The sequence below is a fragment of the Budorcas taxicolor genome, chromosome 11 (assembly GCF_023091745.1).
Source record: "Budorcas taxicolor isolate Tak-1 chromosome 11, Takin1.1, whole genome shotgun sequence".
NCBI classification, from domain to species: domain Eukaryota; kingdom Metazoa; phylum Chordata; class Mammalia; order Artiodactyla; family Bovidae; genus Budorcas; species Budorcas taxicolor.
Genome location: NC_068920.1, coordinates 160,087,634 through 160,356,895, shown reverse-complemented (window position 1 = coordinate 160,356,895; position 269,262 = coordinate 160,087,634). Strand labels below are relative to the sequence as shown.

The 269,262-nt window shown below is 50.2% G+C and overlaps 5 protein-coding genes and 1 non-coding gene across 7 annotated transcripts; 3 read left to right on the top strand and 3 right to left on the bottom strand.

Annotated features, from left to right (window-relative positions):
* The first annotated feature begins 27,868 nt into the window (after window positions 1-27,868).
* Window positions 27,869-59,058, top strand: FIBCD1 (fibrinogen C domain containing 1). The gene is made up of 7 exons (XM_052649430.1): window positions 27,869-27,940; window positions 36,968-37,447; window positions 42,743-42,902; window positions 43,314-43,450; window positions 54,611-54,707; window positions 58,098-58,277; window positions 58,799-59,058. Exons 1-7 carry the CDS (start codon window positions 27,869-27,871, stop codon window positions 59,056-59,058), a joined length of 1,386 nt encoding a protein of 461 aa, XP_052505390.1.
* A 10,904-nt stretch (window positions 59,059-69,962) lies between these two features.
* Window positions 69,963-70,367, top strand: QRFP (pyroglutamylated RFamide peptide). Its single transcript, XM_052649778.1, has one exon. The coding sequence runs from the start codon at window positions 69,963-69,965 to the stop codon at window positions 70,365-70,367; it is 405 nt and encodes a 134-aa protein (XP_052505738.1).
* Window positions 70,368-75,874: 5,507 nt separating this feature from the next.
* ABL1 (ABL proto-oncogene 1, non-receptor tyrosine kinase) lies at window positions 75,875-214,781 on the bottom strand. Of its 2 annotated transcripts, none has more exons than XM_052649675.1 (11): window positions 213,364-214,781; window positions 110,622-110,795; window positions 109,779-110,074; window positions 101,952-102,224; window positions 91,992-92,076; window positions 90,999-91,176; window positions 89,062-89,246; window positions 85,640-85,792; window positions 84,044-84,133; window positions 83,531-83,695; window positions 75,875-79,571 (listed from the first exon to the last, which is right to left on the bottom strand). In XM_052649675.1, the coding sequence occupies exons 1-11, from the start codon at window positions 213,497-213,499 to the stop codon at window positions 77,851-77,853; spliced, it is 3,456 nt and encodes a 1,151-aa protein (XP_052505635.1). In that variant the 5' UTR covers window positions 213,500-214,781; the 3' UTR covers window positions 75,875-77,850. The 2 variants fall into 2 exon arrangements, with proteins under 2 accessions (XP_052505635.1, XP_052505636.1); XM_052649676.1 differs by lacking the exon at window positions 213,364-214,781 and adding an exon at window positions 125,463-125,608.
* A 2,657-nt stretch (window positions 214,782-217,438) lies between these two features.
* EXOSC2 (exosome component 2) lies at window positions 217,439-227,465 on the bottom strand. Its single transcript, XM_052648809.1, has 9 exons — window positions 227,341-227,465; window positions 225,604-225,705; window positions 223,880-223,925; window positions 223,503-223,592; window positions 222,380-222,445; window positions 221,369-221,437; window positions 220,069-220,245; window positions 219,541-219,669; window positions 217,439-219,034 (listed from the first exon to the last, which is right to left on the bottom strand). The coding sequence occupies exons 1-9, from the start codon at window positions 227,460-227,462 to the stop codon at window positions 218,954-218,956; spliced, it is 882 nt and encodes a 293-aa protein (XP_052504769.1). The 5' UTR covers window positions 227,463-227,465; the 3' UTR covers window positions 217,439-218,953.
* A 9,190-nt stretch (window positions 227,466-236,655) lies between these two features.
* Window positions 236,656-251,618, bottom strand: PRDM12 (PR/SET domain 12). Its single transcript, XM_052649629.1, has 5 exons — window positions 251,396-251,618; window positions 249,464-249,654; window positions 247,659-247,814; window positions 239,062-239,173; window positions 236,656-237,062 (listed from the first exon to the last, which is right to left on the bottom strand). The coding sequence occupies exons 1-5, from the start codon at window positions 251,616-251,618 to the stop codon at window positions 236,656-236,658; spliced, it is 1,089 nt and encodes a 362-aa protein (XP_052505589.1).
* A 13,814-nt stretch (window positions 251,619-265,432) lies between these two features.
* On the top strand, window positions 265,433-265,535 carry LOC128057050 (U6 spliceosomal RNA). The gene has a single exon (XR_008200242.1). It is a non-coding gene; the product is annotated as a U6 spliceosomal RNA (small nuclear RNA).
* The last annotated feature ends 3,727 nt before the right edge of the window (window positions 265,536-269,262 follow it).

The window sequence follows — 269,262 nt, the reverse complement described above, 5'->3', positions numbered from 1 at the left end:
CTGGGGCCCCGAGCAGGGCCTGGTACCCAGCCGGCTCCACGTGACCGTCCGATCCCTTCTCTTCTGGAGGCTGGGGTGGGGTGGGGGTGGCATCCACACCAGCCCCTGTCACTGACTGCCTGCTTCCTGGGTGCCACATGCCCGGGAGGAGCTGTCCACACCATCTCTTGTCTGATGTCCCAGTGAACCCTTGAAGGCTATAACTGGTGTCTGAGTCAGTCCTGGGGCTCAGAGAAGTTAAGTAAGTTGCCCAGCGTCACACAGCTTAGAGACAGTGGAGCTGGGGTTGGCACTCAGGCAGGTCTGACCCCTAGGGCCCCCTCGTCTTGGCCCCTGTGCCATCCTGCCCACACACCCCTGCCTGGGGCAGGCAGCAGACAGCAGGAGGAAGCAGCGTGACCCAGCTCCTTCCACCGTGGAGAGGATTTCGTTCCATCGGCTCGTCTCTCCCTCCTCAATTATCTCGGCACCAGGAACCTGAGAGAATGAAATGTACCGCAACGACCGCCTCTCGCAGATGAAAGCCATCGCCTTCAAGTGGGGCCAAAAGCCCCATGGCAGGGGTGCCCCGCTGGAGTGTGGGGGCCGTGGGGGAGAGCCAGCGTGGGTGGGGTCTCCCCTCCAGCCTCTTTCCCTTCCCACCAGCCAGCGGTGGGCAGGATAGGTTGTCTTGGCAACTCAGGCTGAGTTGATGTTAGTCATCTTCCTGGGATTTTTTTTTTTTCTGTGATGAAAGGTGGGAGCAGGAGGGGCAGGGTAGTGGGGGGAGAGCCAGAAGGAATCAGATGCCCTCCTTCCATGGGGGCTGCCAACTTAATAAGAATAAAGGCAGCTCTGGGGAAGCTGGAAAACCCCAACTGCAGGTTTGAGATATGTCCTGGGGGGATGGGGAAGCCGGGCCCGGCTGTGGGGAAAGTCCTCGGGTCCCATATGTCCCCCCACCCTGGGGGGCAGGGGCAGAGCCTTGGAGGGACCCGAGTGGGTCAGTGATTCCACAGACTTGGGCACAGCATTCCAGTGGTTAGAGCTCACCCTTGTTGACCTTGATCCCCCTCTTCACAGGCGGGTAGCCTTTTCCTCATCAGAACAGTGTGGGTGAGGTGTGTGTAATAGTGTCCCTCCCCTTGGGGTAGGGGGTTGAGTGAGATGCTGCCCTTAGTGGGCGCCCCTTCCAATAGGCCAGCACCGCCCTAATCACGGATGCGGTGGGCTGGATGGCCTGGCTGGGATGTCTACCCAAGAACTGGAGGGCACAGGACCAAGACACCCTCCCTCTTCCCTCTTCCCTCTTCCCTCTTCCTTTTCCTTTTCTTTGAACCAGCCTGCAGAACAGCAAACCATCTCCCTTGGACTGGGAAGAGAGGCTCGCCCTGGCCTGTGTGGGGCAAGGGCATGTCTCTGCCTTGACCCCTTACTCTTACTCTTTATAGACATGGCCACAAGCCAGGGGGTACTCAGCGTGACTTGCCAAGGGGTTCCGGGCCAGTTGGGTTTTCTCAGACCCAGGTGGGTGTCCTGGGGTAGGGGTGAGCGGGGGTCCAGGCGGTCCCCACCCACGGCTCCTTTTTTTTTTACAGCCCATCGGCTCTGCCCTCTGCTCAGAGACCCTCGAGGCCGCCTGGAATGAGGATGGCTACACTCATGAGGTAAAACATCATCACTCTCTAACTTGGAGCCCCACGCGGCCTTGGCCACGCCTCCAGGAAATGGCCACATTAGAGGACAAACTCGCCCTCCTAACTGACCACCCTCAAGGCACCAACCCATGGCCTGAGAGTTGGGCAGACCGGTTCTAATCAGAGAGCCAAGGACGAAAACTCTGATGGGAAAAGGTGGGTGGGACAGGACTCAGAGGCGGCTACAGACATTTTCTTTCTTTATTTTTTGGCCACGCCACGTGATATGCAGGATTTTAGTTCCCCAAGCAGGGATCGAACCCTTGCTGCCTGCAGTGGAAGTACAGGGTTAACCACTGGACCTCCAGGAAGTCCCAACAGACATTTCTAAAGCTGCTTTTCCCCAGTCACTGGGCAGGTGAACTGGGACAACCCCGACTGCCTGAGGGGCAATGCCTCATTCCTGAGTACCCTTACTGACAGGACGGCTGTGTGTTCCACAGTAATCAGAAAAGATTTCATTTAGTGAGCCCTTACTGTGTGCCAGGCACTATGCTAAGACCCCTCATGCTAGTAGTGAGGAATGTTACGTCCATTTTACAGATGAGGCAAGTGAGGCTCAGAGAGGCAAAGTCACCTGCTTATGTTAGGTGGACTCTTCCAGGAGCAGACCAGAGTTGAGGATTTTAGGGCAAGCAATTTTATAAAGGAAGTGCTCCCAGGAAAAGCCAGAAGGAATAGGGGAAGCAGGACCAGGAAAGAGAGAAGGCCAACGAGGTTGTGATTTCAGGTCGGGCCCTGGGCTCAGCACGGGAAGATAGATTGTACCCTCGGCGTTTGTCTCATTCGAGGAGCGGCTGGGCTTCTGTGTAAACTGGAGCCAATGGCTGTAAACTGTTCTCGGCAAAGCTGGGGGAGCTGGCAGATGGGCGCCAGTGCCATTAGGGGGCTCTGGGGATCTAACCGGCTTCCCAGGTTGGGCTAGGAGTGAAGAACCCTCCTGCTAATGCAGAAGACCTCAGAGACGTGGGTTTGATCCCTGGGTTGGGAAGATCCCCTGGAGGACAGTGTGGCAACCCACTCCAGTGTTCTTGCCTGGAGGAGCCCAGGGACAGAGGAGCCTGGCAGGCTACAGTCCATGGGATTGAAAGGAGTCGGACATGATTGAGTGACTTAGCATGCACGCACCCGGCCAGACACCAGAGTCCTTACCTTACTTGCTGTAAGTCATACCCCTGGCCGGTGGCGGAGCCAGGATTCAAACCAGCACAGCCAGGTGCCCAGCCCTGGGCTCTCACCCACGCCCCGCTCCCCCCACAACCCATGGCCTCTCCTGGGGCTGGCTATCCTCATTCAGAGCTTGGCGTCCCCTCTGTTCCCTGCTCTCTGCTAGGAAGCCACGGGGCACATTGTAGATGCCCACGTGACAGGCACACACATCACACACTTCCATCACTGCACGCACTGCGTCAGGTCTAATACAAGTCTCACCAGGAAAGCATAGCTCAGGGCCTCATGTATCTTTTATGCATCAGGACTTTCGGTGCAGGTACTGTGGGGGAGCCCTGGGTATATGCCAACGTGGCCCTGCATGCTTGGAGCATCTTCCGTGTGCAGGGGGACAGTTAGACACTCCTGAATTAGGGCCCCTCTCCTTGCCTGGCAAAGCGAACAAACAAATGAGTGGATTTGAAGAAAAGGATCTGTGAATACGTGATGGTTGGCCTATGGATATGGCAGGGTGACCGAAGTTCGGATCACGCTGCCCACTGGGGGTTAAGGGAACAAAGGGGCAGGGACAGGGAGGCAGGCCTGGGGATGAGGTCTGGGAAGTCATTCCTGCCCTACACTGGGCATCAGCTCGTGCCCTCTGGATGTTAGACACAGACATGTGACTGGCTCTGGCAAAGGAAAGCTGACATGGAAAGATGGGGCCACTACTGGGCCAGAGCAGGTAGATGGGGGTGCAGGAACCCTGGCCCGGCTCTCCCTCCAAATAGTAGAACATCTGTTCACCTGGTCCCCACGGCCTGGGAGCCGCAGGTGCTGACAGAGACGTCGGGGGGTCGGTCTGGGGTCTGCACAAATAGGGGGTGGGGGTGGTAGACCCCACACCCTCCGGTTGGGTCCCCAGCAGCCCGGGGGAACTGTGCAGCTCCAGGGGCCACCCGAGGCCGCAGCCCACCTGCTGCAATTTCAAAGGCAAATGTTCTGAGAAGAAGCGAGGCATAATAAACTGGGTTGATCGATATTCCACTGAAGGAGAGGGACAGAGGGAGGGGGAGAGACTGACCTCGAGAGACATAAAGAGACACAGAGAGACCTGGAGAGACATGGAGAGACCTGGAGAGGCCTAGAGAGACAGAGAGAGACCCAGAGAGACCTGGAGAGAGGCAGATTAACAGGAACGAGACTAGAGAGAGACACTTCTATACAGAAAGGTACGACAGAGAGAGATACAGGCAGAAATCCACAGAGAGAGGGGGGTGGAGAGAGGGACACAGATAAATACATGAACAACAGGGGGACACACAGAGAGACAGACAGTGAGATACACAACAGCCCCACCGTACACCGGACACGTGTGACAGACGCGTGCACAGACACAGACAGGGTTGCAGGCGGACACCTGGAGAATGGGGCACACGGGTGATCGGGCGGCTGTGGGAGAGTGACGTAAGAGGCGGGGGAGGAGAGCTGCGCAGTCTGGGCCTGCTGGGGAGCTCGAGCGAAGCTGCTGGAGTCCTGGGCCCGCTGTCATTCCAGCCTCGAAGTCTTGTCCTTGGTCCTCCGGCTCTAAGGCAGTGGGGGCAGGCATGTGGTCACTCCTACCCCAATGCTCAGAATGATGGTCAGAGGGACGGGCGAGGCTGCGACCTCCCACCTGGGGCCAGCCCACCTCTCACCTGCCTCAGTTTCTACATCTGCAAAATGGAGGAGGCCCAACTCTTGCCTCCCAGGGTGGTCTCGAGGGTTAAATGAGGTGACGACCACAGAGACCACTAGTCCAGCAGCAGTTACCCTTTCTAGAAACTTCTGATGTGCCAGGTCCACCTGGGGACCTCGGGAGTCCAGCGGTGAGTGAAACGCAGAGACCCCATTTTCAGATGAGAACATGGGGGCCAACAAGAGAAGTGACTCACCTGAGGCCACAGAACTGCCTTCACAGAGGTGAGCTGGGACACTGGCCCCCTCCTGTTCTGTCAGCCTTCAAATATGTTGCTACCACTTTGAGGAGCAGACAGCCCAAGTCCTGTGTAAGTATGGTGAATGAATAGCCAAGAAAGGGAAGAAATCTACACGCCCATCAACAGAGGAACGGATGAAGAAGCCTTGTTGCACACACACAACGGAATATTACTCTGAAAAGAAGGGAATGCCACCGTTTGCAGCAGCATGGACAGCCCTAGAGACGATCACACTAAGTGAAGTGAGGCAGACAAAGACAAACCTCACAGGACGTCGCTCATATGCGGAATCTGAAAAAAGATACAAATGAACTTATTTACCAAACAGAAACAGACTCACAGACATAGAAAACGTATGATTATCAAAGGGCAATGGTCAGGGGAGGGAAAAATTCAGAGGCTGGGATTAATATATACACACTGTGTGTGTGCTAAGTCACTTCAGTTGTGTCTGACTCTTCGCGACCCCATGGGCTGTAGCCACCCAGGTTCCCCTGTCCAGGGGATTCTCCAGGCAAGAATGCTGGAGTGAGTTGTCATGCTCTCCTCCTATATATAAAACAGATAATCAAAAAGGACCTATTGTATAGCACAGGGAACTCTACCCAATACCCTGTAATGACCTTTATGAGAAGAGAATCCGAAAAAGAATGGGTATACAAATATGTATAGCTAAATCACTTTGCTATGACACACCATTGTAAATCAACTATACTCCAATATAAAATTTAAAAAATTAAAAAAAAACAACAGGTGAACATCCACCCTGGAGGGCAGAGAACCATTCACTCATTCATCCCCCGCTCCGCTCACTCATTCATTCCTTCCCTTCTTGAACATGTGTGAATTGTCTGGCTATCACAGATTACTGATAACTAAGCAGCATTTTAGAAACCTCCTATCCCTTCCGCGGTTCCTCGGAGGCTGTTTTGAGCGTCCTTGGCCACCCGTGGATTGAGGGACCTCAGGCCTCCTCCTCCGAGCTCAGCAATAACGCGCATCCGCTTCTGTGCAAGGTTCACATTTTGGCTGGCGTGCCCCCCAGAGCAGGGCAGGGGGCAAGGCGCTGGGGCCGGACATCCGTCTCAGGGGCCTGCCTGCCTCGCCCCATCAGACCAGCCTGGGCCGCATCCACGCGCCCACCACTGGAGCATCTGCTGGACGCCCGCCCCTTGCCAGGCCCACACGCTGCCCCTTCTCAGCTTTGCCACGGCAGGAAGGGGAGATCTTCACAGTTTTGTTCAACAGCTGGGAGAGGGAGGAGTCAGATCCAGGTCACACGGCTTGCGATAGCAGGGCTGGGACCCCTGCCCACGCTCTTGGCCACCCTCCTGCCCAGCAACACCTCCTGGGGCCCAGGGCCTCGCTCAGTGGCCACTTGGGACTCATCTCTGGAGCTTGGTCCTGGAGTCTTGCCTCCGCAGGGAGCAACAGGCCTTCCCCACCCTGGTCTAGGAATTGTCACCATAACCAGCGAAGCAGCAACTGGACTCTTCCTTTTTCTTTGAATAATTGACCTACTTCTGGCCGTGCTGGGTCTCCACTGCTGTGTGGGCCTCTCTGGCTGCTGCAAGCGGGACCTGCTCTTCAGTTGCGGTGCCTGGGCCTCTCCTGGCGGTGGCTTCTCTGATTGTGGAGCACAGGCTCGAGGGCGGTGGGGCTTCAGTACCTGTGGCAAGTGGGCTTGGTAGACGCGGTTCCCAGACTCTAGAGCACAGTGTCCACAGCTGCGGCACACGGGCTCAGCTGCTCGGCAGCACGGGGGATCTTCCTGGACCAGGGGTGGAACCCGTGTCTCCTGGCTTTGGCAGGCGGATTCTTTACCACTGAGCCACCAGGGAAGCCCTGGACTCTTTTTCTGCAGAGCACCGGCTCAACAGTCCAGCCCTCCTGCAGCGCACACGCTGCGTGGGCCTCGGGGCTCCGTAGAACGGGGTTTGAGAGAAAGTGCTCACCTCTCTGATCCACTCCCCCTCTGCCGAGAGCTTCCTCTCCAAATGCACACTTCCTGAAGACCTCCTCTTAGGTGTCTGCCACCCAACCCTGGCTGCACATCAGAGGCCCACACAGCACAGTCCAGTTCCACCAGCCTGGACGTCTCCTGATAATTGTTTATAGCGGTAAAAAACACAAAAGATAAAATTTGCTGTTTTAACCATTTTAAAGTGTACAACGCGATAGAATTCAATGTATCTACCATGCCCTGCAACCATCTCCCTCATCTGTGTCCAGAACTTTTCCATCATCCCAGTGGAAACCCTATACCCACTAAAGAGTCAGTCTCCATTCTCACCTCCCCCAACCCCCTCCCTGACCCCAGCAACCACTTATTCTTATTCTACTTCCCATCTCTGCAGACTTGCCTGTTCTGGGTATTTCACATAAACAGGGTCATACAGTATGCGGCCTTTTGGGTCTGGCTTCTTTTGTTTGCCATGCTGTGACATGCATCAGAACGTCATTCCTTTTTATGACTCAGCAATTTTCCAGTGTACGGACGCACCACATTTTGTTTGTCCATTCATCCATCCACGGATGGACACTGGGCGTCCATTTTATAAAAAAATATTTACATTTCTTTATTTGACTGTGCCAGTTCTTAGTGGCAGCATACAGGATCTCTAGTTGTAGCATGTGGGAGCTAGTTCCCTGACCAGGGATCAAACCTGGGCCCCCTGAATCGAAATTGTGGCGTCTACGTCACTGGACCGCCACAGAAGTCCCTGCTTCCATCTTTTGGCTACTGTGAATAAAGCTGCTATGAATGTGGGTATACAGATATCTCTTTGAGACTTTGCTTTCAATTCTTTTGGGAATATATTTTCTCAGAATGTACCCAGAAGTGCAATTACTGATCATTCTATTTTTAATTTTTTGAGGAGCCACCATTTTACATTTTACCAGCAGTGCACAGAGAGCCAATGTCTCCATATCCCCATCAACATTTGCTATTTTCTGCCTTTTTTTAAATATATAGCCTTCCTAATTAGTGTGAAGTGGTATCTCTGGTTTTGATTTGGATTCCCTGATGGATGCCTTTTATCTTTTTCTTGCTTAACTGCTTTGGCTAGAACTTCTAATACTATGTGGAACAGATGTGGCAAAAGCAGACAGCTTCGCTTTGTTCCTTCGCGGTGGTTGTGCCCAGAGTATTTTTTCAGGATCTGGGATGATTCTGATGGGCAGCCTGAGGTGCAAGCACCTGGCTTGCTTTGGTCAGTGTTTCCCATCTTATCTCATTTACTTCTCACAGCAGTCTTTTGAGGCCCCATTTGTGTACCCACTTTATAATAAGAGAGAAAACAGATGTCCTGAGGTGGGGGTTATCCACAGGATGGGCGGTGGGCAGCAGAGCCGGGAGGACCCAGGCAGGGAGGTCCCCATGTGCCCTGCTCACAACTGGCACCTGTTCTGATCAGTGGAATGAAGTGGCACAGCTTGGTGACTATTTCAAAGGTCACCACTCCTGGCCCAGGACTGCCTGATTCCAAAGCCCTTTGCTCTGGGCACACTATAGTAGCCCTGGTGTTGGCAAACTATGGCCCACAGTCAAACTCAACTCCAGCCGGTAAGCTAAAGGTGTTCACGTTTTTAAAGGGTTGCAGAAAGAAATCTAAGAGGCACATGTGACAAAGTCTAAAGCATTTGCTGCCAGCCCTTTACAGGAAAAGTTTGCTGGCCCCAGCTTTGCCCAGAGAAGAAACTCTACTGGAAGGACCCTCCCTTGCCAGGGTTAGATCGGCACCCATGGGTAGTGTCTCCCAGCTGTGCTTTGTCCAAGGACCAGGCCCTGGTCGAGGGGTGTCCCCACCCAGTGCCAGACATCAACTCTCAGCAGCTCAACCCTCACTCATCCCAGGGGGTGAAAAATGTGACACCTCGAAGTACTCCATTAAAGTTTAAAGGGGGTGATGCATATTTCATGGGGCTTAACAAAGCATTCTTACAGAGGCTCAGACAGACCCCCAGGGGTGGGGGCAGGCTGCAGGAGAGCCACCCTGCCCATGGCAGCCCCCCTCCCACCCGAGTCCCCTCATCTGTCTGTGGTGGGACAGCTTGGCATTCCAAGCTCCTTCGGGAGCCAAGTGCAAGCCCTTCCATTATTAATATCATGCGGATGTCTGAGGAGCTGTGTGAGTAGGGTTGCAACTCAGGCTGGCCTGGCCCCATTCCAAGCAGCCCCCAGCCTGTGGGACCTTTGTGGGAAGGCTGCCCCCCACCTCATCTCCATCCTCTGACCCTCCACTCGTGTTAGGGGTCACTGCCAAGGGCAAGAGGTCAGCAGGAGGCATCCTTGGGAGTAGGGCATGGAGACAGCCCTCCTGGGAGTTTTGCTTGTGACAGGCCCCAATCCCTGACTCAGACATCAGTGTCTGGGAATCAGAGGTCACAGATTCGTAGAGTCACGGCATCTTAGAAGAGCTGTTCCTGACCCTCCTACATCCCAGCGGCCCAGCAACTATGAGTTCTGACGAATCCACGTGAGCCACAGGACTCACTTTTCTGCTCCTCACCATCTGAAAAGCAGAGACATCATTTTGCTGACAAAGGTCTGTCTAGCTGAAGCTATGGTTTTTCCAGTAGTCATGTACAGATGTGAGAGTTGGACCATAAAGAAGGCTGAATTGATGCTTTTGAACTGTAGTGTTAGAGAAGACTCTTGAGAATCCCTTGGACTGCAAGGAGATCAAACCAGTCCATCCTAAATGAAATCAACCCTGAATATTTATTGGAAGCACTGATGCTGAAGCTGAAGCTCCAATACTTTGGCCACCTGATGTGAAGGAAGAGCTGACTCATTGAAAAAGACCCTGATGCTGGGAAAGATTGAAGGCAGGAGGAGAAGGCGAAGACAGAGGATGAGATGGTCAGCTGGCATCATCCACTCAGTGGACATGAGTTTGAGCAAACTCCAGGAGATAGTGAAGGACAGAGAAGCCTGCTGTGCTGCAGTCCACAGGGTCGCAAAGAGTCAGACACGACTGAGCGCCTGAACCAGCACCATCCACATGGTTGTGTGGCTTCTGTCTACTCTTAGAGCCACCCAGAGCCTTCCAGGGACCCCAGGGGTTTCCCACAAGGAGGCCACCAACCCTTACCGATGTCCTGCCCTGGCCACTTGATGGAGGAAGCTCTCCTTGGCCACACGGCAGGTGCCTCGCCCAGGACGGTGACCTGGAGTTCTCAAGCTGGGAGTCCCTGAGACTTGCCGCGGCATCTCTAACCCTTGATCATTCTGTGTGCAGAGATGATACATGACCTGCACCCACAGTCCAGCACATGGACCTCTGCCTTCAAGACTCGCTGCATGGAAGGTTTCAGGGATTCCCCCCAGCTTAGGGTATCAGTAGAAAGCTTCAGATCTACATCCACTCCCCTGCAAGCCTGGCCCTCACCTGGGTTCCTTGTTGAAAGCACCCCATCGTTGAAACGCCTGCACCAGATGCCAGCTTGGTCACCCCTTGACACCCACCTCTCCTTCACCCCCGCCCACTCTGTCCTCCCCACTCCCCCTCTTTTCCCCAGGCTGGTCCAAGTGGGCAGCGCCTCTCTTGGCCCCTGTGCAGCCCCTGATGGGCCCCCAGTCCATCTCCCATTGTCATCAGGGTGGACTTCCGGAAGCCATCTGATGACATCAAGCGCCTGTTTGAAACCATCAGTGAGTTCCCAGTTCCGTCCCCAGCAGGACATGCAGGGGATGTAGAATCTGACCGCTCTTCCCACCAGCCCTTATCACACACCCTTTCCCTCCCCGCCCTGCCAGCTGTCCCTGCCCCCTCCATCACAGGGCCCTGGCTCCCTCCCCTCCTCACCTATAATACCTATTAGCCTTCCCATCTCTTCTACTCCTTGTCACTTCCTCAGTTCCTCCACTGACCCTTCCTGACCAGGTCAGACCCCTAAGGAAGTTCCTGCCTCCCAGAGTTACACATCACAGAGGACACTCGATTGCTCTTGGGTGACCCCCCCCCCCCATGCCAGCTGACCCCTTCCCACTGTCCAAGGGGTGCTGGCTCTGCTCTAAGACTCCAGGGCACCACCCAGGAGCCCAGCTTCAGGCCGAGATGAGAGATGACCCCCTCTGTGTCAGTTAATCTGTAGTTAATAAGCACCTGCCCAGGGCCAGGCCTGGCCCCCTGGGTCCCAGAGCAGCACCATGTAGCCCCAAGTATTGCAAGTTCCAACTCCCAGGGTCCAACCTGGGAGTCCCTGAGACTTGCCCCAGCATCTCCAGCCCCTGATCATCCCTTGTGCAGAGATGACACATGACCGGCACCCACAGTCCTGCAGGTGGACCTCTGCCTCTAGGACGTGCCTCATGGAAGGTTTCAAGGGTTCTCCCCAGACTTGCTCCATGGAAGGTTTCAAGGGCAAGGCTGGGGGGAAAAGGCCCCTTCTCAGAGCAGACACACCAACCCCCACCTCCTTCAGTGACCTCTGCTGGCTGACATCTGGGCCCCTGCTCAGCTGGTCACAGATGTGAGCAGAGCGGCTGGCCAGCCTGGCAAGGAGCCCAGGCTCCCTTGGCATCTGAGGAGCTGACCCATTGTCTTAGACTCTGAGGATTTTCCAGTGTGTGCAGGTTTGATGTTACCTCTGCAGAGCATCCCTCCAGGCCAGGGGTTAAAGATGTCTGTCTTGCTAGCTCAGGTTCTGCGGAGCGGCTCTGTGGGGCTGAAGGCAGGAGGGGCTGAAGGGGGTGGCTGGCAGGCCAGCAGGGAGCCAGGGGCCTTCAGCACCCCCTCCCCACCCCTCAAGAACAACTTTGCTCTCCAACCACGGGGTTCCATGAAAGATCTCTTTTAAACAGAGTATCTCGGCTAAAATCAAATCCAGAGACCTCATTTGAAGATGGGGGAGGTGGGGCAGGGCCTGAGGGGAGAGGGTCTGGGCTGTGGGCTTGTCCTGGTCACAGTGGCATCCCAGGCTAGCAGGGACCCAGTCGCAGGGGTGGGAGTTAGCAGGAGAAGGTGGGGGTGGGTGGGGGGCTGGGCGACATCTGGAGTGGGTGTCAGTCTCTGGTTCCGGCTCAGGAAGCAGCAGGTGTCCGGGCAGCCTCTCCAGCACCCCCCTCCGTGTTCCCACCCCCTCCCAGACACCCCGCACCCACCCGCCAAGAGGCACAAAGGAATCAGCCGTGCTCACATTTGGGAAGAATTACCAAATTCCTTTGCCATTTGCTATCTCTCACTTTTCTTTTTTTTTAAAAAAAATATTATCCCAAACATCCTGGGAGGCCTGTGATTTCATAATTCTGAGAGCCTCTGGTCCTCAGATTCAGCAGTCGGAAGATTCTAGAAGCTGGAGATCCCTCTCCAGTGTCTGGGCCCAGCGTCCCCAGCTGGGCGGTCAGCAGAGCCCATCCTGGCCTCAGGCCCCCTGCCTTCTTCCTACTTTGGTCTGAGGCCTCACACCTGTTGTGTGAGCTGAGAGATGGTCCCAGGGCCTGAAGGGAGAGAACTGACTTTTCCTTTCCGGGCAGAGACTTGGGGTCAGAACCATCTCTTGGCCCACTCTGATTTTGGCAGTTGAGACTGGAGTCACTCAGGACTGGACAGAACTCCCACAGAACCTCCTGGGATTGGATGCACACTCAGATCCCATTTTGCCTCCCATTCACCATCATCATCCCTGGAACCAAGCTCCTTCGGGGGCCTCCAGGTTGGGGAAACCAGGGTCTGGGGCAAGGTCCCCGAGTTCCTGGCCAAACTGTATCCTATGAGAGCCTCAGTTTCACCCCCTTTTCCAGGTCCCTTTGGGGCTGGAGCCCTGGGGTGGCCAAGTGCGTGGTTTACCCCATCCTGCTCCTTATAAGCCCTCTCGACTCGGATGCTGACAGTTTATGGAAAAGGGGGCAGACTGCAGGCACCTGGGCACCTAAATGGGGGCAGCCCAAGGTACGATGAGGGCACTTCCTGGCTGTGCAATCATAGGTGGGTGTCTCAGCCTCTCTGAGCCTGGGTCGGGACTCAGCACAGGCCGCGGAATGGGATAACATATTGGTCCTTGGGCTTGTAGGAGAGGGCTCACGCTGGGGCGAGTGGTAGCAGCCCAGAGCCTTGGGATCCACACAGGAGGCTACCCTGCCACCAATCCCCCCCACCCAAGGATGGACCGTCCTCACCCTGGAGGACAGGACCCAGTACATCCCGGTGGGTTAGAAGCCAAAGCTCCCCCTCGCCCACCAGTCTCAGATGAGGAGCCTCGGAGGTGAAGAGCCGTTCTGAGCAGCTGAGCTGTGGGTCCTGGGGATACCAGGCAACCCAGGGCTCTGCCTGGCTGCCTGGAGGAGGTCATCACACACAGAACTCACTGTCCCCAGGGTGGCAGGACCTCTTGGCGGGGGGGACCTCCAGGCTGGGCTGCAGCCCCCTCCGCAGCACCCAAGCTGTTGATAGTGGAGGAGATTGAAAAAAAAAAAAAACAAAACCAGATGCTTCTCTGAACATTTTTGGCATTCATGAGTTTCATCCCAAATGCAGCTAACTTCCGCTCCCCTGCTGCCGCCTGTCTCTGCCCTACGCTTCCCCCACCCTCCAGGTGGGCAGCAGGACGAAGGGAGGGCCTTTTCCTCCCTCCGGGTCCCCCTCTGCCCCCCTCCCCCTCCCTCCCCCATCACTTAGCCTCCCCAGGGAGCCACGTTCCTGGCCTGGCGGCTACAGCTGGCCCCGTGCCTGGGTCCCCGTCTGATGACCCCTCACCTGCTCCCTCCTCCGAACGCAGGAGGCCATGGCCTCTGCCAGCCCCTGGGGGCCTCCGGTGGAACAAACGAGGCCCCAGCTGTGTTCTGGAGAAAGGTGACTCATGACAGGAGCTCGTTCAGCCAGCACCCGGGGAGGGGCGGGCCTCTGGGAGGCTTCTGAGGGGCTTCAGCTTCAAGAGAGGTGGTCCCACCCGCCAGTTCCAAAGGGGCAAGAGGTCTGGGCTCGGAGTCTTTCCTGGATACCTGCCCCGGAGGGAATCTGTGGAGGGGCCCCTGGTCCATGTGCTGAGGGCCCTGTGGCCTCAGTTTCCCCCCAGACATTGAAGGGAGTTAGACTGGATGGCTTCATGGCCCTTCTGACTCTGATAGTGCAGGATTCTAGAACCGCGACCCCCAGTAACCTCACCTCCATCTACAAGGAAAAGAAAAGGAAAAAATAACACCCACCCCATCTAATCCTTTGCTGGCTTATACCACACAGCTCAGCTCTCTTGCCGGCTTCTCTGGGGGATGATGGAAATGTGAATTTAAATAGAGTTATGCTGAAAGAACATTAGCCAGCATGGCCCCAGCAGGGAGAAGCCCCGCGGAGCCGCAGAGGCAGGCCTCGAGGTCCCCGCGTTCATGAGGAGGCTGGCACCTTCGGACAATTACAATCAGGAGGCTTGATTAGCCCTCCTCCTGCCTCGCCCCCTTCCCAGGACTCTCCTTAATAGCCCGCTGCCTCCTCTCTGGGTGCCGGGGGGCCAGCTGCTGGGGACCAGCCGGGTGTAGCTAATCTCCCGGTGGCACCACTCTGCCATCCACGGCGAATGGGGACTCCGAAGCAGCTCTCTGGGGTGGCTCAGTGCCCCCTCCACGGCTGCCAGCCTGAGACGGGATTAGCACGGCTGTCAGCTCTGAGTTCAGGGCTCAGCCGTGGGGCTCCGGGCAGAACAGAGCTGGTGCCAGGAGCTGGGGGCATCTGGGAGGCCCTGGCTTCCCCCTAACCCCCGCACAGCCCTGAGCCAACCCCCTCCTCTGTGGCCCCCATCACCTGGGTGCCCTGGAGGGAGGGGACAGTCTGCCTCCCTGACTGCTGGGCACAAGGCAGACCCTCAGGGAATGGCTGTTCCTGCTCTGGGCCAAGGGTTTTGTAGGGTTTGAAAGGTGGGCAGGGCTGACACTGAGGCCTTGTGTTGGAAGCGCACTCCTTGGGGTGGGGGTAGGGATCCCAGTACACCCAAGCTCAGGCCAAGGGGGCAGGGCAGGCCCCAGGGGTGCAAGCCAGGAGGCAAGTGGGGGCCCAGTGCAGTGATGCCGGGGAAGGGGGTTGGACATGCCGGGTGAGCCAGGCCCTGGACTGGGAGCGAGAGGCCTGGACTGAGCCCAGAAGGCAGGATTCTCACGTGATCGGAGTAAGGGGCCTCTGAGCCCACGCGGGGCGGGATCAGCATGGGGAAGGGACTGTGCTTCCCACTCTCCTTTCTGACACTGTGGGGCTTGATGTGGCTAAACGGGGCCTGCTTTGGGGTTAGGTTCCAGAAGCTGCTCTTACCACACCCACACCCCCAGAAGTGGTGGTGGAGGCGATAACAGGTATTGTGGCCCCCGGGATGAACCAGGTGCATCTAGAGGGCCCTCCTTGCCCAGGGCAGGCCCCAGCCCTCGTGCCAAGGTCTAGTTACTGCTGGAGGTTCTGGGGTGGGCTCTCAGGGCCCCAGGAGCAGGTGGCTCCAGTTCTGTGCCTGCAGAACTCCAGCCCCCCGAGTAGGCTCCTGGCCAGGCCCTTTTCCCAGTCCCAGGAGGCAGCAGGGATGAGGTGACTGCGTCCATGGAGCTGCTGACTCACCCTTGCAGCTGAGGTAGGCATGGTGACAAGGCCCCTTCCCCTTGCTGAGCTGAACTTAACCCCCTCCTGCCCATTAGCCACACTCTTGGGTCCAGAGTCTCAGTCTCTCCAGGGAACCGCTGCTGGTTTGAATGTTCTGGGTGAGTCTGTACCATCCTATCCAAATCTTTGCCTTCTAGCCACATGCTAAGGCCTCTGCAGCCCCACCATCCCATCCTGTGCTCTTGGTGAATTAGGGAAAGGCGCCCATTTCAGTTCTCACCCCCTTTCTCAGTCAGGTGCCCTTGTTTTTTGTTTCGTTAATTATGTTAATTCATCATTTATTTGGATGCACTGGGTCTTCATTGCAGCACACAGGATCTTTAGTTGTGGCATGTGGGATCTGGTTTCCTGACCAGAGATTGAACCCAGGCCCCCTGAATTGGGAGCTCGGAGTCTTAGCTGCTGGACCACCAAGGAAGTCCCATAGCCAGGTGCCCTTGTACAGCGCACAGCCTGGACAACTGTTCCAGGCAACCCTGCCTCGTTTCTCCTCCTGAACACCTAAAGCAGAAAGTCCTCTTGCATTAGTTGCCTGCATCGGGATCTCCCAGGTGTACCAGTTCTTTGAGGCTGCAGGCAAATCCACTCTGGATCCCAGTTTTGACTCAGCTGTTGGTGCCATTTGACATAGACTGGGTGTTGGATAATTGTAATCAGGTTGGGTGCTGGATAGATAAAATAAAACAGAGGGCCTATGGGTGCCCAGCACCAGGCTCAGAGCTTGTCAGACCCATCTCCATGTATTCTCAGCACCTCTGGGAGGCAGCTGTGGTGGGCTTTTGAAAAAAATATCCGTTCCTTTCTTAGGGCAAACCTAATTCCCCTCCCCCTAAGTGTGGACTGTCCATAGGGGCTTCTTTCTGATGAACAGAATGTGGAGGAAATGATGGAGGATGACTTCTAACTGTAGATCATAAAACACACGGTGGCTTCCCTTGCTCTCTCTGACCTGCTCCTATGGGGGAAGCCTGGGGCCATACTGTAAGGATGCTCGTCACCCTCTCAAGAGGGCCATGTGGCGAGGAGGAACTGAGGCCTCCCTCCAAGCAGCCACGTACGCTCTCCACCTTGGAAGTGGGTCCCTCCAGCCCCAGTCAAGCCTTCAGATGATGCAGCTCCGTCAGCATTCTCTGCACCCTCCAGAGGGGGCCTTGAGCAAGAACCACACAGCCCAGCTGCTCCTGAAGTCCTGGCCCCTATACACTGTGTGAGATGATAAGTGTTTGTTGTTTCAAGCTGCTAGGTTTCGGGGTAATTCGTAATGGTGCAGTTGATAACCAATACAATAGACATTTTTGTTCCCTGGTTTGTTCAGACTAGAAAAGTGAGTTCCAAAGTGTCCTGGCAGGGACCTGGCTTAAGCAAAGGAGCCCTGGCTGGAGCACTCATCTCAGAAAGAAAAGCACTTGTCACATGTACAGTGGAGATGGAACCAGGGATGGCTTTGGGGCTTCGGTTGCAAAACTGAGGGGTCCCTTCCCTCCTGCCCCCCAGTGGTGGGGGGCTGCCCTGTGGGCTTCAGAGTGGGGAAGCTGCTTCACAAGGAGCTGCTGGGCAACCAGCAGTGGATCTAGGCAGGCCAGGCATCTTGCTTGTTTGTTCATTCATTCAGTGATAACCAAGCCCCAACTGCATGCTGGGAGCAACCATAGTCCCTCCATTAAGACCCTCCCCTCCTCCCTTCTCCCATCCTTTCTGGAAAAAAGCTGACTCACTGAGAGCCTCTGGTCTCCTTGGCAGGGATACATTCAGGACCCGGGATGTCAGGCTGGAGGTCAGGTGCAGATCTGGGCATGCGGGGGCCAGGTGGAAGGAGGCCAAGGCTGGACGCCTCCCGATGATGCTCAGCTCAAGACGGTGTGGGAAAGAAGGCGAGAGATTCCAGAAGCAAGGCCGGAGCAGGGCGATGGGGATGAAGAGTCTTAAAGACAGTGCCGTCCTTTGACCCTGTAATTCTCTTCCTGGAAATCTACCCTAAGGAAGTAATTAGCAAGGCCGACAGCAATGAGGGGTGGTAGGAGGCTGCTGTGCATTGTTTACAACTGGAAAATAGAGATAAATGTCTAAAAGTGAGCCAGGCTTGTAAACGCCTTGTCCGCTTCCCACCCCTCTGGAGTTGGAGTCTGATGACCCGGATGTAAATCTCCAGTCTACAGCGGTGACCTCTCTGTGCCTCCGCTTCCTCTTCTGTCAATGGGGAGAATAACGGGACTGGGCTATGGGCACCTGTAAGGGTCTGATGAATCAGCGCTCTGAGCAGGCTAAGCTCAGCTCCTGGCGCAGAGATCCCCTCCCGTACATACTAGCTGATAGCTTTGCGGTGGTGTCGCTTAGTCACTAAGTCGTGTCCGACTCTTTGTGATCCCCATGGACTATAGCCTGTCAGGCTCCTCTGTCCGTGGGATTTCCCAGGCAAGAACACTGGAGTGGGTTGCCATTTCTTTTCCAGGGGATCTTCTCAACCCAGGGATGGAACCCGCGTCTCTTATGTCTCCTGCGTTGCCGGGTAGCATTCTGCTCTGACACAAGCCTAACTCTAACAGCGAGTTCTGGAATCACCAAGAACATGGGCCAGTTCTCACAATCAGGTTACACGAAGCTATGTATCGCAGGCCCTCCATCTGGTAAAACATGATGTGTGCCAGAAATAACCATCTCCACCGCCGCCTGGGGCCCTCCTCTGGGTCAAGGGAGAGACCTGGTCACTGGGGCGCAGACGCCCGGCCACTTGCATCGGCGCATTGGTCACGGCCCACGTCTGGCACACAGTAGCAGCAGCAAGCGGAGTGCGGTGATGCTAGAATTTGCTGAATGACTGTGAGAAGGAATGGAGATGAAGGTGAAGCGTATACACAGAACACCTGGTTGCCTTATGTGGGCTTTCCCAGAAGCAGAGACGTAAACACAAGCGGTTTGTTTGGAGGTGATCCCAGGAAGCGCTGCCAGGGGAGGAGGAGGGTGAGATGGCGGGGGGGGGGAGGCAGACAGCATGGTGGGGAGAATGTGTATCAGATCACACCGTGGAATCTGCACCACCAGCCCCAGGGGACTCTGGGAAATGGGCCAGACCACGCCCTCAACAAACAGCGAGGGAGCTGGGGATTTACCCCTCACTCTCCTGACTCCACTCTGTTGTTGGCCAAGGGCTGCCCTTGGGGGAGAAGGTACAGCACATTCTGGAACCATGAGTACCCACATGGACAGAGATTCAGCTGTGCCCGCTGCACTGATATCTGGTAAATGTTGAATAAGTGCTGCTGGTATTTTCCCATCTCAGCCTCACCGGCCTGCTCAGAAAAACACTGCCAAGATTCTTTCCTGTCTGTGTTATGTATCGGTACATACAGATAGACTCCCAAGCCTTTGCTAGTGCCACAGCCCGTAGTCTCCGGCAAATACTTAGAAGAAAGACTGGAAGGAAGAACTCTCAAATGGTAACCTAGCTAAACTAGGCGATTTTTACAACTGGAAAAACTGATGAGATTGAAAACAGAAACACAGATGGACAGATGGCATTACCTGCGAACCTAAGCCCGAAAGGCTCCCGTCTGAGTGTTCCCATCCCTGGGCTCCTCACGGTCATCCCTGCCACAGTCTGTCCCATCTGTTTCTCAGCCAGTGCTCAGCGGGTCTGGTGTTGGGTGCACGGGGCTTCCAGATGGGTCTCCAGAAGGGGACACAGATGGTACAGGAACCACGGCTCTTGAGCCCTGAGCCCCCGTGGAGGGCAGGCCAATCCCCGCTGGGATGTTCTGACCCAGAGGAGCTCCCGGGGGCCTGTCTGCCTGCCGGGCTTTCTCTGTCTAGCCTCCTCTGTCCCTCAGGTGAGACTTGGAGCATGGGACAGAGGCTACCTGGAACCTCCCGCTCCAAGGCCTTGAGATCCAGGAAGGCAGGGAGTCAGAACCCAGCAGAAAGCCGGGCCACACCCTCAGTGAAGGAGGAGACTGAGGGCATAACCGCCCACGTGAAGGAGCAGGAGTTTAACAAGGAAATATGTCCACCACAAGTGCATGGCCGGAGCCTTGTTCTCGGGGAGACCTGGGATTTTTTTGTTTCGTTTTGGCTGTGCCATGCAGCATGTGGGATCTTATTTCCATGACCACGGATCAAACATGTGCCCCCCATAGCAGAAGCATGGAGTCTTAGGCACTGAACCACCAGGGAAGTCCAATTTGGGCTTTGAATTTTATTTTTCCCCTCATGCTGCTAATGGGGGTAGCAAAGGCTACAACCACGTTGTGAAGCAATTGGACCACTGTTTCAGGAGGCACGGCCTTCAGCCCTTGATGCTGCTGGGTACTGGGCAGTGCGGCTAGAGAGAGCGGGGAGGCTGGGAAATAGAATGATGATTGACAGGCTCTTCCACAGGCTGACACGTTTCTGAGGCTTGAGCAAGACATCAACTCCAGAGCACAGATGACAGCTGAGCTGCCCTCCAGACCACGGCTGCAAGACAGACCCTCAGGAGGGTGTGATGGGAGAGGGCACCCTGATGGGCAGAGTGGCACCAGCGGGCAGGCCGCCCAGCTATCCTGAGGCCCTAATGAATGGGACAAAGCAGGGGAGGTGCTCAGGAAATGTTTGCAGAATGACTGAGGGAGCAAGTGATGGGGCTACGAGCACCCCCATCAGAGCCACCATCACCCACGTGGCACCCACAGGCGCACTGGGAGGAAGCCAGGTGTAAGTCACAGGGCACCTGCACCCCCCAGACACGGCTAGTGGGGTGTCAGGGTGTACAGCCACGTTGGAAAGCAACTTGGCTGCTTCCTATCCAGTTAAACTTACTCCCACCCTGTCACCCAGCGATTCCAAGGACTGTGTACATGTGTGTACCAGCACGGGCGTACAAATGTTCACAGCAACGCTGGGCTTGACAGCCCCGCATGGAAACAGCCCAAACGTCCATCACCAGCAAAGTGCTTAAGCCAATTATGCAGAACCATAAATAAAATACTATTGCAGTAAAAAGGAACAAACGACCAAAATACGCAACATGGACGCATCTCTTCAGCCCAACGCTGAGGGAAGGAGGCCAGATCCGAAGGAACACACACCAGGTGGTTCCACTACGTGAACTTTAGGAAAAGGCAGAACGAAGCTGTGGTGATAGAAGGCAGAGCAGGGGTTACCTCTGGGGGGAACCGTGTGTGGCGGGGGAGGGGCAGGAGAGAACTTCCTAGGGCGACAGAAATGACAGGAGTGACGGCTGAAATTCACCAAACTCTGCCCTTAAGGTCTGTGCATTTGTGGACTTCCCTGGTGTCCAGTGGCTAAGACGTCTCCTTCCAATGCAGGAGGTATGGGTTCCATCCCTGGTTGGGGAGCTAGGAGTCCTACCTGCCTGTGGCCAAGAAACCAAAACACAAAACAGAAACAATATTGTAACAAATTCCATAAAGACTTTAAAAAATGGTTCACATCAAAAAATCTTTTTAAAAAGATCTGTGCATTTTATCATACATAAATTAGAATTTTTTTTTTTTTAGTTAAAAAAAGCAAATAAGCATGAGAGAAGACGTGAAAGTGAAGTCACTCAGTCATGTCCGACTCTCTGTGACCCCGTGGACTGTAGCCTACCACGCTCCTCTGTCCATGGGATTTTCCAGGCAAGAGTACTGGAGTGGGTTGCCATTTCCTTCTCCAGAGGATCTTCCCAACCCGGGGATCGAAGCTGGGTCTCCTGCATTGTAGGCAGACGCTTTACCGTCTGAGCCACCAGGGAAGTCTTGAGAGAAGAAGGGACTTGTGTGTTTTATAATACGGTAGACTACTGCTGCTGCTAAGTCGCTTCAGTCGTGTCCGACTCTGTGTGACCCCATAGATGGCAGCCCACCAGGCTCCATCATCCCTGGGATTCTCCAGGCAAGAACATTGGAGTGGGTTGCCATTTCCTTCTCCAAGGCATGAAAGTGAAAGTGAAGTCGCTCAGTCGTGTCCGACTCTTTGCGACCCCATGGACTGCAGCCTCCCAGGCTCCTCCGCCCATGGGATTTTCCAGGCAAGAGTACTTGAGTGGGTGCCATTGCCTTCTCTGAATATGGTAGACTAGACTTGTGTTTTTGATAACATGGTAGACTCCACTGCTACCTGGTGGCCCAGTCGGTAAAGAAACCACCCGCAATGCAGGAAGATCCCCGGGAGAAGGAAATGGTAACCCACTCCAGTATCCTGGTCTGAAGAATCCTACAGACAGAGGAGCCTGGCGGGCTACAGTCCACGGGGTCACAAAGAGTCAGACACGAGTGAGTGACTAAACCACCACAGACACCTACCACAACAACAGACGCCTGCAAAAGTTGGATATGATACCACAGATGTTCCTTTAAATGTGTAGTTAGACTGAAAAATAAAGACGGAATCAACAGGGGCAGAAACCAAGAAGAACCGGGGCTAGGGAACCTGCCTAGAGATGGGCAGGCTAGGAAAAATTCCACCTTGGGAAGGGAAAAGGGCCAGGAAAAAGTTTCCACTTTGGGTGACCAAACGGAAATCTGTTTTCATGAGGATTTGGGGTCTGAATTCGTTCTACATACAAGATAAGAACTTAAAGTAGCTCTGAGTTTGAAGCATCTTCAGTTATCTAGTGGAAACAAAAGCCATTCCTCCAGGGAAGGACAAATTCTCAGCTCAGAACACACCGGATTCCCAAAGATAAAGTTCTGACCAAGTTGGAACACGCAATCCAAAATTACAAAACACACAGGGAAGCAGGCACAACAGAATTAGCAGTGCAGGGACTCAAGACTGTGAACCCAGTATCACAGTACCCAGAACAGGAGACAAGCAGAGAAACAGGCACGCCACCTTTGAGGGTTTGGCCACGTGTGGGCTGGGATGTGGCCACTGGTTGCAAGAGATTTTGTTTTCTTCACCCAGTCTCCTTCATTGAACAACAAACATCGGGAACCTGAGGGTTAGCCACATAGGGGTCCCCGAATTCTAAAGGAGTGGGTTCTGGGACCAGAATGCGGAGGTCAAATTGATGCTGTGATTTTATCGGATGTATAACCTTGAGCAAGGCACTTGGCCTTCACATGCTTCAGCTGTTCCTTTATCTGTGAAGTGGCATAAGAAGTGCTAGCAATTTGCCTCTTAGGTACCAGCCAGGGTTTCCGTGAGAAAATTCAAGTCACCCTACACGGTGCATAGCAAGCATTCAGTAAAACAGCACCTACCCTGATTCCTCTATAACGAAAGCTTAAATCACCTGCCAGCTGGATTTCTTGCTTGGCCTGAATTCTGGACCACAGCCGTAGCATCCCTCCTGTCCCCTGCCATAGCCGACCCTTCACTGTGCCTTGCGCTCACCTCGGTAGGGGCAGGGCCCACTTCCTTCATTTCTCCCAAGCTTTTCCAACACAGGTTGTTGAGCAGAGCAGACTCTTAACCAAAGACTGGGGGATAACAGATGGGCTCTCCTGTATCACAGCTCGGAAACCACAAACACCCCACTCGCACTCACATCAGCGCTGGGGTTCCCAGCCCAGCCTTCTCCCCAGAGCCCCAGGCGGCTGGGTGGGCTTCAGCCCCTCCCCCTCTGGTTCCCTCTGCCTCCCTTCCCCTCCCCCACACCCCCTCCCCTTCCAGCTGCTTCTGCCGAAACCACATTTCTCCGAGTTTCTTGCCTCCCCGCCTCTCCAAGTCCTGCCCTTCCCTCCCCAGTGAAGCTTGAGCCTCAGCTTTTTACACCCAAGTAGTCCATCGGGATGTTTTGCTGAATAAAAAGTCAGAATTCTGCCTCCAGCTTTGAAAATACCAGTGTTGCCCCCCTGCTCCATATTTCCAGAGTGCTGATCACGTCTCGGAGGACGTGGGAAGAGGGCTGGGGACACTGAGACCCACAGGGAGGCCCCGTCTCGCCCGCCAGGCCTGAGTTATCCTGCTCCTGGGTTCCGGCCTCAGCCTCGGCCTGCATCTCCCTGGCGCCCTCTGACAGACCCGTGGCAGAGGTGGCCACGCACAGCATCCCAGGGGACTCGGGGCGCAGACCCACCCGCCCATGCACAGCGCATCAGCGCCAAAAGCTCACGCTCACACACGCACGTCCACTCCGTGCTAACTCCTGCCTTTGATCGCAGCCTCTAGCCTGTCATCACCACTCAGTGTTGACAAAGCAAAAATAAAAAATAAAACGAAAGAAACCCGCCCTGTCATTTGGACTCCCCCCCACCACCGCCGCCCACCCGCGCCGGGCTTGGCAGCCCCCTCCCCCGCCCCCGCCTTTGTATTATGGGTTTATGTCAAGGTATGTTGGATTCTAAATTAAATGTCAGCCCACTGTACGCTTCTGCCTCCAGCCGCAGAAAATGAAGAGCCAGCGCTGGAGACCATCCAGTTGTTCCGCTCCCCGTGCCTAACCGTGAGGGGTGACAAGCCCATTGAATCACCGCATGGTAGCTTTCCATGCCGTGGGAAGCCAAGATAAATTTATTTTTAATGATAAATGTAACTGTCAGAGTGAAGTTGAGACAGCTTTACGGTGAGAGTCAAGCGTCCTTGGCAGCGCGGGGCAGAGGCTGGGTGGACGAAGGCCAGAGGTCCCAACCTCCCGGCCAGCCGGTCCCCATGAGACAAAGCATGTTCAACAGCCAGCCCACGTGTGCTGAGCTCCTACCACAGGCCGGCTTTGTAGTGCTGGGCTCAGGCCCAGAGCTGGCCAAGCAAGAGGACAGAGGCGAGGAAGAAGGGAAGATGCACTCCAGCCGTGAGGAGCCCTCGGTTCACATTCTGGCTCCATCAGTTGCTGTGTGATCTTGGCTGAGGGACTTAACCTCTCTGAGCCTCAGTCGCCTCATCTATGAAATGGGTATATCAATACCATCCATGGGCTTTTGTGGAGAACCACGTGAAATAAGATCTATTGCTGATGAACGGTACACAGCACATGAAAAATGCTTTCTGAATGGTAGCTATTATTTATATCATTTTTGCTAATAGCACTTTTACCCAAGTTATGTAACTTACCTTTGGGAGTCAATTTTGTCATCCATGAAACAAGGATAACAATATCGCTCACTTATGAGGGTGGCTGGGAGGATGCTGTGTGCCCGGCGCAGGGCCGAGTGTAGGAATGAGGGGCAGTGGATCCCAGCGAGTCGGACAGCAGTAACCTGAATGTTGTTGCCCGGCATCTCTGGCCATGCTCGTCTCCTTGATGAGAAGGGTCTCCTCCTTTCCATCCCTCTCAGGCTGGCAGGCCTCACAGCCTGTCCTGTACCCCCTCCCTGCAAAGAAAAGGGGGTACCATGCATCAGGACCCCACAGCCATCCCCTCCTTCACACTACGGTGGGCACCTGGCCAAGGACAGCTGATGACCTATGAGTGACACGTCCTGGCTCCAAAAGATGAGCAGGATGAATCAGAGCCCTTCTTTTGGGAATTTAAAAATCCCCCACGTGGGATTTCTGTTGGTGCGGCCATCATGTACAAGTGGCCAAAGGCAGGAAAGACAGGAACACAGGGAATCAGTGAACCAGAGGGAGAAGGGTGAGGGGATGTGTAGGGAGTGGACAGGGTCCCGGAACAGCTTCCCTGAGGTCCTGGCTGGAGTGCCCTGGTCCAGCCCTGATTCCACTGAGCACACCTGGGCTCCTCCCGGGGGCTCTGTGGACACCAACTAGGAAGTTAGAGGGAGGGGCACTGTCCCCTCTGTGGGGTCAGCTGCCCTTCTGCTCATATAGACCTGGAGCTCACAAACAGAGGGCGGACCCTCCTCTCCCCCAGACAGGGCAGCTTGTAAGGCGCTGCGTAGAGGCCAGCGGCCCCCTTCTTCTAGGCGGGCTCTTCTTCTGGGGGGACTGAGCAGGGGCCACCATCACAGCGGGGGTCATGGGTGAAGACCACTCCCACACCCGCACTCACCACACCCCAGAAGGCAGGAAAGTAAGGAATCTGTGGCCCAGCGCATGAGACAGGATGACCGCAAACAGTGCTCGGAGCAGCCGCTAGGTGGCCCCCGCTTACCTGTCCAACCTTCTGCAGGCCTGGGAGCAGGACCTCTGGCTGGCTCCTCTGGTTGGTACCTGCCTGTGCCGGGGAACCATCATTTCCCATCCTCTGCCTTTGCTTTGCGGCTTCACTGCCTGGAATGCCTTGCCCCCAACATTCCAGGTGTCTCCACCTTCACAGCCCAGTGCCCCACCCCCTCCTCTAGGATGTCTTCCCCACCCATCCAGAGCAGATACCCCAAAACTCTGCTGGCCCTTAGCACCCCCTCCACTCAGAATCTAAGCTCAGGGTCCCCCAGAGGGTGACCTTCTGTCTGCACAGTGACGCTTCTGGAGCTTGCCTCCTCTCCCCAAACCGGACTCAGGTTTGCAGTTCCCGCCTCACGTCTGCAAACCTCACAAGTCCCCATTTAGAAGGGGGAGGTGGCAGTTTCTTGTTCAGTGAGGAGACCCAGGCTTGGAGAGTCTCCTCAAGGTCACAGCAGGAAAGTCTGAGGTCTCACCCTGCCAGGTGTTTCAATGCACTGTCTCTCAGAACTTCACAAGGGCCCTCTGAAGAGGCTGATGTTGGCCCTTTAGCAACCGTGGGGAACCCGAGGCTCAGAGGCACAGCTGCTTGCCCCAGGCCACTCGGCCACCACATGCCTCTCCGCAAGGCTGATGGCCCCCCTGCCAATCCATTTAACCTACAGGAAAGGCCTCAAGTGAAAGATGACGTCGAGAAAGGGCACAGGGACCAGGGCTCCAACCCAGGTCCCCGACTCCCAGTCGATGCTGGGGACCCAAACTCCCAGGTGGCCCGACTGCCTCCCTTGGGCCTGGGGAGTAGGCTGCAGGTAAGGCTGGTAGACAGCTCTGGAAGGAGGAGGCGGCTGGCAGGCTGAGAATCCACCTTCTGTGGGAGAATGACAGTCCACTCGGATGCCAGGGGCAGCGAGTGCCCCCCAACCCCAGCTTTCAGGGCCCCCCACCCCCAGGCAGTCTGCTGCACCCGTGAGGGCCCCGGGAGAGGGACGACTACGGGGCGACAGACTGGGAGCCGGTGGGAGAGAGACGAAGACGGTGCCAGGGAACAGCCTGGCGGGCCAAGGCGCCCCGGGAGCCTGAACACAGCTCTGGGGAGAAGCGTGGGGAAGGGAACACGGGAGTCTATTCTGAAGCTGGGGGAGCCGAAGATGGGGGGGGGGGCCCGCAGAGAGGGGCGGGGGAGGGGCAGTCGGTCAGGCTCTGACGGCAGCCCGGGGGAGGGGGCGGCCGGCCGGGAGCGCGGCCTCGGTCGTGTGGGCGCCTCCCGGTCAGGAGTCACAATAGCAGCTCGTTAACAGAGCAGATTAAGGACTTTTGTCAATTACCTCTGAAGGCTACACCGGGCGGATTAAATGCTTTTTAAAGTGCTGCCGGTGGGAGGGGGCGACTAAGAAGCCCCCTCCCGGCACAAATCCCTCCTCTCCCGGGCAGAGGAGGAGGCGGGGGCCGAGGCAGCGCTGGGCGCGCCCGGGGAATGCGGGCGATCGGCCGCGAGCGCGGGCAGAGCGCGGAGCGGCTCGCACGCGACACCGCGGGCCGCCTGGGCGAGAAGGAGGCGTGGGGCCGGCTCTCCGTCCGCGAGCACCGGACGCAGGCCTACCGGCTCTGGCCGAGGAGCCCCCAGGGCCGGCCTCGCGGGTCAGGGTCGGGAGAGGGCGGTCCCTGGTGACCGCAGACTCCGGGCCTGGGCGCACTTGCCCCGGGACCCGGACTCAGATCTCGGACACCCGCAGGGGGCGCCCTTCGGCTGGCCCCCACCCCCGGACCCCGCCGGGTCTCAGGGTGAGCCCCTGCGCCTTGAGGGGGCCGGGAGGAGCGCGGCGCCGCTCCCCGGAGACGCCCGAAGGCCCCCCGGGGGCGCCCCCAGGGCCTGCCCGGCGCCGCGCTCCCCGCGCACGGTGAGTTGGCGCGTGTCCGGCCCGGGAGGAAGTTTGCGAGGAGGCGGCCCCCGGGGTTCTCAAGCCCCTCCGGGCCCGGCGAGGGGAGGGCTGCCCGCGGCTCTTTGCTGTCCTCCCGGGCTGGCCCCGGGGGTCTCGGCCGGGCCGCCTCTTCTCTATTAATTAGCCTTTGGGGAGGTGGAGTTTCCCCATCGCCGTCCGCGGTGTGTGCGTGTGTATCAGAGGGAGAGCGGGGGAGCAATAAAAGGCAAAGAGAGTCCGAGACAAAAAAGACACGGAGATTGAGAAGGAGGGAGGGAGGAGGGAGGAGCGCGCAGGGGAGGCGCGGGAGCCGGGAGCGGGGACGGCGCGCAGCGCGAGCGGCGGGCGGGCGGCGGGCGGCGGGCGGCTCTCGCGCTCCCGCTCCCGCTGTCGCCCGCACACACCCGCGCACACGCCGGCACGCACACACACACACTCGCACACCCGCCCGCTGGCCCGGGCCGTCCAGGTGCGGGGCACCGAGGCGGGAAGCCGGCGAACAGAGCGAGCCCGCGCCCACCTCGGCGCCTTTGCGCTCCGCAGCGGCGCGCCTCGCCCAGCGTCCCCGCCAGCGGTCCTGCCGGAAGATGGTCAACGACCGGTGGAAGACCATGGGCGGCGCTTCCCAACTTGAGGACCGGCCGCGCGACAAGCCGCAGGTACGCGCGGGCCCGGGGCGTGGGGACACGGGCGTCCCGCGCGGTGGGCAAGGCGGTGGCGGCTCCGACCGGCGGGCTGGGCACCCGGGCTGGAGTTTGGGGCGTACCTCCCTTGAGGCTCGACAGGCCCGAATTGGGGCGGGCACCCTCCTTGGCTCCAGAGGAGACCCTTGAACTTGGGGTTCGGGCTGCCGATGGGGGCGGCACCCCTGCAGGAGCCCCCTTGCTCCTCCAACGGACTCAGGTGCACGCCTGCGCAGAGAAAGTAAGGGACCCATAGAGTTCACAATGTCACCAGCCCTTGAGCGCGAGCCTCTGTTTCCTCATCTCTACAATGGGCATCTGAACCATTTACCAAGTATCCCACCCTGGGTAGCACCCCGTGCCAGGTGCCTGGCATGCGACCCCCTCCCCCTCATCTCCTCTGAATCCTCACCCTTTAGCCAGCCTATCCCTACCCTCATACAGCAGAGGGTCAATAAATATTTGCCTCTTGTAAGAACACTGGATATTGTGATTCTCCAGCTTTAAGACAAGGGAAGCAGGATTCAGAGAGAGTTGCTTCTGCCCCAGGCCTGTGGCTCTGCTGGGATTTGAACCCCGGGTCCTTGGGCTGCAGGTCTGTTCATCCCATGTGTTGTGCTGCCTCTTCAGGGGGCCGTGGAGGATGCCCAGGGCTGTGCACTGGAAGGCGGGTGAGGGCAGAGCTCCAGGGCTGGCCGGAGAGGGGGCTAGGGATGGGAAGCCGAGTGGAGGGGCAGCCCCGGGGCCGCCCCAGGCTGGGCTGCCAAGGGACTGGGGCAGGCAGGCGAGATGCCGAGGTCTGCTAGCCAAGGAGAGGAAATAATGGAGCTGCCCGTTTTAAATTTCAAATTTCTCCCAGACAGATGTCATTGGGGAAGGAACAGTTCTTGTTTGCAGAGGCAGGAGGGGGGTGGCAGGGGCGGGCCTTGGCGGGCCCCTCACTCTGCGGGAGCGGCAGCCTGAGCGAGCGTTGTCTGGAGCCACATGCCTCCACATTTTGCAAAGCCCTTTCCCAACCGTCTGCACACCCTCGCTGTCGGCAGCAGCCTGGGTGGGGAGGCAGGGGTGCACGTGCCCTTGTCACAGGAGCATGGGGGCGCAGAGAAGTCGAGGCATGCACCCAAGTCACACAGCATGTTAGCGGGAGAGCAAAGTTTCAAAGCAGATCTGACTCCATCCCTCTCCCAATGCATCCTGGTCCATTCTCCTTTCCTGTGAGCCCCCTTACAGGTACTGACTGCTTGTCATTTGCCAACAAGCAAATGACACCAGACTGCCTGTTTCCAAACGTTTGCTGCCTCATCGTCCCCCAAACACACACACACACACACACACACACACACACACACACACACACACACTTCACTCAGGGAAACCCTACATATACTTCAAAACCTACTCAGATGCCACCTCCTCCAGGAAGCCCTTCCCGATGCCTGATGCCCCTTAGGCTCTGCCTTGATTCCCAGCAGCATTTAGCCTGTGCCACTCAGCTGCCTTTATCTCTGCCTTGGTCCCTAGCCTTGGTCCCTCCTCTAGCAGGAGCTCCCTTTGGACACATGCTTCTTCTGGGCCCCCATCCTGGGGTCTCCCCCTGGATCCAAGCTCCTGTCTTTCCATGCAGCTCAGACTGGGAGTTGAGGGATTTTTGCTGAAATGAACTGCATGAAACCCGGCCAGGAGGAGCTGGGAGAGCAGAGAGTGCTGATGTGTCTCAAGGGGAGGTGGCTTCTGGGGGATCTATTTGAAATGTGGCTTTAAGGCCTCCTGGGTCAGCCCTGGCCTCTCTGCTGCGTCGTGGGGTATATATTCCAACTGCCACCAGGCCAGAGCCCAGCTGTCTGCCCCTTGGCATCGCAGGCTACCAAGAGCTTGTGGTCCCAGCGGCCTGGGCCAATATCAAACACCACCTTCTCACTCCACCCCTTTGGTGATCCCACATGTAGATAGGCTGTCCCATTGCCAGCTCCAGGCTTGTCTGAAGCTTCAGGTAGGAGGCAAGCCCTTTCCTGTGCCCACCGTCAAAAGGGAGCCAGGGTTCCCTTGGGCCTGGCCTTCTGGCATCCATCGCTTCTAGTTTCATCTCCACCACTGACATGCTTTGTGACTGGGTAAGTTACGTCCCCTCTCTGAGTCTGGACTTTACCATCTGTAAAATGGGAACAGCAATCTCTGCTTCCTCCTCACTTCACAAGGACTTAACAAGAGCTGAGTGAAATAATGGTGTGCTTTGCAAACTGTCAAGCGCTGTACACCCTTGAGGAAGGTGGTTCTCAGAGCAGCCTGACCCCTTTGCCAGGCTGTCAAAGTCCTGATCGCCTCTTTGCCCACCAGGGGAAGCAATATCACCACCCAGTTCCCTCCAGAAGGCTCTGATTGAGGTTCTCTAACAAGGTACTTCCTCCAGAAAAGGTCCCAGAGCCACAGTCTGAGTGCCAGCTGTGCTCATCTGCATAACTTCTCGTTTCTTAGTCAAACCACTCTAGGAGTTTGGCAGCAGGAATGATCAACCCATTAAACAGATGAGGAAACTGAGGCTGAGAGTTGCAGCCAGGACTTGAACTTGGGTGGCTGATGAGCCTTGTTGGGAAGACTAAGGGAAGAGAGGCTGGCTGCCCTTGGCTCCTCCCACTTGGGCGCATTATGTAATTCCCAAGGAGAGGGCTCTGGTACCTAGTGTGTGGTTCTCCAGGGCACACACCGTACCCACTGCCACTGAAGGGCCTACATCCAAGTGTTGCTGTTTCTGCGGACAGCCTCGGGCCGGCTGTGTCCTGGGCCTGTCCGGCCTCAGCTCCTCATTTGCCAAGTGACCTTGGACAAGGTGCCGACTTCATTAGAGCTTCACTTCTCCCCCTGTGAAACCAAGGGGCTCTCACACCCTTAGGGCAGCAGGTGATGGTGGGATATTTGCCAGGAGTTCAGAGTTGCTCAGATAAAAGGACCCAGAAATAGTCATAATTCTCCGAATCTTCTAGTGTGGGGCAGAAAGTCACCCTGTAACTATCTCCTCTTGTTGCAGGGGGGTGGGGGGGGGGGCGGCGGGGAGGCTCATTTCTGAGCAATCCCTGAGTCAAACCACCCCACAGGGAGGTCAACCTCTGAACCATCCCAGGCAGTGTCTCTTGATATTTTCAAAACTTTGAAAAATATTCCATACAGGGAATACAGTTCTCATTGGGAAGTTCTTCTTGATGTCTAGCCTAAACCCTGCTGCATTTAATTCACTCAGTGGCTATTTATAGAGTCGCTCCCTCTTCTAGGAGAGACAGCTGTAAACCTGTGCCTCGGGAACTTAGAGTCTCTTGGGAAGAACACACTCGCATCATGGGATTATGACAAACCACGATGGGCACTATAAAGAAAACCATGCTGCCTCTGTCCTCATTGCCTGAGCTTTGGGCAGAGGTCACTGTGTCCGGGTTGGAAGGGAAGGAGGCTGAAGAGAACAGGGCCTGCCAGTCAAGGACTCCTTTCTCCTTCTGTTTCCTGAGCCCCTCCCCATGGAGCTCACCCCCAGCCCAGCGGGCGGCAGTGATGAGGAGGCTGGAGGCTGGGGTGGGAGGTCAGAGATCACTCTGGTATTTAAGCTGGACAGTGTCTGCCAGATCTGTGACACCAGCGTGTGTTGGGGGAAATGACAGAGGGGGCGTCCCGGGTGATGCTAGTGGTAAAGGGCCCGTCTGCCAGTGCAGGAGACTTAAGAGATGCAGGTTCGATCCCTGGATGCAGAAGATCCCCTGGAGGAGGGCATGGCAACCCACTCCAGTGTTCTTGCCTGGAGAATCCCATGGACAGAGGAGCTGGCGGGGCGATATGGTCCATAGGGTCTCAAAGAGTCGGACACGACTGAAGTGACTTAGCACGCAGGCAGGCAGCTGGAGAGAGCTGGGCAGGAGTGGGGATGGGGGGAGGGGGCAATAGCGGAGGCTGGGGGTGGGGCGGGACCTGCTCCTGAGGCCTCCGCAGCCCCACAGTGGTCTGAGCGGAGCGTCCTGGGTTCTTTGCCATCAGGAGGGTCCTGGGCCTCTGGGTGGGGTATTGGTTGGTAGGGCTGGGAGGAGGTGGGGAGGCTAACGGGGAGATGGTTGCAGTGATTTTAAAGCAGACGATGAGGCTTGGACCAGATCAGGGCTGGGGGGCCATAGGAACAGAGGGGCCCTGGGGATTCGAGGAGGTCAGAGTGGACCCAGCCAGGTGCTGGCTGGGGGTGGGGGTGAGGGAGGGGAGCCCAGGGAGGTCCCCTGTTTTGGAGGGGGCTGGTGAGGCTGATACCATCCCTGGGTGGAACTCTCAGGAGGGCTCAGGTTTGAGGTGGAACGAGCCTGGTTTAGGGGTCAGTGGGCTGAAGGCTGGAGATCTGAGGGGTGGGGAGGGTGAGCAAGACCCTCCCTCATCGGAAATGGCCTCAGAGCTGAGTGCTCGCTGAGGAGTGACAGGGCTGGTGGCGCAGCTCCTTTGGGAGGGGTGGACACAGGCAGTTCCCAGACCCTTCTCTTTGTCCCAGAACACCTCTGGCCAGTCGCCTGGGGCCTTCCTGGTGGCCTGAGGCTTCAGATGGCCTTCAGTGTGGGTCATGTGCAGAGGCCCCTGGCAAGACAGAGAGCTCTTCCCCTAGGACTCATAGAGTGAGCCAGCAAGCCCTCTTCCTAAGTCTTTGGGACATCCCCCTCCCCAGAATTTTGAGCAGAACAACCACCTCCTCTTTTGAAGGGATCTCTGGGATGCTCCTTCTGCCAGGGCCAAAGCATCAGAGCCCAGCCCAGGTCAGGCGCTGTCTGCCTGGCTGGGGGAGCAGATGTGCGTTCCTGGGGAGAGAGGAGGAAGTCTCCCCCAGGGTCTTTGGGCTGGGCAGGGGCTGGGCTGCCCCGCTCGCGACGCTCCACAAGCCCAGGTGCAACTCTGAGTCTCTGCCAGGCTCAGACCATACCGCCGCACCTTGGCTTTCCTAATGCAGACCCACACAGTGTGTTTCTGGGGCTGGGGTGCTCCTAGGAGATGGGGGCTGGGAGCGGCTTGCACCTGGATCTCACCTTGCCTGGCCTCCCCCTGGGGGAGGTTTTCTTCTTCCCACTTTGCTACAAGGAGTGTAGTCTCAGCCTGCTCGCGGGACCACGACCCAGCTCCCTTATAAACACAGGGAAAGGGGCTTCCGTGGTGGCCCGCTGGTGGCCCCCTGCAAACTCCCAGTGCAGGGCGCACAGTTTCGATCCCTGGTTGGGGAACTAAGATCTCACATGCTGCACAGTATGGCCTTAAAATAAATAAGAAGTGGGGTACAGTGCAGGCAGAGCACTGCCGCCGGGAGCCCTTTCTTCCAGAGCCTCTCAGCCAGACCCCGTGGCCGTCCCTGGAGGCTGGGGACTCAGAGGAGGCAGTCAGGACGCTGCTCCCCCTCTAATGAGGCAGCTCCGGGGCTTTCTCCTCCTGCCTCCCCTGGCGTGAGCCCACTGTGTCCTATCCTGGCTGGGGTGTCCTGGGCCGCCTTGGACCGCGGGCCAGCACTAGGGCTCATGCAGGGGATGAAGCCACATCCCCCCAGCTGGAAGCTTGCACAAGTGTTTAGCCCCAGCAGCAGGTCTCAGACCCTGGGGTTCCTCGAATGCCCCCCACCCCCGACCTGGGATACTTTCCCAATCTACAGGCTCCTTGCCCCTGGGAGGTGGGGACCCCAGGCATGCACCACTCCGCCCTGGCCAAGGGCTGATGAGTTAAACGCCAGCCCCCTGCACGCTCCACTGGGCGGCTCGCACCCGAAGCCCCCCTTATGGTCTCGGATAGATTTCTTTGCAAGGCACGTAAACTGCAGCCTATAAAAGTGAACAGCACTTCATGTTTAAGGTGATCTCTGAAGACTGATTCTCCTCTGCTGAGTGGCCGGTTTCATCTCCAGGCTCCGGCGTCCCTCTGCCCCTCGGGGGAACCCCTGCAGCATTCTCCAGTGTGCCCCCTCCTCTGCACCCTTGGCCTTCCCGCCAGGGACCTAGGGCCTGGGTGGAAGCAGATGCCCAAGAGGACCTGGGGACGCACACGGGGGACGAGGCTGGCCGCTCTGCCTCCCCAGCTGGGGACCTTAACACTCTCCGTGGAGGACGGCACTCAGAGCTGCTCGGGGCAAGGTGTCTCGCGATGGAGTCCGGGAGGGGACTGACAGGGACTCACTAGCTGACACAGGGCTTTGTCTCAAACCCTGGCCAGGCTTCCCACAAGGCAGGACTGTGGTTGGATGGTCAGCAACAGCCGCACAAACGGGTGATGGGTTTGAACCCAGTCAACCAGGGCTGGGTTCAAATGCTCCTGTGACCTTGGGCAAGGCTCTTCTCTCTTTGAGCCTCAGTTTTCCCATCTGCAAAATGTAGCCAACCACAACAAGGGGATGTTTGGAGGTTTCAGTGGTGGGAACATAGCATAAACTCAAGTGATAGCGGTAACAATGCAATGTCCGCCCCGTGGATCCTGCTGACTCGTGGCAAGGTTGGGGCAGCCTGGAGGCCGCCTTCATTCTGTGCCAGGCCATCCCAGGTGGGCACAGGGCTCAGCATGGAGGTCATGACCCTCTGCCCTGCCAAGCACCATGGGTGCCAGGGCCTTCACCTCCTACGCCAACAAGGTCATGGAGAAATGACCTAGCCCGCCCGTCCTGCCCTCCATCCATCCAACAACCAGCTGCTCTGTGCCTTTTGGGGGAGGGTGGGGCTCACGGTTTAGAGCGGGTTTCCTAGACCTGGGCTCTGCAGGCCCCAGAATTCTAGCTTCCCTTGTATCCACATCATCTCCAAGGGGATCATGCCCCCAAAGAGGGTAAGAGTCATAGTCCATGGGACACGAGGTCCCTACGGGCAAGGCTGGCATGACTGTCCACTGCTACCCCTCAGGGACTGGCTTGGACCCTGGCTCGAGGGGAACACCAGGTAATACTGAATGGATGTTTGAGTGAATGAATGCAGTCAAAGGCGATGCCTGTATTTGTTAGGGAGGAGCAAGGGCTGTGGAAACACTGAGGAGGAGCCTCACCCAAACTGGGAGGAGGGCTGAGGAAACAGTCTAGGAAGGCTTCCTGGAGGAAGTGACATCTAGCTGAGCCCTGAAGAAAGAGAGTTTAGCTGTGGAAGAGAAGGAGGGGAAGCTGATGCCTCAGGCTGAGGGAGCAGCCTGTGTAGAGCGGGTGGAGGGAAGCTGACGTGTTCAGGTCTGGCTGGAGTAAATCGTGCCACTGTGTGGAGTCCCAGCATGTCTGGGCAGGTGTGGGGAGAGGTGGGGTAGAATGTTGAGTCCCATCACTGCAGGGACAGGCTAAGGAACCCTCTCCCTTGTCTCTCCAACAACACAGACCCCTGACCCCCACCTCCTCTGGTGCCAAATGGGAGATTCAGGAGTTACTTGTAGAATTTGAATTTAGGGAAAAGTAGCTATTTGCTCTACCATATTTTCTCATAGAAAAACATTGTATAAGAGGCTGTATTTTTTTTTTTTTAATTTGGCTGCATCCTGCTGCACATGGGATCTTAGTTCTCTGACCAGAGATCAAACTTGTGCCCTCTGCAGTGGAAGCATGGAGTCTTAACCACTGGACCACCAGGGATGTCCCTAGAGGCTATTTTATGTGTCACCAAGAAAGAAAGTTGTCAATCACAATTGTAAGATCCTCCCATATGTCAGAGATGTTGAGATATGGAGACAAAAAAAAAGCGGGGGGAAGGGACATTCTAGTATCAATGACACAGAAATAGCACTTTGGGTGGAAAATAAAAAACCCGACACCTCCAGATGCTCTGTGCACACTGATCATGAGATAATAAAAGCCGCTAATATTTATTGCACAAACAGAGTGTGCCAGGCATGGCTCCAAGTGCTTTAATATACTAACTCATTTAAAGATGCCTCTTGGATTCAGAAAGTTGAAAATGTGGGGAAAATTCAGCGCTTGGACATTCCTGGCCCCGGGAAGAGGCGGGAGGCGGGGGTCCAGTCCTAGCCCAGCTTCTCATGTGCAGGGTGACCGTGGGCAAGCCCCTGGCCTTCTGTGGGCCTCAGTGTCCCTGTGTGTCAAAGGCTGTGATTGCTTTGCAGGCTTCCCTTGGGCCGTGAGTGATGCGGGCCAGTGAGTCTGGATTTGTGCTCCATCACGGTACCTCCTTTAATTACAAGCTGCACTGGGTCCAGGGGGTGGAGGGGTGCTTTGTGAAAGAGGGGGAGGAAGGAAGGGCAGGCAGGAGAGGAAAGGGGGTGGGGGAGGTGCTCAGGAGGCCACCCCCGGCCTGGGGACTCACGGCAGCCTCGTGGGCCTGCAGTGGCTTCAGGACGCAGGGTGTGGGTGCTCCGGGTTGAAAAGACCTTCAGTGACAGCAGCCCATGGCCCTGAGGTGTCCATTCCGCTGAGACAGCGTGATGATTGTAGCATTGCTGGGTCACCATCACAGCTCTCCCTTCCCGAGTCTGCACGGCGTTGGGCGCCTGCCTATGGGGTGGGTGAGTCACCATTGCCCCCATTTGACAGATGAGGACACCGAGGCTCAGGGAGGTGAAGACCCTCACTCAAGGTCACCCTGCTGAAAATGACAGCTTGGGGACCCGAGCCTGGCCTGTCTGGCTGCAGAGTGGGAGTCCACCTCCCGCTTGCCCTTACCAGACCCGGGAGGGCTCCACGTGGGGTGATGTGCCCGCCGGGGGCAGGGGCAGCGAGGGAGAAGGGACTGTCCCTCCATCTCCTGGCTCTCTGCCCTGGTTCCTCTTGTTGCCATCCCCATCTCTGTCTCCCTGCCTCTCTTGCCTTCTTGGGGGGCGGCCGGTGCAGGCCTGTTTCTCTGTCTCCCTTCTGGGGCTCTGTTTCTGAGACTCCCCTCCCTCGTCCCCCAGATGGAGCCTCGCCCAGGCTTCACAAAGGCCAGAGGGCCCCGCCCGAGGGTTGGAGCCGGAGGCCCGGGCCTGCCCCTGATGCTGTCCCTTCTCTCTCCCACCTGCCCTCTGTCCTGTCTGCGTCCATGTGCCCGGGCTGGCCCGCAGCGGCCAAGCTGCAGCTGTGTGCTGTGTACCGTGCTGCTGTCCCTCGCCGTGCTGCTGGCCGTGGCGGCCACCAGCGCCGTGCTGCTTGTGAACCACGCCCGCGCGCCCGGCACGGCGCCCCCGCCCGTCGTCAGCACTGGGCCGGCTGGGGCCAACAGCGCGCTGGTCACCGTGGACAGGGCCGACAGCTCGCGCCTCAGCATCCTCATTGACCCGCGGTGCCCTGACCTCACCGACGGCTTTGCCCGCCTGGAGGGCGCCCAGGCCTCCGTGCTGCAGGCGCTGAGCCAGCGCCAGGCCGAGCCGCGGCTGCCGGGCGAGCAGGAGCAGGAACTGCTGGACACGCTGGCGGACCAGCTCCCTCGGCTGCTTGCCCGGGCCTCGGAGCTGCAGGCCGAGTGCTCCGGGCTGCGGAAGGGGCACGGCGCCCTGGGCCAGGGGCTCAGTGCCCTCCAGAGCGAGCAGGGTCGCCTCATCCAGGTAAGGGTGGGGGTCTGTGCCTCCCTCAGGATCTGGGCAGGGGTGGGTGGGGACGCTGCCACCACCTGCTGGCCCTGCTGAGTGCCTGGTGCCCATGGCGTCACTCTGTCCCAGGGCCAGGGGCTGTTGTGATTCCCGTCTGCGGACAAGCAGATGAGGCTCAGAGAGGTGGGAGTCTCAGCCCAGGTCACACAGCTCGTGCAGCCATCCTGGTGACCTGGGTGTTAGTGTGGTCTCCATGGCAGGCAGTAGTCCATCCATCAGTCAAATCCAACCATCGAGTCAAATTCAGGCCCGGAGGGGCTTCCCAGGCGCGCCTGTGCCGGTGGACACAGGAGACGCAGGACGTGGCCTCCATCAGGCTAATAGAAGTTCAAGGTCATGTGGTGCTCAGTGGCAAGCACCCCCACCCTTGGCTGTGCCATGTGGTCAGAGAGAGCCATACCCCCTCTGCCAGGTCACCCCATCCACTGCCATTTGACGCCCACAGCCTTCCAGGGAAGGGGGGTGCCAACTGAAGAGTTCAACCCGACCCTTAGTGTGTCCCCAACACCTCTGCCCCACTCCAGCCCCAACCAGAGCCCAGCCAGGTAGGTCCCAGCACGCACCAGTGGATCGGGGTGAAGGGTTTCTAACACTGACCATGCTTGCAGCACCAGCAAGAATCTCCCCCCTCGTAGAATCAGGGTTCAGGATCAGCACATTGGGCCTCTGCCGTTTTCCAGAAGAGAAAACTAAGGCCCCGAGGCGTCTGTTCCGCTGAGACAGCGTGATGATTTGTAGCATTGCTGGGTCACCATCACAGCTCTCCCTTCCCGAGTCTGCACGGCGTTGGGCGCCTGCCTATGGGGCGGGTGAGTCATCATTGCCCCCATTTGACAGATGAGGACACCGAGGCTCAGGGAGGCGAAGACCCTCACTCAAGGTCACCCTGCTGAAAATGACAGCTTGGGGACCTGAGCCTGGCCTGTCTGGCTGCAGAGTGGGAGTCCACCTCCCGCTTGCCCTTACCAGACCCGGGAGGGCTCCATGTGGGGCGATGTGCCCGCCGGGGGACAGTGATATGCCTGAGCGGGGCAGTGATTTGTCCGGGGTACAGTGGCCAGGTCTCCCCAGGTGGCACTAGTGGTAAAGAACCCGCCTAACGCAGGAGATGTAAGAGACACAGGTTTGATCCCTGGGTCGGGACAATACCCTGGAGGAGGGGATGGCAACTCATGCCAGTATTCTTGCCTGGAGAATCCCCTGGACAGAGGAGCCTGGGGGGCTACAGCCCATAGCATCACAGTCAGACACGACTGAAGCGACTCACCACATGCTTGTGCACAGTGGCCAGGTCAGGCCTGGCATCTGGCCTCTGGAGCATTGCCCAGCCTCCAGCCTTTACCCTATCTGCTGCCCACCCCCTACCCCCATGACTTAGGTCCTTAGGGACTGGGAGGCGAGCCCCACCCCTGCCATGGGTCCAGCTCATTTCCGGACATGTGAGATGGCCAGGCATTTGGTCACTCACCAGCTCAAGAGTGACGGGCCTGTTCCCTCCCCCGAAGGCTGCAGCTGGAGAAATTACAGTCCTTGTCATCCTGTCAGGGTGACTGATGGGGTGGCGGCCTCCCCATCCTGGGGGGGTGTTCAGCTGCCCTCCTGCTGCCCCTCCATCTGCAGCGGCCCTGCCCCTCATCCTCAGGGGTCGGGGAGACCTCCAGACTTTCTGGGGCATCTGAGCACCTCACTTCGCTCTCCCCGTGGCTCAGCCCTGGACAGCCTGGCCCGCCCACAAACACTCACCTTCAGGGCAGGGGCGGGGAACTGGGTGGGAGCCTTGGGCCTCCCACCCGCTCACCTGCACGGAGGCCTAGAGCCGTCCCCTGAAGACTAATGGCTCTTCTGGGGCCCAGCACTGCCTCGGCTCACCTGATATATTCACTTCTCACAAGAATGTTTAATTTGACTCATTTCCCACAGACTCAAGGTGATTTCAGAGACCATGTGTCTTGCAGAGCCATGCTGCCATAGCTCCTAGTTCCCCTTCTATGAGCTTCCCAGACCCTCCGCTGTCAGCCGGAGACCTGGGCTTCTCAGAACAATGCCCACAGCACTCCCTGTTGGAGTGACCAGAGCTGCTCGTTAAAAGGCATGTCCCTGGACCTCACCCCCAAACCCCCGGGTCCCAGCAGGTCCACAAGCACCTGGGCGACTCCTGTGCACTGATGTACAGATGTCTAAGACCCATTGGCCCGGGAGCGGCAGAGCTGAGTTCCTGCCCTCATGGTTGGAGTCAGTAGAGTCAAGGCTTCACTGAGGACCCGCTGTGGGTCCCTGAGCACCTCCAGTGCCCTCCCTGGGCGGGGCACTGCCCTCCTCACCAGTAACACGGGGCTAGCATGGTCCATGCCCAGTAGGATGCTGGCACTCATAGCTGTACTGGGCTCGGTGGGCATGTGGCACGTGAGGGACGTTGTCTACGCATTCCCACTTCCTTTATTAAGATGGTAGCAACTTTGTAAGCTGAAGTTTCGGCCTATGGGCAGCCACCACTGAAAATCTTTTTTTTGGTCCACACTGTGTGTAATAAACACTTTGCAGTACAATAGCCCCTGGAGGTGGTGAAGTGAAAGTGAAAGTCTGACTCTTTCAACCCCATGGACTATACACTCCATGGAATTCTCCAGGGCAAAATACTGGAGTGGGTAGCCTTTCCCTTCTTCAGGGGATCTTCCCAACCCAGGGAGCGAATCCAGATCTTCCGCATTGCCGGAGATTCTTCACTAGCTGAGCCACAAGGGAAGCCCAGGAAGTGGAGGGAATCGTTACCCCCATTCTACGGAGTGGCAGACCGAGGCTCAGCGTGGCAAAGCGACTTGTTTAAGCTCCAACAACTGAGAAGTGCTGGAAACAGCAGCTCGGATTTCACTGCCTCTGAAAGTCGCCAAGTCCTCTTGAATGCAGCTGTGCGGCTCAGCGAGCAGGGACTGACTTTCCCCATTAATTCGGGGCATGTTTTTATGTACATTTTCAACTTTAATCATTTGCTGGTTTAAACTGAGGTCTTCCTTGCCCGTTAGCAAGAGCTGGCTGTGCCTGAGTTTCTCGAGTGTGTCTGCCTCGTCACAGAAGGATGGGCAGTACAGATTCGACTGAACCGATGGGCTCGGTGATCTTTCCTGCTCACATCCTGCAGGGCCGCCCCCTGCCCCTGCTCCCTGGGGCTGCCTGCATCCTACCGCAGGGCTCCTCCAATGGGGCTTGTCTCCAGGACACTGCAATAACACCCCGGGAGAAAGCTGCCACCCCGCCTCAATGCTCTCTCCACCCGTCTGGGTGCTTCTTCCCCGGGCCTGAGCCCCCACTGAATCACCTGCTCAGCAGAGGGGAAACTGACAAGGAAACTAAAAGCTTTGTCGGGCCCCTGCTCCCGGACAAGCTGAGAATCATATTTTGTGAACTGCTGGCACTGTATATTTCTATTTCCCTTCCTCGAACGAGCTATTATCTGGCCAGTGACAGATTTGGTGTGTAAAGACCCAGCAAGCTGCATGCTCGCTGGCTGACTGCAGTCTGCCTGTGACCCTGCCTCCCTCCCGCTGGAGCCCTGGGGTGGGGAGGTGACAGACCACAGACCCCTCAGGCATCAGGCACAACCAAGAGACCCCAGGTGGAACAGAGCTGCACTAACTGAGCCCCAAACCTCTGGACTGCGATCACAGTGGGAACGGTACAAATCAAGAAAGAAGCATGAACACATGCTGTCGTGAACCTTCCCCCCTCCCCAGAAAACAGGGCCCACCACGGTGGTTCGCGGGGAGGAGAGTAATGTGAAAGGGGTTTAGCTACCCTTCCAGGGTTATTTGAAAGTGATTGGAGGAGGGTCCTGAGCCAAAACTCAAAATCAACACCAGAGCCTGGGTCCAAATCATCACCTGGCCTGCCCCCACCTTAGGCTCCCTGCATGATGGCACAGCCCTGGGTTCCTTTCCTGCCAGTCAGCCTGTGGGGGACCTCCCCTTCTGGGCCTCAGTTCCCCACCTATAACAAGGGGATGACACCTCAAGCCCTTCCACCTGGCAATGCTATGGGGTCAGGTGAAGGGGTGGACATCAGAGAGCCCTGGAAAGTCAAAGCCGGGTTCTCATGAGTATGCGTGGGTGGTGCAGGCCTCCAGGGTCCCACCTGTGGAGGGCAGACCCAGCACCCCTGCTTTGTAGCCTTGCTGGGCGATGAGAAGAGATGTTGAGTGAAGATGTTTTGTAATCTGGAAGGTGCCTCATGAATCCCCATACTGAGGCAGGCACCCAGGTGCTGAGTGCTGAGTCCCTGCTGGGGGCCTCACGCTGTGACTGATCCCCAAGGCACCTGGGCCAGAGAGGCTAGGTTAGCCCCATCTCAAGGCTGGGTTAATCACTCACCTGCAGCCATGTAACTGGCAAGTGGGTGAGCTGAGATTTGAACAGCGGGGTCTCCTTTAGTCAGTTCAGCTGGGCTGAAGGCACAGAAATGGATGAAGGACAGGGCCTGCGGTGTCTCCTCCCACCTGAGCCTCCGTCCTTTGCACACCGGGGCTGAGACCACCGTGGGCGGCGGCCAGAGTAAGTCAGGGGCTCGCACCAGGAGAGTGCCTCCACCGTGAGGACTAGTGTGCGCCAGAGCTATTGCCCGGTGGTCCACTCACCGGGTGAGCCCCACCCACATGGTGCCCCACCCACCCGGAACCCCACCCACCCAGTGCCCGCAGGCACCTGGAGCTCCACCCACCCAATGCTCCACCCACCGAGTGCTCTTCCCACCAAGTGCTCCACCCACTGAGTGCTCCACTCACCAGGAGCTCCACCCACCTGGAGCTCCACCCATCCAGTGATCCACCCACCTGGAGCTCCACCCACCCAGAGCCCCACCCACTGAGTGCTCTACTCACCAGGAGCTCCACCCACCTGGAGCTCCACCTACCGAGTGCTCCACTCACCAGGAGCTCCACCCACCTGGAGCTCCACCCATCCAGTGATCCACCCACCTGGAGCTCCACCCACCCAGAGCCCCACCCACCCAGTGCTCACTCACCAGGAACTCCACCCACCTGGAGCTCCACCCATCCAGCAATCCACCCACTGAGTGCTCCACTTACCCAGGGCTCATTCCACCCAGAGCTCCACCCACCTGGAGCTCCACCCGCCCAGTGCCCCACCCGCCCAGTGCCCCACCCACCTGGAGCTCCACCCACCCAGTGCCCCCACCCACCTGAAGCTCCACCCACCCAGTGCCCCATCCACTCAGAGCTCCACCCACCTCTGCGCCCTACAGCTTCTCTCTGAGAGCCAAGGCCACATGGCTCACCTGGTGAACTCAGTCAGCGATGTCCTGGACGCCCTGCAGAGGGACCGGGGGCTGGCCCGACCCCACGTCAAGGCTGACCTTCAGAGGGCACCTGCCAGGGGATCGCGGCCCCGCGGCTGCGCCAATGGTGAGTGAGATGGGGACTGCCTTCCTTGGATGACCTGGGTGCCCAGGTTCATTCCCACAACGTCCCCCACCTGCCCGACTGACAAGGCTACACTGCTTCTGTGTACCGAGGACTTCCTGCTGCCGGGCAGCACTGAGCACCCTACCTATACCCTCCTGTTGACCCCTCTCCCAGCCCGATGAGGTGGAGCTCACTGCACCCATTTTCCAGATGAGGAGAGTGAGGCTCAGAGAGGGTGCTCACTCACCACATCCGCCCAGGGAGAGGCAGAGCCATAGTCTGCCCCCAAGGCCAGTGCTCTGGAGCCCACCTGACACTGCTGGACAGACAAGTCAGAAACCCAGGGACACAGGAGAGTGGGCAGGAACGTGAGTGCGGGGCCCAGTGCCCTGACGGCCTTCCCTCTCTCAGGCTCTCGGCCACGTGACTGTCTGGACGTCCTCCTGAGCGGACAGCAGGAGGACGGCGTTTACTCCGTCTTCCCCACACACGACCCCGCCGGCTTCCAGGTCTACTGTGACATGCGCACAGATGGAGGTGGCTGGACGGTGAGTCTCCCGGGGTGTGCGGCCGGCTGGGCCAGGCCCTGCCTCCTCTGGGCCCTGCAGGTGGTCCAGGCAGATGACCACCTGGTGGTGACCCAGGAGGCTGTGCACATGAGCCGGGGTGCTCTGTCTGGCCCTGCCCAGGGGCTCACCAGCCATCACAGACCTGCCTGTGATCTCCACAGGGCAAGTGGGGGGCATGTGCTGACACGTGGGGGCCACTTAGGAGCAGGTGTCAGATCCCGAGGTCTGAGTGGAGCCGCCTTCCACTCCCTGAGCCTGCAGCCCCCGCCCCGACCCTGGGCAGTGGTTCTGGAGGGGTGGGGGGGTTGCTGAGGTTGGGTCCTGGGACTGTCGGCTGCTAATGTGAGTTCCAGGGCGGAGATTTTCAGTTACTCAGTAGATGGTGCGTGTGCAAGAGACACAAGGGGCAGCACGTTGCTGTGAGCAGAGCCCCCGCCCCCAGGGCCTCCTGGTGAGGAGCCGTCGCCATCTCCTTGCACCTCCTGGTTCCTGACCTGATGGGAATTGGGAGCAATGGAAAGGCAAGGGTGAGAGCTGCATGTGGCCCAAGACCTCCCTGGGGCCAAGATAAGGAGGAGGTGGCGCGGCGGGGCAGAGGCCCTGGTTTGAAGACCTGGAGGTCTCCTAATCGGCCAGCGGAGAAGCCCCTTCTATAGCAGGGTCGACACACAGGTCTCCCCCTGTCTGCGCCGCAAGTCCTCAACTCTGCCTTTGCAGGGGGAATGTAGCCACAAAACTAAAACACCTGGGGGGTGCGTGCTGGCATATGAGTGTGAGGGCAGCGGGGTCGGCCAAACGGGGCAGGAGGCGAGACGGGGAGGCCCGAGCGAGGCGGGTGGGCAGGGCCCAAGCAGATGCTCTCGGAGGGCAGAGCTGCCATCGGGAGCTGGTGTGAGAGCCGCTGAGAGCCCCCCGAGGGCCCCGAGACAAACATTCTTCTAAATGTCCCTACAAGCTCCGGAGAGAGGAGCGTTTAAATGCACTGGACTCACATCTGAGCCTAAAAGCACTTTTGTTTTCCCATCTTGGAGCATCTGAGTTATGGCCTCCACCTCTGGGACCCCCTTGGCGGGCAGAACAGCTCTGATACACCAGCCAGAGCCGAGAAATCAGAGTTAAGGGTTAGGACAGGCTTAATGAAAGACCAGGATGCCGGCCCGGACCATGCATCTTCCACTTGGGTGGAGTGGAAGCCAGTCTCCTGGGAAGTCAATCAGGGTTGGGGCCGGGAGGCGGGTAATTCCTTGGGCCTGGGCTTTGGGGGTGATGAGAGAGGAGTCGATGAGGTGCACAGGCCTGCCCAGCCCTCTCACCCAGACACCTGGATCAGCCAGCCTGGAAGAAAGGCCATTCTCAGCAGAGAAGGGCTAGCGAGGCCCACAGACGTTAATATCCATTTGGGCTTCCGTCAAAAGCAATCTTTTCCTGGATACCTCTGGGCGTCTGTCAGGATCACCTCCCTGCCACACGGAATCTCTCGGAAACTCAATTGCTGTGTGGGAGGGAGCTGGCTGCTGCTTTGCTGGACCCTGATACCATCCATCCTCATTTAGGCTCCATGTCCAAACTGCCAGGCCTCGAGTGCCAGCACAGAGGACAGGGTGCCTGGGGCCAGACACGCCAACCAGAACCTGCTTCCCAGAGAGCCGGAACTGCAAGAGGTTGGCACTCAGCATCCCTGTTTGCCTAGGGGCTCTTTACAGTTTATATACTGTGGCCCTGCTGGCACTGCTCCAGCCCTCCTCCAAGCCCTGGAGACCCACAGGGCTGCCTCAGAGAGGGCGAGAGGTTTGTTCAAGGTCATCCAGGTGGTGCTAGTGGTAAAGAATCTGCCTGCCAATGCAGGAGACGTAAGAGATGCAGGTTCATCAGTCCCTGGGTCGGGAAGATCCCCTGGAGGAGGGCATGGCAACCCACTCCAGCATTCCTGCCTGGAGAATCCCACGGACAGAGGAGCCTGGCTGGCCACAGTCCATAGTGTTGCAAAGAGTCAGGCACGACTGAAGTGACTCAGCATGCATGCACCTGGCAAATAAGCAGCCCAGCCTCATGCAAGTTCGTGGAACCAGGTGTCACTTGTCAGTTTACGGCTCAACCATGGGGTGACAACCACCGGCCAGAGGATTTCGCAGCAAGGTGCCAGCCTGGCAGGGAACTAGACAAGTCAGCCAACCTGTATGGGGGCTGCAGGGCTAGGGGTCCAGGGAGATCCCAGAGGAGAGCCCCCTTACCCTGTCTGGGGCAGCCAGAGAGGCTCCTGGACTGGGAGGTTGGGGCACAGGGGGATAAGGTGAGAACAATGTCCAGACAAAGGGAACATGTGCGGTGGGTGGCGCGGAGCAGGGCAGGGCTTGTTCTGGGACCTTGGTGGCTCCGTTCTGCTGGCGTAGCCCTCAGGGGGCCAGGCACGGGTGGGGAGGCAGGCAGGGCCTGGGTAGCATGGTTTTGCAGATGCTATAGGAGTCGGGCTTTCTCCCTGGGGGCACGGTGGGCTCTTGGGAGGGAGTGACCCAGAGACGTGGGGCCAAGGCGGAGAATGTGCCAGCAGCTCAGGAGCGGAGGTTGCAGGGGCCTTGAACCCCTGCAGAGGGCGTGGGAGTCGCCATGTGGGGATGAGGCCAGGGGACAGGGGGGCACAGGCCTCAAGGTGGCCTCTCTGCTGATGTGGCCACTGGCCCTGGTGGAGCCCCAGCCCCTCTCCACACTCACCATTGACCACAGCGACCCAGGCCACACGGGGTCAAGCTGATGAGCCATGCCGCTGCTGACCCTGCCCCGTGCACCCCACCCACACCCGGCCGCAGAAGGAGGAGGGAGGCAGGATGCACAGTCTGCCCCCTGCTCGCCTGTGACCCTGGGCAAGGGGCCCAGCTTGGTCGCCGGGTCATTTCAGAGTCCTCCCGGGTCCCCCCCTCGTGCTCCCTTTCTGCACCTGTCAGGTGTTGTCTGTCTGTGTCCCCACGAGGCTAGAGCTCTGCAGGGCAGCAGCTGGTCACCTGGTGGCCCCTGTAGCTCAGGCATCCACACAGTGCTTCCACACCATCTGTGCTCCTAAATACTTGCCGGATGGGTAGCCGTTGGCATCTTCTGGCGGCATAACTTCCCCTCTTGGAACCTCACTTTTCTCACCCGTTAAATGGGAATAAAGCAGTGCTCTTCATGATGGGGGGGTGGGCGTCAGAACCCCCCACATGCTGCTTGCTTGTGGGGCAGGGGCAGAGGAAGAGGGAGCGGCAACAAGGGTCCTTGCTGAGCCTTAGGAATTCCTTGAGAACAGAAGAACTGGCTCTACCCTGTAGGATCTTATGGACAAACAGTGTCTTTCATTATTTTTCACCTTTTTGGCTGCACCTCACAGCACGTGGGATCTTAGTTCCCCGACTAGGGATCGAACCCACGCCCCCTGCATTGGAAGGCAGAGTCATCACCGCTGTACCGCTGGGGGAATCCCAAGCAGTGTTCTTAAAGAGGAGGAAGATGTGTTAAAAACAGAAGCCAAATTTCCTCATTTGGAAGGGTGATGCGTGGGATGAAGCAGCCGTTTCCAGCTCATCCCCGGGGCCCTGAGAAACTGGAAAGGTCACATTCCCTCTGGGGGCGTCCCCTTCCTCATCTGGCCAGTGGGGTGGCCCTTGTGTTTTACGCTGGCCACCTTTCAGGGCCTGGGGAACAGGATGACCAGGCCCAGGGCCCGGTTCGGGTTTTGTGGTTGGAAGGAGGGTCCAGCCGGCGTCCGCAGACTGGGTCCCCCACTGTCCTGCCCTTCGGCCCCCGGGGACACAGCCTTGTCCCCGCCAGGGTTGTTTCAGCAGAGCTGCCAGCCGGCCTGATGGCCAAGCCCTCATCTTTGCATAATCACCAGTCGAGGTCACAGAAGTCAGGTCCAGTTCAGCGTCTCCTACCGCGGGGACCTGCAATAGGACTGACTCTGCTCTGCGCCCCCCGCTCAGATCCACGGTGCCGCCAGCTTTCCCCTGGCCCCACCAGCTGAGTGCCCAAGCCTGCGTTCTCTGCCAGGCATTTTACTGCCGTGCAGGGTCAGCCGACTCAGACAGGTCTCTAATTGGCTCCACTGCGAGAGCAAACCTCCCCTCCCACCATGTCCATTCCCTCCCTACCTGTGCTCCCCAGGCTGAGGAAAATCCTTCTCTTACTGGGAAGACATCAAAGGAGCTGAACCCCTGAACAGAGCCCAGCCCAGCAGGGGATCAGGCTCAGGAGAGATGAAAGCTCCCAGCCTCAGCCAGGATGCCAGGATGCAGGTGATGGGGGCGGGTGTTGCTGTGGTACACACTGGGGTCGCCGCCTAGCAGGACTTGGGGGTCCATCAGGGTGCGGTCTCCTCCCTGTGTCCCAGGGGCTGCGGAGGCAGAAGGAGACCTGCGTGACATCAGTGGCTGCCGCCCGGCTTCCCAGTGTTCCGGGGGAGCCCTCCAAGTGCACGCTAGTAATGACCACATCCACTGCTGACGGCACCCCTCTGGTCCGTGAGTGATCCGCCGGGAGCGATTAGGATTTTTCAAACTTTGAATGTAGACGGGGTTGGAGGCGGGGGCATGTGGAGCTCAGCCCGTCGCCTCAGCATCTGATAAATGGCAGCTCCGAGCGCTGTTTGCCTGGAGCCGACAGCCGCCGCCTGCCAAGCCTGGGAAACGTGGCGGGGCGCCAGGCCCAGGGGTACCATTTGCAGTCACAGACAGGAGTGGGCCCACTTCCTTCTGGGCTTCGGCGGCTGGTTCTGAAAGAGAGGGAGGTTAGGCATACCGTGCCCCTCCCCCACCCCGCCGGGCTCACACCTGCCTTTTCCTACGTGGCGTCTTCACTGTGACCCTGCAGGGCTGACAAAGGGGTTGCTGATGGGGCCTTTGAAAATATATATATTTTTCTGTCTGCCCAGGTCTTAGCTGTGGCCTGCAGGATCTTGAGTCGCACCTTGAGGGCTTTAGATCCCTAACCAGGGATCAAACCCAGGCCCCCTCCGTGGGGAGCTCGGAGTCTTAGCCACTGGACCCCCAGGGAAGTCCCTGATGGGACCTTTTTTTTTCCACAGAGAGGGGAACTAAGGCTCAGAAAGGGTCCTGTGACTTGTCTGAGGTCACACGACCCACGCGAGGCACAGCCAAGATTTGAACTCAGTTCAGCCTTATTCCAGCAATTGTGCTCTTGTTAGCAAGCCCAGGCGCTGGGAGCTGCTGCCCAGAGGTGTCCAGAAAGGACTGGAGGAGCAACTGCCTCCTGGGAAAGCCGGCAGAGCGTCCCCAGGGGCCAGCTTTGAAGGGCTGCGTTTGTTCCACGTCTAAGTTCTTTGTTCTTTAGAGACAAAAATCCGCCTCTGCCATAGCCTGCCACCCCTCCTCCCGGAACCGCCTGCTCAGGAGGCCTGGGAAGGCTGGTGGAGCACAACCAACACAGTTCTGCCTGTAATTGGTTTCCACAGCAGCTTCATCAGAGTCGAGGAAAAATCTCAGATGCTGCCTCCTGGGGACCCTTCGATGGCGGCAGAGACTCCCCCACCACCACCTCATAGTGTTTGGACCCACCCTGTGCCTGTCTCTTGTGCCTCAGCTCCTCTGACCACCTGCCAAGACCGTGCTCAATCTGTAGTCCACCCAAACATCTCCTCCTCCAGGAAGTCCTCTAGGACCCAACCCTTCCAACCATCCCAGCAGGTGGCTCATCCTCCTTTGAGCTCCGGACAAATGTAACAAGTGTGACCCTTATGGAATGCTGTGTTATCAACCAGCCCATTTAACCATGTCACCCGTATGCTGGTGGGTTGGAGCTCCTATAATTCCCGTTTTACAGATGAGAAAACTGAGGCACAAATATCAGAAGAACACCTCAGATTGGGAGCTGCTCTGCCCTGAGGCTGCTGGCTTGTGCATCCATCTCTCCTGGGGCCGTGAACTCTCTGAAGGTCTGAGTCCCCCCACCAGTCCAGGCACACCACACGGGGTCTGCAGCAGCAACCCTGTCATTTTGCGGAACAGAGAAACCAAGACTCAGATGGTCACACGGCCCTCGGCTGGAGCCTGGCTAGAACTTGAATCTCCTGGGTGCCAGCCCAGTGCGTTTCCTGGGACCCGCTCAGCTCAGCTATGCTGAGGGAGGGATGGGGAGCTCACGGGCCTGGGGGGCAACGTCCACCCCTTTAGCCATGGGGCACCCCTGGGCCGCCCTCAGCTTTGTGTACTTTCAGTCTCCCTACATCAAGTTTCAGTGGGCCCTGCCTTGAGGCACTCCTACTCTGCAGAGATCGCACCACCTCTCCAAACCTTAGTCTTCTCATCTGTCAAATGGGAGCATGAACCCCTTCTTCCGGGGCTGTGGTGGGGAGGACTGAGATCATCCTTGAAGGCACTGGGGTGACCACAGAGCCAGGCCCCCCACCACTGACTCTCAGGAGGTCTCCGCACTGTGGGCAGCGTGGCTAACGAGATCAGCCGGGGCCCATCGGAGGAAGAGGCCCAGAGGACGCTGAACCTGCAGAGCGCGAGACAGGCCCCCAGGAGCCTGTCTGACAAACAGGAGACAGTCGGCCGCTCTGCTCCTCCCCCCACCCCCTCCTGCCGCCCAAATGCAGCGGCTCCTTCCTTTGAAACCTCCGGGCACCATCTGCAGGACCATGTGGGCCCAGCGCTCCCTTGGCAGAGCCTCCTCGAGCGGCACTTGGAAGATGCCGGGCGGCAGGCGGCTGGCTTCTGAGAATCCGTACCAGAAAAACGCGCCCGTCTGTCTTCCCACTCGTGGCATCTGCCCAAGAGGCCGCGGGAGCGTTTCTCCATCAATCACTTTGCAGCCAGAACCCGAGGGAGAGGCCCCAAGAGCTGGGCCAGTGGATATTTTAGCCCTAAAATTAATTGTTTGTTTCCCCACCTTTCCCCCACCTTTTTCGCCTAAATGGAGACTCCTGTTCTGTGGCCGGGACGGAGGAGGGGGAGGTGGACGCCTCAATCCTTCACTTGCCTCCCCCCTTTTTTTCATTTGGCTGTGCCAGGTCTCACTTGAAGCACACGGGACCTTTTAGTTGTAGCACAGGGGATCTAGTTCCCTGACCAGGAATCGAAACTGGGCCTGCTGCATTGGGAATACCGAGTCTTAGCCACTGGACCACCAGGGAAGTTCTGAGAGGTCTTTTTTTTTTTTCCTGCTACACTGAGAAGCCTGTGGGAATCTTAGTTCCCCGACTAGGGATTGAACCCAGGCCTTTGGCAGTGAAAGCGTGGAGTCTTAACCACTAGACCACCAGGGAAGTCCCTTGCTTTCTTCTTTGTATCTTCTTGTCTGGCTGATCCTTGCTCTGTAATTGAAGGCCTTCTGGTGGGTGACATCTGGCCCTCCAGGGTCCCTAAAGCCCAGCTGGTTTCCAAAAATCTGAAGCCACGACTGCAGTTCACCCTGAAAAAACACTCCTGGGAGCCTGGGAGGACCTGCGGATGACCTGTGGCCTGTGCCCACCTGGAACGCATGGCATGCTGTGGTCAGCTCAAGGGCAAGACCAGGGCTTTCGAGTCTGAGATCCCAGCCATTGCCCGGCATGCTCGGTCACCCAGAGTTGGAGCTGTGGGATCAAGACAGCCCATGGCAAAGGCCAACAACTTCAAAACTGCGGGTCGTGATCCACTGGCTGGTGGAGAAATTAATTTAATGGGTTGTGAGCAACAATTTTTTTTTTTAATGAAATGGAGTGGAATAGAACAGAAGAACAGGGTGGAAAATATTAACACCCATCCATCTGAAGGACAAGTATCGTTTCAGGAAGCTTTTGTTTCAGATACAAAGAGCTGTGAGTATGTGTGTCAGGATGTCAACTACATTTCCCTGGGTCACGGTCCAAGAGTCTAAAAGCCACTTCTTTGGAACTGCGGCACAGCTGTGTCTCAGCCCTGGAAGGGGTCGGTCATGGTTTGTTACCACTCGGAAGAGCGCCCATGTTGGCAAACGATGCTCTGACCTCTGAGCTGCGGCGGATTGTCAAGACATCTGCTGCTCTCAGTGACGGCAGGTGCTTCCCAAGTGGAGGAGAGAGGCCAGGAGGCCCCCGTGGTCTGGAATGTGTGCTCACCACCTCTGATCATTCACCCAGACTGAGCCCCAGCCGGGGCCCTGCCTGCTACTGGCACCCAGCCTGGAAAGGGAGCAGGAAAGGGGGGCTGAAGATGGGGGGATGCTGAGAGATCAGCTCTTGGCCCTGAGAGGCCTGCCGAGGAGACAAGGGGGCAGGTTTGGGATGCCCCTGGTGGGTGGCAAGTGAGCATGCGGATGTGGGTGTTGAGACGCGGACTTCCCGGTGTCCAGCACGGCCTCAGTCTACAGAGTGATGGGTGAGTCAGGCTGTCCACTCATAGCTGCCTGACTTCTGGCCAGTGCCCGAGCTTCTGTCTCCTGGAATGGAAAGTGGGGCGGGTCAGGGGACCCAGAACCGGGCTCCCAGGGTAGGGGTAAGGAAGTATGTGCACCAGACAAGGAGAACTTAGCCTGAGCGTCAGCTGTGGTCAGCGCTCAACTCAAGCCGGTCTGTCTGTCCCAGTGGCTAGGGTTCATGTCCTGCCTGTGCCTGCAAGCGTGACACCCCCACTTTCCACTTCATAATAGCGGGAACAGGAAAAACAACAGCGATGGCAATAATGATACCAACTCCTCTGTGATTTGTTCCTCACTGAGGTCTGGGAGGCAGGCTGAGCGGTGGGTGAGGCAAGCGTGGCCCCGGGGGCAGGAATGATGTTCCTGGACCACACATTGGGACATGCAGGGGCCAGGATGGGCCCTTGCTCCAGGGTCACCCTGGATCCCCTCCCAGAAGCCAGCCCCTCTGGCCATCCACTATTCCTCTGATCTGCCCTGCTTCCTGCCTGGGTGGGAATCCCCTCAACCAGGCCTCACCCCATGTTTCCCTGCCCCAAGGGCCCTGACTTGGACTTCCCAGCTGGTTCCTGACACGGATGTGCTCAGTGGGACATTTGGCGGAATAGACTTGGGACAGGCCCCTGGGACAGTTCTGGAGGAGACATGCCCAAGTCTGGGAGGAGTATGGCCTGGGGCGGGGGCAGGGAGAGAAGGGAGGAGGGGAGGCCCTGGTGGCCCATGTCCTGGGGCTGTGGGGCTCCTTGGCGGGTATGGGCTGACCACTGCCCATGTGCCAGGCCCTGAGCGGACTGTCTGTGGGTGAAAGTGAAAGCGTTACTCCCTCAGTCCTGTGCAACTCCTTGCAACCCCTTGGTCTGTCCATGGACTTCTCCAGGCAAGAATACTGGAGTGGGTTACCATTCCCTTCTCCAGGGGATCTTCCCCATCCAGGGACTGAACCCAGGTCTCCTGCATTGCAGGCAGTTTTTTGTTGTTTTTTTACAATCTTAGCTATCTACAGCCAGTGGTCAGCGGGGTTTGATGCTGAGATCTCCATTTTACAGATGAGGAAACAGGCTCAGCGAGGCAGCGTCACTGGCTGGCACTCTAAGTGGCAGAACCCGAGCTCTAGAGCCCAGATTGGACACCGCTGTCCTCCCCGCCCCCGCCCCTCTCCTCGGCCCCTGCAGCCCTCCCCACCCCCACCCCCCCGCCCCCCCAGCCCTGCTCTTCCTGCAGAAACAGGTTCTGCTGTCCGAAGCCTTCTCGGGGGAGTGTCTGAGCTTCTGCCAGGATTAGGCTTTTCAAAGGGCGCGTGCTCAGGGTCCCAATCCGCAGCCATCAATACCCGCTTTCCACCGGCTCTCTGATCTCCGAGCCTGATCGAATTTCCTTCTGCTCGCGTCCCTTCTGAGGACTTTCACGTGTCAGGGCCAGGCCGGGTTGAAGGTAGCGAAGCAAAGGAAAAAGGTGTCGCCTCCCTCCCCTCCCGCCACCTGACGTCAGAGCTGCCCGAGCGGCCGCGGTGATGGACCGTGCCATGCGGACAGACCCGCAGTTGCGGGCAGACGCCGCACAGGGCGGTTCCAGGCGGCTGAAGTCCGGCTGCTTAGTAATGGATCGGGTGGCTCTGTGCTGCGGCCAAACCTCTAACACCTCAGACACGGGCGCAGATGGAGGCGGTGGGGGCGAGTGCTGCCTCTGCAAATGAGCAAGAAAAAGGCTTGTTAGACAGAAAGGCTTGGGGGCGGAGGGGGGACGGGGAGCGGCGAGCGGGGGAACAGGATTGTCAGCGGATCCTGTAAATACTCAAGGCAGCTCTGGTCTGGACCAGCGTGCTACTTATTTCAAAGCAATTTAACCGATGGGATTCCGGACTCCCAAATCAAGAATGTTATTAAAATGAAGAACAGAAGCGGCCCGGCGGCTGGCTGCGGACTTCTGGTGCTCCCCTGAGAGGTGGCCAGGGCTCTGCGGTGGCCAGAGCTCTGCTTTCCCAGGGCTCCCTGCCGATCTCCTACCAGGGGCTTTTTAATAGGGTTGGGGCGGATGTACATGAATGTAGCAGGGGCGTATTGAGAGACCCAGCCAAGCCCCAGTGTGTGTCTGTGTGTGTCTTAAGTGAGGTGTCAGTCACTCAGTCGTGTCCGACTTTGCAACCCCATATACTATAGCCCATCAGGCTCCTCTGTCCATGGGATTCTCCGGGTAAGAATACTGGAGTGGGCTGCTGTGCCCTCCTCCGGGGAATCTTCCCAACCCAGAGATCGAACCCAGGTCTCCTGCATTGCAAGCAGACGCTTTGTCATCTGAGCCACCAGGGACACCCTGTGTGTGTGTGTGTGTGTGTGTGTGTTATTGGTCTTTAAAAGCTCTACAATGAGCTTTTGTTCAGTTTTGTTTTGACCCAGGAAAAGGTACAGGGACCCTTGTTCACCCCCTTATTATTTGACCAGTGGGGAAACTGAGGTCCCCGCAGGGATGGGACCAGTCCAGGGTCACACAGTGAGGCAGCAGAGTGGGTCTGGAAGTCTGGCTTTCTCCACTGCACCCCAGTCCACCCCATTTCCTCCTTGAGGGGGCGTTTCAGGGCCTGGGGGCGTTCGGTCAGTCTCCCCGCCTCGGGATACCATGAGCCTCCCGGGTCCAGGTCCCAGCAAGAGCTGTTGAGAGACATGAGGCCCAGCCCCTGTGCTCCCTGAGGGGGCGGGTGAGGGGCAGTGGGGGGCCGAGAGACGCATGTGAGGTCCTGGGAAGGCTGGGGCCAGCTCTGCATTCTCAATCCCCTCTCAGGTGTTTCAGCGACGGGAGGATGGCTCCGTGAACTTCTTCCGAGGCTGGGAGGCATACCGCGATGGCTTCGGCAAGCTCACGGGGGAGCACTGGCTAGGTGAGACCCCCGCCCGACGCCTGGCCCGCCCTCTCCTGTGCAATGCATGCTGTCAGGCACGAGCCCCTTCCTCACAAGGATGCCAGCCAGGTCTCCGTGGCCTCCTCACGCCCAGGTTGGCTCCCAGGTTCTGCATAGAAAGGGGACCTGAGCGTCCAATGGAACGCGCTGTAGGAGCGGGAAGCCCAGGGCGGTGCGTCCGCCATGGGTGGGTCCCGCGAGGATGTGTGCTCGTCCTGCTGGGGGCGCCCTGGGACCTGGTTTCTGTCCCGGCTCAGGCAGCTGTGGCCGATGCAGGTGCTGGAAGACCAAGACGACCCTCACGCTCCCCTTGAGGGTCAGCACCGCCCCCCTCCAGGGCAGCACTGGTGTCCTCGCCGCTCCTGGCATCTTAACCGAAATCTGTCAGCAGCCATTGAGTGCAGGGAAAGCATCTAAGTGGAGCCTTGGCCAGCTCCTGGCAGCAGGGAGCCCCGATGAGCATGTCGGCAGGAGCCCAGAACTCAACCGGCCTGTGCTGGGCCCTGCCTCTGCTTTTCCACATTCCCCTGCCACCTTCTCATCCAGTGTTGTGTCTTTTCCTATTGAGTTATGAGAGCTCTTTATATATTAAGGTTATTGATTCTTTGTCAAATACCCCTGATACATAGTTACTCCCAGTCATTTGTCTTTCAGCCTCTATTTTTTGGGTAACATTACTGCTTATTTCCTAGGAGTTTTAACTTTTTTTTTAAATGTAGTTGATGGTGCTAGTCTTTTTCTTCATATCGTCTGAGTTTTAGGCCCTGTTTTTCTCTCACAGTGTCATAAAAATGTCTATTTTGAAAATGCCTTTTCAGTTTTTGGTGGTAGGTTCAGCTCTTTAATCCACCTGGGAGCTCACTGGGATGACATAGGGGGTCTGAGTATGTTTCCGCATCTTCCTCCTCACGCTCTGTGATCTGAACTCTGATGGGTGGTGGGGATGGAACTCCAAGCACCCAAGGGGCCCAAGGAAGTAGGGGTTGTGAGCATCCTGGTGGATCAACAAGGACTGGAGAAACCCAGAGAGTAAAGATGAGGGAGGTGGAGGCAGGGGGGAAGAGGGCCTTGAGGGGAGGAAGGGTGGAGAGGAGGGAGACCCCGGCCCCTCCCTCAGGACACCTGCCCCGGGGCCCCCTGTAGGAACTAGGCTGGCTCATTAAGGAGTGGAACTCTGCTTATCCCGGCAGAGTGCTGTCCTAATGGGGGTCCATGGGGCCCACTCGGGGGTGGGGAAAGGAATCTTCCAGCATCCCCACGGGGCTGGGCTCCCTCTTGCCTTACTCCTGGATCAGATCATCTGTCCTGGGCAAGAACTAAATGAACTATCTGGGCAAGCCTGCCTGGGTTGAGCTCTGCCACTTAGCAGCTGTAGGACCTGGGCCAGTGACTTCACCTCTTGGCGCCTATTCTATGAAACACGGATAATACTAGCAGCCATCTCACTGGATCATGACAGCAGTGGCAAACACCTGGATCATGTGTGCAGTGGGCCAGGCGCTGTTCTAAGAGCTGTACAGGGACCCTTTAATTAAATCGGACTCACTCGAATCCCCCCGGCTTCATTAATCCACGTGAAGCTCTCATAGCAGCTCCTGGCATTTGTAAGTGCTGTCTCGGGGGTGGGGGCTTCTGTCAGTGGTGCCTATGGTCTGCCCTTTGCATCTTGGGAAGCCCTCTGGCCCTCACTCCACAGGTGTGCAGCCTGGGGCCCAGAGAGGGCCAGCAGCTTGCTATGAGGCTCTAGCCCAGAGAGACGAGGTCCCTGGGCTCCGGCAGCCGGGTCCTCAGTGACGGATTCCAGTGGATGCAGGGAGGTTCTGGCTGTCTGGACGGCTTTTGCTCTCGTCATGGTTCCTTTTTCTCTGCCCTGGACCTGGACCGGAGTCTTCCCTCTGGGCTGGTTGGGGAGGAGCCAACACAGCCCTCCCGCCCTGGGGGCATGCACACGCTGACCCACGCAGGAAAGGAAGGCAGGAGGGACAGGCTGATGAAATGTCACTTGGTGCCAATAACTTGTAAGGCATTTAATTAAAAGCCCTCTTAATCAAGAGGTAATCAAACTGGCAGGGAAGCACCTTGAGTGTGAGTAGCAGGGGCAGGGTGGAAGGGGAAGGGGAGGGCCTGGCATGAGACCCTAGGGTGGGCACAGGAGAGCGCAGGAGGGGAGGGACAGGGCAGGGAAGGAAGTAGGACAGGGTGTGCTGAGGGGTGTCCAGAGCCAGGCATGGTCTTCTGCCTCTTGTCCACTAGCACCTATTGCGGTAAAGCATCTGTCTACAATGTGGGAGACCTGGGTTCGATCCCTGGGTTGGGAAGATCCCCTGGAGAAGGAAATGGCAATCCACTCCAGTACTATTGCCTGGAAAATCCCATGGACAAAGGAGCCTGGTAGACTACAGTCCATGGGGTCGCAAAGAGTTGGACACGACTGAGCGACTTCACTTTCACTTCACTATTGTGAGCTGGCCCACCTCAGATGCTGGGGTTCCATAGTGAGCGGGACAGTCATGTTGATCACATGGAACTTCCACACTGGTGGAGGGGGGAGCCCGACATGGAAATAGGCAGCTGGAACCAGAATGATAAACACCAACAGGGGGCACCTGGGTTGGCAGAGGTCCTCCACCTCGACAGGAAGTCAAGCAGTCTTCCTGAGGAAGCGAGATCTGAAAATGAACAGAAAGTAACCAGGTGAGGGGGCTTCCTTGGTGGCTCAGCAGTAAAGAATCCACCTGCCAATGCAGGAGATGTGGGTTCTGTCCTTGGGTCGGGAAGATCCCCTGCAGAAGGAAATGGCAACCCACCCCAGTATTCTTGCCTGGGGACAGAGGAGCCTAGTGGGCTACAGTCCATGGGGTTGCGAAGAGCTGGACACAACTGAGCGACTAAAGAACAACATCAAAGCAGGTGAGGAGAGTTGGGAAAAGTGTCTCAGGCAGAGGGGACAGCAGGTACAAAGGCTGTCGGGCCAGGGAGTGCACGTGAGGACCAGATCCCATCTGGCTGGAGCCCGGAGTGTCAGAGAAGATAGAGGCTCCATCACCCCTAACCCAGAAGATTCTCCAGACTCCTCTTGACTCCCGCAGCCTTTCTACCAGCCTTCAGCTTAAAACATTTGGGCAGCACAGCCTGATTTAAAGCAAACACAAAAAACACAAAACATGAAAAACCGTCGGTCCTGTTTCCTGCCAAACACAGCTCTGCAGGAAGAAGGAAGCAGCCCAGGGCTGAAAGAACACCCTTGGTGGTAGTTGTTTCTTTCTGTCACCAACCACATCAGCTTAGCTCTCATCTCCCCTTGGTTCTTTCCAGGGAGGTCACTTCCTCAGCCGCCAACTTCTCTCATCATTCTCTCCTGTATTTCAGGGCTCAAGAGGATCCACGCTCTGACCACTCAGGCGGCCTACGAGCTACATGTGGACCTAGAGGACTTTGACAATGGCACAGCCTATGCCCACTATGGGAGTTTTGGCGTGGGGCTCTTCTCTGTGGACCCTGAGGAAGACGGATACCCGCTCACCGTGGCCGACTACTCGGGCACGGCAGGTAGGGGTCCAGGCTGCGGTTGGGGGTGGGGAAGGATCGGGGCAGCCCAGCCACCTCCCCAGCTGGAAGGACAAAAGGAAGTCTTTCCAGGCCAGGGGCCAGCATCAAGGCTTCTCATCACCACCACCAAATCCCCAGCTAGTCCTCATCCCAGCCACATAAAGCTTGCAGGGCCTCTCCCACAGAACCACCCATTTTGCAGATGAGCAAAGAGCCCAGCGCCGGGAATCAGCACATCTGGAGTTTGAGCTCTGCTGAGCCTCTCCACCCACTCTGGGCTGGGTTTCTCCTCCCAGGGCCGAGGCAAGAAAACCCGGAACAGGGTGTGTGACAAAGCTAGAAGGAGGGAGAGGCTGCAGGGACAGCCGCTGGGACCATCAGGGCAGCTCTGGGGCTGCCTGTGGACACCAAAGGTGTGGAAAGGGGCACGTGCGCTCACGCTCACGTGTGTGCATCGTGCACGGGAAGCATGTGCACACACCTGTGCCCCACTGAACACACACCTGTGTGCACCTGCGCAGGGGACTCCCTCCTGAAGCACAGCGGCATGAAGTTCACCACCAAGGACCGTGACAGTGACCACTCGGAGAACAACTGCGCCGCCTTCTACCGCGGAGCCTGGTGGTACCGCAACTGCCACACGTCCAACCTCAACGGGCAGTACCTACGCGGCGCACACGCCTCTTATGCCGACGGCGTCGAGTGGTCCTCCTGGACTGGCTGGCAGTACTCACTCAAGTTCTCCGAGATGAAGATCCGGCCGGTCCGTGAGGACCGCTAGACTGGCGCGCTCCGGCCCCGCCCCACCCATGATGCCCCGCCCCTCGCCCCACCCCACCACGCCCTCGCCCCGCCCCCGTCACCGCGCCGCACCCCCACCATGCCCTCTCCCCGCCCCCAGGCACCACGCCCCCCCCTCCCCGCCCCCAGGCACCACGTCCCGCCCTTCTCCCCGCCCCCGCTGTCACCACACCCCACCCCTCGCCCCCGCCCCCGCCGTCACTACGCCCCTAGCCCTGCCCACCGCCGTCACCCCCACCCCAACTCTGCTCCTGCCCAGATGCCCGCCTGCCCGTGCATGACTGACCTGCTCTCGCCATGGGGTGGGCCAGGCCAACCCCAACCAGAAGTACTCCCTCAACGAGTGAGGCCACACAGCACCTTCACAGTCCCCACCCCCAATTTGCCCCTGCTGATGGGGCGGGGCAAATTTGACCGCCCCAAATTCTGCCTGCCCGGACTGGACTTTAGCTCCATGGGCCACGTGTCTGCCCCGGCCTTGGCCAGGAGTCGGCCATGTGCTCCTGGCAGCCCTTCCACTTTGCCAGCCCAAACATCTGGAGTCATGGGTGGTGGAAGAGGGGCAGATGGCACCCCTGGAGCTCTTCTAGCAGACAGAGAGAGGGAAGGGTCAGCTATTTCTAGGCAGCTCCGACGCCAGCCTCCTCTGACCCTCTAGACCCCGCCTCAGTTTCCCTGGTGCCTGGAGGTCCCCTTCTCTCCCAAGGACTGGGGAGTCGTGGTACTCAGGGCTGCCTGTGCCCACGGGCTAGGTGGCCACATCCCTCTACGTCCTGAGGCCAGGCTGGGGTGCAGCTGCCTTCAGGAACTCACACCCCGGGGTGACTGAGATCCGTTCCCTGGAGCCCTCCCCACCCACCCATCCTGATTCCCGATGTCTTTTCAGGCCTGGGAGGTCCCCAGTCCCCTTGGCTTCTCTGCCCATCCTCCTGCCTTCCAGGGGTAGCTGAAGTCTGGCCCCACCCCGTCCTCCTGCCTGTGGGAGGCACAGGACCTGTGCTGGGCCAGTGAAGACCTCTTGATTTTCGGGGCATTGGCGGGGCTGTGCCACCCGCACCATCAATTTCCAAGCAGGGACTCTGGAATCCTAGGTCCTCCGAGGAGCGGGCTGGACGGAGAATGCTGGACCCAGAGGGGTTTGGTGGCTGGTACCTGGTCAGCCTGGACATGGCTGTCTCAATGGGGAGGCCGCCCCCTGCTGCTGACTGTGGGTGTTGCCACCTTGGGTCAGGGGAAAGGGAGGGTGTCACTGGGCAAGTGGGGGAGACTGAAGCACCTCCCAGGCATTCAGAGACCTTTCTCATCGAATCCTCTCAACGCTCAGTGCACTGTTACCGCTCCTGCATAACAAGAACCGCAGGTTCCCTAGGCCAGTGGCCAGGAGGGGCAGAGCGGGGACTTCAGCCCATGACGTCCTGCTCAACCAGCCTTGGGGTCCTGGTGTCAGAACCAAGCCCAGGGCTGTTTTGCCGAGTTTCCGCCTGTAGGGACCTGAGAGGGCCAGGAGATCAGCCTGGAGAGCGGCCCAGAGGGTGGGCATCCCAGCAACCCCCTCCTCAGGCAGGGGCTGGAAGTGATACCTAACCAGGACACCTGAAGGCAGTCAAGTGGGGAGTGTGGGATCCAGCCCTCTGTTCCCTTCCCACCAAGGTCTGTGCTTCAACAATAATAAAGTTGGCCGGAGTTGGCCACGAACAGCAGGAAAGGCCCCAAGGGCCTCTGACATGCCAGGGGACCTGGCCGGTCCCCTCCAGCTTCACCTGGTTGTTGGGCGTTTGGCAAGGTTTTCCGGACAATACCCAGTCCCCGCTCTCCTGGCCCTCAGCCGGAATCAGAGACAGCCAAGGAACTGGCGATGACAGCCGAGTCACCAGGGTGGTAACAGGAGTGCCAGGTGCAGGCGGGGGGGGGGGGGGGGGGCGGTGTGCTGGACATGTGTGTAAGACGACCACACGGGCCCCCTGCTGGCCCCTTCCCCATCCTCGAGAAAGCAAGAGAGCCAGCTGCCCCCGCCCCCGGCCTCTGGGACCTCCCCCAGCCAAGGAGCAGAGGCCATGTGGAGCCCTGCGTCCTCATCCTGGAGACTCCCCATCCCCCCTCCAGCTCCAGACCAGAGCCAGCTTCTGCTGCCAGCCTCGCAGTGCCAGCCACTGTTTAGAAAGTGCCAAGCGCTTTCTGATCTGTCAGCAAACACGCTCCTGGTGAGCGTGATGTTAATGGGTTCACAGATGTGTGTGTGCATCAGAAGGCTCAGGGGCGCTCATACCAGGGCTTGGCCCAGGAACAGACGAGCCACAGCTTCGGCCTGGTTGGGGGCCGAGCAAGGGTGGCTTTTAGGAGTGTCGGACCAACCTGGAGACATTGGTTCCTTCCTGCTGGATATCCCAGGTCCCCCTCTGCAACCCAGGTCTAGCATCTCTAGGGACACGGCTGCACTGAAAGCTGGCTGAATGGGCACATGGCCCGTTGTGGTGAGGACAGCCAAGGCCAGTGCACCCCCTTCCTAAAGGGCACCCCTTCCCAGGGCCAGGAGGCTGAGGTGCGCAAGGCAGGCCTGGACCCCGGCTTGGAGGAGCCCACAGTGTGATTCCAGTGCACGTGGCTATCACCAGAGATGGGAGTGATCACAGAAGGAAGGGCGTGCTGGGGGAGCCGGGGAGGGGAGCGAGAGCACGACAGAGACGGAGAGGTGACAGATGCGTGTAAAGGCCACCTGGGACCCACGGTCACTGCGCCTGAACGCTGACCCACCATCACGATGACGGAGTCAATGGCTTGACTGTGGGCTGCCTGTGACCCAGCCATACCACGTTGCCTGATCAACCCCCTCCTGCTTTTTCCTTCCTTCCCCGATAAGGCGAGAACCAAGCGGCGGTGGCGGGGGGTGGGGGGCTCTCTCTACTGGGACCCTCAGGCAGGGCATTTACTCTCCCCGCTTCCAAAAGTTCCTTTCCACAGGCACAGGTAGGTTTTATGGGATCAGCCTCAATCCTTGCCGCTCAAACTCTGGATCCATCTCTGAGACGCCACCCAGCCCGCCACCCCAGCTCCCCGCGTTCATAGCGTGGACGGGCCCTGGGTTTCCAGCCTGAAGGCCTCGGCACGGTCAGCAGGAGTTGAGCATGGAGCCGGGGGCCGTTCTCAGATGGCATGGCCCCCTGCAGCTGCATGTGAATAGGTTTTGTCACGTTGGTCTTGGAGCAGAAGTGACAGCCACACACCCCAGCACCCACCGCCTCCGGGTCCCCCACGGCCACGCACCCTCATCCACGCAGACCTCTGGCCCAGAAGCTGGGAGCCCCGTCACCCCGGGTTCAAGAGGATTCGTGAGGTCCGTCTACAGGACCCGCTGGTCGTGTTACACTTCAGCAGAAGGGGAGGGAGGTGGGGACGCTGTGTGTGCTGACGTCGGGGGACCCGGGACAGGGCCCTGACATGGAGTTTGAGGACTGACATGCTCACAGGAGAGACTGTTAAGGGGCATGCAGACGAGGACACGAGGCTTTGGTCTGATGGGTTGGCTGGCACCCCCCTAGGGCCTGTTTCTTCATCTGTGAGAAGGGAGAGGGCTGCCCCCAAACCCCGAGTGTCCACACAGCTCGCAGGACTTGGCAGGCCTGGGGGGGCTGATGTTGGACCTTGGTGGGGATGGGGGTAGGAGTGTGCACTGGGCTCTGACCTGGCCATGCTGTCGTACCCACAGGCTACCTGACCGTCCACACGAGGGACAAAGCCCAGCCCGGGACGGGTGCTCGTGGGGCCCGTGTACACTTGGTGTCATGTGTGGTCCTGTCTCCAATAAAGTCTCGTGGTGACCGACTCGGGCCTCTGCCTCCCGCTGCTCGGTGCCCCACAGCGTGGGTCAGACACCCCAGGGGGCCAGGACTGCCTCGTGCACACTCCCCAGCATGGCTGTTTGGACACGGGCAACCCCTGTTCCCCAGACAGCTCGTACCCCCAGGAACTGCACGAGACCCCGGGCAGAACCAGCCCCACTCCTGCCCAGCAGCCTGGGCATCGGGGTGGGAGAGGGGAGGCCTTCCCGCCTCAAGAGTGCACCTCCCGGGGCTGAGCCTGGGCCCTTGTTTCCCATCACGGTCCCCAGGGTCCAGTCGGTCTCAGTGGGTCTCTCTTGTGGCCGGGCTGCAGTCCTGAGGAGTGGAGACTCTTCATTCAGAAAATCAGTCACTGTGCTCAAGCACTCAGTCGTGTCCCACTCTTTGCAACCCCATGGCCTGTAACCTGCAAGGCTCCTCTGTCTATGCGATTCTCCAGGCAAGAATACTGGAGTGGGTTGCCGTTTTCTCCTCCTGGGGATCTTCCCGACCCAGGGGTCGAACCCACATGCCCTGTGTCTCCTGCATTGGCAAGTGGATTCTTTACCACTTCCCTGGCTGGCAAAGAATCCGCCCGCAATGCGGGAGACCTGGGTTCGATCCCTGGGTTGGAGAGATCCCCTGTAGAAGGGAACAGCTACCCACTCCAGTACTCTGGCCTAGAGAATTCCATGGGCAGAGGAGCCGGACGGGGTATAGTTCACGGGGTCGCAAAGAGTCAGAGACGGCTGAGCAACTAAGACAACACTTCTTTACCACTGAGCCACCTGGGAAGCCCCATTCAGAAAATCAGTCCCTAACGACTGTTTACTCATTAAACAAATTTACAGCTTAAGGACATAGCAGTCCCCTGAGTTGCTGTAATGAAATCCAATATTTATCAAGTGCCTGCGTTGGGGACCTGGTGGGGGCCAGGGGAAGTGAATGTGCCCAGTATCCTGCCTCGGGCTGGCCTGCAAGGGGACCCCCGGGCTGGGGTGTCTGCACTGCTGGCCTGTGTAGACCGAAGTTGCGGCCCAAGGCTCCCTGGACCGTCCTTAGCATCGGTCCCCTCCACAAAGTGTCCTCCCTGACGGGCATGTGGTCCTGCCCACTGACGGCGCTGAATCAGGCCCACGGGGACGCTGCGGGGTGAGACCCCTGAGCCAGGCCTCGGGAAGTCACCAAGGTGGCCATGGGTGCCTGCTTTCCCATGGGCCACACCCACACCCCAGGGGGACCCCGCTGCTCTGCCACCCAACCCAACTCCTCTGGCCCGGCTCACAGCACCGTTCCGAGGTCCGGTGACTCAGGCACATGGAGGTTCTCGGAGCTGACAAGGGGTGCTGGCATTTTAGCGACAAATAGTGAGCTTCCCTGGTGGCTCAGCTGGTAAAGAACTGTCTGCAGTACAGGCGACCCAGGTTCAACCCCTGGATCACGAAGATGCCCTGGAGGAGGAAATGGCAACCCACTCCAGTATTCCTGCCTGAAGAGTTCCATGGACGGAGGAGCCTGGTTGGGCTACAGTTCATGGGGTCTCCAAGAGTCAGACATGACTGAGTGACTAAACCTACCCAGGGGAGAATCCACATGGTAAGAGTCCCAGGGCAAGGAGGGTTCAGCTGGCATGCCTGGGAGCTCTGAGGGTGATCAGCCGACTAGGAGGCCAATGCTTCTGAAGAGGGCATTGTCCGGGCTCCCCTGGACGCCAGCAGCCTCCACCCTGGGCCCACCTGCCTTATGCCCTGTGGTTCACACTCCCCTCCCCACAGTGTGGGCTCTGCTGTGGGCCCCCATCAGGAGGAGGAGTTGGAGGTTCAGGCACTGATCAGACTTGCCCAAGCCCACGGCTGCCTTGTGGCTGAGCAGGGGGGAGTCCGACCCTAGGGGCTCACGTGAGCCTGAAGCGTGGCGGAGGAAGGCATCTGAGATCCGAGGCAGGGGCCTGGGCTTACCACAGCCAGGCTGTGTTGCTCCACGGGTTCCTGGCAGGTTCTGCCAGGGCAAAGGCCGCTGGTCAGCTTAGACATCCCGGGACACAGCCCCACCACTCCGCAGGGACGGCTTCCCAGGGAGCCTGGTGGCCCCTGGACCCCGGTGGCCCCGGGACCCCCTCCCCCACGGCCTCCTGTGCTCACTGGGGGTGCCAGGCAAAGCCTTTGCTTCTGGAAGCTGACCCTGACAGACCCCACCTGCTCTCCTACAGAGTGTCACACTTGCCACCTCGTGTCAGTCACCCCCACGTGTTACAGTTGTTACCCCCTCCTGCTCAGGAGTGGGGCTCTTTCCCTGGAGGAAGTCCAGGGGTTTTGAGGAGCCCGGGAAGGAACTTGAAACCAATCTTTTGGGCCAGATGTCCTGGGGAGCTGCTGGCAAGCCCCTGTGGTTGGGATGTTTGGCGCCAAATCTGACATCAGACTTGCTTCCGGGTGCCCCAGCTCCAGGGTTGGGGTGGAGGACTCGATTGCCCCCAGTCTTGCCCCCTACCCCACCCACACCCAACACTTGGGACCTTCTGTGGCCACTTCTCAGAGCCCTGGACCCCCCGGCCCCCCCACCCCCACCCCATCCTGAACCATGCCAGGGGCTGTTTTCACAGCAGAATTGTCTTCAGCCCAGTGTGTTAACAGCCAGGTGGAACTTTCCTCCTAGGGGGAGGGAGGTGGCCCTCAGGGCTCATCCCCACCTCTGCTGTCCCCACTGTTCACAGCCATCCCTAAGGAATTCTGCAGGGCACAGCCTGGGAACCAAACCGTCTCATTTGACGCCCATGGGAACTGAGGCACAGAGAGGGCAAGCATCTGGCCCAAGGCCCCAGAGCGAATCAGTGACCCCACTGCGGGCTGCGCTCGGTCATCAACCAACACCCAATGTCACGACCAGCCAGCACTCACCAGGGAGATGAAATGGCCCTGCACCTCCCAGCTCACATGCACACGTTCACACACGTGTGCATAGGTGCACGCGTATACACACACCTGGCTCTGCACCTGCTCCAGTCGGCACACGGTGTGCCCTCTGCCTGCGCCTGCCTGCAAAGTCCTCGCCCTCACCAAGGAGGCTGAGCACACCCCTCTGAGGGGCCCGGAGGCAGCCCGCGCTGCCTGCCTCCTCTTGACCTCGTTCCTGCCACAGATGGGGCTGGAGACAGGAGCGCCAGGACACAGCTCTGATCTCAGTGCCTTTGTCTCCCCACCCGTCACCATGAGGGGAGTAAAGACTCTAGCCCCTTCCTCAGGTCGCTGGGAATGGGGAAGGGTCTTTAAGGCCATCTATTCCCATGTGGGGTGATTCCCACCCCTTTCCTTAGCACCTCGGTCGCTCACCGGCAGAGAATCCGCCTGCAATGCAGGAGCCCGAGACGCAGGTTCGATCCCTGGGTCGGGAAGATTCCCCTGGAGGAGGGCATGGCAACCCATTCCAGTATTGCCGGTAGAATCCCATGGACAGAGGAGCCTGGCAAGTTATCATCCACGGGGGCGCAAAGAGTCAGACACGACTGAAGCAACTGAACGCTCAGGCACACCAGTACCTCACAGGCAAAGCCAATGCAGGTCAGCAGGGTGAGGGCCCTGGAGCCAGAATCCACTGGGCTCAGTACTCAGTCCGGCCTGAACAGCCACCCCCAGACAACTGCCGGGCAGCCGAAGCCTCACCAAGCCCCTGCTCACCTCGCCGCCTGGCACGCTCTGGAAAATCTAGGCTGGGCGAGGCACAGAGGCTGGGGCTGTGCTGGACACCTCCTGCTGGCCTCCCTAGACACTGACGGTGGACAGGGAAGGGGTGAGGGAGGGGAGGGGCCGGGAGGGATGCTCCTGGGTCTGTGGGCTGCTACGGGCCAGTGGGAGCCCCCAGGAGAGCAATTCCCTGTGCTGGGCACCGGCCATGCCCCTTTGGCTGGTGCCTTGAGGAACATGCTGCCCAAGGGTCCCCGTGCCCTGGCTTAGCCCGCAGCCCACCCGCTCCCCACCCCATGCCCAGCAGGCCCCAGGGGTGCTCAGCGATCACACACAGGGCAGGCGGAGGGGCGCACCGGGCTTTGTGGGGTGAGTGCCCTGAGGTGTAAGATGCCGAGGGACCAGAGTGGACCCCACAGGGACCTGTGCACCCACGGTTCACCCCCTCCAACCCCGTACCCCGCTGTGGGGAAGCGGTGCAGGTGACCACGCGTGCACTCCCCACCTGGGCCTCTGAGCTCACGGGGGAAACTACCAGTGAGTGAGCGGCTGGGGAGTGACCAACGCCAGTGCCCTCCATGACCGTGACCTTCACCCAGGCCTCGATGAGCCCCACACCGGGCTCACAGCCTTGTCTCCACGGCCTGCGGCAGAGAGGCGGATGAGGTTTGAGCACACTCGCGGGTCCGTCCGTCCTTCCCCAGGTGAGGCTCAGTGGGGCCTGCCGCGCTAGGCAGTGGGGCCTGGTGGGACTGAGCCTCCCTGCCAAAAGGCACACTCTCCAGTGTTTTAGGGGGTGTGGACTTGAGAGATGGGCTGGTCTCGCCCCCCTCCATGCCCTCTCACGCTGCCCAGCTCAGCCTCCTGGCACTGATGCCCCTCATAAGGCTCTGGAGCAGGCAACCTGTGGCACCGAACACAGCTCCTCACCTCACCCGTGCAACAGGCCAGGGTGGGCTCCAAGCTGTCTGGCCTCCTGAGTCCCCTGGGGGTGGAGGTGCTGGCCCGGCAAGCAGATCCGACAAAGGCAGGACTGTTAGGGTTCCTCCGGGCCGGGTGGGACCCCAGGGCCACACCTGTGACTCACAGTGAATGAGGCGCCCCGGCTCCTCCAAGCAAGGCTGCCTTTGCCCAAAGGGCGGCCCTGTCTGGCTTCTCATCAGACCATATCCTGTTTGTGTTGGGTCTTTTATCAACGCGGTCCACGCAGTCCCATCCTTCACTACCAGGTCCCCAATGGAATCCCAGGGTCAGGAATGCGCAGCAATCAGGAGTGCCCAGGGCACGGGCCCCCTTGTGGGGGCACTATATAAAGCAGGGAGCGCCCGGGAGCTGCACCTCCTGGACAAGAACCCAGAGCAGCTCTGCCCAGCCCGGCCCAGGTCCAGCCGCCCAGCTGGGAGCAGACCCGCAGCACCGTGAGTACGGCCGCTCCATTCCCGGCAGGAATTGCACTCAGGCCTCCTGCAGGTCGGGAGCTGGGCGCAGGCGGTAGGAATCCTGGGGACCCACAGGGTTGGGAAGGCCCCGAGGGGTGGTGACCGGCACCTCATCTTGCTGCCTGGAGCAGGCAGAGATTGGCCACGGGTGCCCTCCAGGGCTCGGCACTGGGCCTCCCTCTGTCTTCTCCTGCCAAGTCCTGGATGATGGGGCCTGAGCCCCAACTTGTGCCGGGGTCCAGTTTTTGGTGTGGAGGTTCCAAGCTCCCACTGGATTCCTGAAGGGATCCATGCTCCTCCCAAAGGGAAGGAGAGAAGGTGCCCCCTCTTTGGAGACCCAGAGGCTATTCCCAGGTGGACTCATCCACCAGCTGGACTCCCACCTGATCTCAAAGCTGTCTGCCTCACTTTCTGTGGGGAGGAAAGCCCTTGAGAAAAGCCCCCACTCCACCCAGACGCTGACGGAGAGGCTTCCCTGAGGCAGGTAAGAGGTTGCTCCAGCCTCAGGAGATGAGAGAGGCGTAGGAGGGCTGGATTTGAGAAGAGGAGGGAGGACATGTTTTTTTTTTTTTAAGCTTTTTGGGCTGAGTACACTTTGAAATGTCTTCAAGGGAGCCATTTCTGGAAAGAGCTCTGGGAGGCCAGGGCTGTCTTCTCCAGAACACGCTCCCTCTATTCCAGCCTCAGCTCTCCTCAGAGGACCAGCCAGCTCCCACTCAACGTGGTCGTTCCCAAAGAGGCTTCCTTTGCGAGGGGACGAGCAGTTACTGCCAAGGCAGGGGCACTGGGGGGAAGCTCTATTTCTGTTTCGCATCCCTATGGACTGCCGTGCAGGGGGTAGAAGAGCCATTCCCATGTCCAGCCCAATTAGACCCGGGCTTGCATCCTAGCTTTGTCACTTACAGAACTGAGATCTTGGGCCCGTCACCCGTTTGGGGATCCTGCCTCCTCTGTAGAAGGGAATAAGGGAGGCCCTCCAGGACAGTATCAGGTGGGGATGGTTAAATTGGCCTACAGTCCAAGAAGCCCCCTGGCCATTAGAATCGGGAACCCTAGAGCCTCTACTTTCTAGCTGTGGGTCCTGAGCACAGTCTCTTAGCCTTTCTGACAGTTCTCTTGCCTGAAAATAAAAACGGGAATAACAGGGCTTCAAGTTAGGTTTACTGTGAAGGTAAAGTGCAACCATGCAGGCAAAGGTTTACCTCGCAGCCAGATTACAGTTGGAGAAGGAAATGGCAACCCACTTGAGTATTCTTGCCTGGAGAAGTCCACGGACAGAGGAGCCTGGCGGGCTACACAGTCCATGGGGTCGCGAAGAGTCGGACATAACTGAGCGACTATCACTGTCACTCAGGTACACAGTTGGTGCTCAGCGGGCACTGGCAAGCATTCCTCTCTGGGAGGATGTCTGAGTTAGGCCCGGCCGTCAGATGTGGTTCCTGCTTTCGGGAGCAACTGGCTTCCACGTCGCAGAGACACGAGCAGAGCATCCCCGCTAAACAGCTCAACCAGACCCATTTATTATCGAGTTGAAAACGAAGAGGGGTAGATGCTATTAACTCTACCCTATGACTCTGAAATGATACGGCCCAAGAGTCAGTAATTATAATAAGGGAAGAATGAGCCCAAATTTGCTCAGCTCTCCCAGGGCCGCCTGTAAGCCATCCCAGCGGCAGCGGTATTAGTGTGCTAAGCTGCCAAGGCCGTCAAAAGATTGCAGGAGAGGGAGAACCAGCCTAATTGGCGCGGCTGGCTCCTGAACCTGCTAACAAAATAAAGGCCTGGTCCCCCAACGTGGTGACATTTCCTCACGCTGCTTGCAGGCTGGGCTCAACCGAGCCACCAGCTCACACCTTTGACAGTGGCCTGGGTCCCCGGGAAGCACGTGCACAGCTGTGCGTGGCCCCGAGGTGCAGCCCGTAACCTCCTCCTCTCTCCCCTCTGGACCAGATGCGGAACCCTTACTCCCTGCCCTACCTCCTGTTCCTGCCCCTGGGTGCCTGCTTCCCAGTGCTGGACACAGAGGAGCCCGTGGACGCCGTAGGGGGCACCGGACGTGAAATGAGCTGGACGCACCCAGCAGGGGGACGCCCCTTCCCGTGGGGCCCCCCTGGGTGGCCAAGAGCCCCGCACTCACACGCCCTGCTCATCACGGCCAAGGAGCTGCGGGCGTTGGGCAGGGCGCGTGCTGGCTTCAAGCTGCGTCTTGGGAGGCAGGACGACGGCAGCAAGGCCACTGGCCTCCTCCTGGAGGAGGCCGAGAAGGTGGGGGGCCCGCTGGGGACTCTGGCTGAGGAGCTCAATGGCTACAGCAGGAAGAAAGGGGGCTTCAGCTTCCGCTTTGGCCGGGGATGAAGGGGCCAGTGATCCTGGGAAGGGCCCCTCTGCACCCGACCCCATCCCCGCCGTTTCCACACGCTTCTCCTCTGGCCTCAAAAGACCAAGACACTGAGAAGGTGTGGGGTCTTCTTATAAAGGACAACAATAGGAATTATAAAAGCAGTAGGATTGGTTAGGTGGGTGCTTACTTTTGATTTCCAACTTTGCTGAAGCAAAAAAACCCTGGATGGTGTCAAAAAGGAGCTCAAAAGGCCAGAAAAGCAAGGTAACAAGAGATACCACATCTGGCACCACCCCCTGGCAGTCTGCTGCGTTTCAGCCCCCTCCTCCGGGGGCCTGGAGCTGAGGATGCCCTTGGACCACGAATCTGAACAGGCAGAGCCGGCTGTGCTGGCTCTGGCCTAAAGGTAGGTGGCCTGAGTGATTCCGTAGGATAACCCAAGTTTTGACAGTCTCCGCCAGGACGTCAGGGGTTGACATCTGAAGTGCGACTGTGAGCGAGCACATTCCACTGGGTACAGACTGTGGTTCTGAAAGTTAACAATGGAAAAAAGAAAAATCTTGTTCTCCATCCCATTAAGACAACATCCCTCTGGCAAGAAAACCTTGCTGCGGTGTTGCAATGCCACTCGGAACCCGCTGCCCAGCCCTTCTGACAACTGTCTTCATCGGTGGTACAACGTTTGCCAAGCCGAGAAGCCTCGTGGGAGGTGAATGAGGAAGGAATACTTTTTTTTTTTTTTGCTGCAGCAAGGTTGAGTGTCCAGTGTTCAGAATGTGAATGTATTGTTGTCTTTTGAAATAAAAGTTGTAGTGACTGCAAACTGTGACGGGAAGCCCGCCTGACTCTTGCCTGCAGGTCCTCTGTGCCCTGGGAACTTCGCTTCCCGAGTTGCGAGTTGCCTTGACTTTGGGGAGATGGAAATCGTGTCTCCTGTACCCCACACACCTCTCCAGGCATCTCCTTAATTGGCAGTTGGTGAAATACCCATGGTCAGAGGTACAGGGAAAGACACACGGGGTGGTGCATTTTTCCTCTTGCGCTAGACAGCTCTTGCCCTGGTTTTCTCCAAGCGAGGAGAATTCTGAAAGCAACTGCTCTGCCCCGAGGGAAGCCCGCGCTGGGCAGCCCTGGGGCAAGGCGGAGCATCTCCTTCAAACGTGGCTTTGGTGAGTCCTGCGTTCTGACCCTAGTCAGCTTCAGCAGTCTGATGCTCCTCACTCCCTGGCTGGCTTCAACTGCCAGGACCAGAACCTGTATCGATGTTGCCATGGCAACACCTCTCCTCCTCCCCTGGGAGCCGTGGCTTGCCCCTGTTCACAATTGAATAATTCTCCATTGAGCTGTCACAATTAATTGGTAGATTCTTATTAGCCTTTTTAGAACCACACTGGGCCTGGGCCCAGCTTGGCACCTCAGAGCATTTCACAGTGTTTTTCCCGTTCTATTAGAGACTTAGGTTCCCCGGTAGCAGCTCTCAATCCTCGACAGCCCGGAAAGTCACTTCATTAAGGGGTGACAGATCTGAGCCACAAAAAGAGGCGGGCTGACTGGGGAGCAGAAATGGGATGCAGGGAGGGGCGGGGACGCAGGAGTTGGAGCTTCGCCTTATGTTGAAGCAAGCTGCTTAGAGCACATGTCCTGGGCTCAGGGCCGTGGTGATGGGGCCGGCAGTGACGCTGAGTCTTGGAGGCACGGCGTACCTTTTGGCCTCTGCCACTGGCGAGGGAGGGAGGAGCCGGGAGGTCTGCTGCTAATGTGACAGGTTGATTGGGGGGGGGGTGGTCTTTGTGGGTGAAAGAAGCAAACACTCAGCCCTGAAGCCACGGAGGGAAAGCTCACGAAACCAGTCAAGGAAAGCCCCGCTGCGGAGGCTGTACAACACGGGGTGGCCAGAGGAGGCAGGCGGGGTCCTAGCCTGGGCTGTCACCCAGGCACGTGCTCACTTCCACTCTGATACAGGGGGAGGCGAGGCAGCATCCTGGAGTAAGTACTCCAGCCCGTAGCTCATTTACACACACAAAGAAGCCAGAGAATGTGCTCGTGACACACGGGGGGAAACACAACAGACCAAGGGCAGAGGGACGCCCTGCAGCAAGGTCCCCTGGCCCGGGCGCTCAGGCGACTTCTACTCTCGGGGCTAAAGGACCACCCCCGCAGTCACTCACAGTGAGAACTGAGAACGTGGAGGTCACCGAGGGGGAAAACGCTCCCGCACGTGTTTACGCACGCTGTGGGTATGCACCGGCTGGCTTTTAATTTACTAGGATTAGGTTAACCTCGGTGGAGAAATCCGAGATAAAGCGGGGAGGGGGAGAGGGGCGGGCCTTCAAAAGTGGATAACCTGTCATTAGGCTTTCATCATTAAACAGATATCAACAACAAAGCTGTCCTCTCCAGTTGCTTGTACATTCAAGCTCAATAAACCTGAAAATCAGAACAATCAAACTGCTACGGGCGTTGATCTGTTAAATCCACTCCACTGCATTTGGCTAACCTTCCTCTTTAACCTCCCCACACCTCTCGACCCCCCCGCTCTGTAAAGGTTTGGGGGTCTCTCGTGCCATCCCCACACAGCCCCCTCTCCTTGATGGAGATTACTCCCCAGATTAGTGAGGGTGAGGCTCTTCGGAAAACATCTGCTTCGGAAGCAGGGCGATTACGCTCCCCCGGTGGCCTGGCCAGCTCCACCTGGCGTGGCCGTGCTGTCCTCTGGCCCAGGCACCTGGGAGCTGATGCATTCGCTCATGTTAAGCATTCAAGACACACACACAAAACGCTCCACCTTGGTGTGCAGATCTCCAGGTATTTAGCTCTTAAAATGGATGGGGAATATTTGCCAGTATTTTCTTGCATGTTTGAAATATTAATAAAAATGTCCAGGAAAAAAAGATGTTGGGGGCGGGAGCAATAGCAGACCATCACCAGCAGCTGCAGCAAGTGAGGCGTCAACTCGTCCCAACAGCGCCTGGCGCCAAAGATGCTGCAAGACACACACCAGGGGAGACCCAGACTCAGGCAGGGGGCTCTCACCGTCCAGGCAGGGAGCCGGGGCCCTGGCCTGAGACGGGGGGTGACCATGGAGGAGGGCTGGCACCAAAGACAGGGGACACCACGGTTGGGCAGTCTTGTCCCACCTAACATCTTCTGTATGAAGACAGCACGTCGACATGGGTCCCCCACCCCGAGTGCTCAGCTGAGGAGTGCTGTCTATAAAACACCTCTGATGCCGACAGACAGGGTTGGGCGAGCTGTCGTTCTCACCTCCCCTCCTCCATCGTGAAAGAGGGGAGGTGAGCCTGGCCCTGGATCCCCGATCTCCGCGGATCGTGCTGTGGCCATCTGGACTGTCGCCAGATGAGTCAGGCGCAGTAGGCGTTAAGCAGGCACGTGCTGTGTGACCTCGGGCTAGCTGCCACACATCTCTGAACCTGGCTTTCCCACCCATGAAATGAAGATGGTCACAGAACCTCCCTTGTTAATTCTGAAAATGTGTGGGGGTTTCCCATGGTGGTGCGGAGTGCATTCGGAGTGCATTTGTAGAGTAGCTAAAAGCACTCCCCTGGAAGCTGAAATTCTAAGAAAATCTTCAGTGCAACCGAACACACATCTGGAATGTGCCCCAATTCTAGGCGTGGTTGGATGAGTTTCCAGCCAGTGACACACCCATTAGCCGGCCACCACCCAGGCTACGTACCCCGTGTCACCCGCCCTCTGACCTCTCCCACCAGACCACGTGCCCGTTTAAACATCACTGTGCTGGGTCTGGCAGCTGCCCGGCACCATGTACCATGGAGTGGGGTGTCTGTCCCCTCCCACTCCCAGTGCCCCCCAACATTCCATGGCATGAACACACCACCCCTACCTATTCTGTTCCCCTCTTGATGATTGCTTTCAGTTTGGGGATCTGAAAGGTTTTTTAAAATTTTTGAGGCTGGAGGCTTATACATTTCAAGGTAACCATGTCAATAGCAGCTGCCCGCCTTCTGGGGCCTGGCCCTCTGGTGCCTCCTCCTTGGTTCTGGACCTCAAAGGCACGACTCAGACCTTTGGCCACCATTGTGTGTATACACAGAGATGTCTTCCTGGGGCTATATTCCAGTCCTCACTAGGTTCTCAAGGGGTTCTGTGACCTAAGAGGTTCAGGACCACTGACCTAGAACGGTGAGACCCAGGTAGGCTTCTTCAGCTTGCCTGACACTCGTGGAAGACGTTACTTTGGATTAGAGCCTTCTGAGACCCTGCCTCATGCTGATACGGCTGCCAGGGTGACTGGCGCGTACACGAGGCCTCGTCCTGGTCTCACCGCATGGGAGCTGTGACTGGATGAGCTCTCTGCTGGGCAGTGGGAAGACGGGACAGCTCACCCTGTCTGCGAGGCTGCCGTGAGGAGTCCGGGACCCATGCATGGCTGACCCAGGGGAAGCAGCCGTCAGCGGGGACTGTCACTGCAATCCCACGTCCTCTTTCAGACTTGAGAGCTGCCACTCAAAGGAAGAGCCTGCTCCCCGTGGAAAAGTCCCCAACTCGGGAGCTCTGGTGTCCAGTGACAGCTCTGCCACTGACCCACCCTGTGGCCTGGGCCCGTTTCTGCCTCCGTGAGACGAGGAGACCTGTTTCCCGGTGCCGCCTGGGGCCACGCCACTTGAGCACACACCCTGGGTCCCGCTGACCTCATCCCCGGGCTGGCATTTCCACTGCCCCCGCTGCGGAGCGGCACGGCTCGCTGCCCAGGTCTCTGGGAAAGAGGCTCCGCTGGACTGTGTCTTCACTGGGCTCTGGTGGACAGGAAGTGCGTCCTCTGACAGGCCTGCTAGCTTAATAAGTATCATTAGCAAGGGGCAGCTACTAAATTCCCCGACGTCCACTTTCCGAGCCACCAGCTGGCGTCAAACGGAGAACGGATATTGAGGACACGTCAACACCCCCTCGGGAGGTCCCCGTGGGAGAAGTCACGCCGTGGCCCTGGCTGGTGGCTCCATCCCCTCGCAGGCTGGCACACCCTCCTCGTCTTCGTCCACCGAGAAATAAGATGCCTGGTGCACTGAACACGAGTGAGTGGACAGCGCTTTGGGGACTGATGACAGTGGCTGAAAGTGAATTCAAATGCAAGGAGAAAAAGAAAAAGCCTGTGGGGAGGGCTGAACGCTTTCAGGCCAGAGAGGCATTCCGGACGTGACCTTCCCCTCCCCATTTCAGGGACGGGAGGCACCGCTGTCGCTGGTCTCCCTTTCCCACGCCAGACGGCCGCGGCCCACATGGGAGCACAGCCTGTTCTCAGTGCCGCTGCCAAGCCAGGCCGCTGGCAAGCAGGGCTCGAGGGCACAGAGGGGCCCAACGTGAGGGCTGGCTGGTGACACAGCCGGTGCGGGGTTCTGCCGCACTCCTGTTCTCTCCTGTCGTGTGAGATCCGACACGGCCTGGCCGCTTCTGGAAAGCCTGGCTCCCTCCCGGCCCATGCACGCGCTGGGGCTCTGAGGATGACAGGGAAGAATTACGGACCACAGCAATTACCCCAAGGTCTGGTGTTGTAAACATTTATTTAAAAAATACTACGGAGGAGAGACGTGGATTCAAAAAAAACACAAAGTCATATACAGAAACAAAATATACTGGACCAAAAAGAAAAAGACACCATAGGCATTGCAGAAGGGAGGACAGTGGAAAACTATTTACAGGTCATTTATAAAAGGGCAAGTCTATAAAAGAGTGTAATACCAAAGTATAAATGCAAAATATAGTGGCACATCGTGTGAACGGGAAGAGACAAGTACCTCAGAAACGGGCAGTGGAGGGGACCTGGTGGGCTTCGTTCCGCTTCGTCTGCAAGGCCACTGGCGGTGTTCGGGCACACACCCCCTCGGTCTGCGCAGCACAGCAGCCCGGGGGGGCAAAGAGGTGAGGAGCTGTGAAAACAGCATAAAACGACCCAGAGGAAACCATCTCTATCAGAGAAATAAAAGACAAACTCAGGTGATTAGTGTACAAACAGGGCCCGAGTGAGGTCATGGGCACGGGGCGGCCTTGGGAGTGGGTGGGACACGGTCTCCTCCTGGTTTCTCCTCCGATTCTCCTGAGCAAGGCCCAGGCAGGTACCGGCCCACTCCTCAGTAGCTGCTCCAGGTCAAGGTCAAGGGCACGTGGGCTCCTGCCCCTGAGCCTAGTCTTGGGCAGCCTGGGGAGATGACGCTGAAGACTGCTCTCTGAGACACTTCCTGGGGTTTCCTTTGTCTGATTCTCTTCATCCCTGATGACTCCCACCGGAACATTAGGTTAAGTGTTGCTTGTGGTAATTACATAAGCTACATGCCCATTGGGGCATGGCCCACGCTGGGCGGGGCTTTGGTGCCCCAGTCCTTCCCTCCTGCGTGCGCGCTGGGCGCCCGATGGCGGCTCCTTCTCTCTGGGGAGGCAGTTGTGCTGAGGGCAGTTTGGAAATGCTTCAAGAACTCTGGAAAGCTGAAGACTGACTTGTCACCAGGGAAAGAGCCCTGCAAGAATCTACTTTGCCTTAGAGGAGCATGATGGAATGGAAAGAGAGCAACTGGAAGTGAAGACTGAGCACCTTATCAGGGCCCCCTGGGAATTTGAAAGGAAGGTAACTGTGCTCACTGCCGACCTGCCAGGCCCCGCTCTGGGCCATCCTGGGCCTGGCTGTGCCCCCACGCTCGCCATCCCCTCCTGCCTCTGGAGCCCCTGTGTGCTCCCCCGCGACCCTGCTACCCTCCAGACTCAAGCTTTCTATCCAGGATTAGCAGTGCACGTCACAGGAGAGCAGGTGACGGGGCCCTGAGGACCTGGAGAGGACGGCGAGGAAACTCTCCCCATCGCAGACTCCTTGGCTTCCCCCCAGACCGGGACCCAGAGGCTGGCTGGTGGCGGTGCCCTGGCCTATCTCAGCCCCCAGTCAAGAGCCGTCCTTCACATGGGGGGACGGTGCGGGGTGGGGGGAGTGGGGTGATCCCCGGGCCGCACTTCCCAGGACGTGGCTCTGGACACGTGTCCTCAGCAGGCGGCCCGAGCGAGGGGAGTGTACACTCCCTGCCTGGGGTGAGGCGAGCAGACAGTCCCCAGGCCCTGCTGACTCAGCTCCCATTCAGGGTGCTCCTTCCTCGGGACAAAGGGGGCAAACGCAGAGCCAGTGGAGGTTCTCCAGGGTGGAAGATGGAAAGGAAGCGCTCATCGACCTTCCCGCCTGGCCCCGAGGGCTCAGTTTTGAAGCCCCACACGCAGGGAGGAGGCTGGCGTGCCCACGGCCGTCCAGAGAGCGGGAACGCCACAGACAGAACCTGGATGAGGCTCCGGGGGCCAGGCGGAGGGGGGAGGTGAGCACAGGAGGGTGGCGGGCAGGACAAAGTCGTGGCGCCGCGCTCCATGGCGGCCTCTGCTCTGCCCGGTGCCGAGCTCTGGGCCAAGGTGCCCACACGCGGGTCCTGCCGGCCGCTGGCCCGCCGCCCCGGGCGCACACAGGGAGCTCTCGTGCACCGCCGGCTCCTGCTACCTCTGCACGATGTCGCTGATCTCCTTCACGGAGCTGAGAAGTTTGCTGAAGTCCTGAGTGGCCGCCGGGCCACCGCCTGCTGTTGCTGGGCAGATCTGCAGCTCCCGGAGGTTGTTCTCCAGTTTGTTGATGGCCTCACGGAAGGCGAATTTGTTCCTCATTTGCTGGATGGAGTCCACATAGCTCACGCAGAACGTGTAGAGGTTTTTGCCGGCTTCGAGCACGGCACTGTGGCTGGCCATCTGCTCCGAGTTCTTGGAGATGGCCAGGCACAGGGCCTCGGTGCCATCCAGCACCATGCCCTTGGTGATGGCGCCACTGGCAATCCGCTCAGGAGGCTGCCGGGTTTTCCGAAGAGACACGCGGGTTGATATGAGTGGGATGAAGGCGGTGGAGGACGGCTGGTCCCCTGCCAGGGCAGAGGGTGCTGACGGCAAGGTGGTGGGGGTGGGGGCGGGGCTGGTTGGGGTCCCTGCCGGCTTGGTGGATGCCGGCGGCTTTGGCACGGATGGGAGTGCAGGCTTCTTGGCGCCCTCTCCCAGCTGGCCAGGCTTGGCGGTGTCGCTGTTCACGGCGTCCGCAGCCAGAGCCACAGGTTTCGCCTTCCCCCCAGCGCCTGCCTCCCCGGCTGCTTCCTGGCTCGGGCTCTGCGAGGGCTTCCCGGCTTTGCCAGTGGAGGTGGGTGGCGGGGGCGGCGGGGCGGGTTTGAGCTTGGACAGCTTCCCCTTGTCTCTCCCTGGGGACTCGGAGGCGGCCTTGTGCCTCCTCCCCCGGGGCTCCTCTGCAGCAGCGGCAGCGGCCTTGCTGGGCCCTCCGGAAGCTCCTGGCCCGGCCCGGCTGGTGGGGGGTGCCGGCTCGGCGGGTGTCCCCGCGGCAGTGGGCCTGCCGGCATCCTCCTTGTGGGGAGGGCTGGAGGGAGGTGCAGCCGCACCCTGCCTCCGGAGCGGTTTCGGCGTCAGGCTGGGCGGGCTGGAGCCCGGGCTGGCCTCAGCTGCGTCCTTGAAGACCTCGTCGGCGGCCTCCTCGGTTTTCTTTACCAGCCGGGGTGGCGGGGTGACCGTGCCTCTGGTCATCTGGTCAGACCTGTTCTCGCTTGCCCGTTTCCGAGGCAGGGCAGGCTTCTCGCTTTTGTGGCCTCCGAAGGTGGACGAGTCGAACTGCCTGCCGGTGGACTGCAGGTCCCGAGGCAGGGTGACTGACCGCCACTCTGTGTCCTTGGCGCCATGGGGCACGCAGGAGGCTGAGCAGGACCTCAGGAAGCGCTTGCTGGCACCACCACCACTCTCCTCTTCACCGGCAGCCAGCCGGCTGCTGGTCAGTGTGCTGGACTTTTTCCACAGGTGGGGCGACCGGAAGCCCGCGCCCCCAGACTCCCGGAAGGCTCCGTTGGGGACCCCGGCCCCGCTGCTGGGCTTCGGCATTTTGGCCGACTCCACTGTGTCCAGGGGTGCCGGCGCCAGTGCCCCGTTGCTGATTTCCCGGCCTTCCTCCTCACTGGCCGCTTTCCGCTCGGGTGGGCCATCCATCTCCCGGAAGGAGCTGCTGCGTTTGGGAGGGGTCGGGGCAGTTTTCTTCTTCTTCTTGATCAAGGCGCTGAATAGGTTGGTCTTCTTGTCTTTGGGAAGCAGGCGTTCATCCTCATTGAGGCCGCCATCTGGAGGACCCCGCTCTTTTCGAGGGAGCAGTGGAGATACAGTGGGCTCATGGTCCACAGGATCTGAAACACACAGGGAAGAGCTGAACAAGTCCAGGCCAGAAGCGACGAGCCTGGCCTCGCACGGGCCGGCGGCCTCTCCTCACAGAGAGGCCCTGCATCTGGTCTCTGGAGGCCTGCGTGTGTGGTTAGGCTGCCCGACCCTGGCGAGCGACCTCTCTGCTCACCCTCGGCCTCCTCATCGATGAATCGGAGCACATTAGAGCTACCCGGAGTGCTGCAGTGAGAATAGAAGGGATGTGGGCATTTATCACAGCTCCTGGCACGGAATCCTCAGTTGGCACTGCATGTTGGTGTTGTCATTACTGGGCAGAGCTAAGATCTCTCTCCTTGAAGACAGCAGAACAAAAAGCTGTGGCACCTGCGCCCACTGCCCCACCCCTGTTAAAGCAGAAAAGGCCCCTGCACACCACCATCTGGAGGGTACAAGGCAGACGAGGCCAAGCACAGGGTCAGGAGCTGGGCCTCTCCCACCAGGCGGCTGCTTGCGGCTCCCGCAAGGCTGGGCAGGAGGGAGAGGGGCCGCGTGCCACAGAGTGCAGTGACAATGGGCTATTATGCTCAGGGAACTAGAAGGGTGACCTTTTAAAACTTTTAAATGGGCATCCTTTAAATATGAATAACAGCGCCTAAGAAATCTTTCTGGCGTTGCCAAGCTCCCCGCGAGTGAGTGACAGAGCTCTCCCTCCGAGGGCGGCAGCAGCGCGGTGGCCGTCAGCACCTGGGACGCTGAGGGACAGGGCATCTGTCAGAACAGCAGGCTGCACACAAGACTGCCAGATCCAGGCAAGTCAAGGCCTTCCCCAAACCTCAGCCCCGTCGGAGGAAGGCGAAGAGAGTGAATTTCTAATGAATTATGCACAGCTCTGTTTCAGGGGCTGAACAGCTAATTGACACTCTTGGCACGCCATGAGATTACATATCAGAATACCCCTCAGATGAATACTGATGGGGGGTAAATGAACATGATGGCTTATCACTGGCCTTTTAATAAGCCGCAAGTTCTCAGAGTGGCCCCTCCTCCCCACCGCTGTCCCACTTCCTGACGTCAGGACGACTAACAGAAGGATAGAGAGGCCAGGTTATAGATAGTTTATATGCTGTCGAAGCAGGGCAAGCAAGACAGTCCAGGGAGTGTGCAAAGAAAGCAGGATAATTTATCTCTTATGTAAACCTTTTAAGTGTATATTTTTGCTATATTTCACAGTAAATATATTTGTGCAGCAGTACATATACAATACCTATGTATAGGAGCTACACATTCAACTTTTAAAATATGGGTACATGATGAAACAATAGCAAGGAGAGATAAGAAATGTTAAAACTTCCAGATGTTCAAGCTGGATTTAGAAAAGGCAGAGGAATCAGAGATCAAATTGCCAACATCTGCTGGATCATGGAAAAAGCAAGAGAGTTCCAGAAAAACACCTACTGCTGCTTCAGTGACTACGCTAAAGCCTTTGACTGTGTGAATCACAACAAACTGTGGAAAATTCTAAGTGATCAATGTGAAGAAATAGAGGAAAACAATAGAATGAGAAAGATTAGAGATCTCTTCAAGAAAATTAGAGATACCAAGGGAACATTTCATGCAAAGATGGGCTCAATAAAGGACAGAAATAGTATGGACCTAAAAGAAGTAGAAGATATTACGAAGAGGTGGCAGGATTACACAGAAGAACTATACAAAAAAGATCTTAATAACCCAGATGACCACGATGGTGTGATCACTCACCTGAGCCAGACATACTGGAGTGAGAAGTTAAGTGGGCCTTAGGAGCATCACTATGAGCAAAGCTAGTGGAGATGATGGAATTCCAGTAGAGTTACTTCAAATCCTAGGAGATGGTGTAAACTCCATATGCCAGTAAATTGGGAAAACTCAGCAGTGGCCACAGGAATGGAAAAAGTCAGTTTTCATTCCAAACCAAAAGAAAGTCAATGTCAAAGAATGTTCAAACTACTACACAACTGCACTCATTTCACACGCTAGCAAAGTAACGCTCAAAATTCTCCAAGCTAGGCTTCAACGGTACATGAACTGAAAACGTCCAGATGTTCAAGCTGGATTTAGAAAAGGCAGAGGAATCAAAGATCAAACTGTCAACATCTGCTGGATCATGGAAAAAGCAAGAAAATTCCAGAAAAACATCTACCACTGCTTCACTGACTATGCTAAAGCCTTTGACTGTGTGAATCAAAACAAACTATGGAAGAGCTGGGATATACCAGAACACCTTACTTGCCTCCTGAGAAACCTGTATGCAGGTCAAGAAGCAATAGTTAGAACCAGACATGCAACAACAAACTGGGTCCAAATTGGGAAGGGAGTATGTTAAGGCTGTATATTGCTACCCTGCTTATTTAACTTATATGCAGAGTACATCATACAAAATGCTGGGCTGGATAAAGCAAAAGCTGCAATCAAGACTGCTGGGAGAAATATCAGTAACCTCAGATACAGCACCTTTATGGCAGAAAGCGAAGAGGAGCTAAAGAGCCTCTTGAGGAAAGTGAAAGAGGAAAGTGAAAAACGCTGGCTTAAGACTCAATATTCAAAAAACGAAGATCATGGTATCGGGTCCCATAACTTCATGGCAAATAGATGGGGAAACAATGAAAGACTTCATTTTCTTAGGCTCCAAAATCACTGAAGATGGTGACTGCAGCCACGAAATTAAAAGATGCTTGCTCCTTGGAAGAAAAGCTATGACAAACCTAAACAGTTTATTAGATAGCAAAGATATCATTTTGCCAGCAAAGGTCCATATAGTCAAAGCTATGGTTTTTCCAGTCATCATATATGGATGTGAGAGTTGGATCATAAAGAAGGCTGAATGTTGAAGAATTGATGCTTCTGAATTGCGGTGTTGGAGAAGACTATTGAAGAGTCCCTTGGATAGCAAGGAGATCAAACCAGTCCATCCTAAAGGAAATCAAGCCTGAATATTCACTGGAAGGACTGATGCTGAAGCTGAAGCTCCAATACTTTGGCCACCTGATGCCAAGAATTGATTCATTAGAAAAGACTCTGATGCTGGGCAAGATTCAAGGCAGGAGGAGAAGGGGACGACAGAGGACATGGTTGGATGGCATCACTGATTCAATAGACATGAGTTTGACCAAGTTCCAGGAAATGGTGAAGTACAGGGAAGCCTGGTGTGCTGCAGTCCACAGGGCCGCAAAGAGTCGGACACGACTGAGTGACTGAACAAGAACATGATGAAAAAAATTGGAATCATGGGGTCTTGTAGATTCTGGCTTTGTCCTGTCCCTTCCCATTCAGCCAGAGTATGTGGCCCATCAGAGCAATCCCCTAGAGGCAGCTAAAACCCAGACACCTGGCCCACTGCAGACATCTCCACCCAGTTGGTCTGCTCTGGAATCCATACTTCTGTATTTTCTTTTTGGTTGGGGCGACTACAAAACCAGAGCAGCCTTGCTCAGAGCAGAGCCTGGCACACAGGAAGCACTGGGTCCATGTTTGCTCATGTTAACCCCTCCTGCAGTGCTCCCACCGCCCTTGCTAGTCAAGGGGACAGCACCAGTCTCTTCTCAGGGACAATGAGGACCCCAGCTCTGCCCCGGGGGCCTCATGGCTCCATCAGCACCAGGGAGCTTTTTGTATCAGTGCTTTCACAACGAGCTGCTCTTTGTTTGGTTCAGTGTTTATTATTGCTCTATCTGTCCACAGTGCAGAACAACCACAAACAGTGTGAATGATACATGAAAAGGTGGGCTTGTTCCTGTAGGTTTCATGAACATCTCTGCCTATCTGACTAGACTGACTGCGGAAGCAGTGGCTCCTACCTGGTGGGGGCGGTGGGTGGGGTGGGTAGAGAGTGCAGAGAAAAGGAGAACGTTCCTCTCTGCAGCTGGCCCACTCATGAGGGATGTGCCTGCCTTTCAGTTTAGGGTTGACTCCCTGGGGCCCCCGAGGCAGGTGGGGGGTGGGCACATACCAGTCTCTCCTGGGCCCTTGGAGTGGGGTGTCTCGGGCATGTCGGGGGTGTCTTTGTGCTCAGCAGCTCTCCTGGAGGTTCTCGTCTTGGTGGGCAGTTCTGGGGCCTGCAGCAGGGTACCTGCAACCCCTCGCATGCCTTTCTTCCCCAACTCCTTTTCCACTTCTAAGAAACACCAAAAAAATTAAGAACAAAACCAGCAGTCATCAGCAGTGGTATCATTGTGGTATGTTGGCTTTCTCTTCTTAAGGCAACAGTAGTAAACTATATACGGTTACAGAAAAGGGACACACACTCTGCAGAAACAGTACTTGAGCAATTTTCAGAACCCTGGCTGCAAGAGACGGAAAGCCACCCTCAGCACCCCTGCTCCGCTTTCTGGTCTCCGGCGAGATGCTGGCCCACACGCTCTAGCAGGAAGTGGACTGAAGGCCTGGGCTGGGCCCCACATGGCTGTCCCTCCCAGGTCGACCTCGCTCTCCACCACGGGCAACCCCAGGACGGGCACTTTACCATCTGATATGCTGGATTCCTGGAACATCGTTTCAAAGGCTTGGTGGATCTCAGCGAAGGAGGGCCGGTCGGAGGGATTCCACTGCCAACCTGCGGATGAGACCCAAGTCAGACTGCCCACGACGCCTCGCGAACATGGGGGGACGAGACATTCTCAGTGGAAAGTCTGGAAATTAACATTCCAATCCTGCTTAAGCATCTTATGCTATGACAAGTTAAAGTGATGAATGTCACTGTGTCCTATTACAGACACTGAGAATTTGAGAAAATTTTACATACTGGCAGGAATATGGAGTCTAAAATCCCAGAGACAGGCTGACAGCAACAACTACATTTACAAATAGGATTTTACCAGCCTGCCTCCAGCAAATGTAGAAAGTTACGAAAGCCAATAGCTTGCTTCCTACCTTACCCTTACTTCATGGTTATCAAAGCCCAAGTTCCTCATCAGAAAAGATGTACTAATTAAAACAAGGTTAAAATGAGGATTAAGGGATGACTAAATCCCATTAGGTGAAGACATAGAGTCCCTCTCAGAAACTTCTGCTGAGAGTATCAATTCATATAACCTTTTAGAGAAAAAGATGATAAAACCTATCAAAATTTAAAATGCACTTAGCTCCCTGAACCAACAGTTCAACTTCTAGAAGTACTAGCAAAGTGCACAGAGGTCTATGTATGAGGGTGCTGGTTCCTGCCTTATTTATAATGACAAAAAAAAAACAACGACGACAACAAATATGTAAAGCAACCAAATGCTCATCAAAAGCGGACTGGATGAATGAATAAATCATGCAATAGATGCCAGACAGCTACACAAAGATATGAGACAGGAAAGTGGGGGAAAGAGGGTGCACTTGCTCTGAATCACAGACATGGAAACACAGGCCTGTTCCACTGCTAAGTACAAAAAAAAATTGAGGTGATAAATTTTTATACATTTTATATATGCACACACACGTTACATACTTATACACACAACCTATAACACACACATAACACATACATACATGTAGCGCGCACACACATATAACACACACACGTGTGTGTGTATATGTATGTGTGTATGTAAATTGCTGAAATTTCAGGGCCCATAATATATATGGGCTTCCCTGGTGGCTTAGCTGTAGAGAATCCTCCTACCGATGCAGGAGATGCAAATTGGATCCCTAGGTTGGAAAGATCCTGGAGAAAGAAATGGCAACCCACTCCGGTATTCTTGCCCGGGCAATCCCACGGACAGAGGAGCCTGGCAGGCTACAGTTCACAGGGTTGTAAAATTTGGGGTTCTTATTAATAAATGCAAATTTCTTGTATAGTAGGCAAATATTCTGAGTGACTTTTATCCACCCAGGCTTGGTATCCATCGGTCTCTTTTGCATGAAAAACAAACAAAAAACCCTCATAAGTAAAATACTATATATGAATAAAAGCGCATAGAAACATGGAAAAAAAAAAGTACCAAACTGTACAGTAGTTGCTTCTGAAGAATGCGAAAGAGAGGAAATGGAGCACTTTTAACCCCTCACTTGACACACACGCCCTGCACTGGGTTGCCTACAGAGCCCACATCAGAACCAGCAGGGGGAGGCTCACATGCTCGCATGAGTTCGTAGACCTTCTCTGGGCAGCCTTCCGGGCGCTCCATGCGGTAGTCTTTCTCCAGCAGCTCATACACCTGGGACAGGTCAATTCCTGGGTAAGGTGACATGCCATAGGTAGCAATTTCCCAAAGCAACACTCCAAATGCTAAAAGAAAAAAGAAAGAGCAAGACTGTTCAAGATGCGTTTAAGATTTGACTGCACCGCATTCAAAACCAGCTAACTATACAGCAGACTTCAGAAGTTATACCCTCAGAAGCAGCCCAGACACTCTGACATTTTATGAGGTTCTTAATTACCAACAGCCCTGGACAGAACAGGACAGAATTAGGCTTTCCGGTCACTCACGCCCACGGACTAGCACATGCTATAGTAGAGGAGGGGCCTGGGGTGACCAGCCCCTCCAGGGTCTTTCAGGGAGCATGGCCATCTTGTTGGGAGATGTGGCGGAAGGCGCCTAGGACTGGAACTGAAGAGGCCATTTCTAGTCGTCGCTCTGTGACCAACTAGCAGCGTGCCTCCAACAGGCACCTCTCCTGGGTACGTGAAGTTATCTCTAAGGTCCCTTCCAATTCAAAAAATTTCATTAAAATCTAACGAAATCACTGAAATTCCAGGTCCCACTAAGGAACCTGAATTCCTTGGAGAAGTGGGTGGTTCAGGTCTGGGGCAGAGAATGAACCTGGAGTATTTCATTCATTTCAGATAGCACAGATGCTATAGAAGACTATAGGGTTTTATCAGAAAGAACCAGGAATAATTTGAAGTTCCCATGAGCCAAAGTTGAGACGATCTGAATATCAATTTTAAAAAACTGCTGCAGTGGATTAGTCTATAATATACTCAAATATAATTAAATCCAAGAGCTTGTAATAATACTACAAAAGAAAAACAAAACCTAATTGGTCCGGAAGCAACAGTTAGAACTGGACATGGAACAATAGACTGGTTCCAGATAGGAAAAGGAGTACGTCAAGGCTGTATATTGTCACCATGCTTATTTAACTTCTATGCAGAGTACATCATGAGAAACGCTGGACTGGAAGAAACACAAGCTGGAATCAACATTGCCAGGAGAACTATCGATAACCTCAGATATGCAGATGACACCACCCTTATGGCAGAAAGTGAAGAGGAGCTAAAAAACCTCTTCATGAAAGTGAAAGAGGAGAGCGAAAAAGTTGGCTTAAAGCTCAACATTCAGAAAACGAAGATCATGGCATCCGGTCCCATCACTTCATGGGAAGTAGATGGGGAAACAGTGGAAACAATGTCAGACTTTATTTTTTTGGGCTCCAAAAATCACTGCAGATGGTGACTGCAGCCATGAAATTAAAAAGATGCTTACTTTTTGGAAGAAAAGTTATGACCAACCTAGATAGCATATTGAAAAGCAGAGACATTACTTTGCCAACAAAGGTCCGTCTAGTCAAGGCTGTGGTTTTTCCAGTGGTCATGTATGGATGTGACAGTTGGACTGTGAAGAAAGCTGAGAGCCAAAGAATTGATGCTTTTGAACTGTGGTGTGGGAGAAGACTCTTGCGAGTCCCTTGGAATGCAAGGAGATCCAACCAGTCCATTCTGAAGGAGATCAACCCTGGGATTTCTTTGGAAGGAATGATGCTAAGGCTGAAAATCCAATACTTTGGCCACCTCATGCGAAGAGCTGACTCATTGGAAAAGACACTGATGCTGGGAGGGATTGGGGGCAGGAGGAGAAGGGGACGACCGAGGATGAGATGGCTGGATGGCATCACGGACTCGATGGACGTGAGTCTGAGTGAACTCCAGGAGATGGTGATGAACAGGGAGGCCTGGAGTGCTGCGATTCATGGGGTCGCAAAGAGTCAGACACGACTGAGTGACTGAACTGAACTGAATTGGTCACCACTGGAGGATATTAAGAAATCAATCTGTTATCTTAGAAACTGGTTAATAATGGCAAGGAAGTTTATATTTGTCTTTCCTGTATGAACTGTACCCCCTACTGTAATCAGATGGTAGGAGGGAGGAAGTTTCTTCTTATAGAAGTATGGAGCTCATAAATGAATAAGGAATGACAGAACCAGGGAACTGTCATTTGGCAACCCCCTCATAAATCAGTGGCTCTAGACAGAGGGAAAATCAAGAATTACGGGGCTACTGATCAAAGGTACCCTTCCTTCCTATGAAGTACTCTTACCAAAACAAAACAAGTCAAACCCAAATGTGATCAAGGTGTCTAGGTCCAACTACCCACTTTCTGGGAACAGTGAAGGCTGAGGAACATGAGAGACAGTGAGCAGAATCCAGAATGTGGGAGACTTTAAAGGACAAATGGCAGGACCTCTTCCACAAACAACCAGTGAGAGACACAGAGACAAAAAAGGAGTTTACAGATTAGGGGAGACCTAAAGAATATCATCAACTAATTGCACTGGGAAATTTGTATTTTCACCCCAATTCAAACAGATTTTAAAAAAAAAGCATGACTTTTATGATTAACTGGAAATTTGAACATTGATATTTGCTAATATTTAGAAACCGGTTCCTTGATGGCTCAGCAGGTAAAGAATCTGTCTGTAATTCAGGAGACACGGGTTCGATTCTTGAGTCGGGAAGATCCCCTGGAGAAGGAAATGGCAACCCACTCCAGTATTCTGGCTTGAAACATCCCATGGACAGAGGAACATGGTGGGCTACAGTCCAAGGGGTTGCAAAGAGTCAGACACAACTGAGTGACTAAGCACGCAAAATTCAGAAACTAAGCTCAACTTGCAGTTCTACAAACACAAAAGCCGTCTTTAAGAGACATATGAAATATTCATGGACAAAACATTATGCTGTCTGGAATTTATTTTGAAATAATAAGGGTTGGGGCTGGGCGGGGGGATAGGGTGAGAGGGTACCACGAGGTGAAGACAGCAAAGCTGGGGGTGGCAAGTGCCTGGAGTCACCAGGCAACTCTTGCCTCCTTGACTGCCTGCTGACAATCTGCATAACAAAAAGTAAAAATAAAATACTGTCACACAAGGCTTTGGAGAGGAACATTCTACTTGAATCTCAAACCAGACTCTGCAGCATTCTCTCCACAGAGGCAGACCCTGGGTGCCTGCAGGGTGGGCTGGCTGCCCTGCACATCCAGGCAATCTAACAGTGAAGAAGACAAAGTTGTTAAGTTGGGGGAAAGAGTTCATCTGAATTATTTTGGAAGAGGAAAAAAAACCTCACTTTTACCTCATTTAGGAGAGAAAACATGGGAGAAGAGATTTTTAAAATTGAAAAAGAAGTAAAAGAAACAAAAAGAGAAGGAAGCAATGAGAAAGAAATGAAAGAGCAAGGGAAAAGGAACTGAAAAGGCAAGGAGAGAAAGCAAAATGGGGACACAGCCCCACCCTAGACGAAGGCGAGGACAAAACCAAAGCAGTGGCCCTTACCCCAGATGTCCGACTTGATGGAGAACTTGTTGTAGGCCAGGCTCTCGGGTGCCGTCCACTTGATGGGGAACTTGGCCCCGGCGTGGGCTGTGTAGGTATCCCCTGTCATCAGCCTGCTCAGGCCGAAATCAGCCACCTTCACCAAGTGGTTTTCCCCTACCAGGCAGTTTCGGGCAGCAAGATCTCTGGGAAAGGAAACAGTTTATCTGTGAGTTCCTGGCTGGCTGTCAGCTTTACAAATCTTCCACCACTGTTTACCAAGGGGCAACACCCACAATGGGAAAATGGGAGATCCTAAACAAATACATCTACTTGTAAATAGTAACCACCAAGCTCTACCTGCAGAGGGTGGCAGGGGAACAGGCTCCCTGGCCCCACGACCTGGAGTGAGCAAATCACCCTAGGACTCGGTTCTCTCCCCCATAAGATGAAGATGATGATAGCGGTGCTTGCTTCTTAGGGTGGCTGTACGTGGTAGTGAATTCACAGTAGAGCACTGACTGATGCCTGGGGACAGTGTCCTTAGGAGTCTGTTCAGCTACTACTGCCCTGTGCCAGGCACCGGGAGCGGACATCCAGGCCAGGCCTTGATCTCGAGAAACTTACTCAGCGTGAGTCTCTGCTTGTCCTATTTAGACTCAACAGGATAAAATAAAGCCCACGACATTCTTTATCCAAATTGTATTTCCCACTTTCCTATTTCTTCCTGATGCGTATCCAAATGTATCCTATGGATTCTCTCCTGTATAATCGGCTTCCTTTCGCCTCCTGATTCTCCCACGGAGGCAGGAGCTTAATCTCTGGTTCACGGACGTTAACCATGAAATCGCAAGGCAACCTGGAGTGCGGGGTGAGAAGAGGCACCTGCTGAAGGCGATGGCTGTGTGAGATAGCCTGATCACCAGCAATGAGAGGGAAAGGAAATTCAGGAGAGTTGTGCCTAATAGGATTTCAGTAAAGCATTTTAAGTTTGCGTGAATGAAGAGAGAACGAAGCGAGCCATGCAAGGCAAACCAGAAGTCAAGAAATTTCAATTTGCAGCCTCAGAGGGTTCACTTTCCTGAGTGACAGGAGCCTCTGAAGCAGACTCTCATGGAGCACAGAAAAATCTGTCATACAAGGCACCGCCAGCAGTTCACACACGCTCCTCTTACTCCTTACTACGAAGTTCCATGTACAGGTTTCATACTTGAGTTAATTGGGAAGGAAAGGTCACCACGGTGGCTGGAGAACATCTTGTATAGAAGACTCCGGCAAAGCCCATCAGGCCCTGTCCTGCACAGGCCGTCACTCTGCTAGGAAGCCATTTCCACCGGCAAAGAATGTGGAGACCAAGATAATTGTGGCATGCTTGAAGGTCAGAACACTCCAGGCTTTGAAGCAGCCAAGATGCTTAATTTAGAACTACGCATACACAATCCTGACAATGGTGGAAACATCCCTGAACCAGATGACAGCAAGTTAAGTGGAGAATGAAATGATAATTACCAGAAGGGAGGGGAAAACACATACACACACAACACGGGAACAAAACCCATGTAGGGCCGTTTCTGAGAGCTTGTGGGGAAAAAACACGCCAGCGGCTGCTGGGAAGGGGTCACAACACTACTGATGAGCCCCAGCCCTGGAGGAGTAACAGGTGCCCTATGTCACAGGGAGCCCTGCCAATGAAAAGGGGCGCCTTCTGATAAACTTCATTCAGTATTCCTCTTAGTCCAAAATGATTCTGCAGTGAAATACTTCTCAGCCTGGCAATGTCAGGAACCTGGTGTTTGCCTTTGCTCCAAGGTCCAAGCAGCTGCCGGCACTAAAACAAGTCAGAGGCTGAGCCAGAAGACCTTCTAGGTTGGGGTGTTTTTTTGTAAAAGGATGCCCGGGTCCCACTGTTGCCCCGTGACTCCGCTGGTGCGGGGAGGGTGGCCTCTCGGGGCTCCTACCTGTGGATGAAGTTTTTCTTCTCCAGGTACTCCATGGCGGACGAGATCTGAGTGGCCATGTACAGCAGCACCACGGCGTTCACCTCCTGCCGGTTACAGTCCCTCAGGTAGTCCAGCAGGTTCCCATAGGTCATGAACTCAGTGATTATGTAGAACGGGGGCTCCCGGGTGCAGACCCCTGCCAACGAGACAAGGCTTCAGCGTGCCGCTCCGCTCCCAACGGAACACACACCAGAAAAGATGAGCGCTGAAGAACGAGGCTTCTGAGACAGATTCTCACTCTGCCCTACATCCTGGGCCCACGTCCTGTGATGACTCCACGCACTCGCCGGTTGAGATGATGCTTCCGTGGGAGGGACGTGGTTCCCCCCTTTTTCCTTCCTCTCAAGCCCATGGGCTTCAACAGGAAAGAGGCTGCCGTTGAGTTCAAGAGCAGAGGCCGGGCCACATCAAACACACTAAGTCATCACCCCAATGGATATATGGATATTTCTACGTACAGAATCGCTTCAGGAAGGAACTTCTGAAATTCTTACGTTTCAAGATGTTGATTTGAGACTTGTGCTTGACCACTTTCGGGTATCAACTAAAAGTTATAATATTCTCTCTCACTCATGTGGGCACATGGACACACACACACATATACCCCATCTCTCACTTGTGTGGGTGCACGGACACACACCTGCCATCCATCACTAGTGTGGGCACATGGACACACACACACACACACACACACACCTCATCTCTCACTTGTGGGGGTGCACGGACACACACACCCGCCATCTCTCACTTGTGCGGGTGCATGGACACACACACACACACACACACAAACACACCCATTCAACACAGGCCTCTTTGTACCAAGGGCTGATGCAGGTGGGGAACAGACGTACAGGCCAGAAACTTTAAGGCAGTGAGCCATTCACCTCTGTTCCAACAGCGCCTGTATCACTTGGAGAATTTAATTCAAAGTTCAGAGCTCCTCACACTCACCGAGTAACTGTACTAAATTGGGGTGCTTGATCTCTTTCATTACTGCAGCCTCTTTCAAGAACTCCTCCACCTCCATGGTATCCTCCTGTAGGAAAGAAGAAGTGATGACATTATCTCAGCAAGGAAAGTGTTCAAGTGGGGAAGTACGACTTGAACGGTTAACACAAGCTGGAGCTCTGACGGGCAATGATCCTGGTCCACCGGTTTCAACCATGACATCCTTCTGGACAGGTTCCAAGGTAGCCAGTCATCAGCCCAACAGCACAAAGAATTTTCCACTATGGCATGAAGCTTTTGAATTCTCACCCTGAGCACGACAGCAAAGCCGGCTAGGTATGTTGGTGACTTGCTCTGGTGACTCCGTGCAGACTACTTGTTTCCATCACCTAGTGAAGTTTACGGGGAGGGAGGGAGACGTGTGAAGGCAACCACCACAAGCATGGTACCACTTCCCTAAGGAACGGCTGGTTTTCAAGGACTCCCCAAACGTTTACCATTAAAAAAAAAAAAAAATCACTTGAAGAATCCAAAAGGTACTTGATTCAAGAGAAGGGACCTTGATGACACAAAAAGATGTATAGCACTACCAAAGAACAGGGCCTCAAGATGTGGCAGCAAGACAGGACGCTGAGTTTCTTAAGAACGTGGTCTCAAGCGGCCCTTAATGAAGCAATCGCCACTACCTGTCAGGTCAATTTACTCAAATCCTAAAACAAGCCTCACTAGCAGCTCCCCTAGCAACAGGTTCATAAATGTGATCACCAGCCCACACCACGTTTTAGCGAGTTCACAGTATTTAAATGCCAAGGGGAGACAAAAGTATTAGCATATGCCCAGAGCAAACGTGACAATATTTCTACATTTCCTCACCTATCAGGGTGGAGTGCTGCGATGCTGGGTCCTGGGGTTGGCCCTGTTATCAAGATCGTGGGGGTGGGCTTATGTCGGGGAGACCTCTTTTCTGACTACCAAAGGAAGAAGCCAGTGGATGAGATGTCACGTAGTCTGTTGCTATAAAGGCCAACGAGGGAAGTGAGATCCTACCCTCCCAGGTTTCAACATGGAGTCTGAGTCTGTCTGAAGAGCAAGACTGCAGGGGAGACAGGGAGAGCACGTCTTGAAAACCAGATTCCCCAAGAAGAAAGCTTTATCAACTACTTTAAAAGTGGAGCTTTCTTTACATTGTACCTGCGGCCCCTCTGGGAAACCAAGAGCTAAAGTGTCCTACTCACTGTAGCTGCCAGTTCCCACCCTGGCACCTGGGGATGACCTCCAGAGGACAGGTCGCCCTCTACTGAGCACTGTCCTGCTCTGGTCAATCATGTTTACCAGCGAAGACGGACCAGTGAGGATGTGTCAGCGCCCTGAATCACTCAGCTCAGGGCTTGGTGGGACTGAAACGCAGACATAATTTACTGCCCTATAGAAATGGTGAGGGCTTCCCTGGTAGCTCGGTGGTAAAGAATCCACCCAGCAGCAGCTCAATATCAGAAAAACAAACAACCCAATAAAAAAACTGGCAGAAGACCTAAACAAACATTTCTCTAAAGAAGACATACAGATGATTAATAAATACGAAAAGATGCTCAACATTGCTTATTATTAGAGACATGCAAACCAAAATATAATGAGGTATCACCTCATTGTATGAGATGATGGCCATCATGAAAAAATCTACAAACGACAAATGCTGGGGAGGGTGTGGGGAAAAGGGAACCTCCTTGCACTGTTGGTGGGAATGTAAGTTAATAACAGCCACAATGGAGAACAGTATGGAGATTCCTTAAAACCACCGTATGACCCAGCAATCCCACTACTGGGCACATACCCTGTGAAAACTATTTCAAAAGACACATGTGCCCCAGTGTTCACTGCAGCACTATTTACAACAGCCAGGACATGGACGCGACCTAGATGTCCTTCAACAGATGAACGGATAAAGAAGTTGCGGCGCATATATACAAGGGAATAATACACACCCATAAAAAGGAACAAATTTGAGTCAGTTCTAGTGAGGTGGATGAAACTAGAGCCTGTTACATAGAGTGAAGTAAATCAGAAATAGAAAAACTAGTATCATATTAACTCTTACATATGGAATCTAAAAACATGGTACTGATGAACCTACTTGTAGGGCAGTGTTAGAGACCCATAGACAACAGATTTGTGGACACAGTGGGGAAAGGAGAGGATGGGACAAATTGAGATAGAAACATATACATTACCATATGTAAAACAGTCAGTGGGAATTTGCTGCAGGAAGCAGGGAGCTCAACTGGTGCTCTGTGATAACCTAGAGGGTGGGATGTGGTGGGAGGTGGGAGGCAGGTTCAATAGGGAGGAAACATATGTATACTTATGGCAGATTCATGTCGCTGTATGGCAGAAACCAATACAACCCTGTTAAGCAATTATCCCCCAATTAAAATTAGATAAATTTAAAAAAGAAAAGAATCTACCAAACAATGCGAGAGGCCCGAGTTCCATCCCTGGTTTGGGAAGATTTCACACGCCTTGCAGAGCAACTAAGCCCATGAGCCACAATTAATTCCTAATTTTTAAAGAAATCTCCATACTGTTCTCCATAGTATCAATTTACATTCCCACCAACAGAGCAAGAAGGTTCTCTTTGCTCCACACTCTCTCCAGTGTTTAGTTGTTTGCAGATTTTTTTAAGCATCTACTGAGCCCACGTGCTGCGACTACGGAAACCTGCGTGCTCTGGAGTCTGTGCTCTGCAAAAAGAGAAGCCACTGCACCGAGAAGCCCACGGACCGCAATTCCAGAGTGGCGGCCCCACTCACCACAGCTAGGGAAAAGCCATGCAGCGACAAAGACCCAGCAAAGCCAAAAAGAAAGAAAGAAAGTTGTTTTTTTTTAAAAAAGGTGAGCCATTCTAAGGTCAGTTAAACATCCTGGGTGGTGTCTGTGTCATGCTGCATGGGTGGGAAAAGAACACACCCCTGCCACCACCTTCCTGGCTGTTTAATTCTTCAAGTCCTCTCTGTCCTGAGCACGCTGAGCAGACCACACTGTCTCTGGCGTGGTGGGCTCTGATCTACCAGGGTGAAAGTGAAAGCTGCTCAGTCATGTCCCACTCTTTGAGACCCCATGGACTACACGGTCCATGGAATTCTGCAGGTCAGGATACTGGAGTGGGTGGCCTTTCCTTTCTCCAGGGGATCTTCCCAACCTAAGGATCAAACCCAGGTCTCCTGCATTGCAGGACCACACTGTCTCTGGGGCGGTGGGCTCTGATCTACCAGGGTGACACACTACTACGGATGGCTGGGGGGCAAGTGCCTGCTGGAACCACCGGACTCAATGCCACTCACGGGAAGGACCAGGGCCTGTACGACTCCTGCTCAGCCAACAGTACGTTCAATAAGCAGCCCTCGAATGAAGGCTTGTAGGCGTAAAGGCCCCCTAACGAACCACGCAGAGTGAGATCATTTCCGAAGTAATACTGCTCTTGTAGCTACTGACTCTTCTACAAGAACCACGTTCCAGGTCTTGAGGGGCGTGGACGTGCAAAGGAACTCTTCGGCTTTCAAAGGCATCCTTCTCTCTCTCCTCTCATTCACTCCACTCACACACACACATGCAGACACACACACGGCATGTGGACAGTATAAATAACTCCTTGTTTTTTGTCTTTCAGGACAATCTTGTGTGAACTTGTCTCCCCCTGCTGGAAGCAGGCCTGGTTCAATTTTTAACTTAAACTACTAACAGCATCCTACATTGGTAGCTGTGTTAAACTGGAAATATCCCTGATGCTATCCTGTTATAGTCCTTTCATTTTAAAAATCTCCATCACCTTTTTGAAGAGGTTTCTTCCATTTACATAGTAAAATAAAAGGAATTCTGAATGATTAGGGCGAAGTCCACACTGTGAGTAAAGGCTGTGAATTTCAGTCCTGTCTGTCAAGGAGGGAGATGGGTCCCCTGGCCTCTCTTCACGAGGCCTGACTGGATGTGGACGAAAGCTGTGGCTGGCCCAGTGGTTAAGAGGATGCTCGTGAGGTATCCCCACCGAGCTCTGCTGCTGTGTCACCGTGGTCAGTCACCTACGTGACAGGCAACAGTGTCGCTGGACTTGTCGTCTTGCCTACCGAACGGAAAGAAGAGCATTACCTGGCTCGTACACAGCGCCAAGGGCAGCACTCAGAACACGGTCATCACCACTCTGGGGGATTCACTGTCACTATTATTAAGACAGCTGATCTCTATTCCTGAGAAGCAGGCTAAACATACTGCTTGTATGGAAGACAGGCTGGTTCTTTACTTAACATTGGTTTTGGGGTCTTTTTCACATTCTCTCAGACTCAACATGTCACAGGTAGCTTCATCCTTTTTGCTCACTGGCCTCATCCCCAAAAGCAGGAACTCTATGGCACAGGAGAGAACACCATTTTTAAGTCCAGCCCAGCTCTCAGTCCTCTCCAGACCTCTCTCTTGGCCGGGCTGGGCTCGTGTCTAAGGTAGGTCAGCTTCCACGTTTCGTGTTTACCCAACGTCAGAGGAATGCAGTTACAAGCACACTGAAGTGCCACCCCGCACCATCAGCTCGACCAGGATCAACACGCGGGAGAGACAGGGGAGGTTCTGAGCTAGAGTGAGGAAGGCGGCTGGTTCACAAATCAGGTGGGGGGCTTAAAGCGCAAGTGAAAAGTCCATAAGGGACGATCTCGGAGAGGAACCCCAGACTCTGGTCCTCAGTAGTGTAGCCGTGTTGAGCTCCATGGCCAGAGGGAACCCACGTGACAGGGCAGCAGCCCCTCTCCCCAGCACATGGCTCCTCACGAAGCCAGAGCGACCGCGGAGGGTTCCTGGTGTCCTGGGGCCTTCCCTTGTCTGCTTGTGACTGGAGCTCTCCAGTAAGATCAGCTTCCTGGGGGTGGGCCGGGGGAGTAACAAATGCAAAACCCAAACCGAACACATACTGTGTCAGCGCAGGTGTGGAAAACGGGCACCTCCTCCACACGGGCGCTCGAGTGCGCACTGGTACGAGCACGTGGATCCAGCAGTTTCTTCTCAGAGGAACTGACCTACCAGCTCAGTCTCCCACATGTGCAAACACGGAGAGTCCCTGTACCCTACGTGTAACAGCAAAGGAGAGGAGAGAAGACGCATGTCTACGGAAGGCTAGTAAGATACTAAAATATCGACCAAAACCAAGGCCACCTTCCGAGTACTGTCAAGGAGGAACTGCCAAGATACAGCAACAGAAGGTTCAGAGCTGTATCTGTAGCAGGCTACCACATGGTTAAAAAGAGAACACACGTGTGGACTATTTCCGGAAGGACATGACACTCAAGGGTGGAGGGAACTATGTATATGTATCACCTACTGGAAAAACAGGTCAGCAGCTGAAGACGGGGCTAAGCTCCAACTTTTTTCAACAGTGCTATTTTCCACTATTTTAACAGTAAATTTGTCAGCTAGCTTATGAGTCAATATTAACACAATTAGATCAATGGCAGACTTTTCCAAATTTTATTACTTACACAACTGTTTATACAAAGATGACTGATGTACAAACTTTTACTAGACAGCTCAAGACTGTCAAAATTCAAACTAAACGTTCCCCATGAGGAGGCCTTTGCTGTAATTCCAGTTTCCCACCACAGGGGTCAACCTCAGTTCAGTTCAGTCGCTCAGCCGTTCGGTCGCTCCGACTCTTTGCGACCCCGTGAATCGCAGCACTCCAGGCCTCCCTGTTCATCACTAACTTCCGGAGTTCACTCAGACTCACGTCCATCGAGTCCGTGATGCCATCCAGCCATCTCATCCTCGGTCGTCCCCTTCTCCTCCTGCCCCCAATCCCTCCCAGCATCAGTGTCTTTTCCAATGAGTCAACTCTTCTCATGAGGTGGCCAAAGTATTGGATTTTCAGCCTTAGCATCATTCCTTCCAAAGAAATCCCAGGGTTGATCTCCTTCAGAATGGACTGGTTGGATCTCCTTGCAGTCCAAGGGACTCTCAAGAGTCTTCTCCAACACCACAGTTCAAAAGCATCAATTCTTCTGCGCTCAGCTTTCTTCACAGTCCAACTCTCACATCCATACATGACCACTGGAAAAACCATAGCCTTGACTAGACAGACCTTTGTTGGCAAAGTAATGTCTCTGCTTTTCAATATGCTATCTAGGTTGGTCATAACTTTCCTTCCAAGGAGTAAGCGTCTTTTAATTTCATGGCTGCAGTCACCATCTGCAGTGATTTGGGAGCCCCCCCAAATAAAGTCTGACACTGTTTCCACTGTTTCCCCATCTACTTCCCATGAAGTGATGGGACCAGATGCCATGATCTTCATTTTCTGAATGTTGAGCTTTAAGCCAACTTTTTCACTCTCCTCTCTCACTTTCATCAAGAGGCTTTTCAGTTCCTCTTCACTTTCTGCCATAAGGGTGGTGTCATCTGCATATCTGAGGTTATTGATATTTCTCCCACTCAATGAAACTAAGCCATGCCCGTGGGGCCACCCAAGACGGGCGGGTCATGGTGGAGAGGTCTGACAGAATGTGGTCCACTGGAGAAGGGAATGGCAAACCACTGCAGTATTCTTGCCTTGAGAACCCCATATCAGTATGAAAAGGGGTCAAACTACAGTCCCCTTTTTCTCTCTTCTGGTCTTCCTTTTTCCCTGAAAGGGAAGAGACCAGTGCTGCCTGGAGGATCAATACACAGTGGTGGTTAAAAGCAGGGCCTTGCTCCCCCTCTGGTTAAGGAGGGTCTGGTTCTGTCTGCAGAGGGCCCTGCGATACCAAACAGGAAGGATAAAGAGGGCCTCAGTGAGAACTGGCTAAACGGACAAAAGCTTGGGCTAGAACATGAGGACTTCCCAAGGTGTCTTCAAGAGAAAGGCAGGTCACAGCCTGTGGGGGAAGGGCACGGGGTGGGGGTGGGGCTGGGGAAAGGTGATTTTTAAGGTGCGCAACTGTAGTTTCTGTGTGTTCGTCATGGTGTACGAACGCTGCGTAACAATTTTTGGAAAGACTGGGCTTTGCAGCAGGATGTCTGGGTTCATGCCCTGCCTCTGCCACCGCCAGCCATGCAACTCACGCCAGGCCAGTCAGAGAACCTCCCCCTGCTTCAGGTCTCTCACCTCTAAAATGGTCGGGGTAATCAGCAGCCTTCTCTTCAGGTTGGAAGGATTCCATGAGATGTTCTATGCAGAGCATGAAGCACTCAGACTCTGCCAGGCACGTTGGGAGCATCAGTAAACGACAGCCACCACTTCCACTTAGAGCCCACACAAACTCTCCACGTCTGTAGTGGAGATGAACGCCCCAAATGCTGACACCAGGCTGATCTGACAAGCGAGAAACATACTGTGCACATGCTTTCTGAGCAGAGTGGGCTAGAAGCAGGGGTCATTTACTCAGCCATTGCTCAGGACCTTATTACTGGGTTAGTCCACCTCTGGAACATGACACACTCCCCCTTCCCTAATTAGCTGCCGCTGGGAATGACTGACTAGTCAGAAATCTATGCAACTATATTCTGTAATTTTTTTTTCATGAACTGCGGGATCATAAGTTAATAAGGCTCTTAGGGAAAATCATTAAAAGTATAAAAAGCTTAATAACACATCATTAGAGAAGTACATTCTGGAAGGCACCCACTTCCAGTTAATTGTGATATACGGGTAGAATAAAACCCCCCTGAGCTCCAGGGAGCCTCTCCTCTAGAAGCATCTTCTTCAGTCATTCAGAAAACAATGGCTCGGCACAGCTAGCGGGCTACGGTTTCCCCAAGTGCAACTGCTACCTCCTCCTCAAGTTTTCGAACAGGCCTCTCCCAGACCGCTGTCTATTTGTGCCTTTCCTCTTGTTTGGCTTTGGCAAATCCCAGCAAGCATGTGGGTAGCGCCTGGGCCTTGACCAGTTCTGCAAGCCAGCCAAGGCCTTGTCTCCCGGGGTCTGGTCTGCAGCTGTGGCCACATGGGGACGTGGGAGCACGCATCGCCCTGCCGTCGCCAGGCCTCCGTTGAGCTCATTCAAAGCCCGCTGACAGGGCTGCCCCAGGAGCAGTGAATCCAATCACCTTCTTCCTGTGTATCAAAACCTTCAGGGTGCCCCACTGCCTCCGGGATAGCACCCACGCTCCTCAGGCAGGCTCGAGGGCTCTGAGACTTGCCGAGTCCACTCTGCCCTCTACCTCCCTCTCCCAGCTCCGTCCCCTCGCTCACCCTGTTCCTCCTCTGTGGCTGGCTAGGGTCCGTCCTGCCCTCTCCCTGGCCAGCAGCGCTCAACCATCCCTCCTCTCGTCCCCACGTGGCGCTACAGCTCCGAGCTCCTGTCGCGATCACAGCCTCCGTCACACATGGTGCAGTGAGTGGCACACCGACCCATTTCTCCTACTAACTAGACAACCGAGTAGGGCTTCCCTGGTGGCTCAACAGTAAAGAGTCTGCCGGCAGTGCAGGAGACCCGGGTTCGAGCCCTGGGTCAAGAAGATCCCCTGGAGATGGGAATGGCTGCCCACTCAAGTATTTCTGCCTGGAGAACTCCATGGACAGAGGAGCCTGGTGGGCTACAGTCTGTGGGGTCGCAAAGAGTGGACACGACTGAGCGACTAACACTTGCACTTTTCAGACTACCTTCTTCCAAACAGACCACTCTAACTGCCTAGACGTGGCCGAGGCCAAGAACTCTGTCCAATTCCTTTTTTACAATCCCAGTGTTAAGCTCAGGGTCTGGCAAATGAGAGGATTTTTAAAACTTGATAAGCATTTACCAAATTCTTCACTATCTGGAAAATATACAGGAGTCCTCAAAATATCCATGCCATCCCCCCACCACGTGTATCAATCCTGCATCCAAGGACCAAGCTAACGGGATGCGCTCAGTACGAAGGCCAGGAAGCCACCTTTGGTCTCTGGGACTAAAGAATGGGATCTTTTCTCTAAAGTGTCACTTCACAGCAATCAGAAACCACAACTTCTATTTTGTCATGCCTTTGAGTGAGAGCATCAGGGCATTAATTGGGTCCCGAAAGGGCAGGTGTTCTGGCCACATGCACCCGAACGACCTTCGAAAAGAAGCACGTACACACTCGGGTTCGTTTTCCCCAGGGGTGGGTGTTTCAGTTCTGCTTCTCTGCCAATAGCTGAAAAATGGAGCTCCCCTCTCTCCCATTTTTGGGCACAGCTCAATGGAATCAGAAGTTTATTTAAAACAAGTGAAAACCACACAGGTCAACACTAGGGGACACTCTCGCCACACCTGAAACTGTGGGTCACACTTTTAAGGAGGTGGAGGCCTGCAAATGAAAACTTCCCTCCCTGGGCATTCTAAGAGCCGCCTGGACACGAAAAACACTAGGCATCAGCTGAGCGGGAAAGCCACAGGTAAGGGCACAGAATAGACAGTATCTGAGTTAGCAAGAAGCCCTCGTGTTTTCTTAACGCCTCCTGGTGGGGGCAGCCCCACACTCGTCTTTCCAGGAGTCTGGACACATGATACAGAGAACTGGAACCTACTAGAAACACCTGGTGCATCTGCTCTCACATCTAAAAAAAAAACCCCCAGATTTGGTTTTGTCTCCTACAAAACTCAAGAGATTCCCTGCCCACCCACCCCCGCCCTCTTAACTCAATAGGAAGTGATTCAAATGCCACACAAACTGAACGGGAAGCCACAGCTTTAAAACACCCTTGCCATAGAATGAAAAAACTCCTTCAAATGACTAATCGTTTTACACCAAAAAAAATCCCCATAGCACTTCTCAGCTCTCAGCATATGTGGAAACACGTGGAGAATAAGAGAATGAGTCAACCCGCTCACAGAAACCCAGACGGCGTGTGCCGGGGAGTCAGGCCTGGGGCTGGGCGTGCAGGCAGGCGACGGAGGGCGCGTGGCTGTGCCCCAGCGGACAACAGGCTCCCCGGAACTGAGGCGCCTCGAGCGCCTGGTCTCGCTGGACGGCCCGCCGGGCACGTCCCGGGCTTACCTTCAGGGTCTTCACGGCCACCGTCAGGCTGTATTTCTTCCACACGCCTTCGTACACCTCCCCGTACTGGCCGCCCCCCAGCTTGTGCTTCATGGTGATGTCCGTGCGCTCCATCTCCCACTTGTCGTAGTTGGGGGACACGCCGTAGACGGTGGGCTTGTTGCGCTTGGGGGCCGGGTAGTGGAGAGTGGTGATGAGCCCGTCGGCCACAGTGGAGTGGTGATGGACCAGCTCGGCCAACGTGTTGAAGCGGCTCTCTGAGGAGACGTAGAGCTGAGGAGACAGGGACAGCCTTCAGCCAGCGAGCAGAACCCAGCGACTCAGGAGGCCCGCTCTGTCTGCGGAGCCTTAATGCACAGCAGCCCCTCAGAGGAACCACCTTCCACACAGGACCCCGGGTGGAGAAAATCACTCACGCTGTGTTTCTCTGTGAAATCCTCCACCTGCCTGACCGCCACGTCTGGTTCTCTGTAACCAGCCTGAGCACACTGGCAGCACCCATGAAGTATTCCCTGACTGGCCAATGCAAAGTCACGGCTCAGCACCCATCTTCTCATCACCTGCCTTACTTCTCCGCACTGTACTTACCTCAGGCTGATGACTCCTGGTCTACCTGCTTGGTTACTGTCTGTCTCCACCCACCAGAATCCCAGTTTCATGAGAATAGAGCCCTTCGGCCACAGTGTCCAGAAAAAGATACAAGCACATAACTGGTACTCAATAAATGTTGTTGGTTAAATTAATAAACATGAGAACTTAGTATTTGCTGATTAGAAAAGAAAATGAATTATAATAATTATGTTTATTACCCTAAACTTATAATGATATAATTATCTAGAACTAAACAGTGATCAGGCTTCCCTGATGGCTCAGTGGTAAAGAATCCGCCTGCCAATGGAGGAGACGTGGGTTTGATCCCTGGGTAGGGAAGATCCCCTGGAGGAGGAAATGGCAATCCACTCCAGTATTTCTTGCCTGGAGAATCCCATGGACTGAGAAGTCTGGAGGGCTACAGTCCATGGGGCTGCAAAAGAGTTGGACATGACTTAACAACGGAACAGCAACAACAGTGATCAGAGGTGAAAATCACTAAATAAAACATAAATCTCCTCACTGCTACTCCCTCGATTTGGGCTGAGTAGGAAGCACCAGAGGCCAAGACTTGCAAATGCCCGTGGCATGCCCACGTGGGATGCCCTGCCAGCTCTCAGGACAGAGTGGCGGCATGGAGGGCTACACAGAGGCCACACAGCCCCCTCCAGCACAGGGAAGCAAGGAAAAGGGATAGACACACAAATACACGTCAGTCTCAGATTGAGACTGACAGCAGGTGAGCACCCACACAGCGAACCCCTCCATGTGGCATCTTCATCTGAACATGCAAAGGGGAGGAAGGCAAAGGCAGAGGCTGGCAGACAGCAGCATGAGGACAGCACGGCTATCTTTCTTCCTTCTTTTTGGTTCAATGATGCAGTGAGGGGGTATTTCCTTACCAAAACCAATTCACATTAAAATTCACAGAGAACACTCGGGATCCAGGCATACAAGTGACTCTGCTAGCTTACTGAGGGCAGCTGACAACTGCTCAAGGTGGAACGGATCTTTAAAATCACGACTAGGTGTTCGTAAGCCTTGCCCAAACTGCAAAGATGTGGGAAGAAAGAATACAGATTTGGGACAGTGGTGATGCCTGAGGCAAGAGGGACAGAAGGAACAGGATCAGTCAGCTGCAGCTGTATTAACTCCCTACTTAAGAAAAAAAAAGACACAGGAAGAAAAAGCCCAGAACACCTATGACAAGGCTGCGGCCTCGGCTGTTGGCAACAGAAGGCTTTGTTACTCTCTGCATGTCTGCAATTTTAGGCAGTAAAAACAGTTTAAAGGAAGGAAATAACAACAAATATATAAGTAGATCCCACCTATAGCTCTCAAGAGGTAAACCGGAGTGCTTAATAAGAGATCTTTCTTTGCTTGGGAAGATGACAAATTTTTAAAAATCAGGCAAGCCAGTGGCAAATTGTGATTTCAGTTCAGTCGCTCGGTCATATCCAACTCTTTTCGACCCCATGGACTGCAGCACGCCAGGCTTCCCTGTCCATCACCAACTCCTGGAGTTTACTCAAACTCATGTCCATCGAATCAGTGATGCACCCAACCATCTCATCCTCTGTCGTCCCCTTCTCCTCTTGCCCTCAATCTTTCCCAGCATCAGGGTCTTTTCAAATGAGTCAGTTCTTTGCATCAGGTGGCCAAAGTATTGGAGTTTCAGCTTTAGCATCAGTCCTTCCAATGAATATTCAGGAATGATTCTGGCTTACAGGTTTATAATCTGCACTCTTTTTATAGCAATTCTACTAAAAATAAAATTCTAACCCCAAGAACCATGCAGAACGATTCTGCAGCCCTGGGGAGCTTGTCCCTCAGGAAGAGGGCGCCTCTGGGTGGAAGGACCAGTCAGGGTGAGGAGGCCCCACCTTCACACCTCAGAGCGCTGAGGACCAAGCCATGAGTGAACCGCTCTAGGGAGAGGCCATGGGCCACCCGCAGGCCCTCTGAATGAGGCAGGATCGGGGGCTGGCAGAGGAGGGCACTGCTGAGACTGCCCTCAGTTTAATGTCTGCACACTGATGACACGACACCCCAGTCAGTGTTAAGTCACCAGTGCACCTGCCGTTCACAAAGACGACGGAGTGGGGGACGTGGGGAGAGCTCCTAACCCCTGTCATTCTTCTGGAAAAGTCTGACTGCACCACTATAGGCTGCAGACCACCCCCAGCTCCCCAAGTCCTTTTCTCTCTGGCTGCTCAGCTGGTGGGCACTTTTCCTACCAAGGAGTGATGAGAGGAGGGAAAAGCCATTCCAAGGAGGCATCCCCCTTGGACCAGAGTGACCCTCCCAGCCTGGAAATCTGTGCACAGCACAGGCAGAAGAAGAGCCTGTTCTGCCTGCTGGGCTCCCGTCTCGCCCCGTCAGCTTGAAAGCGGTGCTCTCCAACCTGAGGATCAAGTTGCACAGAATGCTAATGGCTCCCCTAAGCCCTAGTTTATGCAGAATTTGTTCTTGGTCTCAGCTGAGTCCCTCTCAAGCTCCTTGGTTAAGAGATTTCAGAATGATGGGAGGTTTCACTGACTGGGCAAACTTTATCCTTCTCAGTAATTAAATTTACAGACCCTGAGACTCAGTTCATTTTTCAACATAAAATTTACATCCCGACACTTATTAAATATTGACACTGCTCTCCCTTCAACGTACGGCACAGCCATCTTCTAAGAGTCAAGTCTGGGGGCCTCCTTCTGATTAGGGCTGCTCTGTGAGCGGCATGTTGCTTAGTGAACTGGGGGAATCGTCATCAGGAATTCATGGCATGTGTACAGGAGAAAGTGAAATGAGCATTATGAATGGCATGTCACCATGCTATGCGCCCAGTTACGTAAACACTCTGGGTGCTCAGCCAGGGCTGCACGTCTTCCTAATCATGCGGGGACCCGAGAGATGGGGCCTGTCAGAGACACTCACCAGGAACAGCTCTCCTCCTGACAGCCAGGCTCACGGGCTCATCGGACTTGGGCAACCTTTGGCTGCCTCAGACCTTGGCGTCCGACCTCGGATGTGTTATTTACAGGCTGTGAGGCCAGAAGTGACACCTGCCCAGCAACTCCCAAGCTCCTCAAACACCAGCAGGAAGGCAGTCCTCACTAATAATTCCCCCTGGTCTCCTGGACTAGGGAAGGTCAGCTTGGTTCAGCAGGCTTTTCACCAGGTGCCTGCACCTGCTGAGCCAGTGTCAGGGCGGGCAGGTCTTAAAGACACGAGAGGTGATACAGGTGGTGCCCCGTCACGCCACCTCTAAAGCTAAAGCTAGGCCCAGATTCTGCTCCTGTCAACCCCGAATCTGTGACTTCAGCAGCCCGTGAAAATAAACGCCAACTGGGCGGCTCGTTGAAGAAAGGCAGGAAAGACACTTACTGAGGGCTGTGAGGAGCTGTGGGGCTTGGCAGTGGCGTCCCGCCAAGTAAGAAAGATAGAGACACAAATAACCAAACAACGGGAGAATGACGGGGGTGGCTGGTGGAGGAGGAACAGCAGCCTTTAATTCCGCTGGCAGAGGGTTCCAGACTTTAAGAAAGCATCAAGAACAAAAACCAAATCCCAGGGTATCTGGAGATTGTTAAACCTCATAGGACACCCAGGAAACAACAATGGCTGTTTGGTACGGCCCTTCCAAGAGGCTCGCCTGAGACTCCCGGAGTCCTGGGCTCTGGGGCCCGAGGCTGACTGACCAGCCACAAGGGCTGCTGAAACCAGAGCCAAGAGGGTGGAGGAAGAAAGAAATCCTTTGGGGCCTGAGAGAAGAATCTTCTAAAAATTAAGTTGTTTCCTAAAGATTAGCTAATTTGAAAATAAGAATTAAACTTATTCAACCCTGGCCTATTCCTCCCACCAAACTTTAAATTTTCCCCTTCGAAATCCAAGAAGGATTGCATCAAAGCTCTGCTATGCGAGCTGCGTTTTTCAGTGCCGAGCCACGTTGTCCCATGTGCCGCTGTAATACCTCCCCCTCCCTCCGACTTTGAGGCTGTTCCACTCATTCCAGGAATACGACCCCACCCAACAGAGTCCCCTCGAGTGTGACCTGATGACCCCATGGGCTGAGAAGTCTCCAGGTGCTGGGACAGCTGAACGGAGAGTCTTTGCTAGGGGCGGGGCAGAGGAGGGGAGGAGGGGTCAAGAAACCTAGGACATACTCATGAGCTGCCCAGTAATGGACACTGCCTGGTCAGCTCCCCGTGGACTATCTGGAATGAAAGGAACCCACCTGGCACACACCAGCTTCCAGACAGTGAGCTGGGCTTCCTCGTTAGATGAATGCTACAGATCATGTATCCACGCAGGCCTTGCTCTCTCCCCCGCTTTAACAATATTTCAGACCAACCCCCAGCTAATGAGTTGTCAAACTAGATCATGCCTGCCCTGCATCTGTTCCAAGGATGCTGATTAAACAACTCCAGGGAAAAGAAACCATTATCCTGTTCAGTACAGACCTTGCCTGATTACTGCGGTGCAGCATGGCTCGCCCTGGGTAAACAGCACAGATGGGAAGCAAGCTGTCAGCTCCAGGAAATCACCTCCCCGCCATGGGTGGTGCACTCTGTTCTAATTCACTGAAAAGGCTCCCCTGTGGCCTGAAGGCAAAGCTGCAGAGGGCCCAGCACCCTGGAATATATCTGCAGAATGGAAGGACCTGGCTCCACAGCTGGGCTGAGAACAACGGCCTGCAAAGCATGCTGATGAGGCCGCACTCTGGGCGCCCGTTGACAGCAGCCTATGCTGTTTGTCGTACAGACAGACTCTGGTGCTGGTGTAAAGACATGGGCAGTGACGGAAAGGATCAGAAAAACGTCAGATGAGAACACTGAGAAAAGACATGTACTGTGCGTCTATATGGTACAAATGAATGTGTTAGAATAGCCACGAAAATGCTAGCAAGATTAAGAAAAGGGGACTAGGAACTTCCCTGGTTGGTCCAGTGGTTAAGACTCTGCTTTCCAATGCAGGGGGCATGGGTTTGATCCCTGGTCAGGGAATTAAGATCCCTGCTTGCCACCGAGGTTTGGCCAAAAAAAAAAGGACTAGCCCTACCAGATATTAAAATATATTTTAAAGTTGTACAATTAAAAAGTCTGGTCTTGGTATATGAAGAGACAGACCAATGAAAGAGAATATACCTAAATACAAATGTAAATTTGGTATACTTCAAACGTATAAGAAAAGATTAATTTAGGAAGCACAGTATAGTAAATATAATGAGATATCATCTTTACCAGTCAGTGATAGGTTTTTGCAAGTCTGAGAACAGACTGCTAAGGAGGGGAAAGGGAACACACTCTCACAACACTGCTGATGAGAAAACACATCTGCACAATTCCTAAAGAAAGTAATCTGGCACCATCTGCAAAGCATGCTGATGAGGTCGCACTCTGGGTTTTAGATATGTTTAACCTTCAATCAGTTCTAGCAACTTATCTTGCATAACTTGGACTGTACACAAAGAAGTATGTGCAGTGTAATTTCAAAATGCTGGTCATGACCTACCAGTGGGGTCTAGGGAATAAATTTAGTGGATTATGCCCAGAATGTTTTTCAATGAAACAGAACAGAATGGTATACAAAATATCAGAGTGCATTACATACAGTAAGAGTAATGAGTAGGGTTTCCTGAACCTTCTGTTACTACTGTATATATGGGATGGTGGTGTAAAGCTCTTTTTTTTTTTATACAGTGGGCCAAGATTTTTTTTAAAAGGCTTGAAATCCACCTCATAATGGCATTATAATAGCAAAAGACTGGAAACGGCCCAAAAATTGGCCAATAGGGAACTGCTTAAAAAAATCCATACTATGTAGTCATTAAGAAGAATGAGGCAGCTCTGAATGTGCTGCCATAAGACAATCTCCAAAATATATTATTAGATTGGAAAAGCAAGATGCGGAACAGTGTAGATTATGTATCACTTGTGTTTCTTAAAAAGTATAAACAAGTATACACAGAGGAACTATGGGAGAAACTGGTCACAGTGGTTGCCTCTGGGCAGGGGAACTGAATTAGGGGACAGAATTATGTTTCATGGCAATTGATTTTCTTTTTTTTTTTTTTAAACCATATGCACGCAATACATGTTATTAAAAAATACATACACCATCTGGACCCATGCCGACAATCCACCTATCTATACCCTCGATGACAGCATGAAGCAGACAGTGGAATCTGAGCCTGGTTCCATTGATGACTCACTATGTGATCTTCAATAAAGAAATTTTATCCCTCTAAACCTTCACTGGGGGCTTCCCTGACAGTTCAGTTGGTAAAGAATCCGCCTATAATGCAGGAGACCCCAGTTCAATTCCTGGGTTAGGAAGATCAGCTGGAGAAGGGATAGGTTACCCACTTCAATATTCCTGGGCTTCCCTTGTGGCTCAGCTGATAAAGAATCTGCCTGTAATGCAGGAGACCTGCGTTCAATCCCTGGATTGGGAAGCTCCCCTGGAGAAGGGAAAGGCTACCCATGCCAGTATTCTGGCCTGGAGAATTTCAAGGACTGTCTAGTCCTTGGGGTCGCAGAGTCAGACACAACTAAGTGACTCTCACTTTCAAACTTTCATTTCCTTAGTGCAAAAATGCAGATAAAAGCACTATCTGTCCTGAGGACTAAGGTGAGGTTTAAAAGAATAGTAGGAACTCAGTAAATGTAAATTTCTCCTTTCCCTTCACGGACTCTTAATGACTGTTTATGGGAAGATCAAGAAACCATGTGTATCAACTCCTTTACAAAACTACAGCTCAGGTTTGGAAATATATAGGTATAATGTGATCCCATCTTTATTTAAAAATATTACATACACACGTGATTTTATCGACAGGAAGAAGGCCACGTACCACACTTGTTTTGGAGAGGTACTATTAAGGTGATCTTTCACTTTAAAAATAACCATCCATTGTGCGAATTCTCACTAAGGATAAACTACTATAACAAGAGATTTTCTAAGAAGGGAGAGTCTTAATGTAAGAAGTATGTCCACAACCCAACAGTCCACCTGTCTTATGAAACTGCTGACCATACCACTCCAGGAGGACAATGAAAGACCATCACGCTGCGGACCTCTAACTGCACAAGACTGCTTCTCCACAGAGGGTCTTTGACCAGGTTAGTGGGATGATGCCTGCTGTTTCAAACATCTTCTTGCTTTGCTGCAAGAACTTAGCAGCCCAGCAGCTGGTTCTCTGGCCCCCATCCCGGCCCATCGGTACCCCTGCCTAGGGCCGCCTACCTTGCCATCAGAAGCAGTGTTGATGCGGTAGTGGTACACCCTTCCTTCGTATCTCAGTGAGATGGACCTCTGCCCAGGACTACTCTCGCTCTCCCGAACCAAGAAGCTGCCGTTGATCCCGCTGCTCAGAAGGTACTCGGCGGCGTTGCGGGACACGGGCCCGTGGTACCAGGAGTGCTTCTCCAGGCTGTTGACCGGCGTGATGTAGTTGCTTGGGACCCAGCCTTGGCCATTTTTGGTTTGGGCTTCACACCACTCCCCATTGTGATTGTAGCCTAAGACCCGGAGCTTTTCACCTTAGAAGAAAAGAACCCGAACCGGACTCGTCAGGTTTAAAAGCTAACACGTTCATTCTCATTCACTCTTCTGCGATTACTAAAAAAAAAAAATCTCCAAATTCCTAAATACCTACTTCATTTTAGCAGGTCCACATAAATAGATGCACTTAGAACTGCATGAGTATGCAGTTTCCCGCTGACAGTGAATATGTAGATAAATACATAGGCACAGTTTTTATAAATCTATTATTCAAGTGCCCTAGTTTCTAATGTAAGGAAGCTTTTTGTAGAAAAATACCTTTCCTTAAAAAAAAAAAAAAGTGTTTTCAGTGTTTGGTCCAGATGTCTTTTTCAATACAAAATACAGAAAGCTCTGCTTTTGCTAAGAACTATTCAAGAACTTTTCTCCTGAAGGAAAAATGACTCTCATAAAGATGCTCCTAGTTTTTCTGGCTCTCTCTGCACTCCAAACCGCTCTTTCAACAAGCACAGGTGGGGCCAGTCAAGCCACATTTCCCCATCTCTGTCTCCTGCAACCAGCAGCAGCTGCCCACAGCTCCTTTACCTTTAGTTATGCTTAAAGTGTTATCCCCACTGGCCACAAAGTCATACAGTGCAACGAAAAGGTTGGGGTCATTTTCACTGGGTCCAGCAAGAAGGTTTTCCTTAGAGTTCCAACGAGCTGCTTCGCTCAGACCTTGGGGCTCAAAGTCAGATGCTACTGGCCTCTGAAGGGCTTCTGGAAGAGAAAGAGAAGAAATGGAAAAAAGTTTCATTCTCAGGAGCAAAATCTGTGTTTCCAACATTATACGTTCCTGGTTTACTTTTACTTCTTAACATGTGTACATACTACTTACTAATAAAAAAGGGGGTTAAAAAATGAGACTCTTCCATTTCCAAATCTTGTGAAAAACCCTAAGCATTTACATTCCTGAGAGGTAACTACTTACTGTTGCCAAACGGTTTAAACTTTAAGTTCTTTAACTCAAAATGAATTATATGAGAAAGAGACGGTCCACCCAAACACCTCTTTGCCATTGCTAATTTATGTTATAATACGGAGCAAAAGCTTCTTGCTTTAAAATGTTTCTAAATGTACGAATGTTAACATACATACATAATTTAAAAATCAAATAGCGTTGAGGGGCTTATAATGAAGGACAAACATTTTCCATCCCACTCTTCTGTTACCCAGAGGTAACAGTTGCCTTATTTTGGTGATCACCTCCATCTCTCTAAACACAAGCTATCCTATCATTACAACTGCCCTTCCCTCTCCCACACCAGGCTCAACTACTTACCTTTCTATTTTCAGTAAGAGACTTCCACTTTAACTGCCTGTTCTCCCTGCTCGAGTCAGCATCTCTCAATGGTTTACCTCACGAGATAAGGGCATTAACTTCCCACCCTTCCGTCTACCTACCCCTGCTTCCCCACGTACATGCTCCAAGTAGGCCTTCTTTTCATTTTCTTTTCCTTTCTGTAATAAGTTCTGTTCTTCTATTTTGTCATAACAAAGTCTTCCATTTTTGTCTATGCTGCTGCTAAGTCACTTCAGTCGTGTCCCACTCTGTGTGAGCCCATAGATGGCAGCCCACCAGGGGTTCTCCAGGCAAGAACACTGGAGTGGGTTGCCATTTCCTTCTCCAATGCATGAAAGTGAAGTGAAAGCGAAGTCGCTCAGTCGTGTCCTACTCTTTGCGACCCCATGGACTGCAACCTACCAGGCTCCTCTGTCCATGGGATTTTCCAGGCTAAGAGTACTGGAGTGGGGTGCCATCACCAAAGTATATTCTAAAAGTTGAAAATCAACATCTTTTATGTTAGGAATGTGGGATTATTACCCACTAAGGGGTTAAACACAGTTCAGAATTTTTTCCTGAAGTTTCTTCGATTTTTTTTTTCTTCGAACTCTGTTCAAACTCTCCACAGGTTCTTTCAAGGCAGCAAATCTACTCCAAGTAGATCTTTACAGTTGTAGAATATTATGGGGTGAAATCCGAATGCTCATTTAAGGACACTACAGTAAGAAATCAAACTTTTAAAAAGGAGGAAAGTGGGAAATTCTGATTTTTATGCCAAAACACAAAAGCAAGAAAACCAAATTGTTTCAGGTTTTCCCTTTTTTATGGGAAACAAGTTTTTCCCAAACATGTTTTCTTGGGGAATGACACCCATCTCAGGGGTGGGCATGATTTTCCAGTAGTCACTTCAAAGGACACACCAGAGGCACCTAAAGTATCTGAGAGACTAGGCTAACCTTCCAGAAACACAGCTGGAAAACTTTCAGAAACAAACACTCTTAAACGATCTCTTTGAAATAAACCAATAGAACATAAATAAGAAGCCCTTTCTACCCTAGTTTTGTATTACTGACCACAGTGAATCTTCAGGAATTGTTTTTCTAAAGAGTAAGTCCCAAATTACGTCACCACTGCGCTTGGTATTTCATCCTGTGAATCATGAAGGCAAAGAGAATTTCAAGGAAGAAGGTCTTGTGACACTATCATTTCCTAGAATGTGCAAAAGGCTTAGTGAGATGTGTTAGGCCCTGTTCTCTGAGTACTTACAATATACATAGCTCTAAAAGCATATCTAGTGCCATCGTGACCAGAGGCTGACCAATCAACCAAAAAAGCTGGTTCAAGCAGGGAATTCATGAAAATTAAAACATGAGATCCTCTAGCCCCGCCTGAATGTACACTGATTTGCTAGTCTTGACGACAGGGCCGAGGACTGTCCTGAGTGTGGGTGTGTGATTAGAGTTGGATGCTGTCTTACCATCCACCCATGATGCCTCATCTCAGTTCCAGCTCTAAATTCCTGCAGGTGGAGGAAGAGGGTGGGCCACTCGCTATAAAATCCCAGTACAATCCCTTCCAACTGTTCACAGTTGTGTCACTCACACCTAGTCCTGAAACAATTTTTTTAAAAGACACCTGCATTTATAGAGTCTCTCTAAAGCACTGACCTAAATTTTCATAGACAAATCTCTTCACATTTGGATTTCACTGGTTTCATATGAACCGAGTAATAAAACCAGACTATCTGAAAAAAAGGGATGTGGGAAGAAACACAAGTGGCTCTGGGTGTGCTTGTGACTCAGAGGGTGGGAGCAGAATGTGGCAGAGGAGCGGCTGCTCGACTCTGTGGGCACCAGAGAGGCGTGTGTTATGAAGGGAGCCAGGCTGTTCCGCGCTGCAGAGAGTCAGTTAAGTGAAACTAAGTCGAAAGAGTGTCTATCGTCGTTATATTAAGCAGACTTATTAGGCAAAGGAACCTTAACATAAAAGAACTCTTGAAAATTGAAAGGGAAAAGATAAAACCCTCCTCCATTGAAAAATGGAGAAGGAAACGGCAACCTACTCCAGTATTCTTGCCTGGAGAATTCCATGGACAGAGGAGCCTGGTGAGCTGCCCGCAGTCCATGGGGTCACAAAGAGTCGGAAGTGACTGCGTGACTAACATACACACTCCCACTAAACCAAAACTATGAATAAGCAATGCACAGAAAATTTAAATTACTACTAAACAAGGAAAGCATGTTTACCTTTCTTGTAATCAAAGAAAGGCAAATTCTCTGTCAAGTTGGGCAGGGACATTTTCTTGAGGCTAACTGTAAAACTTCAATGCAATGGGCATTCTCATACAATGCTAGTAGTTGATGTAGACACTGCTGGAACATTTTAGGAGAAAAACTGGAAACAGGAGCTGAACTGAGTCTTCGAGGAGTTCCATCACCTTAGATACACCTCGAGGAATTTATCCCAGGAGACCCAAACAATGATTTGTATATGCTCAGTCACTCAGCTGTGTTGACTCTCTGAGACCCCACCGACTGCAGCCCGTAAGGCACCTCTGTCCATGGAATTTTCCAGGCAAAAATACTGGATTGGGTTGCCATTTCCTTCTCCAATGATTTACATGTACTGATTTTTAAAATAACAGCACCAAAAAGGAAAAGCACAAAATATTTATCCATTCAAGATAGGTTAGTTTGTCGTCCATCCATAAAATAGAATATAGCCATAATGTCATTCAAAATATTTTTGGAAAAACGTATCTAGCAACTTGGAAACATACTATAACAATCCATAATTCTATAAAAATTGAAAAAAGTCCAGAAGGAACTATACACCAAAATGTGAATAGTAGTTAATGCATGGTAGTTGTCAACAGTACCATTAACAGTAGTTTAACACAGGGTGGTGGGCTACAAACATTTTAAGTTTTCTTTTTTCTTTTCTATATCCTGGCATACTTCTCATCATGAATGTGAATTGTTTCTATAACCAGAGAACAATTACAAGAATAGAAAAACGGTCATGAAGAAGCCAGCTGACACTTATATAATTGATCATCTAACATGAAAAAGTACACAGGGGGAGGATGGACTCTTCTCTCTCTGTCCTGAAAAAGTCCATGTGCCTTTCCCTGCAGGATCCCAACCTCGTGGGCGTGAGCACATGACTCTGGCAGACCAGGGTATACAGGAAATTAAACCAGAGTCATGAATACAGAAATGCCTTTCTTCTCAAAGGCCATCTGACCTCTTCTATCAAACATTCTGCAGCATCTGGATTTGATCAAAGTTACATAATCGGGGGAAGTGGCCTGGAAAACACCTGGAATGGGCAGAACACAGACACCAGCCCAGGGGTGACTATCGATTTAAAGTGTGGATTATTAAAGGGGGACTGTCCCTCACATGGAGACAGATGCTGAGAACTTCATGTGAGGGGATGAGGCCTCTCTGTCAGGAAGGAAAGGGCCTCCCACTGCTTTTTGATTCAACAGGACGTCAGGAAATCCAAGGCAGCCTCTCGATTTTCCTCTCCAGTTCTTGCTCCATTCCACAAATTAATGGCCAAAGCCCAAAGGGAAGTATTGCTCATGCATGCCTCTGGATCGAGACGCTGAAGTGCAGCCACAGTCCAACACCAAAACCTTCCAGTCAATTCCCAATCCAGGCTGATGTCAAAATTGACTCACGACGAATAAATGCCAAGTTCCTTGCTTCATTTCATAGTGAACGATGCTCGTCAACCTTAAAAATGATCACAGCTTACAAGGCCCAAGTTGCAGAATGTACTTAAATCTTTCTTGACTAATACATGAACTTCCTGCCAGTCCCTGGATGGACCCTTAAAGGAGCTCAAAGGATTCATTAAAAAAACGATGCCCAAAATAGCTCCCCTCTTCTGCCAATGGATAAAGAAATCCTTGCATCTATTCTTCTTAAAAATGTTAGTTTAACATTTTCTGTGCCATCCTGAGTCATAGCTTTAAAATATTTAAGATTTTCTTCTTCAAGAATGCCTCTCACCTCATTGGAAATCTTTTTGTTATTACCATATCCTTCATGAAAAGGTTTCCACTCACCCACAAAACTCAGGAAAAGTCATTAATTAGCCAGTTGAACACCAAGAATGGTGCTATCTAAACGTGCTCCGAAGTTATGGCTCCAATGTGACAACAAACTGAGAAGTCTGTAAGAATGGTGCCGCAGAATTCACTGGAGCTGTGAGTGATTAACTTACTTGGACGGCATTCGAAGAAAAGCGCTTGGGTCTTTTTTAAAGATCATTTTATACAAAATAATCCTTTCTTAAAAGTTGTGAGTCACTGATCAAAAATGTTTACAAAAGATTCTCCCATATGGCATGTCTGGTCTAGACTCTCAAGGGCTGCTGCTAAAGCTGCCACTGCCAAGGAGGAGGGGAACAGGGTACTTCAGTCCCAAAGCGGGAGGGGATGGGAGTGGTGGGGAGGAGGTGGGAGGGATACAAGTGAGGAGGGGGTGAAGGGGAGGGAAAGGGAGGCTTCACCTCCAGGAAAGCTTCCCACCTTCTTGCTGGTGATCCTGCAAGAGTCAGACAGCCAGGCTATGTGGCAGTCATTACTGTCCACCTCGTGGCTCTTTGCCGGGGGTGGGGGTGGGGGGTGGGGGTGGGGTGGAGGGGGTGGGGAGCAGAGGGGAAAGGGAGGAGGGGAGAGAGGACGGGGCAGGTCACACGTGATAAACACCCCCTTTACTTTTGCTCACATTCCATTATTTAAATCCTGGTCGCTTTAGTCTTATTTCCTTTGTGGGCCCTTCAATATGATCCTCCAGTTCAAGGAATCTCTGTAATTTAAAAATCTATAAAACAGATCCTTCAAAAAAGAGGGACGGCTTCGTGTTTTATTTCACACTCGGTTCCAACCGATGAGATCATGCTCAGACTATTCTCAAGTCAGTTTATAACAGTCTGATACAACTTTTTATAATATGAGCCTAGAGGAAAAGGATGATTTCCCACAATCTGAACTCGATGAAAGTCATTTTATCTACATTCTACATGGTCCTTTATTTTGTAATTTACACCCTCACCCAGAGCAGTTAAACCTAAAAAACAAGTTCAGCTGAATAAGGCTTGGCATTAACTTTACACTCTGAACACAATGTTCCCAGCGCCCCCAAATCACTGTGTCAGCTGCTGGGGAGCAAGGGTAGGGCAACGAGGTAAGGATGCAAGGAACACGGCCTCTGCTCCTTGATGGAGAAAGAACCGTTCAGGGAAATGTACATACCCTCAAAGCAAAAAGTCTAACAGAAGACAAGCGCTGTCCTGTGGATTAATTTTTAAGGACACAGACATGGACTACCAGGAGTTGTGAAGTGGGGAGAACTCAGCAGGGTTAGGAAGGAAGTAGACTCTGAATGAGAGCATGCCCAGCAAGAGAAGCCTGATTAACACAGGGACCCAAGGTCAGCCTGACACATCAAGCCTACTCAGGGAGGGGGCTTCACCTCTGCTGTGCTGTGAGCCCTCTGGTGATGCCCAGGAACTCCTCAGAATAAAGTCTGCAAACACATCAAATAAACATGGAGCAATGCAGAGAACAACGGTACTGAAACAGTCCTCAAAGTATCTTTTGAAAGTAATCTGTAATACAGTGTTTCTTTACTATGCATTAAATATATGCTCCTTTATTAACACATTAAGTTGCAAGCTCCAGCAGTAGCTGTCCTTTCAAAGTAGTGATGAATTTAGGCAATAATCACAATTGTTATATGATATGAAAATATCTGAGTTCTACTGCTGGCAAAGTCACAAGCACTGCTAATATTACTGTGATTTGTTATATATACATTTGTAAAAAGAAAAAGATAAAACACTAATTTTCAGTTAGCACTTAGTGAAATAAAGTCTTAAATATTGTTCTATCCAAGGACATGGAGCCTCTGAATGTCATCCCAGACCCCAAGGGCCTTGCAGGTTCATGTCTACTGACATAGTTCAGCAGAACCCAGCAACCCGACAGAGGCAGGCCTAGAAAGAGGGTCGCTGTAAGTTCCTGTGAAGTCCAGATGCAAGTTTCTTTCTTTTTAAGTAAAAAGAACTAATAATTTTCTTTCCATTACTTCCCATTTAGGGGTGTTATAGGCAATAAATTAGATGGGCTTCCAGAGAAATCCCCTTTAAAAAATAAAAAAAGTTTCTTAACAAGTTACTTAAATTGGCCCAAGGTGTAACTATCGCTGAGAACCTTTTTATATTGTGATACTCCTAGGCACTCAATTTTAGAAAACAGAATTCTCCACCCTAACCTCTGTCTAGATAGGCAGTTCGGATACTAACTCTTCTGAAGATACACAGTCCCCTGGTCCCCCTTCGCTCAACCAGAAAGTGAAAACAAAACAAACGAATTTCGTGTCACTTTCTAAGAATCTACTGTCAATGAAGTCTACGATGACTAAAAATGGAGTACAAGGACCGACATAAAAGACTTTACTACCTTCACGTCATTCTGAACCCAACATTCACACCCCTCTCCCTCTCAACCCAGTCAGCGCACGCCCACAGCCTGGCCACTTTTCCTCCCAAATCTCTCAGCAAGCCTGTACTTTCCACACTCTCGACTGGTTCCCAGCTTTGATCTGACCCCTCGTTCCACCTCCGCACTGCCACCAGAGCGGTCTTCCTAAAAAAATGCAGGTCTGACCCAAGTCGCTCTTCTGTTAAAATCCACCAAGATGGCCGCCGGCCGAGAAGCCGAAGAGAAAGCTTGGGAGGTGGCCCTACCTGTGGGCCTCGGTCACGTTTACTGGCGCGGTCAGCTGAGGCGATGTGAAGAACAGGGCTATCCTGTGCCTCACGGGGAAGCTGGCAGTTGGCCCGACAATGTAGGAGACACTGTTCCCCCAGACACCGGCGGGGGCTGTTGCTGCCGCCACCTCTGCGGGAGGAGCCCAAGCTCCAGAAGTTCCATCTCCCCCGCAGGACGCTTGCTCTTCATTCAGCCTCCTCCCATATGCCCCTGTGGGTTCCCCACTGCTGCCTCAGCGGTGAGCACCTTGACCAGGGCCAGTCACTCCCCCTGGAATGCCTAGCCCCTCCTCATCCTCCCGCCGCACCATCTCCAGGAAACCTCTGACTGGTCCTTCTGCCCCCCCACCCCTCACCCCTGGTTGATTACTTCCGGTTCGCCTCACACTCGGGAAGGACCTGCTGTCCGTCAAGGGCGCCGTGAGGAATCTGCCCCCATGTCCCTCGTGGGACACTAAGCCTGGGCTCCAGGGTGGACAAGGCTTGTTCAAATCACAGCCCACCATGTCTTTAAGATATTAATTTCTGAGCCTCATTTTCTCAACTGCACAATGGCTTCAAAACCGAGTTGGGCCGTCAGGCGGGGTCAAGGCATACTTGCTGGTGGAGACGTTCTCCGCACCGATGGGGGCATGGAGCCTGGCACCAGGGCACCGCAACAAAGGGTAATCATCCCTTCTCTTATTATTGTTACCACAATAATGTAAATTCCTCTGGGGCAGAGATGGAGCGTTCTTCTCACAGTCTTCAGTTTCCCTGCCTAATACAATATATGACTCAGCCCTGCTCAGGGTTTCTTAGAATGAACTCAGTTGTAAGAAAATCCTGCATTTGTCACAACTGAAGAGTGCACCTTAATGACCTGTCAACCTTAAGTAAGAACAGCAGAAGTGGCAGATGGGAAAGATGAGAAGCAAATGCAACCCAACCAGGAAAACTTAGCAAGATTTAGGAAATACATTAACTTTTTAAACGGAATGTACACCACAGCCAAGAACCTAAAACAAGGTGTAGCATTAAAGTACCTTTCTCCGTGCTTTCAAAAGAAACAGGATTCATTACTGTCTCCTAACAGGCCGAGATGCCTCCACAGACTTCTTGTTTGTGAGGGAAGAAAGGGTTAGGACTGGCCCAGAGTCAAAGTGGCCACAGTGAGCCCACTAACCTTAAAAGCCTTTTTATTCTGTCACAGGCCATTTGCAACAGACTGAAAGCCTCCCCCTCTGCCTGCCAGGCTTGGGAGGGTATGTAAGCCCTCATTCCACATTTCCTGTTTTCTGTTAGAGCATCATCAAGGCTCCTGGGTCACTTAGACCCAAGTGAAGTGAAGAGGCTGCCCAATGGAAGGCAATTTCCCTAGAACGTCGTCTCATCGGGCATTACTATTGGAATAACTTTAATTGGAGTCAATCCTAAAGGAAATCAACCCTAACTATTCCCTGGAAGGACTGATACTGAAGCTCCAATACTTTGGCCACTGGATGCAAAGAGCCGACTCATTGGAAAAGACCTGATGCTTGGAAAGATTGAAGGCAAAAGGAGAAGAGGGTGACAGAGAATGAGGTGGCTGGATGGCATCACTGAGTCAATGGACATGAATCTGAGCTAACTCCGGGAGACAGTGAAGAAGAGGGAAGCCTAGTGTGCTGCAGTCTGTGGGGTTGCAGAGTGGAACTCGACTTAGGGACTGGACAGCAAACAACAAAAACTGGAGTAACCGAATGTAACCCCAATAAAGGTATTTTGTCTCCAAAACGCAATGGTCAACTCTATTTATTCATGGCCCATCTTTAAGTTAAATTTTAAGGTTAAGGTATTCAGTGTATAGTGCTGTTGGCTAAATTTGAGGACTGATAAGACTGATAGGGATTAGGTAGAATTTAAGAGTAATAAGGCTGAAGTTTATGCAACTGAATGTAAGGGAACAACAGCTAGTACTTATTGATCCCTGCTGAGTGCCAGCACTGTGCCAAGCACTTTATCTGCATGAAATCCCCACAACCCATTGAGTAGCCTCTATTATGAGCGTACTTGAGAGTGCAGGAAATGGAAGCAGATGAGAAGCGCCTCACGTGCTCTCTCTCCAGGAATCCCTCCATCGGCTACCTGTCTCTCAGTCTCACTCAGTCTCAGCATTGCTCTCTCGTGATCTGGCTCTTTCTTTTCCTTCTCCACTCGGGCCTCTCTTGTTCCCCTCCCCCGCCCTCCCTCTGCCCCTGTCCTAGCCCTAACCCCCTCCTTCGCTCTCATCTTTGGCTTCCGCCTCTCCTGTCTCAACTTGTCTTCTTGCCTTTGTCTCCTAGTCTGTACCTCCTCCTCCTTCTGTCTGTCTGCTCTATCACCACCACCTAACACAGTACATAACAAAGCATCGAAGGTGTGGATTAAGACAGGAGCATTCGAAAGCCAATTTCAGAGAATAACAACCGTCAGTATCTGAGGACAAAGTTAAGTCTCTCAAAAGTCAGCAGCTAACAAGCTATTTTTCCAAACGGCTTTGGAACTTCACTAGGCAAGAAACAAGACTGACCATAAGTGATAACTATTAAAGACGGACAGGAGTACAAGGGACTTCACTATGCTGTCTGCTTTAGTTACAGGTTTAAAATTTTTCCACTAAAAAAAAAGTAAACAACACGAAAATTCCCTGGTGGTCCAGTGGTTAGGATTCTGCACTCTCGGTGCCAGATCACCATTACAGAGGAAAAGTTAAATTCTTTCAATGTCTCATCTGATCTTTGGCTCTTGGTTCCATATACTTCTGGTTTTATTTTTTCCAGTTTTATTGAGATGGAATTGACATACCTCATTGTCTAAATTTAAGGTGTACAACAAACAAATGAGTTGATATGTGCACATTTTATGAAATGATTACCACAGGGAGTCTAGTTAACATCCATCAGTTACAAATGACTTTTCTTGTGAGGAGAATGTAGATCTACTCTCTAAGTCATGTTCAAATACACAATATAGCATCATCAACTACAGTCACCATCCTGTACAATGTTACGCATTTTTAAAACCTATCCATCAATAATTTTTCCTGTTTTTATTTCAGATCAGTGATTACACTGATAAAATTGTGGCCTGATTTTACAATAAGGTAATAAGTAGTATGAAATTTTCAGTTTTCACATGTTTGGAGCTGTGGAAATGCATCTCTAGAGATGAGAAATAAGATGCCAACTATGGCATCTCTTCCTGCCAACAGGATTTTTCTTTCACAATTAAAATATTCACCATGGGAGTAAGACAGGGTCAGAGGAAGAGAAGATACTCTTCCTTAAAACCAAGGACAGGAAGTATTAATTATAGGCATCAAAGCAAACTTGGAAACAAATTGTTTTTTTAACAAGAAGAACTATGGGTGGGTTTAGTTCAAATTCTATCATCACACTTCAGCCATTACAGCAACTGGCAATGCCAACATTTTAGACGGTGAAATATTTAAATTAACAACAGCTAACATTTGCTAACATCTTGCTCTGTGCTAAACAGTTTAAATGAAATGTCTGATGTGCATCTCCCAACTCAAGAAGGCAGGGACTACGATGAGCCTTATTAGAAATGAGAACACCGAGGCTCAGAGAGCAACATGCCACAGTCACTTCACTGGCAGGATGGCTGACATCTGGGCCAGGCGGGCTGGCTTGGGAGTTGTGTGCTTCCCAGGAGAACAGGACCTCGGCAACATTCTAGCCATAATACTGCCTGGATTTAAGGACATCCCAAAGGAGCCTCACATCAGTATAAATACATACACTTAGCACTTCATTGGTCTCAAAGCTTTCCTGTGACTCATCTCCTGGATCCTCAGAAACAATCCTTGAAGGTGGGCTGGCCAGAGAATGTTTGTTCCCTCGGTCTTGGAGGTAAGAAGGCAGAAGAGTTGAGACATGAAGAAAACTTGGGTTCGCCTGACTCCAAATTCAAATGTTTTTCCTACCCAACAGAACTGGGGCCCTTCTTCCTCCTCCTCTCTAGAAACCTCATAGCGTCAGTATGAGAATGAAGTGAGGATGTCTATGAAGTGCTTGGTGCCAAAGAACTGTCACCTCATTGATGCTCAACAATGTCAATGGAACCCTCAAATGAAAAGGACTGACTGGCTTTCTATTTGGTTACAGAAAGAGCTTCAGATTTTTCTTTGTTACTAAACAAGGGAAGTATTTGATGACCTCAGAAGAGAGTATTTAGAAAGAGAGCATGAGCTTCTGTGAGGCAGGAGTTCTAAAAGTGTATCTGTGTGGCTGGCACCACACAAAGCCTCCACCAGAAAGCTAACTGCTGAATAGAAGCGTTTCAAAGTGGGCCCTTAAAATAAATGCTGACAGTTCACAAAGAGTTCACTTCACAGAACACGTCCACATGTAAGATTCATGCACAGTGTATGCAAACACAAACACACGAACAAGTCAAAGTAAACTGTGGTGGGGGGGAGAATTCAACTGGCGAATGTTCATGATTCTTTCACACCTCTAGAAGAGAGAAGAAACTAATCAGAAAATTCGTGCTTGAAGTAGACCTAAGATCGTAAAGTTCAATATGGCCATAAAGGACAGATACACCTATAAACATACATTTTTGCAAAGCTGGAACATGGAAGTTAAATGCTATAAATGCCTATATATGCATAAAATGTTTCTAGAAGGATACACAAGAAACTCAAGTGAGGTTTCTGGATGAAGAACAGAATTTCTTCTCACTAACCTTTGAGAATTTTTTAATGATGTACAGATATTCTAATAAATATGTAAGCATTTTAAATTTTACTGCTAAAAGTAGTCATTTTTAATCAGTATTAGAAAGAAAAAAAAATCCCTGTTTCAAGCTTTAGAGTGTTTCTGAAGATACTATTTTAACATCCACAGAGAGTTCCAAAGGAGATGAACAGTCATAGCTGGTAAAGCATATAGTGGCTAAATCTGGGCTCTTTGGGGCCAGACAGTAAGGGTTCACGTCCTGGCACCACCACTTGTGGGCTCTGTGACCTTAGACGAGCTTTCTAACTTTCAGATGCGTCAAGTTTTCTTCATCTATAAAATGGAAGTAACCAAAGGGCTATCATGAGAAATAAGCAAATAAAATCACATAGTATGCTCAAACAGTGCTTAGAATACAGTAAGCATTTAATAATTGTTGCTTTGGCAGCTAGGCCTAAATCGCAATAGATGCATGATCAAGTTGCATATATGGCTTAACTTACTCTCTCAATGGAAAACTTGATCATATTCGATTTTCTCGGGCACTTGGGACACCTGGGCCCCCAGTGTGTGTCAATAAACACTGACTGATTTAGGATGTCGGTAAAAACAAAAAGGCTGGATTACTTATCCAGATGTTAGAAATATTTTTCCCAAGCAGCTAAGAGCACATCCAGTCTTTAAGAAAAGATCACTTAGGTCTGTTAAATTCCTTCAACTACAAAACAATGATTTCATTTACCTTCTCCAATTAAACATAACAATGAAAGAAGGAAAACTCAGTAACAGAAAAGAATTCCTAGAGTGATACTTTCCTAGATGGAGACTTAATGCCAGGTAGTCTGCTGTAATCTGGATTTTTTTCTTTAAACTTGAGAGTCAACGTCATTTCAAGACACATCAGATTTTGTAAACCCTCACCTCCAAAAAAAAAAAAAAAAAACCAAACCATAATTAAACCATCCAGGTAGGAACTAAATCTACTGTTTACCTCCAGGGAATACAAAACAATGTCACAACAATGCTGCGACCTAAACCTTCCTCCATCTCTGCGGCTACAAAAGTCCATTCATCTACTCTGCCTGAAGCATCATCTGCAAAATGGATGGTGATGCCTAACACTAACTCGTTACAGATGTAAATGAGAATGTGCTCAGAATTCTGAGCAACTTGGAAAATAAGCAACATATTAACTGAAGATGATTTTGGAGGCTCACATGCCAACTTCTAGGGACAAATAAACCATCTTCTCCCTCTAAACGCTAGATCTTGTGAGCCCACTCCATCTAGTTGCGCCTTCTCCCAGGCGGCCAATATACACGTCTCATGGCAAGAAGGGGCAACTGATTTCGTCTGTACCACTGGTGTTTATGGTTTGAGCTGCGCTTGTGACTTCATGCAGACCCTTGGGTCAAAAAGTTGGAGAGAAAAGAAAAGTAGGTGAGACAATGAAGGAGGCCTCCTGTTCATTTCTCCTTCATTTTAAAGAGAAAAACGTTACAACTCCGATGGCACTCCAGCAGCCGGAATTCTACTACTTGTTCTAAAAGGAGCTTTACATTTCTACTCCTGTTTTAAGTCTTAAATAAAAAGGACAGACAAATGCAAGCAGATTTACATCCCTAAAGTACAATTAACTTTTCTGCTGAAAGCCAATAGTCTGGGGCCACGAGTCCTCAAGTTAGATAAATTTCCGCTTCATCCTGAAGCTACAAAATGAAGGCCACTCATCATAGTCAATTGTTTTTTTTTTTTTTTCCAGTTGTCACCTTACCAGGACAGAAAACAAAGACACACAGGAAAAGGGAAAAAGGGGCGGGGTTGGGGGGGGGAGGGGGGATTAGAGAAGAAAAGGGGAGTAGAATGGGAAGAGGAAAAAAGTGAACCGCCCGGGCTCTGAGGCTTTACGAAAGGAACTTAACACGAGCTGACCCTCCTCCAAGTGCCCTGGACTCATTCAAAATCTTCATAAAATGCGGTGGAACTTCTCTTTTCTCCCCGCATAAGTCTTAAGAATTCTTACCACCTCTTCGTGGTCCGTAGATAAGATGGAGTGTGTGTGTGTGTGTGTGTGTGTTGGGGGGAGGAATGGTGTAGAAAGATCACTTCAAATTCTGTATCCATAAATGGTAGAGCCGTGTTCCCTTTTGTCCACGAGACTTTAATGAAAATCGTCTGTTTCACAAACACGGGTCGACCTTTTGGACGCGTAATTCCCAATTAGCGGTGGAAATTCCACGACGTGGGCTCACGAGGCCCTTTGGGCCTTGTACGCTTCGCTTTCTCAAACTTTCTCGGGGAGACCCTGCAGGCGTGAGGGCCCCGCGACTTGGCCCTCCCGGTGTGGGCTCCTCCGACACCCCTGGGGTGCGCGCGGGGGTGGGGTGGGGTGGAGGGGGCCCGGCGCCCCGCACCCTCCGCGCTGGCGGCGGCGCCAGGGGCGGGCGAAGGAAGCGGAGAGCGGGAGAGGGCGAAGGAGGAAGGCAGAGGGGAGAGGGGGAGAGGGCGGGCGCCGAGGGAGCGCGCGCGCGCGGCCGGGCGAGGCCTAGGAAGGCGGGCCGGCCAGGCGGCGGACACGCGGCCATCCTCGGCCCGTTCCCCCGAGCTCACCTTCCAGGTAGCAGCTGGAGGAGGACGAGAGCCCCTTCTTGGATTTGCAGCCCACCAACTTCAGGCAGATCTCCAACATCTTGGCGCGCCGGAGGCGTCGGGGAGCCCGCGCCCCGGGCTGCCCTCCGCGGCGGGCTCAGGCCCGGCTCGCCCCGCGCGCCGCCCCGGGCCCCCGCGGCCCCGCCATGCCGCCTGCCCCGCCGCCCCGCGCCCGCGGCCGCTCCCGGTCTCGGCTCCGGACGCGCCTGTTAACAAAGGGGCCCAGAGCCCGGCCCCGCGGGGCCCGCCCCCGCCGCCTTAACCCTCTGCGCGCCGCGCCCGCACCCAAGGGCTGCCGCGTGTTCCGCCCGGCCCGGGCCGCCGTCCAAAACCGACGCCTCGCGGGTTTCGACGTTAAGGAAAGCGGCGGGATGGCGATTTTAAGCGCGGCACGTCTTGGTTCTCCGAGTTTCGAAGTCCTGTCCTGACGCCCCAAGAAAAGACACCAGCAACTATGGCAGGCAAGGCGGGGGAGGGCGGGCCTGCTCAGCATCACTTTTAGGAACCTCCTGCATCTCTGGGAGGAGATCCCACCCCCGCCAACCCCCAACTGCACCGCTGAAGGCCCAGCGAGTTGCACCGGGCGCGGTGCCCCGGCCAACCCCGTGTCCCCTGACTGTTGGTGAATAAGGCAGATTCCTCTGCAGTTATCAATACTGGTCTCATTTCTATTCGGTGAGCTTACTGTGATTAAGGCCAACTCAGTGGATGTCTGAGGAGTGAGTAATCAGAGAGCTGCAACCCGCAGTACTACGCAAGTTTGCAACACATTTGTCAAGTCATACATCCAGACCAGGAGACAAAGGTCGACGTGTGAGGTCAAACACAATGTCTGATTATTAATAAAGAGAGTTGAGTCTCCCCCTGATGAGGGGCATGGCCTGCACCCCTTCTTTAAGAAGCCTCATTTTTCTTTCTCTTGTTTGGTGTGTGCCATTGGGGGAGGGGAAAACATTATTTAAAACCCATTTCCCCCCTGGAGAAGGGATAAGGCTACCCACTCCAGTGTTCTGTCCTGGAGAATCCCATGGACTATACAGTCCATGGGTCGCAAAGAATCAGACACGACTGAGCTACTTTCACTCACTGCTGTGCTTGGCTCCAATAGACAATATCATCACATATAACAACATAAAAAATAACAATAATGTGTGACTTGGCACCAAACGGGAAATCTACATCAGTGGAATATGAATCCAGACATACCAAATAATTTAACAAAATTGGAAACGTTTCAGTAAGTATAGGAAGGAGAAGTTTAAACAGTGTTAGATAACTAAATTGCAACAGGGAGAAAAATCAAGTTAGTATACATCATAGCGTCCAGGAATACTAAGAGCTGAGGGGTACTGAGATTCTACTATGAGTCAGACTCCTGTGAGAAACACCGTCCAATCATTACCTGTGCACAACTATTCTGTACGGAAAACAGAATTCATCCTGATTCTTCCGGTGAAAATCTGAAATTCAGACGAGTCAAACACCTTGCCCAAAGTCTGAGCTGGACTACCCCCAGGTCTGCCTGGCTCCAAGGATCAGGCTCCTAACCAGTGGATTATGTAGTCCCTTCTCACCAAAAATAAATCCCAAGTAAATTAAAGCTACATATATCTTTATCTTTGGCTAAATAACTAAGGTTACCATGCTACAGTCATCAGTCCCAGAGGCAAAGCTGTGGTCCAACCTATCCTGTAATGACAAAATCCTGGGTATCTTCACTATACTAGGAATGGCTAAGTAACAAGACCTTCACTCAGGTCTGCCAAAACCTGACAGTTCAAGGTTGGACTAGATGTGACTAGTGTGTATCACAGTGTTTCTCAGCCACATTAATTTTTCAGAGATGTCCTGTCAAATTCTGATTCATATACAAAATGTCTAAGTGACCTGTGGTTTGTGTTGTGGTACCAGGTCAGACCTCATGAGCAGCTAAGAAGACACAGCACTTCCCATTGCCTGGAGACACAGGGCCACAGGGCTATGAGGTGACAAGTGACTGTGGATGCCATCTGTTGATAGATGCTGGGAGACACTATCATTCTGTCAAACAGCCCGTGTATAATGACGGCCAACTGTTACTTGAACCTTTCAACCTCCAAGTATAATGCCAAAAATAAAATCCCAAAGGGTGCCACCAATACAAATAAGCTGAAAACTACTGTGTTGGTACCTTTTAGAAAGTTCAAGGGCTTTGGATCAGACTATAATAAAGTCCGTCAATATATAGCATTTCAGATGTAATGTGATGGGCTATATTCAAATAGGCACCTTAAAGACAAGAACAGTAGGCATTTTTGCAATTTTAACCATATCCTTGAATTCTATCAATTAATACAGGTCCAGATATTTGCATGTGCTATATTTTATATTAAGATGTAAGTTTATTTTAAAAAGTTAATGACTATTACTAATATTCTGCTCTTGAGTCTAAAATGAACTTATCCCTTTAAAACATCTTAAAATGAGTAATGCTTATAAACTGTGTCCAGATCTTTTAAAATAGTTATAAAACCATACATCAACAGGTCTGGGAAGACACTCTGAATTAGCAGCAATGAACACTGAAAATATTGCCAAGCTCCCCACTACCAAATTAAACTAGAACTATTCTTTCCAGATCTAGCTTTTGATGCTTTTGAAACTCACTCACAAGTACAAAAAACATTCTGCTACAAGCAGATAGGAGAGCTCCAGTCTCCTTACTAGAACAGAAGCCCAAGAAGCATTCCTCTAAGTAATCTTAAGCCTAAAGGCCATTAACTTTTTTTTTTTAAAGGAAAACAAATCTAAAAGATTGTGAAGTAACTTGTTTGCTACATTGTACTCAGTTTGGGAAAGGAATAACCTTTTAATATGTGCCAGGCACAAACCTTCCAACAATCCTATGGATTTTCTATAGTTTAACTCCATTTCACAGGTAAAGAAACTGAGGGGTAAGCAGGCACAGGGACAGGTTAACAGTCTGTCCAGGTTCACATAGTTAGGAATTAGTAAGGTCTAAAGCCCTTGAACTTTCCAAAATGGACATAATTTGTAATTTAAGTGAAAGGTGGATAATTGTAGCAAAGCCAGAGGATGAAATAAAAATCATTAACTATTGAAAAATGTCTTGAAACAGCTGATGGAATTAGAACTATTTAAGAATATTTTAAAATATATTCAGAATAATGAGAAAGAATAAAGGTCCTTCAGTTCAGTTCAGTTGGTCAGTCGTGTCCGACTCTTTGCTTACTTACATTAAAATATGTGATCTGCGCTGTGTTTCTAAAAGCACGGTCCATGGACAACCTATTTTGAATTGCCTGGGATGCTTGTTTAAAATGCAGACTCTTGCTCTCCAGTCTAGACTTACACAATCAGAATATATGCAATGGTGGTATCTTAACATGATCTGAAGATGATGTGCGTGCATACGTAAGTTTGACAACCATTGTTTTGGAAGAAGGAAGAGCTCCTCCTTGTTTTCCCTGGAAATAGGACAAATAGGGATGGATATTTCTAAAATTTATTCATCTGAAAGCAGTTTCTGCATTTAAGAAATTGTATAACTCTAAAACAAGTTACTTTGTCAACAAAGGTCCGTCTAGACAAGGCTATGATTTTTCCAGTGGTCATGTACGGATGTGAAGAGTTGGGACTGTGGAGAAAACTGAGCACTGAAGAATTGATGCTTTTGAACTGTGGTGTTGGAGAAGACTCTCGAGAGTCCCTTGGACTGCAAGGAGATCCAACCAGTCCATTCTAAAGGGGATCAGTCCTGGGTGTTCATTGGAAGGACTGATGCTGAAACTCCAATACTTTGGCCACCTCATTCGAAGAGCTGACTCACTGGAAAAGACTCTGATGCTGGCAGGGATTGGGGGCAGGAGGAGAAGGGGATGACAGAGGATGAGATGGCTGGATGGCATCACCGACTCGAGGGACATGAGTTTGAGTGAGCTCCGGGAGGTGGCGATGGACAGGGAGGCCTGGTGTGCTGCGATTCATGGGGTCGCAAAGAGTAGGACACGACTGAGCGACTGAACTGAACTGAAAACAAGTTACCAAAAGAGGACTTTTCTCTGAAAATTTTGGATAAAGAATGAACTTTTTTAAAGTCTGGAGTTCAGTTCTTTTTTTTTCCTAAAGTAGTTGCGGGGGGCGGGGCGTGGATAGGCAAGGGCCCACCAGAGAAGTTGCTCCAGGGAAGAAAGCAGGATATGGATGCTGGAGGCGGGATGTGGAAGCTCTACCTGGGAACAGCAGGATGGGGATAGGGATTTAAGGGAGACATGAAATCTGATATGGTGCCTGCTTTGGGACCCCCAGGACCAAATGATCCCAGATCTGACTGATCCCTTCCCTGTTTCCAGCCCAGTTAATAACTTTAGGAGGAAAGAGCAAAGATCTTGAGGTATGTACATGCTTGCTATTTCACTATTTCACATGCCAACAGAGACTACATCCTCTGATGTGCAGACACTGTCCAGTGAGAGCCTGCCAGGCTCCCAAGTGATGGGTCCAATCCACAGGAAAATGTGGCTTAGAAGAACATATCAACCATACCTACTTTTGCCCCTAAATAAAGGGCATGCATGCATCTCTTTAAGTATCATAGATTTTCAGTGAGATAACACTGTTTATTGGTCAAGTGTCACAAAGGTCCAGGTACTCTGGTGTGGGGGAACCAGGTGAGACGGGAGGCCATGCAGTGAGGCTGAAAGAGCTATGACATCACACGACCTTATTCTCAGTCCCAGATTTTCCACTCACTGTGGTGGCAAAGCCAAGTGACTCAGTTTTCTAGTCTGTAAAACTGTGGGGTGGTCTTAAGAGGAGCCATCTCGCTGGGTGATGACAATTAGAAATAGTGTATGAAAAGTGCCCCATGCAGAGAAGGTGCTCAGTGAACAGTATTTTCATTTCCAAAAGAGGACTCTTACTGTATCAGGTGATGTTCTGTGTTCCTGCCTAAGTCTTACTGGGACCAAGTCAAGAGCTAAAATTAACAAATGTGATACGTGAAAATGATTCCAGAAAACACAGTCCGAGGGAGTGAAAGCAGTCTGGAGGTTTTCCAAGGGACAAGGAAATCAACTTATTTTATTAAGGGAAAGAAACACTAGTTATGGGGTAAGAGTAGCAACCAGGGTTCAAATGTCACAGAGAGTCCTGTCTTTAACTTCTAAAGACAAAGTCTTACAACCACAGCTTGGTGGCAAAACACAAACTCCACACCGCACATCTTTAGTGAAAGTCTATTTCAGGCCCAGAACTAGAGAACCTGACGTGCCGTCTACCCATAGTTCGGTCTTTCGCAAAACACTGATTGTTGTTTTCCTCCTTTTGGTAGTTCCAGACCTACAATTCTCAACGGGGGCGGGGTGGAGAGGCTCATCTGAACCGCTTTAGGGTAATTACCTCCACTTTCTAGAAAATCTCATTCTAGAAAGATTTTACTATATTTTTATAATTGACAAGTCAAACATTACTACTAAGCGATTTTTCTCCCAGAGGAAACTAGTATTGTTGGTATGCCCTAAATAGTCTTATTTTTATTTTTAATCAAAGTAATAAAAGTACATGGTTAAAAACATGGTTAAAAAGTCATCCAATAAAATCAGAAGTCCCCTGACTCCATCCCCTTGTCTGTTTCTCCAAAGGCAGCCTTCTTCAGATTCTTAATATCCTCATATTGTTGTTTCTGGATTCATCAACTTTCCACATGCTATATTAACTGGTTATAGTAGTACCATGCTATCACCATCTCCAATCTCCCATAACAATACAATCACAATTTTTGGTTAAATCAACAACGGTCAGTGTTGATCATTATTGCGATGACATAAATATTGTTCATTGCTCCACCAATAATATACTGTGAATGTTTCCTTTATTATATAACTTTGTTTATCCTGGAGATATTATTAGGTTGCAAAACTAATTGCAGTTTTGCACTGTTAACTTTGCCATTTGATACTGGAATACATTCTTAAATAAATGTGGTTATTTTATACATCATTTTAATGTGCACTTCTCACTTTTTTTTTTTGGGCTAATGACTTATTACTTGCTGCAAATTTTATCTTAGACTACAGAAATAACTTAGACAAAAAGCAAATTCGGGTGATTTTTCTTATTCGAGCTCAAAATGGGTCATAAAGCAGCAGAGACAATTCGCAACATCAACAATGCATTTGGCCCAGGAACTGCTAAAGAACAAATAGTGCAGTGGTGGTTAAAGAAGTTTTGCAAAGGAGATGAAAGCCTTGAAGATGAAGAGCCTACTGGCCAGCCATCGGAAGTTGACAACAAGCAATTGAGAGCCATCATCGAAGCTGATCCTCTTACAACTACATGAGAAGTTGCTGAAGAACTCAACATTGACCATTCTACCTAAGGTTATTCGGCATTTGAAACAAACTAGAAAGGTGAAAAAGCTCGGTAAGTGGGTGTCTCATGGGCTGACTGCAGATCAAAAAAAAAAATAATCGTTTTGAAGTGTTGGCTTCTCTTATTCTATGTGCGATGAAAAGTGGATTTTATACGACAACCAGCAATGGCCAGCTCAGTCGCTGGACTGAGAAACTCCAAAGCACTTCCCGAAGCAAACTCACACCTGAAAAAAGGTCACGGTCATTGTTTGGTGGTCTGCTGCCCGTCTGATCCACCACAGCTTTCTGAATCCCAGCGAAACTATTACATCTGAGAAGCACGCTCAGCAAATCGATGAGATGCACCAAAACTGCATTGCCTGCAGCTGGCATTGGTCAACAGAAAGAAGCCACTTTTTCTCCATGACAATGTCCAACCGCACATGGCACAACCAATCCTTCAAAAGTTGAAAGAGTTGGGCTGTGAAGTTTTGCCATGTTCACCTGACCTCTTGCCAATGGACTACCACCTCTTCAAGCATCTTGACAACTTTTTGCAGGGAAAATGCTGCCACAACCAGCAGGAGGCAGAAAATGCTTTCCAAGAGTTCGTCAAATGCCGAAGCACAGATTTTTATGCTAAAAGAATAAACAAATTTATTTCCCATTGGAAAAAAATGTGTTGATTGTAACAGTTTCTCTTGATTAATAAAGATGTATATTTATGATTTAAAATTCACAGTCCAAAACCACAGTTATGTTTGCACCAACCTAATAATTGCCTTGATTTTCTTCATTTGATTAGTTTTCTGTATACCTATTACTGTTTTTTCCCCAAACATTTCAAATATCTGTTAAACAACTAATAGTATTTTTTCCAAATATTACAAAACATTTAAAATAGCCTCAGTCCTATTTATTGACTCACATCCTCGTGTGGCTGGAATTCACCATTCAGTAGCTTCCTGGGGGTGGGGAGAGGTGCATATTTGAAAAAAATGCCTTTCCATTCCAGTGAGTTTGGCTGGGTATAAAATTGTAGGTTGAAAATCATTTTCCCTGCTTAATTTTGAAGGTATCTATCTCTCTGCTATCTTCTAGTCCTCAGTTCTGTTGTTTAGAAATATAAATCCACTCTGAGTCCTGATCTTTTATATATCACCTGCTTTTGTCTTTGGAAGCTTTTAAGATCTTCTAATATTCTCAGTGTTTTGAGATTTTACAATGAGATGGCTTGGAGTGAGTCTTTTTTCATATGTTATACCGTGCACTCAGGGAGCCAGTCCAATTCAAAGATTTAAGTCACTGAACTCCAGAAAATACTCACTTCATTAAGTTCTGAAATTTTTCTGATATATACTGTTTCATAAATTCTCCTCCATTTGCTCTCAGGTGTCTCTTTCTGGAAGTTCTGCCAGATGGCTACTAAAGCCCTGGGACTGAGCTTCTAACCTTCTTACCTGTTCTGTTTTGTTGTCTGAGTCTTTGCTATATACTTTGCTTTCTGAGAGCAACTATTTTCCAAGCCTCCTGTACAGTTCTTCTGAACTCTTCTTCTGTTTCCTACATTGTCTTTATTCCCACTGTGTTCCCTTTCTCTGTGAATTTCTTTTACCCTTTATCTATCATGCACTTTTAATTTGGCTGTCCATTCATTATACATGGGGGAGGAGCTAAAAAGTGCACACAGAAAGGGCGCAACATGTGGACTTAGATGAAGGGAGGTGGTGAGCTTGCTTTTCCATCAAGAGAATGCCCAAGTCGGCTTTTCTCTGAGACCATTCAGTTTTGGTTTTGTTTTTTTTTTCTAGAAAGGATTCTTTCCATCTCTTCTCTGTTAGGAAGCAGGCTGGAGAATCTCATTATTCAGTATGCAGACTCAAAAGAGAATCTGCTCTTGCCCACCCCACCGGTTTCAGCCCAATGGTGTACCCACACCTCTGCTGGGGGTAATACCCCAGAGTCTGGAGCCTTTATAGGGCAATTTCTCAATAATACTTCTCGTCTCATGAAAGTGGGAAGGAGAAGTGGTCATCTGGCTGTACAGGGATGGGGAGGGGTATGAAGAATCTAAAAACTCTTTTACAGGCTTTCCACTGATACCCTTGATTTCAGGTAAGAGCCTCATCTCCAATTTCTTATTTTTTCCCTCTCAGATTCTTATAACTGGCTTACTTCTAACCAGTGTCTCTCTCAGAAGAGGTTAGGCTTTAGTTTCTTTGATTCTGCTAGGTCTATTGCAACTTTTTAAATATATATATATGAATTTCTTTAATTATTTTTTATTAATGAGTTTATTCCTTTATTTTTGGCTGTGCTAGGTCTCCATTGTGGTACTTCTCATTGTGGTAACTTCTCTTGTTGTGGAACACGGGCTTTAGCACGAAAGCTTCAATAGTTGGAGCGTGCGGGCTCAGTAGTTGTGGCTGGGGGGCTTAGCTGCTTTGTGGCACATGGAATCTTCCCCAACCAGGGATCGAACCTGTGTCCCCTGCATTGGCAGGTGGATTCTTATCCATCGTACCACCAGGGAAGTCCTATTACCACGCTCTTGACTGCCTTCCAGTTTCAAAAAACATTTTTGCCTTTCTTATCTGCTTTTCTTACTGGGTTCTTTTTGTCCTTATACATTTTCACTTAAAAAAAAAAAATCATCTTACTGCTGTTCCAGTAGGGCTTGGGGGAGGTAGTAAAAATGAAAACAGGTCTGCAAACTTTAATCATTTTAAATCAGAGTCTCATTTGACCATTTTACAGATGAAACAACTGAGGCAGGTTAAGCAACCTGACAAAGTCTTATAGCCAGTTAGTGGCAGAGCCAGGGCAAGAGCCCGGATCTCTGAATTACCTTGCTAGACTTTTTCCATTATATGACGCCCACGAGGCACCCATAATCAAGAGCTGACAGACTAATTTTAGGATATGAGGCTGAAAAAGTATCTAAAATTTGTTGCAAGCTACAGGTCTCAAATCTTAATATTGCTGGTAGTGAAGAAACAACCAATGCCTGAATTCTTAAATCCAGTCACATAACTTTAAATTATAAACAGATACGTTATTAAACAGAAATAGTTTGGGATATTCTTATTAAACTCTAAGTTGCTTGAATTCAATATAAAGAGGTTTCGCATGATTTCATGAATTGTCTTTGTCCCTTTCATTTTGGTTAACTTTTAAAATAAATGCCACAGAATTTTATTTTAAATCGTGGAAAGTCTTGTTTGTTTTTAGTCAGAATACTGAATAAAGATTGAGAAATCTACAAGACAAATAAAAAAGAGCAATGTTGCCGAAATCTAAAGGCTTCAAACTATTTTCTTTATAATAAAGTAAATTTAAGCTCACTTAAGTAGAACTGGTTGAAAAAAGAAAAGCCCAGCGCTGGTTATTTATAAACAGTACTCCTTTTATTTTCAAACACTAGCACTGCTTTTGGCTTTTATAGTGTTGTTCCGTCTGAACTGGAAAATCAATGGTTAATCTTTTCTCCTCTCTTTCTGTAAGACTAAAAGAATCTGCGAAAGCAGCAGAGCAGGCCTAGGGGATCACGTTACTTTGGGGGTGGGGGGAAGGAGGCAGCTGGAGGGGAGTGTAGAGAGAAGGGCCAGAAGGGAAAGAAAACAAGTTGTCTGAACCTCCCCACAGTGTAAGACCCAGCAGGGATTAGGAGGTACGTGGAGGAGCCCGTGTTTATCCAAGTTATCTCTGGGGCAGCTGAAATGGGCTGTGAAAGTATGGGCTCCCTTGATATTAAAACCTTCTCAGCAGCAGAGCTGCACCCAGGAAAGCGGATTTCTTGATAATTGTTACCAAGGCCTGAAAAACCTAGAAATGAAACGCTCAGGGAGCGTTAATGTTTGTTTCTTCCAAACATTCAGTACCAATTTGTTTTGTTGTCAAGGTTTTAAACATACAAAGGACAAACGGATTCAGAAGATTTCTTCCCTACACTTGTTAGAAATTACTGCTGTCCTTAGAGAAGCAATGACATCTCTAAACGAACACTGCTGCTCTTTTTCCTCCTAAAGAGACAGATCTGGCATTTTAATACAGAACTACAGATTAACCAGAGAAGAGCAGCTACAGTTAACACTGGAGAAACTGCTCATTAAACGGCACTGTCAGGGGAAAAAGCCACTTGAAAAGCTACAAAACAAAGCTGACCTGGCAGAGGGTGTCCTCTTGTCTGCCACCTTCCTACCACTGCTATATAAAATCTATATTCAGTCAAGCAGCTCCAGAACTGTATTTGATCACTAGGGTATCGTCACATTCCCTAAGTAATAATAATTCATATTTAGTATTTATGGCTACTTCACCATTAAGAACAATTCTAAAACAAGAGTAAAATGAACTCCTCCAAAAGGTTTAGGCCAATAACAGCATATCAACTAGACTTTCTTTGATGAAAAGGTCATGAGAATCCCACACAGACTAGTTATAGGAACCGCCAAGCCCAACAATGGCCTCTAACATCTGTTCTCCTCTCTCACCCTCAACCTCTAAGTTTTAGATGGACATATGGCCCCTAGTCCCTCTTGTACCTAGTCATTACCATGTAACTTAAGTTTTAGCTGGAATCAAGATTGCCGGGAGAAACATCAATAACCTCAGATACGCAGATCTGATATGCAGACAGCACCCTTATGGCAGAAAGTGAAAAAGAACTAAAGAGCCTCTTGATGAAAGTGAAAGAGGAGAGTGGAAGTTGGCTTAAAACTCAACATTCAGAAAACTAAGATCATGGCATCCGGTCCCATCACTTCGTGGCAAATAGATGGGAAAACAATGGAAACAGCGAGAGACTTTATTTTGGGGGCTCCAAAATCACTGCAGATGGTGACCACAGTCATGAAATTAAAAGACACTTGCTCCTTGGAAGAAAAGCTATGACCAACTTAGACAGCATATTTAAAAGCAGAGATATTACTTTGTCAACAAAGGTCCATCTAGTCAAAGTTACGGTTTTTCAAGTAGTCATGTATGGATGTGAGAGCTGGACTTTAAAGAAAGCTGAGTGCCGAAGAATTGATGCTTTTGAACTGTGGTGTTGAAGAAGACCCTTGAGAGTCCTTTGGAATGCAAGGAGATCCAACCAGTCAATTCTAAAGGAAATCAACCCTGAATATTCATTGGAAGGACTCATGCTGAAGCTGAAGCTCCAATACTCTGGCCACCTGATGTGAAGAACTGACTCATTGAAAAAGACCCTGATGCTGGGAAAGACTGAAGGTGGGAGGAGAAGGGGATGACAGAGGATGAGATGGTTGGATGGCATCACCAGCTCGATGGAGATCAGTTTGAGCAAGCTCTCGGAGTTGGTGATGGACAGGGAGGCCTGGCGTGCTGCAGTCCATGGGGTCGCAAAGAGTCAGACACACGACTGAGCGACAGAACTGACGTTTTAACCAATGATATGGGGAGCAGAGGTGGCGCTCTGCTAGAGCTAGGTGGCGCCAGTGGCAAAGAACCCGCCTACCAACGCAGGAGATGCAAGCGGCTGTAGGTTCGAAGATTTCCTGGAGGAGGAAATGGCACCCCACTCTAGTATTCTTGCCAGGAGAATCCCACAGACAGGAGCCCGGCAGGCTACAGTTCTTGGGGTCACAAAGAGTCGGACACGAATGAGCCTCTGAGCAACATGGCGAGCAGAAGTGATGCGTGTAACTTCTGGGCCACGTTCTTAAAAGGAATGAGAACAGCTTCCCTCTCATTTCCTACTTCCCACTGCCTGCAAGGGGACAGGCTAGCTGGAGTGGCCGTTTGGATCATGAAGTAGAATCTACACCTGAAAAGTAACAAGATAGAGTCTGTGGAGGCCTCATACACATGCAGGACTGCCAATGCCTGACTGTTCCAGAAGCCAGAAATAAACATACAGTTGTTCAAACCACTGATATTCTGTGTCTGTACAACAGCCATTTATTCTTTCCCATAATACTAAAAGACCAGTTCTAACTCCTATAAAGCTAAGAATTTCCCAAATCAACTGTTTCTTTTCTTTATCTAGTAGAAACTGTTAATCAGAGAGCAAGCATTTGAAATTGCCCTATAACCTGTAGAAAATGAGAAAGTGTTTTAAATAAATCGCTGTGAAAGACACAGTCCAGTATCCAGCTCATAGCAAAGACTCAAATATTACACATGAACTGTTATTACTAGTATTCAATTGTCCCTTTCACCTTCCACAGTCTCCAGGACTGGTGTGAAGAAGATTAAAAGATTCTGTGTTCTATGATATATCTGAGAAAGAATTTGCATCCAGAATACAGAGAACTCAACACTCAATAAGACAGTAAGCAAACCAAATAAAAAATGGATACAAAGATTTTTAACTGGAGTGTCACCAAAAAGGAAATATGAATGGCTAATAAGCATGTGAAAAGCGGCTGAGCATCATTAGTTATTCTAGAAAGGGAAGCTAAAAACACAATGGGGTACTTCTTCACAGCCACCCAAATAACTATGATCAAGAAGGCAGACAAAACCAAGTGCTGGTGAGAATGTAGGGAAACTAGAAGCCTGGCATGCTGTGGTCCATGGGGTCGCCAAGAGTCAGATGCGACTGAACAGCTGGTGGGAACCTAAAATCGTACAGCCCTGCTACAGAAAATACTTTGGCACTTTCTTAAAAAGTTAAACATAAATTTACTGTAAGACCCAAAAATCTCTACTATTAAGGAATCTACCCTAGAGGAATGAAACCATATCCACACATGAATGTCCACAGTAGCATTGTTCGTAACGGTCAAAAACTGGAAACAATCCAAATATCCATCGATTGATGAATTAAACAAAATGTATATCCAAAGAATGGAGTTAATATTCAGTAACAAAAGCGAATGAGGTGCTACAATAGAAATGGCAACCCACTCCAGCATTTTCGCCTGGGAAGTCCCATGGACAGAGGAGCCTGGTGGGCTACAGTCCATGAGGTCACAAAAGAGGTGGACACTGCGGAGCCACTCAACAACAGCCACAAAAGATAGATGAACCTCAAAAACACATGGTGATGTGAAAGGAGCCCGTCACAAAGACCGCATAGTGTATGATTCCATTTATATGAAACGTGCAGAAAACGCAAATCTACAGACACAGAAAGCAGATGTACCGGTTGCCTGGGGGTAGCGGTGGGACTGACGGCAGGGGCGTCTCTTTAGGGTGATGGAAATGTTCTAAAGCTGGACTGTGGTGATGGCTGCACACTCTATAAATCTGCTAGAAATCACTGAACTGTACACTAAAATGGTAAATTTTATAGCATGTAAATCTTACCTCAAAAAAATGTTAATAAAAAAGAAAGCAAGCAATGCGTTCTACGATTTTGACTCCATTTCCTAACTGGAGAGCATAGCGAGCGTGAGAGAGCCTGGCCGCTCAGTTCCCTGCTGTGAACCGAAAACCCACTGTGCATTGTGGGTATGTAGCATCTCATTTCGAGATGATTCTAACAAGAGCCCCATTCCCAGAGGGTAAATGTGAAACAGTTCCACCCAGCCCTGCTACCTGTCCTGTCTCCTGGCATATTCCTGGCTGAGGAGTGTATGTGTGGGGGAGGACTGGATGTGCAACCAGGATGACTAAGACCTGGGTGGGAGTAGGGGGCACAGCTCAGGCTGATTAAGACAACCTGGCGCATCAAAGACTAACATTGAAATGCACAGAAACATGCCTCCCGTTCATAAGAAGCACTCGGACATGCTCACGAGTCCTTGCAGCTTCCAGCCTCCACCTTCACAGAGCCTGCAGGGATGCAACTTTTGAGTTCCCAAATATGCACCTTGGCACCACTCATCTTCTGGACACACAGTCCAAACTGTTAAACTTCTCAGAGAAACCGAAAATCATGGTAAATTAGTTGAGAACAGAATGTTAAGAATATTTAAGATTTATTGTAGGAAAAATGTCTAGGTGGTAAATATTACGTTTCCGAAGTCCAAGGAGAAGCAACCAGTTAAATCCTGGAATTAATTAGGAAGGAATATTTCATGAGTCTGAAGTTCCTGACAAACAAAGGAACTGCAAAAGTTAATCAGTCAATAATTCTCAATACTGTCCAGACTTCTCCTTTACTTTTTCTTGTCTGATCTCCAAAGCGACTCAAGGGAGGGAATACCCTGGTGGTCCAGTGGTTAGGGTTCTGCGCTTCCACTGAGGGGTCATGGGTTCCATTCCTGGTCAGGGAACTAAGATCCCACAGGCCTTGCAGTGCGGCCCCAAAAAAGGAAACAAAACCAAAACTCAAAGGACGTACTGAGGGAAGACTGTATTCCCAATGAAGCCGCTGTGACTGAAGCCCAGCATGAAGGAATCCCACAAGAAGAGGGACTCAAGAAGCCGGCATGCTCCGAAGCCAAGATTCCACCAATAGCCCAGCTGTACCTAGTATAATGGATCCACCCCATGCATGCCTGGCAAAACAGAGGTCACATCAAACTAGAATAAGAGACAGTTCCTGCTTTGAAGAGATCTGGGTGTTTATCTTCACTTCTTGATCCTTGTCTGACTCTTGACTTAGCTCTCATAAAACTCTTCTTACTTGTTAATCAAAGATTTGACTTGTCATCAGAGATTTGAGAAAGGGCTGCTCATTCAACAAACATTATGGAGCCAGCGGTGATGAAGACGATGAAAAGGAAGAAGACACCTTCCAGGCTTCTCGAGATGCTGGTCTTGAGAGAGACGTGGGAAAGAGGAACAGACACTGAAACAAGGAATTAAGAGGCTGTGGCTGCTTTAGTCACCAAGTCATGCCCAACTCTTGAGACGCCATGAACTGTAGCCCGCCAGGCTCCTCTGTCTGTGGGATTGTCCAGGCAAGAATACGGGAGTGGGTAGGCATTTCCTTCTCCAGGGGCTTCTCCTGACCCAGGGATCGAACCCCGGATCTCCTGCATTGCAGGCAGTCTCCTGCACTGAATGTGGATTCTTTACCAACTGAGCCATCTTTCAGTTTAGAAAATTTCAATAATAAGTATATGCATAAGAGCTACAGGAGCCCAGAAGAAGTGGCTAATTCTGTCTAGAAGTGAAGTGAAAGTTGCTCAGGCGTGTCTGACTCTTGGCGACCCCAGGGACTATACAGTCCACAGAATTCTCTAGACCAGAATACTGGAGTGGGAAGCCTTTCCTTTCTCCAGGGGGTGCTTCCCAATCCAGGGATTGAACCCGGGTTTCCTGCATTGCAGGCAGATTCTTTACCAGCTGAGCCAAGGAAGTCCAAGAATACTAGAGTGGGTAGCCTATCCCTTCTCCAGGGGATCTTCCCCCACCCAGGAAGAGCCTAGACATTCTGCCTAGAGATGTCAGGAAAGGTTTTCCAGTGGAGAAACCAGTAGTACAGTACCATTTCCTTTCAGAATATAGAAATCAACTAAATAGCATACAAGTGACCCACACGTATGTGTTGAATTGCTTCTCCACAGAGGCAGTACAAAGGCAGTTGAGTGGGGATAGGACGGTCTTTTGAACAAATGGAGCTGGAACACTGTGCCAGTGTGTCAATATGCACCATAAATGCTAAATGAAAACTTATAAAACTTCTAGAAGAGTATCTTTGTGACCTTGGCGTCAGCAAAAATTTTTTAGATACAATACCAAAAGTATAAACCTTAAGAGAAATAACTGATAAAAATTAAAAATTTCTGCTCTTCTAAAGACACTCTTGAGAGAATGAAAAGGACAAGACTGGGAGAAAATGCCAAGTGCTGGTAAAAATGTGGAGCAACTGGTGTGAACTGCTGATGGGGAATGCAAAGTAACAAATTCACATCGTAAAACAGTTTGGCAGTTTCTCCAAAGCTAAGCATACCCTTAACATATGGCCTACCGATTCCATTCCTAATTATTTAATCAAGAGAAATGAAAACTAAAGTTCACACAAAAACTGATATGTGAATTTACATACAGTATAGTGGCTTTATTCATAACCATCAAAAACTGGAAACTCAAATGTCCTTCAACAGCTGAGTGGATAAACACACTGCCACACCATCACACAACAGAACACTACTCAGCAATGAAAAGGAAGGAACCACGTTGATTACATGGAACAACACAGATGAACCGTGAATGCATTCTGACTCATAATTCTATGTATGATATCCTATAACAGACATCTTCAGGAAACAACACTGAAAAGTGCTTGCTGGGGCTGGGAGGATATGCTGACCACCAGAGGAACCAGCACCAGAGGCCTGGGTGATGGGGCAGTTCTAGATCTCAAGGGTGGTGGTAGTTTCATGACTGTGTGTGTCTGGGCTTAGTCACTTCAGCCGTGTTTGACTCTGTGCAACCCCGTGGACTGCGGCCCACCAGGTTCCTCTGTCCATGGGATTCTCCAGGCAAGAATACTGGAGTGGGTTACCATGCCCACTCCAGGGGAATCTTCCCAGGGGATCTTCCCGACCCGGGGATCGAGCCAGGAACCAGCGTCTTCTGCACCTCCTGCACTGCAGGCGGATTCGTTATTGCTGAGCTGCCAGGGAAGCCGTACATGACTGTGAGCACTGTCAAAACTCAAACCTCTAAAAGGGGCACATTTTACTATAGGTAAATTATAACGTAATAAAAACATTTCCTTCTTCCTTCAGGGAATCCACTCACTGCCAGAGCCCCAGCTTGGTGCTTCCCTGTGAATAACACCCCTCAGGGGCTGAGAGAGGGCACTGCATTACTGGACTTGATTTGGCTGGTGAGAATTTCATTAGTGGAACTAAAGGAGTGGTCCTAGAGGGGTGAGAACAGTCTATACCATTTGGTTTCTTTGCCTCTGTTCCTTCTACCTACAAGACTCAAAGATGAATATATATCAGAAGTACACGCCGCACTGATAAGCAGCTTTATCCTTCGGCATTCCAGGTGGCAGAAATCCATGCAAAAGAGTTGTCTTTCTCTAATGCAAAAGTTCCTGGACCTGGATGGGAAGGCACTGGTGACCACAGAGGAGAGGTAGCTGTGGCGGATGGAGAGAAGCCCTGCAGGACAGTGGGCCCTGGGTTCCAGAGGTTTCTGTAAGGCTCGGGAAGGCACTTCGCCAGCTCTGGGCCTCATTCACCTGCAAAATGAAGGCTGTACCAGATGGCTGTTGTGATATGTCCCGGCTCTTGGTCGATAAGATGATTCAAGGCCTAAGGTAAATCTTTCTGCTTCTCCTTGTCAAGGGCTTTTTAAAAATGACCACAGGCATTTTCCTGACCAGGGTAAGTTAGGTTTGCTAACTTACAAATGCCAGCATCGTACCCAAAGACTGGCTTCCCTTATCTAGACCATGCCCACAGCCAGTCAATCTTCACAGATGGACTTAGGAGCATTGGGGCCACAGGACAGTGAAGGGCAGGTCTCCAACAAATCACATCAGAAGTGTGGACAGTCAGCCCTGGCTGGCTGCAACTGATTCCTCTCAAAATTTCCAGATCAAGTGAGCCAGAAAGCTTTATGAAAAACAGTGTCCAGAGCCCTGGGTGTTCAACTTCCTGCTGGTAAGGTGTACAAAGACGAGGATGGGGTGGGGCTGAGCAGGTTTGCAGTCTCCTAAGGATTGAAGGCACTGTTTAATTAATTCTGCAGCTTTCCACTCTTTAAGGCCACAGAATTGCCTTTGACTTTGTCCTATAGTTGTGAGCTCTTGACTCTGCCTAGGGTTTGCATATCTGATTCCTGAGTCTCAAAAAGCCCCATAAGGGAAATCTGACAATATTCAATATCTATCAAAACTATAAATTTATTTACCTTCTGACCCAGTGATTATATTTTGGGGGGTTTACTCTATATAGCCATCCATACACACACAAGTGGATGTGAATATACACATATTCATTCAAATATACATACATTCATTGTAGATTGTTTAAACAGCACGTATCCATCGTTAAGTTAAAGAAACTTTGGTCTTGGCCTTCAAAATGGGGTACATTTATGCCTGGGTGGGGGTACACGTTAGCTTTCCAAGAAATATGCAAGGATTTACTTAAAAAGGAATAAAAAATAAATAAATAAAAAGGGGTCAAGTTTCAGAGCTTCAATTTCACACGTTATCCTTTCTACAACTGATCTGCCTAAGAACTCCTCTGACAGTTCTCTTTGACTAAGGTTGCTCTCATAATGACCCCTCACTTTCACCACGACAGAGAGGAATACCCTTCATAAGTCCATGGGTTTAAAAATTCCTGGTTATAAACCATGGAACAATCTGAGAATATATATCTTTAGACAGGAAGTTGGTTTTCTTTAAAAAAATTTTTTATTTTGTATTTGAGTATAGTGGATTAACAGTTCTTTTTTTTGTGAGAACAAAAGAGATAAATATTAAATGTTCTGTGATAAATAAGAGATAAATATTAAGAGATAAATATTAATATAAATATTAAGAGATAAACATTAAATATTCTGCAAATGTGTATGGAGTACCTACTAAGAGCTAGGTACTGTCCTACACGCCAGGGTTACAACAGCTAGAATACAGGGGAAAAGAACCCCTGTCCCTTGATAGTTCACACACCCGGGGTGGGGGTGGGGTGGCGGCAGAGAGACAACAAAATAAACTCGTAAATTATAGACTCCATGGAGGGTAGAGGCCACTAGAGAGGGCTTCCCTGGTGGTTCAGTGGTGAAGAATCCGCCTGCCGATGCAGAAGACACGGGCTGGATCCCTGGTAAGGGACGATCCCACCTGCCGTGGAGCAACAGAACACAGCTAACTGCTGAGCCTGTGCTCCGGAGCCCGGGAGCTGCAGCTGAGCCCTCATGCCGCAGCTACTACAGCCTGTGTGCCCGAGAGCCCGCGCTCCGAAACGAGAAGCCGCCGCAATGAGGAGCCCCTGTACCTTCGCTGGAGAGTGGTCCTCGCACCCCACAACTAGAGAAAAAGCCCAAGCGGCAGTGAAGACCCACACAGCCAAACAATAAATTAAAAACAAACAAATCACTAGGGAAATAAAGCACGTTAATAGGGGTGGGGATGCTGAGGTTGAAGAGTAGGGATTGAGAGCAACATTTTAAATAAAGTGATTAGGAAAACCATCACTGGAGATGGCAATTGAGCAAAGACCCAAAGTGGGTAGCGTGAACTATGGGGGAAGCACTTTCCTAGCCCAGGGAACAGAAAGTACAGTCAGTGGGGCAAGGAGGATGACGGGGAAGGTTCCAGGAAGAGCAAAGACCCCACGAATTTTTCATTGCATTTTCACTTTCATTCAGGTCCAAATACTTAAGAATTTCACTTTTGATTTTTTTTTCTTTGACTCATGGTTTTACTTAAAAGTGTGTTATTTCATTTGCAAATAGTTGAAAGCTCTTCCAGATATCTTCCTGTTATTGATTTCTCATTTAACTCCACTGTGGTCAGAGATCATACTTTCTATGAATTGAATCAACTTACATGTATTAGACCCTTTAAATGGCCCAGAAAAGGACTTATCTTGGTAACAGTTTCACATGCACTTGAAAAGAATGTGTATTCTCCTATTTGGAGGTGGGGCCAGAGTGTTCTGTAAACATAAATTAAACCAAGATAGTTGTTTTTATTGTTCAAACCTCCCATATCTTTACTGATTTTCTGTCTATGTGTTCCATCAGCTGAGTGAGAAGTGTTAAAATCTCCAAATATAACTGTGGATTTCTCCTTGAAGTTCTATCAGTTTTTGAGTCATGTATTTTGAATCTCTAATACATATATGAACACTTAGGATTATAGATTCTTATTAGACTGACCTCTTTATCATTGTGAAATGACTCTCTTTACCCTTGGTAATATGTTTTGCTTTGAAATCTACTTTGTCTGATACAGCCATTCAAGTTATCTTTTAACTGATGTTGATACGGTACATTATTCCCTACCCTTTTGATTTTAATCTATCTGTATCAAAAGAGTTGGACAAAACTTTGTGACAAACAACAACACATCTTTATACTAAAAGTACGTTCACTGTAGGCAGCATATAATTGGGTCTTACTTTTTCATCCAATCTGACAATCTGTTTTTATTGGGACATTTACAACTTATCTATTTAACATAATATCAATGACAGATTTTAATCTATCATCTTGTTATTTTATATTTATCCAATCTATTCTTTTTCAAAAAGTAAGCTTCAGATGTACTGCTATGGTTAGACAGCATCAATGACTTAATGGACATGAATGTGAGCACACTCCAGAAGATAGTGGAGGACAGAGGAGCCTGGTGTGCCGCAGTCCATGGGGTTGCAAAGAGTTGGATACGACTTAACAACTGAACAAGACAAGTACTGATGTGTAATTGGCTCTGTGTTCGCTTTTCCAAGTTTTTCTGCCTGTCCTTTTTTGTGGTAAGTGACTTCATGATTACAATTTATCTCTGTTGGCTTATTAGCTATAACTGCTGCTTTAGAGTTTATCATATACATCTTTAACTTATTACAGTCTATCTGCAAATGATATATTAACTTCACATATGGTATAAGAATCTTGAGACTTCCTGGGTGGTCCCAGTGGTTAAGAATCTGTCTTGCAGTGCAGGGGGACATGGTTTTGATCGCTGGTGGGGGAACTAAGATCCCACACGCTGCAGAGCAGCTAAGCCTGCGTGCCACAACTGGAGAGTCTGTGCACCAAAATGAAAGATCCCACAGGCTACAATTCAAACCCCACACAGCCAAATTAATAAATAAATATTAGAAAAAGAATCTTACAATAGTATGCTTCCATTTCCCCACTCCCATCTGTGCTTCGCTTCCACATAAGGTATAAATGCCACAGTGTGTTATTTCTGCTTTTGTTTAAAAGACATATCTTTTAAAGAGAGGTTTAAATAAAGAGAAGAAATAGTACATATTTGTAATAATAGTTATCCTTTTTCCAGTGTATTACTTTCTTTCTGTTGCTCTGGTTTCCACCAGGTATCATTTTTCTTCTGCTTCAAGAACATTCTTTTAAACATATTTTTAGTGGTGGCCCACCAATAATGAATTCTTTTAGCTTTTAATATGCCTGAAAAAGATTTTATATTGCCCTTGTTTTTGAAAGACATTTTTACCAAGAAAAGAATTCTAGGTTGACAATTTTCTTTTTCTTTTGTTACTTTGAAGATGTTCCTCCACGGCCGCCTGGCTTACACTGTTTTCCAAGAGGAATCTGCTGTTAGCCTGAGCTTCATTCTTATATACACAATGTGTCTTTTTCTATGGCTGCTTTTCACATTCTTCTCTATCACTAGTTTTAAATAATTTGAGTATGATGTGCCTTGAAACCATTTTTCTTCATGTTTTTTAATGCTTGGAGTTTCCTGAGATTTTTCAATATATGGGCTCATTACCTTCATTACATTTGGAGATTTTTTTTTTTTCCCCAGTTATTCTTCGCTTCTGTTATTTCTTCTGTCCCTCATACTCCCTTCTTTGTCAGGGATTCTGGTTACATATACACTTGGTGCAACACTTCAGTGATGCCCTGTTCATTAATTTTTTTCCGATTCTTTTCTTTCTGCGTTTCATTTTGGACAACTTACATCGTCTTCAAAACCACTAATCTTTACTTCTATGCTGTTTATTCTGACATCAATTTCATTCAGCACATTTTTCATCTGGAATCTCTAGAAGTTTATCTTCCATGTCTCTAACGCAATCTTTCTTCTAGCTTCTTAAACATATGGAATACAATTATAATACTTATTTTAATGTCCATATTTGCTAACTGTACCATCTGTGTCATTTCTGGTCAGTCACTGGTTGTATTTCTTACTTCCTTACAATTTTTGATTGGATGCAGACATTGTGAATTTTACCATATTAGGTCCTAGGTATTTTTCCATTGCTAAAACTATTCTTTAGCTCTGTTCTGAGACACAGTTGGGAAATAGTTTGATCCTTTGGGGTTTTGCTCTTAAATGTTGTTAGGCAAGACCAGGTTAGCATTTATTCTACCATTAACTGAGGCAAGACCCTTGTGATGGTTAATTTTATGTGTCAGCTTAACTGGGTCACAGAGTACCCAGATATTTGGTCAAAATGTTATTCAGGTTCTTTCCATGTGGGTGTTTTTGGATGAGATTGCCCTCCTTAATGTGGGTGGATTTCATCCAATCAGCTGAAGTCCTGACTAGAAAAAAAGGGCTGATCCTCTCCCAAGTAAGATAGAATTCCTACTGCCTGACCACCTTTGAACTGGTATTCTAGCTTTGTGTAAGAATGGGATTTAAAAGTATATGAATTCATTTTTGCTTACGTTTGCACAACGAAGTGATGGAAAGACATCTAACAAAACTGACTACAGTGTTTATTCATGCAAGAAATGAGAATGGAATAACCAAGTAGTTCCGCACAAGGGTCAGAGTATGACTTCTCAATCGACTTTATTTACACATTAATTTTTAAACTAGCAAATTCATTATTTTACTCTTAAAAAGTCATCACAGGAAATAGGGCTTGCCTAGCTTACTAACGTATGAACAGGGATCTTAATATTCTGCAGCATGCTGGAGTCCAGTAGGGCGTTCTCTGGAATTTAAGTCTTACTGGTGTAACTATTTCATAGTAATTAAATCACCTTGGATTAATTCCAAGACAGATTTAGCCTACCATTAAGGCAACAACTTAAGTAATATTTTGCTCAAAAGAAGAGCTAGACTGTGAATTCCCCAGGCAGCTGAAACTATGTCTTATGTCCAATTCACCTTTGTACATACTTAGAGCCAAGTCCTATAGTTATTCATTATTGATTGGATGGGTTGGTTGAATTAAGAACCTAATTCCACTGTTAAGCAAACAGTGTTAAGGTGAATTTCCGTAAGCCCTGTTTTCTAAGGATAGTGATAGATATCTATTGTTGAAGGGTTCACTGGGACTTCACTTGTTGGTTTCCCGGCTTTTGACCAGATTCTAGAGTTCTGAGGTTTACATAAGCACCATTTCTTTTTTTTTTTTAATTGAGGTATACATCAATGAACTTAAATTCCAAAGAACCCCCTACTGGATTCCAGCATGCTGCAGAATATTAGGATTGCTGTCCTTATGTTAGTAAGCCAAGCCAGTCCTATTTTCTGTGATAATGTTTTTGATAAAATAATACATTCACTAGTTTAAAAATCAATTTATAAAAAAGATTCTCTCACTAAAAATTTTTTGATAAAGTAATACAAATTTATTTTAGAAAAGTCAGAATAGAGAGTGCTAGTATCTTATTTTTTTATTTCTATTTAGTCTTTTTAAAAATTTATTTTTGGCATTATAGTATCATACCTAAAATAGAAATTTAAACCAACACTTTATTGAAAAGCAATTATCCTCTAAGTAAAAATAAATAAATAAATAAAATTTTAAATAATTAGAAATTTACATCCCACTTGAAAAATATACTGATTGCTTAATCAGCCCAGCCATGGCTTTTTATTAAGAATTGTTCATGTTTATAAAGTGAAAAATACCTATTCTGTAATTTATCTCTTCAGCCAGCTGCAATTTTTAGACATCAGAGTCTCTTACAGAGAAATGTACCTGAACAAAAAATATCTGGCCAGTTATGCGAAAGTAGGATCTGTCATGCTAATGTGCTTATGATATTGTTGGGAAAACAATTTTAAAAATAAGAGCAAAGAAACAGCTACAAGGAACAGACTATTCTGAAACCATTTCCAGGAATAGGGTTTGTTTAAACAAAATGTATTAAGTAAAACCAGCTGCATTAAGGGTCAATGCCATCTGAAGTGGAATTCTAAAACCACCCACTTCATAATATCTGGGTAATTATTCCTTCCTGTTGCTATACAGGAAACACTCAATGGCCAACTTGCTATAAGAAATCACGGCAAGGAGCAGTGTACCAATGAACAAAAGGCCCAACTGTAGCACAAGTGGATGCCCCCCAAAACCCTTGCGTCTCACTAGCACTAGCTAGTTCAAATAGCTTTACGCCTCCATATCACTCATCAAAGTGCTGAAGAAATGTGAAGGGAGCCACTCTTTTCAGGGTACCAGGAGAGAGAGGCCTATAGTCAGGAATAACAACATTCTGCCAGTGGGTCAACTGATGATGCTTTCACACAAACTGGTTAAAAAACAAACAAACAAAAAAAAACACTCCTTGAATTAAAATATGCTCTAGGGAATTCCAAAAAATGCATACTTATTTTCCAATCTGAAAACTAAAACAGATCTCAAGAAAAAGGGGAGTCTGAATCATAAACAAGGTTTCATTATTTAAAATCATTTTCCTTAACTTATAACAAAAGCATAAAAAAGAGCTTGCTTCTTTGAAGACTTCCTAGTGGCAATATATCAGGGGAACCCTTCATGAAGTCATGTGACCCAGTCAGGAATATCACCCGTTATGAAAGTGTTTCCCAATGTATCATCAGTACTGGTGGCAGGACTGTAATCAAAACAGCGCAGTTGAGAAATGCAGCCATTAATCATTTTATTTTGGAAACCAATTAGGGGATGATGAAGGAAGAAAAAACAGTGATTCATTTGTTTTGATGAAATCTGGCCTTCAAAAGACAGAACAGGCCAGGAGACACACATATTTTTATGGTCTAAGGTATCTTAAACTAGACCTTTAAAAAAAGATTTTTCCCAGGCTCACTAAATGACCAAAATAAATCAGTTAGCTTATGAACCTGACTATGATGTTTTCTGCTATATTTATGGATGTAAGCTTACAAGTAAAAAATAATACATATGACTTGAAGGCAGTCACAAACTTAAACTCAACAAGATAGCAGTGTACCACCATCCAATGTCACCAGCAAGATAATGGTGGCCCAGGTTTGAAACTGCACTCATTAGCTGGGTTTACCTCACTCTTTAAAAAGCAGGCAAAGCCCAGTATTAAAATTCAAATCAAAATGTGCAGTTCGCAACACAGCTTATATGGACCACAGCTGTTTCTCAGAAGAAATAGTCTGAAACTTCTAAAATCCACCCAGAGGATAATATCAACAATGTCTCGAAAGGCTTTAAGAACATTCCAATTATAGGGATTCCTGATTAGTATAACTGCTGCTGCTGCTAAGTCGCTTCAGTCGTGTCTGACTCTGTGCGACCCCATAGATGGCAGCCCGCCAGGCTCCCCCGTCCCTGGGATTTTCCAGGCAAGAACACTGGAGTGTGTTGCCATTTCCTTCTCCAATGCATGAAAGTGAAAAGAGAAAGCGAAGCCACCCAGTTGTGTCCGACTTGCAGCGACCCCATAGACTTCAGTCTACCAGGCTCCTCTGTCCAAGGGATTTTCCAGGCAAGAGTACTAGAGTGGATTGCCATTGCCTTCTCCGGATTAGTATGACTACCATCCGTTAAAAATTCATGATTACTTGGGCCCAGGTTAGACTTCACAATACTTATTGAGAACAAAGCGGGTAGAGGCTGAGTCCTTGGAGGAACTAGGGGAATGCAGAGCAAAGCAAATCTATGGAAGAAACTTTTGAAGAAATTCATCAATACTGACAGGAATACTAAAAATAAGCAAATTTCATACGGTTCTTGGTGGCTGATTAAAAAGTGTTGTTCCTTAGCAACATCTATGAGCCATTACTATACAAAGCAAGATGGTATTGGTGGAGAGTATCTGATTAGAAACCAAGAAGGCATGAGCTTGAGTCCTGGGACTCTGTCCCTTCATGAACACAGGCAAGTCAATTAACCTCTCTAAGCCCAACAACCTTTACCCATACAGCTGAGATAATATCGGCCATCTCATTTGACACCAAATGAGATGATGTCACACGACCAATGTTGCCAGCACAACCACGTAAACAGAAGGTACAGTATTATTTGAAATAGCTCTTAAAAATCTTTTTTTCTTAATTTGATTCGAGTTGATTTTCTCTTAAAATATCCTATTCAACATGTTTCACACATCTTAACCCATCTTATACTCTCCCTATTCACTATTTCCACTCTTTGTGCTGCCCAGGACCCTACGTCAGAAATCTTACTTGACACAGCTACTGGTCTGTGGAAGGCTGGGAGAAGGATGAAACACCTGAAGGGTGGTCAGTGAAAGAAGAAGCTGATGGACACTGGAAAGGAAAAAGAAGAAAGTCAAGAGCCCATGAGTGAAATGAAAGCGGTCACGTCCCTGGCGACACAGAAGAGGCTTTAGGTTACTTGCGGCCTTAGGCTACCATGTGGCCTCTTAAGGGCAGAAAATAAAGATAAGAAAGTTCTCAGTTTGAGCAACCACTTCAGAGTCCAGAGAAAGGGAAAATGACACGTTAGCAATGAGAAGCTCAGAGCAAATTCCCAGAGACTGTCTCAACCTAAGTGATGGTGGGTGCTGGCAAACATGCAGGGCTTACCTCACAAGTGAACCCCAAGGCACCCTAGGTCTACTTCCTAGACAGAAATGCTATTCTGCTGTCAACTTTCTTACTCTCATTCTGTCTGGATGGAAGAAAGATGATTTGGAGGTTTAAGTCCTGGCCAGGCTCTAAACCACCTGGGATCTTCAGGCAAGTTAATCCACCTTTCTGGGTCTATTCAGCTTCTTAAATTTTACTTTTTTTCTTGGAGTCATTTCCCTTTTGAAATATATCCTTGGGAATGCCTTTTAGTGCTGAGTTCTCAGTGGTAAATTCTTTTTATTTACCTGAAAATGTCTTTATTTCATTCTCATTCTTGAAAGACAGTTTCATGGCTATGCAATTCTAGGTTAACAGCTATTTTCTTTGCCTCCATTGAAAATATCGTTCCACCATTTCAGGGCTTCTCTAGCTGTAGTAAAGCCAGCCATTGCTCTACTCTTTTGTAGGTAATCTGTCTTTTCTCTATAGCTATTTTAAGAGTCTTCTCTGTTTTTGATGTTCTGTAGGTTCACTATATATTTAGACATGTGTTTCTTTCCTTCTTTCCCTTTTCTCTTTGACTCCTTTGGACTTTATTAGGCTTCCTGAACCTGAGAATTTTTCTCTCTCTACCACCCTTAGAACTTAGGACAAGAGAGGCCCCTGTCCTCAATTCCACTTTTTAACAGACTCCAGCTCTCTCCATAAGGCAAGTGGTCTCAAGGTTCAGGGGATATGTCCACCCAAAGCCTGCGTAGCATACTTCAGGTACCCGGGACCCTGGAATCCCCTACCTAAACAGCTCCAAGCCCACAGTCAGGGTTTACCTGGATCTCTTCCCCACGTCTACTCTAAAAGTGGAAGGCACCAGCAGTGTGGACACATGCCAGAGGGTGTCCTCAGGTGGTACGTCTGTGAGAAGTCTGAACTGAGATTATATATGTAGGGTGAAACATCTGTACGTGTGTGCTCGAGGCCCCTAGGCAGTGCAGAAAACAGCCGGGGGAAGAAAGAGAAGAGGGTCAGGCCATTGGCCAGGGTTTGGCTCAGTGTGTGCTGCTACATGCCAGTGCAAAATTCTGTGAAGTCCGAACACTCTAAATTTCTAGGGTGCTGTGGTATATTCACCGAGAAAGGAATACAGAACATACTTTTTTTAATAGTTTGTTACATTTGTAACTTTTAAATATTTAGACATATGGTGTGTAAGTTTCCATTTATACTGATGCACTCGCTCTGGCAAAGGCACCCCACTCCAGTACTCTTGCCTGGAAAACCCCATGGACGGAGGAGCCTGGTAGGCTGCAGTCCATGGGGTCGTGAAGAGTCGGACACGACTGAGCGATTTCACTTTCACTTTTCTCTTTCCTGCATTGGAGAAGTACATGGCAACCCACTCCAGTGTTCTTGCCTGGAAAACCCCATGGACGGAGGAGCCTGGTGGGCTGCAGTCCATGGGGTCGTGAAGAGTCGGACACGACTGAGCGACTTCACTTTCACTTTTCACTTTCCTGCATTGGAGAAGTACATGGCAACCCACTCCAGTGTTCTTGCCTGGAAAACCCCATGGACGGAGGAGCCTGGTGGGCTGCAGTCCATGGGGTTGTGAAGAGTCGGACACGACTGAGCGACTTCACTTTCACTTTTCTCTTTCCTGCATTGGAGAAGTACATGGCAACCCACTCCAGTGTTCTTGCCAGGAGAATCCCAGGGACGGCGGAGCCTGGTGGGCTGCCGTTTATGGGGTCGCACAGAGTCGGACACGACTGAAGCAACTTAGCAGCAGCAGCAGCAGCTCTCACACATGTTAAGGGATGGCTTGATTTCATCAGTTATAAAAATTTTCACGCATTACTGCTTTCAGTGTTTCCTCTAGGCCATTCCCCACAGCATCTTTTTCTTAGAACTCCAATTAAACATAAGCTGGATCCTCTCACTATGTGCTCTCTCTTAACCAACCCATTGTCTGCCTCTTCCTCTCTCCAAATTTATCTTCCAGTTCACTAATTCTCTCTTCAGCTAGATCTGTTTCCATATTCAATCCCTTCTTGAAATTTTTATTTCAAAGATTATACTTTTCACTTCCTGACATTATATTTGGTTTTTAAAATAAATTTGCCTGGTTCTGCTTGATGATATCTTTTTATTTACTCATACTTTCAACTCCTCCTTTTGTTTCCAAAAATTACTAAGTGAATTTATTTTATATTCAACATCCAATATTTCAAATATCTGAAATCACTAGATGTCAGAGCTGACTATGATTTCTAGTGACGCTTGCTCATATCTTGTTTCTGTGTGTCTGCCTGTCGGCTTTTTGGTGTGTTCACATTGGTTGGAATGACCCACGGGAACTCTTTTGAGTCCAGAGAAGACTTTGATTTGCTTCTGTCAAGAGCCCAAGACCACTAAAAACCTAGGTCCACTTTAGGTCAAGATTTCCAACTTGTAGTTATTGGAGGGGGGTGGGGGTCACACAAATAGTATAAAATCAGTTTCCAAATCCATGTGAGAGCAGGTCAGTAGCCACAGTTCTTATGTTACTTTTTTTTTTTTTTTAACTTTGTCCTCCACCCAAAGCCAAAAGTGAAACAGAAACTTTTCTTGCTGCTTGATATTATATAAAGTCCTTCTCTCCTAGTCCACCTTTCCTCTGAGAGTCTAACCTCTCTCAAGTCTTGGCTTCACAAGAAATAGTCCTGGATCACCAGCTAACTCACTTCTCTATCCTCAGAGAGCCCAAGGCTTGTCATAGGCACACTACTCCCCTCCTTCCCCCCACCAAAGTTCCAGGTCATCCGAATCGATGTACCAGGGTATCATCAATGGATGCTTATTCTGGGGGTAAAGTTTTGTAATAGCAGACTATTTACATTGTCACAGAATGTCTTCCCCACAGATTGCTTTTTAGTTGTGAGAGCAAAACCAACAACTAATTATCCAAACCACACACTTCACTAGATACTCAAAATCAATGTCACTAATGACAGGCAGAAGGACAACTGTGGGTACCTGGATGTCATACCATGAGAAAGACATGGCTTTACTTTTGTAGTATTCTAACCAGGGGTGCATGACCTGAACCTAACAGGAAGGAAACAGGCCAGAACTGAAAAACATTCTATAAAATAACTGGCCTATATTCGTTAAGAAATATCAGTGCTGCGCAAGACAGAAATACTAAGGAACTGTTCGAGATTACCGGAGACTAAAGAATGCGACTGCTTAACGCAATCCAGGATCCTCGGCTGGGTCCTACACTTGGGGGTGGGGGTGGAGAGCTGCTCTAAAGGGCATTACTGGGACAGCTGAGAAAGCTGGAACCACGGATTACAGATTAAACAAGAATATTGTCATCAGAGTTAAAATTTTCCTAAATTTGGTAATCACACTGTAGTTAAATAAGAGAAGATCCTTGTTGTAAGGAAATATATTTGAAACATTAAGGGACAAATATTACAACCTCAACTGACTCAGAAAAATGAGTTTTATATCCACATACACATATGGGGGGGGGGGGTGTGAGAAAGAAGGCTAAAGCAAATGTAAACTGACAAAAATCCTAAAAATCGATGAATCTAAGAGCGTGTGCGAATCTCTATACTATCCTAGTAAATAGCTTGTAAATTTTGAAATACTTTCAAAATACAAAGTAAAAAAAGTGGGTGATCCAACTTGAGCCAGTGGTAGACGTGGAAAACAGAATAAGCAGGCATACAGTGCTTGTATTAGCAACCTATACTGATCTGCGAGGGACCTAAAACTCCAGTTTACCAAGTGTTCCTGCTGAGGAACAGGTGAAGAAATAGTACAGAGCTCTGCTCCCATTTAAGATACAGAAAGTTGTAAGAGAAAGTCTCTCTCAACCTAACAAGAAAAAGTTAAGAGTATCTATAAATTGTAACATTTCTTGAGCTAATCAAAGAGAGCTGAGGTCACAAGGTAACCAAGTGAACTGAATTCTAAAGAGTGGCAAGTCCCTCCAAGGAGAGACAAGACATACAAACTGTGCGACCTTTCACATAGCACAAGAGAAAAAGCTGGATGCCATAAAAATCAGGTAAAAGGGAGACAGCTGAACTTTTAATGAATTCTTATAAAGCCAGTTGTGGCTTAGTATAACAGATCCCTGGGGGGTCCAAACATCACTGCTGTCTGGACTGACTTGCGAGCTCCTTCCCATAAGGATTCTACCAGATGCTCATGAGAAAGACTGGGGGCAGAGAGGGAGACTGGAGAGCCCTTCACCTCCCCCGGTATTGACTTGGGATAAAGTCGTGGCCACTTCCTGGACAATTCTCTCAAATAATGCTTTTTAATCAACCAGGGGGAAGGGCAACAAACCCTCCCTGCACCCCAGGATCCAGGCAAAGATCTACCATTTCTGGGGGTGGAGGAGAAGCAAAGACATCGTTGACTGAATTGGGCATTGATACAATATAGAGGTCTGCTATTGCTGGGGAGGAGCAGCCCGTGAGAAATTATATTCCACTCCTGCCATAGAGGGACTTCCCTGGTGGCTTAGATGGTAAAGCGTCTGCCTACAATGCGGGAGACCTGGGTTCGATCCCTGGGTCGGGAAGATCCCCTGGAGAAGGAAATGGCAATCTACTCCAGTACTATTGCTTGGAAAATCCCATGGACAAAGGAGCCTGGTAGGCTACAGTCCATGGGGTCACGAAGAGTCGGACACAACTGAGTGACTTCACCTGCCATAGAAGGTAGAGTTTGTGTGCCACAGAGGGTGGAAGTGCTGGAATGCTAAGAAAGCCCCAGCACAGGACTAAGGGGACCAAGCAATTCCCTGTCCCAAGCAACCACGTGCCTGGCTCCAAGTAGAAAATTACAGCAATTTACCACTTGGGTAATAATAAAGGTAGGTTAAAAGTAAAAGAACAGGGAAAAAACTACACAAGCATTATCAAAAGGAAGCTGAAGTGGCTATCTGAACAAAAAGTATTACCAGGGATTAGGAGGGATGATACATAATGATAAGAGGCCCATTCAAGTCTAAACAGTCCTAACTGTGTCTATACCTAATACCAGAGCTTTAAAATATAAAAAGAAATAATCTAAATAAAAGTAATTTAGTCTTTCCTTTCATTCCAACTAGTCATTTCTTTGTCCTTCCTTCATCCTCACTAGTCCAACTTTTATTACTCGTTACTATATGGAAACCAGCTTTGAAAGCTAAAGACTAATTTCAATATATGCCGTATTTTCATTGCAGCACTGTTTGTGTTAGCAAAACAACTTAAATGTCCTATGACAAGTTGGCAGAGATGTTTATTGCCCTAGGGAGGACGGAGGAGACAATGTAAGAGGAGTTAAGTCCTACCAGAAAGAAGTAGCAGGTCTAAGCCTCCCATATCAAAGTGCGAAGAGAAGAAGAGGAAGAAGCAAATAGACAGACATGTCATCACCTCCCCTTCCTGCAACATTCTGAGGGCAGGGATGACGTATCAGTCAGGGACAGACGTATCAGTCAAGAGACAGAAACCACAGCAGTAATTTGTACAGGGAAATTTTAATATAAAGAATTAACTAACAAAAAGTTGTTAACTAGTAAGAGGGCTTTCTAACTGTGTGTTCTTAAGAGTCCCTATGTGTCTATTTGGCATCCATTAACTAAAGGGCCAAAGTACCCAGCCAAGCTGCTTACATCGGCCCCGTGATCCCGAGCCTTCACTCCAAACCACATCCTTATCCAGCTCTCACACACCCAGCTGGTACTTCCCCTGCCCTAAGTCATCCAGGGCCAAGGGAAAGCACACGACGAAGGAACTAACAACTTGGAAGAGCCTCCCCGCCACTCCAAAGATGAGGCTCACACCCTGCACAGAGAGGTCCTGCTCCACTGCAGGAACACACAGCTAGCTGGGGGCAAGGACACCTGCCAGCAGGAGCAAAACAGGCCTCTGGACGTGGGCTGTGCAGTGGGGAAACCTGTTAGGAGAGTGTGTGAATGGGTGGAGCCAGTCCCCAGTGTGGCCTCTTGGGTGGTCTGGGAGGGATGCTGAGTGTCACTGGGCGTAGTCCACGAAAAGCCATGCCCCACTGAAAATCAGCACACCGGAAATGGGGAAGGAAACCCCTTCTCCCTCGATGGCCTTGCGGGGTCCCTTCAACTCTGTCCCTCTACTGACAAAGCCTAACATGAAGCCAGCTGGCAAAGGAGAAATGCTTACAGAGTCCAGATCCCATGTCACAAAGCAGGGCAAAGAAAAACAGGTTTGGAGATGAAAGGCAATAAATGGGGACCTGGCACAGAGACAGGAGGGGAGGGCAGGCTTGTAGACAGAGGGGAAATAACGGGCTTGTGCCCCACTTGAAACTCGAGAGGGGACCACCTTGCAGGAGACAACCTCCCGTCCATACACAGGGAAGGCCACAGAATAAAAGTGGGGCGTGGCATGGCAGGACGAGACACAGGGAAAGTCTGAATCGAAGCACTCTGAGCCTCCCTTAGTTTCTGTGTGGGAAGAAAGGGACTCAGAAGTTCTTTTCTGGTTCACGGAAAAAAAAAAAACCCAAGTCAAGAGCCATGTCATCTGCCACAGGGTGAATGCACTGAAACGGCAGACGAGGCTAGTCAGCCGGGCCTGATGGAAACAGAGTAAAACAGAACGCAAGGTTACCAAACACACCTCCGGGGACGTCTGCACAAAGGGCCCAGACGGGACTAGATCAGCAAAGGCAGCGAGCACGGAGCCCGGCCTCATCACAAGACCTCATTATCCTCAAGCCACTCAGATGCCATTCTTTCCTGGGGAAGGGCAGGGGAGGGGGAGGAGGGAAACGTGGAAGCCTCAGAGCTCACCCAGAAGGCAATTTTTAAACTGAAAGGAAATCAGACCTTGTTAACTGGCTAATTAAAACACCTCTCCCCACTACAAGATGGCAATTTATGAGGAAGACAGATTGGTGATTTATAGAAAAAAAAAAATTCTCATATCTCTGCACAGTAGGTGGTAGTATATAAATCTATGACTCATCTACATTACTATATGTCTTTAAAAGAGAGGGAAAAACCAAAAAGAACGCACTAACTTGCATATACATACAATATTAAACTTCATCACGTCTAAAACGCCACTGTGAGATACCGATTTACTTTATGTATCATTAAACCATGGCATTCTAATAGAATTACTATAAGATCCATCCTGATAAAAGAGTTTTTCTTCTCAATTTTTAATTTTTTAACCACTTTTTAAAACTGGCATACAATTGATATATAAGTTACAGGTGCACAATATTCACAATATCTGAAGGCTATATTCCATTTATAGTTCTTATAAAATATGTTATAGAGCTTTTTAAGTGTGAAATAATGGACATTTCACAATTAAAGTAGCTCTGAAAAAACACAGGACAAACTAGCAAGGTAGACCTTACTTTCTACCAAATACCTTCCTTTGTTGCTTTCATTTTCTTACTGTGTGTACTTAAAAAAACACACATGCACAAACTTCCCTACTGCTGCTGCTGCTGCTAAGTCGCATCAGTCGTGTCCGACTCTGTGCGACCCCAGAGATGGCGGCCCACCAGACTCCCCCGTCCCTGGGATTCTCCAGGCAAGAACACTGGAGTGGGTTGCCATTTCCTTCTCCAATGCAGGAAAGTAAAAAGTGAAAGTGAAGTCGCTCAGTCGTGGCCAACTCTTCGCGACCCCATGGACTGTGGCCCACCAGGCTCCTCCATCCATGGGATTTTCCAGGCAAGAGTGCTGGAGTGGGGTGCCATTGCCTTCTCCGAAAAGACACCCTGGTCACTCTCAATTTTAGGGAAGAACTTAAATTTCTACCCAGACACATTCTAATTCCAACAAAACACGGGTTCCCAATTCACAGCTGTCCAAATTCACATGTAACCTGCTGCTCCACCTCTCTGCATTCTGGCGGGTACCTTTCCGGTGCTTCACTTTACTATCAGAGCACATCTCTGTGAGCTGGCCGAGTAAAGGATGCTCTCTCTACTGCAGGTGTGATGGCTGTCCCCACACAGAGGAGACAACCCCAGGCTCCATCTCATCTCAGCAGCTCTCTGTGGTTCATATAAAAGCAGGCCAGCAGCTGATTTTAATATTCCACTTGCGAGTTACACTTTGGGTGTTTATTTTCATCTTCACAGGAGTGAGGACCTTCCGAGGCCATCTGGTTCATCCTTAACTCTTGAATGGTTCATCTTTAAAACATTGCTGTGAGTTGGGGAATTTTGCATATGACCGCATGTTGAACAATGCTACTGGATCTATGCTGATTTTCTTATGTGCACCAATGGTGCTGCGTTGGTAGAAGAGAGAAGGTCCTTATTCTCGGCTATCAGGAGTCTACAGGCAATTTCCAGGTGGCTGGGTAAAAAGGAGGTGTTTGTATGTAAAGAGAGACGGAGAGGGTGTGGCAGTTGTGAATAGCTGATGAATCAAGGGGAGGGATAGACTGGTTGTTCTCTGCACTTATTATTCCAAGTTTTTACCGGTCTGAAAATTTTCATAATAAAAAATTAAGAAAATAAAATAAATGTTCTTGATAAGTACAATCAATCCTTCTTAACATCTTCAGGAAAGGAAATTTCATGACTTCCCATGAAGCCAATACAGCTGCAGCATCTTAATAAGGGGAATCTTGACCACCACTGAAGCAGCCATTAAATACAATTACCGGGGAGGTCTCTGCAGGCACTGTGCTAAGAGCTTTAGCTCATGGCCTCTCCGCATCCTCTCAATAATCCTTTGAGGTGGGTGTGTGTTATCACCATTCCTAATCTCATGGGAGTCAGAGCCAAAGCTTTCAAGGGGTAACCCAGTAACTATGAGATCCCACTCCAGTTACGGTGGAGTCAGGATTTCTGGGCAGAGAAACTCTGGGGCCCATACTCTTTATACCGTCTCTTCAAACTTGGATCAGGACTCATTCCTGGTCATGAAATCCACTAGTAAGGCATAGCCCTGCATTTTTCAACTTTTTGAAATAAAATAGAAAAATCACTGTGCAGGATGAAGAGGGTGTGTATTAATTCACAGATTTTCTTCAGACACACAGAGTGAATCGTACTAGAGAATATATTCCCCACACAGGTTACAATGTTTGAAAACCACTACGTTATTCTATATTGCTGCTGCTTCTTTCATTTCCTGCCCAGAAGCCTCACTGTTTAGGAGACTAGAGAAAAAAAAGCAACGCAGATTTAGAGAGTTAAGAGGGAAAATTCCACTGGGAATTCTCTAATCTCAATATAAGCCAAAATAATATACTTTTAGTACACACTAATAGATAACAATGCAGCTGGCAAATTTGCTAATATAAAAGCCATTTTCAAGTAGGAATCTGGATAATCCCCTTGATGTTTGTTACAGTGAGATGTTATCTGCCATTCTATTAAAAGATACCAATTTAAAATTCCGGCTGAAATAGTACATATAAATACAGTCAGTTGTTAAATGAAAATTCTTCTCTGGCGATTCTTCTCCACTGAAAATCCCATTGCATGTCAACACGACTGAGGTCAAGAATGATGAGTGAAAACTACACCGAGAAGTCCAAGGTGAGGCGTGTCTGTGTATGTGTCTGTGCTGGCAGTGCACGACTGTGCAAATGAGTGGTAGAGAATTCTATCACCAGCGTCTCCCCAAACCAAGTACCCAACCTTTTTTAAAAGGTTAAATAAGAAAAGTGAAGGGGGGAAAAAAAAATTCCAAATGTGTTGAAGGACTATCATTTAAAGAGGATTATCTGTGAATTAGTCTTACCAGCACCAAATGAAGTCATAGGAAGAAAGTACTATGTCTTTAAATCCACAGCTATTTTTCATTCCAAGTTTCTGTTTAAGGCCATTACTGCTCCCTTGGGACTGTATTGACTCACTGCATCTTCAGAATGACGCAAGTGAGCTTCTCTGTACAACTTCAAAACAGACTGTGAATATATCCAGGCAAAGGCTGTCTGGGGAGCCAACAGATCCATCAGGCACCCATTCGCACAACAACTGCTAGGACTGGGCAGGTGACGAGAATGCTCTGCTTCTCATCTTCAATTTCATCACGGTCTGAAAACTTTTTTCAACTGGTAAAAGACCCTGACCACTTTTTCCACATCTTTTCTTAGCTTGCCTGTCCTCTTCAGGACCTCAGATCTACCTTCTCTGCCCATCTGGGGTCCAGTCTACTTTCTTAGACTTACTTGGTTATGTAGTAAAAAGAGAATCAAAACGAGAAATCCGGTGCAAATTTCTCCAGTGCTGGGTCTCTTACACATCTCCAGTTCCCTCCTCTAATCTTTTTTTTTTGTGTGGGGGTGGGAGGGCAACTTCAATTATCCTTGCTCTCCTGCCCCATTGTTAGAAAAAACTAAGAGCTGGCTATAACTCAATATTCCTTCCAGTGCTAACAGAGACAGCAGCGAATGGTTCCCCTCAACTCCTGCATCAGTCCCCATCTGCATCCAGCAATCACGGGGAGAGTGGAAAACGGGGAGGACTGGCCGTGGCGGTTCTCCACGCGGCCATTTAAAATCGAGGAGCAGCAGCCCACGGCGCGCGCCGGGCTCCGTGCGGGCACTGGAGATGGAGCAGGCAGGCCCCGACAGCCACGGGCCTTCCCTGCACAGAGCTGACAGTCTAGTGAAGGAGGGAGGCTTTAAATGACTGTCACACTAACAGGGTTCGTTGTGAGCACGGAGAAGTGCTAACAAGGACTAACACAGGTGCTAGACGATCTGGCTGAGAGTGCAAAGGCCTCGTTGAAAGTGACAGGTAAGATGAGACCTTGAGGAAGAGGTGATGTTTGCCAAGGAGAGGAGAGGGTGGGATATGAGAAGCCGGGGGAACAGTTCACCTGGAAATAGCAAGGACAGAGGCCCGAGGCAAGGAAGCGCTTGCTGTAAGAATCAGTATGAGGTGAACAGAGTCCAAGCCTGAAGGTACAAGGGGCTTCATCTGGAGACCAGTCACATAGACAGTCCCAATCACTGCCAATGTGGCAAAGAAAGGCAAATAAGGCTACAGCTGCCTGGCCTGAAAGCCAGGTAACTTCAGGGTCACCTGGTTCAGCACATTTCCTAAAAGCCCTACTGCTTTCTTCCCAAAACACATGACCAAAAGGCAGAGACTGAACCAACATAAAATGTGAGTGCTTTTTTTTTTTTTTTAAAGTAGTTTACATTTGGGGCTGACCATTTTCACACAGTGTTCTTTCTGAGAACACTCAAATTATAAAAGGTATCCGTGGTGCCAGAAAGCAGAGTGGGGTCTATTAATACAACAGCTGAGCATCTGTAAATAATAAAACCTCGAGTAATCAAGCTATAATGTCAGGCTTTGCCTGAAGTATCTCTCAAAATCAAATGCAACTTTATCATATTTCTATTTTATCCTTTCAACATGGGTGGCGATAGTGGTAAAGAACTCTACCTGCCAATGCAGGACACACAAGAGACAAGGGTTCGATCCCTGGGTCAGGAAGATCCCCCAGAGTAGGAAGTGGCAACCACTTCAGTATTCTTGCCTGGAAAATTCCATGGACAGAGGAGCCTTGCGGGCACATTAGCCACCCAAAGTATCAGAAGTATGACAGTGTTTTAAAGAGAAGCTCCTCACGTAACAGATTACTCACATGCTCTGTATTACTGGGTGCTTAGCTGAGGCACCCAACTGAGATAGTTCACCATCAAATGCACCACTTTGAACTCATTTCTCTATATAAATGTATACGCTCCCCCTCCCCGAGCATAAAGGGATAAACAGTACAAGGCCCTTTCGGGATTTACTACTGGGGACTAAAGTCTTTAACATATCTCAAGACTTTACAGGACTTGGTATCAGAGGTGAAATTGTACCCCAATATGCCATAAGTCAGCAAGCTCTAACATAAAGTAAGAAATGGCGGAGGGCAGCAAAGAGGCAACGGAGGATGGAATTTTTATAGTAAACAGCTTTGCCATTGTGAATAATGACTGTTACTAAAATGTGCGGCTGCTTTTCCAGTATCTCCCTCTTTCTCCCTCTGTTGATCTCCGTTGCCATAACTACCACTTGAATCATCTTAACAACTGCATACACATCTCCAGTGCTGGTACGGCCACTCTGTCGCTCCAGCTCGGCTTTCGTTCACCTGGCAGCTGCTTAGACCAGAGGCTGCAAACACAGCGCACGAGGGGCTGTTTTGTGAACAAGCAGTTAGGAAAATTCCTAAGTCCTAGTTCTCAATATATGGTAATATTTAAATCTCAATCATAATTTTCAATCAACTAGAAAGTTGTTTCTTCCCTAATTGCCACAAACTTTTTAATTTTCAAGGAGAAAATGACAAATTTTCAAAATATAAGAAACCTCTAAAAAATTCTAAGCTCCATATTTGGCTCTGTATATTTGGCTTCATGGCCTATGCTTTCCTCTATCTGCAGTCATCCATCATCATCAACGGTGGGAAAATAACGACTGGGTTTCTGGGGAAAGAAGATGGACTGAGCACTCGTGCTCAACTCCTCTTCTGACGGCGGCGCCTTTAAATTACAGTACAGGAATTTCAAAGGAAGTCTAAACCCACGACAAGGAAGAGAAAAGAGAGCGGGGTTGTCATCGGACTAGAAGTTCTAACTAAATTTTTTTAGAATCTGAAAGTGGATGGGTTCACGTTGCCTGGTGAAGCAGAGCGGAGGAAATCACCGCTGCGCAGTCTTGAAAGAGGCGAGTAGTTAAGAGGGAGTCCATGTGCTGGGAGAACTCCGAGCACTGAGATGGCAAGCAGAACGCAGGGTGGAAGTGAGACAGGGGAGTGAAAGCTGAGGGATACAAGCCTGAGCACAAAAGGATCCACAGCCAAAACCCACACCTGACCCACCTCTGCACCCCTGGACATTCACCCCACCAGCAAGGAGGAGTCTGCTCCAAAGGAGTCTGCAGAGCACAGATGCAGCCCATTGACGCCCCGCTGTCACATAAGCCACCGGAGAAGGTTTCTTAACTCCCCTACTCACCCACATACACGCAACACACTCACCCTCCCGATTCCCACTTTTCTATGGACAACAAGGATCACCAGACTCTTGAGGAAAGCCTAGAGCATCACAGAAAGAGATCAAGACAAACAGATTAACCCTGAAGGGAACAGGTAATTTAGGGGGAAAAAAAAATTTAAAGCACCAAAACACAAGACCCTACAACTCCTCTAATTCATACCCTCAGAGAGTCTCGTAAAGATTACATGTTGAGAAATCAAGAATGTCATGCTAGGGAAAAGATTTTAAAAATTAAAAAAGAAACCCTCTGGTAGTTAAAAACATGACTGCCGAAATTAAAAAAAAAATAAATGAGGGCTTCCCTGGTGGCTCGGTGGTAAAGAAGCTGCCTGCAAAATGCAGGGGAGACATGTTCGATCCCTGATCCGGGAAGACCCCACATGCTGAGGAGCAGCAGCTAAGCCCATGCTCTAGAGTCCGGGAGCTGCAACCACTGAGCCTGTGAGAAGAGAGCCGCCCTCGCTCACTACAACTAGAGTAAGCCCATGCACCAATGAAGACTCAGCACAGTCAAAAAATAACCAACTACATAAATAAAAATTCTTAAAAAAAAAAAGAATGAAAAGTAGGGACTTCCCTGGGGGTCCAGTGGCCACACTCCCAATGGAGGTTTGATCCCTGGTGGGAGAGCCAGATCCCACATGCCACAACTAAGACTTGGGGCAGCCTAATTAATTATTGATTTTTTTTTTTTTTTAAAGCATGAGAGGTAGTCAAGGAAATTTCCCAAAACCCTAGAAAAAAGGCAAAGTCCAGGAGGGCAAATATGAAATTAATACAAAGAGCCCCTGTAGTAAACACGACCCAGATTCACGACTTCCGTGGTGGTCTGCACTCTCCCTACTCTGCCCAGCCCCTCGGGGCTTTCTCCTGTGTGATAACCATCCTGGCCACTAGGGTGCCTGGAAATCAGCTACCACAACTTGTCAACTGAGGTTCACTTAGAGCTCACCTGATTCAAATTTCACAGAGGCCACCTAGAGCAGACTGACCCCTCAGGCTTAACTTCTGTATCTCACAGTGGCTATACCACTCAAGCGCACACACAGTCTCTCTTGCATTGCAGACATCTGTTCTGCCTTTTGGGGTCCTTTCCCCTTTTTTCCTTTAAGTATAAAAGTTTCTTTGCGAGAGTCTGCTGCAGGTCAAAGCTCAGTTTTCATTTATCTGAAAACGTTACTTCCTGATTATTAAAAAGTTATATTTTAGCTGAGTTTAAGATTCTAGGTTTGGCAATCATGTTCTCTGAGCCCTTTTAAAACACTGCTCCAGTATCTTCTGGTTTCCACTGCTGCTGCAGAGGAGTCTCCCTGGGAGGCAATCAATTTTCTTTTAGACTCCTTTAAGATCACCTTTATGCCTTTGGTGGTATATTATACTGATTTGCCTGGATAATGCTTTTTCTAATTTTAATTCTACTTAGGATTTACTCTGATTCTTAAATCTAAATATTTCTGAGTTTCAGTATTTTTGGAAATTTTTAGCATCATTTTCTCAAATACTGCCTTTTCCCCACTCTCTTTTATCTTTTTCTGCCTCACTATTTATTTTAAATTATCTCATTCTGTTTCTTTAGATTTAATATTCAGTTTTCATCTTTGTCTTTCTACACTGTATTCTATGGCATTTCTTCAGCTTTATTCCCAGTTTACAAAAACTCTCTTTAGCTATGTCTAATGCATTGTTTGACTCATCCACTAAGGTTTAATTTCACTGATTATGTATCTCTGCTTTCAATTCTTCCAGATCTTTCTTCATAGGATTTTAGCTCTGCTTTTAAGCTATAATTTTATATTATAATTCTAATATCCAAAGCTCCATACTAGTTCTGCTTTTTTTCTCTCTCTTGCACTCATAGTTGCTTATTTCCTCATATTTTTAAATTGAGAATTATGAGCTCATGTTTGGAGAGGCTTTATCTGTGGGAATCCTGGGCTAAGGCTAGAATAAAGGCAGCTATATCCAAACAGGATATATATTGACTACTGCCAGTATCCAGGAACTCTATCAACCCAGGATCTCTTTAAGATAATTTCTCTTTTTGGAGTTCCCCAGACTACATAGATCAGGTAAATTCAAACAAATTTCATGAGAAAGCAGGCCTAGGGTAAAAACTATCCAAGGAGAATCCCACCACCACCACATACCCCCACCCCAGCAATTCAAAGTACAAGCCAAATCAGACAAGTTTCAAAAAAAAAAAAAAGAAAATCTGCCAATGGGCTTATTTTTTCATTCTACCATTTTGCTAGAGATATAGGTAGCACTTCAATAATCCTAACTTTATACGATAGTCTCAGTTCCACCTGCCTGTTTAACACAAGCTCCAGACTTTGTCTCCTATCCCAAAAAGCCTTTAAAATACAGGTCTCACAGACACCCACCATACGAGTGAACCACTCCACCTTGCAGCTATATACCAAAGGGAAATAAAGCATATGTCCACACAGACTTGTTCACAAATGTTCTGGCAGCTTTATTTGTATCAGCCCCAAATGGAGACAACCTGAACGTCCAGTAACAGGTGAGCGGATAAACACAGTGCGGCATGTCCAGACAAACGGTCGCATTTGGCAATAAAAAGGGACAAACTACCGATACACACAATAGTACAGGTGACTCTCAAAACAGGTGAGAATATTCAGGACATGACTGTATTTTCTAGAATTTTATGCAGATGAAAACTAACACATGGGAAGAGAAAACAGGGAAGTGGCTGACAGGAGACGGGCAGTGCAGACGGGGAAGGGCTGCAGGAGGTCATAAGAAAACCTAATGACTGGTATTTCCATTATTTCAATTATGGTGACGATTTCAAGGGTGTATACATACGTCATAATTTATCAGATCGTACACTTTAAATATTAGTAGTTGCAAAGAAATAGAGGAAAACAACAGAATGGGAAAGACTAGAGATCTCTTCAAGAAAATTAGAGATACCAAGGGAACATTTCATGCAAAGACGGGCTCGATAAAGGACAGAAATGGTCTGGACCTAACAGAAGCAGAAGATATTAAGAAGAGGTGGCAAGAATACACAGAACTGTACAAAACAGATCTTCACAACCCAGATAATCACGATGGTATGATCACTCACCTAGAGCCACACATCCTGGAATGTGAAGTCAAGTGGGCCTTAGGAAGCATCACTACGAACAAAGCTAGTGGAGGTGATAGAATTCCAGTTGAGCTATTTCAAATCCTGGAAGATGATGCTGTGAAAGTGCTGCACTCAATATGCCAGCAAATCTGGAAAACTCAGCAGTGGCCGCAGGACTGGAAAAGGTCAGTTTTCATTCCAATCCCAAAGAAAGGCAATGCCAAAGAATGCTCAAACTACCGCACAATTGCACTCATCTCACACGCTAGCAAAGTAATGCTCAAAATTCTCCAAGCCAGGCTTCAGCAATACATGAACCGTGAACTTCCAGATGTTCAGGCTGGTTTTAGAAAAGGCAGAGGAACCAGAGATCAAATTGCCAATATCCGCTGAATCATGGAAAAAGGAAGAGAGTTCCAGAGAAACATCTATTTCTGCTTTATTGACTATGCCAAAGCCTTTAACTGTGTGGGTCACAATAAACTGTGGGCAATTCTGAAAGAGATGGGAATACCAGACCACCTGACCTGCCTCTTGAGAAACCTATATGCAGGTCAGGAAGCAACAGTTAGAACTGGACATGGAACAACAGACTGGTTCCAAATCAGGAAAAGGAGTCCGTCAAGGCTGTATATTGTCACCCTGCTTACTTAACTTCTATGCAGAGTACATCATGAGAAACGCTGGACTGGAAGAAGCACAAGCTGGAATCAAGATTTCCGGAAGAAATATCAATAACCTCAGATATGCAGATGACACCACCCTTATGGCAGAAAAGTAAAGAGGAACTAAAAATCCTCTTGATGAAAGTGAGAGAGGAGAGTGAAAAAGTTGGCTTAAAGCTCAACATTCAGAAAACGAAGATCATGGCATCTGGTCCCATCACTTCATGGGAAATAGATGGGGAAACAGTGGAAACAGTGTCAGACTTTATTTTGGGGGGCTCCAAAATCACTGCAGATGCTGACTGCAGCCATGAAATTAAAACATGCTTACTCCTTGGAAGGAAAGTTATGATCAACCTAGATAGCATATTCAAAAGCAGAGACATTACTTTGCCAACAAATATCCATCTAGTCAAGGCTATGGTTTTTCCAGTGGTCATGTATGGATGTGACAATTGGACTGTGAAGAAAGCTGAGCCAAAGAATTGACGCTTTTGAACTGTGGTGTTGGAGAAGACTCTTGAGAGTCCCTTGGACTGCAAGGAGATCCAACCAGTCCATCCTAAAGGAGATCAGTCCTGGGTGTTCATTGGAAGGACTGATGCTAAAGCTGAAAATCCAATACTTTGGCCACCTCATGTGAAGAGTTGACTCATTAGAAAAGACTCTGATGCTGGGAGGGATTGGGGGCAGGAGAAGAAGGGGACGACCGAGGATGAGATGGCTGGATGGCATCACCGACTCGATGGATGTGAGTTTGAGTGAACTCCGGGGGTTGGTGATGGACAGGGAGGCCTGGCGTGCTACAATTTATGGGGTCACAAAGAGTAGGACACGACTGAGTGACTGAACTGAACTGATAGGTCAATTATACCTCAATAAAACTATCTGGGGGTGGGGGTGTGTGAAAAGGCCTCTTGGTTACTGAAAGCAGCAAATGACGCCAAGACAGCTGTGGTTTCCTTGCGCCTCTAATTTTCAGTTTGTCCGTTATTTTTTAGGCCTTGAGGAGTTCCCCCTTTTCTTGCAAGTTACTAAAAGATGTCATCTGTTTAAGCATTGTGTCTAAGCATTTTTATCAGGTGGATTTTCAGAATAGTTAACTGTCACGTCCCCAGTGAAAGTCTCCCTTGTTATCTGTGCTTGCAGGCGATGCTAAATTTCCAAGTCCTATGACATTATGCCGCCCCATCCCAAATCCTTCAACAATAAAACCCGGGGGGCGAGCAGAGTTGGTTCAAAACCTAGTGCTTATGGGCCTTGTATTTTCCTTTCCTTGGGCTCTTGACATGCACTCTGCCCAGAAGCTGAGTCTTCGTCCTGTACCCTTAACTCCTTTCAACCTAGGCTGTAGTGAAATCCCACCTCTTTACTCCTGGCCTCCACATATGCCCCAAAGCTCTCTCTCCTCATCTCCCCCCACCAAACAAAACCACTCCCAAATCTCTCCCTGACCTATCACCCTAGTGAGTGGCAGGCTCTCCTTCCTCTCGACCACTGTAATTCTTCTCACCTACACTCTTAATGGGAACTAAATCATGGCTAGCATTTGAATTAAATGCTTGGGTGTTTCATCTTCTCAACTTGGTTCCTGAAAACCAGGACCATCTTTGAATCTTCCACAGCTCTAGCACAATGCCTTGTGCTCTTGTAAACAAACAATAAATACTTGGCAAATGAATCACTGAACATACTCGGGAATGAAAATCCTTAAGGGCAAATGATTACAATGGGAGATATCTCCCAAAGGTGCAGTAGGGCCGACCATGTGCCTGTGTCCGACTCTGCGACCCCATGGACTATAGCCCACCAGGCTCCTCTGTCCATGGAATTCTCCAGGCAAGAAATACTGGAGTGGGTTGCCATTTCCTCCTCCAGGAGATCCCCCTGACACAGGGGTTGAAACCGAGTCTCCTGCATTGGCAGGAGGATTCTTTAATCACTGTGCCGCCTGGGAAGCCCAACCAGCCTGACATTCTGATACAAATCACTTAAATCCAGACAGTCACAGCAAGAACTGTTTGGAAGTATCCGTTTCAAATCTATAGGGCATGTACACGTTGCTTCAAGAGAATCACAACTACATGTTAAAACTGCACTCCCTAGAGTAATTATCAGGCAGCATTTTTCATACCAATGTTTGAAGGAGAAATATCGATGATATTTTCTTTACAGATTTTTTCTCCCCCTAATAAGCACACACGCTTCTGAGTGAAGATATCTGCAGCATTTCAAAAGTCTAGCACTGGTAAATGTACCATGAATATGTCACAGTGCTTAAGAAAGAACAAATGTTCTATATTCTGACATCTGCATGATTTGTTGAGCCAACAGAATGAAAGGGCTCTAGGTTTGTCCCCTCAAGCTCAAAGCACAAATGTATAGAACATAAACTGGCATTCCAGCTGCCTGTATTCAACTCCATGCCCAAACCTCTAGTTTTCCCCAATCTCACTTTTTAAGGGAGTGCCACCATGCGGTGACTGACTTGAGCACACTTCTAACAGATGCCACTACGGTGCGCTGTGTGCTCCAGAACAGGAGGGGAGGGCCACACTTTATAGGGTATCTTATAACAGATTATTTTCACAAATGATCAGACTTTAATATAAGTCTAATAAGATATTCTCTGTTCTTTTCAGGAGGGTTCAGGTTGGGACCCTGATTTCATGTTAGTGAGACCCAGAGTCGATAATCCTCACGGCAACTGTAACTGGGGCAGGGCTGAGAGGTGGGGCAGGAACATTGCTAGGCCCTGCAATCCCGGTCTCCTGCCTCGCTGTCCCAACCCCACAGCTCTTCTGTATAAGATGCAGGTTATCCGGCAACTTCCAATTTTATTTATTTATTTAACAAATACATATATGGCACTCACCATGTGCCTGAGACTTTATAAATATTTGTAAAGCAGTATTTAGAGCAGTGCCTGGCACACGGTAAACACTACATGTGTCAAATAAGCAAAAAATTAAAATCTCCAAATAATTTGTATTTAACGCAGCTCTTCTCATCTGAGGAGTCTGAAGTAACAGCCTATATTATAAAATTTCAGCAATCTTCTAGGGTGTTTTTTTTTTTTTAAAAAAAAGGATGCAAAATTCACAGAAATTAAGCTAAGAGCAAAAGCCAGAAGTCTGTGCTCTAAAAGGCTAGATGGCTTCAACTGGTGGCTGGATACACGAGCAGTGACACGTCCACGCAAAGGGATACCACTCGGAGACATAAAGGGATAAAGGGAGGGACTCGCATAAAATGCTCCACCGAGAATGACTCACAACGCGTGACGCTGAGTGAAAGAAGCCAGACTCCAAAGGCCATACACTATATGACTGCTATACGATGCCCTGTACATATAAGGACAGAAAGCTCGCCGTGGTTGCCAGGAGCTGAGGCGGGAGCGGGGTAGGGACGATTCCAAAGGAGCAGCGCTTGGGGATGTGGGGGATGAGGGCAGGGCTCTGTGTCTTGAATGAGGTGGCAATTTCACAACTGCACGCATTCGTCACAGTCCATAGAACTGTACCCTGAAGAGTTAAGTTTTATACTATATGGAAATTATACCTCAATAAACCTGACTAGGTCCACAGTTTAGCTTTCCAAATTAAAGACTAGCTGTATTTTAAGAAGCTAAAGAAGTTGCATTCTAGAAAAGTTAAACAAAAACTGGTCAGATTTTTTTTCTCTGTCACTGACCTCTATCCTTTATTAACTTTATACCTACCCTTCATAAAAAGTTACAGTTTGCTGAGCTAACTATGTAACAAGCACGGTTCTGTTTCTTCCCCTTTACTGCTTCCTCTTCTAGGTCAACTTCAGACATGTGTGAAATAACGAGGGGAAAATACCCCTTCCCTTCTCCATAGCATACTCCCACACCCATTCCACTCCCAGGACATAACCACCATCAACAGACTTTTTCCTACACATGTTCAGACCCACACTTTTCCCTGTGGTATGAATGGGACCGTGTTCCATATTACACTTGCTTTTCTACTGAATGTTTTGAACGTCTCTCCGTGTCGATGTAAAGCTGCCTGGATCTCTTTAACAGCTGCAGAATGTTACACAGAACCATGGCCATAATTTATTTAGCCATTCCCTAATAACGTGTACCTAACTCCTTCCAAATGCTCTAAGGTAGGTTCCTCGTAGAGAGTTTAATTCTCCCAATGACCCAACGACGAGAGGGCCTATGAAAGATAAGGACCCCAGGGCTTTGGAAAGACACACTAAGTCCTTCCTTCCACAAATCCTGCTCTGTGCCAGGAACACAGCAGTGCACAGGTCAGACACTCCTGGCCACCACCTAAGTCACTGCCTTTCTTCTTCACTGGCTGTAACCAGTAACAACCCCCTCAGCCCCCCGACTGGTACAAGGCAGGGCTGATGCGAGAGGGGCTCTGGGGGCCCCCAGAGGGACTCTCGGCCGGGACTGGGTGCAGAGTGACCGCCAGGGGAGGCCTTCCCGTTCCTGATACGTGGTGCGGCCTTTCCTCCAGCCCCATCAGACGGAGGATACACAGCGAGAGTCGTCGCGGACTCTGTCCCAGAGCGGCTCTGCTCCCAAAACGCAAGTCGTCTGCCTGCTGCTGCTACATGCTGGCTCACACCAAGCCTCCCAGCAAGTGGTATGCTCGGCAAATCATAAAGTAGTTCACAGGTTCACCAATGAGGCTGCCGAGGAAACCTTTCTCTCAACAAGGAAACAGAGAAAGAGGAGGCTGTGGGCTCTGACGGTTGTACACATGAACGAAGGGCACGGGGAAAGATCCCCATGTTAAGAGATGCAACTGAGAGAAGCAGTGACTCAGCGCCAGCGGACAGCTACAAGCAAAAACGCAGGGTCTGGGGGTAAAATCTCATAGTTAAAAAAAAAGGCATTATGGGAGTTTAAAAAAATGTATCTCAAAGCAGAAGAGCATCAGAACCTCCGGGCACTCCACATACTCCGTGTCCCCACGCCCTGCTCTTCCTGGCTCCAGCGAGTATTGATACACAGCTGGTCATCTTTCACTTAGACCCTAGCCCACTCCTCTGGCCCAAATAATTTTGAAGCATATATCTGATACTATATAATTTCATTCATAAATATCTTAATACGTGCTTCTAGAAGATAAAGTCTATTATAAACATAAGGATCCTTTGGTTATAAGACCTAAAAATTAACAGCAAATCTTAAATATCATCCAATATTCAGTTAAAGTTCAAATTTCCCCAATCAGCTCATAAATGCATTTCCACCACGCCAATTTTTATAGTTTGCTTGACTCAGATCTTAATAAGCACTATGTACTGTGGTTACTTCTCCTTTAATCTATAGGTTCCACTTAATCATTTTCTTCTAATTCACTTTCTAAATAAACCAAGACCTTTGCTCCAGCATTGCCCTCTGTCTAAATTTTGATGACTAAGTTTAACATGTTAGGGGGCTGAATTTTAATTGTTGCTTTTCCTGTGAAAATTTCCTTTGCTCATTTGCGGGTGACGACTCCTGTTTAAAAGAGGTGCCTTTTTCTGCATGTAGAGGGCGGGAGGGGATGGATGTGTGTGCACACTTTATTTTGGAGGGCTGTTCTGCGGCTGGTTGAAAGAATCAAATGAGTTTCTCAGACAAACTGCAACTCTTTCACAACTAAAACTTGGTATTCCCTCATGAGGTCAGACTCTCCAGGGCATTCTGAGGCCAAGCAAACCTTTAGAAGATCAGGGCTATGAAGGACTTCCCTGGGCAACACGCTGTGTTCCCGCTGAAGGGTGCATGGGATCAATCCCTGGTTGGGGAACTAAGATCCCACATGCCGTGCAGTGTGGCCAAATAAAAACGGTAGGGTGATGAAGGGGTCCTCCGCATTTTAGGAGTATAGACAGCTGGGAGATCCAGGTGGCGCCAGTGGTAAATAACCCGCCTGCCAGTGCAGGAGACGTAAGAGACACGGGTTCGATCCCTGGGTCACGAAGATCCTCTGGAGTGGGCATGGCAACCTACTCCAGTACTCTTGCCTGGAGAATCCCATGGACAGAGGAGCCTGGTGGGTTACAGTCCATGGGGCCGCAAAGAGTCTGACAGGACTGAAGCGACTTAGCACACACAACCAACTGTTTCCATAAATAAACGAGGTTGAGTTCGGATGGCACGAGTTGGGAAGAAATTAAAGGGGGAGAAAGAGCTGGTGCTGGCGTGGGCGCTCTGCGGGGGAAGTTCTTTCCTAAAGGTGCCATGTGAGCTGGGACTGCATGATCTGAAAGGCCAGTAACCAGAGCTGGTGTACCAGTACCCAGCAGAGGGCAGAGCAGGGCTGGGGGGCAGGCACCGACAGGGCAGAGCACCGCAGTGGGCAGAGGGAAGGACGGGAGCGGGGGTCTGAGCAGGAGACCAGGCCCAGACCACACAGGGCCCACAGGCCGTGGAGGGAGACTGGGGACTCCCTCTTGAGGTGGGCACCCAGCGGAGGACGAAAACTGGGATGTGAAAAGGTCTGACATGGACGTCTGCAGAAGGGTCTTTTTTGACAGCAGGCGAGCAGACACGGAGGGGAAAAAGACCCGGCCGGAAGGCGGAGAACTTTTCCCAACAGAGGCGGTGGTGGTGGTGAAGGGCCAGGGTGGTGTTTACTTGCTCTTAGCCTTTATTCTAGGATGCTAGGATTCTTCTAAGATTTATTCTAGGAGTTCTCCTTCTTGGAGCTTTTGCTGCCACCTCAGATGCGGGACTGGGGATGAGGGAGTGGTCCAAGCCGACACCTACGGGAAGGCGGGCCAGACCTGGAAGACAATGCCATGGTAACAGGCTGTCACCTCTTCCCCAGCCATGGAAAAAAAAAAAGGACGGGACCACAATGCGAAGACCAGGATTGGAGAGAACCCATTAACGCAAACAACAAAAACCCTGAAAGCGCCTGCCCGTCTTCCTCTTCACAGTCATAGGGTTCACTCTCAGCTGCGCCCTAACGAGCTGCGTCCAACACAGCCGCCCGGGGGAGCCCACCTATGCGCCCTCCCGCGTCCTGCCAGAAGCCTCCGTGGGCTGGGCGGCCGTTCACCACAGGTTTCCCCTTCTTTCCTCCAGGTCCTTCTCGAGAGTCTGTCTGGGATCACCCTTCTCTCCCAGAGCCAACGGTCCCGCCTGGCCAGACCCGCCTTCCGCGCTGGCGGTCAGCAGCTTGTGCTGGCTGTTCAGCCTGATGGGGAGCGGGCGGTGGGGGGCGCCGGGGGGAGGGCAAGTGTGCTCGGCATGTGTGTGTGCAATGCCCCGGCCACGGCCGCATTCCTCGGCGCGCACCAACGCACCGGAAGCCCCTGCTGGGCAGCCCTTTCTCGGCAACCCTGGGAAACTTGTCGTGGGCGATGACCCGCACCCACTTGGTCTCCGTGCTGCCAGACAGGCCCTCATGAATTCGCCCAGTTCTCTGCTTTGGCTTTGCCCTCCTCGGGGAAGCGCTCATCAGGCGACCAGCACCTGGTCCCTGTGACGTCTCCGTACCTAACTCTGCTGATAACAGGGTTTTTTTTTTCACCAAGTGTCTGCATAGGACTGATTTTTTTGGCCCGTGCCAGGATTTGGAAAATGTGCCAAACTATGATGCCCTACTAGATTTATAACGCTTTCAAAAATCTCAACATTTGTTAAAGCATTAAGCTATGGTAAAAAAAAAAAAAAAAGAAAGGGAAAAAAAAAAAGCAAAAATGGCTCTTGGGGGCCTAAGAGACAGGATCAGAAACACAGGGGCTGTCGGGTGGAATTACGGCTCCACACTGCAAAGCGATGTGAATTTCCTCCGTTATAAAGAGAAATAAACATTGCTCTTTTATTGTCAGTGCACAGGTGGACTGTTCTACTGGACACATCTTCCAGGCGATCCCACTTCTAGAAAACTTATCCTGAGGAAATAATAACATACAAAAATGGATTATGAAGACGATCCTGGGGAGAGAAACTGCCAACAGCGTTCAGTGCTTGTGAATGGAGATTAGAATAGACCGTGGCGTGGCCACATCTACCAGGCAGACGAGGTTTCCATCCTGCCACACGTGCGTGCAATGCTCCCTCCTCCTGAGAGAACTCGGCAGAGAAGCAGGTGAGCAGTACCCAGGTGGCCCGGGCTGCCAGCTGCAGCACTATCATGACTGCAGCAAAGCCTCTCCACGCATCTCTAACAACTGCCCTGAGAAAGCAATAAAGGCCTTCACACACACACACACACACACACACACACACACACACACACAAAAGCCACGTGGATATACAAATGTCTGCATATAATTTCAAAAAGGCCTACAAAATCCAAAGAGAAGCATATTGTTTATATTTAAGAGTAAACAAACAAAGAATAAACAATCATCTTGGCAAGGTAACAAATTCTGAATATGGGCAACTCTGACCACAAAGAACAGGGGTAGGGGAAATTCAGTCTTTGGAGGCAGGCCCCAAGCACACCACGAACTCTACCTGGTGCTTCTTTTTTTAAATTATTTTTTATTTTAATTGAAGGCTAATTACTTTACAATATTGTGGTAGTTTTTGCCATACTACCTGTTATCTCCTGAAATGATTCAATTAATCCACACAAGGTGTCGGGAACACAAAACACAAAATGCCTGGCCCTACACATACAAGCACAAGGAATGAGAAATCTGTAGAGACTTCCAAGGTTTCTGCACACATTCACTAGAACAGGAGTCTGACTCTGCTAAGTAAACCAAATACATCGTTGAGACAAAAAGCCCAGACCCTCTAATGAGAGAGGGAACCTCTGACATGTAGAAAGGTTAGCGACAGAGTTTAGTCTGAACCAGAAGACCTGGACATACATTCCTCCAGGGGTAATGAAAGAAAACAAAGAGCTCTGGGGAGATGCATGGTACACAGAAACCTCCCTCTGCAGGATGAACGCAATCCAGAAAGTTCAGCTCTTACTTTCTCTGCTACCTTCTGGATAAACGCAGCTGTTCTTCTAGAGAAGAAACTCTCCCTAAAGAGCACGGTGATGGCCACGTCCTGGCCTCTGTAGCTGGGCGCGACCTGCTCTCTGCCCCGTCGTGGCTACTCTCCCTTCCCTGTTCAGCAGCCTGCCCACTCAGGACCTTCGCATGTGCTGCCCCTTGGCCTGGAAAGTTTTTACTGCCCCAAAGCCTGCCCGCTGGTCCAGTCTCAGCTTAAATGTCTGCTCTTCCTGCCCTCCCCCCAAACCCATTATGTTAGGGCCGCTTCTCATCTGGGTGGGCAGAGGAGGCAGTGGTGGTGGTTAATGACAACACAGAGTCACAAGTGAGACGCCTGCAGTGCCTGCTGTGTCCTGGGGAGTTTTCCTCACTTTACCCGTATAATCTCATTCAATCCTCACTATAACGAGTACCGTTAGGATGGTCACTGCAGGGCCGGTACAGCAGTCAGCATCCAAAGTGGTCCCCAGTGATTCCCACTGCACCTTCTGTTCAGTTCAGTGGCTCAGTCATGTCTGACTCTTTGCAACCGCATGGACTGTAGCACACCAGGCCTCCCTGTCCACCACCAACTCCCAAAGCTTGTTCAAATTCATCTCCATTGAGTCAGTGATGGCATCCAACCATCTCATCCTCTGTCATCCCCTTCTCTTCCCACCTTCAATCTTTCCCAGCATCAGGGTCTTTTCAAATAACTCAGTTCTTCACAGTCCACAGGGTCGCAAAGAGTCGGACACGACTGAGCAACCTTACTCACTTACTCGCATCAGGTGGCCAAAGTATTGGAGTTTCAGCTTCAGCACCAGTCCTTCCAATGAATATTCAGGACTGATTTCCTCTAGGATGGACTGGCTGGATCTCCTTGCAGTCCAAGGGACTCTGCGAGTCTTCTCCAACACAGTTCAAAAGCATCAGTTCTTCGGCTCTCAGCTTTCTTTATAGTCCAACTCTCACATCCATACACGACTACTGGGAAAACCATAGCTTTGACTAGATGGACCTTTGCTGGCAAACTTTAGTCCCCTCCCTTACTGAATAAGGCTGGCCAGTATAACCGACAGGATATGGCAGAAATGACAGTGTGACTTTTGCAGCCAGGCCATAAAAGACACAGTGGCTTTGGCCTTGTGGTCTCTTGGACTGCCTGCTCTGCAGACACTCAGGTAGCCTGTGGAGAGGGCCATGTGGCGAAAAGCTGAAGCCTCACACCAACACTCAGCATCACCCTGCCAGCCCTGTGAGGGAGCCTCCTTGCAAGCAACCAGCCCCAGTCAAGCTGTCAGATGGCTGCAGCCCCAACTGACGTCCAGCCTGCAGTCTCACTGAAGACCCCAAGCCAGACCCAGCCAGCGAACCCACTTCTCAATTCCTGTCCCACAGACACTGGGACGTGATGCTTGTTGCTTTAAGCCTCTACACTGTGAGGAGATTTGTGAGATCTGTCATGCAGAAATAGATAATACTGATGGGAAAACTGGGATGCAGAATGAAACACGGCTATAAAACTTACAAGTGGTGGGACCAACATTTTTGAATCCCACTAGTCTTCCCTGAGACATTCAGTTGGTAAAGAAACTGCCTGCAATTCAGGAGACCCCAGTCTGACTCCTGGGTTGGGAAGATCTGCTGGAGAAAGGATAGGCTACTCACTCCAGCATTCTTGGACTTCCCTTGTGGCGCAGCTGGTAAAGAATCTGCCTGCGATGTGGGAGACCTGAGTTTGATCCCTGGGTTGGGAAGATCCCCTGGAGAAGGGCAAGGCTACCCACTCCAGTACTCTGGCCTGGAGAATTCCATGGATTGTATAGTCCCTGGGGTTGCAAAGAGTCAGACATGACTGAACCACTTTCACTTTCAGTCTGACTCCAGAACTTGAGTTCTGAATCATTCCACCAGGCAGCCTTCTCCACAGCAGGATTAATGACCCCAAAGGACCCCATAAAGGCAAGAATCAGGACTGTCTTTTCTTTCTTTTTTTTAATGCTATAACCCCACCAAACACCAGTACAACAGAGCTGGCATATAGCAGATATTTTGTCAAAAGAAAAATAAATGGACTAAATGAAATGAAAAGAATGACCAAAATGTGGAGTCAGTAGTGGAATTTATAAGGTGACATGCTCTAGCCTACATTTTGCTAGATTTTTAACTTTATTTATTTCTCGTATTTAGTTTTGGCCGTACTGGCTCTCCGTGGCTGCGCAGGCATCTCACTGTTGGGGCCTCCCTTGCTGGGGAGCATAAGCTCTAGGAGCAAGGGCTTCAGCAGTTGCAGCTCCCGGGCTCCGGAGCACAGGCTCGATAGCGGTGGAACGCGTGCTTAGGTGCTCTGAGGCATGTGGCATCTCCCCGGATCAGGGACGGAGCCTGTGTCTCCTGCACTGGCAGGCGAATTCTTTACCACCGAGGCACCAGGGAAGCCCCTTGGCTAGGTTTTTTTAAGTTTTCCTACCAAGTACATGTATTCTGGGGTTCACTTCACTTGAATTCAATTTGCACTGGGATCTGAAAGGAAGGAAAGCCCATCACCCAGTATCCCAGGGCAGAGGAACTAGAAAGCAGTGCAAAGACCCTACGGTTGAAACAGATCTGTCCTGTTTAATGAATAGCAAGATGGGGCCAATGCAGCTTTGGGGGGAGGCTGGGGACATGGATGGGGCAGATCTTGGTTAGGCGTTTGGCTTTTAGCTAAAGTGAAATGAGAAGCTACCGGAGGGTTTTTAGCAGAGGAGCAATATGATCTCATTTGCATTCCTGAAAGATTATTCAGGTTTCTGTATGAAAAATAAGTTGTAAAGCATAAAGTCCGAAAGCAAGAGGAGGCCAGTGCGCGTGGCCAGATGAAGTGAGGATCTGATGCGGTGATTCCTGTATGAGCGCGGGGCACACTGCCTGGCAGACTTTATGCACCCAACTATTCTTTTTTCCTTTGGGAAGGCTCAATTTGAAAATCAGTATAAACATGCAATCACTATAAAGTACACACCCATGCACCCAACACAAAATAAAAAGTTACCATATTCTACATTCAGTGGCATGGGAAAATATTTACAATGTATTGTGAAGGGTTTTTTAAAAGCAAATGAACAGTTTTTATATGTGAGGCGTATAGCTCTGAGCAGAGAAATAAATCTGAAAGGTTTCTACAGAACAGAGTGGGTTATCTCTAAACAGGATCGGAGGGCTCAGTGAAATTGTGGATGGCTTTTACTTCCTTTGTGATCCCTTTCTATACTTCTGAATTCTCTTTAACAGTATTCATTAAAAATTCATATATGCATACCCTATGGCTAGCAGTTCAAGAATTCTTATCTGTATTTACCAAAAGACATGTATAAATACACACTATTCATCACAACCCATAGGGTCGCAAAGAGTCGGACACAACTGAAGTGACTTAACATACACGACACACCTGATGGGAAAACATGCGTTCTCTTTTCTAATAATGAGCACTTATTTAATGTAGAGAAACATAACTCTGATTTCATTGGTAGGAAACACTTAACTTTTTGAATATATATTTTTTTAATTTAAAGAAGTGGCTGGATAACCCACTAAATGAAGATTTATATTATTTCAAAGCAGAATAATTTAACTGGGAGAATCTTCCGGTCACATGGTAGCTGCGAAATGCAACGTTCGTGACATCGCATGGAAGAAATCTGTTAATGTCTACCAACGATTTTTCAAAAAAATTAAAGGGGGAGTTGGTTAAAACAGGATATTTCAGCATTTCTTGATTTTTGTCCTCCTGGTCCTAAAATGCTTCCGAAAAAAGACCTTTCCTTCACAGAGGAAAGAGAAAAGGCTGGGAGAAGCTTCAGGGTGGGGAAGGACTGACAGGTTAGATGTGTGATTTGCTACTCCAAAGTCAATTATCAGATTTCAATGATATGCCAAAGCCCATGAATAGTCACAAAAACACGGAGGGCAGGGGGATGGGCGGCGCAGATACATTTAGCCACCCAGAAAATACATAAAAGAAATTTTCTTCCTTAAAAAGTAGAGAAGCAGTTATGTTAAGGACGTGTTATCCTAATGTTTTAGCAGAAAAGCTGTCGCCTAATATTTTGGGGTCTTCTTACAAGGATCAGTTATGCAGCCACTTGGAAAAGAATGGAGTATTTCCTGCTTTCAAGAACCCCTGACATTTGTAAGAGTGAATGTTAAGAGAACGGAAAGAAATTCAGAAACAACAGGTCTCCTGTTATAGCATGGCGCTGTCTATTACAAACCCAAGAATAACAGGAATCCACTTGATAGCAGCCACTTGGAAGTCGCCACACCAAAGGACTGCCTTTAAGCAGGGGGCAAGAGACCGAACCCAGCAGCTGCTTCTCCTTGGCACAGCAAAACGACATCCTGACAGCCCCAGGATCCGCAGGCAAGGCAGCGACAATCCTAAGGAGACCACATTTGAACCAGGCTGAAGTGGGAACACTGAAGAGCTGCAAGATGGCCAAGGCTGAGCCTTCCAAGCCTGCGACAGGAGCCTGGGCTCTCGTCCAGGCCCACCACTGAGAAGATGGGAAGCACGGCTACTCAGTGACACTGGCGCTGCAGCGTGATTGGAGGATTAAGCCAGAGACTAGGAGAATTCCAGACACGGTATGCTCAACAGTTATGATAATAAATGGCAGACATCCTGGGAAACGCTCACCCCTCGCTCTACGTGAGTTGGTAAGCTTTGGGGTGCCCCCAGGCCTCCCCAGCCCTGGGGAACTGCTGTCAGGCACTTACCAGGCCTCCCTCTGCTCTGATGAGTGAGAGAATGCCCTCCCAAACCCAAGGAAACAGGTATGATTTTAGCTGAAACAAGCAGCCAGATCTGAAGCTAGTAAAGACAGAGTCAGAACTCCATCCCAGGTCTGACTCACTCCTGGGCCCAAACTCTCAGCCACTCTGCAAAGCAAAATGGGCACGAGATGTTGAGCACACAGCAGCACGTGGCCCACTTAGAGTAAGCCCTCAATCTAAGTCAGGGGACCGCAGACGTAATGTCAATGATATCCCTTCAAGGAAGGGAACTGGGGTAACACTCCTGGGGGAGCGAAGACAGTGCATGGGGGCACCCTGGAGAGACCATGGCTTCTCAGCGTTCTCAGAGTCTTGCTCGAACTCTCCAGTTTCTTGTACGACATTAGATTCTCAACAGGATCTGGCGTTCTCCAGGAGGCGAGCAGACCTCCCCAGTGGGCTGAACTCAGAGCCCGTCTTATAGCAACTTGTTCTGAGCTCTTGAGAAAGAATGCTTGAGTCAATCTCCGTTTCTTCCCTTACACGGCAAGTTTTGAGGGCCCCAGAGTGCCTTCCCACAAGGTCAGAAGGAAATTCTGAAGAATAAAATGGCCTGAGATCCCCTTTTCCACCCAGCATTCAGGATTCTCCCCTTTTTCCTGAAGTCAACTGTGTAGCGAATCCAGCAGGTAACACCAAGAGAAGCCCTGCTCTGTCCAGGCTGAGGTTCTAGAGGATTCCAAATGCCCGGATCCCACAGCCATGAGCATAGGGCAAAGAAGAGCTTGGTTCCAAATGCCCACATCCCACAGCCATGAGGACAGGGCAAGAAAGAGTTTGGTTTTCATTTCCTTTTAAAATGCCCCAGACACACACACCTCAAAACCTCCTTACAGTCAAGGCAAAGTGGACACAGATCAGTTATCACATAATAGAATGTAGCCAGCCAGCGCTAATTCTGCAGAGGCCAGTGGCCAGCTGGCACCATGGGCACAAAAGTTCCCTTAGACATTTGAAGATAAGTTGGCAAACAGCAGCAATAAAACAACATCTTCCCCTCAACTCCTACAGCCCTAACTATTTCTCTTTTTTGGTGAAACACTATTGGGCTGCCTTAGACACTGTCAAGGTAAGTCTAAAGGTGAAGAGGAAATGTTAAGAGTGAAATGGACTTCAGTGGTTTAGAAGAGAAAACGGCCATTTATAGCAGTGCTGAAAAACAGCTAAAAAAGGCACCAACTTTGTTGTGCCTGAATTCGTCAAAATGTTTTAAAAGTCATAAAGAATTAAGTGACCCACTGAATAAGCTAACTGGAAATCTAAAGTCTGTTGCAATTTCATACGGAAGACCTGAAGTAAATGCCTTTCATTTGACCACATAATTAATTAAACTCCCCACCCAGATGCAGAAAGCCCAAGAAGCAGCTCTCTGCAGGAGATCTGGGGCGGGGGGTTCGGCTCTGTGTGAACCCTGTGTGACCAAAGTCAAGGAGAAAAGGAAGTGAGAAAACACAAAGCCTCCCAGACTCAGCTGCTTTCCTAAAGCGGTATAAACTTGGAAGCAGGCTACTGCAGCAGGGAACCAGCTTCTATTTGTTGATCTTTGCATTTCGAAACCCATTCGTCTTCATAAGAAAAGCGGTTGCCTCTTCTCTCAGAGAAATACTAAATGGCATACCTAATGAAACAACCGCACAGTCTATAGATCGCTTTCTAATAAAGCAGAAGTGTGGGCGACACTTGGCTATTCTGACAGAAGCTTATCCTGACGCTAAAGGGTGTTCTTTCTGCACAATTAAAGGCATGAAAGGCCCAGGTCCTGGAACGAGCCCCGGCCTCCTTGGCCACCCGGGGCAGACGCCCACAGATGGCAGGTCACAGACCCCATCTCTGGAGACCAGGCAGAGCAGCAGCTAAGCAGAGGCCCCTGGAGCTGGGTTTGCAGAGACAGCCTTCATTCCACAACGCCACATGCCCAGGGAGAGGAGCTTCAGGGTGTCCAAAACACAAGAAAATACAGTTTCGCTTAGCTTTTCCAAGAGAGAAAAAAAGAGAGAATTGCTCAAAACGGCCTCCTAGTTTACACACTATTATAGCTAACACATCAAACACACCTTACGAGTGAGGAGGAAAAGCGTGTGAGGGGCGTGTCTTACTGCATCTACAGGGAGTAAGTCCTACCAGGCACTGACTCCCATCATTACAGTGGGTTCTCTCCAGAGACCTAGACTTCCCAAGTCACGTGGGAACCAGGACACCGTGGAAGTAAGTGGTGAGCGAGTGACAGCTGTGTGCAAAACACAGGGGGAAGAGTGGATGGAGACTGTCAACCCAACATCATTATTAACGCACGTCCAGAACAAGCCTCACCTTCTTCTGCTTACGCAAGAACTACAAGGAACCGCCCTATTTCTGTGATTTCACTGCTGTTTCTGGTTACCAGACTGAAGTTCAAGAGAATCACTTTTCCCTCTTGCCCATCTCTGCCCACTTGACCAAGCCAGTCAAGCCCATACCCAAGATGGCTCTTGGCATCACTGCTGTTCATCAGGCTCTCCTTACCTCCTTCTCAAACTACAGACTGATTATGCTAAATCATGGCTCTGATCTTTTGACAAACTCCTTCAACAAACATTTATTGAACAGGTACTATGTGTCAACTACTGTTCTAAGTACTGGGGATACTCTCATGATGCTAACAGATTAATGGGAATCCTCTGTAACTTTTGACTTCCCTGGTGGCTCAGATGGTAAAGCGTCTGCCTACAATGCAGGAGACCCAGGTTCAATCCCCGGGTTGGGAAGATCCCCTGGAGAAGGAAATGGTGATCCACTCCACTACTCCTGCCTGGAAAATCCCACGGACAGAGGAGCGTGGTAGGCTACAGTCCACGGGGTCACAGAGAGCCGGACATGACTGAGCAACTTCACTTTCTGTAACTTTCATCGGCTGCCAAATATCCCCAAAATCTTTGGCTCTGCATTTGAGGTCACCGCTGAAGCAAGCCCAAAGTGCCTTTCTGCCTTAATCCATGCACCACCCTGAATATTGCAGCCAAGCCATTCCTAACAAACTTTTTCCTTTGCCACCTAAGACATCTCCTCTCCCTTATTAAAGAATAATCTCCCTGAGACCGTTCCCTAGGGCACTCAATGAAGATACTCAGAGAAGGAAGAATCCTGAGAGGCCCCTCTGAATCTGAATCCCTCTTTATCATCGTATCTTGCCGCCTTCTGAATAACCCCAGTGATAAAATGATCCTGGTTTCCCGAGGCACTCATGCTATTGCTCAACGGCTCTCCTGTCTGAAAACTCTTTCCACACTGAGCCCAAACACGTTTTACTTTGTGACTGCCATCCACTTCTCCTAATTCTGCTGTCCAAAGCGGTGTAGGGTGGGACCAGCTTCCTCTTACATGACCATCCTTTAAATATTTTCAGACAGCTAACACACCTTCCCTTGGTTTCTTCTTCTCCAAGCTCAAAACATCACCCAGGTTCAACTATTCATTACACACTCAGTCACTGAATACTTACTGAACATCCTATGCGATAGGCACTAAACACAATCTCCGCTCTAAAGACATGTAAGAGGAAATGATAGAGAGGCAATTATAAAACAGAGTGATAAACACCACAGTGATAAGCAAAGAATGCAGCCCGAGCAGGGGAACTGATACCTCTTTGGAGGGTGGATTCTGGCAGGGAGCAAGGAAATGACATGGAATCCCATTTTCTGAGCCATGACCATTTTTAGGTTAAAAAACGGGCTCTTCAATTTTCAGAGATTGAAACTTGGTGCTATTTATTTATATTAAACCCCAAATGTCATATTAAAAGGAACACAATTAGACTAACATAATAATACAAAGATACGTCGTTTATTTTGTATCAGTTCATTTACTCTACTCTGCCATGCCTTTCTGAACTGAGGTTTTTAATTCTCAGATAATGGTTACCAGCATTCGTTTAATTGCCCCTCATAACTCAATAAGAACTCACACATCAGAAGCCAGTGTGTTGGACTTAATCAAGGACCAAAACACAACTTAGCACAATTTATGATGATAAATTATCACTGCTTCAGGAGAAGATAAACGGTTGTACTTCAAATCTAGTCTAAATGATGATTAAATGTCCCTAAAAGTGATCTATAGCAACGTCACACCAGTGTGAACTGCAGCCTGACAGCGGGAAAAAGATAAACTCATACCATGCTTGGGGTCGTGGTGGAGACAGGGTTTGGTAGAGAGTCTTCATTTAAAAAGATAACTAGGTAAAGAATCAACATGTTATAGATTTTTAAAATTATTCATTAGAAAGCTACATAACATTCACCTCTTAAAACACAACCAAGAATATCATCAACTCAGATACTATTGTATAAAGAAACCTGAGAGAAGATACATTACATGGAATAAAAGAGACTTGCAATGTGGTATTGTACTGTTGCTGTTCAGTCACTAAGTCGTGTCTGACTCTCTGCGGCCCATGGACTGCAGCACACCAGGCTTCCCTGTCCTTCACTATCCCCAGAGTTTGTTCAAATTCATGCCCATTGAGTAGGTGATGCTATTTAACCATCACGTCCTCTGCCACTCCCTTCTCCTTTTGCCTTCAATCTTTCCCAGCATCAGGGTCTTTTCCAATGAGTTGGCTCCTCTTTGCATCAGGTGGCCAAAGTACTGGAGCTTCAGCATCAGTCCTTCCAATGAATATTCAGGGTTGATTTCCTTTAAGAGTGACTGGTTTTATCTCCTTGAGGTTCAAGGGACTCCCATTCTCCAGCAAAATTCAAAAGCGTCAATTCTTTGGTGCTCAGCCTTCTTTATGGTCCAACTCTCACATCAGTACATGACTACTAGAAAAACCATAGCTTTGACTATACAAACCTTTGTCAGCAAAGTGATGTCTCTGATTTTTAATACACTGTCTAGCTTTTATTCCAAGGAGCAAGCGTCTTTTATTTCATGGCTGCAGTCACCATCTTCAGTGATTTTGGAGCTCAAAAAAATAAAATCTGTCACTGCTTCCACTTTCTCTCTTTTTGCCATGAAATAATGGGAATGGATGTCGTGTTCTTAGTTTGTTGAATGCTGAATTTGGAGTCAGCTTTTTCACTCTCCTCTTTCACCTTCATCAAGAGACTCTTTAGTTACTCTTCGCTTCTGCCATTAGAGGGGTATCATCTGTGTATCTGAGGTTGCTGATATTTTTCCCAGAAATCTTGATTCCGGCCTGTGATTCATCCAGCCTGGCATTCTGCATCATATGCTCTGCATATAAGTTAAATTAGCAGAGTGACAATATACAACCTTATCATATTCCTTTCTCAAGTCTGAACCAGTCTGTTGTTCCATGTCTGGTTCTAACTGTTGCTTCTTGACCAGCATACAGGTTTCTTAGGAGACAGGTCGGGTGGTCTGGTATTCCTACCTCTTAAAAGAATTTTCCACAGTTTGTTGTGATCCACACAGTCAAAGGCTTTAGTGTAGTCAATGAAGCAAAAGTAGATGTTTTTCTGAAATTCTCTTACTTTTGCTATGATCCAACAAATGTTGGCTATTTAATCTCTGGTTCCTCTGCCTTTTCTAAATCCAGCTTATGCATCTAGAAGTTCTTGGTTCATGTACTGCTGAAGCCTGGCTTGAGGGACTTTGAGCTTAAACTTACGAGCATGTGAAACGATACTGTATAACAGTGCTGTTGGGCCAGATTCTGCTCCAAGACTATCATGGTCTTTCTTCAGCTATGATTCAGTTCACTCTTTTCCTCCTCATACTTATAAACGCAATAAAAAGAGTATAAAGTTTTCACATGAAAAGATTCTCAACATCATTAGCCAGCAGGGAAATGCAAATTAAAACCAGAAAGAAATATCCAACAAGAATAGCGGAAAAAAAAAAAAAAGATAATACCAAGTGTTGGTAAGGAAGCCGGGGATTTTGGCACGGTAAGGTACTGGTAGGGATGTCAAATGATAGCTCCTCTGCAAAAGAGTTTGGAGGTTTCCTATGAAACTAAATAAACTTAACAGGTGACCTAGTAATACCCACACCAAGAAATAAACCCACACGCTTATGGTTAACCTACAACACAGGCGGCAAGAATATACAATAGAAAAAGACAGTCTTTTCAATAACTGGTATACTCAGAAAACATGTAAAATAATATAATTAGAACATTTTCACATAATATACAAAAATAAACTCAAAATGGATTAAAGACCTAAATGTAAGATCAGAAACTATAAAACTCCCTGAAAACATAGACACAACATTCTTTAACATAAATCGTAGGTAGTTTTTTGGATCTGTTTCCTAAGGCAAGAAACAAAAGCAGACATAAACAAATGGGACCTAATTAAGCTTAAAGGCTCTCGCACAACAAAAGAAACCAGTGACAGCATGAGAGGACAGCCTGCAGAAAGAGAGGAAATACTTGCAAATGATATGACTGATAAGGGGTTAATATCCAAAATATATAAACAGCTAATAAAATGCATTATCAAAAAGAAAAACATTAGAAAATGGGATGAGAGAGTGAATAAACATTTTTTTTTCCTAAAGAAAACATATAGACACATGAAAAGATGTTCAACATCACTAATCAACAGGGAAATGCAAATCAAGACCACAGTGAGCGACCACCTCACACCTGTCGGATGACTATCACCCAAAAGACCACAAGTAACAAATGCTGGCAAGGATGTGGAGAAAGGGAACCCTGGCCACTGTCAACGGGAATGTAACTGGCCATGATAGAAAGCAACGTGCAGGTTCCTCAAAAACCGAAAACAAAGTCACCACAGGATCCAATGATTCCACTCCCACGTCTATATCCAGAGAAAAGAAAAACACTAATTCAAATAGATACATGCACCCCAGTGCTCACAGCAGCAGTTGCGACAGCCAAGATATGAAAGCAACCCAAGCGTCCATCACAGAAGAGTGGGTAAAGAAGGTGTGAGATATACACACACACATACGTGGACACACACATACATACGTACGGTGGAACACCACTAAGCCATAAAGAAGAATAAAATTCTGCCATTTGCAAGGACATGGATAGACCTGGAGGGTATCAGTTCAGTTCAGTCGCTCAGTCGTGTCCGACTCTTTGCGACCCCATGAATCGCAGCACGCCCGGCCTCCCTGTTCATCACCATCTCCCGGAGTTCACTCAGACTCATGTCCATCGAGTCCGTGATGCCATCCAGCCATCTCATCCTCGGTCGTCCCTTTCTCCTACTGCCTCCAATCCCTCCCAGCATCAGAGTCTTTCATGCTTAGTGAAATGTCAGACAAAGACAAATACTATATGTTATCACTTATACATGGAATCTAAATAATAAAACAAGCAAATGAATATAACAGAAAAAAGAAGGGGGAGGCTGAGGGAAACAGGACTACAAAACAGGAGAAGAAGATGGAAGTGAGAGGTTGGAGGGATTTGAGGAAGGAGTTACAAGCCAAGGCTCGCTGGTGGCCTCTAGAAGCTGGAAGAGGCAAGGAAGAGGTTCTTCCCTAGAACCCTGGAAGGGGCAAGGCCCTGCCGACACAATGACCTCAGCCCAGCAGTACTAGTCTCAGACTTCTAATTTCTAAAGCAGTGAGGAAAGAAATTTCTCTTGCTTGTGGTAATTTGTTATAGCATTCATAGGAAACTAACATGCCATGTGAATTGAAAGCTTATATTCCCATTAAAAACTGTACCCAGAGGTTTATAACAACTCTATTCATACGCATCAGTAGCTGGAAATGACCCAAATGGCCTTCAACTGATGAATGAATAAGCACACCGTGGTAATCGGTACAACAGACTACTACTCAGTAATGAAAAGGAACAAACTATTGCTAGTTGCAACACTTGGATGTATCTCAAAGGTGTTATGCTCAGTGAAAGAAGTCAGTCTCCAAAGGTTATACATTGCATGGTTCCATTAATGTGGCATTCCCAGAAAGACAAAACGCAGAGACGACAACAGATCAGTGGTTGCCAGCGGCTAAGGAGGAAGGGAGAGAGCGACTGCAAAGGAATCGCATGAGGAAGGTTACTGGGGCTGTGAAAGCATTTTGTGTCCTGTTGTCGTGGGTGGTAGTTATTTATAGTTTATTCTATATCTTCCCTCCACATCTTCTATAATTAAATCAGCACTAACACAGTAATAAAGAATTAAATAACTTTTGAGCCAAAAGCATTCTCCAAAGACATTTGGGTCAGCCCACATTCACTAAGTAACTAAACATAAGCCTAAGGACCATAAAGTCAAAAAATAATTCTGTATTGGAAGAGCCTCAAAGAAATTCACCTCTTCCCTTCATCCTATCGTAGATGAAGATGCTGGTAAAAAATAACATGGCTAAATAGCATAAGAATGGAGGAAGCTGAAAGCAAGGGCCTGGAAAACCAGTTGCCAAATAACCAGCAGAGTGTAAGCTTTACTTCAAATTCCTACAGACTTCTTTAAATTGACAAATGCCCAGAAAGTCATGAGGAGAATCAGCCATCACAACAACATAAAGAAAGAATGCAAATACTCTGGTGTGTGTGTGCCAAGTTGCTTCACTCATGTCGAACTCTTTGCAACCCTATGGACTGCAGCCCCCCAGGCTCTGGTAGACCACTAAATTCCTTAGGCTTTTACCCATGCAAGAAATCTTTCTGACCAAGGAAAATTGAAGGCTTGCAGGGTTGCTTATAAACCTCAGAACTTAATCTCTAGCAAACTAACCACAATATATGAATATAAATATTTTTTAAATTGTTTTATTATCCTTATTTTTATTTATTTATTTTGGCCGTGCTGCATGGCTTGTAGGATCTCAGTTCCCCGACCAGGGATCAAACTCATGCCCCCCTACACTGGAAGCACAGTCTCAACCACTGGACCGCCAGCAAAGTCCCTATCCACAATACGTTACACCAAACTGTGCCTCCTGAATTGACAAAGGTTCACAAATAAAAACCTATGCAGACTCTGACAAGAGGGCTGAAAAAAAAAAATGTGTGCGAAATGACAGGCAGTAGATTTAAGGGTTAGATAACTGTCCTGAAGAAATAAGAAACTACAGGAGGGAAAGAAAAAGAGGCTTCCGGTCAGCAGCAAGAACGGCCCGAAGGCCCAAACGACTAGGAAATCCTCAGGGCAGGTGATTAGAGGCACACATTTCAAGGAGCAGGAATGGAAAGATCTCTACAGCTCACATCCTCTAACCACCCTGAAGGAAGTACTTTAATAAAAAAAGTATTTACAGTTTAAGCAGGGGTTTTCTTGAGAATTCTCTTGAGGCACTGCATTCCAGTGTCATCGTGTGTTCAGACATAACCCATGGATTTTACAGATAATCCATAATTACCAACACTGTGCAACCTTGTCTCTGGCGAGCTGCTCATCACAACATTACCACTACTAGAGTTTACTTCTTAATTTTCCTCTAGTTTAGTCCTTTTTGGCCTGATCCTTGTTACTGACAGGTGTATTATTCTAGAATTATAAATAATAAGAGCAGCAATAATTAATATTTGTTAGAGGCTAAGTAGTCATGTTTTTCCAGTAGTCATGTATGGATGTGCGAGTTGGACTCTAAAGAAAGCTCAGCGCCAAAGAATTGATGCTTTTGAACTGTGGTGTTGGAAAAGACTCTTGAGAGTCCCTTGGACTGCAAGGAGATCCAACCAGTCCATCCTAAATGAAATCAGTCCTGAATGTTCATTGGAAGGACTGATGCTGAAGCTGAAACTCCAATACCTTGGCCACCTCATGCGAAGAACTGAGTCATTTGAAAACACCCTGATGCTGGGAAAGATTGAAGGTGAGAGGAAAATAGGACGACAGAGGATGAAATGGTTGGATGGCATCACCGACTCAATGGACAGGAGTTTAAGTAAACTCCGGGAGTTGGTGATGGACAGGGAGGCCTGGAGTGCTGCAATCCATGGGGTCGAAGAGTCAGACATGACCGAGTGACTGAACTGAGAGGCTAAGTGCCAGGCTTTGTTAGACTTTTTATTATCTCATTTAATTCTCCCATCAACAGTACAATCAAGGGGAGTACTACGATTCCTATTTTGCAAATCAGGAACGAGAGACTCTGAGAAGTTAAAAAGACTCGCTGGGTCTCCCTGGCGGCTCAGTGGTCAAGAATCCACTGCCAGTGCAGGAAACATGGGCTCGATCCCTGGTCCAGGAAGGTCCCACATGCTTCGGCACAACAAAGCCTGTGCGCCACAACTACCGAGCCTGTGCTCTAGAGCCCGGGAGCCACAGTCACTGAAGCCCTCGCGCCCCAGAACGTGCGCTCCGCAGCGAGAGAGGCCACCACGGCTAGAAGCCCATGCACCACAACTGAAGCAGCGTCCGCTCTCCGCAACCAAAGAAAAGCCCGAGCAGCAGTGAAGGCCCAGCCCAGCCAAAAACAAATACATACAATTGTAAATATATATACTTAAAAAAAAACAACACTTGCTGTATTGCTCAGTTCAGTTCAGTCACTCGGTCATGTCCGACTCTTTGCAACCCCATGGACTGCAGCACGCCAGGCTTCCCTGTCCATCACCAACTCCCAGAGCCTACTAAAACACTCCATTGAGTTTTCATTGTCCATTGAGTCAGAGACGCCATCCAACCATCTCATGCTCTGTCATCCCCTTCTCCTCCTGCCTTCAATCTTTCCCAGCACCAGGGTCTTTTCCAATGAGTCGGTTCTTTGCATCAGGTGACCAAGGGATTGGAGCTTCAGCTTCAGCCCTTCCAATGAATATGCAGAACTGATTTCCGACAGGATGGACTGGTTGGATCTCCTTGCAGTCCAAGGGACTCTCAAGAGTCTTATCCATCACCACAGTTCAAAAGCATCAATTCTTCGGTGCTCAGCTTTCTTTAGAGTCCAACTCTCACGTCCATACATGACTGCTGGAAAAACCATAGCTTTGACTAGAGAGACCTTTGTTAGTCAAGTAACGTCTCTGCTTTTTAATATGGTGTCTAGGTTGTTCAGGAGAAGGCAATGGCACCCCACTCCGGTACTCTTGCCTGGAAAATCCCATGGACGGAGGAGCCTGGAGGGCTGCAGTCAATGGGGTCGCTGAGGGTCGGACACAGCGGAGCGACTTCACTTTCACTTTTCACTTTCCTGCATTGGAGAAGGAAATGGCAACCCACTCCAGTGTTCTTGCCTGGAGAATCCCAGGGACGGGGGAGCCTGGTGGGCTGCCGTCTATGGGGTCGCACAGAGTCGGACACGACTGAAGCGACTTAGCAGCAGCAGCAGTAGGTTGGTCATAGCTTTTCTTCCAAGGAGCAAGTGTCTTTTAATTTCATGGCTGCAGTCACCATCTGCAGTGACTTTGGAGCCCCAAAACGTAAAGTCTCTCACTGTTTCCCCGTCTATTTGCCATGAAGTGATGGGACCGGATGCCATGATCTTCGTTTTCTGAATGCTGAGTTTAAGCCAACTTCTCCACTCTCCCCTTTCACTTCCATCAAGAGGCTCTGTAGTTCCTGCTAGTACCGAGCAAAACGGGTAGCACAGAGGATGTCCTCAGCTAGTATCGACTACACCAACGCTGGCGTCGGCAGTCACGCTGCTCCTAAGTGGTAAACAGGAATCGGACTTCAGAAAAAATCATGAGTTCAGTATCACCCTTATCTCCCTGTTGGGACAAGGAGGCAGACACAGAAGCAGGAACCTGTCAAGGGACAAAAGAGCCCCTGTGTATTCCACAGTCTGTACTTTCACTTCTGGGAAGGCTTGATTCAACATATACTCTCATTCTCTGAAGCCTTACTTTTCCAGGTTCACTTTAATTTATTAACTTAATCTTCAATTTCTCTTTCAAAAACAGAACCAGCCACAATCAAACAAGAAGGAGTTTAATAATTAGACAATATGGGGAGTTGTAGGAGATCAAAAATGCCACAAATTTCAGGATTCCCTGGTGGACTAGCGGTTAAGACTCCATACTTCCAATGCATGGGGTACAGGTTCCATCCCTTGGCAGGGGGAACTAAGATCCCCATGTGGCAGAGTGTGGCCAAAAAAAAAAAAAAAAAGAAAGGAAAGGAAAAAAGGGCCAATTTCAATGCTGATAAACATTTTCCACATGCATTTCAAAGAACAAGAGCTAAAGTCTGTTATCAAAAGAGTTCAGGCTGAAATCTGAGGGAAAGAGCTTCAGAATGATCAACATAAATGTGAAAGTCATTTCCCCCTCACGCCGGGAGTTTCCATTTCCTATTGTGAGCCAGAATTCGCAGGCAGAAGGGAGGAAGGGAGAAACGAGGAGGTATCAAGAGTTATGCTGTTGTTTATTTAGTTTTTTTCTTTCTACAGAAAAACGCAAATCAAAACTGCAGGGTGGTCTATTAGGCAGGCCAGTCTAAGCCACCTACACACCAGACAACTGAAAGGCCCTAAGGAAGGGAGGGTACCTTCTCACCTCCCAACCTTTATTCTTGCCCACTTTTGTCTCTGTAAAAGCAAACAAGTGAAAACAATTCAACTCTAACACAACTTCAGCAAAAGAAATAAAATGAATATATATATATGTATAATATGTATATACATATATATGGTTTACCTGCTCAATTTTTAGATAAGAGTACATAATTTTTCACAAAAATAGGCTGCTTCACTATATAATGGGAACCACCAGAAGTTTCTGAGCTACAAAGTGCCAGGTTGCACCTTAGCACAAGGGCTCTGGTGTTATTTGGGAACTATAATTTGCTTGCTCAAAAATTTTTGAGAGATAAAGGTATGTGATATTTTACAAAAATAGAGACTGCTGCTCCACATAATAGGAACCACCAGAAGGCTTTAAGCTACAACACCCCACACTTAGATTGTTCTTTAGCATAAGGGCTCTGGCATTATTTGGTAACTTTTAAAAATAATACGCCAGGTGGGAGGTGGGGTTCAGGCTGTGTGTCGGGGGACACATGTATACCTGTGGTTGACTGACATTGATGTATGGCAAAAAACATCACAGTATTGTAATTATTCTCCAATTAAAATAAATTAATTGAGAAAAAGAATACACTTAGACATAAATTGTAAAAAAAAAAAAATTAAAAAAAGTAACACAGCAAGGGCTCTGCATGGTGCTTTGCACAGAGAAAGCACTCCGGGGACAGGTGCAACAGGTAAGGGGTACATGACAACACCTGGTGTCCAAGCCTCCACTTCACCTAACGCCCTTTTGCTGAAATAGGACTCAGCCTCCAGTCAGGGGAGAAAAGGTTTTGCATGTAGTCATCCGGCGTTCTCAGAAGTCCGTCTAAGTGCACTGCATTGGTTAATGACTGAAAAGCCCCAGTGTGCGTCCTGTCTGACTCACTGCTGAGCGCACAGCCTCAAAATGACTGACATCCACGCAGCTGGAGACATCCCACATACGTGGGAAAGAGAACTGTTATCCCTCACAGATGGCCCTCCTTTGAGTTCAGCCCAAACCAAAGACAACCAGAGAGTACACGTGACCCTGTAACCTTAGTAGGCCTAGGAATGAGCACTGCACCACAACAGAGGGCCCAGGCGATGGGGCTGGCGACTGCTCTGCTAAGGGGATGGAAGGTCTGGGTCCGACATTGCAGCCCCCAGAGCCCTGGCACTATGCGGTGGCCAAGCAGCTGGGTGTCGCCAATCCCAACAAACCTACTTTATCCCTTTTCTTAGGCTCTCATCCAATTTCCTTTTCGCTACATTTTCCTTACCCTGTTCTTGTTTTTCTCTGTGCTGGATTGTAAATGGCTGAGGACACGGGTGGTCTTGCCCTCTTCCGTGTAACCCACAGTTCTTGGCCAACACAGGCACTCTGGTGGGCTCACAGGTCTCCCGTGGCGTCTGTGGGAGCAGGCAGCCCCATGACCAGCAACCACACAGAGCAGCTGCCCACTTAGCTTAGGAACTTTGTACCTATGCACAGAAAAGGAGCCAATTTCCAGTTCTTTCCAGCCCTGCAATTCAAGGACATCCCAGGTGCAAGGACATGGCTCTTTGGGTTGTGTTATCTGTGGCCATTCATTATGGGATTCTTTATGAATTTACTGGTAAGTCCTCCCACAAGCGAATTTAAACAAAACCTTCATTTCAATTAAAGAATCATGTGTTACTGACTCCACTGACTCACTATCTACGTCATGATTACACATTCTTACAGAACAATGATGTGAACTTAGAAAGTCATACAGAGTTTGATCAGCTTACAGAATCCATCCCATAACCATGACTTCATAATTTGGAAACACTAACCCCAATGCACCCTGAAAACTGTCGTAGGACACCTACATTTTTCTTACTTTGATCATATATTACTTGTCCCAGGAGAGCATTAATTTTTCATTTGAACAATGCTGACTGAACTTTAAATTACTTCTTTGAATAATTTACAGAAATATATGTTGTTTTTGTAAGAAAAAAAAGTATTTTTAAAGTACTACATCTTATGTTTCCTGAAGGCACCTCTCTGTCATGTCGTTGTTGATGTTGTTCAGTCGCTAGGTTGTGTCCAACTCTTTGCAGTCCTATGAACTGCAGCATGCCAGGCTTCCCTGTCCTTCACTGTCTCCTGGAGTTTGCTGAAAGTCATGTCCATTGAGCTGGTGATGCCACCCAGCCGTCTCATCCTCTGTCACCCCCCTTCTCCTCCTGCCCTCAATCTTTCCCAGCATCAGGGTCATTTCCAGTGAGTCAGCTCCTCTTTGTTATCAGGTGGCCAAAGTATTAGAGCTTCAGCATCATTCCTTCCAATGAATATTCAGGGTTGATTTCTTTTAAGATTGACTGGTGTGATCTCCTTGCAGTCCAAAGGACTCTTAAGAGTCTTCTCCAGCACCACAACCTCAGCTCTTTCTCTGTTATGCCCACATCTTAATTAAACTTTTTTCAAAAATAAGAGCCCTAAAAAAAAAAAAAATCAGGAAACGCTATGCATTTAATTGACAATGACTTGATGGCATGATCGTAGATTAGACAAAGCCAAGGCAGGTGCTACTAATTAAATATCACATGTCATGGCTTAGCCAAAGTAAGACAAGGCTATACAGGCAGCTTCCTGCTAACGCATAACGGAAGAAACGCACTTTTGTATTTCAAGAGCTCCATTTTCCCTACAAGGCTGAAAAGGCTTACATATCACCAATGAAACACACATTTTTCTAAGGATAAAAACTTTTCCTTACCGTGTAGCCACTAAACAATATATTTTGTTTTGAATAATGGTGGGGGGGGGGTGGTGGAGAGTAATAACTGTCACTATTACTTTTAACAGCATGATTTAACATTTTTATGTTATCCTTCACCCACGCAGACCACCTGATCCCAGCAACTGCCTCAGATGTGCTTCTCAAAACAAACCTTCCAAATGTGCTAATAATGATCACTTCTTAGTTTCCATTTTTTCCTTGCTGTTAAAAGTATCTGAAACTGTAGTTGTATTAAATAACTTAATGTATCACAAGGGACTGGACTAGTACCTGAATGTACTCATCAAATGTCGCCAGTTACTACTGTGGAAGGAAGGGCAATTGAAAGATAAACACTATTGTGACATTTCTTTCCCCTGTGGCAATGTTCTGACTACATCTTACACTTTGAGGTTCTTTGCATTATGACTGTATCTGGTTTTCCAACTGTCATCTCTCAAGAACAGGTAGTGTGGTGAGGCAGAAGCAGTTTTAATATTTAAACAAGAGTGGTCACCAGCAGGCCTCAAGGAAGACACTGAAAATGAGCTGAGTCTTTGACCAGTCTTTACCCTGGGCACTCAGCACGCTTTACCATGTGGCTTCCATGTAAAACAGTCCGGAACAAAGACAACAGCTCCTTAAACCAGAGGTCCTGTGTTCTTTAAACTGACCCGGAGCTCAGCACATTAGCTGGGGTCCTGACCACAGGAAGAGCCAAGCACAGGAGGGTCAGGCACCGTGCCAGGGCTGGCACTGGCTGGCCCAGTCAGTCTCCCAAGAAGTGGCAGTAGCCAGGCCACACCACCAACCCAGGACTGGGTTTAAAGGCAATAAAAATAACCTATTATCTTTAACAAAGTGGTGCTGTAACAAGGCAGTCCAGCAATACACTTCAGGGATATAATTAGTACAGTGTGGTAGGGAGAGGGACAGTTGCTCAATCGCGTCTGATTCTTTGCAACCCCATGGTCTATACAGTCCATGGGATTCTCCAGGCCAGAATACTGGAGTGGGTAGCCTTTCCCTTCTCCAGGGGATCTTCCCAACTCAGGGATCAAACCCAGGTCTCCTGCATTGCAGGCAAATTCTTTACCAGCTGAGCCACAAGGAAAGCCCAAGAATACTGGAGTGGGTAGCCTATCCCTTCCCCAGCGGATCTTCCCGACTCAGGAAGGAATCGGACCAGGGTCTCCTGCATTGCAAGTGGATTCTTTACCAACTGCGCTATCAGGGAAGGCCAAATATGTGAAAGTCTCTCAGTCGTACCTGACTCTTTGAAACCACATGGACTATACAGTCCATGGACTTCTCTAGGCCAGAATAATGGAGTGGGTAGCCTTTCCCTTCTCCAGGGCATCTTCCCAACCTAGGGATTGAACCAGGTCTCCTGCATTGCTTGTGAATTCTTTTTTTTAACTTCTTTTTGCAGCTGGATTCTTTACCAGCTGAGTCACAAGGGAAGTCCGTGGTAGGGAGAAGCATCCTTATGAGACAGAATTTTGCCAGTTTCACAAAACATAAAAACACGTGTGAAAGTAGAATACAAACGCAGAAGTGAAGCCACTCAGTCGTGTCCGACTCTTTGTGACCCCATGGACTGTAGCCTGCCGAGCTCCTCCAACCATGGGATTTTCCAGGCAAGAGTATTGGGGTGCATTGCCATTTCCTTCTCTAGGGAATCTTCCTGATCCAGGGATCAAACCCAGGTCTCCCGAAGTGCAGGCAGACTCTTTACTGTCTGAGCCACCAGGGAATCCATAAGACTAACGCAGACCCTAACAAATATAACTATGATTTGTCAATGGAATCTGCCATTTTTCTTTCAAAAAATGGAAAGGTGAAATAACTGATCACCTTAAAATGTATTGCCTTTTCAGCGAGAACACTGGTGGTATAAGTTATAGGAAAGCGCAGGCGTGCTCAGCTGTGTCTGACTCTTTGTGACCCCATGGACTGTAGCCCACCAGGGTCCTCTGATCGGAGGACTTCCCAGACAAGAGTACTGGAGTGGGTTGCCATTTCTTTCTCCAGGGGGTCTTCCCAACCCAGGGATCAAACCCTCCTATCTCCTGTGTCTCCTGCACTGTCCGGTGAATTCTTCACCACTACGCCACCTGGGAAGCCCAACAGTAGCAGTAAATCCAACACAAAATTGGCTTAAACAATCAGGAAGCAGTGCGATGTCACATAATTCAAAGTCCAAAGGTCAGCTGGCAGTAGCAGTCCTACACCGTCCCCCTCACTCCCCCACTCCACCCCAGTGCCGAGCCTCCCAAGGCTTCCGGGCTCCGGCCTGCAGGTGCTGCCTCACAGTTTACACTGACTGCCAGAAGCAAAGACCGTCCTCCCCCAGCTCCAGGGAAGAAGGCCTTGCTTTCCATCAGAGGGGTCGTTCAGATGCTGTGCGGGTTTGAGGGCAGGGGTGCTCAGTCCTGGCTGCTTGTCAGAATCACCTGGAGGGTTAAAAACAAGAACGAAAACGAGGAGACACTCTGCAGACCTTACGGTCAGTGTTCTCTCTAGCACAACAGCCCCTTTCCCTCCCTGGCAGTAATCCTTTTGTGCAAAATATCTCTCTGCTAAAAAACAAATAAAAAAAACTGAGGCTCCCCAAGGTATCTCCCCAGGCCAATTAAATCCTCCACGAGTGGTGGAACCTAGATGGAAGTCTTCTCAAGCCCCTAAGGAGAAGGAAACGGCAACCTACTCCAGTACTCTTGCCTGGAGAATTCCACGGACAGAGGAGCCTGGTGGGCTACAGTCCACGGGGTCACAAAGAGTAGGATGCGACTGAGTGACTGACACACAAGGAGATGCCTGGCGAGAACCCCTCTGGAGGCTGGGGTGGGGCTGTTGCTTGTGAGATGCAGGGCAGTGAAGGAGCCGAGGGCAGTAGGGGCTACGCAGGCAAGCAACCCGGCCCTGCAGTTACCTCTTTAGGATCTGCCACACAGGGAGCCTGGTGAGACGGTTCGCAACAACAGAAACACGTATATCCCTTAAGCATGTTAAAAATGTTCAACCTCACTCAGAGAACTACTAATTAAATTAAACCCACAGTAAATCCAAGATACTATTTCCTATGGAAAAGTCCCCAAACTTGGTAACACGGGCTCTCAGCTAGGCTCTGGGGATACAGTTACCCTTGTGCATCACCAGTGAAGAGAGTGTAGCTATCAACACAGTATCCACCTTAATATCTACTGCCTACTACTATTGATACTAAGTAATACCTTGGTAGAGAAATTAATTAAAGTGATTCTAAAATGTATCCAGAAATGTATCTAAAAGGTACCTGGACCAAGAATAGCCAAGGCAATCCCGAAGAACAAGTCTAACTCTGGGCTAAGTTGCTTCAGTCCTGTGCGTCTCTTTGCGGCCCCACGGACTGTAGTCCCCCAGGCTCCTCTGTCCGTGGGGTTCTCCAGGCAAGGATACTGGAGTGGGCTGCCATTTCCTTCTCCATACTCCACTGGCTATTAAGACTTACTTTAAAGCTACAGTGTTTAAGACTTCCTGACACTGATGCCAGGACAGACAAATAGAACATATAAGTAAGCAATCCCCACACAGACCTAAACACACGTGGACGCCTGATTTATGCAGCAGCAGACGTTCTTCTCAGTTAAAGAACTAGTTAAATATGGGGCGAGGGGAACAAACCATTGTCTCTACATAGAGAAAATCAATTTCAAGTGAACTATAGGTCTAAATACGAAAGGTAATAGAATAAAACTTCTCCATGACCTTGGGGTGGACAAATATTTCTTGTATAGGACCCAAAAAAAAGCACTAATCATAAAGACTGTTAAATTGAACATTAGAATTAAGAACTTTGGTTCATTAAAGATACCATTAAGAGAATAACAGAAAAAAAAAAAAAAGACAAGCCACAAAGTATGAGAAGATACTTGCAATAAATGCATTCAAAAAGTGATTGAGAATATAGAAACAATTCCTATGAATCAGTAAGAAACACATATATGTATGTGTATATATGCGTGATATCCAAATAGCCAATAAACATCTGAAGAGGTACTTAATATCATGAGTTACAAAAAAAGTTCAAATTAAAACCACAATGAGACACTACTGCAGAGTTCCATGAAAAGCGGACATTTAAAACACTGACAGTATCAAGGTTTGACAAGAATGTAAAGAAACTTAGTCTCCTCTACTGCTGCTGGGAACGACACTGATGCAAAGACTGGAAAGCTCTTTTGACGGGGAACATGCCTATACCGTGTAAACAAGCGATTCCACTTCTGGGTACATAATAAGAACGTTCGTAGAAGCATTATTTGTAAGTAGCTAAAACTGAAAATAATCTGCATGGCCATCAATAACAGCATGTGCAAATAAATTTTTGAACATTTATAGACCAGAATACTAATTAACAATGAAAATGAACAAACTACCAATACCTGCAACAACATGGATGAATCTTACAAAAATAACGTGGAATGAAAGAAGCTATCAAAGCACAGAAATCTACATAGATATATACTGCTCGGGTTGAAAAACCTGTAGACCTGAGCCTCTGCTTCTGGCCACAGTGCAGTATCAGATATCCTTTCACCCTAAGCAAATGCAAAACTGAACAAAATAAAGGAGACAACCGTTTTCAAGCATAAGACAGCAGGCAGGGCGGTGACCCTTAGAGAAGAGGAAGACAGCAGGGACGCTCCGACTTCCTGCACGGGGCACTTTCCCAACCATGGTGCAGGGAGACGATGGCACCCAAGCCGACAGCAGCAGTCCCAGTGAACTGCAGAAGACAGCCTGGACTCCAGACTGCTGAGGCAACTAGAACTGCAGGCAGGACATCCGAGAGGTGGAGGCTTTGGGAAGCGGAAAGCGTCAGACAACAGCAGGTGGCTGACGCACGTGCAAGGTGACATTCCATAAGGCTCAACAGGCAGCGTCGGCTGCGAGAGTGAGCAGAGAACACAAGTACCAAGATTTCACGGGGCCCGAAACATGCACGCGCAGCCAGTCCAGAGCGGAGAGACCTTGCTAAACACCAGATTCCAGAAAAGTCAAGCATTAGCATCAAGAATGTCCTCTAAAGTAAGGGCCTTGCCTCTGGACTAAGGATAAATCCAAAAACAGACTCACTCTAACAAAATACAAACCACCTACGGGGCCAAAAGAACATGTCAGTAACTTAACCGCCTGTCAGAGCAAAATGAAAACCTCTCTAAAGTATTGAAAATCCCTACAGTGTAACATGCACATGTCTGATACATAATCAAAAATAATTAAACATGCAAAGAAGCAGGAAAATGTGACTCCTAAGGCAGGGGAAAAGCAATCAATCAAAATAGACCCCAAGATGAACCAGACTGGGCTTCCCCTGTGGCTCAGCTGGTAATGAATCGGCATGCAGTGCAGGAAACCTGGGTTCGATCCCTGGGTGGGGAAGATCCCCTGGAGAAAGGAAAGGCTACCCCACTCCAGTATTCTGGCCTGAAGAGTTCCATGGACTGTATAGTCCCTGGGGTTGCAAAGAGTCGAACATGACTGAGTGACTTTCACTTTTCACTTTCACTTGACCCAGATATTTGAATTAACAGACAGGTCTCTACCTTCAAGAATCTGGAGGAAAAGATGGACCTAATGAGTGAAAAGATGGTGAATCTCAATAGAAAAATTCAAACTATAAAAAAGAACCAAATGGAAATTTCAGAATTTAAACTGATTATATCTGACATGAAAATTTTAAAGAAACTGAAGATTAGAAACTGCAGGAAGTTAGTGAACTTGTAGATCAACAGAAAGTATCTCAACTGAAAAATAGGAAAAAAAAAAGTCTGGTGACTTAACAGAGTTTCAAACTATATGACATGAAAACTAACAGAATATCTATAGTTACATTTTCATTCTAAATATTGCCCTTATATGCCTTTTCTTTTTCTTCATCAATCTCACTAGATGTTTGCCTGTTTGATAAATTTCTTTCAAAGTCAGCTTTTGGTACATTTTAAAATTTTTTGTCGATTTATTTACTTATTTGGCTGTGCTGGGTCTTTGCTGTTGCAAGTGGGCTTGCACTAGTCGCAGTGAGCAGGGACTACTCTTCACTGGGGTGCACGGGCCCTAGGCGAGGTGGCTCAGGAGTTGTGATGCACGGGCTTAGTTGCTCCATGGCATCTTCCAGGACCAGGGATCAAACCTGAGTCCCCTACGTTGGCAGGAAGATGCTCAGCCACTGGACCACCAGCGGAGTCCCAGCTTGCGGCATTTTTGATCATTTCCATCTCTCAGCTTGTGTTTTTATTCTTGCCACTCTTCTTCTTTTGTGTACTGTGGGATTACTCTGCTTTCCTGGCTTCTTTAATTAAATGCTTAGTTACCCCCTGCTCCCCCACCATCTTTGTTTTCTAATAAAAGGTTTTAAAGCTTAAAAAAAAAAAAAATTTTTAAGATAGAATTAAAAGCAAAAAAACCCCCAACCTATCGTAGCTGTGATTTTTAACATCTGAGGATCGGCAACAAAACACACCAAAAAAGAAACTGAGCAAAAGTACAAATAAAATAAGTATACACAAAATAGGTAAGGCTGTAGAAGATTTTAGACAACACTGTCAACCAACTTGATCTAATTCACATTTACAGAAAGTTACAACCAACAACTGCAGAACACATATTCTTTTCAAGTAGAAATGGAACATTCAGTAAGACAGGTCAAAGGCTGGGCCATAAAATTAATCTCAGTAAATGTCAAAAGACTGCAAGTTTTACAGAGGATGTTCTCTGATGACATGGAATTAAGTTTGAAATCAGTAAGATATCTAGACTGTCCCAAATATCTGGGAATTAAACACTTTAAAAACAACACATCAAAATCTGCCTTTAAGAAGGAGGAGGGAGTCAAGCAGAGTGCTGAAAGGCAGATGGGTTTTGAACACACAGAAAAGTGATGTCCGGGGCACAACCACCACACAGAAGATGTACACAGAAGGCCCTAAGGGAGTGCTTCCCCTTACTGCAGCTCATCTTCTAAGTAGCGGTCTTAATCTTTTTAGCCCATAGACTCAGATAATATGCCTGACATACTCCTATGGGTATAATTCCCAACTCAATCATGTTAACTCGTCCTTTTCCCTCCCACTCATTAAATGCATCTCTTTGCAACACACTTCACAACACACCAGTGGTTATCACATGGAGATCTGTGGCACAGGCAAAGTCCCTAAACAATACAAAGTGATTTCTTCTTTTCTCCAATTTCTATTATTTTCTTTGCTAGGTTGCTTCATTTAAAGAAGGTAAAAACTCTTTCAGTTAATTCATCTTTGATCATCCTCCGTTACTAATCCCATTTTTCTGTTTTCTGAATTTTCTATTTTCTTCTACATTATTAGCTTATTTCTTAAAAGGGGGAACAAGGGACTTCGCTGGTGGCTCAGTGGTAAAGAATCCACCTGCCAGTGCAGGGCACATGAGTTTGATCCCTGTTCCGGGAAGATCCCATGTGCCGCAGAGCAACTAAACCCACGCGCCCCAGCTACTGGGCCTGTGCTCTGGAGCCCTGGAGCTGCAGCTGCTCAAACCCGAGTGTCTAGAGCGCTCCACAAACCACCGCAATGGGAAGTCCGTGGGCTGCAAATAGAGAGTAGCCCTCACCTGCTGCAATTAAAGCCAGGTGAGGCTTTAATGAGAAAGCCAGCATGCAGCAACGAAGACCCAGTGCAGCCAAAAATAATTTGGCCAAAATAAATAATAGGTAAATAAAATTTTTTAAAAACTTACTTGTAATGCCAAAAATAAGTTTTTTTAAAAAAAAATGGGGAATAAGATTTTACGAAAAACAAAGCCATACAAAATGTATTAGACTATGAAAAATAACAGGATGCCTGAAGAAATGTACACACATACAATTTTGCATCTTAGTTCATGTTTCACAACCCCAATCCCTAACATAAAGTACATGATATAATCTTTCCAAACAACCCCTTTATTTAAAGAGCTGACTGAACTTCAAAACCTATAAGACTCAACAGCTGTTCTTTTTCCCACCTCCTAACCCGTACGGTTACACAGTGTAATTTAACAATAGTAAGAACTATACTGTTGCTCTATCAAGTTCCTATTTGATTACCTTGCATAAAGTTTTATTTGAAAACAGTGAAATAGTTTTAAACTGAGAGTAAATAATTTCTTATAATCATTTTTCAGTTAAGCTCATAATAAAACATCTGATATGTACAAATTAAATAAGTAATACCCTGAAAGACATAGAATGTACTAACTTAAAAATTAGAAAATCTAGAAATAATTTAGAGAAAAAAAACCTTCAATTTTAAAAAGTACTAACTAGAAAAGCATTCAAAGCTTTACAAATTGAAATGATTTTATATTAAAAACATTTACTACCAAGAAAAACAGGAAAACTTGTGTGCAAATTTTTTTTAAACTCTGCAACTTTCTGATTTAAGGTGGAAAAACCTAGAGAAATGGGATTTAAAACTTAAACATGAGTTAAAATCATTCTCTTATAAAATTTTGAATATCACCACCTTGACTCCCACAAAAGAAAAAAAAAATTCAAACTAATCCTACATAAAGGCGTCAAGTCTTAACTTCATCAACTACCGAACGGCACCTTGCTTATGTGAAACACACACAGAGGTTATCCCTTGGGGATGTCATCCACGCTCGTAGCTTTAAATACCATCGAGAACCTGGTGACCCTCAGGTTCCCTCTCCAGCCTGGAGTGCTTCCCTGAACTCAAGCTTGGAGCATGCATGTATGCATATCTGACATACCCACGCACAGGCACCTCACACCCAGCGAGCGCAAGCAGCAGCTCCAGGTGGTCGCCGCTTCCTCACCCTCCCACCCTCTGGCTCCCATTTCAGGAAAAGGCAACTCCATGTTTCCAGTCACTCAGTCCCCGGACCCCTGACTTCTCTCACATCCCACATCTAAGAACAAATCTAGTCAGGACAGCCTTCAGATACTCACAGAATCTGACTCCTTGACCGCAGCCACCGCCGCCCTGACCAAGCCAGCGCCATTCTCACCCAGACTAGTGCCATCAACAGCCGGTGGACTCGAACCTGCCTCCTCGGCTCCCCTTCAGGACGAAGCAGCCAGAGACTGCATTACAGCATGAATCAGGCTGTGGTCCTCCTCTCTCGAAATTCTCCCAAGACCACACGAGGAAAAGCCAAAATCCTTGAAACGGACAAGGCCACTTTCTTCTCCAGCCAACCTCCCGGCTCCCTCATTTCATCTCCTGCAACCCTCCTTCACTCTCTCTGCTCCAGGTACTCTGGGCTTCTTGAACCTGCTAAGCAAGCTCTACCTAGGGCCCCCATACGCCTTGATTCCCCTCCTGCCTGAAAGCCATTATTTCCATGGCTTGCTCCCTCACCTTCCTCTTTAGGTCTTTATTCAAACCCCACCTTCTCAAAGAGCCTCTCTGGCCACCCTAACTAAAGTCACCCCCTAGCATTCCCTGTCCCCTTTTCTGTTATTCAGCTCCTCAGCAACTCTATGTTTTACTTGTTGCTGGTGCTGAGCTCCTTATTGCCAAATTCAGGCTTAAATGGAAGAAAGTAGGGAAAACCACTAGACCATTCAGGTATGACCTATGTCAAATCCCTTATGAGTATACGGTGGAGATAATGAATAGATTCAAGGGACTAGACCTGGTAGACAGAGTGCCTGAAGAAATATGGACAGAGGTTCATAACATTATACAGGAGGCAGTGACCAAAACCATCCCAAAGAGAAAGAAATGCAAGAAGGTGAAATGGCTGTCTGAGGAGACCTTACAAATAGCTGAGAAAAGTGAAAGCAAAAAGGAGAAATGGAATGATACAGTCAACAGAGAACAGCAAGGAGAGACAAGAAAGCCTTCTTAAGTGAACAATGCAAAGAAATAGAGGAAAACAATACAATGGGAAAGACTAGAGACCTCTTCACGGAGAAGGCAATGGCAGCCCACTCCAGTACTCTTGCCTGGAAAATCCCATGGATAGGAGAGCCGGGTGGGCTACCATCTATGGGGTTGCACAGAGTCAGACACAACTGAAGCAACTTAGCAGCAGCAGAGATCTCTTCAAGAAAACTGAAGATACAAGGGAACTTTTCACACAAAGATGGCCAAAATAAAGGACAGAAATAGCAAAAAACTAACAGAAGCAGAAGAGATTAAGAGGTGGCATTAATACACAGAACTATACAAAAAAGGTCTTAATGATCCTTTTAACCAGATCCAGATAACCACAATGGTATGATCACTCACCTAGAGCCAGACATCCTGGAGTGTGAATTTAAGTGGACCTTAGGAAGCATTACCACGAACAAAGCTAGTGGAGGTGATGGAATTCCAGCTGAGCTATTTCAGATCCTAAAAGAAGATGCTGTTAAAGTGCTGCACTCAATATGCCAACAAATTTGGAAAACTCAGCAGTGGCCACAGAACTGGAAAAGGTCAGTTTTCATTCCAATCCCAAAGAAAGCCAATGCCAAAGAATGTTCCAGCTATCACACAATTGTGCTCATCTCACATGCTAGCAAGGTAATGCTCAAAATCCTTCAAACTAGGCTCCAGCAGTATGTGAACCAAGAACTTACAGATGTACAAGCTGAATTTAGAAAAGGCACAGGAACCAGAGATCAAATTGCCAACATCCACGGGATCATAGAGAAAGCAAGGGAATTCCAGAAAAACATCTACTTCTACTTCATTGACTATGCTAAAGCCTTTGATTGTATGGATCACAACAAACTATGAATATTCTTAGAGATGAAAAAAACAACAAGAAATTCGTAGAGATGGGAACACCAGACCACATAAGCTGCTGTCTGAGAAACCTGTATGCAGGTCAAAAAGCAACAGTTAGAACCGGACATGGAACAAAGGACTGGTTCAAAACTGGGAAAGGTTTTGCTGTATATTGTCACTCTGCTTATGTAAGTTATATGCAGAGTACATCATGTGAAATGCTGGGCTGGATGAATCACAGGCTGGAATCAAGACTGCCAAGAGAAATAGCAACAACCTCAGATATGCAAATAAAACCACTCTAATGACAGAAAGTGATGAGGAACTAAAGAGCCTCTTGATGAGGGTGAAAAAGGAGAGTGAAAAAGCTGGCTTCAAACTCAACATTAAAAAATCAAAGACCACGGCAGCTAGTCCCATTACTTCATGAAAAATAGATGGGAAAAAAGTAGAAACAGTGGCAGGTTTTATTTTCTGGGGCTCCAAAATCACTGCAGATGGTGACTGCAGCCATGGAATGAAAAGATGCTTGCTCCTTGGAAGAAAAGCTATGAGAAACCTAGACAGCATATTAAAAAGCAGAGACATCACTTGGTTGACAAGGGTCCGTATAGTCAAAACTACAGTTTTTCCAGTAGTCATGTATGGATGTGAGAGTTGGACCAGTAAGAAGGCTGAATGCCAAAGAATTGAAGTTTTTGAATTGTGGTGCTAGAGAAGACTCTTGAGAGTCCCTTGGACAGGAAGGAGATCAAACTAGTCAATCCTAAAGGAAATCAACCCTAAATATTCATTGGAAGGACTGATGCTAAAGCTGAAGCTCCAATACTTTGGCCACCTGATGTGAAGAGCTGACTCACTGGAAAAAACCCTGATGCTGGCAAAGATTGAGGGCAGGAGCAAAAGGAGGCGACAGAGGATGAGATGGTTGGATGGCATCACTGACTCAATGGACATGAGTTTGGGCAAGCTCCGGGAGATGGTAAAAGGCAAGGAAGCCTGCTATGCTGTAGGCCATGGGGTCACAAAGAGTCAAACACCATTTAGCGACTGAACAATGAACAACAACCCCACCAACTAGAATGTAAGTTTGAGGAGGGCAGGGAGGTGCTTTTACCCACTAATGTATCACCAATGACTAAAACACATAGTGTGAGCTCAATAAAAATTTGCTGAGAAAAGAAGGACACATTAAGGTAAACAAGTTTACTAGGGAATGCTTTCAATCCTGTTTTACCAAGTTTCACAAAAGTGAATTTTTAGTCAAGACACTGAAATTTGGAAGGAACAGAAGGTCCATGAAACAATACCATGGTTTCCTTCCCCCCCGTTGCCTGTACATATGGCTAGCCCTTTGACCTGAATAATCCTAGCAAAAAGCTGCCAGCTGCCCATTCCATTCAGGTTCATCACCACCACCACACCACACAACATTATTCTTGGCTTCCAGAGTCATGTCTGGTCCAACACTGTATGTAACGGCTGCAAGTTTTTTAATCCAAACTATATGGATATTAACCAACTCTAGAAAGATCAGCCTGTGAGAGATCAAGAACTATTTGCTCCCCTGGGAAAAGTATACCCAAAGTCCAAAGAAATTCACTTGTCTTCAGTTAAAACATGATCTAGGCAATTTCTTTCATTAAACAATATTTATTACAAAGAACTGACTATTTGGTTGAGATGTCATCAATTTGTTCTTTAGACCCTCCTAATTTGGGTATTACAAAATAGAACAAATTTGTTGTAAAAAGTCTGAAACATCACAAATGCAAAGTGAAAAGTGAAAGTTTTCTGCTATTCCACCTAACTCCCAATTCCCTAAAGATTAACAATTATGTCAGTCTAAATGCTTCTATACTTTTTTCTGTACATGAACAAATAAATAGCTAATTTTTGTTTTACAAAAATGGGGCCACACCATGCAGACTGATCCCCAAATTGCTTTTTTCCACTTACCATTACATGGACAGCTTTCCGTGTTGGCATTTACAGTATGTTGGCAATAAACATCCTTATGTGATTTCCTATTTCTGTTTGTTTGCTCACTCCCCTACATGACTTCTTGATACACTTTCTATAGCAATAGTTTAAAAACTTTTCTCACGACCTCTTTACACTCTTGAAAACTAAACAGAACCCCAGAGTGCTTTTATTTATATAGATTATCTCATCAATATTTACTATAGTATAAATTTAAACTGAAAATTTTAAATTATTCATTTTTTCACCTAAAAATGAACATGTTTATTTTCACTGGGAAATGCCTTGTTTACCCCCGTTTGTAGATAACTGTAGATACTGTTCTTTGAAGCTACACCAAACTCAGTAAGTGGTAGTTTCCTAAAGGCTAGTTTTGATACAGAATCTAAAACTCTTATCCATTAATATTTGTATTGTTACATTAAAATTCAATGGTCCATCTTGCCCCTTGAATGAATCTTTTTTACCTGTGCTTGACTTTATAACATCATGTGTTGTCATTTATAAAATATCAGTTCACTGAATCATGCAGGTCTTCCAAATAATGTATTCCATTATAAGATATCAAAATAGTGTGTTTATAAATATTACCACCAATCTCTACTTCACAGGAGCAGATACAAGTTTTCCAAAACCCTAATTGTTGCTGGAAAGCAAAGATGTTTTCATTGACAACAGACACCACCAGCTGTTCTCCTTGAAACACTTTTTAATACATTTTTAAAATCTGAATAACCACAGTTTGTCAGTAAAAATGGTAGTCTATGAAAAAGCAGCAAGTTCGGCTTGAACTAACCACTGCCCAAAGCTCTTCCTAGAGACAAACAGCACACAGAAGTACTTTCCAGTTCCTTCAGTGAAGATTACAAAGATGTATACATAACACTTGAGAACTGATAAAATTAATACTTTTTGCTCTTTCATCAGGAACATCCTTAAGTGAAAACCAAAAAATATACCTATGTATGTATTTTTACTAGTTTACTATGAGTGCGTGGCATGAAGAACACAATGGCTACTATGGTTAGTTGCCACAACCTTGATTCATGCTTAGAAGCTGCATTACTTTTGCACCATTACTGCAAAAATTGCAAATAACGTCTTGTGTGAGTGCATGCTAAGGTCAGCTCAGTCATATCCAACTCTCTGTGACCCCATGGACTGTAGCCCGCCAGGCTCCTCTGTCCATGGGATTCTCCAGGCAAGAATACTTGAATGGGTTGCCATTTCCCTCTCCAGGAGACCTTCCTGACCCAGGGATAGAACCCTCAACTCCTGCATTGCTGGTGGACTCTTTATTGCTCAGCCACTGGGGAAGCCCAACATCTTAGTATTGTGTTTTTGTGAAAAGTTTTCACCTCTGGACCCTCTGAAGGGGTGAAAGGCACACCAAGGGCACTACACTATTCCATGCTAGGACAGCTTCCTAGAAGTGAGATTACTGGGTCACTGCTATGTACATCTTAAATTCAGATATGATTGGTCAAAGCTCTCCAAAATGTCTGTACCAGTTTTCACTGGGGGTGGCAGAGGATGAGATGGCTGGATGGCATTACTGGCTCAATGGACATGAATATGAACAAACTCCGGGAGGCAGTGAAGCACAGGGAAGCCTTGCAAGCTGCAGTCTATGGAGAAAGTTGGACGTGACTCAGAGACTGAACAATTTTCACTACCTAAGGTTGCAGGATCATCACTGGTTGAAATGCAAATAATTCAGTTACAAATCTTGATCGTGGGAAGTACCATAATACATTTTTACCTGTCTAAAACCAATGCTAAAATACAACTCGTGTTTCAAGGCAAAAGTAAAATCCAAGTACCCAGATTATTTAGAAAATCAAACCTCAATTGTCAAATACAAGTTCACTGAATAGAAAACTTTGTTTATTGCAGTCACAGGTTGTTAAGGGTATTTGTGACTGAATTTCAAAGTATATGCTACTTGCACACGTCTTCCATTTGCTTACAGAGGGTGGGTGGGCTTGACTGATACTTAAATAAGTACTAGGTCTGAAAAATGTCAGGCTGTGACAGTACAAACAGGATGCTAATTAATTGGTGCGTGGCTGGCCCCTGGCACAGACATCGGTCTAAGCTGATCCTTAGCGTTAAAACTTCACGCAGAATTACTGGACGTGACCAGAATAATATGCACTGTCAGCACTCAAATGCCAGTGGTGTTCATAAAAATGTCAAAGACAACCTTTCTTGCCCCAAGTGTCATGTGAAACAGAGAGGAGGAAAAAGCTCCATTCTGAGGAAAGGACTACTCCCCGTCTCAGGTAAAACCACTGAAAGCTGGGGCTCCTCAGTTCACAAGGAATGTGGCCTCCCCTAGGCTGTTTCCACACAGCTCCAAAGTGAGGATTTTCAAGTTCTACTTATGACTGAAAAGATCAAGGTTATTAGTGCCAACTAGGGCCTGTGGTTTTCAGCTCTGGCGAGTGCACAAACCCCTTTGAGGATAAGATTGAAAGCTCCCCACAGATAAAGCAGGGAAGGATCCATGTACCTCAGAGAAAGGAAGAGCCCAGGCCGTAGGTCAGAGCAGAATCATGGACTATGGATCCTGAGAAATCCCCTAAGTCCAACCTCCTCAGGAAGCTGGAATAGTAAAATGGCTTGTCCAAGGTCAACGGTGAATTAGATAGGGAATCAGGCAAGAAATAAGCAGTAAGACTTCGAATAAAGCCATCCAGTGTCATCAAGTAACTTTTTCTTATACAAAGAAAGTTCCACCGGAGATTAAAAGATACCTAGAGGAACTGAAGTTTTAAATAGAACGGGAAGGAACCAACACAAGCCCTGTGGTTCCAAAGTTCCTTACGCATGGCAAAGCGGAAAATAGGACCAGAAATCTTGAAGCACTCACCGTGTTCCACAAAAACATTGCAGTGTGGACCCCCATGCCTCGATGATTCCTTCTTGCCTGCTCCTTTGATAAAGTGCAGGGCAGGCAGACTTGGCCTCCTTTGGTCCCCAAGAACTTTTCCAGGCTGCTGCCCCATAAAGCAAGGATAGGCACCCCTTTCCAGAAGAGGGTTCAAGATCTTTCAGAATGATCAATGAGCTGAGAAGGAAACGGTCTTTAAGTGGGATTTCACATTCACCGCATCTCCACCAGTCAGTAACTGAGGTCAATCACAAGACATCTTCCACAATAAAAGGAAGTGAAGATTTTAGGTTGACGTGTGCAAACAGGAGTTCCGATTATATTCGCAGTTTATCAATTCGAAGTAATGTAACTGCAGTGCGACCTCCAAGTTCCTGGATTTCAAGTGTCTTTTACTGGCTAAGTTTCCTCCCTTTCAAGGAGAAAAACCTAAACAGAAATATTCACAGGGGATGCTGTACAACGGTCAGTGAGGCTAAAGTCGTGTCGATTTCCACACATCGAGGAAACGTGGATTGGTCTTTGAATGCTCCTCCAGAACTTTTCCTGGGGAAGTCACCCACCCCCTATCTTGGTGTCTCCATCTTCCAACAAATTTCCTGCCACACTAGCTGCCGCTCCTGCTTTTTATCTACTCTGCTCTCCGGAAAAGGACACGGGTCACCCCGACTTCAGCGAGAGCTGGCCCTCTGACGAGAAGGAATGCATGGCCAGCAACTTTTTAAGTCCGCTTTTTAAAAGGCCTGTGAAACCAGTCCAGACTTTTCCTCTGCATTAAAGTTTCTGGCTGGGCTGAGGCTGAGGGGGCCGTAGGTGACATTGGAAGAAGTCAGGGCATTACAGGCTCACGGGAGCAACGTTGGGGGGCTGGGGAGGGGAGGCCACTTGACAGCAGGGAAGGGATTTGAATGAGGGGGGCGCTCCGAGGCCAAACTTGAGGCCGGGATTCGGAGTTAAGGGGCGGCTCGGGGATAAAGAGGGAGGCTGCCGGGGCGGGGGGCACGGGCGGCTTACTCCGGGGGGCGACGCTCCTCCAAGCCTCAGGAAACGGGGTGTCCCCAGGTCTGGGGAAAGAGACCACAACCCCAGGGTCCCAGAGCCGGGATGGAGCTGATAAGGGACGACGGGCTCTCGCGGCCCCGGAGGCGGGTGGAGGATAGAACCGGGAGGAGGTCCGGCGGCCTCAGCTGCCCCGAGCCTGGGGGGGAGTCTCTGTCCGAGACACCCCCCTCCCCCGGGCCCGGACGTGGCTAGGGCCGCCGCTGCCAGGCAGTCACATCCCCCGGGCTCCGTCGCAAGACCCGGCCTCCCCGCCCAAGTAGGAGCCGTGGACAACGCAAGGCGGGCTCCTCAGCTGCAGGACCGAGGAACCGGTTCCGGCTCCGGCGCTGCTCAGGGACGGTCACCGACCCCCGCGGCCGCCATGATGGATTACTAGCCGCTCCACAACGAGGCCAGGCCCCGCCCCGGCCCCGCCTCCCGATGACGTCCGGTGCGCGCCTCGCGTGGGGACCGGGACCCTTCAGACACCGCTTTCGGAGACGCTGCGGCTTCTTTCGGCTCTGGTCCCCCTGCCCTCCAGGGCCTGGCCCCGTACGATCTGTTAAATGTGGTTCTCCAGAGGGGCAAGGTGAGTGGTAAGGAAGCTCCCGCCTCCCCTGCACTGCCATTGGTCCCCGAGAATCCGGGTCAGCTCCCTGTCCTGCATCCCATTGGCCGATGGGGCTAGAGCTCCCAGCCAACCACTTTCGGCGTAGCCCGCGGGGCAAGCCGGGATTTGTGGTCCTGCGGCGCCCCCGCCCCCGCCCGCGCTCGCCCGAGCCTTGCCTTTTGCTCCCGGCTCCTGAGCGTCGGTCCCGCCCTCCTGGGAGCCGGTGGACTCTAGCCGGCCTCGCACACGGCTGGCCCATGTCTCCCTTAGCGGGTTGGTAAGGCCGGCGAGGAACCAAAGCAAGGGGAAAACTGCGGATTGGATTTCCCCAAAACCGGAGTTGGATCGCTTCCTCGAGCTTCTTTAGGAGAGAGAATTTAGTTCACTCCAGGAAACCGAGGTTATTTGGTGCCTCCACTGCCGCCCCTCACCCCCAACTTCCACCTTGACGCCAAGCAGCATAAATATTAAAACGAGAGAAAAATAAACAACTGGAGAGCATCGACATATTGCTAACGAATTGTTTCTTTGGAGTATCAGGGAGCCCACTCATTAATAGCATTTTAAGAACCTTTCGGAGGCATCGCATAAACATAAGTGTTTGAGTGAGAAAGAATCTTTAAACTGTCCAGTGATGTATGTCAACTTCTTCTCAAGAAAACTGGAGGTGGGGGGGAACAGTAGAAAAAGATTACAGTATCTAATTTCCGGGGTGTACACATAGTCACATGAAAACATGTTAGCCGAAACTTGAGTTTACAGAACTAGCTAATGACCCATGCAACCGGATCCACACATGCCATAACCCATTTTTATGCAACTAAAATGTACCCTCCTGGTCCCCTTCTTCACTCTCCAAGTCTCCCCAGAGCAATGCAACCTGCCAGGATATACCCATCTCTAAGGGAATCCACTCATCACACCTAATCTACACTATGGTCTTCCGCTCTTCATACACCATATTCTCATTTAATCCTTACTGTATTGTAGCCCAGTAACACAAGTAATGTTATCCCCTGTATACAGATGAGAAAACCAAGTAAGATGTGAGTTACTCAAGGTCACTGGCCTAGTCATGTGACAATTTGAGCCCAGATTGATACTACTCCAAAGCCTTGAATTTTCTCTTGTACCATTCAATATCAAGTAACTGTTGATCTAACGTTAGTTGATATTTTAGAAATTGCTACAGATAGTAGGGGAAAACCAGTAGCATTATAGGTGTTGCATGTTCAGTTGTGTATTTTAGAAATATTTCTGCTGGATTGGGAAATGGTGCTGATTTTATAGATACTGGCTTGTAAAAATAGAGTTCCCTGGAGGTACTGAATGTGAAGCAAATTCAGAAGCAGAATTTAGATGTTAACTGGGTTAGCTTTGCTCTATCACTGAGTAGTCTGGCTGATGAACGTCATCCTGGCTAATACATCAGTCTTCAAGCATCAACACCCTGTTCCCTCTATTTACCCATCACCTTATCTTTACCATTACCCTTTCTCTTTGAAGATTTCACTTTTTATTCCTTTTCACGCTTTCATCATTTCCTACGCATCTTCATTCTTCACTCTCTAGCTTAAAATTGACCAATCAAATCAGAACTCTAACCCACACTTCTTGAACTAATAAATCATTCATAAGCATTATTCAGCCCGTGTGCCAAGCACTGTCCTAGGTGCTGGGGTACAAATGAAGCGTGGGGGTGGAAGGACTCATCCTTGTCTCCCACAGCAGACATGGGAGGGACAGGCAGTGTACAAAATGAGTAACAATCCAAAGTGTAGGTCTCAATGCTGGAAATGAAATTTCTGGACCCCATATCCTTTCACTATCAGTCCAACCCCTTCTCTCAAGGGTTGCTTTATGATTCATCCAAAGAGCTTAAGCCTACTGATCCATAGTTGCTAATGAGCTTTAATGAAGTCACTTTAATTATCTGAATGGCTTTCATTTATAAACGAGTCATATCAAACTTTACAAGGTTGTCATGAGAATCAAATAGGACTTATTTCCCATAAATATTGAGACTGACTATGCTTTAGAGGCCAGCAGCGCTTGATTTAAAGGTTTATCCCTACTCACGATTTACTTCCTGCTATTTTCTAGCTTTAGGTGAAGCCCCAAGCCAGACTAGAATATTTTTTTCCAGAGACGCACTGTGTAACACTGTAGAATGATACTCTTAAGGACTTAAAACTAGAATCCAGAGCCCAGCAAATGCCTGACAGAAGTAAATAAATGTTGCCAAATTTGAATAAATCCCTTTAAGCTCATACATTCCACTAAGAATGACGTAGTTCAGCCTAATTTTGTGCTCACGCTTGTAAAGCAAAGCAACCTACACAGTGCTAGAGGAATTCAGAACCGGTGTAAAAACTTCAGCTTTATTTAAAAAAAAAATACTTACTGAAATTATGCTTAACAAGGGCACCCTCTAGTGGGCCACAAGAAAAGTACCACTTAGTAGGTAATCACTATTCAGGATATACTGAGTGAACACTATAGGCTGGCAGCTTGGCAGACCAAGTGAGAAGGGCAAACATTCAACGAACCTACTTATGGCCCTGATCAAAACCAACCCAAACCAGGCATGCAGGCTCCCCTCCTTCCCCATTCCCTTCCCTTCAGGGACATACAACCTAGAACATGATCTCAAAAACAGGGAGCAAGCCTACATCTGCAACATAGCCTGTGCAATACTCAGTTGATTGCAAACTCCTCAAAACAGGAGACAGACTGAATATTATAAAGACGTACAATTTAACAAAAAAGAGCTGAGCTAGGTTTCAAAACTGTCATATGCTCCAAATTACTACTGAAACTGTCCTAGGGTTAAATTGTACTAGGTGTTCTGGGTTTAAATTTAAGGGCCTCTGTCAGAAGAATTTCTGTCTCCCAAGTCATCCTTCACCTGTATTTAACTCCCAAGTATTACACAGAATACAAGAACAGAAACAGTGATGCCACATATATAAATTAAAAAAAAAAAAACAGCTCACCAAATGGCACTCTCATATACTGACTTTAAAAGAACTGTTTACCCCAAACCCAAATCAGGGCACCATGTTTAGAAAGTCATTTGAAAAAGAATACACAGGAATTCTAGCCATTCTCAGTTACACAGAACTTCAGTATCTAGTTTTTACTTTTCAACCCTGAATTATTCAAAATTAAATGCATTGCTGCTTCAGTTATAGGAGGAAAACCTTTTCTTTTTCCATCTCCACTTTTTTACTTTGTTTTCACGTTTCTCAGAGCACCCAAAACATTCATTCTCTCTCTCAATTATTCAGCTTCTTACAGATCATCCTCAAAGGCAGAACAGATTAAGGCAGCCTGGCGGGGATGTACTTACATCTGTCACTAGGAGGAACATGTAACAGGAAATGAGAACCAACCAAGCAAAAGGCTCCCTGGTCGCTGTGTCCTTCCACTGACTCTTGGGCTCATTTTACCAAGCTACAGTCTTCAGTGTCATTCTCAAGATGCAGAGGAGGTGGGAATGGAGGCCAAAACAGACAACTGGGGGGGATCAGGGAGGCTGTTTTATATAGGGGCAATTTCATGGGGCACTGTGCCTGGTGAGTTGACAGTGACTACAAGATAAAAGATTCCCCATATGATTCCAGGATAGGAGTCTATTCGGCTGGAACTCGGAATGCTTTTAAGGGCCTGAAACTACCCGTAGCACCCGAAGCCTGTGGGCAACTCAAGGGGTCGGCAGCAGTAATCACGTTCCCCCTCGCTTTGCCTTAAAACAGGAGAAAGCAGGTCTTCAAGGTAGAGGCAGCCTGATGTAGGTCCAGTGATGAATTTCCCGGTTCTTCACTGAGCTACATGCAGGGACTGCCAATCAGATTCTCCACTTTCAAGGACTGCTCTGCTCGGGTCCACACAGTCCTAGCCTTGAGATGCTTCTTCTTACCCCTCCTGTTCCAAAAGCCTCTGGCGTGTTTCCATCACAATTTCCTCCATTATTTCTGGCTTTAAGATGTCTTTGATCTGAAAAAGAAAAGACAAAAGGTAATCTGTTCAGTCAGTAAGCACACCATCAAGCCGACCCAAATGTAGAAACCAAGCCTGGCTAACACGAGCCTTCCGTTTTCCTTTCGTTTATCAGAGGCTACATATTGCAAGGAACGATCTGCTAGAACTAGCTTAACAAATCAGCAAGGTTCTCTGGGATATAGCTAACAAGAATAACAACGCTATTACTCCAGCATTCACTAGAAAGGCAGCTAAAACTGGGATGGCCAAGATGAAGTCCAGGGGGTTGCTGTCATAAACCAGCCCCACCTGGGACCTCCAACTGCCCACAAACCCTCACATGGACATCAGACATTGAGAATATTATTAGCATCTCGGGGAAAGCTCTACCAGCCAACAAGGGAGTCGACCAGGTGAGTTCATATTGATGGGCATGGTGAAGGGACGTGGGGGGCCGAGGAGCGGATGACACGGCACGCCTGCTCACACAACAGCGAGAAGGGGAGCCCTGGGTGGCATACCTGATGTGGAAGGGATGCTTCATAGCAGTACAGGATGCTGGTATCATAGAGCATCATCCTCTGAGTTGCCAGTGAGACGATGCAGTTCCGGAGCCGGGAGATCACCTCTCGATCGGCAAGGGAGACCGGCTACCAGGGGAGGCAAACAGAATCAAGACCAGAATGAGTGAACGGGTACAGCAAATCACAGGAACCACGTACAACTGAGGCGGGATCACTCTGGGACTCCAAACCAAGCAAACTGCTGACTCCAGGGAAGATGAAAAAGGATGGCTCCCCAGTGGCTTTTTGGCTGTTACCCTGCAACTGCCATCTGGGCCAACAGAGATCAAAGTCACTGATTTCATCTCTCCAGAACAAGAGAGGGCAGCACGATGTTTTGAGCAGACTTCAGTGGAAATGCAAACCAGCTCAAACTACAGCCACGCAGCAGGGAGAGACGGGGAGCGCCCCCACCTGCCGCAGAAGCACAGTACCCACTCAGTGCCTCTGCATCCAACAGGGCAACGGCGGGCGGCGTGTGCTCACCTCCAGGTTTGCGATGAAGCCCCCTGCATCGTCTTCTTTGTGCTCGGGGGTTGGGTAGACCCAGATGAAGCCGTTGTTGCCCAGGATCACTGAGGCACCGCACGGCAGGTCATGGAAGTGGGTCTTCTGCCGTTTCACCAGGGAGGGGGAGACCTGAACCAAAACGCCCTGACCTAGCTAAAAAAAAAATATATTGTACATTAAGTCACTAGGATCACCAGTGAGGCGACTATGAAGCAGAGTACAGACTGTCCTAGGGAGGCTGGAATCGGGGTCCTTGCTGGTGATAATTGCCATGAACGCGCATGCACAGTAGAGAGACACCTTCCGGAGGCAGGTGTCACACACCCCAACAGAAGGCGACTCTCACTCTCTTCTCCACCATTTATTCTCCTTTGCAAGCGTCATCATGCTCTGATCCAGGGCTGGTGTGACGACTGAGAGAAGGTGGAGCCAATGAAGATGCGGGCTTGAGCCTCTTGAGGGCCAAGGAGCACTGCCCTGTTCCACCTTGACCCCAACCGCCTGGCCTGCCCACGAGACATGCCACTGGAGAAGGGGACTGGCCTAGGGCTGGGCACAAATACATCCCCGGTCCTGGCAGGTGAGCTCAAGGCCCACATCCTGCAGAAGGCGTGTCTGCTACAGGCCTCGGGCCCACAAAGGTCAGCACAGGCAGTGAGCCTGTCTCCCCTCCTGATTCAAGGGTGAGGGCGTGGCTGGCTGCAGCCACTCCACTGACCAGCGAGGTTTCTTTTCCACTCAGAAAATGAGAAAGTTCACCCAAACAAAGCCAAGACTAATGAGTCATCATTTGTTTGGGAAAACATGCTGTCATTAAAAAAAATAGCCTCAATAATGTCGTCACCTTATAGCAAGAAAAGCAACAAAATTTCCTTTAGAGGCTCAAGTGACAAACCCATCTTTCTTAACAATAATATCCATTTTCTTGACTGGATGTTTGTCCAAGGGCCGGGGGCCATTGCGTTTCATCAGTCCATGAGCTCCGTTGGCTGCAACTCAGCACTGAGGCCATGCAAAGCCACCGCACCCTTTGGGAGAGAGTGAGACAGCCGTAGGGCCAGGCCCAAGGGTCATAGGGGCTCTTCTGCCAGAACAATCTACTCCGCAGAAAAAGGGTGAGTGTTAGCCCACAACCGCGTGAGTCAGCATGTGCAATGCCAGCCTGTTAGCACTTAACTTCCAGGTGCTTTAGGCCAGAATGCCAGAGACAGCTGGAGACCGGGAAACGGATTTGAAGTCTCACTCATCCACTGAGAACACCCAGAGACCAACTTACTTTTCCATATTTGAGACTCCTCGTGTGCAGAGAGACGGCTCCATCAGAGAACACAGCCTGGACCTCAGCCTGGTCGGTGATGAAGGAACAAACACTTTCTCATCACCTGTGTCCCTGGTTCCCCCTCCATCCTCGCGTCTGTGTCCACCAGTCCCGCCTGCAGCTGTAGATGGACTCGGAGGTCACACTGCTGTGACCTAACCTCTCCCCGTCGGCTGTCATGAATATCCGGACATGAATACCACCTTTTCTCCTTCCTGGGATAAAAGTTAACATCACCAGGAAACTTTGAGCTGGCTTCAAGCATGAGCCACCATAAGTTACAAGACCCAAAAACCCGACTGAGCTGCAGCAGGTCTGAACAAGAGCTGCAGGGTAGCCAGGGCTGAGGAGATGGGGCGGGGAGGGATAAATGAGGCATTGCGGAGTAACATATACACACTGCTATGCATAAACAGATAAACAAGAACCTACTGTCTAGCTCAGTAACTCTACTCAATATTTTGTAATAACATACATAGGAAAATGCTGTGAAAAAGAATTACATATTCTCATGTGCGTGTGTATAACTGATTCACTCTGCTATACACATAAAACTAATTGTGAGCATGCGCGCTCAGTCACTCAATCGTGTCTGACTCTTCGCAACCCCCTGGACTGTAGCCCACCAGGCTCCTCTGTCCCTAAGATTCTCCAGGCAAGAATACCGGAGTGGGTAGCCATTGCCTTCTCCAGGGGATCTTCCCAACCCAAGGACTGAACTGAATCCCGGTCTGTTACGTCTCCTACATTAGCAGGTAAGTTCTTTACCACTAGCACCACCTGGGAAGCCCCCAAAACTAACTATGCCTCCAATTTTTTTTGTGTGTAAAAAAAGCAAGAGACAGGCTGCAGCAGAGGCCTTGGCTCTTGGTCGAGGCCAGGATTACCATTTTCTCCTGTGAGAGACCGACAATCTAAGCCCCATTCCCCAGCAAACATAAAGATGCTGGGACGCAAGGTGAAGGATACACTGATAAGGTCCCCTTCCTGTAAGAAACCTCTCATCGCCAGCTCATCTTCTGCAGATCTTCGCCTCTGAAACACACAAGGAGAAGGCCATGTTAGGGAGTCTGACCCTAAACCAAGATCTCGCTCCATCTCTTCTTTCTCTTTCACTTTCTCCCAAGACCTCTGAAGGCAGCCACAGTGTGCAAACACCAGGGCAGGTAACCCGTGCCACTCAAGACAAAGCTATGGCCACTACTTTCTGTCTTACAGACCTTCCCGTGGTTCCTCTTCTCTGAATAATATTCAGACTCCTTACGTGATTTGCCAAACCCCAGTCGAGCCTACCTACTTGCCGTGGCGGCCCACCACGCTCCACTATGACTGGCTACCTCCAGCTTAACTGTATCTTTGCTCACAGTTTTCCGTTTATCTCAGATTCCTGAATTCATTGTTAAAATTCTAGCCATCCTTCAAGGATAGGATCAACTTCCAACATTCATTTTCCCTATAAGCTTCTCGCGGGGAATTTAATCACGTCTTTTGTACAATCACACACTTGTTTACTCTTGGACTGCAGGGTATTTAGACCAGTTATCTCATAGTCCCTGCTAGTCTAAGCTCTTTCAGGAACTGAATCATGCCTCCTGGATCTTGGCGTTCTCCAGCCAGCCAAGCACCACGAGCCTCTCTGTAAATAGATGCTCTCCTGAAGATAAGGCTGAAGCACGGCATTTTACAAAAGGAAGCAGTTTAGGTACTGCGGTTGTCTGAATAATCAAATGCCATTCGATTCATGTAAAGCTGATTTGTAAACACAGTTTTTCAAGCAAGACCTTCACTGAGCAAAACTGATACACCCAGAAAAGGAAAATTATTAGCACCAAGCATCTGAGAGAGCTTCTCTCAACTCTCCTTTGGGATTTCCCCACAGACATCCCAGATTTTACCACATACCAACTGCTGCCTGAGTTGGGAGGTGTGGGCCAAGTGAAAAGCCTACGTGTACATCCAGACAGCAAAATTCACAGCAGACAAATAGGAGTACAAGTGGCAACCTCAGTATAAAGCAAAGTTCTCTGGTGGAGCAAGGGATCCCAGCACTCTCACCAGCAAGCTATACATAGTCCTAGCTGGAGATCCTTACCAGCTCTCCTCCGGGAAGGTTCATGGATGAGAGAAGCAAGACTGAATCCAGCCTGGAGTTGGTCTCCACTTTCCACCTCTTCTGCTGAACCTACGAAACAAAGGAACCCCACACCTGGACACATACTCCAGAGGCCAGAGCTCACACTGTAAATGAACAATAACCCCCGATGGGACAAACCACTTACATCAAACTGTTTACAAACAAACCATTTACATCAAACTGTTTACAAACAAACTGTTTACATCAAAGGTCACGTAAGAGCCAAACACAGTGAATCCTTCTTTCGTGTAACTGCACGTAATAGGACGACTATCTCATTCATTAGATCACCAGCTCACTTTTACTTTGTAAAAACCAATCTGGTAAGACTTTACCTCTGTGATTCTCCCCACTACAATGTCTCCCACTTCACCATTATATCTGAAAGAAAAAGCAGGTCCTCCATCAGTGAAAAGACTCCATGACAAGACCGAGTACCATTTGCGATTTCAGTTAAACAGCACGCAGGCCTGGATCAGGCACCACATTTGGTAAACTCACATAACCACACTGTTCGAACTTAGTTTCAGGAACTGACAACTTCCAACACTCCTATGCATATAAAGTCTCCATCAGCTATTCTTACACCATTTATTGCAAGGAGTTCATTAAGTCTGAAACCCCTTATTTTGTTAATTGCACGAAAAATGGATACGCATAGGATATTTTCTGGTGGGCTCTGGAACGCAGACGAGTTCCGCATCAGCCAGAGGAGGAGAAAGGAAAGTGAGACAGGTACCTCCCAAACCGGTCTACTCACGTCTCCCTCAGCCACTGGCTGCTTGTCTCGGATCCCTTTCCTAATTCCTTCTCCCAACTCTAATGATGAATTAGAGCCTCCACACTGAAGGCTAAGTCCTTGGGCCTCTTCTCTTTCCTGCCCACACTCACCTGGTGAGCTTACCCAGCTCGATGGCTTTAAATACCACCGATGAGTCCACCACTCCCCTGAATTCAGGCTCTAGCTCTAGTCAACCACTGGCTACCCAGCACCTTCACTTACGTGCCTAATAGGAACCTGCGTAAGTTAGAAACCTCAAACAAAGCTTTCTAGCAGCCCCTTCAATTCCACTATAGCAAATGGATCCTCTCTCAATTGTCACCGGCCCAGGAAATAGCAACTCCACCCCTCCGGTTGCTCAAGCCACAGTCCTTGGAGTCTTTGGAGGAACCCTGTGTATCTCCCTCCTCCCCTCTCTCTCCTGCACCAGGACAGGTCCAACAGCAGATTCTAGGACCTCTACCTTACCAATGTAGGCAGAAAATAAAAAGCACCCCAAAGGAAGAAGTAAAACGATCTCTTCTCACAGACATAGTCCTACGTGTAGAAAAGCCCACATACAAAACCCTACAGCTTTTCACAGTAAATACACGCAGAACACGAAATACACGCAGAACTGATCACTATTCCCCACTTCTATGGCTATCACCTTAGTCCAAGCCACCACCAACCGAGATGATGAGAACAGAGCAGGAATCTGGCTCCCTAACCCTGCCCCACCCCCACCCCCACCAGCAGCCAGAGTGATTCCATTAAAACAGAGGGCGGATCAGGTCCTTCTGCTCCAGCTGCTCCAGGGCCTTCCTAGACCACACAGAGTGGAAGTCGGAAACGTTTATCGTGGCTGCAGGGCATGCAGACTGCCTACCTCACCTCTCTGCATCTGCTCCTACTACTCGCCTGCTCACTGTTCCAATCCCACTGGCTTAAGTTCCGGGGCTAACCTTTATTGAGCCCTCAAGGCAGACGGCTCTCTGTGTAAAGTACTTTATACACACTATTTCGGTGAATTCCAAGGAAAATCCTACCCAGGAGGTCAGGCAAGGTCTCATTTTGCAGGAGAGGGAACCCAAGTTTGAAGAGGTCAGATATTGTAGGGAAACCTTTGAAGCCTGCCCTTACCTACAGTCATCTCTACCCTTCCTCCAGTCATGTTCCCAAAATCCCAGCCCTACAGAACGACAGGGCAGGCAGGGCTGGGGGTAGGGGGTGTGTCATGGCCGAAAAGACCTGGCTGTGCAACTCAGATGCCACAAAACACACACCTTTTGCTCTCACCTGGTTTTCAAAGCTTTTACACAGATCAACTTGTTTACTCTCTCCACGGAGCCAGCCACAGATGCAATGAGCTTCTCTTCCCCCATGTAGGTTCCATGACCCCTGTTGCAACAGGAAGATACAAAGGATACCAGGGTAATAAGGTGACCTCTCGCAGCCAGAACAATGTGTTCCTCAAATCTGATTCCTCCTGCCTCAAAGACAGGCTTTTCTGCTGGCTGCCACCTCTGCCTAAACACTCCTTCTTGAGAGTCCTACGTGGCCATCTCTTGCACTGTACTCAAGTCAACTCAAATGGCACTTTTTCCACCAGGCCTTCCTCAACTCTCCCATTTGTAATAGTCACCCGCCCTGCGGCTGCCATCCCCACCATATTTCCAACTTATGCTCCACTTACCCTGCCTCACTTCTTAGTTCTTTTCTACTGCATTTACCAGCAAATATTCTATAACTTGTTTGTTGTGCTTCTTTCTCATCTGTCTCTCTCAGAACATAAAGTCCACCAGGACAGAGATTTCCTCTTTGTTCAGTTTATACCCCAACCACAAATAGTATTTATGGACTGCATGAATAAAGGACTGAATCTTAAGATTTCCTGGGAACCAATAATGCCAAACTAAGAGGTTAAAGGGCAATGGAATGAACGCTGTACCTCTCTCATATGCATATGGGGGGAGGGCGGAGGCTGCCTGAGGTATGAGTAGTGTTGACCACTGTGATGGTGATAGAATGGTGAGCCTTACTTTTTTTCATGATCATTACCCCTCATGTAATCCTTCCCTGGTGGCTCAGACAGTAAAGAACCTGCCTGCAATGCAAGAGACCTGGGTTGGATCCCTGGGTGGTGAAGATCCCTGGAGAAGGGAATGCAACCCACTCCAGTATTCTAGCCTGGAGAATTCTATGGACAGAGGAATCTAGCGGGCTACAGTTCACCGGGTGGTAAAGGGTCGGACATGACTGAGGGACTAACTCTTCCACACTTTCACTTTCATGGAATCCTCACCACTCTCTGGAATAGTTATTATCATTATTTTACAGACGAGGAAACTGACATCGGAGAGGTGATACAGCTAATACTGTGACGGCAGCAGGACCGGAACCCCAGCTGCCCTTAAGTTGGAGCCTGCCCTCAGACTCAAAGTTACCTATTCTGGTGCATGTAACATAATATATTTGCATGCCCCCTAAGCCCAAAATGGCAACCCACTCCAGTATTCTTGCCTGGAAAATACCATTGACGGAGGAGCCCGGTAGGCTACAGTCCATGCGGTCGCAAAGAGTCGGGCACGACTGAGCGACTTCACTTTCTTTAAGCCCAAGCAATGGCTCGTTCCAAAACCGTGCCCCTGGCTAGGAGACGGAATGCTGAGGGCTAAGTGGAAGAAGTCAAAAACGCCCACCATCCCTTCCGCCGAAACCTGTGAAGAGGCCCTAGCTGCAGGTTCAACGAGGAAGGCCTCAGAATCGGGGGGGCCTGAGGCACAGGACCCACGAGTCACAGCTACCAGTGATCGGGACAGGCAGGTTTCGGGGGAGCTGAGGCAGCTGCAGACGGGGACATACAAGAAGCAGGAAGTAGTAAGTCCGAAGCCTCGAAAACGAGGCAACTGAGATGCTCCCAGATGCGCCCCGGGTACCGCGAGCACTTAGATGCAGAACACAGGCCCAGGTTTCATGCGGAGAGAGAGCAATGCAGCCGCCCCTGCCGCCCAGTGTCCCCACAACCCCACGTACCGCATGAAGCCTGTGTCCGTGGTGATCGTGTCCCCTGGCACCACTAGGTGTTTTTTACTCTCGCGGCCCAGGCTCTCGCTAAGAGGCTTCCGAGCGACGGGAAGCCTCATCTCCAACGCCATCTTGGCGCCAATAACTCGCGCAGGCGCAGCCCCACTCGGAGTCACGCTTTCCGCCTCCGCAATTTCCAGCCGTCGCTCATAGGGGCGGGGCCTCAGAACAGCCGCCAACGGGAACTCACGGTCTGGCCTCCATGTTGGCTACTGGCAATCATTAGGTTAACACGAAGGGAAGGAAGGAGTCAAGTTGCCATTTTTACTATTGGCAAGGCTGCTCTTGTCAAATAATAAAATCTCAGGTTGCATAGCGTTCGACTTTTCAGCAAAACTCTTGTGCTCATCTCACTTACTGTTTTCCAGGGTTATAAATAATTGTGAAGTGGGCCTCTGAGTTTCCTTCCAATTCAAAGCTGCTGAAATCTCTCTTTTTTGGTATGCGATTGACCAGGAGGATCAAGAGGAGAAAACACTATTTGGACAGAGGAAAGAGTCTCTTTTCGTACTGTTACTAGTAGCCCCTGTCTACATTACTGTCACTTCGTGAGTGCTAGTTCAGCACCAACCATCACCTACACCCCCAAACAGTGCTGCAGGTGCTGTTTCCATTCTTTCTTAAGCGAGCTGATTTCCCTGGTATTTCTTTCGGAAAAAGCAAGAAACCGTCTAAGAACACATTTAAATCTTGCCAAGCGGGTGTGTTTTGACAGGGAGGACAAATGGACACAATACAAAGATTTTCACGTACATTTACTCACACAGCGAAATGAGCCAGGAGCTGTCCTAAGGGTTCAGTGATGAACAGATGGAAGGATATGTGGTTTTATCTAGGCGTCAGGAGTATTTCGCTTGTCCCTCTCCCCAGGTCCTACCCTCTCCCTCACCCTTGGCCCTGCATGCTTTATAGCATTCGCAACAGACTTAGTTTCAACCTCAGGGAATTGGAGGCGATAATTCTTCATGCAGGCTTCCCAGGTAGCGCTAGTGGTAAAGAACCTGCCTGCCAATGCAGGAGACATAAGAGACACGAGTTCAATCCCTGGGTCGGAAAGATCCCCTGGAGGAGGGCACGGCAACCCACTTCAGTATTCTTGCCTGGAGAATCCCATGGACAGAGGAGTCTGGTGGGCTGCAGTCTGTGGAGTCTTAAAGAGTCGGGAGTCGCAGAGAGTCAGGCAAGACTAAAGTGACTTAGCACAGCACAGCCCAGTACAGGGATTCTACATAGGATGAAATAAAATAACTTGCATCAGCACCACTCACTGAGACCAGTAAATTAAGTCTGTTTTCTTCTGAAGACCCATCAGACCAATAGCCTGGTAAATCTTCAAAAGGATAGCATTTCTTTCACCTAAGCGTGGCTCACAACTACATTTGTCTAGAAAGCCAACCCTGTAAGGTAGTCAGTTATATAGATTCTAATTGCTCACAGGTCATCAGTAAGTGGACAGCCAGACACTTGCCCTCCTCCTTGCCTGGAGAAGGGGCTCAGTTCAGTTCAGTTCAGTCGCTCAGTCATGTCCGACTCTTTGTGACCCCATGGACTTCAGCATGCCAAGCCTCCCTGTCCATCACTAACTCCCGGAGTTTATTCAACCTCATCTCCATTGAGTCGGTGATGCCATCCAACCATCTCATAAGACAGAGGATAGAGGACAGAGGAGAAGGGGCTAGAGCCAAGAAAAGTATGAGAAAGGGTGCATCTGTTGAGTCTGCTCTCGACCAGAAGAGGGCAGTGGTGTCCTTTGAAGCAGTCAGGCTGCCAGGCCTGGGAATGCTCCTAGACCAAGTTCTAGTCCTGGGTTATAGTTGCATGCTGGATTATAGTCTTGACACTATCCGGTTTCAAGGAAGAATGGACATAACCATAATCCGTCCCGTTCTCACGGCACTGTGCTTATGGAGCCTTTCACAATATTGGGGTTGTGGATCTGTCTTAGTATAGTGGCAGATTCAGTGTCTGGTTCAGATAGGGGGTCCCTGTGACCCCTGCATGGTGGGAGGGGCCAGGAAGCTCTCTGGGGTCTCTTTTATAAGGCACACAATCCCATTCAGGAAGGCTCCACCTTCTTGACCTAATCACCTCCCAAAGGCCCCACCTCCTACTACCATCATCTTGGGGTTAAGATTTCAAGATATGAATTTGGGGTGGACATAAACATTCTGTCCACTGCAGGTCCCTTTTTAAAGAGGAGGAAACTGAGGCCCCGAAAAGGACTGGAATTCACACAGCAGTTGGCGGCAGGGCCATGTTCCTCCTGACTGCACCTGCTTCACCCTAGAGCCTGCACATCCTGAGCGTCTCGTGCTTTGCATTAAGCAAACGTTATGTTATTGGAATTCCCTGGCGGTCAAGTAGTTAGGACTCTGTGCTTCCACTGCCAGGATCCCAGGTTTGATCCCTCTTCGGGGACCTGAGAGTCCATAAGCCGCTTGGCGCAGCCAAAACAACAACAAGAAAATAATTATGTTTTACATTCCTCAAAGTCAGCTCATCTTGGAGGTAGGCATTATGATCCTTGATGGACGACTTTGCATCACATCCCCAAGAGGCTTGTCGGAAATACTGGTTTTTGAGGCCAGATTTAAGCACTGGGGTTTTGTAAGAGGGGCCCAGCAGTCTGTGAGTAGGTGTCTGAACTCCCAAAGTGATATTAATTTCTGAACAAGTCTAACATTCACCATTTCCTCCCATATCCATCTACCTCCCCATCTGTGCAGCACCAGGGCCATCACCCCAAGCCAATGGCATCACCACCTGACTCAGTTCCCTAATTCTGCCTTTACCATGCCTATAGCCAGTTTCTGTACAGCAGCCAGAGGTAGCTGAACTTATCTACAAAGCAGAAACAGACTCACAGGCCGAGAGAGCAGACTTGTGGTTGCCAGGCGAATAGGGGAGGGATGGATTGAGAGTTGGGGATTAACAGATGCAAACTATTATATACGGATAAACAACAAGGTCCTACTATATAGCACAGGGAACTATATTCAGTATCCTGTGATAAGCCATAAAGTGAAAGTAACCCAGTCGTGTCCGACTCTTTGCAAGCCCATGGACTATACAGTCCATGGAATTCTCCAGGCCAGAATACTGGAGTGGGTAGCCATTCCCTTCTCCAGGGGATCTTCTCAACCCAGGGATGGAACCCAGGTCTCCCACATTGCAGGCAGATTCTTTACCAGCTGAGCCACCAGGGAAGCCTGTGAACCATAATGGAAAAAAATATTTTTAAAAAAGAATGTATACAAAAGTAAAGAAAAAAGAAAATTATTTTATGGCAATGTGACTAAATAATTAGTTAATTAAATTTTAAAAGAATGCATGTATATGCATATATGTATAAAACTGTATATGTTCATATATATATGAACTGAATGGGGCTTCCCAGGTGGCACAGTGGTAAACAATCTGCCTGCCAACGCAGGAGACACAGGAGACACAGTTTCAATCCGCAGGTCAGGAAGATCCCCTGGAATAGGAAATGATAATCTACTCCAATTTTTCTGGCCTGAAGAATTCCACCGACAGAGGAGCCGTGTGGGCTACAGTACATGGGGTTGCAAAGAGTCGGACATGACTCTGCAACTGAGCACATAAAACGGAATCCTTTTGCTGTACAGCAGAAATTAACACAACATAATAAACCAACTACACTTCAGTAAAACGTGTAACTAAAAATGAAACAAAAATGAGCAAGACACATAAAGCAAAAAAAAAAGTTCTCCTGTATAGCACAGGAAACTATATATAGTATCCTGTAATAAACCATACCAGGGCTTCACTGGTAGCTCAAATGGTAAAAGAATCTTCCCGCAATGCAGGAGACCTGGGTTCCATTCCTGGGTTGGGAAGATCCCCTGGAGAAGGGACTGGCAACCCACTCCAGTATTCTTGCCTGGGGAATTCCATGGACAGAGGAGCCTGGTGGGCTACAGTCCATGGGATCACAAAGAGTCCGACACAACTGAGTGACTAACTTTCACTTTTTAAAAATAAACCATAATGGGAAAGAGTAAAAATAAATTAGTAAGTCTTTTAGGATATTCAAAAATAAAATAAGAAATAAAAACGGATCAGATTAAATTACTTCCTTGCTTAGAACACTTCTGGCAGCTTCCCTGTTCCCAAGAATAAAATCCAGATTCATCTTTGCCTGACTCTGCCCATCTGCGACTGAACCTGCTCCCTCACCCAGTACATACGCTGCAGCCAGGGGTGCTGGCACCGAGGACCTGTGTACTTTTGGTGCTGTCTGCGTGGAACGCTCTTCCTCCCAGGTCTTCCTGCATCTCCCCCTCACTTAGATCTCAGCTCATATATCACCTCCTTGGAGAAGAATTCCTGACCACCTTATCTAGACTAGTCCTGTTTCTATCACTCGATCCTGTTTTAGTTCTTGTCACTGAATTTTCCCCTGGTTAGGGAACTAGATCCCAGATGCAATGCAGAGCAGTCACAAGATGAAAAAATAGAAAAACAAACCCAGGTACTCTCAGAACAGCACTCAGCAAATATCTGTGGAATGAATGAACTTATTCCGCAAGCATTTCTGGAGCGTTTCTACCCCAGGCATCAGGGTGTTCGGTCAGGAGCTCAGGGATCAGAGGGCTGAGAGGAGGACAGAAAGACCTTCTGACAGCAATGGTGTTCGAATAAGCCTTGAAGGCCAGGAACTGTTGACACTCGGGAGTTGGGTTGAGGGCCACAGAGAACTCTGAGTGAAAGTAACCAAAAAGGAAATCAGGAAAAGTGTGAAAACAGAGGCAGCAGGAGCCTTCTAGCCCTGAGCTCTTCGGAAGCATGGAGTCCTAACCACTGGACCACCAGGGAATTCCTCCCCCCACCCTCCGATCCCCAGGAGTTTTGCAGTCAGAGATGTGCACAAAGATTTCCACCCAAGGACTGCCTCATGTTTTGAGGACTGCCTCTCCCCAAAATATCAGAAACAGTTTTGATGCCTATGGCAGCTCTTAAGCATGTCCACGAATTTTAAGAATGGCAGTCTGTCCCTCCTTGTCTTACATTTGGGCAGACTTGTGACTAAGGCAGCTGTCTATCACCTTGATAGCGCATGTCAGAAGTGCCTCTACAGGACTCCAAAGACCCATCAGAGCACACCAGGTAGCCTGGTTCTCCCACAACACCCACCCTGAAGCCCTGAGCCAACATGCACGAAGTTTGACTTCCCCAAGGCAGCCATGCCATGGAAAGCAGTCAGGATGGGTGCTAACAAGCCGTTGTCCTTAATCTGTCCCACCTCATCATGGCCATGCAGCCTAGCAGACCAGCCCCAAAGTGGGAAGGAAGCTGAGAGCTTAGAATATCTGTTTCTCCATTTCAAGAGCTCCGAGGATAATGGCTAATGGAAAGGGCAGGAGATGGGGTGATGGACAGCTGCCTTAGATGCCCCTGGGGGATGCCCAATGAGGTGGGTGATAGAAGCAGCCACAACCCTTCACTCCACCAAAGGCATCCTTGTGTTAACAATGGTTTCCATTTGCTGAGCACTTACCGCGTGCCAGATCCCAAGTCATGTATTTCACTTACATCCATTGTCTCACTTAGTCCTTACAATCTCCTTAGGAGCCAAGTATCACCCCATTTGTCATTTGAGGAAGTTGAGACACACAGACATTAATTCACTTGTCCAAGTTCACCCAGCTAGTGAATGGCCAAGTAGAGTTTCAAACACAGAGCGGTGACCTCTATCTAGAACTCTCTATACCCAGCGGTCCTGAACCATGCAATAAAAAAAGACATGAAAGTCATATTGATTGGAAAAAGAAATAAAACTGCCTTATTCACACACAACATAATCGTGTACACAGAGGTCCTACGTAATCTAACTTCCCAAAGCTACAAGAATGAATAAGTGAGTTTTCCAAGATTAAGGCTACAAGGTCAAGACAGCAGCAAAAGCACATACATCCGTGGGGCCAGCACCTCTGGCTGCAGCGTGTGTACTGGGTGAGGGAGCAGGTTCAGTCGCAGATGGGCAGAGTCAGGCAAAGATGAACCTGGATTTCATTCTTGGGAAAAGGGAAGCTGCCAGAAGTGTTCTAAGCAAGGAAGTAATTTGATCTGTTTTTATTTCTTATTTTATTTTTGAATATCCTTAAAGACTTAATTATTTATTTTTACCCTTTGACCAGCTGGTCTATACTGCATGCCTATAGGATATGCAGCAAGCCCTTCGGATTGAATCTGCGGGGTGACTGGGAGGTGGTGTATTTGTGTGCCTTTGTTGGGAGGAGGGGGACATGCACTCTTGGGAAAGGAGCCCGAGGCCCCTGCTGAAAAAGTGAACAAAGTAAGAGATTAAGCTTTGAGTATCAGGCCTCCCAGCGAGGAGTGAAAGTCACTCAGTCGTGTCCAACTCTTTGGGACACGACTCTTTGGGTTGGACATGACTCTTTGGGACTGTATAGCCCATGGAATTCTCCAGGCCAGAATACTGGAGTGGGTAGCCTTTCCCTTCTCCAGGGGATCTTTCCAACACAGGGATCGAACCCAAGTTTCCCACATTGCAGGCGGATTCTTTACCAGCTGAGCCACCAGAGAAGCCCCCACGTGCGTGCAGTCCTTCAGGCAGCCAATGCCTCCCTGCTCATCTTGTTATCTCTAGTGCCAGCAAGGATATCGAACAGAACTTTAGTCTGCAATTACAACCTGCTGCCACCAGGTGGGTTCTGGAGCAGGGGCTGTTGCCTTTCAGATCTGCCGGTTGGAACTTCATAAAATTACCTACAGAAAGCAATTTAGATTTTTGATCAAGGGCCGACCCACTGACTTTTATGAAGTCTGACAATGCCGTTGCAGTGAGATAAGGGGAAGGCCAGGGGCCACCAGAGGCATCGGAAAACGTCTCTCGAGGAATCAAAGGCGAAGAAAGATTTCTAACGGGATGAAGCGGAGGAGTAAGAAGAGTGATGTCCCCACTGGCACCAAAGACCTGCAAGTGAACAACTTGCAGGACCTTCGAGCAAGATCAGTTCCCGAAGTACTGGGTCTTTGGGAATACCTGAAGCTCCAAATGGGCATGGCCTGTATGTACAAGTGTGAATTCCAGCATCTTCAGGGGTGTGTGTGTGTGCACAGCTAGAATGCACAGAGAGGTGAGCCTGATGGATGCCAGCAGGTTGGGTGACAGCCTCACGGCTGTTACATGCTGGAGCACAGGCGTGAACTCACACTTCCCAGTTTGTGCACCTTCTCCTGGTCAGGAGGTCCTGGAGAGGACAGCCAGTGCCTGGCTCAACACCGATAACCTCCCTGCTCTTTGTTCTTCCTGAAGGAGGGTCTGGAAATGGGCACCAGAGCGTTTTGAAATTCTGGGCATTGGGAGGGTACTTGATGTCCATCTTGGTCCACCTGCACAGGCTGCATGGATTCCTTCAAGCTGTCCATGAAAATTAATAAAAAAGCAGCAAAGATTTGGGGGCAGTAACAAAGCAAGACACTGATATTTGAGAGTCAGCTGGAAACCAGGAGGAATCTGCCCAGCGCCTTGTGAGCCTTGACTGCTTTATACTGTGGCCTTCTCTCTGGGGAGCTGATGCCCCAGCTGCGACAAGGATGGTTATTTTAAAAACCAGTAGGTGAAACAACTCTTCCTGCCCGCTCTCCAACTCCTAGGTATTTTCCACATTTCCCTTTCATGCAGACAAAAGCGTCGACCCATTCAGATGCTAAGTGGTAAATGTTCCAAGTAATTTTTATTTTAGAATACAAGAGAGGTACAAATGTATTTACAGTTCTACATGTACAATCAAATAATATATATCACAGGTTCGTAAATATCATTTAAGATAAGTATATACAAAGTTAAAGTGACCGTTTTCTGGAAGTAGAGCACAGGTTCTTGAAAACTCTATACATTTTATACTTTTCATCGTTATAGTTTATTTTACAAAACGCCCTAGGCGGGATTCTAGTAAATGACTGCAAGGTGGGACAGGCGACACTAGAGGGCGCCCATGGCCCGGAGCGTGGGGAAACCGGCGGAGCCAAGGGCGGAACCTCCTGGCATCCCGCACCGCTCGGAGATGCTTTCCGGGCCGAAAAGCCAGTCTTGGCCTCCTGGTGCCGGAGGGTGGCGAGGAGGGCCCCGCATCCCCTTTCCAAGCTTGACGTTAGAGCTGAAGGCGAGGTGGCGTTGGTCCAATTCTCTCATTTTACAGATGGGGATAGGGGAAGCGTAGGCCCAAAGAGAGGCAGGCCTTATCCCAGGGAGTGGATTTCTATTTTGCCTTGGTGCGTGCTTAAGCCGCTTCAGTCGTGTCCTACTCTTTGCAATCCTGTGGGCTGTAGCCCACCAGGCTCCTCTGTCCATGGGATTCTCCAGGCAAGAATACTGGAGTGGGTTGCCATGCCCTCCTCCAGGGATCTTCCCCACCCAGGGATCGAACCTGGTCTGCATGGCAGGCAGATTCTTCACCGCTGAGCCACCGCGGTTTTGCCTTCCTTCTCAGCCTGTTTGGCACATTTGTGCCTTGTGTGTCCCCAGGGAGCCCATTTTGGGGTGGGGGGCAGGTGGCCCGGAGGAGAGAAGCCCCCCCACCCCATCCTGGCAGGGAAGGGCAGGTCTCTCCGGCCTCCTCTGGCTGCCCCTGAGCCCGCCAGCCCCCAGCTGTCAAGGAGGGGGCGACACTGCAGGATAGCAGTCCCTGAGGAGGGAGGAGGAGAGAGATGGCGCGTGCCAGCCCCGCTGTGCCCACTCTGGGACAGGGAGGTCGCTCTCCATTCCCAGCACGCGGCTCTCTGTGAGGGTGGTGCGAGTCTCCCTTTCCCCTCCCCCTCGCTGAGGACCCTCGGAGGCTTTCAGTCCCCTCTCCGGCCACCCACGAGGGGGCTATATCATCCCGGTCAGCCGACTCAAGAGGCGCGCGACTGAAGAAGAGATGGCCGATGTCGGGGAGAGGGGAGGGAAGGCCGGGGAGAGGGACTTCGCCCCTCAGGGTCCTCGTGCGCGAAACTGGGGGGAAGAGAGTAAGCCTGGGCGTCATTTCTGGGGCGCGCCTACAGAGCCGGGGGTCGCGTCAGGACAGATGACAGCCACGTGTCGCGCGGCGGCCCGGGGAATGGGGGGCGCGGGCGCGCGGGCGCGGGGAGCGGGGGCGCGCACGCAGGCGCAGGTGCTCACAGCACCATGGCCGGCAGGTGTCGCGTGGCGGCCTGGGGTCTGGGCGGCGGGGGCGCGCGGGGGTGAGCGGGGGCGCGCGGGGGAAGCGGGGCCGCGCACGCAGGCGCAGGTGCTCACAGCACCATGGCCGGCAGGTGGTGCGCGGCGGCGGCGGCGGCGGCGAGCGCGGGCGCGTGCGCGTGCGGCGCGGGCAGAGCGGGCGAGTGGGCCTGCAGCGCGGCGCTGGGCGGCCGGTGGCGCGCGCTCTTCTGGTGGGCGCGCAGGCCGGCCAGCTGGGAGTAGGCGCTCTGGCACACCTGGCACTTGTAGGGGCGCTCGCCCGTGTGCAGGCGCACGTGGTTGCGCAGCGTGGACGACTGGCTGAAGCGGCGGTTGCAAAAGCGGCAAACGAAGGGCTTGTCCAGCGTGTGGATGCGCATGTGCGAGCGCAGGTTGCTGCGCGAGTTGAAGCCGCGGTGGCAGATGACGCAGCGCATGCGTCCCGCAGTGCCCGCCGCCGAGTCCGCGGGGTGAAAGTCCTCTGGCCGCGCGGGCAGAGTCCGGGTGGGGTCGGGCAGGCGGGAAGAAGGAGAAAGAGAGAGCAGCCTCGTTAGCATCCCCGAAGCCGGCGGCTCGACACCACGCCCCCCACCCCTACGCCTCCCCAAGGGGCGCCCTCCCGGGGCTCAGCCGCCTCGGATCATCGATCAGTCGGGGTGACCGTTCCGCCGACTGATTGGGGGCGCCGCACAGGGGGTGGAAAGGGGCAGCGAGCGCCCTGACCTGGCATCCGTTAGGAGTTGGACTCCAGACCCATGCTGCGAGATCTCGGGGACTTAGTGACTTACCCTCTCGGGGAAGCCTCAAGTTTCTCATCCAGTACAATGAGAACCTACGTGAAGGCAGGGCACCCAAAGCCAGGTGCTTTGTGACAAGCTGGAGGGATGAGGTGGGGAGGGAGGTGGGGAGGGATGGAGGGGACACATGGATGCCCTGTGGCCCATTCATGTTGATGTAAGGCAAAAGCCATCATGGTATTGTGAAGTAATTATCTGATTAAATTAAATAAGTACATTTTGAAAAATAAGTTTTTTAAAAATGGGAACCTACTACGACCTCACGGGGATTATGCACAGCTGCACCTGAGTGCATGTGCACACTCAGCTCTCAGTCGTGTCAGACTCTTTGTGACCCCATGGACTGTAATCTGCCAGGCTCCTCTGTCTATGGTATTTTCCAGGCAAGAACACTGGAGTGAGTTGCCATTTCCTCCTCCACGGGATCTTCCTGAGATAATCACAAAAAAAGCTGACATCTTCAAAGGCTACTCTGTACAGAGCACTTTACCTGCCTAAGCCTGGACTTAGGAAGTACCAGGCTTATAGTAACCGTCCAGAAATGGTAGTAACTGTTATAACTACTCCTCTTCCCCCGCCCCCAAACCTTTCATTAATTTATCCCACATTTATTTACTGAGTGCCATCTATGTACCTGGTGGCCATGATGGTAAAGAATCTGCCTGCAATGCAGAAGACCTGGGTTCGATCCCTGGGTTGGGAAGATCCCTTGGAGAAGGGAATGGCAACCCACTCCAGTATTCTTGCTTGGGAAGTTCCATGGACAAAGGAGCCTGGTGGGGTACAGTCCATGGGGTTGCAAAGAGTTGGGTTTGACTGGGCAACTCACTTTTTCAACTATGTACCAGTGAACTGTACCTCACTTTTCTCATCCCCAAAATGAAAGTAATGATGACATCGTTATCATTACTTATCACAGCAAAAAGTTGCTATGAGGATCAGAAAAAATGGTTTGTGAAGCATTAGACCAAGGGCTGGATAGACAGTAGTTCCTGAGCCTCAGAGTCGTCCTTTAAAAATAAAAATGACCAAATATCACAAAGGTTTTATGAGGACCCAAGTGGGATGATACCTGTAAAAGGTTTAGCCAAATACTTGGCAGGAAATAGGTCTGGAGCAAATGGTCTCTACCATGATGATCAGTGCTGCCCCCACCCCGCCCCGCCGCCCAACAAGCACACACACGTGCACATCACGCTGCTCAGCCTTCATTCAACAGATGCACGCTGAGCACCTACTCTGTGCCAGGTCCAGCACCATGGACAGAGCTGGGAGGGTGCTTAGACATCATCTTGCCCAACAAACATCCTTCTTTTAGAGGTCACGAAACCGAGCGCAGAGCCATTTCCCAAGATTGCACAGCAGAACTGGAATTCAATCCAGTGTCCTTACTGCCTGGCCCCTTGCTCCTCTGCCACACCCTGCTTCTCCCTCCACCCAATCTGCCCCCAGACAGTCTATTTTGTCCAGAATTTGAACTGTCTTCCATCCATGCCTGGACCATGGCAGTGGCTCCAGGGGCATCAGCCTCCTTAAACCAGGAAGTGCCTTGTGCTTGACGCTGCAGGAGGCGGAACCAAGGTCCCCAGAGGCCAGGAGTTTCCCTGCCAAACACACACCCCCGCCCCAGCCTCTCACTCTCTGTGGGTCCGTTGTCATTGTGGACTCATGGGGACTACCTACCATGCTTGTTCTTCTTCTGCTCCTCCTCCAGTCCGGGCACACCAGGGATCCCCAGGAAGGTGTTGTGTGAGTTTCCATACCACACCAGCAGCTCCTGGTCTGGAGGGATCATCTGTAGGGAAGGAGGCAAGAGGAAGTCCGGGAGGCAGCAGAGGAGGATGTCCCCTGCCCCCCCGCCAGGGGAGGATGTCCGCTCACAGCCAGGAGGAGCTGTCCTAGCTCCCACCATGGACATGTCGATACAGTCGCAGCCCCAAGAGAGCCACACTGGGGTCCCTTTCTACCAGGCTATCTCCAACAAGCTTCACAGACACGGGAGGCTCTGGGATGCTCCACCTCTCTGCTCCACTCTGCCCAGGCTTCTCACCGTATCATCCTGGCTCTGCTGCTGGGACCAGAGCTGCCTCCTGGCCGCTCTCCCAAACTGACAACGATGGGATGGAAACCATGCTTCAAGCAGAAGTAACTGAAGAAGGAAAGCTAGAAAACTTGTAATTTCTCTCCGAGGGGAACCAGAGCCAACCAGCCCTCAGGTCTGCAGGGCTAAGCCAGACATCCCCAAGGAGCATGGGCTGCGGGGCACCCTGTGGTTCTCAGTTACACCCTGCCTGATGGTTTTCTGGAAACATCTCTCAACCAGCGCATCCAGGAGGCAGCACCATGTCACATACACTTCTCTCCCCATCGCAGGCCTCTGTATGACTCCCTGCAAATGGCTAAAAAAGAAGCATTCAGATCAATGAACGCTTCTGCCTCCAGACATACCGGGGCACCCAGCCTTAAATGGGATCTGTCTCGTCATGTCATAGGCCTGTGGCACAGCTTCCCAGGTGGCTCAGAGGTAAAGAATCTGCCTGCAATACAGGAGACGAGAGTTCAGTCCCTGGGTCGGGAAGATCCTCTGGAGGAGGAAATGGCACCCCACTTCAGTATTCTTGCCTGGAGATTCCATGGTAGAGGGGCCTAGTGGTCTGTAGCCTATGGCTTGCAGAAGTGTCGAATATGACTTGGGAACTAAACAACGATAGGTCTACAGCAGAGAACTCCACAGTGACAGGGCTCTGCTGCTCCCAGGGGAGGACCTGCCATCAGGAGGGCTCTGCAGTGACAATCCAGGGAGGCTGTGGAAGGCTCACGCCTGAGGTGGTGCTGACCTCTTCCTCTGGGACATCCCAGGGGCCTGCCACCCCTCTGGTGGCAGCCAGTTACTCAAGGTGAAGAACCCTCAGGTCCCAGCCAGCTAGAGCAAAGGTGAGAGGGCAAGGCCCATTACCTCCTGAGGCCTGGACCCCAGAGGAGTGACTTTGGCACCCACCCTGGGGGTCACTCTCTGATCAGCCCAGAGCAAGGTGGACACCCCCAGGCAACAGCTGGGTTGTTTTCCTAATGGGTCCTTTTTGGTTTTTTGGCTGCATCATGTGGCATGTGGGATCTTAGTTCCTGGATTAGGAATTGAACCCGTGCCCCCTGCAGTGAGAGCTCAAAGTCTTAAGCACTGGGCTGCCAGGGAAGTCCCCGGGTGAGTCCTCTTTTAGTTGAAGTGGATACAAAAAAATCACACAGGACTCCATGTAGGCTGTCTGAAATCACCCTAGAATGGACCCTTCTCCTTGGCTTCCAGGATCACAGAGAAAGCCCCCACCCCTTCCCTTTGGTTCTGGCCTGCAGACCCCTGCCAATCACAGAACCGTTCTGTTCACCACACCTACGTTCCTCTGGTCTGAGCCAGGAAGAACCTCAGACCATCAGGGCCAGCTCTGCACTACTCTGCAGAGGAGGGAAGCAGGGAGAGGAGGGGGTGGAAGAAACAAAGTTCCAGGGGGCCTAGGCGATGTCCATCCTCTGATGACTCAGCCTGAGGTCCCCATGCCCCTTTCCAACAGACCCCACAGCCCTTGGGGTGTCATGGCAAGCCACATGGTCAGTGAGTGACGAGGAGCCTGGCAGAGGGTGCCACGCCCGCTCAGATTGATGGGGTTTAAATATGGAAAGATCACATGCAGTCTCAGAAGCCAAGGGAAATTAGGCCATGCCTAAAAGCAGACAAATGAGAATCTGGCTCAGCAGCAAGAGTCCTCGTGGCCTCTGATCATTCACAGGCTCAGCCACCGTCGAGGAGGCCAGCAGGTCAGAGCTGGAGGCCCTGCTGGAAAAGCTGAGAGAGGTTCGGTGAACCCCTTAGAAAAGAGGGTAATGGAGTAAAGTATTCAGGATAAATTCACTATGAAGGAAGCTGCTGAGAGATGGTGCTGGTGGGCCTTCAGTCCCTGGGTCCCTGGGTGACCTTCGGCGAGCACTCTGCCTTCCTAAGCTTGTCTCCTCAAATGAGGGGGGTGGGGAGCATGATCTCTGAGGTCCCCCCAATTCTAAGACTCTGTCAGTCACCTCCGACATTGTCCCAGCCCCTGGCTTCAATGTTCAGGTGACACCAGATCTTTGTACATCACAGTTCTTCTAAAGTGACCAGTTGTCTGGTCCAGCTGTCCAGACATCTATACATGCCCCTTCCTTCAGGAGATGGTGTTGCCAAGGGCTCCGGCTCAGGCGCTGGGGCCACACAGGTCGGGGTCCGCTTGGGCTCCCCGCCTGCTGACCGTGCCCCCTTGGGCAAGTGGCCTTCTGTCACCAGTCCTCACTTTCCTCACCTGTAAAACAGTGACCGCACCCTGCTGGACATCCACCTCTGGGGTATTGGGTCCCCCAGTTGTCCCCACAGAGCCTTCAGCGTGGCGAGGGGGGCCCAGGATGCTGGTGGCTCTGCCTTTAGTGACCATCAAAAGCACAGGCTGGGGAATTCCTCAGAGGTCCAGTGGTTAGGACTTGGTGCTTTCCCTGCCGAAGGCCAGGTTCAATCTTTGGCTGGAGAATTAAGATCCCGCATGCCACAAGGCAGAACAACAAAGAAAAGCACAGGCTGGCCCGCGTGCCCCCAAGACACCAATACCACGCTGGTGCCACTGTGTGCTGGCCCCATCTGCCCTGAGTGGGAGGGGAAAGCCCAGAGGTGGTGTGAGAGGGGTCAGCAAGCCCCCACGATGTCTCTGAAAACTGCATTGCCATCTCCAGACTTGCAGACCGGGAGTCAAATACCTAAGTCAACAACGGCCCTTTCATTTGAACTGACAGTGACAAGCATTACGAAACATAAAACAAATGTAACAGTGACAACTATCATGGTGATGAATGAGGAGCCGAGAACATCTGGAAATGCACGAATTCTGAGGATTGTTATTCAGAATGGTGCTTGGGGATAATGTTTTTAAAATAAGAGCTTTAATACTGACTGTTTTGAGTCATTTATTTACGGACACGTTTTTCAAATGGACGAAAATTAATTATACTCCTGGATTTTAAAAATTAAAACAGTGACACAGACACAAAGGAGCATATTGGGAAAAGTAATTCTCCCACCCAAGGTGCCCAGCCACGTTTTCTGGTTTTCTGCGAATCTTTCCTCAGACGGGTTTGTCATTTTGAGACCTTTTTTTTTTTTTAATGTTGATTAAAATTGACTTATATCTTCTACAGGCTGCATCCAATGTTTTAAGAATTAATAAGCACATATTGCTTTTATACAAAAATAATATATACATTTAAATTAATTAATTTAGCTGTGCTGGGTCTTAGTTGCAACAGGAGGGACTTTTTTATTTTTATTTTTTTCAGTTGCAGCATGTGGGATCTAGTTCCCTAACCAGGGATCGAACCTGGGCACCCTGCATTGGGAGCGTGGAGTCTTAGCCATTGGACCACCAGGGAAGTCCCACAAAAAGAAGAGTTTTTAAAGAAAGAAAATCTATTAAAAAGAACCTGCTCGAATTGACAATGACACACATCCCCAGACAGCAAGAAGTTTCCAGTTTGGGGAGAATGGATACATGTGTATGTATGGCTGAGTCCCTTCGCTGTTCACCTGAAACTATCACAGCATTGTTAATCGGCGTACCCCAGTACAAAATTAAATATGTTTTAAAATAAAATAATCAGAACTGATGACATGAGAGCAACTGAGGTTATCCCGGTCAAGAAAACAAAAAAGAAGTGTCCAGTTCTCAAAGCAGCGTTGGGGAAGGCAGCCTCACCTCTTGGAGGCCGGGCACTGAAAGTTCTCTCTACCCATCAGAGCTCCAGGAAATTAGCGGCAGCTCCTGGCCTGGACCTCTGGCCTCTGCTTGCTCCCAGTGGCCCCAGAGATGGAGACCAGGAGAGCCCAAGAACCGGCAGCCTGTTCCCTGAGAGCCTAGTACCACTGGCCGGAGGCTCCCGGATGCTGGTCGCCTGAGACCAAAGAAGAGCCACGGTCCTCTGCAGGGACCCCTAGTGCCCTCAGGAGCCCTATTTCTCCTTTTTTTTGAAGAGGTGCCCACTGCACGGCATGTAGGGTCTTAGTCTCCCAACCAGGAATTGAACCCACACCCCTCCCGCCACAGTGGAAGTGTGATGTCTTAACCCTTGAACCGCCTGAGAAGACCCTAGCCCCATTCCTTTCCAGTCAACGCTCTGGCCTGGCCCAGCCGGGGCTCTCCACCGGGGCTCAGAGAATGAGAACCAGCTGCTTGCTCACTTTTCTGGAGAGCGGAGACTAACTCGGGTCACACAATAAACAAAGCAGTTCCCAAGGAGACGAATGCCACACCATAAAGTTCGCATCATCAAGACTCTGGGTGAATTTCAGAGCCTGACTCTTTAGTTGACAAATTACATGATCTCCCACGTGTGATTCTTCACCTTCCCTGTCAGCCCAGAAGTTTTGTCCTGACCCATTTCTGACTTTTTATTATCAGTTGAAAATGTGTGGGGGTTTGGGTTTGTTTTCCTAATATAAATTCATGTCACAACATGGAACATGCTCCCAGGAGGCTCTGATGCCCCCTGCCCCTGCCCCCGGCGGTACAGAAACCCTCATCCAGAAGGACCTCGGTGTCATCTGGACGAATATCAATTTCCATTGTACCACAGATGTCCTGACACACCAATTAATAGAGTTCCAGCAAATAGATGTTGGTCAGGGAGGTCCCATGGCGCAGTGACCAAGGGCTCTGCTCGGGGATCAGACAAATTCAAACCACAGCTCACAGTCTCCCAAGATCCCCCTGAACCTCAGTTTCATCATCATTAAAATGGGGATAAGGAAAGCCCCAGGCCGAGGGGATGAAAGTTGTGAATATCCTTAGCGTGGTGCTGGCACATGGAGCTGCTCCACGGATGGTAGCATCATTAATGATGCTTATTATTAATAATCAAAGTCCCTTAACTGCACCCACCAGTGAGCAAGGTTGAAAGGCAAATAGAGCCTGTCCCCACAGAAAAAGAAAGATGGAGAGATGGAGCTGTTGGGCTCTAGGGGGAGAAGAAGTTCAATAGCCTGGAACAAAAAGAAAAGTCGCAAACAAGGAAAGAGCCCACATTTCAGGGCACAGTCCTATGCCAAAACATCGGGCGAGGAAAGCCTGAGAAGTTTCTTCCCAGTTCCCAAATCCAAAATTTGCATAAATTATTCCTAAATACTTTACTTGTATTGAATTTGGGGGTCAAATTTCTTGCTTCGCAGGGCAGCCGATTTTATTTATCTCTTTTGTTTTCCTGGGAGAAACAGGTCTGTGTGTCCACTTTCGAGCCAGCTCCCATCACCCAGAAAAAGACTTATGCATTAACATGTAGTACCCATGTGCCACGTGCTGGGCAATTTCTAGAAATGTCATTTTAGGCACCTGAGGTTACAGTCAATTCTTCCGTGGTAGAAGACAGCAAAGGGAGGAGAGTCCTAGTATAACATACCAGCAAATCCGGCCAGATACCAAATCCACCTGGGCCAGCTGGCCCCAGAAACCCACCACCCTCGTCTCCATTTGGACGGCCTTCCTTTTGAATTTATAGAAAATTTCAGAGCCACATTAGTATATTCTGCTTATTTTATGAAGATGCTTCTTTCCGTTTTTTCTTTTTTTTTCGCAAGAAACGGGTTACTGTTATGAAATAAACATAGCAGTTCTGGGTGACGGGAAGATTAAGAAAACAGGTCATGGCACAGACCCTTCTTGGCTCCCTCACACAAACACAGGACAAACAGCCCCCATACTGCAGAGGCATCTGGGGGAGTGGCCGGGGGGCAGCAGGAATTTCTTCCGGCCGAGCCCTGCTGCACGGCAGTCAGTCACACACACCCAGACTCACAGCTGGTCCTGTAAGCGGCATCTGACATTTTGGCGCATCACTTTAAGAAAACTGCCACCACCAAAAAAAAAAAAATGTGTCCAACATCACTTGTTTAAAGTAAAATGGGTGATATTTTGTGTTTTCTTATCCCTCGCTCCATCATTCGGCTTGCTAATTCTGTAGAAGCACGGATAGCCAAATTGGTGATATCCACTAATCTAGATCATATCCAGGAGGATATATTTTCCTAATCTTCTTTCTTCAATGTTTAAAATGCATTTTATTCTGTTTTGTCTTTTGGTCGCTCTGAGTGGTGGCTTTTGGGATCTCAGTTCCCCGACCAGGGACTGAACCCAGGCCCTCGGCAATGAAAGGGCTGAGGCCTAACTACTGGACCACTAGGAAATTCCCTTCTTTTCTTCAATTTTAATTCCCCGTCAAATGTAGATGACTTTTAAAAATCTGATTATCTTAAATTCCTCCGTGGAGACACATCTTAGCCACCTTGCCCTCTGACTGTGAATTTCTGTACAAATGTCTGTTAATATTTCCTGACTCTGCTCAGCACTCAGCCAGTGACCTGAACAGTGAGATGAGACTCCTGTCTCCATAACTGAAGCTGTCGGGAGTCCTTTGCTAAAATCACGTCGGCATCCTTACCCTGTGTGTGTGCGTGTGTGTGTGTATGAGTGTGCGCATCTCTCCATGGGAGGGATGGAATGAGTGTGTGTCCCCCATCTCATCTGTTTCAGGGTAGCCAAGGAGCAGTGCACAAATGTTAAGGATACATGTGAGGCCGAGCAGGTGAGAGGGGGTGCTCTCTGCCAGAAGTGGGGCTCAGCCACACATGACGCAAATCCTAGGGTTGGCTTTTCTCCCAGAAGAAGCACCTCCACCCTCAGCCTGGGTTCGGATCAGTCCTGTCTTTACTCTACCCCATCTCATGCAAACTTCAGTCCAAGAACTGCTCACCTTCCTTTTTTTTGCACAGCAGGGCGTGTAGGATCTCAGTACTGAGACAGGGATCAAACCTGGGCCTGGCATTGAAAGCGCCGAGCCCTAACCCCTGGACCTCCAGGGCATTCCCAACCTCCCTTTACCCTCCCTGCTCCTCCTCGGGTCCAGCCCTCGATGGAACATACTTCCTGGCCACACCAGGGCCCAAGCAAAGGCCATTCTGTTGCCACCCCTGGGAGATTCCCTGGGGTTTTGTTATTAAGTGACAACTGTCCAGTGCCCCCTCAGAGCCTTAGAAAGACGTGAGGCTCTGAGTTGCAGGAAGAAAATGGACTAAAGGAAGGAGGAGTCATTCAGAACACCCCCAAATTCAGCCAAGCCCAGCCCCACCCCAAGAGGCACCGTGCCTCTTTCCACAAGCATGGGGTCCAGAAGACTATGGGGGCATGATCCCCCTCCTCCCCCCCACCCCCTCACAGCACTTGCTACCAACCTGCCATGGGGAGGCAGGGCTGCTAGCCCCTCTCCTGGGCCAGACACTGAGCAAATTTCCTGCCAAGGGACAAGGCCTTAAGGGTCCCAACAGCCTGGCTGCCTCAACTACCACCACTCATGCCATTATCCCCTCCCCAAATACCATAAGCCTGTCTGCCTCTGCCCAAGCATTTCATACCTCCTTTCCATCCCCCTTGAACCTCCTGCCCTGGGCCTGGCCAGCTCCTCACACCACCCCCACCCTCATCATGGGAAGTGATATCTATCTGCCTGCTATCTCGCTTTCCGTCTTGTCTGAGAAGCTTCACTCGCTCAGATATCAATGCTAACATCCCCCTACCCCCACCCCACTCCAATGCCCGTAAAAGCTCCCGAGTCTGCCCGTTACCAAGTGAGACCCAGGAAACGGTAGATGATCACAGAAGCCTTCCTCGCAGATTAAACACATGAGGATTACATGCCATCACGCTCATACCACATCTAAAAAAGCCCGACGCCTCAAGTGATGAGGATGTGATAGCTGAGGCTAGAGTCGCGATCCACGCCACCCACACGTCACTGGTGGCCCATGCATGCAGGACGACGGGCAACGCACAGCCGAAACACTGCTCACTCAGTACCTCTCTCCCCACCAGATGCTTTCCCTGGACCGCTTTCTGATGACTCTGCATCTCCGTGGCTTCTCAATCCCAGGACCCCCTCAGCAGGTATCCCGGGACCTGGCTATTGAGGCACCCATGATGTTCACAATGGCGTGCAGTCAAAGGTTCTGTCCTTTCTGATCTGCAGCAGGAAGCTTGCCCTGAAGGTCATGCTCCCGGAGACTATGATGTTCGGGCTTCAGTCCTCCAGCCTGGGCAGGGCCAGCTAGGCCAGCATCTTCCCCAGCACTCCCCTCTTGCTTCCACCACAGTCCCTGGACACAACTGCCCTGCACCCCAGCCCGGCTGCACCCCCACTGCCCCCTACACAGTGATACACACACTCACCTCAATGGCTTTGTAGAAGATGCTGGTGCCTATCTGGACCACCTCCAGGTTCTGCTCCTGCTCATTACGGGCGCATTTGATGTAGGTCATCCAGCTTCGGTGGTCCTCCTGGCTGGCGTCGATGAAGTAGCGCACCGTGCCGTCCTCATTGAACACCTGGGCGCAGGTAAATCGGGGGCCGGATGAGGCAGGGCTGTGTGGTGTGTGCTGCCTGGGGCCAGGGCTAGGCCCCACACCAAGCACATCCACACAGTGTCTCTTTCCAGCCTCCCAGCACTCCCAGGAAGGGGACACAGCTATTATCATCTCATCATCTCAGTTTTCCAGTGGAGGAAAGGAGGGCTCAGAGCAGTATGGCGATTTGCCTGAGGCCGGCTGGCTGGAAGTGACCAATAGGGAGTCAGTCTCCAGGGCCCCACAGGCTCCTGCTGCCACAGCCTCCCCAACCCCGGATGAAGAGGGGTCTCCAGGAGATCACTGACCAAAACGGCATCCCCTCCAGCCAGCTTTCTGGGGAAGCAGTGGAGAGCACTGGCCAGGACCTCAGAGGGGGACACAGAGGGGCCTATAAAGGGAAGCCTGGCCCACTTGGGGACCTTGGCCTGGCCTCTCTTTGTGGGAGCCACCAAAAGCACTCCTATATCTCCTGGAGCCCAACTTCCTAACCCAGCAGCCAGTGGAGAAAGGAACTGCTGGCCCAGGCCTCCAGAGGTGTGGGAGGAGGTGAGGTTAGGAGAGGCCTTGGGGCATCTCCGTGGCCTCCCCCTCAACCGTCCCCCGCTGCTCCTGTGACCACGTGCAGGATTTGTCCCACTCCTTGAGCATCTGCTAGGAGGGGGTCGTGGTGGAGCCCTGGGGAAGGGAGGGGAAATGACACTCGGGAGTGGGTGCATCAGCTGACCTCCTCCAAGTGAGAGCCCCAGGAGGCGGAAGTGCTCTGGACTGGCTTTATCCCAAGGTGGGGTGGGGTGGGGTGGGGGTGGGGTGGGGTGGGGTGGGGGTGGGGTGGGGTGGGGTGGGGGTGGGGTGGGGTGGGGTGGGGGTGGGGTGGGGTGGGGTGCGGTGGGGGTGGGGTGGGGTGGGGTGGGGTGGGGGTGGGGGGGGCTTTGCTGGCATCTGGCACTGTTGTAGGGAGGAGAGACAGAAGTCCTTGGATGGAAGGTCACTTTCCTTCTCTAAAATGGGAATAATAATCCACTGGGCTGCTGAGACAATCTGGTGGAATGCAGGCCCGGTGCTCAGAAAGCGGACTTCATGCTCAGAAAGCGGACTCTGTGCCAGTTCAACGGCACTCGTGTCCGCTGTCATTGTTCCACCTGGTTTGAGAAGCCGACTCCTAGGAAGCACCCTCTCCCTTCATCTTTCCTTCCAGCCATGATCACCCCAAGTCCAAGGCTGGCTCTGAGGGGCTCTCTTTTGCTGCTGCTGGAGTGAGGGGAAAAATGCAGGTGGCTGGGAGGTGGCTCCCAGGAATGGCTTCCCAGGTCTCCAGTGGGACTCTGGGCAAGGTACATGACTTCTCTGGGTCCCGGCTCTGCCCCACCACAGCCCCGGAAGTGCTCCCCAAGGTTCACAGGAGGAGAGAGGCTTCGCCTTGTGATTTGGGGAAGAACCTCCAGACATCAGGCAAGGTGAAGGAATCGACCTCAGGGACCAGTCATGGCCCAGCCCAAAGTGCCTACAGATTCCAGCAAGGGAAGAACCAGCAGTGGGTCAGGCAGGCCGCCAGGGCCCCACCCACATCCCACACCCCGCAGTCCACGCTGCTCTTCCCCTCACCCCCGCGACCCGGAGACCCTGCCTACCTCCCACATGAGGTTGTTGTTCTTGCAGATGTCCACGTGCTCCGGAGCGATGACACGGCCAGTGAAGGGGCCCATCTCGGTGCCGGCCTTGATCCACGTCTTGGAGAAGATGCCAAGGCCCTCGCCGGGGATGGAGCTCTGCGCGATGATCACCTCGGCCGGCAGCACCAGGCTGGACAGCTTCTGAACCTCTGCGGCCACCAGGCAGGGGGACTGGGTCAGAGCGGAAGGCAGGGAGGCCCGGCTCTTCCTCCCCCTCCCCCGCCCCCCGGGGGTGGAGGCTCAGCAACCCGCGGAGCCTCCGAAAGCAAGAGGTGCCTTTGGGATTCATTTCTAGGAGAGTTTTCTTGTGTTTGTTTTCGTTTTGGGTCTCTCCACGAATTCTCAGAACATCCACAACCGCCCTTCCCCTCCTCTTCGGCCAAGTTTAAGAACTGCGGGGCCGACGGCAGTTTAGGCCTTAACCAAGGAGTAAACTGAGGCCCGGTCCCACGAGGAGGTGACGGCCCAGCCAAGACTCTTTCGCCCGGCTCGGGTTCTGGGCGGTTCTCCCGCGGCTCCGCGCGCGCTGCGCTTTCCGGCACGGAGCGCAGGGCACTGTCGGAGGACCCGGGGCTCGGCCAGGGGCTCTGACTTCGCTTGGGGTGCGGGGAACCCCGCGCCCGCGGCGCTCCGACCGCGCTGGGAAAGGAAGTCGGGCTCTGAGGTGGAGGCGGCTAAAAAGAAAGGCGGGCGACGGCGGCGGGCGGTATTTCACGCTTTCTGGGTGACCCTGGGCGTGCCCGGGTTCCCGGCGAGATCCGGGGTTGCCAGGGAGGGCAGTGCCCGGACCTAGGCCAGCCGCGAAGTCGCTTCTCCGGGTGGACAAGAGCCGGGGCGGCCCGCAACCCCCTGGGGGGGGTCCTCCTGCCTTGGCCGGGCAGCCGGGGTGGGAGCGGAGAGGCGCACAGGGGCGGCCTTCATGTCTTACAAGGTTCCCCTCTAAGCTACCTGGGAAAATACCCGGCGAGCGGACCGGCTGAAAGAGGGGGTTAAACGGTGTCCATTGCGGCGCGGCCGGCAATTTGTCACGCTGTTAAAGTGATCGCATTCATTCGGCTCCATTCGAAAGAAATTGCTAATTCTAAATTCATTAGCCCTGGAAGAATGCTGTAGCAGTAAATTGTAGCTCAATGCGGAGGGGACTTGTTTAAAAGGGGCCGAGGAATTCCCCTTACAAAAAGGGGGGATTAGACGGTTGACATAGCGTGAATGGAAGTGGAATTAGTCTGCACGGTAAATTAAGAGAGGAACAGAAATCGTAAAGGGGGAAAAGGGGGCGACGCGCCGAGATGCCAGCGCCGGGGAAAGATATTGTTTGCGGGTTGATGAATGAGGAGTAAGAACTTGAGACATCTTAAAGAAAAGAAACTTCTCTCCCTCTCTCATCTCTCCCTCGCTCTCTCTCCGCCGCTTTCTCTCCTGTCCGCCCTCCCTCCGCCCCCTCCCCAGCCCTCGCTGCCTTTTAAAGTTCTTGGTTTAAGTGGGAACTCTCGCGGGTCAAGCCCAAGTTAACTAAATGAATTTAAAACCCCTTCTTTTTGAGTCAACTGCTATTACACGCCTAGTAAGGCTTTGAATGCCGGGAACCCGCCGGCTCAGGGGGGTGAGGGGCGGCTGGGGAAGCGCGGGGGCGGCGGGCGGACAGCAGGAGCGCCCAGATCTCGGACTTCGAGCCGCGCGCGGTGGAGGCGCCCCCCAGCCCGGGCTTGGCTGCTTGCGCCCGGGCTCGGCTTACGAGAAACTGAGTCACGGGCCGCGTGTGGAACTCCCGGATGGGCGCGAGCGGCTGCCACCGCCCTCTGGTCCCTGCCGCGGCCCGCGCGTGTGGGCCCAGGAACCAGGGGGCTGCGGGGAGGGAGGGATGCGATCCGCCCCGACGGCGCGACTCACCGCCCGAGAAGGACTGCGCCAGGACCTCGGCGGTGAAGGCGGTCTTGGGGCTGGCGTGGTGGCTCTTGTCTTCGAAGAGCTGCTCGCCCAGCACGTTGCGCCAGCGGCCGTACAGGAAGCTGTGCAGGATGTCGGAGGTGATGACCTCGGCCAGCGCCAGCCCCGGCGCCTTCAGCCCGGTCTTGAGCACCAGGGCCTCCGCCGGGAGCACGGAGCCCATCATGGGCGGCCCGGGGCTCGCCGGCGCCGAGGACGAAGGGACGGACGGACGGACGGCCGGACGGCCCGGCCGAGGCGGGGGATGTGTTGGACGAGCTGGGGGGGAGCCCAGGAGCGGGAAAAGAGAGTTGTGACGGGGAAGGAAGAGGGGCAGGAGGGAGCGGGAAGCGAGGGGGTGGCTGGGAGGGAAGTGAACGAGGGAGCGCGAGGCAGAAGGCAGAGGGAGACGGGAAATGTGCAGCGATGGCAGAGGCGGCGCGAAGGGCTGGAGAGCCAGGGGTGGAGGCGGAGGCGGGTGCGGGGAAGGCGGGTGCGGGGAAGGCGGGGGCGGGCGGTGCGGGGTGGGTGGGAGGCGGGTGGCTGCAGAGAAACGGGCGGCGAGGGGCTCTCCGCCGCGCGCTCGCCTCTCACACACCCGGCCCGGTCGGTCTTCCCCTTGGCAAAAAATCTCAGCGCCTTTATAGCAGCCGCAGTGACCCTCCTAATTGGTTATTAATGACCCCCTGACGTCGGAGGACAGACTTGTTGTACCCGGCCCAGGCGCGAGGAGCCTTCGCCGCCAGAGCTCAAGGGGCGGGGGCGCTCGGCCGCTCGGATCGGTCCCCCCACCCCGCGCTCCTCCCGCCCCTCCCTGGCCCTGCCACCCCCCCCCCCTTCTTTCTCCTCCTCTCCTCGCGGGAAGCGCCGGGCCAGGAAGGAGGCTCGGCCCGCGGCGAAGAGAGGAGGGGGACGGAGCAGGGCAGGGGGTGCAGCGAGGCTCGCTCGGACTCCAGGGACCAAGACTAGGCAGGAGGAGACGCCTGCCCTCGGGCCCCGCGCTCACCCACGATCCCAGGCGGGATCTGCGTTCGGCATCCCGGCCGGGCCAGGCCGCCACTCACCTCCCCTGCGCTCCCTGGCCCCGCCTGGCCCGCCGGGTGCCGCGCTCTCCCCGCGCTCCACGCCCCAGACTGCGGTAGTCGCCCCGGAGCCAGCCGGCCCGGCGCAGGCCCGCGTTGAACTCCCGCGCAGACGGCGCTGCGGAGACCGCCGCTTCGCTTCAAACGGGCCTCTGCAACCGCCCGGCTGGCTGCCGGTAGCCGGTGGAGAAACTCCTCTCTGGGCGGAGAGGGCTGCGGGGCGGAGCTGCGGCCGCCGTCGGGGCTGGGGATGTCCCGGCTTCGCGGGAGACATCTCCCGGTCCTAGGGTGGGGCTAGATCGGGGTTGGGAAGGGCACACCCGCAGACCGAAATTCGCGGGTCGCTTGGCAAAGGCTTTTTCCTGACGGATGTAGGGAGATCGAAAGAGGTCCGTGGAGCATCGCCAACGCAACGGCAGTGCCCAGGAGCGAACGCCTCCGCATCTGCAGGGAGCTCCCCGGGGCCGGGCCGCGCTGCTCCCTTGGCTTGAGGCTCGAGCCCCCTGACTCCTTCAGTTCAGCTGCGAACTAGGGAAGCCCGCCAGCGTCCTGCACCCCTTCCTGCCTCCTACCTCTTTCTCTTCTGGCCTCCCACTTCACTCCCTCTCTCCCTACTTGCTTCCCCACCCCACCTCAACCTTACCCGGCCAGCAGACTATCTTCACGAAGATTCCAAGGCTTCCCGGAGGGCAAGCGCAGTCTCTCTCGGGAGACCGGGAGCTGGGAACCAAAGCGGGAAGGCCACCGCTAACCTGCGGGCTTTGCTGCCACCCAGGGTTACTCTCAAATCCCACCCCCACTCCCCAGCCACAGACGAGGGATGGGGAGCACCGAAGGCACCTTCATCTGCTGAACTCCGCACCCTTCCCACCAATGTCCGATTCCAATAACCGGTTTTCTGGACCTTCAGGCCAGTGCCTTGGGCTCGCCCACTGGTGAGCTGGAGGAATGGGACCCCTCCACACACAGGCCTTGTCCTCAGAGAGGGGGCTTGGGCAGAGGGGCAAGGGGGCCTGGTTTCCTACAAGGAGTACTGTCTTCATGCCCCTTGGCAAAGAGCTCTCTTCGCAGCCGAGTCCTGTCTTTGCTAAGCCAGCCCCGCACCTGGCCGCCACGGACACACCAAGACACACACGGTTCGGCCCAGGGGTCTCCTGCCATCCCGGGGTGCGCATCGGGGCGTAGAGTCAGGAAGGCGGGAACCCCTATTCTTCAGACCCAAGGCCTGAAGTCACCTCGAGTCTGATGCCTCAGGGGAAGCCGCACTGGGCACCAGGGGCGACCGTCGGGCGTGGCGCCAGCAGAGGGCGGCGCGGCAGAGGAGCAAGCTGCAGCCCGCGCGCAGGTCAGGGTCCCGGGAACCTCGACTTTCTTCCAGACGTCGCCAGAGAGCCACACTGGCTCTGGCTTGAGGCGAGAGTTCGACTCCGAGGGGAGCGGAGGGACTCAGGGCGTGGGAGTCTCCCCCGCTCCTGGGTCTCTGTTTCTAGGAAGACTCGGTAGAGAGCAAGATGCGCCCAGGGTGGAGGCGACTACGCCGTCGGGGAGAGCCCCCAGGAGCCGCAGCCAAGCTCAGCGAGCGCCTCCAGGAGACAGCGGCGGATCGAGGCCTGCTGTGCATCCCTGGGAAGGCCCTTCTCCTCTCTGAGCCTCGGTGTCCCTGTGTGGGCATGGTTTGGGTTGGACTTTGTGAACTGAGGCTTCTTCGCGCCTTGTGTCTTTCTGGGTCAGGTCACTTTCCAATGAATACCCTGCGAATTTTGCCGATTCCAGGGGCCACACCCCACCGAGCCAAGTCTATGCGGTCCCTCTGTCCTGGGGTGCAGCATTTAGGTCCTGGACCTTCTTGGCTTGGGGTCAGAAGATGAAGTGATGGAGAGTTCGGACTGCAGCTAGGGAGCCCTATTCCCTTCTCCTGCACCCGCGAACGCAGAGAGCGGTGCTGTGGGCGGGGCGGAGGAGGAGCGGCCTGGGAGCATCTCCACCGCGCGCTTACATTTTGTGCCTCGTGTCTAGCCGCCGACCTATCCAACCGCGCCCCAGTCTTAGGGCCCCTTGGAACTGGGGAGCAAGGCTCCCGCGCTTGCATCTACCCTCTCTGAGATTGAGAGGGAAAGCCCTGCATTTCCCGAGGTTTCTCCGCGGATGAACCGAGTCCTTTTTCGGGGGTCCAGGGCGCGGAGTGTGTCCGCTCCAAGCCCCCTCCGCTAGCCCGGACCTGGCCTAAACACGCAGGCGCCCCCCCACCCCCACCCCCACCCCCACCCCCACCCCCACCCCCACCCCCGCCACCTCCGCCACCTCCGCCACCTCCGCCCTCGCGCCCGCGGGCCGCCGCTCCGAGATCTCTTTAATATTCATGGGCGTTAATAGAGAGGCCCCCAGTATATCGGTCCATTGTGGGAGGCTCGTAGGGCTTGAATAGGCCCCGGCCCCCTTTCTTCGGCGCGGCTTCCCCAGGGGCCGGGCCAGGAGTGAATGGCCCCGCTTCCCGCCCCGAGCCCCCTCCCCCTGGCTGGGACAACATCTTTATCCCCGTCGTCGCCGCCGCCGCCGCCGCCGCCGCCGCTGCAGCCCGGGCCCCTATTCACGCGGCCCGGGCTCCGGGCGGAACGAATCAATCGGTCGCGGCTCTTCGGAGGTCATCCTCATAGCCCGGGGTCCCCCCTTCTCTGCGCGCCCACGGGAGTGGAGAGAGGGAGGCGGCGGCGAGCAGGCCGACGCCACGGACTGAGGGGCACTGGGCGGGCGGGCGGGACAGGTGGACATCCGGGCAGGTGAAGCGGGAATCCGCGCCCCGCGGCGGCCGGAGGCTGGCTGGTGATTTCTACTTGTTGACCCGCGCTGGGAGGATCACGGAGAGAACCCGGGCCACAGCCCGACGCCGGAGGCCTGTCCTACCTCCCCTCGAGGCACCCGCAGGAGCCCCTTCGAGTGCGGTGGCCGCATCTGCGAGGCCCAGGGCACAGGGTGGGAGGGGGGCCGCCTAGGGCTCCCCAGGCCCCGCTCCTCCGCCCGCAAGGCACGTCCGTTCACGCCGGTGCGCTCAGGTCTGGTCTGCTCTCTTCCCGGGGTGATCGGAGGGGAAGCCTGTCTCCCGGCTTCCGCGCCCTCACTCGGCGGCCTCGGTCCGGGGTGGAGGGGGCGCTCGTCTGTCAGGCGGGGCCGCGGCGCACGGGTTCCCGCCCCTCCCGCCCCGCCGGCCCTAGGAGGCGCAGAAAGGAGCCCATTGTCCGCCGGGAAATACATTTTTGGGGGCCAAGTGAAAGCCCGTCTTTCTTTTGAACTTTAGAAGAGTCTTCTGCTTCGCCCCTCGGAGGGAGAGATTTGTCCCCACCTCCCGGGGGCCCCGCGCGCCTCCTCCTCCCGAAACATCTGCCAGGGGAAAATCCACCCTGGAGGGCAGCTCGCACTCGCTCTAAGCTCCGCGAACTCATTAAAAAGATATTAGCGGCGGGGGCAGGGCCCGCGCAGGTATCGATCGGCCGGAATGAGCCGGAGAAAGAAAAGACGAAGAATGCGGACCCGCGGCGCCCCGGCCGCTTACCCCGGTCCCCTGGCCCCCTGCGCTGCAGCCCCGAGGCCGGAGTGGGGCCCCTGCGCGGTCCGCGCGTCCGGCGGTCCGCGGGTCGGGCTGCCTCTGGTTGCTCCTCGCCCCCTCCCCTGCCCCGCGCTCCCGCCCCTCCTAGCCCGCACGCGGGTTCCCGTCTCCTCCCGCCACGTCCCTGCTCCGCCAGCTCTCCGCAGCCGTCGCGCGCCCCCATCCACGTCTCGCCTTCTCTCCCGCTCCGTCCCTGGCACTCTCTCCTTTTTCTCCTGCGCTCCGGCCGCCCCTCCGGCTTCCTCACACCCTTTGGGCTTCCTCCCCCCATTTCTCTCTTCTGCTAAATCTCAGTCTCTCTGGTCCCCAAGCCCGCGGGGCCTAAGAAAATTCCTTCCTCGCCTGGGGCCCGTGTCTCGTCGGTTCCCGCAGGCCGATTCGGGGCTCCGGGGTGCGTCCCCGCTCGCGCGCGCAAAGAAGCTACCACTGCGGAGACGGGGTTGGGGCGCGGTCCGCCGAAACGGTTTCAATAGACGTGACTCAGGCTGGCTAGCGCGGGGCTGTCGGGCGGAGTGGCGGCCTCAGCGCCGCCGTGAAAAAGGACCGCCCCCCCCATCTCCAATCTAATTAGCCTCCGTGGCCGCGGGGAGACAAAGGCGCGCCCCGGGGGTTCCCACGGCGAGCGCCGTCATCTGCTCCCAGGCCGGCAGGCAGGTGACTGGCACGCGAGTCTCTCTGGGCGCGGAGGCCCGCGTGCCCCCTCCTCTGCGCTTCCTAGAACCTTCCCCCGTATCGCCCACGCCCGGGGCCTCCAGGCCAGCGGTTGGCAGCGCCGAAGTCCTGGCAGATCAATGCGGCGGGGCTGAGGGGTGAGGCACGTGGGCAAGCTGGAACTCCAGGAGGGGCGCGGGAAGGCACAGGCTTTAGGAGATAGAGTCGGGCAGAGATGGAGGGAGACGGAGGCAAAGAGAGGCCAAGATAAAATTTAGTCTGAGACTTCGGAGATCCAAGGATGCAGAGAAATGAAGGAAGTGGAGGCAGGGATTCCAAAAGAGCCTGGGGCTTGGGAAGACGTCTGAGAGTCAGAGAAATGGTGGAGAGGCAGGGATGGGGGTGCCTGGGACACAGAGACTGGGTACAGGGAGAGGGTCTGGAGAAAGCAGGCAGGAAGGATGAAGAGAGGAGGCTGGGGCCCGGGGTAGGTGGGAGATGGGTGGTACCCTTCTTTGCCTATCTTTCTCCAGGCCCTCTGGCCTGGCCCCTCACCAGCTTTCAGCCCCTCCTGTGTGCCTAGGACCAGCTCCAAGGAACCGTCTCTGACTCATTCACCCCCCCCTTCTTTCTCCAGAGGCCCTTCCTCCACCATCTTTGGGCCCTTGCACCTGCTCACCTTCCCTTCTGCCATATTCACAGCCTGGTGATCAGACTGGGAGCTCCTGGAAGGCAGAGACCTGTCTGGATCTTCCTTGGTCTCTGGGGCCAGCTCTGGGGCTTAACACACAGCGGATGCTCAGCCAGGGAAAGAATGACGGGGGGTGGATGGAGGCAAGATGGTGTTCAGTTCAGTTCAGTCGCTCAGTCGTGTCTCTTTGCGACCCCATGAATTCCAGCACTCCAGGCCTTCCCGTCCATCACCAACTCCCGGAGTTCACTCAGACTCATGTGCATCAAGTCAGTGATGCCATCCAAACATCTCATCTTCTGTCATCCCCTTCTCCTCCTGCCCCCAATCCCTCCCAGCATCAGAATCTTTTCCAATGAGTCAACTCTTCGCATGAGGTGGCCAAAATATTGGAGTTTCAGCTTTAGCATCAGTCCAATGAATATTCAGGACTGATTTCCTTTAGGATGGACTGGTTGGATCTCCTTGCAGTCCAAGGGACTCTCAAGAGTCTTCTCCAACACCACAGTTCAAAAGCATCAATTCTTCGGCACTCAGCTTTCTTGGTGTGGACTAATTCAAAGGACCATGAGGCCTCTGAACTTGTTCACCTTCTCTGGGTGGCATGAGGAAGCCTCTGTGTCCCAGCGAAGTGGCATCTAGGGACCTCCAGGCGTTATCGAGCCAGCATAGCCAACAGGCTAGGGCAGCCCAGATCCTCAGAACCCTGGGCCCCAGTTAGGATGTTAGGGAGGAGACGCCAAGGCCCAGCCTTGGATGCTCCCACATGGGTAGACACGAGGCAGTGGGATGTGTGTCATCAGACCCGAGAGGCTGAGCCAGAGGGACCCACGACTGCCGGCCAGGCCTGCTCCCACTCATCCTAGCTGGGGCCTCAGACTCCCTGGGCCTTCCTGCCTCCAGTCCTATGTCTCATCCACAGAGAGATGCCGCTCCCGTTGCATCCGATCATCATTGCTGTCTTAGCTCCAAAACTGTCCGCAGCACGGAGTATAAAGTGGTGAGGGCCGCCGCTGTCTGAGAGCTTCATTTACGCCTCTGCAGCCTTGGGTCAGGCAGGTGCAGAGGAGACAGTGAAGAGCTCATGTAGCAACTCTGCAAGGTAGGTTTCCACAGTCCCCCCATCCTATAGCAGAGAAATGAAGGCTGTGCAAGAGTAATGGATGCTCTCCAAGCCTGGACCCTTCCCTTCTATGCCTCCCTTGCTCTCTGCAGCCAGCGAAGAAAGCCCTCAGGGTGGTATCATCATATCCGTGTATAAGTCCATGTATAAGCCAGAGAAGAAAGCCCTCCATGTGCCCCCATGCTCAGGACTCTAGATGTATCAGAAAATGGGTGTTCAACTGGACTGAATGGAGATTTTTTTTTAAGTCTTTTTATTTTGTATGGGGTATAGCCAGTTGACAATGTTGTGATAAAAAATAAATAAAGAAAAAAAGAAAAAACAAAAAAATCCCATAAAATAAAAGAATAAAGAAAAAAAGAAAACAAACACCCACACACAAAGAAAACAGTGCTGTGGTAGTTTGAGGTGAACAGTGAAGGGAATCACCCACACAAGCATGTGTCCATTCCTCCTAAACTCCCCTCCCGTCCAGGCTGCCACATAATATGGAGCAGAGTTCCCTGGGCTATACAGTAAGTCCTTGTTGCTTATCCATTTCAAATTGGATGGAGATTTTTCTTAATGTTAGACTCATGTATATCCTCCCACCCATCCTCCTTTTTGTCTGAGGGCAGACTTTGGGCAATCAGGAAAAACAAACTCACTTGCAGACCAGTTAAATAAGGTGTGTGCCGTGTGCTCAGTCATGTGCGACTCTTTGCGATCCCATGGACCATAGTCCGACAGGCTACCCTGTCCATGGAATTCTCTAGGCAAGAATACTGGAGTGGGGTGCCATTTCCTTTTCCAAATAAGGTACAGTTACAGTGAAAGGAAATGTGCCACTCCAGGTATCCAGGGCTTCCGTGCTGGCTCTGCTGGTAAAGAATCCGCCCCAAATGTAGGAGACCTTGGTTCAGTCCCTGGGTTGGGAAGCTCCCCCGGAGGAGGGCATGGCAACTCACTCTAGTATTCTGGCCCGGAGAATTCTGGAGACTGTATAGTCCATGGGGTCGCAAAGAGTTGGACATGACTGAGCGGCTTTCACTTTCAGATATCCAGTAAGTCACAAATTGGATTTTTTTCCTGGAGGTTTCTGGTCACCCCAGTCTCTCAGACCATCATGTATTTATTTAATTTATTTTTAAGATTTTTTCTTTTGGTTATGGACCATTTTTAAAGTCTTCATTGAATTTGTTACAGTATTGCTTCTGTTTTCTGTTTTGGTTTTTTGGCCCAGAGGCATGTGGGATTTTACTTCCCCGACCAGGGATTGAACCCCTGCCCCCTGCACTGGAAGGCACAGTCTTAACCACTGGACAGCCAGGACAGTCCCTCATGTATTTATTTTAATTATGCAAATGTTTAATGTATGCCTGCTGGGTGCCAGGCTGGACCTGGAGATCAAGTGAGGGTTGTCATATCCTGCAGGGTCAGCCTGGCCCTAGTGGCTTCTGGTTCCAGAGACTTTGGTTCAAGGTCATTTAGTTCAGCCAGCATCTAAGGATCACTCGCGCTGCATCAGCCCTGTCCAGGCACTGAGAGGCTGAAGAGGACTCAGCTGGTTTCCACCTTCAGCATGTTGATGCTTCCGGAGCAAGCCAGGCACATCCACGTGCCCACGCCACGCCGTGAGATGTTAGCCAGAGATGGAGACTCCTTCTCCATGCAGTTTCAAGAAGAAAAGCTTCACCTCCTTGTTCTCCCGCTGGTCAAAATGTCCTCTTCCTCTCTACAGCTCCTGTGAAGGGAGTACTTGGAGCCACCAGCCCACCATGCCCATTTTTTCTCACCATGAAGTGAGAAGGTGTACTTTCTCTTCTTTTTTAAATGTTTATGTATGTGTGTATTTGGCTGTGCCTGGTCTTACTTGCGGCACATGGGATATTCAGTCTTCACTGGGGCATGCGGGATCTTTAGCTGCAGCATGTGGACCCTTAGTTCTGGCATGTGGGATCTAGTTCTCCCATCAGGGATCGAACCTGGGCCCCCTGCATTGGGAACATGGAGTCTTAGCCACTGGACCACCAGGGAAGTCCCAGAAGCTACACTCTCACACCCCTAGATGGGGGGCTTTGAATTCTGGGTGAGCAGTGAAATACTTTCTTTGGGTGAGATCTTGGGAAGGAATCTGATTAGAACACAATTACAGGGCTTTCAGGTATTGCTCTGCCATGTGGAAAACTTGGAAATCATCACCTTCACCTTTTTTTGGTCTTCATTCGCCAAGTCGTGTCCAGCCCCCTGTGATCCCATGAACTGCAGCACACCAGGCCTCCCTGTCCTTCACTGTCTCCCTGAGTTTGCATCACCTTCCCGAATGGAAAATCAGCAGTTCTTCTCGGGTCCATCAGAGAACTGAGGTTGCGAGGCGAGCTGTCACCCTGCCATCTGGAGAGATGGGACTCTGGAGGATCACAGCTGAGATCTGCTCAGCTGAAGCAATCCCTGGGGCCACAGGCTGGTAGGAACATCGAGTGGTAATTTTGATGAATTGCTGGAAGGCTGCATATGGACTGGCTGAGAAACTCCCGGGGTTTCCTGTCTTGGGAGGCAGGGGAAGGCTCATACTTTCATGGGTTTTATCTCCAGGAATCCCACCAGGTTCTCCAGGAGAAGATCTGTGAAGACCCTCTAGAGTCCTTGGTGGGAGGACAGGAGAAAAATCCTGGTGAAGTTCAGCCAGAGGCTTATCCCGTGTGTGTGCGTGTGTGTGTGTTAGTCGCTCAGTCGTGTCCGACTCTTTGTGACCCCATGGACTGTAGCCCACCAGGCTCCTCTGTCCATGGGATTTTCCAGGCAAGAATGCTGGAGTGGGTTGCCATTTCTTTCTCTCGGGGATCTTCCAGACCCAGAGATGGAACCCAGGTCTTCTGCATTGCAGGCAGATTCTTTACCATCTGAACTACCAGGGAAGCCCAATTCCATGTGGGGAATGGGAATTCTCCCTCCAGACTTCCCAAATCACCTCAGAGAGAAACAAACGGGATAGGAATTTGCTTGGAATTGCTGCAGCCAGAGAAGGTGGGGAGGCAAAGTGTGAAGCTCTACCCCTGGAAGAAACAACCCTGAGACACAGGTGCACTGAAAGACTGACATTTAGGGGACTTCCCTGGTGGTCCAGGGGTTCAGAGTCTGTCTTCCAATGCCAGGGTTAGTAGCAACTGCTGAGCCCGTGTGCTCTAGAGCCCAGGCACCACAAGAAAAGCTCAAGCTGCTACTTGAGAAGACTGCGCACTGCAGTGAAGAGCCTGCAGGCCACAATGAAGACCCAGTGCAACCGAAGTACAAAAATCAAGAAAAGGCTGATATTTAACTGGGAGATGCTAGGGTACTCCCCACCCCCCCACCCCTCTCCAGGGCCCCAGCAGGGCCCTAGTATGCTAATTGCAGATGGTGACTGCAGCCATGAAATTAAAAAACACTTGCTCCTTGGAAGGAAAGTTATGACCAACCTAGACAGCATGTTAAAAAGCAGAGACATTACTTTGCCAACAAAGGCTCGTTTAGTCAAAGCTATGGTTTTTCCAGTAGTCATGTATGGATGTGAGAGTTGGACTATAAAGAAAACTGAGCACCGAAGAACTGATGCTTTTGAACTGTGGTGTTGGAGAAGACTCTTGAGAGTCCTTGGACTGCAAGGAGGTCCAACCAGTCCATCCTAAAGGAAATCAGTCATGAATATTCATTGGAAGGATTGATGCTGAAGCTGAAGCTCCGATACTTTGGCCACCTGATGCGAAGAACTGACAAATTTGAAAAGACCCTGATGCTGGGAGGGATTGGGGGCAGGAGGAGAAGGGGATGACAGAGGATGAGATGGTTGGAAGCCATCACTGACTGGATGGACATGAGTTTGAGTAAACTCCAGGAGCTGGTGATGGATTGGGAGGCCTGGCATGCTGCAGTCCATGGGGTCACAAAGGGTCGGCCACAACTGAGTGACTGAACTGAATTGAACTGATGCTAACTGGTGCATTGCCACTGAAAGAGCTGCATGTCTTAGATTCTGTCTGAGGGGGAGCATATAGGGAACCCGGAGTTAAGGGGAGGAATCAGAAAAAGACACTCAAGAATTTGAAGCTTCTAGCACCTACGTCTATGGAGAGCTCTACATACAGCGTTACTCTTAGGCAGATTAACGTGCACCCTCATTCTAAAAACCCATCCATTCCTGTCATCTTATACAACGTGTGCAGCTTTCAGCAAAACATTGCAAAGCATGCCAAAAGGTAAGGGAAAAAAAATACAATTTGAAGAGAGAGAGGGCAATGATCAGAACGAGACTCAGATAGGATACCAGCCTGAGACTATCAAACAGGGAATTGATTGATTGACTGATTGACTGACTTTCGGCTGCACTAGGTCTTCATCTTGTCTGGGTCTTGGCTGTGTCCTGTGGGCTCTTCGCTGTAGCATGCGAGCTTTCCCGCCCTGTGGCATGTGAGATCTCAGCTCCTCGACCAGGGATTGGAGGGTGAATTCTTAACCACTGAACCACCAGGGAAGTCCCTCTAACAAGGGATTTAAAATAACTGATTACTAGGTAAAGGGTTCTAATAGAAAAAGTGGGCACCATGCAGGAACAGATGGGTAATTTAGGTAGAGAGACAGAACCTCTAAAGAAGAATCAAAAGGAAATACTAGAGATGGAAAACAATGGCAGAAATAAAGGATGCCTCTGGTGGGCTCATCAGTGGACTGGACATGGCTGAGGAAAGACTCAGTGAATCTGAACAGATGTCAAGAGAAACTTCCCGAAGTGAAGTGCAAAGAGAAAAGGGAATAGAAGAAACAACAGGAGGCGCAGCCAAGAACTGTGAGGCTGCCTCCAAAGCTGTAACATCTGTGCAGCTGGGACCCCATGAGGAGCAGAAAGAGCGAGAGGGCAGAATATCGGAAATAGTGATGGCTGAGAATTTTCAAAAGCTAGTGACAGGCACCTAGTTTATCCCTCCTAACTCAGGAACTTGGGATTAATATCTACACACTACTCAGTATAAATTAGGTGAATAACAAGGTCGTATCACATAGCACAGGAAACTATGCTTAATATACCTTATAATAACCTATAGGGCTTCCCAAGTGATACAGCGGCAAAGAATCCACCTGCCAATGAAGGAGAGGCAGGAGACCCAGGTTTGATCCCTGAATCAGAAAGATCCCCTGGAGGAGGAAATGGCAACCCGCTCCAGTATTCTTGCCTGGAGAATCCCATGGACAGAGGAGCCTGGCAGGCTACGGTCCATGGGGTTGCAAAGAGATGAACACAGCTGATCACACACAAACAACACAGCAGCTTGTAAGGAAGAAGAATCTGAAAAAGAACACATATATATACATATGTGTGTGTGTGTGTGTGTGTGTATATGTATATATATATAATATGAATCACTTTGCTATATGCCTGAAACTATCACAACATTGTAAATCAACTCTACTTTAACTTAAAAAAATTGACAGGCAGTCAACCATAGATCTAGGAAGCTCAGAGAACATTAAAAAAAAAAAAAAGAAACAAAACAACAAAAACAAATGCACAAAAAGCACCACATCTGGGCATGACACCGTCAAACTGCAGAAAACCAAAGAGAACACATACAGTGGCATTTAAACAGTGAGAGATGGCTAAATTCATATTTACATATTTACTTGCCAGACCTGATACAAACAGCCAACCTATTGGAAAAGACCCTGAAGCTGGGAAAGACTGAGGGCAGGAGATGAAGGGGACGGCAGAGGATAAGATGGTTGGATGGCCTCGCTGACTCAACGGACATGAGTTATGAGCAAACTTTGGGAGATAGTGAAGGACAAGGGAAGCCTGGGCTGCTGCTGTCCACGGGGTTGCAAAGAGTCATAGATGACTGAGCGATTAAACAGCAAAAACAACAGTCCATGGCTAATGATAGAATCTAAACTAGGAGTTTGGGGATGAATTTCACGGAAGCCACAGCATCCACATTATTTCTGCATTGGTTGCACAGTGTGGGTGTGACCTTGACTCAGACAAATACGCAGTTGTTCATGACAATGGTATTTGAACTGCTTACCTTGTTATCTTAGATAACTCTTTAATAAAACTGATGAAGAAGATTCAAAAACAACGTGTGGGAAGAACTTTTTGTTTCAAAGTTGAGTTGCTAAGTAACCACTGCCAGTGGTAAAGGAGCCCCTCTCCAGCATGGCCAGCTCTATAGGGGGAGGAGCTCTGTAGGGCGAGAAGAGCTGTAGGGGGGGAAACAGGAGAACTTGACCACTAGGGTCAAGCTCAGTGCCTTGAGTATATAGGTGGTTCTCCAGCGGTGTTAGTTGTGGATATTAACTGCACAGTGACTGCTGGCCGTGCTGAGATGACCTGCTTGCTAGAGTCTTGTGTGCTTGGTTGCACAGTCGTGTCCAACTCCTTTGTGACCCCATGGACCTTAGCCTACCAGGCTCCTCTGTCAGTGGGATCCTCCAGGCAAGAATACTGGAGTGGGTTGCCATTTCCCTCTTGCCTGGCTTCTAACCGAGCGTGGAACTCAGTAATAATCTGAGTGATGAACTTTTGGTTACGATTTTGCTGGAGTAGATAGTGGCAGTCTGAATTCCAAGACCAAGTGCAGAGTGAGAACTTTCCTCATCAGGAACGGTGGGCGTATAACCCAAATGGGAATGAGTTAAGCTGGAAGCGTGGGTGGGCACGTTTCAGGTCTTCAATGGGTTAAGTTATGGTATAGATTATAGGTTGTTCTCATGAATATGCACACAATAATCCTAAACAAAAATATTAGCAAATCAATCCAATGATATGCAAGGATAGGTAATACATTACCACCAAGTGAAGTTTATCCTAGAAATACAAGGCTAGTTTAACATTTGAAAAATTGTGCTCACTTAGGCAGTGCATACGCTACGATTGAAATGATATAGAGAAGATCAACACAGTCCTTGCCCAAGGATGACAAAGTCATGAAACATTCTATATATTTATAGACTTCCCTGGTGGTAAAGAATCTGCCTGCAATGCAGGAGACCCAGTTTCCATCCCTGGGTCGGGAAGATCCTCTGGAGTAAGAAATGCAACCCACGCCAGTACTCTTGCCTGGGAAATCCCATGGACAGAGGAGCCTGGCAGGCTACAGTCTATGGGTTGCAATAAGTTGGACATGACTGAGCAACTAACACTTTCACTTTTCTTTCAACTGACTCATTGAAAGAGACTCTGATGCTGGGAAAGGTTGAAGGCAGGAGGTGAAAGAGATGACAGAGGATGAGATGGTCAGCAGCACTGACTCGATGGACATGAATTTGGGCAAGCACCAGGAGTTGGTGATGGACAGGGAAGCCTGGAGTGCTGCAGTCCATGGGGTCACAAAGAGTGGGACACAACTGAGTGACTGAACTGAACCGATAGCTGATTTACTTTGCTGTACAGCAAAAACTAGGACAACATTGCAAAACAGCAAAAAATTAATTTAAAAATTGAATACTCATCAATGTGATTCATTTCATTAAAATTAAAAAGGAGATAATTCATGTGATGATGTCTATGAAAAAACATGTGAAAAAAATGCAGAAAAAGCATGTGAAAAATTCCACACCCATTCCTGATAAAACTTCTGGCAATGTGGAATCAGAAGGGAACTTCTTCACCTGATGAAAAGTATGCGTGACAATTGTACAACACACATAATGAATGGTGAGTTATTGAAAGTGTTTCCTAAGACTGCAAATGAGACCTCTCTCCCTCCTTTCAGCTGACAGTGTACTGGCAGTCTTGGCCAGTAATAGGAAGCAATAAAATGAAACAAATGGCATAAAGATTGGAATGCAAAAAAAAGACATCTTTGTTATTTATAAATGACATGATTCTGTACATAGAAATGCTACATAAATCTATACGTTATTAGAATTCATAAAGAATTCAAGTAAAGTCACTGGAATCAAAGTCAATGTGTAAGCCTAAATTATATTTCTATCACCAGCCAACAAAGTGAAATGGAAAAAATATCTTTTTGGATAATAGCTAAATATAAAAAATCCAGGAACCAATGGAAAGATGTGCAAGAATTTTATACTGAAAATCACGAAAATTATAGAGCAAAATCAAAGAACTAAACAATAGACAGGGATATACCACGTTCATAGACTGGAAGACAATGTTGTTAGGTTGTCAATTCTTCCTATAAATTCAGTGCAATCCCAAACAAAATCCTAGCAGCTTTAAAGTCATTTTTGTGATATGCCTGAAATGCAGGAGGCATAGGAGTCCTGGATTTCATCTTTGGGTTGGGAAGATCCCCTGAAGGAGGGCATGGCAACCCACTCCAGTACTTTTGCTTGGAGAATCCCAGGGACAGAGGAGCCTGGCAGCCTACAGTCCGTGGGGTTGCAAAGTGTGAGACATGACTGAGCGTGCATGCATCTCCTATAGCTGCCCAGACTTTGGGGGAAGCTGGGCTTCAGATCATGTGTCCTGGGGAGACCCAGAGACCCCAGGGGAAGCTTAGAGGATCCGTGCTGAGGCTGACATTTGTTTCAGATCTCAGCCTGTCCTGGCCCTCAGAGAGGAGCAGAAAATACCATCAAAGCAGTCAGAAGCTGTGGACTCAGTGACTGCTCTAAGCTGCTACTTTCTGAGAGCTCGGGATAAGCCAGGGCTTTACATACAGTCATGGATCCCCCAACTCAGCCCCAAGATCTGGGAGGTAGCTGTTATTCCCACTCTGTGGATGAGGAAACTGTTGAGTATTGGAGATGGAAGCTTGAGTTTGTATCTTTAAACCTTCCACTCTGCTCCCCATGTGAGCTGAACCTGTTAGATCTCTCCAGAACCAACTCAGGGGGCCCTCGAACATGTCTGTTTCTGTCCTTGGCAGGGCACGATGGACAGGTTTTACAGTCAGACTGAGGTCTGAGCCCTGCTCTGCTGTCTCCATATCTGGGGTGTGACTTTGGCAAGAACCTACTCAAACCTGTTCCTCATCTCCTGTGTGGGTACCCAGAGCCATGGGGCTCTCATGGGAAAGTGAGATACAATCTGTTCTTGTTATTTGCAATGTGATGTTCTATAAAGTTGCAGACACTGAACCTGTGAATACTGAACCCTTGCTCCTTGGGGAAATACAAGCTCACTGCATTTTTTCATCAACTGACCAGCACATAACTTTGCTTCATTTGTGTTTCTCTTTAAAGAAACACAATATATGTTTCTTATATACAGCTGTTGTTCAGTCGCTAAGTTGTATCCAACTCTTTGCAGCGACCTCATGGGCTGCAGCACAACAAGGCCCTCTGTCCTCCCACAATTTCCCAGAGCTTGCTCAAACTCATGTCCATTGAGTAGGTGAGGCCATCTAACCATCTCATCCTCTGCTGCCCTCTCTCGTTTTACTCTAAATCTTTCCTAGCATCAGGGTCTTTTCCAATGAGTTGGCTCTTCAAATCAGGTGGCCAAAGTATTGTTGTTGATTCGTTAATATTGAACTCACAGCCAACAGCACCTCATGCTTGAACAAAGCTTACCTCACACCTGTGTTTTCTCTGTAAAGCACATCATTAGACAGCGCTACCTCAGGGGTCATTGTAAATGCAAAATCACCCAGAGAAAGCACAAAAATGCAAAATACGTGGCACTAAAGAGAGTGTGCTAAAGAGAGGAATAACCACTAAAGTGTGGTGAGTGTTGATCTTAAGGTTATAAATGCATTTCAGTGAGTAGGTGAATTTGCAAATACAGCATCAGTGAAGATGACTGACTGCAGTGCACCAACAGGGCCTTGCCTGTGGCTGTCATGTGGCATCGGCTCTACAACTGTCTCCTCCTCCTGCCAAGCATCTCACTTGGTGGCGATGGCAGGGTCCCCGCTCTTTGACCACGAGCTCCTGGCGGGCAATTGTGTTTCTCTTGATTGAAGTCTTAGGGGAAGCAGAGCAGAGAAGCCGGCATGGAAGGCCCACGTTCTTGGGTGGATAAAGGCAGTTGGTTCGCCTCTGACTCTGAGCCTTCATCTGTGAAAGGGGAAGCATGGACCTGCCAGACTCCCCAGGTGTGGAGACCCCTAGCAGAGGAAATGCCTGAAAAGGGCCAGAACCTTCTTGGGAGATGCTACTCACAGGCCCTCAAGACAAAGGCCAGCAAAGATTCCCATTGTTTCAGGGCTGTCTTCACTTGCCCTTCCACCCATCCAAGATGTGGACCCAGACCAGCACCCCCTGCGGAATTGAGTGTCAGTCCACTTTCTGGCCATTAATCTCGAAGAGTCTATCAGGACCATTTGCATTAGCCCATCTTAAAAAACCCCAGCTGGGTCCCAGCGGGCCAGACGTGGGCTCAGGAAACAGTGCTGCTGTAGCCAGCCAGAAGCAGAGGCTCCATGGCTTCCAGACTCCATCGTGGACCCAGCCCTGCACCATGCTGTCGGTACCCCAGCCACCCTGACTGCGTGAGGATGTCACAGATGATCACCCCTGGAGAGGGACGCCTCCTACCTGAGACCAGGGGTATTGATGGAGGCACCCTGGCTGGAGGACTCGCCACCCCGAGCCCAAACTCTTGGGTGGATGGGGAACAGCCTGGCTGGGTCCTTGGAACCCGAGCTTAGGCGGCTGGCAGAGACTAGGCGTGCTCGTGTGATGGAGGACGGAAGTGAGGCGAGAGTTCTGCAGACAGCCTGGGCCCCTGCCCCGCCTCCGCCGCCTCCCCCAACACACAGA

Coding starts and splice junctions, on each gene's coding strand:
- PRDM12 (XM_052649629.1), bottom strand. CDS start 251,618: ATGATGGGCTCCGTGCTCCCGGCGGAGGCCCTGGTGCTCAAGACCGGG. Junction 247,815..249,463: donor ACAACAACCTCATGTGGGAG/GTAGGCAGGGTC, acceptor ACCTGCGCCCAG/GTGTTCAATGAGGACGGCAC. Junction 237,063..239,061: donor GCAGAAGAAGAACAAGCATG/GTAGGTAGTCCC, acceptor CCGCGCGGCCAG/AGGACTTTCACCCCGCGGAC.
- ABL1 (XM_052649675.1), bottom strand. CDS start 213,499: ATGGGGCAGCAGCCTGGAAAAGTTCTTGGGGACCAAAGGAGGCCAAGT. Junction 110,075..110,621: donor CACTTTAAGCATAACTAAAG/GTAAAGGAGCTG, acceptor TTTTCTTCTAAG/GTGAAAAGCTCCGGGTCTTA. Junction 79,572..83,530: donor CAAGGGCCCAGGAGAGACTG/GTATGTGCCCAC, acceptor TGTGTGTTTCAG/ATCCTGTGGACCATGAGCCC.
- QRFP (XM_052649778.1), top strand. CDS start 69,963: ATGCGGAACCCTTACTCCCTGCCCTACCTCCTGTTCCTGCCCCTGGGT.
- EXOSC2 (XM_052648809.1), bottom strand. CDS start 227,462: ATGGCGTTGGAGATGAGGCTTCCCGTCGCTCGGAAGCCTCTTAGCGAG. Junction 219,670..220,068: donor GCTTCATCGCAAACCTGGAG/GTGAGCACACGC, acceptor CTCCCCTGGTAG/CCGGTCTCCCTTGCCGATCG. Junction 219,035..219,540: donor AAGCATCCCTTCCACATCAG/GTATGCCACCCA, acceptor TTTCTTTTTCAG/ATCAAAGACATCTTAAAGCC.
- FIBCD1 (XM_052649430.1), top strand. CDS start 27,869: ATGGTCAACGACCGGTGGAAGACCATGGGCGGCGCTTCCCAACTTGAG. Junction 27,941..36,967: donor GGCCGCGCGACAAGCCGCAG/GTACGCGCGGGC, acceptor GCTGGCCCGCAG/CGGCCAAGCTGCAGCTGTGT. Junction 54,708..58,097: donor CACGGGGGAGCACTGGCTAG/GTGAGACCCCCG, acceptor CCTGTATTTCAG/GGCTCAAGAGGATCCACGCT.